Source organism: Balaenoptera musculus, chromosome 10 (genome assembly GCF_009873245.2).
Source record: "Balaenoptera musculus isolate JJ_BM4_2016_0621 chromosome 10, mBalMus1.pri.v3, whole genome shotgun sequence".
Taxonomy (NCBI): domain Eukaryota; kingdom Metazoa; phylum Chordata; class Mammalia; order Artiodactyla; family Balaenopteridae; genus Balaenoptera; species Balaenoptera musculus.
In genome coordinates this window covers 22,920,404-23,174,130 of record NC_045794.1, presented here as the reverse complement: position 1 = coordinate 23,174,130, position 253,727 = coordinate 22,920,404, and the positions used below count along the sequence as shown (strand labels likewise).

Sequence of the window (253,727 nt, the reverse complement as noted above, 5' to 3'; positions counted from 1 at the left end):
TGTTAACTTTGGAAAAACAGTGTGGAACTATATACTAAAAGCTGTAGGGCTGTATCATATCTTTTGACTCAACAAAGGTGCATCTGGGAATAATCAGAGATCTGTACAAAGATATCTCTATAAAGATGTTCATAGCTGAACTAGTTGTAATATTGATAAATATTCTGATATTTAGAAAATTTACACCAATATAACCATATGGGTAGTTAAAATATTGAAAATCTTTTGTGTGATTGATAAAGAGATGCTGCTTGCAGCCCTTCGCTCAAGTCCCCGTATACTGCCTGCCTCCTAGATCCTCCCCCAGATCCCTGCCATTCAAACACTAAACTAAGGTTCATGCCTGGCAGTCTAAAGCCTCCAGAACCCAGCTCTGGTCTGACTGGCTGGTCATTCTGATTGGTTGGCCCATGCCTGGGGCTGTTAAATGCTTTCTACGTATTTTGCATATAATCCCTGGAAATAATGGGGAAGTTCAACAATAGGAATTGGTTAACAGAATTATAATACTGGAAGACCATGCGGCTATTAAAAACGGTGGTTTGAGGGATGCTGAAAATGGGGAAACTATGCATGTGCGGGGGCAAAGGGTATATGGGAAATCTCTTCACCTTCCACTCGATTTTTCTCTGAACCTAAAAACTGCTCTAAAAACTAAAGTCTATTTTAAAAATTTATAATCTGAAGATAAATGATGTCATTGCAAAATATTTAGAATATACTACCAAGTGGGGAAAAAGGCAGAATACAAAACAGTATACCCAATATATAATCCCACTGGAAACATGTTTATTCGTACTGATTCACAGAGAAAGGCTAAAAGGAAACAAAAATGTCAACAATGATTATATGCGGAAGACGGGGTTATACTTGATTTTTGTGATTTGCTTTGCTGCTTATCTGCATTTTTCAACACTTTTTGCAATGAGCCTGACAACTTTCAGAATTAGAAAAAAAGTATCATTTTAAAAGCAAACTGAAACTAAAGTTTCTTAACTAGGAAAAGGCAATCTTTCTTCTTGATTCACACATTTGCCATACTTGCTCGAATACAGCTCCCTGGGGAGTGAGCCAAAGAGTAAGCCAAGAAGGCTGACAGGAGTTCAGTGAAAACATCTGGGAGGAGTGAGGCTGGTGGAGGAGGGGCCGGAAGGCTGAGAAAGCAGCCAGTATCCAGGCTCCTTTCACTCTTCCCACCTCCTTTTGTTCAGACAGTTCGTTTTGATGAGACCACAGGCATTTTTGAAATTCTGCGAGGTGGGGAGCTGCCAGGCGCAGCCTTGCTGTTCTTTCATGTCTGAGCATTTGTGACTGTTTTTCAGGGAATACATACAAGCAAATGTTCCATTCTCTAGCTGGGCTTTAATCCAAGGAATAGATTTACAGAACTGTGCACACAGCCACTGAAATAACACTCATATTCCCCAGCATGGGATGGGGCAGCAGCTTTTATCTCAGTAGGCTCTAGTTAGAATCATCTTTTCATAATGATAAACCTTTAAACAATAGATGGCAGACCCAAACCACCCTAAAGAATCTGGACCACGTTTGAAAGGCTGTCATGGTACATGGTTTCCCAGCCAGCCAGCCACTGGAGGAGGTACTCCAAGGCCAGTGATCTCCTATGGTATGAGGGATGCTCAACTCCAAAATCCCACCTGCTTAGAAACTTGGGGCCAATCGACAGGTACATCTCTCCTTGGACACTGAGATGAAAGTTTGAAATACAGAGACCCCAGGAAGAGTGGTCTGGGGGCTCTCATGCTCTGAGATTGCTGGCATCAAACAGAACTCCAGGACCATAGACTTCACAGAACATATTTTACAACCATGGGCCTAGGAAGAAAGTTTCAGTTCCCAGAGTAGGTGGTCCCTTACATGATATGATATCAGAAATGTGCCTTCTTTATCCTCATTTCCTATAGAATCCACCCTCCCACTCTGCAGTCCTTTTATTAAAGTTTCATTAAATATAATGAAGGAACAGATTTTACAACATCATAAACATCTCTGGAACAGGCATCATATCAACTATGACCTGTTAAATTCTATTGAATTTATTGCAACCAATTCCTGAGAGCTCACATATGTTCCCTGCAGAGAGCGTTAGATATTAGCCAACTTTAACAGTGGGGAGGGAAGGGATTCGATTAAGGACTTTGCGTCAGGAAAGCAGGCCCAGGAGGGTTCTAGAAGAGAAGACCAAGAATGAATGAAGGTACTTGAGGGAGAGGTGACTGAGGAACCAAGAATATATACAGTCAGTCCTCGTTATTCACAGATTCCATATTTGCAAACTGACCTACTCACGAAAATTTATTTATAAACTTCAAAATCAAAACTCTTGGCACTTTTGCAGTCATCTGTGGACTCGCGCAGAGCAGTGGAAATTTTGAGTCTCCTGACCACACGTTCCCAGCTGAGGCTGGGCAAGGTGATGCACTGCCTTCCTGATTCAGCTCTGATACCGTAAACTAGCATCATTTGGGGAACCATGGTTTTCACATTTTGGTGTTTTTTTTTGTTGATTTCACTGTTTAAAACAGCCCCCAAGCAGAATGCTACAGTGCTGTCTGGTGTTCCTTTGTACAAGAAGGCTGTGATGTGCCCTACAGAAAAAAAAAGTGCATTAGGTAAGCTTCACCCAGGCATGAGTTGCAGTGCTGTTGGCCGGTAGTTCAATATTAAGGAGTCTTGATATACATTAAATATGGTGTCTTTAAACAGAAACACACATAAAAGGTGGTTATGTATTGATCGGTTGATGACAAACTTGTGACCAGAGGCTCACAGAAGCCTAGCCCTGCATTTGCCCTCAGAGCAGCTGTTCACTATTTGCTAATTCACAGTGTTCACGGCGACTTCATAGAACGTAACTACCATAAATAACGAGAACTGACTGGAATCTGAAATTTTGGAAGGAAAAGAAATGGCAGATGGTTAACTATCTGTAGTGATAAAATAAATGACATGTGTTTGTATCTTCCTATTATTTTCATGAGAAAAGAGGAATGAGAGCCTCAGCTCGGCAGTTTCTAAAGTTTATCAAAGTCTAGAATTCCTTGGACTATATCAATGTCTCATAAAGAGGTCCCTGTGGAGTTACTGTTAAAGCACTTCTTGGAACATGTGGGTCTGAACAAGTTTTAGCTGTAACAAACTAAGCTTAGATAGCTTGTGTTGCAAGTTATCAGTTTTGCAATTGTGGCTTCCGTTTCATTTTTTAGTATCCTAAACTAAAGTAGTGGTATGAGTAATTGAAATTGAAATAGGGCTGCCAGATAAAATATAGGATGCTCAGTTAAATTTGAATTTCAGATAAACAGCAAATAATTTTTTACTATAAGTATGTCCCAAACAGTGCATGGGTTATACTAAAAAATTATTCATTGTTCGTCTGAAATTAAAATTTAACTGATGTCCTATATTTTTGTTTGCTAAAGTGGAACTCTAACCTATAAAGAATTAATGCAGATAGATGAATATTTATCAAACGAATGATGTGGTTGATCAGGTGTATCAAGTGAGAGGCGTGATGAGTGGATGATGCCTTACAGGTGTCTGGCTTGAAAACTGGGTAAATCTTTGTGGCTACAGAAAAACAAGGGGCAGTGGAGGAAAAGCTGATCGAGGAGGAAGGGCAAAGGGATGAATTACATTTTGGACATGTTGAGATTTAAGGTCTTTCTGGAACAAATAGGTAGATGTAACCAGTAGGCAGTTGGAGACACAGTTCTGGAGCTCAGGAGAAAGATTAGGATAGAATCATAGATTTGAGAATCAGAAGCAATTGGGTGGTAGGCAATCTCTAGCTGTGGATGAGATCACAGAATACAGGCCACATAGAAAGAAAAAGCCTAGGGCTAAGCCTGAAGGAATTCCAACGTTTGAATGGCCAGAGAGCTGAGAAGGAAACCAGGAGTGAGATATCACAGAAGCTGAGGAAAGCAGATTCAAGGAGGGGAGGAAGGGGTCTGCAGTAATGAATATCACAAAGAAAGAAATGCTAGAGACAACAAGGAGGTTGCTGGTGACCTTGATGAGAAATTCAGTGAGGCGTGTGAGAGAAGAAGTGCCTTGGAGGGGAGAAACTGAAAGCAGGCAGCATGGACTCTGGGCAAGCTGTGAAGAGGAGCTGGGGAATACACGGAACTGAGGACGATTGCTTTGTTAACAAGCGTCAATAGCGTAGGTTTAAATGCCGAAGGGGAAGAGGTAGAAAAGAGGGAGATGTTGAAAACAAAAGAGGAGACGGACTGAGGTGACTAAGGTATTGGGAGACCAGATGCAGAGTCCAGGAGAAGGGCTCTTTGGACAAGCAGAGGAGCTCTCTTCTGTTCAGATGGGGAGGAGGAGGGAGGGATGGCCCTGTGCGCGGTGAACAGGTGGGCTGGGGGAAGGATGTGGAGCGTGGCAGGAGCCCTGGGCACAGACTCTCTGCCGAAGGAACTTTTCCCCTTGTGACCTGTTCATCCAGTTGTACTCGTTGCCTTGGATAATGTAAAGTGTTCTTTTTATGAAAGGTAAGCTTTGGGGAAAAAATCTTAAAACGGTGAGTTGCCCTTTTTTGTTTTCGTTTTTTTTGTTTTTGTTATAGTAGGTGTGGGTAAGGCAACTTTAAATGTTTGGAGTTAAAAAAAAAAAACCCAAACAAAAAATCTAGTAGGATTTTCCACTCACATTGCTTCACCTAAAGAAATTCAAATTGGACAACACAAATGATAAATCATTGGCATGGTTTCTGTAGAACTCCAGGTAATGGACCCCCCAAAAATGCCTTGGTCCTAACTCAGAATTATTAACAAATGGAGGCACACTTTTTAGGTTAAAACAAAATGTTTGTTATACATGTAGTATTTTTTTTTTCTTTTTTATTTATTTTTGGCTGTGTTTGGTCTTCGTTTCTATGAGAGGGCTTTCTCTAGTTGTGGCAAGTGGGGGCCACTCTTCATCGCGGGGCGCGGGCCTCTCACTATCGCGGCCTCTCTTGTTGCAGAGCACAGGCTCCAGACGCGCAGGCTCAGTAATTGTGGCTCACGGGCCTAGTTGCTCCGCGGCATGTGAGATCTTCCCAGACCAGGGCTCGAACCCGTGTACCCTGCATCGGCAGGCGGACTCTTAACCACTGCGCCACCAGGGAAGCCCACATGTAGCATTTTTAAAGTGACTTTCTATTTTTTCTTAGTGTGTTTACAATAATTCTTTCTAGTTTTATTGATGTATGATTGGCAAAAATTGTATATATTTAAGGTGTACAATGTGATGTTTTGATTTATGTATGCATTGTGAAATGATTACCATAAACAAGCTAATTAACATCCATCATCACATAGCTACCATTTTTTTTGTGCGTTTTGAGAACACTTGAAATCTACTCTCTTAGCAAATCTCAAGTATACAGTATGTTATTAACTATAGTCACCATGATGTACATTAGGTCTCTAGAATTTATTCATCTTCTAACTGAAGTTTGTACCCTTTGACCAACATCTCCCCTTTTCTCCCACTTCTCTGCCCCTGGTCGTAACCATTCCACTCTCTGTTACTCTGAGTTTCACTTTGTAGATTCTCTGTATAAGTGAGATCATGCAGCATTTGCCTTTTTCTGTCTGACTTATTTTACTTAGCATAATATCCTCCAAGTTCATCCGTTGTCACATGAGTTTCTTCTTTTTTATGGCCCAGTATTACATATCTCACATTTTCTCCATTTGTTCATTTTGTTGGACACTTAGATTTTTATTTTTTTTTTTTTTTTTTTTTTTTTGGCCACACCGCACGGCATGCAGGATCTTATTTCCCCAACCAGGGATCCAACCCATGCCGCTTGCAGTGGAAGCATGGAGTCTTACCCACTGGACCGCCCAGTAAGTCCAGATGGACACTTAGATTGTTTCCATATCTTGGCTACTGTGAATAACACTGCAGTAAATGTGAGGGTGCAGATATCATTTTGAGATACTAATTTCATTTCCTTTGGATATATATACTTGGAAGTAGGATTGCTAGATCACATGGTAGTTCTATTTTTAATTTTTAAAGGAACCTCCATACTGTTTTTCATAATGGCTATACCAATTCACGTTCCCACCAGCAGTGTACAACAGCTCCCTTTTCTCTAAATTCTCACCAACATTTGTTGTCTCTTGTCTTTTTGATGATAGCCGTTCTGACAGATATGAACGGATATGTCATTGTGGTTTTGATTTGCATGTCCCTGATGATTAGTAGTGTTGAGCATCTTTTCATATATTTGTTGCCCATCTGTATGTCTTCTTTGCAAAAATGTCTATTCAGGTCCTTTGTCCATTTTTAAAATTGGGTTGCTTTCTTTGCTAATAAGTTTTATGAGTTCCTTGTATATTTTAGATATTAACCCCTTACCAGATATATGATTTGCAAACATTTTCCTTCATTCTGTAGGTTGTCTTTTCATTGTGTTGATGGTTTCCTTTGCTGTACAGAAGCTGTTTTTAGTTTGATGTAGTCCCATTTGTTTATTTTGCTTTAGTTGCCTTTATTTTTGGTGCCAAATCCAAAAAAGCATTGCAAAGACTGATGTCAAGGAGCATACCCTCTGTTTTCTTCTAAGAGTTTTATGGTTTCAGGTCTTACATTCAAGTCTTTAATCCAGTTTCAGTTGACTATTGTGTGTGGTATAAGGTAGGGGTTCAGTTTCTTGCTTTTGCATGTGGCTGTTCAGTTTTCCCAACACGATTTACTGAAGAGACGCTCCTTTTCCCTTGTATATTCTTCTTTGGAATATAATATATATTACAAATACATGATATTTGTAATATAATTTGAAAAAGAAGCCTACAGCTTTTTTTTTTCTCTCTCAAGATTACTTTGCTGCTCAGGTTCTTTTGTGGCTCCATACATCTTTTCTATGTCTGTGAAAAATGCCACTAGAATTTTGATACAAAATACATTAAAACTGAAGATTGTTTTGGGTAGTATGGCCATTTAAACAATATTACTTCTTCCAATCCATGAGCACAGGATATCTTTCCATTTATTTGTGTCTTCTTCAATTTCTTTCATTGATGTCTTATAGTTTTCAGTGTACAGGTTTTTTGTTACATTGATTAAATTTATTCCTAATTATTTTATTGGGTTTTTTTCTATTACAAATGAGACTACTTTCTTTTTTTTTTTTGGATGGTTTGTTAGTGTATAGAAATGCCACTGATTTTTTTAATGTTTATTTTGTATCCTGAAAATTACTGAATTCATTTGTTTTAATAGTTTTTTGGTGGATTCTTTAGCACTTTCTATATATAAGATCATGTCATCTGCAAACAGACAATTTTACTTCTGCCTTTCACATTTGAATGTCTTTTATTTCCTTTTCTTGTCTACTTGCTCTGGCTAGGACTTCCAGTACTATGTTGAATAAAAGTGGCACAAATGGGCATCCTTATCTTCTTCCTGATCTTAGAGGATATGCTTTCTGCTCATCACTTAATATGATGTTAGTGGTGTGCTGGTCATATGTACCCTTTATTATGTTGACGTACAATCCCTCAATACCACCTTTGTTGACAGCTTTTTGTTATGAAAGGATACTGAATTTTGTCAAAGGTTTTTCTGCATTTATTGAGATGATCAAATGATTTTTATCTCCCACTTTGTTCACATTAGTGTAGTGTATCACATTGATTTTGTGTGTGTGTGTATGTTGAACCATCCTTGAATTTCTGGATTAAATTCCACTTAATTGTGGTGTATGATCCTTCTAATGTGCTGTTGAATACAGTCTGATAATATTTTGTTGAGGATTTTTGTATCTATGTTCATCAGAGATATTAGCCTGTAATTTTCTTTTCTTGAGTCCTCATCTAGCTTGGTATCAGGGTAATATTGGCCTCTTAAATGACTTTGGAAGCATTCCCTCTTCAATTTTTTTTTGAAGAGTTTGAGAAGGATTAGTATGTATTCTTTAAATGTTTGGTAGAATTCAACAGTTAAGCCATCTACTTCTGGACTTTGAATCAGTAATCAAAACCTCCCAATCTCCTTAGTAGTAATTGGTCTGATCAGATTTTTTATTTTTTCATGATTCAGTCTTGGTAGGTTATATGTTCTTAGAAATTTATCCATTTCTTCTAGGTTGTCCACTTTGTTGGCATACAACTGTTCATAGTAGCCTTATGATCCTTTGTATTTCTATGGTACCAGTTGTAATGTTCCCTTTTTTGTTTACAATTTTGCATCATCTTTCTTGTTAAGTCTAGCTAAAGGTTTGTCTATTGTTTATTTTTTTTAAAAAAGCTTAGTTTTGGGATTGACATGTACATACTGCTATGTTTAAAATAGATAACCAACAAGGACCTACTGAATAGCACGGGGAACCCTGCTCAGTGCTCTGTAATAACGTAAATGGGAAAATAATTTGGAAAAGACTAGATACATGTATATGTATAACTGAATCACTTTGCTGTACACCTGAAACTAACATAACACTGTTAATCAACTATACTCCAATACAAAATAAAAAATTTTTGAAATTTTTTAAAAGCTTAGTTTCATTGATCTTTTCTATTAGCTTTTTAGTCTTTATTTCATTTATTTTTGCTCTGATCTTTATTTCCTCTTTTCTGCTAACTTTGGGCTTAGTTTGTTGTTCTTTTTCTAGTTCCTTGAGGTGTTAAGTTAGGTCGTTTTGAGATTTTTTTTTTAATGTGGACATTTATCACTATAAAGTTCCCTCTGAGAAATTCTTTTGCTGCACTCCATACATTTTAGTACACTGTTTCTATTTTCATTTGTCTCAGGGTGTTATTTGATTTCTCTTTCAATTTCTTCTTTGACCCATTGGTTGTTCAGGAGCATGTTGTTTAATCTCTATGTTTGTGAATTTTCCAATTTTCTTCTTGTGATTGATTTCTAGTTTTATACATTTATAGTCAGAAAAAATGCTTAATATTGTCAGAAAACATGCTTAATATGATTTCAATATTTTTAAAGTTAAGACTTCTTTTGTGGACTAATATATGATCTATCCTGGAGAACATTTCCTGTGTACTTGAGAGGAATGTGTATTCTGCTGCTGTTGGATAGAATATTCTGTAAATATCTCTTAGGTTCATCTGATCTAGTGTGTAGTATATATTCAATATTTCCTTATTTTCTGTCTAGATGATCTGTCTGGATTCTTGAAAGTGGTGTATTAAAGTCCTCTACTATTGTTGTATTGCTGCCTATTTCTCCCTTCAGATCTGTTAATATTTACTTTATATATTTAGGTTCTCCTATATTGGGTATAGAAATATTTACTAATATATCCTCTTGATGAATTGACCCCTTTATCATTATATGACCATCTTTGTCTCTTATAACAGACTTTGGCTTAAAGTCTACTTAGTCTGGTATAAGTTTAGCCACCCCTGCTTTCTTTTAGTTTCTATTTGCATGGAATATATTTTTCTGTCCCTTCACTTTTAGTGTATGTGTATCCTTAAAGGCAAAGTGAGTCTCTTGTAGCAACATATAGTTGAGTCCTTTTTAATCCATTCAGCCCCTCTGTCTTTTAGAATTTAGACCATTTACATTTAAACAAATTATTGATAGGTATGAACTTACTATTGCTCTTTTGTTCATTGATTTCTGATTGTTTTTAGTCCGTTGTTCCTTTCTTCCTCTCTTGTTCTCTTCCTTTGTGATTTGATGATTTTCTGTAGTGGTGTGCTTCGATTCCTTTCTCTTCATCTCTTGTGCATCTATTATACACTTATGCTCTGTGGTTACCATGAGACTTACATAAACACTTATAAGTTTGTTTTAAGCTGAAAGCAATTTAGCTTTGAACACATACAAAAGCTCTACAGTTTTACACTGCCCCCCACATATTTTGTTTTTGATATCATAATTTACATCGTTTTACCTTGTGTATCCATTAATAAATTGTAGTTATTTTTAATACTTTTATCTTTTAGTCAAGTATGGGTGATGCACATTACAACACTAGTGTGTTTTGAATTTAACTATATGTTTACTTTTACCAGTGAGTTTTATACTTTCATACATTTTCCTGTTACTAATTAGTGTCTTTTTGTTTCATCATGAACTCCCATAAACAACTATCTTGTAAGGCCAGTGATGATGAACTTCCTCAGCTTTTCTTTGTCTGGAACACTCTTCATATTTCCTTCAATTCTGAAAGACAACTTTGCTCAGAAGAGTATTCTTGGTTGGCACTTTCTTCTATCAGCACTTTGAGTATTTCATCCCACTCCCTCCTGGCCTGCAACATTTCTGCTGAAATAACTGCTGATACTCTTATGGTTTGCTGGCACATGTGGAAGGACTACAGCTCTTGGGTCTGGGGTGGTTGTGGTGTCAGTGTCCAGGTCATAGGAATCCCTGCTGCAACACTGATAATGTTGTGTGAGGCGCAGGTGTTTGTGGAGCAGCTATGGAGTTGGGGTTTGGAGCATGGTCTAAGCAGAGTGGCCACAGCTCTGGGGTATAGGGTATGCACAGTATTAGGAGAGGGTGGCCCTGCTCCCAGGACTGGGTAACAGCAGATCCTTCTTTAAGGGTGACAGTAGCAATGTCCCCCTCTATGGGGATCTGTGGTGGCAATGGCTGTTGGTTTCCTTGATGGCTATTGGTTACCTTGAAGCTGCCAGTGTCTTCTACATAGCAGGCTGCTGTGGTCCAATGCTGATGAACACTGTGGAGTCCTTTGCTGTGGAAGCTATGGGGAGTCCACAGCTGCTAGATGCTGCAGGAGTTGAGGTCCTTGGTGGCAAAGGCTCTCAGGATCCTCTGTAGAGCAGGCTGCTTTGGACTGGTGGCAACTACCATGTGGCTGATACTGTTAAACCCCAGCCTTTGTCTTTGTTCTTAGCCATCTCCAGGTGTCTCAGCTATGCCGATCTTCTTAGCGTCCTTTCTGTGTGGTTAGTTCTAGTTTTTGCTCCCCTGTGTTGCTGCAGGTTCTTAATTGGATTCTTAAGCCCTCACTGGACTATTATCATTCATGGATAGGTGTCCCATTGTTTTATTTTCCCTCCATGGGAGGATGAAATCTAGTGTCTCCTACTCTGCCATCCTGCTGATATCACTCTGCATAATTCTCTATTTTAATCAACCTTTTCAGTTAATCAAATAATGAGAAGTCCTGACCACATCAAATACGAAGGTTTCTGCATTGTTTTTATGGTGAACATGGTGAAGTGATATGCAAAGTTATCTTTCATAAATACAGACAAAGCAGTAACATAAAAGGTTTGAAGAAAGTGGGGAAGGTCTGAAATAGCTGTTAATGGAAATGGGCAAGACAACTGGCTTTAGAAATATATGTGTAGCCTTATTGTCATGCCCTGCAGTGCCTGAAAGGGCATGTGGATACAGTCCATTACCAGGAGAGCACAATATTACAACCTTACCCTTAGCTAGCTCACTAGGACCATATGTGGGGGTCAATAGATGGAGTAAAACTTTACTTTATGGCCCATCTGGTCACAGATTTATACAGAATCAGCCTGAAGTAGGCATCCGGTAGCACATTTTCTCCCTGGCTTTTTTTTTCTACCCCCACCTCATTTTTTTCCTACTCCTCTCCTATTAGATCCCTCCTGAATGTGCCCTTCAGGGTCAGGGCTGGGAAATGACTGTTCCTGGCTCATTGTGATGGGTAAGTGTGGGTCCATTCAGTGGGTCACTCCTACGGTCCCACTCTACCACCTCCAACATTTTCCATTCTTCAATCTGCAGTATTAATAAGACAAAACCAAACCAAACCCAAACAACTTTTTGTTGTTGTTAATATTGAACACCGTTCCAATGTGTGTATGAGCTCCCCACTCAAGGTGAGGATGGAAGAGATGGAGGTGGGTGAAGAGAAATAAGAAATTCAGGCTGCCTCACTGAGGCTCATGAGTGGGAGACCACGAATTTATGAAGACCTACGATTTTCTCAAGTGATATTATTCAGTAGTCCTAGTGTAGGTGTGGGGTCGTCAGAGAGCTGAACTGATCCAGAACTGGGATATTCTGGAGTTCCGTGAGGCTGAAGGACAATGGGGCGAGGGCGTTGAACATTGATTAAGAGTAAGCCAAACGATAGCCTTTGAGGACCAGTCCAGTTGTGGAAGGAAGTAAAGATTCTATGTGTTTTGGGGAAGAAGGGAGGATGCGTGAGGGGAGGGGATAAATAAGGAAAAATGAGAGTGATCAAAGGAGTGGTGGTTTTAATGAAGATTAAAAAAAAGGAAGGGTGATTTTTTTTCCTACCCACTTTAACAGAAAGGGGAAACAATCTCTCTAGAGCAGTGGTTCTCAACTTGGGAGAGAGGGGAGAGATTTCGCACCCCTTCCTCCAGAAGACAATGGCAATGTCTGGAGATGTTTTCGGTTGTCACCATGGTGGTTGCTACTGGCATCTAGTGGGTATTGGCCAGAGGTGCTGCTGAGCATCCTACAGTGTACAAAATAGCCATCCACAGCAAAGAATCACCCAGCCTAAAATGTCAATAGTGACAAGGTACAGAAACTCTGCCCTAGAGAGAGTGTCATTATAATCTGAAAATTATGAAGTGTCTCCCCAAATGGAAATATTACCCAGGATTTTTTTCAAATGCCTGGTTAGGGAACCCAATTTTTCAGCAAAATTCACACTGCTATGAAGGTGAATGTGAAGGTCTACAGAGGGCAGGTAGATTTCAGGAACCCCTCAGAAGGTGGTGGCTGTGACTAAAGCCTTCAAGCCACCCACCATGGCCCAGTACCAGATGCCACCTCTATATAGCAGACAGCCTCCTACAGAGGCTCAGCCACTGGATCTGCCCTGTGGGGTGGAATGTCCCTTCAATCCCAAGAGCAAAGATGCTGTCTTATTTGGCTTGGGGGCAGCCTTCACTATTTAAAATGTCCTCTTTCTGTTTATATGAGTTTGGATTGTTTTCATAGGTGGGGAAGAGCTGCACTATTTTCTTCTTAAGCTGCCACAGATATTAGTCAATTTCATAGCTATACTATACTCTTATCCTGTAATTTTTTCCCTTTTATTTGTTATTTGTAGAGCAATCATCTAAACTTAGTGACAACAGAATGGATATTTTCTAGCTGGCTTGTTTTCCTGAAAATGCTAGCAAATCTTTTTATGTTCTAAAAATACAGAGACGATTTTTGTACTCTATTTTGCTACAGAGGGAGGGTCATTTCTGATTGCTCATTAGATGTTATATTTGGAAAACAGCCTCTGTATTCTGCTCCTCAAATGTGGGGAAATTCCATTATTATCAAGATCACACAGAATGAGAAACTTCAAAGAGTCTAGGTAAGATAGATCAAACTAATAGCAGATGTGAACTAGAGTAATTCTCAAACCTTAGCATATATCAGAATCACCAGGAAAACTTGGTAGAACACAGATTACTGAGCCTCAATTCCAGAGTTTCTCAGTCAGTAGGCCTGGGGTGGGGCACAAGAATTTGCATTCTGACAAGCTCCCAGGTGATACTGATGTTACTTATCCCAGGACCAGATATTTAGAACCATTGTGGAGTTGTACATTTTTTTTGGTGAATTCTATTTCCATGTTAATTTATGTTTAAGAAATCAGGTCTTGGGGCTTCCCTGGTGGTGCAGTGGTTGAGAGTCTGCCTGCCAATGCAGGGGACACGAGTTCGAGCCCTGGTCTGGGAAGATCCCACATGCCGCAGAGCAACTAGGGCCGTGAGCCACAACTACTGAGCCTGCGCGTCTGGAGCCTGTGCTCCGCAACAAGAGAGGCTGTGATAGTGAGAGGCCCGTGCACCGCAATGAAGAGTGGCCCCCGCTTGCCACAACTAGAGAAAGCCCTCGCACAGAAATGAAGACCCAACACAGCCATAAATAAATAAATTAATTAAAAAAAAAAAAAGACACCAAAGATAATATTTAAAAAAAAAAAAAAAAGAAATCAGGTCTTTATAAGGTTTTGCACCATACAGTATGTTCTTCTGTTATAGAAAGGCTAGATTTAGTTTTTTAACAGGTATTCCTGTGAACACACATATCTGAGAGTGAAAAACATTAAGCCTTAAGATGTTTTGCAAACTTGCATATTCACAGCAACTGTTGCTATGATTTTTAAAGACTTGATTTATTTTCTATAATCTCTTGAAAAGGACCAATTTAAGAAATGCTCACCAAAATTGTACCTATGTAAACACAAAAATCTAGAGTTAAGTGAGAGCCAGACTCTCGGTAGTGGGCCTGAGTGGCCATGTTTCTCATTTGTATAAAATACCAGGTAGATAGCATATTAATAATTACATCATCCCTTTTGTTTAGTTATTCAATTTTTTAAATCATTTTGGTTTATAATAGTCCCTAAAAGTAGGACAGTGTTTTAGAACTTTCTTTCTCTTCCCACTTTTGAAATTTTCATTCCTAGTTTGAAGATATGATATTCTTTAAAAAAAAAATCTTGCTTTTTAGTCATTAAAAATTAAATAGAATTAGATCAAGATTGCAGAGTAGGAAGACCCAGAGCTCACCTCCCCCAACAAACACTTCAAAAATACATCTACATGTGGAGCAGTTGTCACTGAAAACAAATGAGAAATTGGCAGAAAGACTTTTCTACAACCAAGGCTATAAGAAAGATCCATGCAGAGTTGGATAGGAAGAGAAGAGAAGTGATCATGTTGGGGACCTGTGCCCCTAGGAGGGGACACAGAAGAGAAGGATTACAAAGTCAGAGGTCCTCCCTGGGGAGTGAGCAGTTCAAACCACTTACTGGGCACTCAGCCCTGGGATCCAACACTGAGAGGATGAATCCTCTTAGCTGGTTTGAAAACCAGTAGAACTAACAGTGGGGCTGTAAGAAACCTAGACTCCATTCGTGAAGAGCACACACATACTTGTTTACTTCCAAAACAAGGCAGAGGAAGCAGACTGGAAGTGACCACCCCAGCCCAAGCTGAGCACGCATTCTGGCCCCCTCTCGCTCTACAGCATATCTCAGCACTAGGGTGAAGGCAGTCAGGGCTTAGCAGAATGAAGCTGCCTCAGACCCAGCATCTGAAATGGGGTGAGGGCAACTATTCCTGGCGCATGTGGAGGCAACAGATTAGGAGCAATCTGGAACTCTGATTGGTGTGCCAGAACCACCCCAGTGTGGGCCCACACTGGGTGCCCTCTCCAGCTCCTCTTGCTCCAGCACTGCTCCCCTCTGGGGCAAAGGTGCCAAGGCTGGGAGGGGGAAGAACACACACACTTAGAGGGAACAAAACCAGCCTGGACTCGACCTTCAGGACCTCTTCTCCAGCAACTTAGGACACACCCAACCCTTAATAAGGTGGCATTGGTCACTAAGCAGAGGAGAAGCCGTGGCTCACACCTGGCTCTGGCTCTTGCTCTGGCTCTGGCTCTAGCCCCTTTGTCTCCAGCCCCACCTCCTACCAAGGTAATAGCTACCAGCAAACCCTGGGGGAAGATGTGACTCATGCTCACTTCAGATACAGCTCTCCACCATAGTCACTGGGCACACACAGACTGTATAGAGACACTCCCACACAAAGACACCCCTTCCAGACCAGGATAGGTAACTGTTTCACCTAACTTCATAGAGTAAGAGAAAGTTAAGCAAAGTAAGGAGACAGAGGAATTGGTTTAAGATGACAGAACAAGGGAAAAAACCTGAAAAAACAATTAACTGAACAGAGATAAATAATTTATCAAAGAGTTCAAAGCATTAGTACTAAGAATGCTAAATGAACTAGGGAAAAGAGATGACCAAAGTGAGAATTTTAACAAGGAACTAGAAAATATAAAAAAGAACCATTCAGACATGAAGAATAAAATAACTGAAATGTAAAACCCATTAGAAGGAAATAAAAGGAGACTAGGTGATACAGAAGAACACATAAGTGATCTGGAAGATAGAATAATGGAAATTGCCCAATCAGAACAGCTAAAAGAAAAACAAATTTTAAAAAATGAGAACAGTTTAAGGGACCTTTGTGACAACATCAAGCATACCAACATCCACATTATAGGGGTCCCAGGGGGAGAAGAGTGAGAGAAATGGGGTCAAAGAAAAGGGGTCAAAATGTATTTGATAAAATTATGGCTGAAAACTTCCTGAATCTGAGGAGGGAAACAGATATACAGGTACAGGAAACACAGAGAGTCCCAAACAATATGAAACCAAGCAGACCCACACTAAGACATATCATAACTAAAGTGGCAAAAGTTAAAGGGATAATTCTAAAGGCAGCAAGAGAAAAACAAAGAGTCACATGCAAGGGAACCCCCATAAGATAGCAGCTGATTTTTATGCAGAAACTTTGCAGGACAGAAGGGAGTGGCATGGTATATGAAAGTTCTGAAAGGGAGAAACCTACAACATAGGATACGCTACCAATCAAAATTGTCATTCAGAATTGAAGAAGAGATAAAGAACTCAGACAAGCAAAAACTGAAAGAGTTTTATCAACTTACCCTAAAAGAAGTGTTAAAGGGACTTCTCTAAGTGGAAAAGAAGTAAGACTCTATAGGAAAGGGAAAATTGCAGTAGTAAAGGCACATATATAGTAAATTCTGTGGATCTACCACTTAAAAAAGCTAGTAAAAATATTAAAAGACAAAAAAATTAAGACAAAATTGTAAAATCAACTATAACTACAATAAACAGTGAACGAATAACCATGAAGATGTAAAATATGACATCTAAAACACAAAACGGGGGCTAGGGGAGTAAAAAAATTTAGATCTTTTGAATGTATTTGAACTTAAGTGATTACCAGTTTAAAACAAGTAGATATAGCTATAGGTCAACATCTATGAACCCCATGGTAACCACAAATCAAAAACCACAAAAACTAGAAAGAAAGGAACACAAGCATACCACTAAAGAAAATCATTAAACCACAAAGGGAGAAACAAAAAGAAAAAGAACAGAAAACTACAAAACAACCAGGAAACAAGTAACAAACGGCAATAAGAACATACCTATCAATAATTACTTTAATTGTCAGTGGACTAGATGCTCCAATCAAAAGATATAAAGTGGTTGATTGGATTAAAAAAAAGCAAAACCCATCTATATGCTACTTACAAGAGAACCACTTCAGGACTGAAGACACACATGGACTGAAAGTGAGGGGATGGAAAAAATATTTCCTGCAAATGGAAACAAGAAAGCAGGGTTAGCAATACTCATACCAGACAAAATAGACAGTAAAACAAAGTCTATATAACAAAAGACAAAGAAGGGCATTATATAATGATAAAGGGAACAATACAAGAAAAGTATACTATACTTGTTAACATATATGCACCTTATATAGGAGCACCTAAATACATAAAGCAAATATTAACAGACATAAAGAGTGAAATTGATAATAATACAATAATAGTAGAGGACTTTAACACCCCACTTACATCAATGAACAGATGATCCAGACAGAAAATCAATAAGGAAACAGTGGTCTTAAATGGCACAGTAGACCAGTTGGACTTAAGAGATATCTATCAGACATTTCATCCAAAAAGAGCAGATTACACATTATTGTCAAGTGCACATGGAATGTTCTCCAGTATAGATCACATGCTAGGCCACAAAACAAGACTCAACAAATTTAAGAGGATAGAAACTATATCAAGCATTTTTTCTAACCACAATAGTATAAAACCAAAAATAAATTACAGGTAGAAAAATAGGAAAAACACAAACACGTGGAGACTAAACAACATGCTAATAAAAACCCAATGGGTCAGTGAAGAAATCCAAGAAGAAATCAGAAAATACCTCAAGACAAATGACAATAAAAATGCAAGTTTCCAAAATCTATGGGACACAGCAAAAGCAGTTCTGAAAGGGAAGTTTATAGTAATAAAGGCCTACCTCAAGAAACAAGAAAAATCTCAAATAAACAACCTAACCTACCACCTTAAAGGAATTAGAAAGAGAAGAACAAACAAAGCTCCCCCAAAAGAAATAAAGATCAGAGAGGAAATAAAGACCAAAAAAAAAAGAAAAAAATCAATGAAACCAAAAACTGGTTTTTTGAAAAGATAAAAAAATTGATAAGTCTTTAGCCAGACTCATCAAGAAAAAACAAGAGGACCCAAATAAACCCAAATAAAGATAAAAAATAAAAGAGGAGAAATTACAACTGACATCACAGAGATACCAAAAAACTATAAGAGAATACTACAAATAGTTCTGGCCAACAAATAGGAGAATCAAGAAGAAAAGGATAAATTTCTAGAAGCATACAATCTTCCAAGACTGAATCAGGAGGAACAGACTAATCACTAGTAGTGAAATTGAATTAGTAATCAAAAAATCTCTCAGCGAACAAAAGTCCAGGACCAGACAGCTTCACAGGGGAATTCTACCAAACAAATAAAGAAAAGCTAATACCTATACTTCTCAAACTCTTTCAAAAAATTGAAAAGGAGGGAACACTTCCAAATTCATTCTAAAAGACCACCATGACCCTGATAACAAAACCAGAAAAAGACATTATAAAAAAAGAAAAGTACAGGCCTATATCTCTGGTGAATATAGATGTAAAAATCCTCAACAAAATATTAGCAAACTGAATTCAACAATATATAAAAAGGATCATACACCATGATCAAGTGGGCTTATTTGAGGGATGCAAGGATGGTTCAATATCCGCAAATCAATCAATATGATATACTACGTTAACAAAAGGAGGGATAAAAATCACATGATCATCTCAATAGACCCAGAAAAAGCATTTTACAAAATTCAACATTCATTCATGATAAAAACTCTCATCAAAGTTGGTATAGAAGAAACATATCTCAACATAGTAAAGGCCGTTTATGACAAACCCACAGGTAACATCATACTCAATGGTGAAAAGCTCAAAGCTTTTCCTCTAAAATCAGTAACAAGACAAGGATGCCCACTCTCACCACTTCTATTCAACTTAGTATTGGAAGTCCTAGCCACAGCAATCAGACAAGAAAAAAAAAAAAAAGGCATCCAAATTGGAAGGGAAGAAGTAAAACTTTCAATATTTTCAGATGACATGATGTTCCATAAAGAAAACTCTAAATTCTCCACCAAAATATTATTAGAATTAATAAATGAATTCAGTAAACTTGTAGGATAGAGGATTAATTTACAGAAATCTGTTGCATTTCTATACACTAATAATGAACTATCAGAAAGAGAAAGCAAGAAAACAATCCCATTTAAAATTGCATCAAAAAGAATAAAATACTTAGGAATAAACTTAACCAAGGAGGTGAAAGACCTATACTCTAAAAACTATAAAACATTGATGAAGGAAATTGAAGAAGATGCAATGAAATGGAAAGATATCCTATTTTCATGGATTGGAAGAATTAATATTGTTAAATGTCTGTATACCCAAAGCAATCTACAGATTTAATACAATCCCTATCAAAATACCCATGACATTTTTCACAGTACTAGAACAAATAATCCTAATAAAATCACAGAAGACCCTGAATAGCCAAAGCAATCTTGAGAAAAAAGAACAAAGTTGGAGGTATCATCCTCCCAGACTTCATATTATACTACAAAGCTGCAGTAATCAAAACAGCATGGTACTGGCACAAAACAGACACATAGATCAATGGAACAGAATAGAGAGCTCAGAAATAAACCCATGCACCTATGGTCAATTAATCTATGACAAAGGAGGCAAGAATATACAATGGAGGAAAGACAGAATATTCAATAAATGATATTAGGAAAACAGGACAACTACATGCAAAAGAATGAAATTAGAATATTTTCTCACACCATATAAAAAATAAATTCAAAATGGATTAAAGACCTAAATCTAAAACCTGATACCATGAAAGTTTTAGAAGAAAATATAGGCAGAACACTCTTTGACATAAATTGTAGCAATATTTTTTTGGATCTGTCTCCTAAGACAAATGAAACAAAAGCAAAAATAAACAAATGAGCCCTAATTAAACTTAAAAGCTTTAACCCAGCAAAGGAAACCATCAAGAAAATGAAAGGACAACCTACTGAATGGGAGAAAATATTTTCTAACAGTATGACCAATAAGGGGTTAATATCCAAAATATATAAGCAGCTCATACAACTCAATACCAAAAAAATACAAACAACCCAATTGAAAAATGGGCAGAAGACCTGAATAGACATTTTTCCAAAGAAAACATACAGATTGCTGATAGGAATGTGAAAAGATGTTCAACTTCACTAATCATAAGGGAAATGTAAATCAAAACCACAATGAGATGTCGTTTCACATCTGTCAGAATGCCTATCATCAAAAAGAACACAAATAGCAAATGTTGGTGAGGAGGTGGCAAAAAGGGAACCCTAGTACACTATTGGTAGGAGTGTAAATTGGTGCAACCACTATGGAAAACAGTATGGTGGTTCCTCAAAGAACTAAAAATAGAACTACCATATGACCCAGCAATTCCACTCCTGGGTATGTATCCAAAGGAATTGAAAACAGTATTTCAAAAAGATACATGCACTCCAATGTTCATTGAAGTATTATTTACAATAGCCAATGTATGGAAGCAACCTAAGTGTCCATCAACAGATGAATGCATAAAGATGATGTGATATATATATATATATATATATATATATATATATATATATATATATATATATATATACATACAATGGAATACTACTCAGCCATAAAAAAGAATGAAACTTTGCCATTTGCAACAACATGGATGGACCTGGAGGCTATTATGCTTAGTGAAATAAGACAGAGAAAGACAAATATTGTATGTTATCTCTTAAATGTGGAATCTAAGAAATAAAGCAAATGAATAACAAAATAGAAACAGACTCATGGAGACAGAGAGCAAACTTGTGGTTACCAGTGGAGAGAAGGAAGTGGGGAGGGGCAATACAGGGGTAGGGGGTTAAGAGGTACAAAGTACCATGTATAAAAAAAACAAGTTACGAGGATATATTGTACAACACAGGGAATATAGCCAATTTTTAATAACTTTAAATGGAGTATAATCTATAAAATATTGTATCACTATGTTGTACACCTGAAACATATAATATTCTAAATCAACTATACTTCAATTAAAACAACTTAAACAATTTGTGCAGACCAGATTCCACAAGATGTAAAATAAAGTTGACTAACATTTTTCAGAGTATTGATAGCAATATAAAATGATCTTTCAATGGGAAATATCAGAGAATTATTTCAATATCTCAAATATTACCTATTTTTTTTTCAAATATTACCTATTTCATAAAAATCTAATTTCATAGTATTTTAATAAGGAACAATGTGACAAAAAGGGTTCTATGGTAATACCAAATTAGGAAACAATGGATTAATCAGTTCAGTAATTTCTTTCTGGGGGAACTTCTTAGTGCGTTTAATATGCTTGTAATCATTATGAATCTGCAATCATGACTCTTTTTCACTGTGGCATGTTTGAGGAATTCTCCTTCACCTAATGTTGTTTTGGAAGTGCTTGAGGACAGGATGATAAATAGATTTTATCTGTATGTTGCCTCAGTTGATTATGAGTGGTTGCCTGGAGCAGTGTGTTGAGAAGGATTCTGAAGCCCAGTTGGAGTCAACAAGAAAAATTATGTTATTTCTTTAGCCATGTCTGCCATGCATGTGAAGAGGATGGTGGCATAAATACCATGTCCTGCTATACCTCCTCTAGATATCTTAGAAGAATAGTTCTTCTTTGTCCCATTTCTTCTTATATAACTGTGTAAATTAGATTCTCATATTTACTATACTGAACTAAGTAATGATTTGTAAGTACAATTTCCTTCTACCTATTTGAAATTTCCTAAGGTTTTCAAAATTCATTTCACTATGGTCTTTAAAAGTTTGTAATGTATTTCTTTCCCAAATAGATAGGTTATATACTTCAGCAACTGAGATGGAAATATACACCAAAAGTATAGGCAACAAAAGCCAAAATAGACAAATGGAACTGCATCAAACTTAAAACCTTCTGTGCATCGAAGGAAACAACAGTGAAATGGCAACATACAGAATGAGAGAAATATTTACAAATCATGTATCTGATAAGGGGTTAATATCCAAAATATAAAGAATTTCTACAACTCTCAATAGGAAAAATATCCTGATTGAAAAATGGGCAATGGACTTGACATTTCTTCAAAGCAGATATGCAAATAGCCAACAAGCATATGAAAAGATGCACAACATCACAAATAATTAGAGAAATGCAAATCAAAACCACAATGTTAAATCAACTATACTCTAATAAAAAACCACAATGAGATATCACCTCACACCCATTAGGATGACCACTATAAAAAAACAAAACAAAATAATGAGCGTTATTTGGATGTGGAGAAATCAGAACTCTTGTGTATTGTTGGTAGGGATGTAAAATGGTGCAGCCACTATGGAAAACAGCATAGCAGTTCTTCAAAAAGTTAAACAGAACTACCGTATATGACCCAGCAATCCCACTTCTGGATATGTATTTAAAATAATTAAAAGCAGGATCTTGCAGAGATATCTGTACACCCATGTTCATAAAAGCATTATTCACAATAGCCAAAAGGTAGAAGCAAATGTCTATTGATGGATGAACGAATAAAGATGTGGTATATACATATAATGGAATATTATTCAGCCTTAAAAGGAAGAAATTCTGGCATATGCTACAACATAGATGAACCTTGGAGACATTATGCTGAGTGAAATAAGCCAGTCACAAAAAGACAAATACTGTATGACTCCACTTATATGAGATCTGGAGCAGTTGAACTTATAGAAACCGAGAGTAGAATTGTGGTTATCAGGGGCTGGGAGGAGGCGGAAGTAGGGAGTTGTTCAATGGGTATAGAGTCTCAGTTTTGCAAGATGAAAAAGTTCTAGAGATCTGTTGGACAACAATGTGAATATAGTTAATCCTACAGAACTGTACACTTAAAAATGGTTAAGATAATAAATTGTGTGTTTTACAATTTTAAAAATATTAAAAAAAAGAAAAGAAAAGAAAAATAGTGGTGCATTGCGTTAAGGACAGGGTTAGGGGAAGGTAGAAAGACCCTGAGAGTCCCACAGCAAATCAAGAGGTTTACCAAAATGCAGGTTAAGAGCACCAGTCTGGGCCGCTCAGGTCTGGATCCAACTCCACAGCTTACGAGCTGGGAAACATTGTTGAGTTATTTAACTCTGAGCCTCAGTTTCCTCATGTGTAAAATGGGGCAATACTAGCATTTATCTTCAGGGTTCTTAGGTGGCTTAAATGAATACATGTAAAAGATTTAGGAACTGTGCCTGCCATTTTAAGAATTTAATAAAAGTTAGATTTTATTCTTATTCCCTCAGAATGTCAGCAACTTAAGGGAATGCAGCCTGTAGCATTGGACAGATGGTTGTTCCAAGAATAAATGTCTTCTATATATAACAAAAGCATAGAAGAATGCTAAACATATCAACACCATTCCTCAAAGACGCAGTTGTAACATAAGTGTGATTAACTGACTTAAGTGATCTATTTGTAGTCTGATAAATTTAAAAGTTTATTAAAGAAGAAATGTTGAGATCAGAAAAGGCTACTATTCTCACTACTTTATGAATTTATAAATTCATAGAAATACATATTTTTATTTTTAAAACTTTTCAGTGAAAAGGAATGAAAAAGTGTGGTGCAGGAGAAACTTCCTTCCACTCTCTTAGGTTTTGCTACTGGCCTAAGAAGTAAACTGACAAAGACAGGTTAACAGAAGAAAAGCATTCAAATTTCTTTAATTTGTTGTGTGTGCGTGAGATCTCTTCAGAAGGAAAATGAAGACCTGAAGAAGCTGTTAGGCCCAAAAGCTTATATCCATTTTTACACGAGGAAGGATAAATTGTGGGGATGTGATAAAACAAAGGAGCTTGGGCTAGGGGCCGTAAATTGTGGCACGGTGACTGGGAACTAAATGGGGGAAACTAATGGAAGATTGGTGTTATTTTACGAGGTGTGTTTGTACAGGTCCATTTCAACATCGATTTCCAGTCTCTGGTGATAAGAATGTTCTTCTCTTCCTGGTACAGGGAAGGCACCTTTCTTTGGGGAAATTTCATGTCCTGCTTTTAGGTAGAAAGGGAGAGTCACAGAGCCCTTCCTGTACCTGCTGTTCTCAAGTGCCTTCAGTTTAAAATAATCTGCCAAAGCAGCATGTTTTGGAAAGTCATGTTCTGAACCCTTCAGAAGAAAAGGTGATATACAATTATTACATTTAATTAATTTAAGTGGTTTGGTACTGGTGAAAGAATAGACAGATTAACTCAGTAGCACGGAAGTCTCTCCCCTCCCTACCTACCACCACCTGCATCTCCACCACCACCGCTTTTCCAAATAGGTTCCAGAATAGTATATAACAACTTAATTGATGGTAAAGGTAATATTTCAAAATGGTGGGAAAAGGAAGGACTAGTCACTGAATGGTTGTGGGGAAAGTGGTTAATATTTTGGCAAGAATAAGTAGACTTCTGTATGGTTATCAATTAAAATAAACTTCAGCTAGATCGAAGGCTTTAGGGTGACACTATAAAAGCACATGACACCTAGGAGAAAATAGAGGTGTGTGTTTATTCGATCTTGGGGTGGAAAAGTTTTTCTTTCTGAGCATAAAAGCAAACAAGATCAAAAAAAAAAGGAAATATTGACATATTTAACCAGGTAAAAATTAACTCTGGAAGGAACACTGTATGCAAACTTTATGGGAATTGGGCAATGTTGACCTGTAATTACACTTCAATAAAGTCATTCTAAACAAAATAGTAAACATTTGTGTAGAAGGATGTTAACTGACATATTATCCATAATAGTAAAACTTTCCAAACATCCTAAATGTTCCATAGGAGGGGAATATTTTAAATAAATTGTTGGCTCCCTGTTCTATACCCATTCTGGATAAATCAAGAAGTGGCAATAGAACCACATTTAGAAATATAACTACAAATACCATAATCAGTGAAAAAAAAGTTTCAGTGGTTGATCTGGAGAATGAGAATTAACAATAAGTTGCTCCTTCGTTTTTTCTGGTAATTTTATGCCTTTCAATACTGACTTTTAACTGATATACATCTGTTACTTTCCTACAAAAAATATAAGAATAATACAATTGTATAAATAACAGGATTCTAACTTCAAAAAAAATCATCAGAATATAAAGGCCTAGGAAAAAGAAATACTCAAGTATCAATTGTGGTTTTTCACTAAGTAGTAAAATTATAGTTGATTTTTATTTTCTTAGCACTGTTCTAATTTCTTTTTTTTCATTTTCACCATTGCACATTTTTTAATTGAAGTATAGTTGATTTACAGTGTTGTGTTAGTTTCTGCTGTACAGCAAAATGATTCAGTTATACATATATACATACATTCTTTTTTATATTCTTTTCCATTATGGTTTATCACAGGATATTGAATATAGTTCCCTGAGCTATACAGTAGGACCTTGTCGTTTATCCATTCTATGTATAATAGTTTGAATCTGCTAACCCCAAATTCCCAGTCCATCCCTCCTCCACCCACCCTCCCCCTTGGCAACCACAAGTCTGTTCTCTATGTTTGTGAGCCTGTTTCTGTTTTGTACATAGGTTCATTTGTGTCATATTTTAGATTGCACATATAAGTGATATCATATGGTATTTGTCTTTCTTTTTCTGACTTACTTCACTTAGTACAGTAATCTCTAGGTCCATCCATGTTGCTACAAATGGCATTATTTCACTCTTTTCATGGCTGAGTAATATTCCATTGTGTATATGTACCACATCTTCTTTATCCATTCATCTGTTGATGGACATTTTGGTTGTTTCCATGTCTTGGCTATTGTGAATAGTGCTGCTATGAACATAGGGATGCATGTAACTTTTTGAATTATAGTTTTGTCTGGATATATGCCCAGGAGTGGGATTGCTGGATCATATGGCAACTCTATTTTTAGTTTTTTGAGATACCTCCATACTGTTTTCCACAGTGGCTGCATCAACTTCCCAATTCCCACCAACAGTGTAGGAGGGTTCCCCTAACAACCAGCAATTGTTATTTGTAGACTTTTTAATGATGGCCATTCTGACCATGTGAGGTGGTACCTCATTGTAGTTTTGATTTGCATTTCTCTAATAATTAGTGATGTTGAGCATGTTTTCATGTGCCTGTGGTCCATCAGTATGTATTCTTTGGAGAAATGTCTATTTAGGTCTTCTGCCCATTTTCCCATTGGGTTGTTTTTTTGTTGCTGAGTTGTATGAGCTGTTTGTATATTTTGGAAATTAAGCCCTTGTCAGTCATGTCATTTGCAAATATTTTCTCCCAGTCCATAGGTTGTCTGTTTGTTTTGTTTATTGTTTCCTTTGCTGTGCAAGAGCTTGTAAGTTTGATTTAGGTCCCATTTGTTTATTTTTGCTTTTATTTCTATTGCCTTGGGAGACTGACCTAAGAAAACATTGCTATGATTTATGTCAGAGAATGTTTTGCCTATGTTCTCTTCTAGGAGTTTTATGTTGTCATGTCTTATATTGAAGTCTTTAAGTCATTTTGAGCTTATTTTTGTGTATGGTGTGAGGGTGTATTCTAACTTCATTGATTTACATGCAGCTGTACAACTTTCCCCACACCACTTGCTGAAGAGACCTTTTCTCCATTGTATATTCTTGCCTCCTTTGTCAAAGATTAATTGACCATAGGTGTGTAGGTTTATTTCTTTGCTCTCTATTCTGTTCCATTGATCCATATGTCTGTTTTTGTGCCAATACCACACTGTTTTGATTACTGTAGCTTTGTATTATTATCTGAAGTATGGTAAGGTTATGCCTCCTGCTTTGTTCTTTTTCCTTAGGATTGCTTTGGTAATTCTGGGTCTTTTATGGTTCCATATAAATTTTAGGATTATTTCTTCTAGTTCTGTGAAAAATGTCATGGGTAATTTGATAGGGATTACATTAAATTTGTAGATTGCTTTGGGTAGTATGGCCATTTTAACAATGTTAATTCTTCCAATCCAAGAGCACAGAATATCTTTCCATTTCTTTGAATTATCTTTAATTTCCTTTATTAATGTTTTATAGGTCTCAACATATAAGTCTTTTACCTCCTTGGTCAGGTTTATTCCTAAGTATTTTATTTTTTTGGATGTGATTTTAAAAGGAATTATTTTTTTACATTCCCTTTCTGATATTTCATTGTTAGTGTGAAGAAATGTAACCAATTTCTGTATGTTAATCTTGTACCCATTACTTTGCTGAATTTGTTTATCAATTCTAGATTTTTTTGTGGGGAGTTTTTAGGGTTTTCTGTATATAGTAATGTCATCTGCATATAATGACAATTTTACCTCTTCCCTTCCAACTTGGATAACTTTTATTTCTTTTTCTTGTCTGATTGCTGTGGCTAGGAATTCCAATACTATGTTGAAGAGAAGTGGTGAGAGTGGGCATCTTTGTCTTTTTCCAGATTTTAGCAGGAAGGCTTTCAGCTTTTCATCATTGAGTGCTATATTGGCTGTTAGTTTGTCATAAATAGTTTTTATTATGTTGATATATGTTCCCTCTATACCCACTTTGGGTAAGAGGTTTTTATCATGAATGGATGTTGAATTTTATCAAATGCTTTTTCTGCATCTCTTGAGATGATCATGTGGTTTTTGTCTTTTCTTTTGTTGATGTGGTGTATCACATTGATTGATTTGCATATGTTGAACCATCCTTGTGATCCTGGGATGAATCCAACTTGGTTGTGATGTATGATCTCTTTTATGTGTTGTTGGATTTGGTTTGCTAATATTTTGTGGAGAATTTTTGCATGTGTATTCATCAGATGTTGGCCTGTAATTTTCTTTTTTGATAGTGTGTTTTTGTCTTGTTTTGGTATCAGGGTGATGGTAGCTTCATAGAATGTCTTTGGGAGTGTTCCCTCTTCTTCAATCTTTTGGAAGAGTTTGAGACAGATAGGTATAAATTATTCTTTGTAGGTTTGGTAGAATTCACCTGTGAAGCTATCTGGTCCTGGACTTTTGTTTGTAGGTAGTTTTTTTTAAATTATAGATTCTATTTCACTTCTAGTGATCAGTCTGTTCAAATTATCAGTTTCTTCTTGCTTCAGTTTTGGTGGGCTGTATGTTTCCAGGAACTTGTCCATTTCTTCTAGGTTGTCAAATTTGTTAACATATAATTCTTTTTTTTTTTTGTATTTCTGTGGTATCAGTTGTCATTTCTCCTTTTTCATTTCTTATTTTGTTTATTTGGGTTTTCTCTCTTTTCTTCTTGGTGAGCCTGGCCAGAGGTTTGTCAATTTTGTTTACCCTTTCAAAGAACCAACTCTTGGTTTTATTGATTTTTTTCTATTTTTTAAAATCTCTATTCTATTTATTTCCTCTCTGATCTTTATTATTTCCTTCCTTCTGCTGAGTTTAGGTTTCATTTGTTGTTCTTTTTCTAATTCTTTTAGGTAGTAGGTCAGGTTATTTATTTGTGATTTTGTTTTTTGAGGAAGGCCTGTATCGCTATGAACTTCCCTTTCAGAACTGCTTTTGCTGCATCCCATAGATTTTGTATGGTTGTGTTTTCATTGTCATTTGTTTTAAGGTGTTTTTAAACTTCCTCTTTGATTTCATTGTTGACCCACTGGTTTTTTAGTAACATGTTGTTTAGTCTCCATGTAATCATTTTTTTCTCATTTCTTTTTCTGTGGTTGATTTCTAGTTTTATGCAATTGTGGTCCAAAAAGATACTTGAAATAATGTCTATACTCTTAAATTTGTTGAGGCTTGTTTTGTGCCCTGGTATGTGGTCAGTCCTAGAGAATGTTCCATGTGCACTCGAACAGAATGTGTATTCTGTGGTTTTTTGTATGTAATGTCCTGAAAATATCAATTAAGTCTAACTGTTCTATTGTATCATTTAGAATCTCTGTTGCCTTATTGATTTTCTGTCTAAAAGATCATTGGTGTGAGTGAGGTGTTAATGTTCCCTACTATTATCATCACATTCCCATCAAGTTCTCCCTTTATGTCTGTTAGTATTTGATTTATGTATTTGGGTGCTCCTCTATTGGGTGCTTATATGTTGATGAGTGTAATATCCTCTTCTTATATTTATCCTTCTATCATTATATAGTGTCCTTATTTATCTTTCTTTATGGCCTTTGTTTTAATGTCTATTTTGTCTGATATGAGTATCGCAACCCCTGCTTTCTTGTCATTTCTGTTTATGTGAAATAGCTTTTTCCATCCCCTCACTTTCAATCTATGTGTGTCCTTTGCCCTAAAGTGGGACTATTGTAGGCAGCATATTGTAGGCTCTTGTTTTTTTATCCAATCTGCCACTTCTTCTTTTGATTGGAGCATTTATTCCATTGACATTTAAGGTAATTATTGATAGATATGTATTCATTGACATTTTAAACATTGTTTTCCAGTTGATTCTGTATTTCTTCTTTATTCCTTTCTTTTCCTTTTTGTTTTTCCTTTTGTGGTTTGATGAGTTCCTTTTATATTATGCTCGTGTTCTCTTCTTTTTGGCTATTGTGAATCTATTGTATGTTTTTGATTTGTGGTTATCCTGTTTTTCAAGTATGTTAACCCCTTCCTATATCTACTTGCTTTAGACTGATATTCATACAGGCTCAAACACATTCTAGAAGAAAAAAACCCTACATTTTCTTACTCTCCTCCTCCATATTTTATTATTTTCATGTCCTCTTTTACATCTTCATGTTTATCCTTTTGCTGTTCATTGTGGTTATTATTACCTCACAAAATTTTTTTTGATTTTTTAAATCTGTATACTGGCTTATTTAAGTGATTTACTTTCCAATTGTGATTTTCTCTTTCCTATAGCTTCTTGCTTCTTTTCTATTGAGAAGACCTTTCAATATTTCTTTTCGGATAGGTTTAGCATTGCTGTATCCTTTTAGTTTTTGCTTATCTGAGAAATTCTTTATCTCTACTTTGATTCTAAATGATAATCTTGCTGGGTAGAGTATACTAGGTTGCAAATTTTTCCCTTTCAGGACTTTGAATATATCTTGCCACTCCCTTCTGGCCTGCAACGTTTCTGTAGAGAAATCAGCTGATAGCCTTATGGGGGTTCCCTTGTAATTCTTTGTTTTTCTCTTGCTGCCTCTAGAATCCTCTCTATCTTTAACTTTTGCCGTTTTTATTATAATATGTCTTGGTGTAGGTCTATTTGGGTTCATCTTGTTTGGGATCTTCTGTGCTTCCTGTACCTGGATATCTGTTTTCTGTTTTAGGTTTGGGAAGTTTTCAGCCATAATTTCTTCAAATACATTTTTGGTCCCCTTTTCTCTTTCTTCTCCTTCTGGAATTCCTATTATGCATAGATTGGCACACTTTATATTATCCCACAGGTCTCTTATATTGCTTTCATTTTTCTTTTCATTTGGCTTTCTGTCTGCTGCTCTGGTTGGATGATTTCTATTATTCTATCTTCCAGATCACTTATTTGTTCTGCATTGTTCAATCTGCTATTCATTGCCTTTAGCTCAGTTTTTATCATAGCAAATTAGTTTTCTAATTTTTCTTGGCTCCTCTTATAGTTTCTAGTTCCTTTTTATAGCAATCTGCATTTCTATCAGTAGCCTTTCTTAGTTCCTTCAGTATATTCATTCTCTCATTTTTGAACTTGGTAACTATCTGTCAGACTGAAGAGGTCTGTTTCATTGTTTGTTCTTTCAGGGGAGTTCTTTTGATCTTTTAACTGAGAGTGGTTCCTTTGCTTCCTCATTTTACTTATATTTCTCTTACTCTGTGAGTTTAGGAGAAACGATTATCTACTGTGGTCTTGGAGGGCTATTTTTATGTGGGAGTGTCCCTGTGTAGCCTGCATGGGTTTAACATTTTTAGTGCGGGGGTTGTTTTTAGTATGAATGCCTGCCACCTCTTTCCTCAGTGTGTCCTAGCCATTATCCCCTTGATAGGGGGTGTGACTGGTGTTGTGGTGACCAGAGCCTGCCCTGGATGTTGAGCGGGTCCTCCTCTTTGCTCTGTGGTTGTCACAGCACTGTCAGGGACAGGGTCTGCTCCCTAATGGTTGGAGTAGAAGCTGCCAGGTCCATTTTTGAGCTGCATTTCTGAGCTGCAGAGTGAGGTAGGTGGGATCGTATTCCTCCGTCAGAGCTGTCCACCAGTGAGTGTGCTCTGTTGTGTCACTTTTCACCTGTTGTGTCACTTTTCACCTGTTGCGTGGGCTCACAAAGTACACTGTTGTTGGCATCGCCCTTGGCCCTGCCTCAATCGTGGGAATGCTGGCAATTGACCCTAGTGTCCCTCAGGCATTGTTTTCACAAGGCCACCAGCACAGATCCATTATGTCAGGTCCCGGACTGCAGTAATCGTGTATCTGGACCCGCCGTGGGAGATAATGAGGCAGCTCAGACCCTCGCCTCACCCAGCCCCCACCTGTATGTGCCCACAAAGCTCATGGTTGATAAGGCCAGACCCATCCCAGTCACAGGAGCCCCTGTTGTCTGCTCAGATGTCCTGCAGGTACTGAGTTTACAAAGCTGGTGGCAGAGGTTTAAATTCATGGTTCACACAGCCATGGGGAGATGTTTCAGCCCTGCTTCTTAACTCACACGGCCCCTGGGGCTCAGCTATGATTTCATTCCTGCCTCTGCATGTGGGCAACCTGCTGGTACCTGCTCCTGGAGCCCACTGAGGCAGTGGCTGGGGGACAGAGAAAGAGGCTGCTAAGGCGGGCGGGGGCGGGGGCGGGCCCACCCGGGGCGGGCCCACCCCTCCCTTTGTGCGCCACTTATCAATGGCACTTTGCTTTAATGGCGGGCCTGGGCTTCTTCCGTGTACACCCGTTTGCAGCCGCACCACGCTCCAGCCCCACTCAGGCTGTCTCCATGCAGCCAACCCCAGTCGTCTCCCTGGGTCTGTCCCCTAAACCCAGAGTTTCAGCACCCAGCCCCAGCCTGTACCAGCAGACATGCGTCTTGGGCTGGGGCATGCAGAGCTGTGGCACAGCCCATCTGTGCAGGTCTCTGCTCTGCCTGCCACAAACCGGTTGTTGCGCTCTCCATGGAGCCTCTAAACCTCACTTTCTGTCCTGGCTGATGTCCCTGGGACTTCCCAGGGTGTGGGAACCTTTCCTCCTTCCCAGGGGCACAGGTCCTCTTCTGCTTCCTTTTTTTTTTTTCCTTTCATCCTACCCAGTTATGTGCAGATCTTTCTTGTCCTTTCAGGTGTCTGAGATCTTCTGCTAGCGTTCAGTAAGTATTCTGGAGAATTGTTCCATATGTAGTTGTATTTCTGATATATTTGTGGGAGGAGGTGAGTTCCACGTTGTTCTACTCCCCATCTTGATTGGATCCCACTTTTCTGTATTTCTGAATTTTCGATAATGAATATAAAGTTCCTTTATAATCAGAAAACTAAAAACAAAATATGCTGCTACCGTTATTACAAAGAAATAGAATAGTATCCTTTCTATTGTAAATATTACGAATTTGATTATCTTACATATAATCTGTTATGTATCCATCCCCCCCCCCCCCAAATATTTCAGGCCCTATGTCTTTCTTGATCTTTGTTAAAGGAAATAGAATACTATGGATTCCCACAAATAACTGAACAATCAGGTAATTGTTTGCTATTGGTCTAGATGTTGGTTCTGATAGATGGGAAGCCTTTTGGGTTACTGCACACTCAACCAAGTATTAAATGAGATTTCCAAGAGTTCACTTAAGTTACAAGTTTACATAATCTAGGCTTCTAATTTTAGTGTTTTTTAACAAATATTTTATCGCAAAAATTATTTTGATGTCTTTACCCCCAAGGTAACATGCAACAGATTTCTTCCTGGATAGGAGTAAATGTGGGAAATACTGCCTAACAGTCAGCCTAGTGCTAGGACTGCCTAAGAAAGTGTAAATTCAATGCCGGAAACACATAGGGAGACAAGGATTTAACAACCCTTTATTGTCTCTCTCAACACACACCTTAGGCGATGGACAGAGCCCTCCAAAGTGACTAGTGGCTGGGTATCAAACAAAAGAGGTAGCCAAGGCTTAAAAACATGTGATGTAACTTGCTATTCCTTGCCATGACCCGCCCTCAAAAAAAAAAAAAAAAACCAAAAAACAACCACCAAAAACAAACTATGAAAGACTTGAGGCTCACATAACCTAAACACACAATTCTAGGAAATCATCAGCTCTCAAGAATTACAAGCTTTCCATTGTCTCTTCTGCCTACATCCCCATTCCTTCCTCTGGCCCTAGGCTGTCAGGCAGTTTGCTATTTTTGACCTGATTTCCCTTTCAAGGATGCCTTTAAACCCAGATTTAGTCATGGAACCAAAGCCTGGCCATCTGTATATTTCAGCCTGTTGACCACAGAAAAAAGTCCATGTGAACCGAGTTGAACCAGAGGCTTAATCAATGGACATTTTTGTGTGAATTACTAGGAAACAGAAAAGCTCTGTTTCCATTGTAATTGTCATGTATAAGGATAATTTGTGCTTGGAGCTTCTGAGCATCAGTATGGAGAAGAAGGTCCACTAGAGGATAACACCCGCTTACAGGAAAGCAAAGCTGAGAGTTGGAAAGAGGGAGAGGCAGGGAAGGAGGAGGAGTCAAGTCAGGGAGACAGACAGTGCTAATGACATCAGATGTGACATGAGCAGCAGGAAACCTTTAATGGATTAAGCCACTGACGCTTCAGAGTTGTGACAGCAGTTAGCACACCCTGATGAACACACCCCAAAATGTATAAAGTAATATATACCTCCCTTCCCAGTGGTCTTAGAACACTGGATCTTCTACCCATTCTGTGTTTCCACTTTAGATGATAGTTAAGGACACACTTTTTGGAGGAAGTTTAAAATGTTAAATAAAAACTCCAAACTAGTAATTATTATAAAATATAGTTTAATTTCACTCTTCATTATTTACCACAAAATTTTAAAAATACCAACATACAGACAAGAGCAAGTGAAACGGAAAAGAGCTTAAAAATTGTATAAAAGACAAACCTAAACTCAAGACTATGAGCAGTGACACACACACTAAACACTCCCAAATGAGTTCAGAAAGCATATTCTAGGTTGGATGGGTTTTCTTTCTGAAGTCAGCTTTTACTGGAGCCACACCTGGAGAGGTCTCTAAACCAAAATTCTTATTTTATGTGGAAGGGATCTTCCCAGACTTCTCTTAAAAAGCATTTCTTACAAAACAGGGGCAGACTTATTCTAGGCACAAAAGTCATAAATGCCTGTCCTAGGGCCCATGGAACTTGGAAAAATTAATCTAATGAAAGCAAAGCCCCATAGGAATGGGAAAGTGACACCTAGTGGCCACGCAGCAGGTTTTCTTTATGGCTTCTGATCATTGTAGACGTCAGGGCTGCTGTGCCCACAATATTATGCTTGGCAAATCTGAATCTCTAATTCCAGAGCCCAACAATGACCTACTTGAGTGGTGGATTCCTCTTTACAGCAGGATCTGAAACTGGACCCACTAAACATGGTCTGATACCTAGAGAGTTGCTATTTTATATACCTGTGTCCTAGACTCTATGGAGATTTGTCAAAGATTATGACGACCAATGAATATAGCCTTTTCCCATTATGACACTGTAATTAGATACTTTCCTTTAATTCCATTTATTTACCAAAAGTCTATTCTGTATCTTCTTGTTTGTCTTTGTGCTTATCAATGGATTTCCAAATTTAGTGACTACCATAGGGTGTCAACATATACCTCAAGTTTTGTTTGATTTCAGGCTAATAAAATGTCTAGCATTTTCAAGTTTACTCATTTCAAAAAAGTTTTAAATTTGATACATCGATAGAGGTTCACAGTTATTTGCACTGAATCGAGGATCAATAAATGTCCTTTAAACCATAGCATTTAGAGGTAAATATCATACTTATAACCTTTGGTCTGCTTAAATAATATCCACTTAATAAAATGTTCTAGAGCAGGGCCATAGAATGGAAATATAATGTGTGCCACATGCGTAATTTTAAACGTTCTAGTAGCCACATTAGGACGGTAAGAAAATAAAATTAACTTTAATGTTTAATTTGGTATATCCAAAATATTATTTGAACTGTAATCAATATAAAACTGTTAATGTGATATTTTATATTCCCTTTTTTCATACTAAGCCTTTGAAATCTGGTATGCACTTTACATTCATAGCACATCTCAATATGTATTAGCCATGTTTCAAGTACTCAGTAGCCACATGTGGCCGTGGCTATCATACTAGACAGCATATGTCTAGCATCAGGCTAATGCTCGAGTCCTGTGGGTCAGAATCACAGAATTAGAACTGGAAGTAAATGGAGAGATCAAACCTCTTTTTACAAATAAGGAAACTGAGGTACAGAGAGTTTAAATGACTTGCTTGAGGTCACACAGATAAACTGAGGTTGAGCGGGCTCTCCTGATTCCAGCATGCCTCCCACTCCACTACATCATTGTAGGTAATTCTTAGAATTAAAACAAAATGGAGTATTCTTTTTAGGATGTTTTCATTAAACTTGTAGATATTTTTCACCAAAACGTAAGAAATTAATTGGTAGGAGAAAAAAGTAATATAGTATAAAGCATAAAAATATGTCACTCCCAGTAGCAATCAAATATAAATAGAATGCATTTTGAAGAAAGCACTGAACTTAGAGCTACAGTACCATACAATGCATGGACTGGATCCTGGGTCCAGGGCAAAAGATAAATATCAGAGTGGGCTACTAAAGGATCAAAGCCTTCAATTGGCCTTTCCATCCATAAGTCTATGGGATAACCTCTCCTCTTGCAAAGAGAGCGAATTGTTACTGTGCAAGCAGCAATGGCCAGCCTCTAGAAAGTCTGCCTCTCAGATCCCTGCATCATGAAGTTCTGCCCCACCTGCTTTGGAGGTCATGCAGCCACACTGACCTATTCTGCTACCACTAGCTTAGGCTGACTCTGCAGGTCTAGCCCGACCTGCAATGGTCCAGATCCCTAAAGTGTCACATTTATAGGCAGGCCTCTCTGGCTTAGAGGACAGATGTGATCCTTCACGCTTCTTCAGACTTAACTGTCATGCTTAGGCCACTACAAACCAATATATCCCCCATCTTGTGAGGGTTTTTTTGGCTTATTCTAAACCTAGATGTCTCCCAAGTCCTCAAATGCCAGAACCAGGAATGGTGCTGACCCTCTGGCATTGCTGGAACATTGCATTGGCTCAAGACAATAGGCCAATACATCCTTGCCCACACAGCCACTGCAAATGTCAAACGTGAAGGAACATTTGATTTTGGTTGTTGCCTGTTGCTATGTTTGCCATTAACGTGTCTGAAAGTTCTAATCTATTACTTACAGCTTACGGAAATATGTGAGGTCAAAAGAATGCTTTGTTTATGTGGGGCTCTGAGGGAAATCTGCTGGAGATGTACAGCACCACATAGAAAAGGAAAACTGGATTTGGTCCCTACATCTGAGCCTCAGAGTCTCCCCATTAGTTTCCTAGACTATCATTACTTTCCCTTGTGGGAAACAAAAGAGAATATATGGGAACACACGTAGTAAACTAGAAAGAGCTATTAAAACCATAGTTATTATGGAAGTATGATCTTCAAAAAGATAGCTATACATACAGTATTTTATTTTTGGTTTTTTTGGGGTTTTTTTTTTTTGGCTGCGCTGCACTGCTTGCAGGATCTTAGTTCCCCGACCAGGGATCAAACCCATGTCTCCTGCAGTGGAAGCGTGGAGTCCTAACCACTGGACTGCCAGGGAAGTCCCTACATACAGTATTTTAAATATCCTTAATTCTTGCCCTCAATTTGAGCTACTTCTGAATTAATTACTGGTTTAAAAAATGCTCTCGATTTTTAATTATAGCTAGAAAATTGGTTTTTAAATTCTTTCTCGTTGCCTCATGGTTTGAAAAACACACTTATAATTACCTTTGGTTACAGGCAATAGTAACTGTAATTGCCTAATAATTTAAAAAGCCAACAACTGTTCCTAGGTCAGTTAACTAATCATTTAACCAGTGAGACTACTGCTTTCTCAAATGTGTATAAAGAAACTGGTTTATACACATTAAACATTAAAAGACATATGAACTTAATTGTGACATTACACAAGGTGTTGGCTCTGCCTGGGCCTGTTTCTTCCTCTAAGACTAATGCTAAAGGTTGCTAAAAACCTTTTCAGCATCAAAACCCTGTTCTATCTGTAATAAGAATCTTGAGTGGTTATATTAAGACTAAATCTTATAGGCAAAGGTTAACCACCACCAAGCTGTAGGGCCCAAGATCTTTCCTTTTCTGTAAGGAAAGCTGAAACTCTCTCAGCTTTTTTTTTTCCTTTTCTGAGTTTTAAATAAGAAATCATCTCACTTAAAATCCATCTCAAAGTGCTCAACTGAGCATAACTATCGTGGCTCTGTGCTTGCCCAAGTCTACAAAGACTGAATACAGTATTCATTGTGATTACCACTACAAATTGCACTGTCCCTTTAAATGTTCAAGTACTCACCATTTTCTTAAAGTGGATAAGCCCTATCCTCAATTAAGGAAATACACAAGGAATGGAAATGTTCCAGATTACACAAATCTTCTATTATAAATCAATTATAAATGAAGCTCAGATACAAGGAAGATGTCAACACATTGAATTCCCCAAACTCAAAACAACTGCACCAAAAAATAAAAACAAAACCAAAACAAGATAGATGTGGTATCCTTGGTTAGAAAGACTTTAGCAAAAATATAGCAACTAGTGGGTTTTAAGCTATGTCAATGACTAAAGCGGTCTATAGAAAATTTTGAGAATTTGAAGGGAAACATCACATTTCCCTATACCCCTGTGAAAGTCAGGAGCAAATCTATAAAAACTGGTCAACCATGAATAGGAATAAAAGATAAAAACAGTATCAGTACAGTACAGAAGAATATATAGTCTTTTGTAAGTGGAATGCTTCAAAACGTTTCTCATGTTGAGTTAAAAATCAAACGCTAGAGTGTCCAGTGGATGTCACTGAAGTCCCCAGGGTCTCCCAGTCCCCCCTCTGCTTCTAAGTAATTCATGAAGGCAGCCATGGCTGTGTCGTCATTGTCACAGAGGGCATCAAAATCCAGCTGGGCACCTTCTCCTATTGAATTAAAATACAGGCTTATGTAAGTACATTTGGAGGTTAAAAAATGAGTTATCATCAAAAATGGCAAAGGAAGGCTAGGATACCATACAATGTATTATTGAAGGCAAAGTATACGTCTTAAATTGCAGAAGCCTGATACATTTTTAAATGGGTCGCCTATTTTTATAACAATCCGCTGTCAGATAAATTGAGCTTCACTCATTTGATGCACATCAGTGAGTTAGTCTACGAGCTTTCTAATAGAAAATAAAAGCTAAGAGGTACAGACTCCCAGACAGTTGGAAGCTAGGGGTTGGGGTTTATTCATGTGTGTATATAGAGCCTTGAAGAAGAAATTTAACTTTAATCTGCCTTGTGAAAATACTCTGCTTGTTTAACCCCCAAATGAGAAGGCTGAGACAAAAGCATCTTCCCCCAAATTTGAAAGACTCTTATAAAAGTGGGGGGGTCCCCAGATTTTTGATTGAGAAAGGAAATAAGGAGGAACCATGGAAATGAGATTTAAATCAGAGATAAGGAAGAGGTTCTAGAAATTCAGGGTTAAAACACAGCTTCAGATTAATCGAAGTTTTCTAGGTATCTTTCAAAGTACAATAGAACTTGAGATGATTAACATGTGGCTCTGTGTGAAGCTGATGTCCAGGTTCCTTCAAGTCCTTTGATTCTCTTTAACATACATTTTCAGGAGATCAGAGTCAGTTATGGGGGGGTATAAAATTGTGTCATTTCAGTTTTCTTCATTTGGACTTTGCATAAACATAGTTAAAATGAATAATTACATCTTAAACATTTTATGATTGGTATCTTTAAAAATTCTTTTTCTTGAGAATGGACATTTTCCCCTAAATACAAGAGCTTTAGTTTTATTGAAATTGTGTGTTTTAATAATACCCATAACTGATTCAGTGGATAATCAAATTTTCAATGACAGGTCCATTAAGTAGCGTACACTTAAAAATTAACAGCATGATTACTGTATTTATGATTTTGAATGAAAAACTCTTAGTTATTTTTATTGAAGTATAAAAAATATGTTACAATGTGTTAGTTTCTGGTATACAGCAAAGTGCTTCAGTTTTATACATATATGTTTTATATGTATAAAACTGAATCATTATATATAAAATATATATGTATTCTTTTTCAGATTCTTTTCCATTATAGTTTATTACAATATATTGAATATAGTTCCCTATGCTATACAGTAGGACCTTGTGGTTCATCTATTATATATATAGTAGTTGTATCTGCTAATCCCAAACGCCTAATTTATCCCTCCCCGCCTTTTCCCCTTTGGTAACCATACGTTTGTTTTCCATGTCTGTGAGTCTATCTATCTCTGTTTTTTAGATTCCACATATAAGTCATATGATATTTGCCTTTCTCTGTCTGACTTACTTTAGTCAGTATGATAATCTCTAGGTCCATCCATGTTGCTGCAAATGGCATTATTTCATTCTTTTTTATGGGTGAGTAATATTCCATTGTGTATATAAACCACATCTTCTTTATCCATTCATCTGTATGTATGTCAGTGGACATTTAGGTTGCTTCTATGTCTTGGCTATTGTAAATAGTGCTGCTATGCACATTGGGGTGCAAGTATCTTTCTGAATTAGTTTTCTCCAAATATATGTCCAGGAGTGGGATTGCTGGATCATATGGTAGCTCTATTTTTAGTGTGTTAAGGAACCTCCGTACTGTTTGCCATAGTGGCTGCACCAATTTACATTCCCACCAACAGTGTAGGAGGGTTCCCTTTTCTCCCCACCCTCTCCTGCGTTTATTATTTGTAGACTTTTTGATGATGACCATTCTGACCGGGGTGAGGTGATACCTCATTGTAGTTTTGGGAAAAATCTTAAAGTTGTTTGCATCTCTAGCAATTTCCTAAGCCTGAAAATAGAGTGATTAAGAAAGAGTTTTTGGAAAACCAAAATGGCAGGCAGTTGCCAAAGAAAACTTACCAAGGAGTGGTTCGTGACTCTGGGGAGTAGCAGCGCTTTGGTTTTGCTTTGTAGCCTGTGGCTCCCCTATTTCAGAAGGACTTAGGGTAGTCAGCTCCTTATCTGACATCTGTAAAGAGAGAATAATAAATAGAAAGTTTCCTATTTGAATGAAATAAAGACCTCTTAGCAGTTTTCAGATGCGGGCATTCTGGCAATGCCACCACTGCCATCAACAACGTGGCAGCTCACACTTCGTATTCTGTGCTAAGTACTCCACAAGCATCATCTCGTTTCGGGTTACACATGTCGTGAGGTCAGGCATCTGAGGCCAAAAGAGTCTAATAGCTTGCCCAAAGTGTGGGAGCCATGATTCTAACCCAAGTCTACCTGACTTCAAAGCCCCCACATTATTCATAACCGTAACTGAATTACATACATAAGGAAAAGTTTTCGATTAAAAATGAAAAGCTATTTCAGTTTTTTAAAAATGATGATAAAACAGTATCTCATATGAAACTACAACGGGAAATACTGCTTTAGAGTAGGGAATGGATTAAACCAGAGACTTTTACCAAAATGTTATCATACTGTTAAATAGTCACAGGCCAAACAATCTAATGTTCATGTAGCTCATCAAAAGAAGAAATCATCTACCTATATTGTCTTATTCAGTTGATGAACTTTGCCATAGAATGCCTACATAACGTACACTACTTGGAGATTCTTGTGTGTTACAAGGACTTAAATCCCTGTTTCTGGCATATTGTCTGGCACAAAATGGGTACCCAATAAACATTTGCTGAATGTATAAGTAAAACTGGCAAATACTAGATCAAAAGCCTATATTAATATAAAAAGATATTTTCAAGTTCCCTTTTGTCCCTGGTCAGATTTAATTTCTCTTTTCTCCTATATTCTTATACCACTTAGTTTATATACCTACTTTAGAGCTTTTTGTTGTCTGGGATACATCAGAATTGTATATGGGTCTTCCACATTTTCAGCACTATGTTCAGTCATTTTTGTATATGCAACAATGCACTTCAAATAGCTAGTATTTGTTCAATTGAATTAAATAGTAGGTAGTACTTAATTTGTAGCTTATATTATTTAAACATCTTTCCAGACCCTAAGGAGTATATTTAATCCACGGAATTGAATCTATTAAAATAACAATAATAGCTACCATTTATTGAGCACACATTGTGTCCCAGGCACTGTGAAGTTTTTGTTTCTTTGTGTATTAAATCATTTAATTCACACACCACTCCAAGAGACTGGTGCTATTATTAATCCCTTTTTTACAAATGAGGAAGTTGAGGTGCAGAGTTTAAATAACATGCAGGAGGTTACCCAGTAGTAAGTGTCTGAATCACAACTTGGACCCAGATAGTATGGTCCCAAGCGACTTCAATCTTAACCACTATTCTACATTGCCTCTTAAAAACTCTGAGCTAAGTAGAAAGGGTTCATTCTTTACAGGATGGCCTCTTTTCTCAAAAGAAATAATCAACAAGGAGCAATGTTATTGTTCATTTATTTCACGAATATTATCACTTACAATGGTACTTACATTCCTGCAGTTTATAGTGTGAGTATCTTTCAATAAATCTGTTGGACTTGAATCATCAAGGGATGAAGAAGACTGTAACCTTCAAAAAGTGACACATAAAACATTTTATGTGTCTGTTTATATATATTTTAGAAAATTTTCTCCTCTGAATACATAATCTATTGATAAAAATACAGGGAGGAACATAAGACTGACTATCATGACAGTTTTCATAATCAGACTGACTTGTTCAGTGCTAGACTTATTTTTGACTATGGAGTGCTGAAAACACTATAGTAAATAGAAACAAACTCTGAGGTGAAAGCTCTTAAGTAAATCATGTTACCTGTCTTAATACAGCACGTGGCAAAGTAATGGAATAACAACATGGTTCAAAATAGGCATTCAGTTCCTTATCAGGATACTGAAAAGCAGAACTAAGAATAAAGAAAGATTTCCTAATATCCTGCAACCTTTTTTTTTAAAGTAGAAAATGCATCATATTTTTAATATAATAGGTCATCCCCAGGTCCAAAATCAATGAAACACATAAAGACAAAAACATAATCATATGCTTTGATCATAAACCTCTTCAAGACTTAATATGTAAAACTGACAGTGTCATATAATACATTACTAAATGCTCAATTATGTGAAACATAATGGCATAAACATAACTTTATGTCCTTTTGTATTCCCAAGAAGGCAACTGACAAGAAAGTATAGAGGGAGAAATTAAAACAGAAGAATGAAATGAATTAGGTAGGAAACACAGATGAAAAGATCAGTGACATGTCTTAGAGATTTTTCACAATGTAATGTATATAGCTTGGCTGGCTTCCCATCTGTGGTTCATGGTTTAAAATCACCATCTGCTCAATTAGCCTTTGTTTAAAGATGAAAACTATCTGCCCCCACATGCACATCACTACCAGATTAATCTTCTGAAATACGGCTTTCTTCGTATTAGTCACTGGGCAGAAACTTGCTATTTAAGTCCCTCCACCACTTGACTTCACCTTAGTTAAAAGTCCCTTTAACCAAGTTAAAACTCAGTTGCTCAGCAACCTGATTCTTCTCTCAGTGAATCTCCTTGATGTTTGCTGAAACCACCACGCTTTCTCCCGCTCACCTCCATACATTGGCTGAGGTGCCTCCATATATAAATGCTCTCCCCACTGCGTCCTGCAGCTGCACCCAGCTAGCAACTTTGGCTCAATTTCCACTTTCCTTACGAAGCCCTTCCAGCATATACAGTCAAATGATTTTCAACAAGGGTGCCAACACCATTCAGTTGGCGAAGGGACAGTCTTTTCAGTAAATGCTGTGAGAAAACTGAATATCCACATGCAAAGGAAGTTGGATTCTAACCCTACTCAGGGTAATGTTTTGGTCGAACTTTGTCCTACTTAGTACAAGTATTTACAATTCACTCCAGAAATACAGTTTAAGCTTTTATTATGGAAAACTTAGATATAAAAATAGACAATATAATGAAATCTCATATACCCACCAAACAGCTTCAATAATTATTCTTTCCTAATCTTGTTAAATGTATTTAACCTGAACTCATACTTCCCCTCTCCTCCCAGACATTTCACCATTTAATCTGTAAATACTTCTCACTGCAGAAATACTGATTTAATTGATTATGGGGTGCTGTCCATGATATAACTGTTCTCTGTGGGTATTACACATATCTCTTAAAAAAAATTGAATGCCAAAACATTGCCTTTCTAAAATCCAGAAAAATTCTGAGTTCAAAACCTATCTGGTCTAAATGGTTTTAGATGAGCAATTATGGGCCTGTACATACACAAATTCACATATATCCACACATATCTTTCTTTTTTCTTATACAAGTGAGTTATTATGCATGCTATTTTTTTGTTCTATTCCTGTGCTTTTTTCTATTAGACAGATAAAGCTCTTGCCATATTAGCATAAATAGAGCTACCTAATATTTAACTGTTGCAGAGTATGCCATTGTATGGATATACCATAATAAGTTATGGTTATGGTAAAGATTTAAATATTTAAATCACTACTTAAACAGTGCAGCAAGAAACAGTCTTGTTCATGGGTCTCTGTGCAGTTGTGTAAGAATATTTGTTCCTGGGGTAGAGTTGCTGAGTCTAAGATCATATACACTTATATTTTTGATGGGTGTAGTCAAATTGTGCTTCAAAGAGCTTGCACTAGTTTATATTACCATGGACAGTTTAAGAGGGACTATTTCCTCAGACTCTCACTAGTATTACCAAACTTCCAAATCTTTGACAATCTCCTAAATGAAAAAAGGTATGTCATTATTGTTTAATTTTGTATATATATAATTTTAACTGTGAGTGGGGTGGAGCAATTTTCAAAGTTTCTTGGCCATTTGCACTTTTATTTTCTATTTATGTCCACTCTCTAAATTTTTTGTTATTGAGTTATTTAAATAACTCCTTTAATAACTTTATTCTTTATTCTATACAAAAAGTTTAATATATATAAAATTATACAAAGTTTAATATAAAATTCAATAACTTTATTCTTTATACTACAAATCTCTCATGTATTAAGATAATGAGTGCATTTTATCATATGAAGTACATTTTCTGTGTATAATTTGTCTTTTAACCTTGCTAATTATAATGGTTATAGTTATGTTTAAGTTTTGAGTTTTTATACAATTAAATTTATCCATTTTTTTCTTAATGAATTCTGGATTTTGTGTGATGTTTAGAAAGGACTTTCCAAACTATGTTGCTACTGTAAAGGTGATCTTCTCTTCCATTATATTATTGAACTGGTTATTGTTTGCATATAGGAAACCTATTGATTTTTTAATATTGGTTTTATAAATATGATGATAATTTTACTGTGAAAGTATTTGCAGCAATAAAACATTACCTTTGTAAGTCCAGAAGTTCACTTGCAATATCTGTTCCAATACTACCAGCACCAAGTACCGTTCCCGTAGACATTCCAGGCACACTAACGCAAGACTGTCTAGAGGATCCTAAATAATAACAGAAGGAAAGATTCAATGGAGGGCTTTAAAAAATATAAAACTTTGGTCAATATCTTTCTTTCAATTCAAATATACTTCCTATTTCCCTCTTTAAAAGTAATAAACCAGCTGCATCCTAAAATGTTAGAAGTATTCATGCTTACATTACAAACATAACTCATGATGGTTTAAGATGCTTATGCAGAGCGATGTGAGTCAAATATGTGGAAAGTCATTGAGGGTTCAATCATGACCTGTAACCTTTGAGTACATACAGTTCCTTCCCACTTTAACCTCCACACTAAAGCCACAGCAATACCACTTTTTTTCTTTTATTGAAGTATAGTTGATTTATAATATTGTTAGTTTCATGTGTACAGCAAAATGATTCAGTTATATATATGTATGTATATATATTCTTTTTCAGATTCTCTTCCATTATAGGTTATTACAAGATATTGAATATAGTTCCCTGTGCTATATGGGAAATCCCTGTTGTTTATTTTATATGTAGTAGCATATATCTGTTAATCCCATATTCCTAATTTATCCCTCTCTCCCCCGTTTCCCCTTTGGTAACCATAAGTTTGTTTTCTATGTCTGTGAGCCTGCTTCTGTTTTGTAAATAAGTTCATTTGTATCACTTTTTCAGATTCCACATGTAAGTGATATCACACAATATTTGCCTTTCTCTGAAGTGACTTACTTCACTTAGTATAATCATCTCTATGTCTATCCATGTTTCTGCAAATTGCAATATTTCATTCTTTTTTATGGCTGAATACTACTTTATTTTAAATATTTCCTAATATTTTAATTTTTCTTTACACAAATAATATATTAAAATATTCCTGTGGTAAAGAACTAAGATAACTCCCCCTTAGTGCTTTTCATTAATTTGACCAACAGATATTTGAGTGCCTTAATGTATAAGGAACTATGCCAGCTGCTGGGGATGATAATGAGTAAAACACCATTCCTACTGTTGAAGAACTCACAGGCTAGCGGTGAGCCAGTTGAGTGAACGAATAATTGCAATACAATGTAAGATTATAACAGAAGTGTGACCAAAGTACTGTGGGAATTCTGAGGAGGATAACTCAACCCACTGAAATCTTTCTGATTTCACCTTGAAATTTTTCCCTCTCCAAGACAGAAGAAGATGGTAACTTAATAATAACAGTCTTAGTAATAAGTCTCCATCACCTAAAACTAAGCTTACCTTCTGATGATTGAGAGCTGCAAGGAAGCAATGATGTTTCTCCAGTATCACTATGTCCCCTAGAATTAAGAAACACCACAGGTGATTTTTTTTAAGGTGAAGGAAAATGTTAAAGCAACTACATTAAGCTCTGTGTATTTGAATTATCAAAGAGGTACTGATGTGCTAAGTACCAGGGCTTTTGCCAGATGTCATATTACCCTGTAATGTACATGTTTCCAAAGATACAAACTCTCAGCTCATAGTCTAATGATAAGGAGACAAGAATTATTGGGATGAATAATAGAATTATTGGGATGGGTAATTAGTACCTGCTGGAGGTACTAAGAATTGGGGGGCTCTTTTTTTAAACTAAATATTGTACATAAGGAAATAGAATTGGTTTGATAAAACCTTATAGCAATTTTAAAGAGAAACATAGAAAAATAATACTTAGAACAAGGCCATGCTAGCATATTGAGCAAATCAGGAAAAGCTGGCTCTTCCTTCAGGCTGACACAGCCATAGACCAGGGCTTGGAAGGCAGTGAACGGGCTGGATTTCTGCTTATCCCTCAGCCAAGTACTCCTACACAAGCATATGCGCTCCCAAGGCTCAGAAGATGGACATGCAAAAATGATGTGGAGGGCAAAACAGTTTCTTACCATTTTAAACAGTTTAAAGCCACATCCACATAGTTTTTTGGAAGGACAAAGCAAGGCCATGAAGGGTACGAAACAATTGCCTGAATAAATGCATTTACTGTCACATTTTATACTAAGCCAAAAGGAATTTTTTATAAAAGAGCAAACTTTTAGCTTAATTCTGATAACTAATGCCAATGAACAGTGAATGAATTACTCAAAATATATACTCAAGTTCCAAAGCCAGAGGATCACACAGGGTTTTTTTTTAAATTGAAGTATAGTTGATTTACAATGATTCAGGGGTACAGCAAAGTGATTAATATACATATACATATATATATACACACATATTCTTTTTCAGTTTCTTTTCCACTATAGGTTATTACAAGATATTGAATATAGTTCTCTGTGCTATATAGTAGGTCCTTGTTGCTTATCTATTTTATATATAATACTGTGTATCTGTTAAGCCCCAATTCTCGATTTATACCCCCCTTCCTCTTTGGCAACCATAAGTTTGTTTTCTATGTGAGCCTATTTCTGTTGTGTAAATAAATTCACTTGTATCATTCTTTAGATTCTACATATAAGTGATATCATATGATATTTGTCTTTCTCTGTCTGACTTAGTAGGATAATCTCTAGGTCCATCTATGTTGCTGCAAATGGCATTATACTCAAGTTATAAAGCCAGAGGATCAAACAGTTTTAATGATTTAGCAAGATGAAAAGAGGGAAGCAAAGATACTCATTTGAAATCAGTGTAAAGGTCTTAACAACATAAAAAATTACTTACAAAACTAAAGTGTTGACAGACACAATATATTCCAGTTCTTTGGTCCAAGGATTTGTGAAACTAAACCACTGGCTTTTTAAAGTTACGAAAGAGCCATCTTTTGCTCTGAATTTGTATGAATCTGTAAATATTTTCTCTTTACTCTGCAGAACTTAACAAGAAAAGATAATAATCAGCATAACAGTCTACCACTATATAAATCAATCCCTTAAGGATTAATTCAAGGTTCAGATTTCACAGGAATGAAAAATTAAGAGTTGAAGTTGTAATTAAAAAGTACCAAAAGATGATCCCACTCAATGCATACCTGCTTTGTGCTTGTCAGTCAAATTACTATGGTCATCTTGATGAAAATATTCATAACAAGAAGTTCCCAAAAGTTCCTGAGGCAGATATCCTAAAATTGCTGTTGCCCTGGTTTTAAAATTAAAAATAAAGTTCAGAATTGGTGAATGTATCCCCTTCCAGAATACTGTTGGTCCATACATGGTCAGGATAGTAGAGAAGTAGACCGTGGGGATGAGTAACCCATTTGCTTCACTGGGCTCCTTTGGCTGCCCTAGACCCAGATTAGAGCTGCAAAGCAGAATGGACACCCAGGCACCAGGCTACTCCAGAGGCCACCTACCCAATCCAGGGTATGCTATTCCTACCATTCACCAATAAAATTGTGGCCATAGACCATGCCCAGTTTCTGCACCATTGGCTAAGAAATATTTCAAGTTTACAATTTGGCTTGAACAAATTTACTGATATATCCATATCCTTATTTCATTTAAACTTTATTTCCTGTTCTAAAGCCTTAAAAAAAATCCAGCCATGCTACTAAGCCACATCTTTAGTAGCCTTAAATATCTCATTGAACTCTAATCATTATGGCACATAAATGTTTACCTTTGATCAACATAGACAAATTGTCCATTCACTGCAAAACGGGTAATAAATTCAGTTGGTTTCACTTTAATCTCTCCACTGTTCTGTGGGACAATATATGGATGTAATCTTCCAATGGCAACAAGGCAGGTAAAATTACTACTGTCTTTCTTATTGTCCATTTCTTCTTCCATTCCAACAACATTTGGAGGCCAGTTTCTCAAGTAACCAGTGCAGTGGATAGTACAGAATTTTCTATGATCTAATTCAAAGGTTTAAAAAAAAAAAAAGCATTTGTCAACTATATCACAATAAAACTAAAAAAAAAAGATAAAAATTTAAAAAGCATTTGAACCATTATGAATTCTTAAATTTGTTACACTGACATTTATAATAGTTAGAATTGTGCTATGAAATAGTCTTTAAATATGCTAAATATGAAAAGGGAATGGGATTGCATTAAAAAGAAATCATCAATCATGTTTACTTAACAACTTCATTCCTAATGGGTTATTTTTCTCAAGAACTAAACTATACATACTACATCAAAATGATTGCTTTAATTTCGGTTTAAATAGGTCTATAGTTATTTCGTTATTTCCAAGTTAATTTTTTAAATTACAATACTTTATGTGTTAGAAAAAGTTAAACTTCATGCTCCCTTGCTCTCAGCTACAGAAGTATTGTTTTCAGCTTATTTAAATTTTGGTATATTATAATTTATATTCATAAATTTAAAGGATACATGGATATATTCATAAATTTCTTATGTAAGCACTTATAATGGCTAATAGATACATATGATTATAATAGATTATAGAGACATTTCAGAGAACATTTAGAGAAATTTATAATAAAATGTATAAAACTAAAATTTGACTCAAATTTCACTTTTCAAAAAAATCTTAAGCAATTAACTCATAAGAAAAAGCTCATCAAACAGATCCAACCAGAAAAATAAAAAATTGAAAATAATCCATATATTCAAATAACAGGAAATGCTTAAGAAAACAATGACAGTATAAAAGATAGGCAGTATACAGATTATGGCAATCTACAAAAAAGTAACTTAAAGGTTAAAAAGGGGGTGGGAAAGCTGATAAAAATTACTTCAAACAGTTGCTTGTGATAAGATTTAGAAAAGACCAGAACAGTCATTGTTTTAAGTCGGCACCTTTTGCTAAGACTGTTACTACAAATCTTTAAAAAAAAACATTTTTTTTTAATGGAAGATGGTATGGGCTGTCTTATAAGATAGCAACTAATAGTAATAGCAAAGGTGTAAAGAACACTTTATGTGCCATGCTCTGTTTTAAGTTCTCTAAATGAATAATTCATTTATTCTTCTTAGTAGTCCTATGAGAGGTTCTAATATCATCCCCATTATCTCAGGAAACTGAGAGTTACTGCCAGGGTCACAGCAGGGAAGGGTGGAGCTGAGGGTTTACATCCAGACAGGCTGGCTTCAGAACTCCCTCTGTGAACCGCTACTGTGGTGCTATTTGATGGTAGTGAGTGCCTGTCATAGAAGGTGTTCAAACAGGAGTTGCCTGAGTGATGGAGGGGGAGGACTACAAAAAGGTGTTCCAGTCAGAGGGAACAGCCAGTGCAAACAAGAGTCAAGAACGAGCAGTCAGAAGCGGCTGAAGCATAGTCTGTGATGGGGAAGTGGCAGAATAAAGCAGGGAACAGATAGTTTAGCTCTTGTAAGCCCCGCATAGAACCTTGCATTCAACACCCAACAGACATCATCCCCTCCACGGCCCACAGATGCCTTAAATTACATGTCGTTATCTCTTCCCACCCCAAACCAAACCTTTATCACTTATTCCGTATCCTGCTTAATGACACCACAATCAACCCAGGTAGTTAAATGAGAAACCTGGGCTCTTGCTTTCACCTCACCCAACATCCAAGATATCTTAAAGGAATTAAAAATTGGGATAAGTGTAATACAAGGTTTTCATTCATATTAACAAAATTAGATGGCAGTCAAAAATAAAAAGGCGTACATCTGTGACAACATGGGTGGACCCTGAGTATATTATGTTGAGTGACATACGTCAGATGGAGAAAGACAAATACTGTGTGATTTCACTTATATTTAGAATATAAAAAACAAACAAACAAAAAACAAATGAACAAACCAAATCAAACAAAAACAAACACACAGATACAGAGAACAGAGTGGTTGTCACCAGAGGGGTACAGGAGAAGGAGAGTGGGGGTAGAGGGGAGGGCAAAATGAGTAAAGGGGAATCAACCATATGGTGGTGGATGGAAACTAAACTTTCGGTGGTGAGCATACTACAGGGTATACAGAAGTAGAAATATAATGTTGTACACATGAAACTTATATAATGTTATAAACAAAAGTTACTTCAATAAAAAAATAAACTTTAAAAAAGGCTTATAAACTGAGTTTAGCATTTCTGATGATGCTTGCAAATTTACAAATGATACTGACTAAAAATATTCTACTCAACGGAAAATATAGACTGAAAAAGGTTTTACATTTATATATGGAATCTCATCACACAGAACTTAGCCTCTTTAATTCTTCTCTAACAACAGGGTTACTAACAATTTCCAACTCAATCTGTCCCTCAATTCTCACCTTGAACATTTATTCAGTTGGCAAATTTCTAGCTGGGATTGTGTAATTCCATCCACTGATGGAATCTGACCCATTTAATCAATTATTTAAAGTTTAAAAAAATCCTATTAAAAAATCCTCCTGGGGATTGCTTCAAGATGGCGGAGTAGAAGGACGTGCTCTCACTCCCTCTTGTGAGAACACCAGAATCACAACTAACTGCTGAACAGTCATCGACAGGAAGACACTGGAACTCACCAAAAAAGATACCCCACATCCAAAGACAAAGGAGAAGCCACAGTGAGATGGTAGGAGGGGAGCAATCACAATAAAATCAAATCCCATAACTGCTGGGTGGGTGACTCACAAGCAGGAGAACACTTATACCACAGAAGTCCACCCACTGGAGTGAAGGTTCTGAGCCCCACATCAGGCTCCCCAACGTGGGGGTCCGGCAACAGGAGGAGGAATTCCTAGAGAATCAGACTTTGAAGGCTAGCAGGATTTGATGGCAGGACTTCGACAGGACTGGGGGAAACAGAGACTCCACTCTTGGAGGGCACACACAAAGTAGTGTGCGCATCAGGACCCAGGGAAAGGAGCAGTGACCCGAGAGGAGGCTGAACCAGACCTACCTGGTAGTGTTGGAGGGTCTCCTGCAGAGGCGGGGTGTGGCTCTGTCTCACGGTGAGGACAAGGACACTGGCAGCAGAAGTTCTGGGAAGTACTCCTTGGCGTGAGCCCTCCCAGAGTCCGCCATTAGTCCCACCAAAGAGCCCGGGTAGGCTCCAGTATTGGGTTGCCTCAGGCCAAACAACCAGCAGGGAGGCAACCCAGCCCCACCCATCAGCAGTCAAGCAGATTAAAGTTTAACTGAGATCTGCCCACCAGAGCAACAGCCAGCTCTACCAACCACCAGTCCCTCCCATCAGGAAACTTGCACAAGCCTCTTAGATAGCCTCATCCACCAGAGGGCAGACGGCAGAAGCAAGAAGAACTACAGTCCTGCAGCCTGTGGATCAAAAACCATATTCACAGAAAGACAGACAAGATGAAAAGGCAGACGGCTATGTACCACATGAAGGAACAAGATAAAACACCAGAAAAACAACTAAATGAAGTGGAGATAGGCAACCTTCCAGAAAAACAATTCAGAATAATGATAGTGAACATGATCCAGGACCTCGGAAAAAGAATGGAGGCAAAGATCAAGAAGATGCAAGAAATGTCTAGGGGCTCCCCTGGTGGCGCAGTGGTTAAGAATCCACCTGCCAAGGCAGGTGACACAGGTTCGAGCCCTGGTCCAGGAAGATCCCACATGCCGCGGAGCACCTAAGCCTGTGTGCCACAACTACTGAGCCTGCGCACTAGAGCCTGAAGCCACAACTACTGAGCCCACGTGCTGCAACTACTGAAGCCCGCGTGCCTAGAGCCCGTGCTCCACAACAAGAGAAGCCACCGCATTGAGAAGCCTGCACGCCGCAATTAAGAATAGCCCAGCTCGATGCAACTAGAGAAAGCCCGTGCACAGCAACGAAGACCCAACGCAGCCAAAAATAAATATATAAAATAAATTTGTAATAATAATTAAAAAAAAAGAAATGTTTAACAAAGACCTAGAAGAATTAAAGAACAAACAAACAGAGAAAAACAATACAATAACTGAAATGAAAAATACACTAGAAGGAGTCAATAGCAGAATAACTGAGGCAGAAGAATGGGTAAGTGACCTGGAAGACAGAATGGTGGAATTCACTGCTGCCAAACAGAATAAAGAAAAAAGAATGAAAAGAAATGAAGAGAGCCTAAGAGACCTCTGGGACAACATTAAACGCAACAACATTTGCATTATAGGGGTCCAAGAAGGAGAAGAGAGAGAGAAAGGACCCGAGGAAATATTTGAAGAGATTATAGTCGAAAACCTCCCTAACATGGGAAAGGAAATAGCCACCCAAGTCCAGGAAGTGCAGCGAGTCCCACACAGGATAAATGCAAGGAGAAACACGCTGCGACACAGTAATCAAATCGGCAAAAGTTAAAGAAAAAGAAAAATTATTGAAAGCAGCAAGGGAAAAATGACAAAAAACATACAAGGGAACTCCCATAAGGTTAACAGCTGATTTCTCAGCAGAAACTCTACAAGTCAGAAGGGAGTGGCATGATATACTTAAAGTGATGAAAGGGAAGAACCTACAACCAAGATTACTCTACCGGGCAAGGATCTCATTCAGAGTCAATGGAGAAATCAAAAGCTTTACAGACAAGCAAAAACTAAGAGAATTCAGCACCACCAAACAAGCTCTAAAACAAACACTAAAGGAACTTCCCTAAGTGGGAAACACAAGAGAAGAAAAGGACCTACAAAAACAAACCCAAAACAATTAAGAAAATGGTCATAGTAACATACATATCGATAATTACCTTAAACGTGAATGGATTCAATGCTCCAACCAAAAGACACAGGCTTGCTGAATGGATACAAAAACAAGACCCATACATATGCTGTCTACAAGAGACCCACTTCAGACCTAGGGACACATTCAGACTGAAAGTGAGGGCATGGAAAAAGATATTCCATGCAAATGGAAATCAAAAGAAAGCTGGAGTAGCAATACTCATATCAGATAAAATAGACTTTAAAATAAAGAATGCTATAAGAGACAAGGAAGGACACTACATAATGATCAAGGGATCAATCCAAGAAGAAGATATAACAATTATAAATATATATGCACCCAACATAGGAGCACCTCAATACATAAGGCAACTACTAACAGCTATAAAAGAGGAAATCGACAGTAACACAATAACAGTGGGGGACTTTAACACCTCACTTACACCAATGGGCAGATCATCCAAAATGAAAATAAATAAGGAAACAGAAGCTTTAAATGACACAATAGACCAGATAGATTTAATTGGTATTTATAGGACATTCCATCCAAAAACAGCAGATTACACTTTCTTCTCAAGTGCTGATGGAACATTCTCCAGGATAGATCACATCTTGGGTCACAAATCAAGCCTCAGTAAATTTAAAAATTGAAATCATATCAAGCATCTTTTCTGACCACAACACTATGAGATTAGAAATGAATTACAGGGAAAAAAACGTGAAAAACACAAACACATGGAGGCTAAACAATACGTTACTAAATAACCAAGAGATCACTGAAGAAATCAAAGAGGAAATCAAAAAATACCTAGAGACAAATGACAATGAAAACACGACAATCCAAAACCTATGGGATGTGGCAAAAGCAGTTCTAAGAGGGAAGTTTATAGCTATACAAGCCTACGTCTAGAAACAAGAAAAATCTCAAACACACAATCTAACCTTACATGTAAAGGAACAACAGAAAGAAAAACAAACAAAACCCAAAGTTAGCAGAAGAAATCATAAAGATCAGAGCAGAAATAAATGAAATAGAAACAAAGAAAACCATAGCAAAGATCAATAAAACTAAAAGTTGGTTCTTTGAGAAGATAAACAAAATTGATAAGCCATTAGCCAGACTCATCAAGAAAAAGAGGGAGAGGACTCAAATCAATAAAATCAGAAATGAAAAAGGAGAAGTTACAACAGACACCGCAGAAATACAAAGCATCCTAAGAGAGTACTACAAGCAACTCTATGTCAACAAAATGGACAACCTGGAAGAAATGGACAAGTTCTTAGAAAGGTATAACCTTCCAAGACTGAACCAGGAAGAAAAGGAAAATATGAACAGACCAATCACAAGTAATGAAATTGAAAATGTGATTAAAAATCATCCAACAAACAAAAGTCCAGGACCAGATGGCTTCACAGGTGAATTCTATCAAACATTTAGAGAAGAGCTAACACCCATCCTTCTCAAACTCTTCCAAAAAATTGCAGAGGAAGGAACACTCCCAAACTCATTCTATGAGGCCACCATCACCCTGATACCAAAACCAGACAAAGATACTACAAGGAAAGAAAATTATAGACCAATATCACTGATGAATATAGATGTAAAAATCCTCAACAAAATACTAGCAAACAGAATCCAACAACACATTAAAAGGATCATACACCATGATCAAGTGGGATTTATCCCAGGGATGCAAGGATTCTTCAATATACACAAATCAATCAATGTGATACACCATATTAACAAATTGAAGAATAAAAACCATATGATCATCTCAATAGATGCAGAAAAAGCTTTTGACAAAATTCAACACCCATTTATGATAAAAACCCTCCTGAAAGTGGGCATACAGGGAAACTACCTCAACATAATAAAGGCCATACACGACAAACCCACAGCAAACATCATTCTCAATGGTGAAAAACTGAAAGCATTTCCTCTAAGATCAGGAACAAGTCAAGGATGTCCACTCTCACCACTATTATTCAACATAGTTTTGGAAGTCTTAGCCACGGCAATCAGAGAAGAAAAAGAAATAAAAGGAATACAAATTGGAAAAAAAGAAGTAACGCTGTCACTGTTTGCAGGTGACATGATACTATACATAGAGAATCCTAAAAATGCCACCAGAAAACTACTAGAGCTAATCAATGAATTTGGTAAAGTTGCAGGATACAAAATTAATGCACAGAAATCTCTTGCATTCCTATACACTAATGATGAAAAATCTGAAAGAGAAATTATGGAAACACTCCCATTTACTATTGCAACAAAAAGAATAAAATACCTAGGAATAAACCTACCTAGGGAACAAAAGACCTGTATGCAGAAAGCCATAAGACACTGATGAAAGAAATTAAAGATGATACCAACAGATGGAGAGATATAACATGTTCTTGGATTGGAAGAATCAATATTGTGAAAATGACTATACTACCCAAAGCAATCTACAGATTCAATGCAATCCCTATCAAATTACCAATGGCATTTTTTACAGAACTAGAACAAATCATCTTAAAAGTTGTATGGAGACACAAAAGACCCCGAATAGCCAAAGCAGTCTTGAGGGAAAAAAAAACGGAGCTGGAGGAATCAGACTCCCTGACTTCAGACTATACTACAAAGCCACAGTAATCAAGACAATATGGTACTGGCACAAAAACAGAAACATAGATCAATGGAACGAGATAGAAAGCCCAGAGATAAACCCATGCACCTATGGTCAACTAATCTATGATGAAGGAGGCAAAGATATACAATGGAGAAAAGACAGTCTCTTCAATAAGTGGTGCTGGGAAAACTGGACAGCTACATGTAAAAGAATGAAATTAGAACACTCCCTGACACCATACAGAAAAGTAAACTCAAAATGGATTAAAGGGGCTTCCCTGGTGGTGCAGTGGTTGAGAATCCGCCTGCCAATGCAGGGGACATGGGTTCGAGCCCTGGTCTGGGAAGATACCACATGCCATGGAGCAACTGGGCCCGTGAGCCACAATTGCTGAGCCTGCGCATCTGGAGCCTGTGCTCCACAACAAGAGAGGCCGCGATAGTGAGAGGCCCGCGCACCACGATGAAGAGTGGCCCCCGCTTGCCACAACTAGAGAAAGCCCTCGCACAGAAACGAAGACACAACACAGCCATAAATAAATAAATTAATTAATTAAAAAAAATGGATTAAAGACCTAAATATAAGACTGGACACTATATAACTCTTAGAGGAAAACGTAGGAAGAACACTCTTTGACATAAATCACAGCAAGATCTTTTTTGATCCACCTCCTAGAGTAATGGAAATACAAACAAAAATAAACAAATGGGACCTAATGAAACTTCAAAGCTTTTGCACAGCAAAGGAAACCATAAACAAGATACAAAGACAACCCTCAGAATGGGAGAAAATATTTGCAAACGAATCAATGGACAAAGGATTAATTTCCAAAATATATAAACAGCGCATGCAGCTCAATATTAAAAAAACAAACAACCCAATGCAAAAATGGGCAGAAGAGCTAAATAGACATTTCTCCAAAGAAGACATACAGATGGACCACAGGCACATGAAAAGCTGCTGAACATCCCTAATTATTAGAGAAATGCAAATCAAAACCACAATGAGGTATCACCTCACACCAGTTAGAATGGGCAGCATCAGAAAATCTACAAACAACAAATACTGGAGAGGGTGTGGAGAAAAGGGAACCCTCTTGCACTGTTGGTGGGAATGTAAACTGATACAGCCACTATGGAGAACAGTATGGAGATTCTTTTAAAAAGTAAAGATAGAATTACCATATGACCCAGCAATCCCACTACCGGGCATATACCCAGAGAAAATCATAATTCAAAAAGACACATGCACCCCAATGTTCATTGCTGCACTATTTACAATAGCCAGGACATGGAAGCAACCTAAATGCCCATTGACAGACAAATGGATAAAGAAGATGTGGTACATACATACAATGGAATATTACTCAGCCATAAAAAGGAATGAAATTGGGTCATTTGTTGAGGCATGGATGGATGTAGAGACTGTCATACAGAGTGAAGTAAGTCAGAAAGAGAAAAACAAATATCATATATTAACGCATATATGTGGAACCTAGAAAAATGGTACAGATGAACTGGTTTGCAGGGCAGAAATAGAGACACAGATGTAGAGAACAAACGTATGGACACCAAGGGGGGAAAGCGGCAGGGGGGTGGGGGTGGTGGTGTGAAGAATTGGGAGATTGGGATTGACATATATACACTGATGTGGATAAAATTGATGACTAATAAGAACCTGCTGTATAAAAAAATAAATAAAATAAAAATCAAAAATTCAAAAAAAGAAAATCCTCTCATCCCAACAATTCTTTAGACTTTTACCTAAATACTGGGGTCATGGGTCTCAATCCTCACAAACTAATTATTTACAATCAGCTCCACAGGGTAGATTCATGTGCAATCGACTCCATGATTTTAAAAAGAGAAAAACAAACAAAAACAACCCAAACACTGCCTTAATCCACAGGGTATCTTCAAAATCCTTTATGAAATTTTTCTTCCACAAGTTGCCAGCTGGGTCTCTCAATTTGGTGTCTTGCTGGCTTAGTTTGAATTCTCACAGACGCTGATCCTGAGACAAGGATTTGAGTATAAGAAGTGTATTTGAGAGGTGCTCCCAGGGAACTCTGGCAGGGAAGTGAGACAGGGAAGACAGAGAAGCTAATAATAGATACATTTTTCAACAAGTCCCCACTTTTGGAAACTAAAGCTTAACCTATTGGGGCATTCTGGGAAAAAAATGTAGAACAAGAACCGCAGTTATGCAGCTTGAACGGCCTCAAGGAGAAGAGAGCAAGAATATTTATCCATCAGCTCCCCTCAGTCAGTGGATGAGGGACCCTCTGGGGAGCACTGACTCCCCAGCACTGGAGGTCCGCCCCTTGCTGGTACAGGCAGAACTGTCTCTAAGGACCAGAGAAAGAGGTCAAGCAGAGAGTCACGAGTATTGGACTCTGGAAGCCAAGGGGCATGACAGGATGCCACATCTTGTTGCACAAGAAGCCCATGGATTACTGATTATCTTACCAAGATAAATTTAAGAAATACCTAAGACACTTGGTAACAATCATCCATCCTTATCAGCGTTTGATTTCACAAGTGGAGATACATGAACAATCTTAACCTCATTTTAAAAGCCGTTTCAAAATTTGAATCCATGGCATTTATGTTAGAATCATGGTAGAAATCATGTTTTTAATGCCAATCATGTTTTTAAAAAACTTTTTATTATGGAAAATCTCAAATATTCACAAAATCACAGAGAATAATATAATGAAGCCCCACTTGAGCAACTCATAGCCAATCTTGAGAAATGGCCTTTCCATAAATCTTAATTTTTATTTTTTTTGGTTGTGCTGGGTCTTAGCTGTGGCTGGCAGCCTCCTTAGTTGCGGCTCGCCGGCTCTTTAGTTGTAGCACGTGAACTCTTAGTTGCGGCATGTGTGTGGGATCTAGTTCCTTGACCACAGATCGAACCTAGGCCCCCTGCATTGGGAGTGCAGAGCCTTAACCACTGCGTCACCAGGGAAGCCCCTTAAATTTATTTTCAATTAGCATTAAAAGGGCTGCTTTCTAGTCTCTCTTCTTTTAAATTTAAATATAACGAAGGCAAAAGTAGGAAACAAAAAATAAGTGATTGCCAGGGCTAGTTTGGGGGAGAGATGAATAGACAGAGCACAGAGGATTTTTAGGGCAGTGAAAATACTCTGTATGATAGTATAACGATGGATGTATGTAATTATACATTTGTCCAAACCCACAGAATGTACACCACCAAGAGTGAACCCTAAGGTAAACTAATGGACTTTGGGTGATTGTGATGTGTCAATGTAGGTTTCATCCTTGTTTTAAAAAATATATATGGCATTCTGGGTGGGAGATGTTGATAATAGGGGAAGCTATACATGTGTGAGGGCAAGGGGTACATGGGAAATCTCTGTACCTCTCGATTTTGTTGTAAACCTAAAACTGCTCTAAAAAATCGTCTTAAGCAATAATTTAAAATTTTAAATGGAATTGGCATGTCCTGGTAAAAGGGAAGAAAAACACCTTTACTAACTACAGGCTTTCTTCATTAATAGGGAGTGGTCTTAAAACATAGTGAATTCCATTGGCTAATTAGTATTGGAAAAAACAATGTAGTAGCAACTCTATGCAAAAGATAATCATTTCACTTGACAGACACTGCCTTTGGTTAAAGTAAAATACAAAACTGTCTCATGAGTGGGAAACCATCCATGTGGCCAATCAGGGTTACATTCTGCAGTTACCTCATCGGGGCCCAGGCATCTGTCTATACGTCTGTCTACGTACACTGCTCCCCAACTTCCAACTCTTCCACTGTGGGGACTGGCCCTGCTGACGGTTAACACAAGCCCTCATCACCTCTTAGGCCAAATCGACCTCATGCCTTTGGCACAGAGCTTTGGAGTATTAAGTGAATACCTGGTCAAGTACTTGAGCAGATTAAAAAGTCCTCTTTGAAAACATACTTGGCTCTAACTGCAGGCATCTGTGTGGCCCAGCTTGGCGTGGGGATGAGCATCTGTGTGTGGGCGGGGGTACATTCCCACAACAGGAGCCGACCCCCTTGCTGTGTGTCTGCTGCAGAAATCATCTAGAATGGATCTCTCCCATTAATAACCTTTGGCATCTAGGAAGCTACTCTAATAGGCGGCATGGCATAGTGGAAAGAAGACAGATTTTAAAGCCAGATTCCTGATTCTGCCACTTTCTATGTGACTTCAGACAAGTTACAAAACCTTTTTCGGCTTCTGGTTTTTCTCATTTGCAAGACTGGGATGGTTTGCACAGGATTGTTATGAAAATTAAATTAGGTACTTATGCAAAGTGCTTGGCATACAGATTTTAGATACATACGGATTCTCTTTCTTGCCCTTTTATTTTCCCTCTCTTCTTTCTGAGCCACAAATAACAGCTTACACATAGTGAGCACTTACTAGGAGCCAAGCACTGCCTTAGCTACATGTAATCCTAACCACACTCCCGTGAGGTGCTATTAGTCGAGCCATTGTATCAGTCTGCTCGGGCTGCTATACAAAATACCACAGACTGGTGGCTTAAACAATAGGAATTTATTTTCTCAAAGTTCTGGGGGCTAGAGGTCCATGATCAAGGTGTTGGAAGGCTTGGTTTCCCCTGAGGCCTCTCTCACTGCATCCTCAGGTGGCCTCCTCTGCGTGTATGCACCCCTGGTATCTTCTCCTGACAGATACCAGTCACACCGGATTAGGGCCCCACTCTTATGACCTCCCTTAGCCTTTATTACCTCTTTAAAGGCCCTGTCTCCAAATACAGTCACATTGGGAATAAGGCCTTCTACATGTGGATTTAGGGGAAACACAATTCAGTCCACCCACCCATTTTCCATATATTGAGAGGAACTTGCCTAACGTCGCACAGTTGTTAAGCAGCAGACCTGACATTAGAACTTTATTGAATTCAGAGCCCAGGCCCTGTCCACTCTGTCCTAAAGCCTGTCCACCAGCATGGCTATTGTGAAACAGGGCCTAGTATAAGAACCTGGGACAATGGAGGGACTTACAGATATTTCAGTTTCTTTAATGCATCACAGAATTCAACTATAAATTAGCTCCAATTGACCATTTACCAGATATCCTTGAAATATCTGTATTTTCCCAGCAGGATTATCAATATTTATTTCAAAGGAAAGAAACTTTCCCTGCCTCTCTTATACATCTCTAAAACTTATAATTTAAAAAACAATCCTTTTAGAAACCACATGGAAGGACTAAAGTTTGATTATTACATTCTTCAAGAATGCTGCTTGGATTCTTTTTTTTTTTAACCTATGACTATACACATGTGTTTTTGCTTAAGATTCAGTATTTACAAGACTGCTTTGGAATGCTATCACAGTACCATGTAGTTTCACAGAAGATATCTCACTTTCCTTTTGGTATCTTTACAAAGGGTTAAAAGGCCAGACACAGAAAGCATTATACCTCTAAGATTATTATTAGTGACTGACTGTATATATTCAGTCATGTGCTGTCCTAGAATCTGACAAAAAACGAAATGAAAACTCTAAGGTAAAAGAAAGAATGAGCCCAGACAAGGTAGAGTCCTACCACCGATTTGTGACTCGTAGTTCCGTATTTCAAGACAAACTGTAAAATGCCAACTTAATAAACATACATTTATTTTCAGCAAGGCCAAGATTCCTTTGGTTTCTACTGCAGAGCCTTTTCAGATTTACTTATTGGAATTCTGGTAGAGAAAAATGATCCAAGCTGTTTCCCATCCTAGTCAGCTGGGGCCCGCATAACAAAGCACTACAGGCTGAGTGGCTTAAATGACAGAAGTTTATTTCCTCACAGTTCTGGAGGCTGGAGCTCCGAGATCAGGAGGGCAGCATAGCTGAGTTCTGGTGGGGACTCTCATCCTAGCTCGCAGACAGCTCCCATCTTGCTGTGTGCTCACAGACAGCAAACTCTCTGGGGTCTCCTCTTAGAAGGAAGGCCTCACCCTCATGACCTCACCTAAACGTAATTATCTCCCAAAGGTCCCATCTCCAAATCCTACCACACTGGACTTCAACATATGGATTTTAGGGGACATAATTCAGTCCATGGTATTTGCTCAAAATGTCTTGGGGGAAAAAAATCTCAAAATGTGTTTAAATTGCTTCTTTGGTGAAAGAAAAACACTATAATGTAGACAAATTCACTGGATTCTTAATTGTTCTTGTAGACTGAAGAGCAATGATGTGGTCAGTGAATCAGGAACAAAGGGCGAGAGGACGGTCACTTGTGCCTTCAGTAAATGTTTCAGTGCCTACTGTGTGCCAGGCATCATGGAAAGAGACATGAAGCTCTCAGTTCAGTGTGGGAGGCAAACAAAAAAATAATAATGATTTCGATACAGTGTGGAAAGGGCCGTGATATAAGAGATGCTCAGGACTATTAATGGATCAGCAAAAGCGGGTACTGGGGACTCAAGCCAACCAGCAAGGGGAGGGTGTCAGGGAAGATTTCCTGGAAGGAGGTGTTGCCTGTGCTTTAATGGTCCAGGATGTGCCAATGGGCTTGCATTCTCCATTCCTTCCAGCAGGATGCCCTGGTGCTGCTGTTGGCATCCTGTTTTGGAGATCTGAGTCTGGGAAGCCTCCAGGGCCACAGGCTTGACAGGCACCAATCTTTTCTTCCATACTGGGCACTTGTCAATTCAGGATTAAACCTTCATTATGGTGGAGAAGCACATCACCAAGCTGTCCTCTTAAATCTTTCATATCTCCACGGATCATCCTGTAGTCTTCCTTATTCGGGGACAGATCTTTTGAAATGTTTCTGTGAGGTTCTCCTAGCTGGTCTACATGTCTTGACCTTCCTGTGGTCTTAATATGAAGTCCTAAGGGGGGCAGACCCAGGGTGTCTGATTTAGTACTTCGTAAGTTACTGCGGCGATGGCCATGGTCACTTGGCTCCCACTGGACCTCATATAACATGAAAACAGTCTTTCTCACTATCAGGTGAGGGGTCTACTAAAAGTATAGAGATGTTCCTAGGCGTATCCTGTGACTCATCTATTACTTCTCTAATCTCTAAAGCAATGGCCTTCAAACATTATTTTGCATGCTATAAAAAAACTGTAAGCACCCTTCATGTGTATATATTATATACATCTACTTTTATACTAATATATTATGTGTATTATCAACACAAAACTAAAATTTTAAATACAAGAGAAAAAGAGGAAAAACAAGGTTTTAAGAACAAATTAGTGGTAAAACTTTTCTGTTCTTTAAAAATTATAATGCATATTATTTAATGCATCAATATGATGAATTATGCCTTATTATTGTTTAAAACCATGTTTTAACACACTGTGAAACAGTGATTTGAGATCTGATTCTAAATCTAATGTCTTATTCTATTTTCTTTATCTTTATAGCACTAATCACTCAGCAAGGTTTTTGTTTTGTTCACTGCTCTGGCCCTAGAGTATAGAACAGGGTTTGGCCCATAGTGTGTACTTAATAAACATTTATTGAAAAAAATTCTTTTTGACCATGATACTGTATAATGGTGTGTTGTTGTACATCCCTTCCCTACTCCAATGACCCCATGTTGGTAGCTTGAAATTAGCCATACTGTGACAATTTACACCACAGAAATTGGCAAAGCTACAAATTGGGGCTTGATTTATTGTTTTTTTTCCTGCCTATGAAAGCAATGGACAAAATGTTAATAATGAAGATTTAACTTAAAAGTGCATTGTGTCTATAGTTGTTATATAGTGAATAGCACCAAAAAATTGAGTAAATAATCTTCCAGTATTAAAAAACTACTATTTCAGCAAAGTCACTCATATCATTAAAAAAATGAGTAAAGTTCTAACAATATGTCTTCATGGTTTCACTTTTATCTTTTTTTTTAAATTTTTATTTATTTATTTATTTATTTTTGGCTGCATTGGGTCTTCGTTGCTGTGTGCAGGCTTTCTCTAGTTGCGGCGAGCAGGGGCTACTCTTTTGTTGCGGTACATGGGCTTCTCATTGCAGTGGCTTCTCTTGTTGCAGAGCATGGGTTCTAGTCGCGTGGGCTTCAGTAGTTGTGGCGCGCGGGCTCTAGAGCGCAGGCTCAGTAGTTGTGGCGCACGGGCTTAGTTGCTCCACGGCATGTGGGATCTTCCCGGACCAGGGCTTGAACCCGTGTCCCCTGCATTGGCAGGCGGATTCTTAACCACTGTGCCACCAGGGAAGTCCACTTTTATCTTTTTTAATTGAAGTATAGCCAAATTTCACCAACTAATATTACTATTTAGAATTACTTCCTTTTAGAATTTTTTCTATAGTTGTTTTATAGTAATTGAAATCATAGTGTATACTCTGCATTATTTGCATATCGTGATAACTTTACAGTGTTATTCCAAATTCCTTATAAATGATTCTAATGGTTGCATAATATACCATCATGTAGCTGTGTCATAGCTACTTAACCACTCTTATATTGTTGGAATCTATGTTTGTTTTTATTTTTTCACCATCATAAATATGTATTGTGCTTTTATCTATATGTATAAAACTTTATCTACTGGTTATTTCTTTTCATCTTGCAGTTATTTCTTCTTTTTTAATTAGAATATAGTTGATTTACAATGTTGTGTTAGTTTTAGGTGTACAGCAAAGTGATATATATATATATTTTTTTTTTTTTCAGATTCTTTTCCCTTATAGGTCATTACAAAATACTGAGTATAGTTCCCAGCTCTATACAGTAGGTCCTGTTGTTTATCTGTTTTATATATCGTAGTGTGTATCTGTTAATCCCAAACTCCTAATTTATCCCCGCCCCACTTCCCCTTTGGTAACCATAAGTTTGTTTTCTATGCCTGTGGGTCGCTCTCTGTTTTGGACATAGATTCTTTTGTATCATTTCTTTTCAGATTCCACATATAAGTGATATCATATGATATTGGTCTTTGTCTGGCTTACTTCACTTAGTGTGATAATCTCTAGGTCCATCCATGTTGCTGCAAATGGCATTATGTCATTCCTTTTTATGGCTGAGTAATATTCCATTGTATATATGTACCACATCTTCTTTATCCATTCATCCGTCCATAGACATTTAGGTTGCTTCCATGTCTTGGCTATTGTAAACAGTGCTGCTATGAACACAGGGGTGCATGTATCTTTTTGAAATATCATTTTCTCCAGATATATGCCCAGGAGTGGGATCCCTGGATCATATGGTAACTCTATTTTTAGTTTTTTAAACTAAACTTTTATCTTACTTATTAATGTAAAGGAAAATATGAACCAACATCCATATCAGAACTCTACTCAGAGAGCTGGTTGTTAAACACTGCCCAGCACACCATTGTCCCAGCCCCTGTGGACCCCCAGATCTGGCCCCAGCTTCCTCTCTTCCTAATGCCATCTTCCACATCTAGGATGCAGTCACACTGGTCTTTGTTGAGCTCCCAGATACCAGGTTCTTCCTACCTCCAGGTCTCTATACTCATCTTTCTGTCGGGAATTTCTTCCCATAGATTTTTGCACAGCTGACGCCTTCTCATCATTCTGGTCTCAGCTCAAATGTCCCCTAAGAGAGGCCTTCTCTGAGTACTGTAAAGTAACTCCTTCTTCCTAGTCCCTATCCTCATTATCTCATTTTATTGACTTCATTGCACTTTCCTAAAATATTTAATAATTTATATGTTAATTGACTGCTTCCTGTCCCAGTAATAGGAAGTTCACTAGAGCCATGATTTGTCTGCCTGTTTCCAGTGTGTATTTTGCATTTGATACAGTGCCCGGCACACAGTAGGTACTCAATGAATAACTGACTGACCAAAATCTATTTAATTAGACTATTATGTCAGGCAATGATCTCAGGCTTATTTCTATCACTGTTCCGTAAGCATAGCCAATATGTAGTAATCTTGTTGGAAACAAGATTGTGATAGAAGCTGTGGGAAAATGCAAGTGGAGGAGGACTCTACACCCACAGAACTTCAGCACCAGTCTCGGCAATGCTGCCCAGGGCACCCCCTCTTCCTCTGCTCTTTCTTGCCCTTTCCTCCTCTTGTGTTCCCAAAGAATCTCATACTTGACACAAGAGTTTAAAGCAGTGGTTCTCAAAAAGAATAGAGAGGTTGCAACCTATGCGGTTGCAAGGTTTAGAAACAAAGAGTAAGACGCTAGGCCAGGGGGCAGAGGGTGAGATCAGGTTTTACAGAAGTAAAATGGTTATCCTGGATACTAGCCATGCACCACAGCAAAGAGATGACTGAAATATTAGTACCAAATAAGTCCATGTGGAAACTCTTTTCTTCACAGAAGGAGAGAGAAATTAATCTGGTAGTCTTTAAAACACATACAAAACTTGATAATGTTAGCCTCTACTCAATTTATAACTTGCATCAAACACCACAGAGATTTCAGCCATGTTAAGGTAGTTGCGTTGGCTGCCAAGGTTTTCTCTCATATGGACTGCTGTGTAGGTTAGGTGATTCACTTCTGGTTGGATCTACTTAACACGGTCTTGGTTCACCAGAACCAGAATTATTCAGATAAATAAATGCTTTTGGCCTCAATTATTTGCCTTGACCATTCAGCTTATTATTTTTTCTTGTATAGAAACTATTTAGGACATTTAATTTTATATCCATGCCTCAAATCACTTGACATTTCAAAAGGACAATACCTTTCTTCTTTGAGTTGATTAAGCATTCGTGCTCTTCTTTAACAGAGATTTTACAACTCTTGATTCGACAGAAAAAGGATCGTCTTGAGCCAGAATACACACAACTCCTTCTGGTGTGGAAATTACTGTGAGCTTGCAAACCAGCTTTCATAGTGCAAAGAGGTAAGAGAATAGGTAGAAAATAATATTTTCAAATAATTTTGAAATCTATCTCCTAACATTTTCTGGTCATCTATTACTTGAGAAATGGTTATTGACATCATTATACAGTAAACCCCAAAGTGAAACATACCAAAAAAATGTATTTGTCAAGCAATCGCATTTTGATAACTTATAATCACTTGAAATTTATCTTTATATTTTTCCCCAGGGGGGCAGATAGTAAAGATAATTTAAATGAAATAAAAATTAAATGAAAAAAACCTTAACTAAAACAGTAATCAGTAGCACAAAGCATTATTATTTTTACATTATAAATAATTATTAGGCAATAAGCATTTTCAGAGAAGAGAAGTATTTCTGGAGAAGATAAAGAATATGTATACTTCTCAAACACAATTATACAAGGTCTTTCACATTGAGTAGACCTAACTAACACATTTAAGAAAGAGAATGATTGTCCCTCAGCATACAACTAAATAATAAAAAAAACTCCAGCAATTTTTTTATCCCAAATGATACTTTCTTATAAAGATTTTATTAGCATATGAAAAATAGAGAATATGAAGTAATCACATTTTCCCCAAAGCATCTTCAGATGAATGTATTTGTTTCTATATACGTGTACAAATACATGAATTCTCTATGTAGTTATATTGTTTTTTTAAACTGAGGTTGATGATTATAAAGTTTACTAAATAATTCTCCTCTTGATAAAACCATAATTAGCTAATGTTTTCAAAACACTCTACAGCTGTACTCTGAAGTAATAATTACATTTACATAAAATGGTAAGAATGCTGAAATGAGTACTTACTTTCGGCATCTATTAGCTTCTCTCTTGGTGAAATGTCAGAGGAGGAAAGTTGTTCCTTTACTTCGGCAACATCTTTTGGATGTAAGAAGTCAAATAAGCTTTGTCCAGTCAAACTAGCCTATTTATAAGGTAGATGTTCATTGAAAATCAGTATCATGTCATTCCTACCTTTCCTCATACAGACATAGGATACTCTTTCTTTGGTTTAAAGTGGCTTTTTCTTAAGCTCAGGTACATTTACTGTACTGGGTGGCCTTAGCTTGGTCAGTGTTAAAAACAGTGATACGTGTAGACAGAAAAAAATACATGCACACACACCCGTAACTGGATATACACACAAAACCACATACACACACCTAATAACTAACATTCTATTTATTCTTGTTACTCTTGGTAACATCCCCAATTCACATGTTACTTCAAGGCCTATTATTATTTACTTTAAACTTTAACCATTAGTAAAAGAGATTATATTACAGTATAATATAGAAGTCAGAGAATACCTGTGATTTTTATGGTGTAACTCAAATTTACCATACTGTTTACAAATAATTACCATACTGTTGATAACTCAAATCCAACCTGGAATACGTCTCATTTGGCATTCCACTTCTCCCCACATGCACAGCATTCCTCAGCCCATGACTTCGCTTGCATGGTCTCATCACCTGGAATTCATTACCTCTTCTCTATAAACTCAGTTCCCTGGCTGATCCAGCCAATTGCCTTTTACTCCCTGAATTCCAAGATTCCTTCTCCCAACCTGAAATGTCTTCCTCCCTTTCTCTGCTCATCTTAAAGCCTAGGAGACATTCTACCTCACATGTGAAGCCCACAGTGATCACCCCTCTTCTGAACTCCTTTATCACCCAAGCAGACATTCCTATAGAAGGTAAAAAAATGGACCAGCTCGTCCAAGTGGCCTTGAGTGCTTGGCGGTTAGATATCGCTATCAAAAACAAAACAAAACAAAACAAAAGAAAAAAAAACTAGCAATCTGATTTATACATCAGTCTATTGTGTGATTGGCTAAGATAAGTCTATACCCAGAACTGCTTCAGAGCAAATCAGTTTTTTTTTTTAATTGAAGTACAGTTGATTTACAATGTTGTGCCAATCTCTGCTGTTATAGACAAATCAGATTTCTGAAGCTGAAAAGCTGAAGACCAGACCCTGTACCATGGGGATCCCAAAGTCCTCCTGAGCAGTCAGTGAGTCTCTTGAATGGTCTCTGAAATGCAAAGTCAGTGTCCAGTGGGACTGGCCTCCATGTTACTAATTTGGAACTTAAGAGCTACCTTGAATTGTCAAGTATCTTGGTGTGTATGTATGTGTGTGATGTTCTCTATTTCCAGTTAGAAGACAGAAAAATCAAGTCTTGCCCTGCTTTTGTGTCCCCACCTATAACCAGCTGCATGATTCATTTGGTTTTCACTCCCTTTGTATGTAGGTTCATAATATCTTTTTCTGTTATTTAACTCATTATCTATGAATGCCTTCTATCTCTCCAAATTTTCAAGTTTGGGGGGAATATAGGCTGAGATTAATGGGAGTTATTTAAGATTAAAGCTGGGGGTTATCTTATTTCTATATTATTTATTATATCTTTATATATTATTATTATTTTTTTACAATGGTGTGTTAGTTTCTGCTTTATAACAAAGTGAATCAGCTATACATATACATATATCCCCATATCTCCTCCCTCTTGCGTCTCCCTCCCACCCTCCCTATCCCACCCCTCTAGGTGGTCACAAAGCACCGAGCTGATCTCCCTGTGCTATGCGGCTGCTTCCCACTAGCTATTTTACATTTGGTAGTGTATATATATCCATGCCACTCTCCCACTTTGTCCCAGCTTATCCTTCCCCCTCCCAGTGTCCTCAAGTCCATTCTGTAGTAGGTCTGCATCTTTATTCCCGTCCTGCCCCTAGGTTCTTCATGACCATTTTTTTTTTTAAAGATTCCATATATATGTGTTAGCATACGGTATTTTTTTTTCTCTTTCTGACTTACTTCACTCTGTATGACAGACTCTAGGTCCATCCACCTCAGTAAAAATAACTCAATTTCATTTCTTTTTATGGCTGAGTAATATTACATTGTATATATGTGCCACATCTTCTTTATCCATTCATCTGTCGATGGACACTTAGGTTACTTCCATGTCCTCGCTATTGTAAATAGAGCTATATATATTATTTTATTATGTATTATATTATTCTATTTCTATTTTAAAGGAGACCACAGGTGCTAGTTTATTCACTCTGTTGGTTTCAGTGCTATAGTTTTTGAGTAACTAGTTTAAATTAAATGGTGTTCAGTAACGAGGCAAATCAATCACACCACTAATTAAATGAAAGATGTATTTCAGAGTTTGTTGCCAGAGCCTAGATCAAAAACTGTTTTGCAGTGCGTGTAACTTAATAAATAATAATGCTGTGTCTTGGAGGAAACAGAGAAGGGTGACTAATATTTTTCAGACACTCAAATATGATATCGTATTTAGTGCTTACATCCTGAGAGACGGGTATAATCATAATTTCCACTTTTTACATAGGAGGAAGCTGAGGTTCAGGAAAATGAAATAACTTGCTGAAGGAAGTGAACACTCCTGTCAATAACAAAAATTCATACTTTTTCCACACATCTTCCCATCTCTCTTAGTTCTAACTTAGCAGAAGCCAATCCCACAGCCCAATGGGAAGAAAGAGTTCAGAAAAAGAGCTTCAAGATATGTTTTTTTTTTACAAAATAAACATAGTGGGACTTCCCTGGTGATCCAGTGGTAAAGAATCGCCTTCCAATGCAGGGGACACGGGTTCGATCCCTGGCTGGGGAACTAAGATTCCACATGCCATGGGGCAACTAAGCCCGCATGCCGCAACTACTGAGTTCGTGCGTCTCAACTAGAGAGTCCGCGTGCCTCAAACTAGAGCCCATGCACCGCAACTAGAGAGAAGCCCGTATGCCGCAACAAAGAGCCCATGCGCCACAACAAAGAGCCCACACCACAACGAAAGATCCCGCATGCCTCAACTAAGACCCGACACAGCCACCCCCCCCAAAAAAATTTTTTTTAAAAATTAATAAACATAGTAAGAAAATATCCTCAGTTTTGGATACCTGATCATAATTAAGTATTTTGGAGACTGATTTAGAAATGAAGAGAATTTTTCCTCTTTCGCATCCAACCACAAATAGGAAGCCTTCTGCAGTCTAGGATTTAAAAATACAAAGTGAATATTTTAAAAGATATCTTCTGTCTCTCTCATACACATACATTCAGATTTTGAGGAAATTATTGTAGCCATAAAACTAGTAGAGTGGTCATAAGAGCTAGTAAAATTAATTTTAAGAAATTTTCTCAGTACATAAAAAGACTGATAAAATCAAATTGAACCCCAGTCTAAAGTAATGTTTTTGACTTGGAAAGTCCAGGCATGGAATATCTAGTTGAGATATTTCAAAATATAAAAATTACCTATGTCGAATTCTATACTCATACAGAAACTCTGTAAAGATATCAAAACATCAATAACGGTTGCCTGTGGATGCACTGAAACGGAAGGACTGTGCAGATTGGGATGAAGGAAGCATCAGGAATACTATATTTGGATTCAGCTGTTCAAATAAAAAAGGGGCTCTTTAAAAATTTAAAAGGAAAACGGACAAATGTGTATCAAAAATCTTTCTATTTAATCATACTAAGGCATAAAGCCTAGTAGTAATAGCACAAGATCAAGACATGTATTACCTCCCGGGAGCAGGATAAGCCAATGACATGGTCATATTTTCCACGTCAAATAAACCTGTAGACCAGTGAATTTGAAACCCAGGCATGCACATGAAATGATGAGGACAGAAATGGCAAAGCATCGACTAATAACTCATTCAGTAAGCAGTGGCTGGCTCATCTGCAGAGAACGGGAACCTGAAGGAACTGAGTACAAGGTAGATGGCCTTGAAGGAGGTGCCAATAGTGGGGAATAGAGCCTACGGTGTGGGAAGTGAGTGCATCAGGCAGTGTAAGGAGCTTAGCATTAAAGACAAGCTATGCTGTCTCCTTTGGAAAGTGCCTATCCTCTGCCTCTACATTCATTAGCCCAAACTAATAAGACATATTTACTTGCATAACTTAAATTTTTATCTTAAAGGAAATTCGGTATAATACAGAGTCCTGTATGTTTAGAACAGGAATTTTTAGAACTAAAAATCTTCCTCCCATTCAAACAAAAATGAAAGGACAGGGGCTTCCCTGGTGGCGCAGTGGTTGGGAGTCTGCCTGCCAATGCAGGGGACATGGGTTCGAGCCCTGGTCTGGGAAGATCCCACATGCCGTGGAGCAACTGGGCCCGTGAGCCACAACTACTGAGCCTGTGCGTCTGGAGCCTGTGCTCCGCAACAAGAGAGGCCGCGACAGTGAGAGGCCCATGCACTGCGATGAAGAGTGGTCCCCGCTCGCCGCAACTAGAGAAAGCCCTCGCACAGAAACGAAGACCGAACACAGCCATAAATAAATTAATTAATAAAAAAAAAAAAAAAAAAAAAAAAGGACAAATACAACTTAGACAAACATATCCCTTAACTTACCTTAAGAATTAAGTGTCTGAGCTCATTATCCTGAATGAATGAAGGTCTGTAATTATTTCCTGCATAAGAACTTGTCATACCTGAAAATAAAGAAGTCAAATAGTTATTAAAAATAGAGATGGAGGGACTTCCCTGGTGGCACAGTGGTTAAGAATCCACCTGCCAATGCAGGGGACATGGGTTCGAGCCCTGGTCCAGGAAGATTCCACATGCCGCGGAGCAACTAAGCCCGTGCACCACAACTACTGAGCCTGCGCTCTAGAGCCTGCGAGCCACAACTACTGAGCCCCTGAGCCACAACTACTGAGCCCGCGTGCCACAACTACAGAAGCCCGCGTGCCTAGAGCCCGTGCTCCGCAACAAGGGAAGCCACCACAATGAGAAGCCGGCGCACCACAACAGAGAGTAGCCCCCGCTCACCCCAACTAGAGAAAGCCCACGTGCAGCAACGAAGACCCAACGGAGCCAAAAATATAAATAAATAAATAAATAAAATAGAGTATTTCTTTAAAAAAAATAGAGATGGAAATGTAGTAAATGCTCAGTGAACATTAGCAATGCTGCTGTTGCTATTGGTGACAACGATGATGATGGTATTTTCTCTTTTAGCACACTCTAAGACCTCTTCTGTAATCATTCTCTTTCTTCGTTATTACTAGATTGAAATGTCCTGCTTTCAGACTGTAAATTCTTAGAACTACTTATTCCATTGTACTCAAATGTGCAGACAGTAAGAGCTGTATATTGAAAAGTAATAAAGTGCAATATATTCTCTATAACATTATAATAACATGCAACAATATTCATGACTCTGGTTATTTTTATAATTTCTTAGCTTATTAAAACTGATCATATGAATTACCCTGAATAGAGAGATTCTGGAATTCTAAGCAAATTTTACGGATTCATAAGATTTCCCATATGACCCTTTAAAGATCATATGGAGACTTCTGATAATACAAAAAATGTATAAAATATAAATGAAATAATTCACTTTAAGCCCTTAGCACAGAGATTACTGTATTAAAAGGAAAGTGTCTAAAGAAACCAGAAGAGCTGGGAAAATGATAAGTAATGATCATGTCAAAGCTAGGTAAAATTTGACCTGAGAGAAGTAAGGGAAGAACTAAAAGTACGTTTGTCTGGAGGGCATCCACCAACCTTGACAGGGAAAGCCCTTCATGGCCACAAGGGGGCGCAGGGGACAGTTCATCAAGCCAAGGTGTGCTGTCCCCAGATAACCTCCAAGCAAGGGTGATTCAAAAGTAAATCACATTTCCCTCCCTTACACTTCCCAACCTCCCTAACCCTAAACCCCTCCTTCTAGGCACTGCAAGGAAAGATGCTTTTGCAAAAGAAAGGTAGGGTAACACTCTGAGACATGTTAACCATTAATTGGTCCTTGGATGAATGTATAGCCGAAACTCACCAACTACCTAAGTGGTGGGGAAAAAAACAAAACCAGAAAATCACACACACTCATGGAGTGATTTGGTAAAGTCTTCTCAGACTGGCAGCACCCCTAAAAGGCCTGGCATAAGCAAACGAAATCTCTTTTGGAATCTACCTTCTAGGTAGCCCTCAAAGAATTCCCCCAAATGACTTCTTGTTATTATTAGTAGTAGCCTGGTAGGAGGGAGTTGAGAATAAATGAGGAAACATGATCACTGACTTCTGTTATAAAGTTTATCACCGTCATTAAGAAATGACAGTATGACAATGATCATTATAATGATAAGGATAATATGATCAATATGACAATAACAATTCTTCCTCCTGCCCTCTGACCACCACCCCCAGCATCAAGAAACCCTGTGCTCTTTCTCTGATATCTGTCTTAGGACAAACATCATATGATAGCACTTGTATGTGGAATCTAAAAAAATGATACAAATAACAGAAACAGTATTTACAAAACAGAAACAGACTCACAGACATAGACTCAAACTTGTGGTTACCAAAGGGGAAAGGTGTTGGAGGAGGGATAAATTAGGAGTTTGGGATTAATGGATACAAAATAAACAACAAGGACCTACTGTATATGTATAGCTCAATATATACTTTGCTGTACACCTGAAACTAACACAACATTGTAAATCAACTAAACTGCAGTAAAAGAAAGCACAATAATGAAAAAAAGAGACACACTGTGCTCACCCTTTACACTCATCCTTTACTCTTAACAACAACCCTGTGAGGCAATGCATTATCCCTGTTTCACAGCTGTGGGAGTTGAGGATTAGAATGTGAAATAACTTAAGTCCCATGGCAATTAAGGCAGGGAGCCAGGATTCGAACCCAGGTTTGCCTCCAGGACCCACGCGTGCATTATTGGCTCCCAGGTATTCAGACCCACGCGGGTTCTTGGAAAGTGCCTGTTGCTGCAGAAGAAGGCTTACTCCAAACGTGGTCTGCAAACCACTGTCATCATCACACTGTGGTGAGATGAGCACAGAAATTAAGAATACACATTGAGACACTTTTATGGAAACGTAACACTGTTGTGGCATTCCAGCCCATGAGCGTTTTTCCACTAATTAATTGTACCGTATTTTACAATGGATGGGGGTGGGGAACACTTGCTCTTCCCCCAGACAGTGTGCAAAGCACTGCTGCAGAGTGTAGAGAAAAAAATCATTTCACCATCCACTGTCTTCAAAGTAATTACGTGTGGACCATCCACGTGCAGCCTTCTCATGATCTGGCATCTGGGCATTTGTGGATCGAGTTGGGGTACACTCTGGCTAGGGCACTGGAATGCAGCCCCAGCTGCTTTAAGTCATCTCATCCGTGGGTAGCACTGGCTAAGGATCTGGTCAGGATGTGTGATGCGTACATGACCACCTCGCTTCAGCTTAGAAGGGCCAATGGTGAAATCTACGCTCTGTTCCAAAGAATCCCTTCTGGATTTAGGCGGCGTCTCCTCCCTACTGAGCTGCCCCTGCCCCTCGTCCCACGCACACTTCCACGTAACATTTATCATACTGGGTGTTAATGATCTCCTCTGGGGTCTGTCTCCCTTGTCCACCATGAACCCCTCCAGCACAGAGATCTTGCCTCCTTCATTTTCCTAACCCCAGCACAGGACAGGAACCAAGCTGATGCTCATTTCATGTCTGCTGAATTAGTTGACTGATTCATGGCTTTTCCCTTAGGTCCTCCTCTGCCAGGACGCTGTGAATGTGAAAACTGTTGGGTAATTTTAGGGTTGCAAGCAAATGACCTCGGTTGAGCCTGCTAAAAGATTTAAGGGAAGTGTTGCATACAACTTATGCAAGACCCAGTTGTGGGTAAAAGAGAATCTTCTTTCACAACAGACTCTTATGAACCAAAGACCTCCTATCACACTCCCAAAAGGAAGCCTGCCAGGCAGTGCCCCAACAGCTGGGCTGCTCTCTGCATGGCACTGAAGGGATCAAGGGCTGAACTTGCTCTTCCCCACCGCCTGCACTCCAGATCTGCACGCGCTCAGCTGATCAGAGTGTGTAAGTCATTTTTCTACCATCTGTGGAGATCTAAGGGGGGTGATTTAAAGTACAACTTGCACAACTTACTACTGAATAGCTGTCTCTAGTTTTACTTCCTAATTTGCCGATGCCCCCTCCTCCTCCAATCCGAACAGCTTTGCCAGGATTTTTTGTCTCGTTATGAAGTAAGATCCTCTTTGTCTGGGCTCCAGTTTGCACCTGGAGCCCAGGGGACACTGGTCTCCTCTAAGCCACTTTAACTTGACTTGGCAAAGTCTCTTTGTTCAGACCACAGAACTTCCTTTTCCCTGAAACAGATTCCTTTTCCTGGCATGCAGTATAGGACAGAGATCTAAAGAAGACCCTTGGTCTTCCTTTGCTTATTCCTTTCTTATACTTTTTGAGCCAGATTTCACTCTAATCTTTTAGATCTTTACAAATCTGAACTTTCAGAGTCTTCTCAGTGGTCTGCAGCGAACTCCTCTGCCGGGTCTTCTGATCAGCTCAATATGAATTTATGTCATTAACATTCCTGTACCTAAAACTCAATTCTATTTCCATCATTCTGCCCTCCAAGTCAGACCAGGGTTATTCCCAAACCAGATGTGATTTCGACTACACATATACACAGAATACTTATTACACTTTGATTTACAATTCAAGCTCAAATAGGGGAACTTCTAAAGTCAGAAACGATCACACACGCCCCAAGAAGCATCAGCTAAGGACCTCCTTCACCCAATGTGTTGTAAATGTGAGAATATCTAGAATAGTAAGGTGTGATGAATTTTCAGGTACTACTTACAAGTCTGAATAAAGTTTTAAGAGAAGTTGCTGAATTTAAGGAGGTTTTCTTTTCTAATAGTGGAAATCTGTCAATAACTTAAAATTATAATAATTAACATTTAAAAACTTCAAAAATATTGAGAGGTATGTACAGCAGGTATTATCATCTTCATATTATGTATGAGAAAACTAGTAGAAATATAAAGGCTTTTCAAGTTCACATAGTAAACTTAAGATGAAGCTTTTAGTGAAACCAAGTTTTCTGACATCCAAATTAGTATTTTCTCCACTTACAGAATACGGACAAGCATCAAAATGAATACCTATAAAGTTGAAAGACACATCTGTATAAAATCTCAGTAGCCAATAACAACAAAACAAACCCATCAGGGACTTCAATTACAGGCAAGACTTCACAAACCCAAGTGTGGAGGCCATTTTCAAACTCACCTTTTAAAGATCTCAAGTGTTCGACAGCCATTCTTAAAACCGTCAGTTTGTCCAGTTTCCGTGCCACGGGATTGCACTGAGGGATCATCGCGGACAGTTTTTCAATCAGGTTGTTCATTTTATCTCTCCTCCGCTTTTCGGTTTGGCTATGAGCTTCTCTAAGAAGGAGAGAGAGCCTCCGTTATATTTAACATTTTACAGGCCCCCAGTGACCCCAGAGGCGCTAGTGGGAGCACAGGTGAGGCCAGTAAGCCCCCGCTGTTCCTCCTCCTGTCTTTGGCCCTGCAGGTGGCATTCAGGGAAGAGGCAGGAGTGGCACTCATTCACACTGCTTTTACCTCCCCCCCCCCAATACCCTTGCTCCTTCCTTCCTGACCTTATTCCCTGAAACCTTCAAGAACTCAGACCTCTGTGTGAGAGCTGAGGCAGGTGGTTTTTTAGCTTCCCCACAGTCGTAGAGGAAGAATGGGTGGCCTTCTATTCAAAGCTAACCCCTTTCTGGTCTTTGCTTGAACAGTTATCAGCATTTTAAGCTCATTCTCTTTCAATAGCTCCTTCTATGCGTCGATAAATGGGCTCAAGTCTCTTCCCTTTGAGGAAGATACCCCTTTCCAGAATTCTAGGGATTTTTTTTTCCTTGCTACTGTCTTCCCTCCTTGGCCAGCCTCCTGAGAGTACGGTCTCCACTTAACCTTTCATCTCCCAGGTGCCTCTCCTATTAAAATCAACCTCCCAGGACTTCCCTGGTGGTGCAGTGGTTAAGAATCCGCCTGCCAATGCAGGGGACATGGGTTCGATCCTTGGTCCAGGAAGATCCCACATGCCATGGAGCAACTAAGCCCGTGAGCCACAACGACTGAGGCTGCGCTCTAGAGCTCACGAGCCACAACTACTGAGCCTGTGTGCTGCAACTACTGAAGCCCATGCACCTAGAGCCCGTGCTCCGCAACAAGAGAAGCCACTGCAGCGGGAAGCCCACTCACTGCAACGAAGAGTAGCCCCCACTCGCCACAACTAGAGAAAGCCCGTGCACAGCAACGAAGACCCAGTGCAGCCAAAAAAAAAAATTAAATTAAAATAAAATAAAGTAAAATCATCCTCCCAGCCCCCATTCCACTAAAACTACTCTAGCAGAGGTCATCCTCATCTTATGCAACCCCAGGGGATCCCTGCCTTGAATGTGACACTGTTGTCGTTGCTCATTCTTCGCTAGCTTCTGCGACCTCTCCTGCTCCTCCATCCTCTCCGCTCAGCTCTGCCCCCTTAAGCCTCCCTACTCAGCTCTTCCTCTGTCCTTCAGTACTGGTCCCCCAGAGACCCCTCACTTGACACCACTCTTTCCTCACCTATAGCTTCACCCTAAGAGATCGCATGCCTTCATAAGGCTTTACAACTGCTCATAAGCTACTTACCATTCAATCCCTATCTCATTCATGCTTTATCCAATTCCCAACCTTCAGAACTAGAATTATGCACCTCAGTGATTCATACGCACCCTAAACTCAAGAAATCCCAAACTGAACACATTCTCTGCAGTTGACCCCGTTTTAATCCTTCCTCTGCCAGCCCTGATTGCTCTTCCTTCTATAGGGTTTATCTTGATTGGTGAAACCACTAGACTAGCTCTAGACCCTTCCTTCCTTCTTCACCCTGAAGAGCCAAATAATCACAAACGTCTACAAATTCTAGTTCTTAAAATATTTCTTAAATATTTGAGATGGCTTGAGCCATGCGGTCAAACTGAAGTTGCAGAGTCACTTTCCCTAGAGTACACGCCCTGAGGAGCCTAAACATGGGAGGGCACTTGGGGCACCAGGACGCGCAGTTAACTTTGAATTTCAGATAAACAGTGAATACTTTTTTTACTATAAGTATATCCTTGTGCAATATTTGGGACATACTTGTACTAAAAAGTCTACATTACGTACCTGAAATTCACAGTTGGCCAGGTGTCCTGTATTTTATCTGGCAGCCTAGTCTGGGGGGGGCCTCATTCACACTCCCCAGTTCAGCAGATGAGGGGCAGTCTTGGCCTCCGGATGACACCACAACGATGTGATGTCACTTAATCCCCTCTCATCTCTGTGCCCCTTTTCTAACTCAGAGGTTACATGACTTGTCTATCAGCAAGAGGCTGAAACTTGAACCACACACGGCCCCGGTCTCTCGAGCTTACTGCTATTATCACAGTGCTCAGCAAGGTGGTCACCACAGCCCAAGAGAGAACTGGTTCTTTCCAGGGTAAAACGGTCATTCAGCTGCACTGACATAAGACAAATATTGGCAACATGTGAAATGTTCAACAAGTAATGCAACCTAAGCACTCTCTCTTAAGATTTGTTAAGAATCTTGTGATTCAAAAATAAACTCAAAATGGATCAAAGACCTAAATGTAAGGCCAGACACTATCAAACTCTTAGAGGAAAACATAGGCAGAACACTCTATGACATAAATCACAGCAAGATCCTTTTTGACCCGGCTCCTAGAGAAATGGAAATAAAAACAAAAATAAACAAATGGGACCTAATGAAACTTAAAAGCTTTTGCACAGCAAAGGAAACCATAAACAAGACCAAAAGACAACCCTCAGAATGGGAGAAAATATTTGCAAATGAAGAAACTGACAAAGGATTAATCTCCAAGATTTACAAGCAGCTCATGCAGCTCAATAACAAAAAAACAAACAACCCAATCCAAAAATGGGCAGAAGACCTAAATAGACATATCTCCAAAGAAGATATACAGATTGCCAACAAACACATGAAAGAATGCTCAACATCATTAATCATTAGAGAAATGCAAATCAAAACTACAATGAGATATCATCTCAAACCAGCCAGAATGGCCATCATCAAAAAATCTAGAAGCAATAAATGCTGGAGAGGGTGTGGAGAAAAGGGAACCCTCTTGCACTGTTGGTGGGAATGTAAATTGATACAGCCACTATGGAGAACAGTATGGAGGTTCCTTAAAAAACTAAAAATAGAACTACCATACGACTCAGCAATCCCACTACTGGGCATATACCCTGAGAAAACCATAATTCAAAATGAGTCATGTACCAAAATGTTCATTGCAGCTCTATTTACAATAGCCAGGACATAGAAGCAACCTAAGTGTCCATCATCAGATGAATGGATAAAGAAGATGTGGCACATATATACAATGGAATATTACTCAGCCATAAAAAGAAACGAAATGGAGTTATTTGTAGTGAGGTGGATGGAGTTAGAGTCTGTCATACAGAGTGAAGTAAGTCAGAAAGAGAAAAACAAATACAGTATGCTAACACATATATATGGAATCTAAGGAAAAAAAAAAAGGTCATGAAGAACCTAGTGGTAAGACGGGAATAAAGACACAGACCTACTAGAGAATGGACTTGAGGATATGGGGAGGGGGAAGGGTAAGCTGTGACAAAGTGAGAGAGTGGCATGGACATATATACACTACCAAATGTAAAATACATAGCTAGTGGGAAGCAACCACATAGCACAGGGAGATCAGCTCAGTGCTTTGTGACCACCTAGAGGTGTGGGATAGGGAGGGCGGGAGATGCAAAAGGGAAGAGATATGGGAACATATGTATATCTATAACTGATTCACTTTGTTATAAAGCAGAAACTAACACACCATTGTAAAGCAATTATACTCCAATAAAGATGTTAAAAAAAAAAAAAAGAATCTTGTGGTTATAGATGATCTTATTTGCAAAGCAGAAATAAAGACACAGACACAGAGAACAAATGTATGGATACCAGGGGGAAGAGGGGGATGATTTGTGAGATTGGGATTGACATATATACACTACTATGTATGAAATAGATAACTAATGAGAACCTACTGTATAGCACAGAGAACTCTACTTGGTGCTCTGTGGTGACCTAAATGGGAAGGAAATCCAAAAAAGAGGGCATATATGTATACATGTGGCTGATTCACTTTGCTGTACAGCAGAAACTGACACAGCAGTGTAAAGCAACTATACTCCAATAAAAATATAAATAAATAAAATAAACATATCTAGGTTCTGAGTGGGGGAAAAAAAGAATCTCGTGGTTACAAGTGACAGAAACCTTCACTTAAACTGACTTAAAAAGTATAAAAAGACTAAAAAGACTTAGACTAAAAAGAAATTGATAGCTTGTGTCACTGAAAAGCCCAGGTGACCACAATGATGGAAGCCAACTGAAAGACACCCCCCCCCAACAGTGCTCAAAGCTGGAATAGTCTGAGCAACAAAATAAATAAAGTAGCATTGGATTATATCCCAAAGTATAGCATGAATATGCAGTAGTCCATACTTATGTAAATAAATGATTGAATACATAAATGGGGGAGAAATCTCCCATACAGAAGAATTCCAAATAATTTATGTAGATACTCCATCCTCAAAAAGAAGCAACATAAATCCCCACTCCTTAAGCACGGGCTGCACATACTGTCTTCCTTCGATAAAATAATTTGACAGTGTCCAGCCACTGTAAAGTGAGGCATCCTTAAGATTTTTTGAAAGAGTATTTAAAGAATAAATATAATCATTCCTTAAATAAATAAATAGCTTGACAGTGGAGAAAGCTGACAGACCCCACCTCAGCCAGGTGATCCAGGTCAACATCAGCAGTGATGTCATGTGGACCATAGGCACCCCTGACACGATGTGACGAGAATGACACTTTGCTTCTGTGGTCTTCCTCCAAGTACATACAACCCCAGCCTAATCATGAGAAAAACATCAGGCAACTCCCAATTAAGGGGCATTTTACCAAATATCTGACCAGTATTCATCAAAAGTGTCAAAGTCACCAAAAACAAGGAAAGTCTGAGAAACTGTCACAGCCAAGAGGAGTCTACATGGAATGCGGTATCCAGGATACGCCCCTGAAACAGAAAAGGGCATTAGGGGAAGACCAAGAAGACGTAAATAAAAGACGGACTTTATTCAATAATAATGTACCAATATCAGTTCATTCATTGAGATAAATGTGCCACACAAATGTAAGATGTTAATAATAGGAGAAACTGGGTATGGTGTCTATGGGAGTTCTCTGTACTGTTTTCATAATGTTTCTGTAAATCTAAAACTATTTTAAAATTTAAAAAAAGGTTATATTAAAACGAAAAAAAGAAGAAGAAGAAGAAGAAGAGTTTGGGGAAGGCAATCTAATGGGAAGGAGGAAAAATAGGAGACTCGTGCCGATCTGTTTATAGAGACTTTAAACTAGATGGAAGAGTGGGGCTAAGGGGGCAAGCACTGACGGAGCTAACACCACCCGCCCAACCATTCACGCTTGGCCAATGACACTCCTGGAACAAAATAAGTACTTTGGGGTGAACTGGATGGAATTCAAGTTACCTGTGTATTTACATAAAATGCAGTTATCTGCTCGTACTTTGGTCTATTCATGAGCAGTTTTAATTTATTTTTATTTTTGGCCACACCACACGGCTTGCAGGATCTTAGTTCCCCGACCAGACTGAACCCAGGCCACAGCAGTGAAAGCGCCGAGTCCTAACCACTGGACCAGGGAATTCCCCCATGAGAACTTCTTAGATTAAAGATTTATGATTTTAAAAATGTTATGATTATCCACTTGCTAGAATGTTCACCTCTTCTTTCTAACAATATTACCCATTAGCATGGACAGTAGCAGTGGACAGAGATGCCTGATTCCAGGAATGTACAGCAGAAGAGAAAGTGACTTCTCTTAGAGCCAGGGTTTTGAGGGAGATGAGAACAGGTAGGAACAAGGTCACTTGGGAATAACGAATGATGATGCTGGGAGCTAGGAAAGACAGAGGAAGGTGAAAATAGCCAGTTTTTGAATAAGGTACTTTACTTGAAGGAGGTGCACCTGAAAAGATTTCTTGAAGAATTTTATTAAAGAAGGGCATATTTACCCAGATGCAAGTTCTCTGCTTAATAATTTATCAGGGCTCTGGCTCTTAATTCTGTGAACTGTTACTGTCACTTTGAACCGTGTCAGTGTTCTGCAGAGTCATATTAAAAAAAAAAACAAACCAGAATAAATGGAGAAAAAGCAAAACTGAGATCTGGCCATGTTGCCAGATGTAGGAAAAAAAAACTTGTTGACATTGAAAGAATATGATGAAACAACTGACAGACTTTATGGTGATGGATTCCTAATAATCAGACACTCCTTGTAAGTAATTCTGATTTGCTTATTGGATGAATTAGGTTTTCTCTAGTGCTTCAAGAAAATAATAGTTGTTTTCAATAAATAGCTATTCTAAGAAAAATTTAAAGACACATAAGCCAAAATGTTATTCAAGTAGATAGAGAAAAAAGGTATAAGGTATCTGATGATGGTATCAGATGGTTTTGTTTTGTTTTGTTTTGTTTTTAGAACTGTATTTATTTCCGGTCACTCCTACTTCTTCACCCTGAGTGGCTGCATTACTTCAAGGAAGGGGCCTCTGGCTCCACGGAGAAGGAAATGAGTTCCCATTTCAGACTTGCTATGCTGAAAGGTGGTCCAGCAGGGCTGAGGGAGCTCGGGAAAGCTCTGGACTCAGGGCAGGCAGGCACGCAGCGGGGACCCTGCCCTGTGGGATCCGCCTGGCTTCTCTGACAGAGAAGCAGAACTGCTGGCATCACCCACCTGACTCCCTGCATGCATTCCAGAGCTGGAAATGAGCTCATCAGAGCGAAAGGAACTTATTAAGATGAGCGCCACAGTTTGGGCCTGAGGTATCTGCATCTTCTCAGAGCAGAACATATGAGAAAAAGCTAATATTCATGAATCCATTCTATCTTGACATCACCATTTGCTTTGGCTAACGGTCTGCATGTGCGACCTTTCCCACCCACTGTGTACCCTCTCAACAGTTCAGTATATCTGAAGGACTTCATTTTTACTTGTTGTTCACCATCTTCCATTCTACAAAAAAGCAGGATAAAATATCAAACTACATGAAACAGATTTTCGGTGATTCTTGAGAAATAAATGTGGGATTAAGTCCAATCACCCTAATTCCTATTAAGTCTTTAGTTATACATGCTACCCTGAGCTCCTAATTGAAACAATTATTACTGTCTGCATGGGCTGCTCTCCTACTAACGCTGACAGATGCCTCATCCCCATTAGGTAACAAAACTATGTGAACTGACAATGAATAATAATTACTGCTCTGTTTAGAAATAATCCCATGCCAATCTTGAAAAGGAATATAATGTTCATAGAAATAACATTAAATAAAATAGCTATTTTTAAAACAATTGATGGATTAGCCAAAAATTTTATAATAGCTCTATTCAAATAGCCTGAAAATACATTAAGAATCTCAGATCTTTAATCAAAAGGAATTCATTTGACCTGAAAATTCATCTAGATGGTAAGAAATATTTTTAAAAACTGAAAACCGATCACTTGCCAATAATATTAATTTTCACATTAGTATATGCCTTAGCAGAATATACTAAATGTATATATATGTGTGTGTATAAATATTTATATATACATATACATACATACATGTGCTACATGGGTGTGTGTTTATTCATTCAGAAATGTAGTCGCCAGACCACTACCAAAGTGAAATATACTGATGGTGATAGAATACTTTCCACATTAAAAAACTATACAGACTGAATAGGTTTTTTTAAATATGTATTTTTAAAAATATATTCCCAAATGTATCATTTTTTGAAAGGGCATTTAAAAAATTCAGGGCAAAGCACCCATAATCTTATCTGGAAATAATCACAGTCAATATTTCAATGGGTCTCCCTCCAATCTCTTTCCTAGACATGTATCTAGATACATACAAAAAATAGCTTTGACTATTTTACTTAGCTATGGGGGTGGTGGTGGGGCATGGGAGGATATTTATGTAGATGTGTGTTATATATATGTATATATATATATATATATATATATATATATAAAATAAACAAAATTCAGATCATAGTGTAAAATTTTTCATGTCTTATTCACTTAACGCTATAACATAAATATAGCTTCAAATATTCTTGGAGAATATGATTTGCAATGATTAAATAGTGGCCCATTGGTTAGCTACACTATAATTTATTTACTAATTTTCTATTATTAGATATCTCAATATTCTAATTTTTCAATATTATAAATAGTATGACTAATACTATTGTGGTGCATGCATCTTTGATTATTCTCCTAGGATAAACCCTTAGACATACAATTTATGGATAACTATTTTAAGGCTTCTGACTCATCTTGCCAAATTTCCTTCTTAGAAGACTCAACAATGATCATTTTCCAGGCTTTGAAAAAAGTCTGACCTACCTTTGAACTATTTTATTCATGTGATGTATTTTACTTGAGGTTTCAAGAATATTTTTCTGCTTAAAAAAGACAAATACATGCTGTTTATAGAAAGTTAATAAAATTTATGAACAGATGCACATAAATATCCCAAATAAAAAAGGACCACTAAGATAACACCTTAATCAAAGGATGCTTTTCCTTATCCCTGTCTAAATAAATAGCTTTGATGATAGTTTATCAAAAATATTTTCACATGTGTTATTTCATTCTCACAGCATTTAAGAATCATGCAGTTATTACTACCCCCGATTTTACAGATGAAGGAATTGAGGCCCAGTTAGGTTAATGACTGCTCAAGGTCACAGACCTAACAGGAGGCCAGTGAAACTTATTCTGTGCTGGCTGGTGTAGCTTCCTCTATGCCTTGATCATTGCCAGCCTGCTCTGTGGTATAAAATTAAACAGCTTCTTTGAAGCAAAAGAGAGGGTTAGATTAAGTCAGCTTCTTTTTTTTTTTTCTCTTTTCTGTCTGACTTCATATTTATGGACTAAAACAGAAAATAATTATACAGATGAATGATTTTCTTCCTGATGGTCTGGAATTATATATACATATACATTACTTCAATCTCAAAAGGTAAAGTTTGGCTGTTTTAAATCATGCTTTTGCTTTGATTATACGTGTTTTAGCAAATTAACTCACTGACTGAACTTGCCTCCTTGGTGAAATCCAAACCCATTGTACTTAGGAAATCCAAATACACTTTTATTTAATGGTCCCTTGCAGAATAGAATAAAGGCACAACGTTGTTAGTCAAATAATTCATTTCTTTATTTGCAGCATGCACCTAGATAATTAGTAAATTTGCCCTTTGTATTTTTCTCCATGCTGGCATTTGGTCTATAGTCATAATATTTTATTTATGAATTTTAATAAGCTCTCTGATATTAATAACATTCACATTACTTAGATGCATTTTCTTAGTGTAGCATCTTATATTACAGTAACATAATTTTTCCAAAACACAGTGCAAGCTTTCCTTGAAAACTACTTCCACTGCATTTTGAATCCCTAAATCAACCAAACACAAACAAAATCGGAAGCAAATACGGTCAAAACAGCCTCCAGATTTGCTGCTTTCTATGCCTTTCTCTTTTTAAAATTTTCTTCCTTTGGTTTCTGAGATGTCGCTCCCACTTCAGAGCCCTGTCTCCTCACCTTCTGGGTAGGCGTCCCCTCCTCCCTGAGCCCCCCGTCTTCCCACTCCATACATGCATACATGCCAGTCCACTTGCTCTCTGTACATTAATGGTGTCTGAATCTCCATCTCCAGGCCAGGCCTCAACCCTGAGTTCCAGACCTTCATATCCATCCACCTACTTGAAGATCCCATAAACATCACACTCTCATTGTGGCCAAAACTGAACTCATCATCTTTCCCTCAGCCTCTGTGAACGAAAATACCATAATCCATCTAGGTGTCCAAGTCAGAAAACCTAGATGCTTCTTACATTTCCACTCTCCCCCATGAACAAGCATGAAATCTTAGAGGTTCTATCTTCTAAATGTGCCATAACGTGTCCCTCCCTTTCCATGCCCTTCCTGCCTAGGGCCACTCTCTTGGACCAATGCTCAGAAAAACCTATTCCCTAGCAACCATCTCTCAGCTGTTTTCTCTGCCTGCTGGATTTTCCTCCTTCAGCCCATCCTCCATGCTGTTTCCAGAGTGATCCTTTGAAAATATAAATCTGTACCACTTCACACTTACTAGGGTAACTTTCTTTTTAATGGAAAATAACAAGTGCCAGCAAGAAAATGGAGAAATTGAATCCCTCACACATTTCTGGTGGGAATGTAAAATGGTGCAGGCACTGTGGAAACCAGTTTGGTGGTTCCTCACAAACTAAACATAGAATTACCATCTGAGGGGCTTCCCTGGTGGCGCAGTGGTTAAGAACTCGCCTGCCAATGCAGGGGGCATGAGTTCGAGCCCTGGTCCGGGAAGATCCCACATGCTGCGGAGCACCTAAGCCCGTGCTCTACAACTACTGAGCCTGCGCTCTAGAGCCTGCAAGCCACAACTACTGAGCCCCTGAGCCACAACTACTGAGCCCGCGTGCCACAACTACTGAAACCTGTGCTCCTAGAGCCCATGCTCCACAACAAGAGAAGCCACTGCAATGAGAAGCCCGTGCACCGCAACAAAGAGTAGCCCCCACTCGCCGCAACTAGAGAAAGCCCGCACACAAGCAACAAAGACCCAATGCAACCAAAAATAAATAAATAATTAATTAATTTTAAAAACTGATGAATCTCCAAAAAAAAAAAGAATTACCATCTGACCCAGGAATTTTACTCATAGGTGTATACCCAAAAGAATCGAAAGCAGGGACTCAGATACTTGTATACCAATGTTCATAGCAGCATTATTCACAATAGCCAAAGGGTGGGCACAACCCAAATAGCCACCAAAAAATGAATGGTTAAGCAAAATGTGGTATATACATACAATGGAATATTATTTAGCTGTAAAAAAGAATGAAATCCTAATACATGCTACAACGTAGGTGAAATTTGAAAACATTACACTAAGTGAAATAAGCCAGAGACAAAAGGACAAATATTGTATGATTCCAATTATGCGAAACGTCTAGAACAGGCAAATTCTTAGAGCTAGAAAGTAGGCTAGAGGTTACCAGGGGCTGGGGGAAAGGTGGGTATGGAGAAATACTATTTAGTGGGTACCGAGTTTCTGACTGGGGTGAGGAAAAAGTTTCAGAAACAGTGGTGATGGTTGTACACACCATGAATGTAATTAATGCCACTGAATTGTACACTTAAAAGTGGTTAAAACAGCAAATTTTATGTTGCATATATCTTACTACAATAAAAAGTTTTTTTAAAAAGTGCAAAGGCAAGCAAAGTATTTAAAATGTAATCTGATCAAGCTCTTCTCATGCTTAAAATCCTTCCATTTTCCTTCTTGCATTCAAGACACCTTTCAGATTCTTTAGCAAAGACACTTTTCAGATGCTTTAGTTCAGCAGATGTTCATGACCTAGTCCATGTTTATCCCTCAAGCCTCACAGCTCACCTGCCTCACCTCCTGGGGTGCCCTCTGCTCTACTGTGACAACCACTTGTCTCCTGATCAGCAGTGCACTGCTTCATACTCTGTGCTTCTGCACAGCTGTTCCTTCTGCCTAAAGGACCTTCTCTACTCCTGCTCTGAATGGCTCATTTCCATTCTTCATTCAAAACTTAGCTTAAGGGCTTCCCTGGCGGCGCAGTGGTTGAGAGTCTGCCTGCTAATGCAGGGGACACGGGTTCGAGCCCTGGTCTGGGAGGATCCCACATGCCGCGGAGCAACTGGGCCCGTGAGCCACAACTACTGAGCCTGCGCGTCTGGAGCCTGTGCTCCGCAACAAGAGAGGCCGCGATAGTGAGAGGCCCGCGCACCGCGATGAAGAGTGGCCCCCACTTGCCGCAACTAGAGAAAGCCCTCGCACAGAAACGAAGACCCAACATAGCAATCAATCAATCAATCAAAAAAAAAAAAAAAAGACACCTCATTTAAAAAAAAAAACAAAACTTAGCTTAAGTCAACATCTCCAGGAAGCTGTCCTTCACTCTGATCCCAATATTATTTAAATACCCAACTTTCCTTGTTGCCATAATACCTAGGGTCCCCCTTATGGAAGCTATCATGATGTGCAATAACTATTTGTATCTTTCCCATTTGTACAAGTTTCTTGTATCCTATCTGTATGTCTCCCTCCTGGTCTACTGGGTATCATATAGCAGGTACTCAGTAAATGTTAATGACTACATTCCAGGGAATCTTCATCAATGACCCTTTTAAAGAACCAGCTCTCCACGCAAACCCAACAGTGCTGCAGAAAGGGTGAACCTTCTCATATATTCTTCTTTGTTTAAATATATCCAACACGTGGAGGCTCCACCAATGAAATCAACTTCATGCCCTGAGTCTCTGGGAAGGATGCAATACAGTCAGTACTTTGTAAAATCCATAAAGTACTTTGACATCCCTCATTTCATTAGAGAGAATGGAAAATGGTGGGATGAAAGAAGGATTGGGGCAGAATGGAGAAGCTCTGGGATAGATAATGAGCAAATCAGTGGGGTGTACGCTCTCTTTCTGCTGCTACTATATGCCGTCTTCAAGTAGGAATTATGTCAAATGATAGTCCAGGACTTACCTGCTGCCACTGGATGCTGATATTTCTACCCTTGTTGAAAGGAGATAGGGAAAGGGATTCTGAGAATGGTTTTCCACCACTTTTTCTTTCATGATTCCTGACCTGGGAGGAAGGAGGCCTTGGGTCACCCCTACCAGACATGCTGGAAAATGGACAGTATGGTTGTTCTCATGTGCTAGAAGCACCCTCCCCTCCAGTTGCGGAGAAACAGAAGCCAGGGTGTAATGAGGAAACTACTACACTGACAATCAGGCATTCCAGCTACCTGGATAATGTTGGGCAAGGCACTTGATATTTCTGAGTTCCAGCTGCTTCATTTTCTAAAATGCGGGTAATTGACTAAATAATCTCTAGTGTTGCCTTCTGCCAAAAAAATCATTATCTGTCATTACTTTGCATGTTTCTAGTATTTCCCGTGTCACTGCCCTCATTCTCCCATTCACTCTCAAAACCACTATAAGGTCTCAACCATGCCCCTACGTGGCTTCAAATCATGTGACTCTAGTTCTCACTTGAAAGCCACATTCTTATTTAGATATTAAGAAAGAACAACGGTGCTTATGATTCTAAAGAAAATAAAAAAGGACTAACAGTCACTTCTAGCTCGAGGTGAATGGGGACTAACCAACTGATAACTTAGGATGTAGCACAGCAAACGGTTCTAGATAGACTGTCACTTGATCAACTGTAGTTATTTACAATCATCCACATTATTGGAAGAGACTAAGAGAATACAGACAACCAAAAACAGTAGATAATCTTCAAGTCATTTATATGTGGCTTGGGAAGTGTGTTGGTACTTATATTTGAATAACACTGAATCTGCTGTCTTGGAAACTGAAGCTAAAGTATATGAAGTGTCCTAGGAAGAACTGAGTTATAAAGAGCTATGATGTTTCATTACGTCCTCATCCTGTCCCCCACTCAGGATTTTTCCCTTCATTCATGATTTACATAAAGTACCAGCCTAAAATGAGTTGCTCTAGATTGCTATATTTACTGTGTGTGCCCTATTACTTCCACCAGATCAACCCCAGCCTTGGGGAGGTCTTTAAAGAATATTTGGGACTGCAAGCTGCATTAGGCAATAAAAATGAACCAGGAGATAGTAAGTATTCTCAACATTGATTGTATAATCTACTTGGCTTACTAAACAGGGAAAACAAGAGTTTTATTTGATTAAAGTCGCCACAGATAACCAAAGGTTGGTTGTTACACGAATGATGAGTAAGGAAAGAAGCAAATGGTGATTATTATTGTAAGCCAAACATGCAAGAAGATGTTCTCCTCAAAGTCAAGTACTTCAATTAGGAAGGCAAATATCTTCCTGTGACCATAAATGTTAAGCAAATTAACCTCCAGTTGACCTTCCTGGATACCTAATAACCTTCAGAGTTGGATCAGTCAATGACAGAGGTGGCAGCTGGGTGGATAAATAATTGACCCTATCCAAATTTTTAATTACCATGTAATTAAAAATAATGATTTAAAAAGTAGTCTTTTTCTAAAGAAGATGTGGTATATACATACAACAGAATATTACTCAGCTGTAAAAAACAATGAAATGATGCCTTGTGCAGCTACATGGATGGACCTACAGATTATAATACTAAGTGAAGTAAGTCAGGAAGAGAAAGATACCATATGATATCACTTACATGTGGAATCTAAAATATGACACAAATGAACTTATCTACGAAACAGAAATAGACTCACAGCCATTGAGAACAGACTTGTGGTTGCCAAGGAGGGGTAAGGGGAGGGTTGGATTGGGAGTTTGGGACTAGCAGATGCAAACTATTACATATAGAATGGATAAACAACAAGGTCCTATGGTAGAGCACAGGGAACTATATTCAATATCCTGTAATAAACCATAATAGAAAAGAATATGAAAAAGAATATGTATGTATATATATAACTGAATCACTTTGCTGTGCACCAGAAACTAACAACATTGTAAATCAACCAAACTTCAATTAAAAAACTAAATAAATAAAAAGAAACTAAAGGTTTTAATTTGTTTTTAAAAGAAAAATAAAGTAATATTTTTCTTTTTTCCCTGGAGTCGAAGATTTCTTGGCGTTAGAGGAACAAATTCACTTACTGGGATGGGTCTGAATCACTCCCTTTTCGTTTTCTTGGAAACTCTGTCACATGTGGGCTGAAGGATCCAATAGTTGCTGGTTTTGTCCATGGGCTCAGATGACTGGAAACCATGGAAGCAATGCACTGGTTCCCTTCGATCAACACTTTACCTATGAGACATAAAGCACAATAAGGCATCTGTTTGAAACACTGACTTTTACTTTATACATATCCATATCCCACATTTTAAATGGCTTTTTACTTTGATATTTTAAAATGTCAACTAAACAGCAACATAACATAGAATGAAAGACTAATCATGTACACCCAAATATTAGTTAGAAATGTATTGTTAGTCTATATTTTTAAGTTTATTTTCCCTAATTGGAAAAAAAAATATGGATATTGTAGGAAATATGGAAAACACAAAAAAGTAGAAAGGAAGGGGGAAAACCAAATCTCACCAACTAATATTACTACTTAGAATTACTTCCTTGTAGAATTTTTCTACAGTTGTTATTATAGTAATTGAAGTCATAGTGTATACTCTGCATTATTTGCATATCATTGTGATAATAACTTTACAGTGTTATTACAAATTCTTTATAAATGATTCTAATGGCTGCATAATATACCATCGTGTAGCTGTGTCATAGCTACTTAACCACTCTTCTATCGTTGGAATGTATATTTGGTTTTTTTTCACTATCATAAATATGTATGGTGCTTTTATCTATGTGTATAAAACTTTTTATCTACCGGTTATTTCTTTTCATCTCCTAGTTATTTTTTTTTTGGGGGGGGATAGCATCTCAGAAATGAGTTAACAAGGTTAAGGGACATGAATATTTTTAACCCTGAATTGCTAAATATGATAGTAAAATCCTTTTGGTCTAAACTGTAGTTTACTAAATGTTTTATAAAATGTAAAACTCAGAATCACTGAACTAAAAATAACTTATAGTCTAAATATAGGCCTCTCTGAATATATTTCTCATATTAAAATTGACCTAACAAGTTTAAACTCATTTGCACCTTATAGACTGAAATATATAAGCAATATTTACAAGGAGAATGCAATACATCTTACAGTAAGAGTGGGAGCTTTTTAACACATCTCTAGCAGTAACTGATAGAGTGAGCATTCAAAAATAATGACATAAGAAATCTGATTCACACAACAGACAAGCTTGATATGATAGACATATATAGACCACTATACCTAGCAGCTTCAAAATCCAGTGTTGTTTGTTTTGAGGTACCAGTGGGGCATTTATACTGGACCAAAAAGATTGATATTATACATGAAACATTTTCTGACTACAATGTAATTATGCTAGACACCATAAAAAGACTGAAATTTAATGAGCTAATAATTTATTTTATGAAATTAGGAAAAGATGACTAAAATAAATCTAAAGAATTAGGAGAAAGGAAATCATTAAAATAATACCAGAAATAATGAAATAGAATACAAATTAGTACAGATCAAAAAAGCTAAACATAGGTTCTTCCAAAACATTGGAAACTCTAATAACCTTATGGCAAGATTTTTCCAAAAAAAGGAAAGAGGGAATAAATGAATAAAGATAGGAATGAAGATGGGATCATAATTTTAGATGCTCTAGAGATATAAAAGATAAATTCTCATGAATTTAGAAAAACATTATTCTAAAAATTTGAAAATATAGATGAAATGGAAAAATTCGTAGGGAATTTTTTTTTATTGAGGTATAGTCAATTCACAATATTGTGTTAGTTTCAGATGTACAGCAAAGCGATTCGATTGTACATATATATATGTACTTTTTCAGGTTCTTCTCCATTAGAGGTTATTACAAGATATTGAATATAGTTCCCTCTGCTATACAGTAAATCCTTGTTGTTTATCTATTTTATATATAGAAGTGAGTATCTGTTAATCCCATACTCCTAATTTATCCCTCCTCTCACTTTGTCTTTGGTAACTATAAGTTTGTTTTCTGTCTGTGAGTCTGTTTTGTAAATAAATTTATTTGTATTACTTTTAAGATTCTACATATAAATGATATCATGTATTTGTCCCTAGAGAATTTTAACTGACAGAAAATAAAGCAAAGAGAAATAAAAACCTGCATATTCCTATATTCTTTCTTACACATACTATCCCAATATATAGTAAATTCAACTTTTTATGAGGCTTACAGAAATTTGATATTAAAATTCAACAATGGCAATACAAGAAAAGATAACTATAGGCCCATCTCATTCATGAACAAAGATACAAAAATCTTAACAAAATATTAGCAAACAAAATTCAGAAATGTATAAAGAAAATAACCCATCATGACCAAGATAGCTTTACCCCAGGAACATGACTGGTTTAATATTAGTAAATTAATGAATATAATTTACCACAATAGCAGCTTAGTGGAAAAATATGATTATCCTAATAGATTCAGAAATATTAACGAAGAAACACTGAAAGAATTCTTTTTACAATCAGAAACAAGAAGATCTTTTATCAGTACCCCTTTCAACACTGTATTAGAAGACCTGCTAGTAGAATAAGGCAAGAAAACAATACATGAAGTATAAGAATTGGAAAGGAAGAAAAAAAAATTGTCATCATTGGGAAATGACATAACTGAGAATACAAAAAAACACAAAATAATCAACGTATAAATTATTAAAACTAGGGAGTGTATCAAGGTTGGCTGTTTGTAAAGTCAATATATAAAAATCAACTGCTTTTCTAATCACCAGTAACAAACTATAAGAAAATATTTTATTTTATTTATTTATTTTTTAACATCTTTATTGCAGTATAATTGCTTTACAATGGTGTGTTAGTTTCTGCTTTATAACAAAGTGAATCAGTTATACATATACATATGTTCCCATATCTCTTCCCCTCTTGCATCTCCCTCCCTCCCACCCTCCCTATCCCACCTCTCTAGGTGGTCACAAAGCACCGAGCTGATCTCCCTGTGCTATGTGGTTGCTTCCCACTAGCTATGTATTTTACGTTTGGTAGTGTATATATGTCCATGCCACTCTCTCACTTTGTCACAGCTTACCCTTCCCCCTCCCCATATCCTCAAGTCCATTCTCTAGTAGGTCTGTGTCTTTATTCCCGTCTTACCACTAGGTTCTTCATGACCTTTTTTTTTTCCCCTTAGATTCCATATATATGTGGTAGCATACTGTATTTGTTTTTCTTTTTCTGACTTACTTCACTCTGTATGACAGACTCTAACTCCATCCACCTCATTACAAATACCTCCATTTCATTTCTTTTTATGGCTGAGTAATATTCCATTGTATATATGTGCCACATCTTCTTTATCCATTCATCCAATGATGGACACTTAGGTTGCTTCCATGTCCTGGCTATTGTAAATAGAGCTGCAATGAACATTTTGGTACATGACTCTTTTTGAATTATGGTTTTCTCAGGGTATATGCCCAGTAGTAGGATTGCTGGGTCGTATGGTAGTTCTATTTGTAGTTTTTTAAGGAACCTCCATACCGTTCTCCATAGTGGCTGTATCAATTTACATTCCCACCAACAGTGCAAGAGGGTTCCCTTTTCTCCACACCCTCTCCAGCATTTATTGCTTCTAGATTTTTTTGATGATGGCCATTCTGACTGGTGTGAGATGATATCTCATTGTAGTTTTGATTTGCATTTCTCTAATGATTAATGATGTTGAGCATTCTTTCATGTGTTTGTTGGCAATCTGTATATCTTCTTTGGAGAAATGTCTATTTAGGTCTTCTGCCCATTTTTGGATTGGGTTGTTTGTTTTTTTGTTATTGAGCTGCATGAGCTGCTTGTAAATTTTGGAGATTAATCCTTTGTCAGTTTCTTCATTTGCAAATATTTTCTCCCATTCTGAGGGTTGTCTTTTGGTCTTGTTTATGGTTTCCTTTGCTGTGCAAAAGCTTTTAAGTTTCATTAGGTCCCATTTGTTTATTTTTGTTTTTATTTCCATTTCTCTAGGAGCCGGGTCAAAAAGGATCTTGCTGTGATTTATGTCAGAGTGTTCTGCCTATGTTTTCCTCTAAGAGTTTGACAGTGTCTGGCCTTACATTTAGGTCTTTAATCCATTTTGAGTTTATTTTTGTGTATGGTGTTAGGGAGTGTTCTAATTTCATACTTTTACATGTACCTGTCCAGTTTTCCCAGTACCACTTATTGAAGAGGCTGTCTTTTCTCCATTGTATATGCTTCCCTCCTTTATCAAAGATAAGGTATAGATCAATGGAACAGGATAGAAAGCCCAGAGAAAATGATATTTTAAAAAACATAATTTATAATAACTTCAAAAAATATAGAGTACCTAAAGAATAAATGTATTTAGAATAAATGTATAACCTAATAAAAGTATACAAGGTCTTTCTGGAGAAAATTATAAAAATTTATTTAAAATATTGAAAAAGATTCAAATAAATGGAAACATGCACCATGCTTATGGACTGGAGGTCTCAATATCAAAGATGTCAATTCTCCTAAAATAGATGTGTAATTCCTCTCAAAATATTCTCTTTTTTTTGGTGGGACTTCACAAGCTGAATATAAAATGCATATGAAAGTGCCATGAGTTATGAACAGCCAAGGGAAATGTGGGAGAACTGGACCTCTCATATATCAAGACATTATAAAGCAATGGCAATTAAGACAGTGTGGTATTGGTGCGGAGATAGACCAAAGGAAAAGAACGGAGAGCCCAGACATGTAAATATGGATATCTGCTAAATGTCAGAGATGGAATTTTCAGATCAATGTGAGGAGACCAGCTTTTTAATAAACAGTCCTGGGCCAACTGATTTTCTCTATGGAAAAGAATAAAACCAGATCCCCTACTACCATATGCCAAATATAAAAACCAAACCAAATATAAACATTCAATTCAACTGGATTGAAGACCTAAATGTAAAAGGCCAAAATTAACAGAGAATACTCTGAAGGAGAAAGAATATCTTTGTTATTGGCATAGAAAGAATTCCCAAAACAAAAACTAAAAACAATAAAGGAAAAGACTGATCAATTCAATCTTCTTAAAATTAAGTTAACGTTGATCAAAAGACACTATAAAGAGAATAAAACCGCAAGTCACAGACTGGGAGAAGATGTTTGTTACACACATAAACAATAAAGTGTTACCATGTAGACTGTATAAAAAATGCCTTTGCATCATTAAGAAAAAGACCAACACAAAAACCCAGCAGAAAACTGGACAAAAGACTTTAATGGGCACTTCATAAAAGAAATTCCAATTGTCAAAACAAAAATGAAAAGATACTCAATCTCATTAGTAATCAGGAAAATCCAAAGTAAACTATAGTGATAGACTATATACCTATCTAATGGCTACAAATGAAAAGTTTGATGATACCAAGTGTAAGTGAAAAAACAGAGCAATGGAAAGAGAAATGGAACACTCATGCTCTGTTGGTGGGAAAGTACATTGCTACAACACTTTGGAAACCTTTTTTGCATTACTTAATAAAGTAGAACACATGCAAATAATATGGTTTAGCATTTCACTTCTAAGTATATGGAGAAACTTTTAATATATCTTAAGAGATATGTACAAGAAATACATTCACAGCATTGCTTGCTGTTGAACAACAAAAAATAATGAGAACTGGAAACTATAATTTCCATCAACAGATGGATAAATTGTTTAGTCATTAAATGGAATATCAAGAATAGTAAAAATGAATAAAGTACTGATATACTCAGCATGGATGAATCTCAAAATAATAATGCCAGGTAAAAAAAAAAGTCACAGCCAAAACAGTAGCATGTTTTTTTTTTGTTTTTTTAACTATATTTTATTTATTTATTTTTTAAACATCTTTATTGGAGTATAATTGCTTTACAATGGTGTGTTAGTTTCTGCTTTATAACAAGTAGCATGTTTTTTAAAAAAAGCAGGTAAAACTAACTAATATGTTTTTACTGATATCTACATAGGTTACCTCACTATATAGAAAAGAAAGGGAACAGCTAACACAAAAGTTAGAATTCTCTTTGGGAGAAGAAAGGGGGGTGTAATCAGTGAGGGATATACAGGTACTTCTTTTTTTTTTTTTTTTTGCCTTTATTCTGTTGAGGTAGGTTCCCTCTATGCCCACTTTCTGGAGAGTTTTTATCATAAATGGGTGTTGAATTTTGTCAAAAGCTTTTTCTGCATCTACTGAGATGATCATATGGTTTTTATTCTTCAATTTGTTAATATGGTGTATCACATTGATTGATTTGTGTATATTGAAGAATCGTTGCATCCCTTGGATAAATCCCACTTGATCATGGTGTATGATCCTTTTAATGTGTTGTTGGATTCTGTTTGCTAGTCTTTTGTTGAGGATTTTTGCATGTATATTCATCAATGATATTGGTCTGTAATTTTCTTTTTTTTTGTAGTGTCTTTGTCTGGTTTTGGTATCAGGGTGATGGTGGCCCCATAGAATGAGTTCGGGAGTGTTCCTTCCTCTGTAATTTTTTGGAAGAGTTTGAGAAGGATGGGTGTTAGCTCTTCTCTAAATGTTTGATAGAATTCACCTGTGAAGCCATCTGGTCCTGGACTTTTGTTTGTTGGAAGATTTTTAATCACAGTTTCAATTTCATTACTTGTGATTGCTCTGTTCATATTTTCTATTTCTTCCTGGTTCAGTCTTGGAAGGTTATACCTTTCTAAGAATTTGTCCATTTCTTCCAGGTTGTCCATTTTATTGGCATAGAGTTGCTTGTAGTAGTCTCTTAGGATGCTTTGTATTTCTGCGGTGTCTGTTGTAACTTCTTCTCTTACATCTCTAATTTTATTGATTTGAGTCCCCTCCCTATTTTTCTTGACAAGTCTGGCTAATGGTTTATCAATTTTGTTTATCTTCTCAAACAACCACCTTTTAGTTTTATTGATCTTTGCTTCTATTTCATTTATTTCTGCTCTGATCTTTATGATTTCTTTCCTTCTGCTAACTTTGGGTTTCGTTTGTTCTTCTTTCCCTAGTTCCTTTAGGTGTAAGATTAGATTGTTTATTTCAGATTTTTCTTGTTTCTTGAGGTAGGCTTGTATAGCTATAAACTTCCCTCTTAGAACTGTTTTTGATGCATCTGATAGGTTTTGGATCATTGTGTTTTCATTGTCATTTGTCTCTATGTATTTTTTGATTTCCTCTTTGATTTCTTCAGTGATCTCTTGGTTATTTAGTAACATAGTTTAGCCTCCATGTGTTTGTGTTTTTTACGTTTTTTTCCCTGTAATTCATTTCTAATCTCATAGCGTTGTGGTCAGAAAAGATGCTTGATATGATTTCAATTTTCTTAAATTTACTGAGGCTTGATTTGTGACCCAAGATGTGATCTATCCTGGAGAATGTTCTGTGCGCACTTGAGAAGGAAGTGTAATCTGCTGTTTTTGGATGGAATGTCCTATAAATATCAATTAAATCTATCTGGTCTATTGTGTCATTTAAAGCTTCTGTTTCCTTATTTATTTTCATTTTGGATGATCTGTCCATTGGTGTAAGTGAGGTGTTAAAGTCCCCCACTATTATTGTGTTACTGTCAATTTCCTGTTTTATAGCTGTTAGCAGTTGCCTTATGTATTGAGGTGCTCCTATGTTGGGTGCATATATATTTATAATTGTTATATCTTCTTCTTGGATTGATCCCTTGATCATTATGTAGTGTCCTTCCTTGTCTCTTATAGCATTCTTTATTTTAAAGTCTATTTTATCTGATATGAGTATTGCTACTCCAGCTTTCTTTTGATTTCCATTTGCATGGAATATCTTTTTCCATCCCCTCACTTTCAGTCTGTATGTGTCCCTAGATCTGAAGTGGGTCTCTTGTAGACAGCATATATATGGTTCTTGTTTTTGTATCCATTCAGCAAGCCTTTGTCTTTTGATTGGAGCATTTAATCCATTCACGTTTAAGGTAATTATTGATATGTATGTTCCTATGACCATTTTCTTAATTGCTTTGGCTTTGTTTTTGTAGGTCCTTTTCTTCTCTTGTGTTTCCCACTTAGAGAAGTTCCTTAGCATTTGTTGTAGAGCTGGTTTGGTGGTGCTGAATTCTCTTAGCTTTTGCTTGTCTGTAAAGCTTTTGATTTCTCCATCGAATCTGAATGAGATTCTTGCAGGTAGAGTAATCCTGGTTGTAGGTTCTTCCCTTTCATCACTTTAAGTATATCATGCCACTCCCTTCTGGCCTGTAGAGTTTCTGCTGAGAAATCAGCTGTTAACCTTATGGGAGTTCCCTTGTATGTTATTTGTTGTTTTTCCCTTGCTGCTTTCAATAATTTTTCTTTGTCTTTAATTTTTGCCAATTTGATTACTATGTGTCTCAGCATGTTTCTCCTTGGGTTTATCCTGTATGGGACTCTCTGCACTTCCTGGACTTGGGTGGCTATTTCCTTTTCCATGTTAGGGAAGTTTTCGACTATAATCTCTTCAAATACTTTCTTGGGTCCTTTCTCTCTCTCGTCTCCTTCTGGGACCCCTATAATGCGAATGTTGTTGTGTTTAATGTTGTCCCAGAGGTCTCAGGCTGTCTTCATTTCTTTTCATTCTTTTTTCTTTATTCTGTTCTGCAGCAGTGAATTCCACCATTCTGTCTTCCAGGTCACTTGTCTGTTCTTCTGCCTCAGTTATTCTGCTATTGATTCCTTCCAGTGTAGTTTTCATTTTAATTATTGTATTGTTCATCTCTGTTTATTTGTACTTTAATTCTTCTAGGTCTTTGTTAAACATTTCTTGCATCTTCTCGATCTTTGCCTCCATTGTTTTTCCGAGGTCCTGGATCATCTTCACTATCATTATTCTGAATTCTTTTTCTGGAAGGTTGCCTATCTCCACTTCATTTAGTTGTTTTTCTGGGGTTTTATCTTGTTCCTTCATCTGGTACATAGCCCTCTGCCTTTTCATCTTGTCTATCTTTCTGTGAATGTGGTTTTTGTTCCACAGGCTGCAGGATTGTAGTTCCTCTTGCTTCTGCTGTCTGCCCTCCAAACAGGTACTTCTAAGGAATTCATGTTCCACTTCTTAACCTAGGTGTGGGTTGACAGAGAATTGTTTTGTTTTCATCCTTTAAACTACATACGTAATTTTTACAGTCCTCTGTAGGTATAATGGATCTCACCATAAAGAAGTGAGTAGAATAATTTTACCACTGATCGTTGGGAATGAAGTTTCTAATTTACTATATCCCAAGACTTTTAGGCCTGGACTCTCTTCATGGGACCAATTTGGGACCATCAGATACCACATGAGATTAATTACGGTTTCAGCCCCTAGACTTCGTTCTAATGGATTTTGAATGGCAGAACGCCATCTGTCTCCAGAGAAAAATGTGGGGAAATTCATTAGATTAAATAGCAAATCAATAGGAAAAATTCACTATGTAATATTAGACCCCTCCCATTTCCCTCCCACCCCCCAACACAGACTCAAGCAGGCACACTCTTTCCCTCACATAAGTTCAAAACAGAAATAAAATGAAGATCCCTTTTTGCCTCTCATTCTAGAAGGCACGACCTCCACATTTCAATCCTACTTTCTTATTAACCTTGAAAATAAGAAATGGACTATCTTTAGGCAGGCAGAATAATATACTTCTTTTCACGAAATCAAAATCTGAGTCACCTAAGGGGCTTATTTTTATATTCCTTAATGGGTGGGGGAGTATTGCCCCATAATTAGCTATGTTCCATCATGAGGCTATGTTAGTAGAAGTGTATTCAAAACAGGGCTTTCTGTAAACAAAAGGAAAAGATGGGTTAATGGGATTACATAGTTCTGGAAGAAAGGATCTGTTCGTTGGAAACAATTCATGTAGTGGATTTTTATTTGTTAGGTGACTCACAATTTAAAGAGTAAAGCTTTCTTTTTAACCTTCCAGTTTACTTTACTTTCAGCCTCCACATATACCTATGTAGAAGATGAGATCATGTGTTGAGAACTGAAATTTAACTCTGCTTTTATATAACTCATTTTGGAGGTATGATTTAACACTTTGGTATTGTCTTTCCTCGCCAAATTGGGTCACTTCTCAATGGCGAAAGTAATTTGTGTTATTTATCACTCGGTAAAATAACACAGAATTTAGATTGAAAAAAGATATTGTGATTATCTTTTACAAAGGAAGTTTGTGGTTTTATTTAAAATGAGATCCACAGTAAATCTCGCTCCACTCTACGTGCATCTCCCTGGTGATGGTAATCAATCTAACAATATTTTAAAGTATTTAGTATCAACTCCTCAAGCATGGAAATAAATTGTGGGAAATGAGCTGCTGCTTAGGAGCCATAAGCAGGGGAGACCAAGTAGCCACGTGGCTTAGGCCCATAGTTACAAAACGGTTCAACTTTAAAATTTGACATTATGCTTGAGAGAATATATTTACACACATACATATACATGTGCACACACATTTGATTCACAGAGGTGCAACGGCAGGATGGAAAAAATATACTTCTTTAAAAACAAAAAATTTTGTCCCATTACCTAATTTCCTTGCCAGTGTGCTGCATGTTAAAATTTATATAAAATTTAAATTATTCCATGAATAATTTTTGTTGTTAAAAACCATTTGTTCAATGTAAACATTTAAATTACTTCCTTAAAAATGGAAGTGGCCTTTGCTTCTTAACTTCTGAGAGTCTATGCCCATAAAATCTTTTTAATCTGGTCTACACACTGTAAGCTGAGGCACCTGGTGGTCTAGTGGCTAGGATTTGACACTTTCACACTATAAACTGGTGTTTTTTTTTTCCTTTGGACAAGTCATTTAACATATCTGAGCCTGTTTCTTTAACACAGAAGTAATTTCCTGTAAACCTCATGGTTTCTTTTGGGAATCAAATAATGTATTTGAAATCTGTTTGAAAGCCAAAAGTTTAATGATGCTAAGTAACTAGTCCAGCGAAATTTGAGTCCAGTGTTTTTGTTTTGTTTTACTTTTTGTTTTCCAAAGGAAAATTTTTTAAAATTGAAGTGTAGCTGATAGAGGGACTTCCCTGGTGGTGCAGTGGTTAAGAATCCGCCTGCCAATGCAGAGGACACAGGTTCAATCCCTGGTCTGGGAAGATCCCACGTGCCGCGGAACAACTGAGCCCGGGCGCCACAACTACTGAAGCCCGCAGGCCCTAGAGCCCAAGCGCTGCAACTACTGAGCCTGCGTGCTGCAACTACTGAAGCCCACGCACCTAAAGCCTGTGCTCTGCAACAAGAGAAGCCACCGCAATGAGAAGCCTGCACACCACAACGAAGAGTAGCCCCTGCTCACTGCAACTAGAGAAAAGCCCGTGTGCAGGAATGAAGACCCAACGCAGCCAAAAATAAATTTTTTTAAAAAAGTATAGTTGATGTACAGTATTACATAAGTTACAGGTGTACAATATAGTGATTCACAATTTTTAAAGGTTATATTCCATTTCTAGTTATTATAAAATATTGGCTATATTCCCTGTGTTGTACAATATACCATTGTAGCTTATTTTATACATAATACTTTGTATCTCTAAATCCTCTACTCCTATAGTGCCCCTCCCCCCGCTCCCCTCTCCCTACTGGTAACCACTAGTTTGTTCTCTGTATCTGTGAGTCTGCATTTTTTTTTTTTTTGGTTATATTCACTAGTTTGTTCTATTTTTTTTGTTCCACATAAGTGATATCATATGATATTTGTCTTTCTCTGTCTGACTTATTTCACTTAGCATAATACCCTCCAAGTCCATCCATGTTGCTGCAAATGGCAAAATTTCATTCTTTTTTATGGCTGAGTAGTAGTCCATTGTGTGTGTGTGTGTGTGTGTGTGTGTGTGTGTGTGTGTGTGTGTATCATATCTTCTTTATCCATTCATCTCTTGATGGACTTTTAGGTTGCTTCCGTATCTTGATAATTGTAAAGAATGCTTCTATGAACACTGGGGTGCATGTATCTTTTTGAATTAGTGTTTTTTGTTTTTTTCCAGATAAATACCCAGGAGTGGGGAATTCCCTGGCAGTCCAGTGGTTAGGAATCCATGCTCTTCACTGCCAAGGGCCCAGGTTCAATCCCTGGTTGGGGAACTAAAATCCCATAAACTGCGTGGCACGGCCAAAAAAACAAAAAAAAAGACCCAGGAGTGGAATTGCTGGTTCATATGATAGTTCGATTTTTAGCTTTTTGCAAAACCTCCATACTATATTCCACAGTGGCTGCACCAATTTACATTCCCACCAATAGTGTACAAGGGTTCCCTTTTCTCCACATCCTTGGCAACACTTGTTACTTGTGGTAGTTTTAATGATAGCCATTCTGACAGGTGTAAGGTGATATCTCATTGTGGTTTTGATTTGCATTTCTCAGATGATTAGCAATGTTGAGCATCTTTTCATGTGCCTGTTGGCCATCTGCATGCCCTCTTTGGAAAAAATGTCTATTCAGTTCTTCTGCCCATTTTTAAATCAGGTTGTCTGTTTTTTTAATGTTGAGTTGTACGAGCTATTTATATATGTTGAATATTAACCCCTTATCAGTCATATCATTTGCAAATATCTTCTCCCATTCAGTAGGTTGTCTTTTTGCTTTGTTGATGGTTTCCTTTGCTGGGCTAAAGCTTTAAGTTTAACTAGGTCTCACTTGTTTATTTTTGCTTTTATTTTCTTTGCTTTCGGAGCCAGATCCAAAAAAACTGCTACAATTTATGTCAAAGAGTATTCTGCCTATGTTCTCGTATAGGAATTTTATGATTTCCAGTCTTACACTTAGGTCTTTAATCCATTTTGAGTTTATTTTTTTATATGGTGTTAGAGAATGTTCTAATTTCATTCTTTTTTTTTTTTTTTTAAATTTCATTCTTTTACAAGTAGCTGTCCAGTTTTCCCAGTACCACTTATTGAAGAGACTGTCTTTTCTCCATTGTATATTCTTTCCTCCTTTGTCATAGATTTACAATAAGTGTGTGGGTTTATTTCTGGGCTCTCTTTTCTGTTCCAATGATCTATGTGTCTGTTTTTGTACCAGTGCCATACTATTTTGAATAATGTAGCTTTGTAGTATAGTCTGAAGACAGGGAGTGTGATTTCTCCACCTCTGTTCTCTTTTCTAAAGAGTGTTTTGGCTATTCGAAGTCTTTTGTGTCTCCATACAAACTTTAAAATTATTTGTTCTAGTTCTGTGAAAAATGCCATTGATATTTTGATAGGGATTACACTGAATATGCAGCCTGCCTTGGGTAGTATGGTCATTTTAATAATATTAATTATTCCAATCCAAGAACATGGTATAGCTTTCTGTTTGTGTCATCTTCAATTTCTTTCATCAGTGTCTTATAGTTTTCTGAGTACAGATCTTTTACCTCTTAGGTAGGTTTATTCCTAGGTATTTTATTCTTTTTGATGCAATGATAAATGGGATTGTTTCCTTAATTTCTCCAATAGTTTATTGTTAGTGTATAGAAATGCAACATTTCTGTACATTAATTTTGTATCCTGCAACTTTACCAAATTCATTGATGAGCTCTAGTAGTTTTCTGATGGCATCTTTAGGATTTTCTATGTGTAGTAGGATGTCATCTGCAAAGAGTGACAGTTTTACTTCTTCTTTTCCAATCTGGATGACTTTTCTTTCTTTTCCTTCTCTGATTTTGTAGCTAGGACTTCCAGTACAATATTGAATAAAAGTGGTGAGAGTGGGCATCCTTGTCTTGTTCCTGATCTTACAGGAACTGCTTTCAGCTTTTCACCACTGAGGATGATGTTAGCTATGGGTTTGTCATATATGGCCTTTATTATGTTGAGGTATGTTTTCTCTATGCCCACTTTCCTGAGAGGTTTTTTTTATCATAAATGGATGTTGAATTTTGTCAAAAGCTTTTTCTATATCTATTGATATGTTCATACAGTTTTTAATTCTTCAATTTGTTAATGTGGTATATCACATTGATTGATTTGTGAATATTAAAAAAATTCTTGCATCCCTGGGATAAATCCCACTTGATCATTGTGTATGATTCTTTTAATCTATTGTTGGATTCGGTTTGCTAGTATTTTGTTGAGGATTTTTGTATCTATGTTCATCAGTTGATATGGGCCTGCAATTTTCTTTTTTTGTGATATCTTTGTCCGCTTTTGGTATCAGGGTGATGCTGGCCTCACAGAATAAGTTCAAGAGTGTTCCTTCCTCTACAACTTTTTGGAATAGTTTGAGAAGGATAGATGTTAACTCTTCTCTGAATGTTTGGTAGAATCCACCTGTGAAGCCACCTGGTCCTGGACTTTTGTTTGTTGGGAGTTTTAAAATTACTGATTCAATTTCAGGACTGGTAATTGGTCTGTTCATATTTTCTATTTCCTTTTGGTTCAGTCTTGGGAGATTTGTATCTTTCTAAGAATTTGTCCATTTCTTCTAGGTTGTCCATTTTATTGACATATAGTTGTTCTTAGCAGTCTCTTATGATCCTTGGTATTTCTGTGGTGTCGGTTGTAACTTCTCCTTTTTCATTTCTGATTTTGTTGATTTGGGCCCTCCCCCTTTTTTTCTAGATGAATCTGGTTAAAGGTTTATCAATTTTGTTATCTTTTCAAAGAAACAGCTTTTAGTTCCATTGATCTTTTCTGTATTTGTCCCTATTTCATGTATTTCTGCTCTGATCTTTATGATTTCTTTCCTTCTATTAATTTTGGGTTTTGTTTGTTCTTCTTTCTCTAGTTGCTTTACGTGTAAGGTTAGGTTGTTTATTTAACATTTTTCTCCTTTCCTGAGGTAGGCTTGTATCACTATAAACTTCCCTCTTAGAACTACTTTTGCTGCATCCCCTAGGTTTTAGATTGTCATGTGTTTGTTTTCATTTGTCTCCTCTTTGATTTCTTCAGTGATCCCTTGGTTGTTTAGTAACATATTGTTTAGCTTCCAAATGTTTGTGTTTTTGTAATTTTTTTCTTTTAGTTGATTTCTAGTCTCATAGCATTGTGGTCAGAAAAGATGCTTGATGTGATTTCAATTTTCTTAAATTTACTGAGGCTTGTTTTGTGGCCTAGCATGTGATCTATCCTGGAGAATGTTCCATGTGCACTTGAAAAGAATGTGTATTCTGCTGCTTTCAGATGCAATGCTCTCCCTATATATAACAATTAAGTCCATCTGGTCTGATGTGTCATTTAAGGCCAGGGTTTCCTTATTGATTTTCCATCTGGATGATCTGTCCATTGATGTAAGTGGGGTGTTAAAGCCCCTTACTATTATTGTTACTGCCAATTTCTCCTTTTAGGTCCATTAATATTTGCCTTATATATTTAGGTGCTCCTATGTTAGGCGCATATATATTTACAACTGTTATATCTTCTTCTTGATTGATCACTTGATAATTATGTAGTGCCCTTCTTTGTCTCTTTTAACAATCTTTGTTTTAAAGTCTATTTTGTCTGATATAAGTATTGCCACTCCACCTTTCTTTTGATTTCCATTTGCACAGAATACCTTTCCCCATTCCCTCACCCTCAGTCTGTGTGTGTCTTTAGAATCAAATTGAGTCTCTTGTAGGCAGCATATATACAGGTCTTTTTTGGTATTCATTTAGCCACTCTATGTCTTTTGATTGGAGCATATAATCCATTTACATTTAAGGTAATTATTGATATGTATGTTCTTACTGCTATTTGGTTAATTGTTTTGGGGTTGTTTTGTAGGTCTTTTTTTCCCTTCTTTTGTTCTCTTCTCTTGTGATGATGACTATCTTTAGTGTTATGTTTGGATTCATTTTTCTTTTTTTGTGTGTATATCTATTATAGATTTTTGATTTGTGGTTACCATGAGGTTTTTATATAGCTATTGATCTATCTATCTATCTATCTATGGTTGTTTTAAGTTGCTGGTCTCTTAATTAAAATGTATTTTAACAACCCTGCATTTGTACTCTCCTCCCCTCATAATTAATGTTTTTGATATCACATTTTACATCTAATTGTTTTGTGTATCCCTTAGCTGCTTATTGTGAATATAGATGGCTTTACTACTTTTGTCTTTTAACCTTCCTACTAGCTTTGTGTGTGGATGATTCCTTACCTTTACTGTGTGTTTGATGTTACTGGTGAGCTTTTTCATTTCATAATTTTCATGTTTCTAGTTGTGGCCTTTTCTTTTTCACTTAGAGAAGTTCCTTCAACATTTTTTGTAAAGCTGGCTTGGTGGTGCTGAACTCTCTTAGCTTTTGTCTGTAAAGCTTTCGATCTCTCCATCCGATCTGAATGAGAGACTTGCTGGGTAGAATACTGTTGGTTTTAGGTTTTTCCCTTTAATCACTGTAGATATATCATGCCACTCCTTTATGGTCTGCAGAGTTTCTATTGAAAAGTCAGCTGAAAGCCTTATGGGAGTTCTCTTGTATGCTGTTGCTCTTCCCTTGCTGTTTGTAATATTCTCTCTTCATCTTTAATTTTTCTCATTTTAATTACAATATGTCTTGGTTTGTTCCTCTTTGGGTTAATCCTGTATGGGACTCTCTGTACTTCCTGGACTTGGGTGACTGTTCCCTTTCCCAGGTTAGGGAAGTTTTCAGCTATTATTTCTTCAAATATGTTCTCAGCCACTTTCTCTCTCTTCTCCTTCTGGGACCCCTATAATGTGAATATTAGTGCACTTGATGTTGTCCCAGAGGCCTCTTAAACTGTCATTTCTTTTCATTCAAAAAGAGTCCATTGTTGATGAACCACTGCAGATGCTTAAGGTGTCAGTCAAGAAGAGGAACTGAGTTAAATATCTTTGAATCTTTTTTTAATTAAAAAAAGTTAAACTTTTAATTTTGAAATAATTTCAGACTTGTAAAAATAATACAAAGAATTCCCATATACCCTTCAATCAGATTCCCCAAATGGTAATGTCTTACTTAACTCCAGTCTAATTATCAAGACCAGGATATTAACACTGATGTAGTATTATTATTTAATTTATACAACTTATTCAAATTTTGCCAATTTTCCCCCTAATGTACAGAATCCAATCCAGGATCACATGATACATTTAAGTGTCTATTATTTGTCCTCAGTTTTCTTTAAACATCCGGTTTTCTTTCATCTTCCTTGAGATTTTTGAAGGGTACTGGGCAGGTATTGTACAGACTGTCTTCCAGTTTAACTTTTTCTGTTATTCCCTCATGACTAAATTCAGGTTATGCACTTTTTTCAAGAATACCACAGAATTGGTTTCTGTGTCCTTCTCAGTACTAAATGCTTTCACTTTAAATTTAATTGCTTCTGGTGCTTTTTGTTCTCATTAAGATCCTATTCTTCAGGATGCCAAATGGTGTTCAGCTCATGGAATCCACAGAAGAAGAGGCAGGGGAAAGATTTATGAGATCCTCTATTTAGGCTGTAAGCTCCATCACTGGAAAGCTTTCAGAACCATGTCATTTTTTAGCTCCAAATCTTAGCACAGGGCCTGACATATGGTGTTTAGGGTTTGCTGAAGGAATGAATCACATTTCATTTCATTACCCCCAGACATTCAAAAGAGAATCTGAAAGAGGTGTACAATCAGGATTTCCAGATTCATGTATTTGGGCTGCTGGGATGATGAAATTCCCAGAATAAGGAATATGCAAATCCCCACTGTACCTACTTCACAAACAAGGAGGCCTACTCCCTACCATTACCTCATTTTTACCATTTTTCTTCCACAAAAGGAAAAACATACCTGATTGTCCGCTGGAAAAAAAAAAGGCACTGTGTGGCATGAGATTTGGCAATCGGAAGTAGCTTTCTGGAATAACAAGCAGTAGTTGTTTCACAGGTTTGTGCTAATGCATTACAATGGAAACCAAATACTGTTTCTTACCACTGACAAATTACTGTAAGACGCTTAGTCAATAATAAAAATGCAGTACTAGTTGGCACTATTCAAGAAAAACACCAACTCGCTATATATATACAAATTATTAAAAAGCTTTTGCTCAGCAGAGATTAAAACCACAGTATTATTCCACAATATTTATTAAGAGTTTAACCCAGGTGGACAATATGTCTAAAAGGGTTAAGATTTAGTACCTGCCCTTAAGAAGCTTATGATCTTATATATGTTTTTGCATATGCAGGTGCACAGACATAGAAATCAAATACTGAAAGCAATTAGACCTAGATGGAGGCACAGGTTTATGAGTTTATGCTGCCAGAACACAGAGGGAAGGGCACTTAATTCTGTTTTGGGAAAGGAGTAACATTTGAAAGCATTTTTTGGATGGGTATTTCAGACTAAGAGAACACCATGAACAGGAGGTGAAACAAATGCATTTAGTATAATCCTATGCTATCATTAAAAATGACGTTTAGGTAATGAATCCAGAAAACATATCAAAGTCAGGTGTTAGAAAATGCATCTGCTGATATGACTCTGATCAGTAAAACTGGACTTTTTCAAAACAAATTTTACCTTCTCACACATGAAACTAAATGCACACTAAATTGACAGAACACCTATCAGACCAGAAACCAGATACCTAATCATCATGCACCATCCAGAAATGCAGCTTCCCTAGAAAATTCAAAATAGGGATGAGGTTTAGATTCACTGATATTTTGGACTTCCCTGGTGGCACAGTGGTTAAGAATCCACCTGCCAATGCAGGAGACACAGGTTCGATCCCTGGTCCAAGAAGATCCCACATTCCATGAAGCAACGAAGCCCGTGCACCACAACTACTGAGCCTGTGTTCTAGAGCCCACGAGCCACAACTACTGATCCTGCATGCCACAACTACTGAAGCCCACGTGCCTAGAACCTGAGCTCTGAAACAAGAGAAGCCACTGCAATGAGAAGCCGCACACCACAACGAAGAGTAGCCCCTGCTCGCCGCAACTAGAGAAAGCCCGTGCACAGCAAAGAAGACCCATTGCAGCCAAAAATAAGTAAATAAATTTATTTCAAAAATGTATTAAAAAAAAGGATTCATTGATATTTCATGCAAGTCCATCAAGATTTATTTATCCATGAATCCTTACTACACTTGGAAAAGGCAGGCAAGTGCGTCCCCCATGACCATCTTTCCTGAGTTTCAATCCAAACAGCCAAACAAACCCTGAAGAAAAGCAGATATTTAGCCAGACTGGTCTTAACTGAAGCCAGCAGAATATCTTGCTCAAAATGGGGGTTCATAGTGGGTGTTGAGATACAAGAGCCTAATTAGGTAATTTTCCAAATTTCCATCCATTCTCTTCAACAGGACTTGTCAACAGAATCTTCACACTTCAAACACCCCTACTCTTTTTGAAGGGTACTCAATTTCAGACTCCAGTGCATGCCTTCCTATTCTGGAAGAATTGCACCTGTGATAACCTGGTTATTCCACCATCTCAGCCTCAGTCACCGTGGAAGAGGAGAAGAATCTGAACTTTGATTCAAAAGCAGGATTTCTACGTGGGTCTACCTACAGGGAGAAAATGAAGGAAACCACGTGGACACCCAAAGTCTTATGATGGAGACACTTTGCATTCACTAATAAATTAGCATCCTGTTTTTACATGTCAAAAAAATGACATTTAATGTCTCTCCCTATGATAGCAGCCTGCATCACTGGTACCTCCCTCTTCTGTTTGTTGAAAAGTCCCAACACATTTGGCGAGTGGGTGTGGCTTGGAGGAAGAAGTTTCAGGGGCTGATAGAAGTTATATTCTAGGAAGTGCTTATTTTCTTGTAGCACCATCCAGTTGCTGCATTTGAAGAACGCTCTACTTGGTATTTGCCCTGTTATTTAATCTAAAGGCAGAGGGTCTGGAATTTTATTTTATTTTAATTTTGGTCTTATTTATATATGTTTAATTCACATGCACTATTTTCCTTTTTTTTTGAAATATAAAAACTTTTAATGACGTATAGTTGATTTACAATGCTGTGGCAATCTCTGCTGTACAGCAAAGTGACTCAGTTGTACACAGAGACATTCTTTTTTAATATTCTTGTCCATTATGGTTTATCACAGGTATTGTATATAGTTCCCTGTGCTATACATTAGGACCTTGTTTTTTATCCATTCTAAATGTAATAGTTTGCATCCACCAACCCCAAACTCCCAGTCCATCCCTCTCCATCCCCTCCTCTTCCCTGGCAACCACAAGTCTGTTTTCTATGAGTCTGTTTCTGTTTTGTAGATGTGTTCATTTGTGCCATATTTTAGATTCCACATATAAGTGATATATTTGCCTTTCTCTTTCTGACTTAACTTTGTATGATAATCTCTAGTTGCATCCATGTTGCTGCAAATGGCATTATTTTGTTCTTTTTTTATGGCTGAGTAGTATTCCATTGCATATATGTACCACATCTTCTTTATCCACTCACCTGTCAATGGACATTTAGGTTGTGTTCATGTTTTGGCTATTGTGAACAGTGCTGCTACGAACAGAGGGGTGCATGTATCTTTTTGAATTATAGTTTTGCCTGGGTATATCCCCAGGAGTGGGATTGCTGTATCATACGGTAATTCTGTTTTTAGTTTTCTGAGGAACCTCCATACTGTTCTCCATAATGGTTGCACCAACTTACATTCCCACCGACAGTGTAGGAGGGTGCTGTTTTCTCCACACAGAGGGTCTGGAATTTTAACCTGACCTGTGGACCAGAGAGATTGAAAGTGCTTTACTCTTGGTTGATACCCACGCTGCCCTTCTACCTGGGAGTCTGTCTGGCCCCTTTCCATAACATTTTTTTTCCAACCCTTACAGCTCTTCAGTGGAAACTTGTTACATGTATCATCATATGTGAAGTTGGAGAGTCACAGCTTCAGCTATTTGACAGGCTTCCCAAAGTGAAGGCTTTGATCGCCATCACTCAGAGAATCTCAGCAGCAAGCTGCTCTCCCGTCTCTCCTTTCCTGCTGCACCACCTCACACAGGGCTCTGAGGAGCCTTCTCCTTCTCAGGTGATGGGCACTCCCTACTTGGTTTGTTAATAGGCAATGTGAGGCAGAAATAAGAGGACATAATTTTAATTATTTCTTAGCACCCATTTGGATGCTGTTATGAGTGAATGTGTCCCACAAAATTCATATAAAATCTAATCCCCAATGTGATTATGTTTGGAGGTGGGGCCTTTGGGAGGTAATTAGATCCTGAGAGTGGAGTCCTCAAGCATGGGATTAGTGCCCTTATTAGAAGAGGCTAGAGAGCTGGCTGTCTTTCTGCCACACGAGGCTACACCAAGAAGCTGGCCAGCTGCACCATCAGAGCACTCTCTCCAGAACCCAACCACACTGAATCCCTGATCTCAGACTTCTACCCTGCAGAACCATGAGAAATAAATTTCTGTTGTTGACAAAAAATAATGTTTATGGGTTTTATAAATATGGAAAATGTTTATGTAACATTTAGTTTAAAAAGCAGGATGAAAGACACAGAGACTACATAATATCAAGAAACTAAGATAATGTATTTTCAGGGGGAAAAAAATCTAGAAAGAAACACAGTGAAATGTTTCCAAGTGTTTTGTCTGAGTGGCCAATTAAAGCTTTTTTTCCTTCTTACTTTTCTGTATTGTTCTAAAATTTTACAAGTGTCATGTCTTACTTTTGTAAGACATACCTACAGCTCAGAAAGAAAAAAGAATATATATGAACTATTAGGGAATAGCAAGTAGATCCGTATGGCTGCATACAGTGTGAAACATTAGGAAATCAAGCTGGAAACATAGACTGAGTTAGTTGGTGGAGGGCCCTGGATGCCCTCCTGAGGAGTCTGAGCTTGATTTCCAGGTAGCAGGGAGCTAGTGAAGTTACCTAGCACTGCATTTCAGCCCCCTTTGTTTCTTGGCCAATCAGCACTAAGGCAGAGGGCACACTTGTTCTCTCTTCTAGGAACTAGTCTTCCCATCATAAGTTACTTTTATCCTAATGCATTCCACCTTTGTCCAACCTGAATGGCTCACTTCTTACCTGGGTTCCTATTTATTTCTGTAATGAAGATTGTACTCAGAAGCTGTTCACTGAACCCTTTCTGGCATGGCTGGGAAAATAAGACTTTGCTGCCAAGCATGAGCAGGGAAAGCCAAAGACCCTTCCACATGGGGATCAGGGTCCCACCTAAGGATCAACCACCACATATCTCAGATACAGTATCAAAGCATCACAGAAGGATCCACCTCTCCTGAGTAGGCTGGAACGAGGAAATTTTATACTCTTGGCCTTGACTTCAAACGTAGCAAGATGTCTAAAAGCTGGAGAACCAAAGCAGAGAAAATAGGTGGCTTTACTTGCCCAAGGCCAGTCACTAGCCAGGGAAGTATGCAGAAAGTCAAAAGAACAAATGAATAAGTGATGCCTACAACATCCTACAATTGACTGTTGAACAATACACGTTTGAACTGCACAGGTCCACTTATACAAGGATTTCTTTCACTAAATACGTACTAGGGTACTACACAGTCGGCAGTTGGTTGAATCTGTGGATGTGGAACCATGGATACAGAGAGCTGACTGTAAAGCTATACAAGGATTTTTTACTGCGTGGAGGGTAGGGCACCACAATCCCCGCTGTTGTTCAAGGGACAACTGTAGTAAAATAGTGCATCACAGAGTACAGGCTGGTAGGAAAGCAGGAGACACCAAAAAGGAGCTGAAAGAACAGGCAGGTGGCTGGAATGTTTGTGTAAGTGGGAGAGTTATAAAAATACAAGACCATGGTCAGCAGAGAGAAGTTCAGACTTGGGGATTCAGAGGTCATCTGCAGCTGATTCAAGGGCCAAGTAAGAGGTGCCCAAGGGGGCACTGCAGTGCAGTGACGATGGGGTATGCTGGGGAAGAGAAGAAAGACCAAAGTCATCCAGGATGACATCAGGGGATGGGCAGGAGAGGAAAATGTCTAAGAACACAAGGGGCGGCATCCTGGAGGTGGGTAGATGATTAAAATAAGGATAGAAGAGGGGTGAATAAACAGAACACCTAAATGAAGTACAGGCACATCTCGTTTTACTGCACTTTGCAGATACTGTGTTTTTTACAAATTGAAGGTTTGTGACAATGCTGCATAGTGCAAGTCTATTGACACAATCTTCCCAACAGCTCACTTCATGTCCCTGCATCACATTGTGGTAATTCTCACCATATTTCAAACTTTTTCATTATTATTATACTTGTTACAGTGCTCTGTGACCAGTGATCTTTGATGTTGCTACTGCAAAAAGATTATGACTCACTGAAGGCTCAGATGATGGTTAGCATCTTTTTAGCAATAAAGTATTTCAAAATTGAGGTGTGTACAATTTTTAGACATACTGCTATTGCACAGATTATAGTATAGTATAGACGTAACTTTTATATGCACTGGGAAACCAAAAAATTCCCGTGACGCACTTTAATGCAATATTAGCTTTATGGCAGTGGTCTGGAACCAAACCAGCAGTATCTCCAAGGCACGCCTGTCATTAAGTGACAGAGGGGAATAACGTCTGCAAAAGGCAGTGAAGCTCAAGTAAATGCCAACCTCACTTCCTAGTTCTGAAATACAGGAGAGAGTGATAAGCTTCCACAACCCCACTATGGTCATTCCTTCAAATTTAGGTTGACCACATTACAGATCACCTGAGAATTACTGAAGTGAGAAAAGAGAAACTTCTTTCCCCCTATCAAACTGACTTATCCTAATAAATTATTGTACCCACAAAGGAGTCTTGAAGAAGGGGAAGAAGTGAGAAGAGAGACACTCTCACAGTTTCATATACTTCTGGTGGGAATGACAAGTGGCATAACATTTCTAAAATGCAATTTGGAAAACTGTATCAAGGGACACAAAGATACTTACATCCTTTGACCCAAAGATTCTATTTCTTTGAGTATATCCTAAAAATATTAAAGATGTACGTAAAGGCTTTTGTACACAGAAATGAATTAAAATGTTTCAACAGTGTAAACCTGAAAACAACCTAAAGGTATCAACAAACAAGGGAACAACTAAAAAACTAGGCTGCAACCATGTGATGGACCACTCTGCAGCTTTTAAATACAATGTTTTCCAATTATTAATGAAACAGTAAATGCTATATGAAACATTAAATTTTGTATGTTTTTTGTTTCTTTATTGTTTAAAAATACAGTATATTAATAGAAGATTTAAGGTACACCAAGGCCAACAGATCAGGAGACAACTGCCAACAAAAAGGCAGACTGCTACTCACACTTCCCAGGAGGAGGGGGCATGGCAGGCCACATGGGGCCACATGGGAAAGCACCAGGGCCAGTCAGGAGGCAGAGGGAGAGGGGCATCTGTGGGTAAGAGTCTCTACTGTGGTTTCTGTGGGAAGGAATGGGCAAGACAGGCTGAGCAGGTTTAGTTTTGGCTAGTTTGAATGATTTCAGCAGCCTGCGGGGCGTCGGGGCCGTCCCTAGTTGTCTGGTACCTGGCCCAGGGGCAATTAGGACAGGTAGACAGTAGCCCAGAGTGTGAGTTCCCAATAAAGGAGGTGGCTGGGGTGTGGGCTCTGGATTGGTTGGTGTGGTATTTGACAAGCGCACTCCCAGGGCAAGTTGTTTACTATCAGTGGGCTGATCCTGGGAGGGGCAGTCCCTCCCGAATCAGCAAGGTCCCACATGTCAAAGCATCAGAATACAGAAAATAAAGAACATGGTGAATGCATTTATTTTCCTTAATTTAAGATTATTTGAAAATAAAAATTTTCAAATTTTCTACAATTAACACGTACTATTTTTTTAATTTAGAAAAAATAAATATTCCCCCAAAAGTTTTGTGTTATGCACAAGCCTTGGGCATTTCTTTGAAAGGATAAATTTATACCACTATCTGAAGAGTCATGTATGCAGCCCTTCTTATATCGTTTTTTAAACTCAAAGAGCAAATACAGACTGCTGACACCATGAACTTGTTGTTGCTGAAGATATGAGAACATACTGAGCCACTTTCATGGCACATCTTAATGTTTTCCTAAAGAGAAGCGACAGGGAGTTTCTAACCAAATGCACAAGAGTCCAGACTGACCCCTGTCCTAAACTGTGTGTGAAAGAGAGGTCTGTTGGCGAAGTATTTAAGGAAGAGTCGAGAAGAAATTTTCCACAAGCGTTACCTGCCTATAGAGGATTCCCTCTGTTGAGGAGGCAGGGAGAGCAGGTTAAGTGTTCTGATTTCTGAAAGTGGCAGCCACGCTGGATAACCGATTGAAAGCACCCGTCAGGTTCCATGTTTAATGCTTTGGAAAGAACTGTGACACCACAGAGTCCATAAAGGGCTGTTGTCTGTGGCAGGGAATAGCCACAGTCTGCCAAAAGCACTGCCTCTTCATGGGGAGTGACTAAGTAACCTGACAACCTGTACTGATTTCTGAGGACTCTCCTAAGGGAAGAACCTCCTGACTGTATGGACTTCCTGGAGCCTAGCTCAAGTTCAGCCCCCACTGCAGTAACACTGGTTCCCACACGTGAGCAGTCCACCACCTCACCGACCGTGGGACTGAACGGCCATGGGGCGAACCAGGCACAGCCAGGAGCACTTCTGTCCAAGCTTCCCCACCTCACTGTGTGGCTCTAGGTGAGTGGTTTACCCTCTCTGTGGAGTCCTCATCTGTAAAGTAGAGGTTATGATACAGACTAGAGTTTCCTCGCAGAGCTTTGATAAGAAAAAAAACGAGATAAATGTTGAAGCCTCTTGGAATCTATGAAGTTTTGCTGGACAGATAGTAGGTAGGACATTAATTACTTATCTGAATTGGATATAATGGGCTCATGGCCACGCAAAAGATCTAAACGGATACCGATGTGCACCTCTCTCTACCCTCACACAAACGGTCAGATTGAATGTAACTGTTAAAGATGATTGAGGTCCGAGTAAAATTAAGGGGCAGCTACAGAGCTAGATTAAACCAGAAGTATAGTATCAGATAATTCAGATCTCCACATGAAAATCCTCATATAATTAGTAAACAAGAAATTTCTCCTGCTGCTTCTGAAGAAGGTAATGTGAGACATTCATCAATAACCAAACACATAACTCAAAACTGTGATCATTGCTGTGAAAAAAGCAGTACGCTACTCAATATGCAGACCACCAGCAGTATGATCATTGCACAAGAGCTTTGACTATTGCATTTCACTGCTCAAAATTCAACTGTGGCTCCCCACTGAATTTTTTTTTCATTGAAGTATAGTTGACTTACCATGTTATGTTAGTTTCAGGTGTACAGCTCCCCGCTGAATTTAAGATGACGTGAAATACAAAGTCTTTCAGCCTCCCTACAAGCCTCACCGCATGCCGCTCTCTTACTCGTGACCCAGGTAACAGGCACAAAGCACTAAGTGACAGTCCCCAGTCATGTCACGTTCCTCCCTGGCTCTGCTTCTCTAGGCATGCTTATGCCTGGAATGCCCTGTTCTCAAATCAGGTTAACATAAACTTACTTGTCAAGACATGTTATCTCCTACAAGAAGCCCTCTCTGACCACTGCCCCCCAAACCTGCCACCTAACTGGGGCCCCTTCTATGTAATCCAGTAGCACCTTGTAATTGATACCATCATTGAGCTGATCCCACTTCACTGTAATTATCTTGTCACTAGTCAGTCTCTCTCACCAGACACAGCTCCTTGAGGGCAGGGACCATGTTTGTATTCCCAGCTTAAAACAATTCCTGATACACCACCCACACTCAATAATTGAGGAAATGACGGATTATTCAATAACTAGTATTAGGTTAATTCCTTACCTATTTGGAAAATATTAGATCTCTATTTCCTGCTATTTACCAAAATAAATTTGTGCTGGATGAATGAGTTAAATGTAGGAAAATAAAATCATAAAAGTATAAAGAAAAAAATATGTGACTATTTACATAACCTTAAAGTGAGGACTTTCAAAGTATGAGGCCAAAGGTAAAAACCTCAAAAGAAATGATTACATTAAAAGTTAAAATTTCTACATATCAAAAACCACTGGGGCTTCCCTGGTGGCGTAGTGGTTGGGAGCCTGCCTGCTAATGTGGGGGACACGGGTTCGAGCCCTGGTCTGGGAGGATCCCGCATGCCGCAGAGCGACTGGGCCTGTGAGCCACAACTACTGAGCCTGCGCGTCTGGAGCCTGTGCTCCGCAACAAGAGAGGCCGCGATAGTGAGAGGCCCGCGCACCGCGATGAGGAGTGGCCCCCGCTTGCCGTGGCTGGAGGAAGCCCTTGCGTGGAGGCGAGCACCCAACACAGCCAAAAAAATAAATAAATAATAATTAAAGGTGCTAATAATTAAAAAAAAAAAAAACCCACCATAAAATTAAGAGATGAAGAAACCAGGAAAAGGTTTCCCCAAGTCCTTCCCTCCACCCCAATCCCAGGCAAACAGTGACGTGCTTTTAGTTTTTTAACCATTTGTTCGCATTTTCTAGATTTTATATAAATAGAATCATATGACATACCCTTTTGAGTCTGGCCTCTTTCCCTCATAATGATTTTGAGATTCATCCACGTTGTTGTGCGGTTTTATTGCCAATTTGTTTCCCCTTGGGTGGGTATCATATTTTGTGTATCCACGGAATTCATTTGTTGATGACCATTTGGCTTATTTCCAAATGTTGGCTATTGTAAATAAGGCTGCTTCAAATATTCATGTACCAGTCTCTGCTTAGACAAATGTTTTCATTTATCTTGGGTAAATACTTAGACATAGAACATGGGTTGCAAGGTAGGTACATGTTTACATTTTGGGTAAACTGCCAAACTGTGTCCCTAAGTGGTTATGCCATTTCACATTTCCACTAGCAGTGTCTGAGAGCTCCAGCTGCTCCATTCTCACCAACAATTGGCACTGTCAGCCTTTTTCACTTTATCCATTCTAATGAATGGGTTGTGCGATGGATTACATAGTAATCCATGTAATTTTAAGACGTTTTTATTATTTGAAAAGTTAACTTCTTGGAAAGCCAAAAAGTCTCTCTGGAATTTCTATCCAACATCCTTATGTCTGATAAGTCTAATAAGTTTCAATTTAGTTGCAAGTACTTGCATACTTACTATCGTGCAAGGCACTGCATTAGAAGCTAGAGAGGACGCGAGGATAAGTACGACATGGCATTCACCCTCAAAGAGTTCAGTCAGATAAGTATAGAAATAACCCAACTACAAGGTGGAATGGAAGGTATCTTTGGAGAACTCTGGGTCACAGCACTCCATGAAGGCTTCAGCAAGGAGGTGGCATCTCAGATAGTTTGTATATAGTATAGAACCCCTCAAACTTTGGTGGACAACCATAATATCCCACACTATTGTCTTAAATTCTTCTCTCCCCTAAGCCAAACCATGTGATTCTTTCAAATATTACCCATAGGTTGCCTTGCCACTAGCCTGGTTGCTCTCTTCTGAACATACTTTGGCTAAAAATACTTTGATGTGTGGTGTGATCGGAACTCAACATCCAAGAATTGTCACCTCCACAGAGAGGAGAGTAGAACTTTGAATGATAATGTTCTGATTATACTTTCATTATGTATAAGACTGCCATTAGCTTTTATTTTATACATTGGGCCTTTACTTTAAACTGTTGATTTGGGCTTCCCTGGTGGCGCAGTGGTTGAGAATCTGCCTGCCAATGCAGGGGACACGGGTTTGAGCGATGGTCTGGGAAGATCCCACATGCCGCGGAGCAACTGGGCCCGTGAGCCACAACTACTGAGCCTGCGCGTCTGGAGCCCGTGCTCTGCAACAAGAGAGGCCGCGATAGTGAGAGGCCCATGCACCGCGATGAAGAGTGGCCCCCGCTCACCGCCACTAGAGAAAGCCCTCGCACAGAAACGAAGACCCAACACAGCCAAAAATAAATAAATAAAATTTAAACTGTTGATTCATTCATGTAATTTTAGAACTGTAACTGACATTAGAGATGGTCTAGTATAGCTCCTTCTTCTTCCAAGAAAGAAACAGGGTTCCATAGTTGATTAAGTTCCTTGCCCTTTATCATACAGCCAGACATTGATGGAGGAGGGACTGCCATGTAAGTCTCCTGATTCCCAGGTAGGGATTTTCTGGAGTAAACTCAAATCTGTCTTTTCTACGGGCTGCTGTTAAGTCACATCTCTACCATTTCATACATCTGCGTTTTGTTTTACACTGAGGTGCTGGCCCTTTTTTTGTTGTTAAGTTTAATCTTCTTTGGTATCACCCTATCAACATCTTTTTGGATTCAGAATCTGTCTACCAGATTGACTAAGCCTCCTTAAAAATATGCCATCTGCAAAAGTGACCAGCATGACATTTACATTTTCAAACCAAATGTCTGGCTGGTGTGTTGAACAACAACAAAAAAAGCCAAAGAGGGAAGAGCAGGGAATTATTCACTGTGACCAAATACAGCAAAGACAAAGTGAGAGCTCAAGTCAGAGTCACAGAGGTAAGCAAAAGGTTGACACTAGGGAAGAGATATGAATGGTCAGAGTGGACTCAGCCAATCACTCAGCAGATAGGAGAAAGGGTCCACTTTGGGGTGGGGAAAGCAGTCTGGGCGTACGACAGTGAACAATGCAAGGGTGTCAGAGAGCCTCAGGGATTAAGTTGTGTTCGCTGCATAGACTATGTTGGGCCTCCTGGCTTAAAATGGGCCAGAGGGGAATCCGGTTTCCTATATGACACATCCCTGCTACTAGTAAGGAGGGGCCAGGGATCTCCCAGGCTTGCTCTGTGCAAAGGCATTTATATTCCAGAGCACGTGTGAGGTAACATGTGGATTTGCTTACATCGTTCCCATCTGACTAGGTACTAAAAATGGCTTTAAAATAAGCAGGTGCCCTGGATCTCCTGAATGGCATATGCTAAGGCTCTCCATATCTGGGCATGAGGGTGCAGTGTTCAGGGTGGAACACAAACCAATTGCATGGGTGTGAATGGGAGGAGCAGGATACAGGAGGATAGGAAATTTATGGCTTCTAAACCTTAGAATGAGCTAAAAAAAACAGTCCCCCAGTTTGCAGCACAACAGGTACAACACAACAGGTAGAAAGGGCATGGGAGGAAAAGAGCTAGCCAAGTCCCCTATTGGCCTAGTCGCCTGGTGAGTGGAACCTGTCAGCTGTGGTCCTTGGACATCCTGCATATCGTGCCATCAGTACATATTCATCAAGCTCCTATGAAGCGGACACCGTGCTGTAGGGGCTGAGAATACGATGGCGACCAGAGACCGCTCCTTCATGGAACTGGAAATCTGATCGATCCTCCTGTAATACTTGGGATTCTACCAGGTATTAACCAAAGGCTTGAGTGCTGCTGGTGGTGTGGTGAAATGGAAAAAAAAGACAAATTATTGGGAAAAGGCATCATTTACGCATTTCAATGAATAAAATCTGGAACGTGATCTTAAATGTTAAGGTTCACAGCCCACTCACTTGCTGTACGACATTCAATGCCAAAGATGTTATTCCTATAGACTTTTAACAGTTCCTAAGTTTGTTCACTTGTTAACGAGTTGTTTCTCATCTGATAGAGTGGGGAAGTGGAAGATTCTCTTGGCTAATTCTTTATTTACTATTTGATTCAATTATTTACTATTTGATTCAACTACTGTTTGACCTATATTCAAAAGTACTGCCTTTTAAGTATCTGTTTTGATCTGGAAAAAAACAAACAACTTTTGCTCAAAAAGATAAAAATTACTATAAAATATAAAACCCTAAAGATATACACCTGATTTTCTTAATTTGCAATAAAAGGTTAAGAGGAGAGAAAGGGAACAAAAGACATTATCCTGTCCAATTCACTCACCTTACAGTTGAGGAAACTGAGGCTCAGAGTGTGAAACAAGATACCCAGCTGTGTTACACTACAGTTTCAATAAAAGAAACAGAACTTAAATACAGTAGCCTCTTTTGGAGAAACAGTTCTCATGCATGTCCCACTCTCAATCACTACAGAAATTCAAAAACAAAAACAAAAACAAAAGCACTCAATGCCACTGGGGAAGGCAGTCCTCCCTCCCACGACCTTTTAGCAAGCAAGTGGTGGGTAGCGCTTTCGGGGGAGGGAGTTACACTACTGCAGTAATATACTGAGGAAAGCTATAAACACAGTGGGTCTGGTTTGCAGTAAGACTTTGTTTTCAAAGATGGAGAGTAGTGAGCTACTTTAATTCTCCAATATAGTCTTGAGAAAAAAACGGATGAGAAGAGATTTTCGGCAGGAACATCAGTTAGGCAGCACTCACTGCAGTAAACCAGACTGGTCAGGAGAGCGATAGAAAAGGGGATTAAGTCACTACGCTGGGCGAGATCACAGCTGCTGCTGCTGTCAGCAACCCCACTTCCACCACCACCACCAATTAAATAATCTTGCGCTGAATCTTTACATGCCAGGACCGTGACCTTTACATACCTTATTTCGTACAACCCTCACAACAGCCCTATGGCGATGGTTTAGCATACGAGGAAACAGGCTCAGAGGAATGAAGTAACTTGCTGAGACAGTCTTTTTGCCGTGTCAGCTTGGCTGGCTACAGTCCTCAATTCACTCAGATAAGAATCTAAGTGTTGCTGTTGAAGGTATTTTGTAGATGTGATTAAACTCCATAATCAGTTGACATTAATAGGAGTGACTGTCCTAGATTAGGGTCAGGGTTAGAGTAGGGCTAGGGTTATCTAGCGTTATCCTAGATGATATGGGTGGGCCTGATTTAATCAGTTGAAAGGCCTTAGAAATAGAGCTGAGGCTTCCCTGAAGAAGAAACTCTGCCTATGGACAGCTGCTTCAGTCTGTGCTTGAGAGCTCCAGCCTGCCTTTTCTGATGGCCCACCCTACGAATTCCAGGCTTGCCTGGCTTGCTCCCACATTTGCATAAGCCAATTCCTTGTAATAAATCTCTTAATATACATATCTCCTACCGGTTCAGCTCCTCTGGTTGAACCCTGACTGGTACACATGCCAAAGATCACACAATTATTAGGTGAAAGAGCTCACATTCTTCCAAAGCCAAAAGTAGGCCAGTATTCCACACTCTCTCCCAACAGAAGTTCAGTTTTAGACATCAGAACATCACAGAAATGGCACCTCATCCAGAGGTCTAGCAGGCTTTGAAGAAAAGGATAAAAGTTCTGGAGGCCAGTTTGCCTGGGTTCAAATCCTGGTTCTGCTGCTTACTATGCAAACTTTACCTTGGGCAATGTACTTAAAATCTCTGTGTCTCAATTTCTTCATCAGAACATGGAACAATAATAGTACCAACTTTACAGATTTGCTGAAGATTTGTGAATCATACCACGTCAAGCATTTAGACAACTAGCACATAGTAAATCCTCAATAAAGGTTAAGAATTATTCACTCTTTAGAAGAGCCAAAAAGTGAGAATGATCCATGCTAAGCTTTTGAAATGGGGCAAAGGGGGAAGAGAAACACCCATGATGACTATAAGGAAATCGGAGTCATGGGAAACCACGCCGTTATGATGCAGAATATAATCAGAGTGATATAAGCACCTAAGAATGCTTCCCTGACGATGACTGTTGCAGAAAAGGCCAATCTTTCAGAGGCATTATAACCTAATCCAGGGATGGCAAAAGCAAGAAAAAGCAGTTCATTCAGAATTTGTTCCACACTGAAACAGAAAATTCCCCTAACCTGGTCCAGGCCTGATTGATCCTCATGCATAAGAATGCACGGTTCAGCATTTTCAATATCAGCAGGTTTCTCCAAAAGTCACAGAAACATATTTAGATTTTGATGGGCTACCCCACATCATTGTTACACAGGAAAATACAACGCTTGCAGGTTATGAGTACATAGAAAACATGATGTAGGCTATTATCATGATTAATATTAGTCAGGTATGATTTGATATGCAAAATTTGATACAGAACCTACAAAAGATATCATGGTTCCTCACAACTAAAGTATCAACAAAGTAAGACACCTTCAGTTAACTTTGGGAAAAAAAAATTTGTCAGTGTTCACAAAAATATTTGTGTATCTCTTCACCCAATGGTGATTATTCTAGAAAGAAGAAGACCCTTTAAAAGGGGGTGGGGGGGGGAGAAGCACAGCCACTGCAACAGGAAAATGCTAAAGTCCTAGAACTGAAACACAATATGAGTTTTAAAAGTAATAAAACCCAACATGACATTTATGACTTTAATATTATCTACGGATAACATACCATAGTTATAATGATGATCAGAATCTAAAGCTGCCTTTGGGCTCTTCCTAAACAAATAGCTAAAAAAAAATTATTTTAAAACCTCTTGATAAAGAATTCGTCCTAGATGTCTTCTAAAATTTGAGGTGTGAATTCGAATGTCCTTCTAAGATCAGGCTGCTTGGTTTGCGACATGTCCCAGAGGTGGCAATGGTTACTGCTGCTGAAAGGAACTGACAAGCCAAAGGCTCTAGTTGAACTCAAGTTGAATAGTAAAGAAAAGAGAATTGTCCTAAAGAAACCACTAGCCCCAGGATGCCTGGAAAATTGAGTCTTGTCTCTCTTTTCTAAGTCAGTGTTGTTGCCTGGATAACTCATTCCAGAAGAGATGGCCTCCCTACAGTGCAATATGGTTTGTCTCCCTGGTAGTGTAAGCACTGCCTACCTTTGGGTACCACGTAACTCAGAGAGGAAATCCATTACTCCAACCAGGGAGCTGGGAAGAAAGACAAATGTAGAGCCGGAGATTGCGTTCAACTTTTTCAGTAAAAACTATTCTCTAGATTTTGACAAAACAATTAGTAATCTTCACTATCTTCTATGCCTTTAAACATATACTGATCTCTGCCGTGAAAAGCGTTCAATTTCAGTTCTGCCCATGGTATGCTGATCTCTCTTTTACAATCTGTATTTCTATAAAATACATATGGCTTTGGTACCGTCTAGGCTCAACAACAATCTCTTCTCCCTAAATTCTCCTCTCCTAAGAAAAAAAGATGCAGAGGTATTTTGATATACATACAAGCTTCTGCTTTCAAGTAACTTCTAAGCCAGAAATCCTCTGCACGGTGTCTGAATCAAATTAAGAACATCTTCTGATGTTATCACACACAGGTGTTTCCAGGAGTGCTCTTTTCACATTAGGAACATGTTCTGACTTGCACGGCAATGGATTCCTTTTGGTTTATAAACCTTCACTGTTTGTTTTGGAAGTTGCCGCAGACCGGCTGCAGAAAGCTAGAAGTTCCTGGCGGTGAGAGGTAAGGAACTGAAAAGCACCAGTATGGGGTCAGAAGGGCCAAGACAACTGATGGTTGCAAGGCAAGTTTATTCAAAGAGCATGAATGAATATATAGGTTTAGTACGGAACGAATATTAGACAATAAATCAGTAAACCCTGTATTTCCACATAATTCTGTCGCCACTATCTATGCGCCACTATCTATGCGCCACTATCTATGCGTCAGCATGCCTTATGGGCCATTCTTTGGAGATACAGACTTCCCCCTCAGGGCAGCACGTCCTTCTTCTGGGGAACAACCAGGGGCTCTTAGATTCAGAGCAGGCACCTGGAACAAAACTGGCCGCAAGCCATTTTCCTTTTTTACGCTCAATACCGCAGCGTCAGGAGTGCATACCAAGAAAGAGACAAGCAGTTCTCCGGAAAGCAGCAAGCTGAATAAGCTTACAGCTTGGGGGCCACCACAGGAAGTCAAGGTTGAGAGCCTGGTGCAGCCCTGTCCCGTGCAGCTGCGTGGGAAGGGTCTGAGAGCAGCCCAGGAGCACATGTCCATAGGAGGGGCACATCAGTGACGGGGACAGTGGAACAACATAGGTCATTACATTGAACAGATGATGCTTCTCAACTGGCTGCAATGGGAATAAATGAAATAGCACTAGTGATGCTTTTCAGAAGAAAGAATGTGAAGTGGATTTAAAGATATAAGCAGCTACTTTTTTTCAGGGAAAAGAGGATGAGAGAAAGTAGTGTCCCAGGTGCACATGGAGTGAAGGCTAAGATCGTACAACTAATCGTCTGCCAAGAACCAGGACCTCTGATTTTTTTCTTCCTGATCAGAAATATGCCACAAGTAGCCTTTCAGGGTGATACAAAAGCTCTCTTGCTGGCCAGGGACCAAAAAGAAGATGCATGGATCTTTCCTTTTGGAGAGAAGGCAAAGCACCAGCCTGTCACTCGGGCTTTCTGTGTTAACTGTCCTGCCGCATCATAGGCGTGGGAGGGGAAGCCCTCAGTGGCACTAACAAGACAACGACAGGTGAGTTCTTCCTTTTCCACTTTTCCTGGCCAGACCCAAAGGATCTTAGCATCAGTTTTTCCAAGCACATCACTGACAATTTTCCGTATCCACGCCTAGTCTCTGTCCTGGATGACCCTCTTCTGGGCTGCCTCCACAAGAGTTATCTAGTCATCAATACTAAACTTGACCCCTTCTCTGAGTCCCTCCCCCACAAGCGAGATATAATTTTTCCCGACTTTGGGTGAGGAGGCTCACTCCTAGCAGTTAAACTATAGATTTTGCTAGGGTCTGTCTTATACGACACATCAGGCTTTTCACCTCGCCTAATACATCTTATAAGCTCTTTAACCCTTTTGCTTGCTTTATCCATTTCTTTACCTCTGTTTGCCTAGAACAGTAGTAAGTATGTACTGAATGGATACTTTATGAATGAACCAGCCCTGCCTGTACCTCAAACCAACATTCACTTAAAATCGATAAAACTCGATTAGGTACTTAATAGGTACAAGGAGTTGAAGATTGTAAAGATGATCAAGAACCAACCCTGCTCTCCTAGGAATGTGCCACCCAAGGATGGAGCTAAGATGCGTACATAAGCCGTGGCAAGCAGGCACAAATGTTCTCATAGGCACACCAAAATCTACAGTGTGGAAATAGAAGGGGAGAATCATTTCCATCTAGGGATGGCGGAAGTTCTGGGAAGGGTTCATGAGGAGAAGAAGAAAAATCATTTGTTGAACATCAGATTTCACTAAATAGTTTGGAATCATCTCATTTTTCACCATAACTCTCCAAATTAGGTAATTTTTTAACCCCCATTTTATAGATGAGGAAATCGGGGCTCAGAGAAGTTAAATAATTTGGCCGAGGGCTTCCCTGGTGGCACAGTGGTTGAGAATCTGCCTGCCGATGCAGGGGACACGGGTTCGAGCCCTGGTCTGGGAAGATCTCACATGCCGCGGAGCAACTAGGCCCGTGAGCCACAACTGCTGAGCCTGCGCGTCTGGAGCTTGTGCTCCGCAAAAAGAGAGGCCGCAACGGTGAGAGGCCTGCGCACCGCGATGAAGAGTGGCCCCCGCTTGCCGCAACTCGAGAAAGCCCTTGCACAGAAACGAAGACCCAACACAGCCATAAATAAATAAATAAATAAATAAAATTTAAAAAAAAAATAATTTGGCCGAGGTCACATAGCTAGTATATAAACTTGCACTCACATTCCCAATGGCCTGGCTCCAAAGCTTGTGTTGATTTTCCTACATCAGATATTCAGCTCCACAGGCAGATGAAACATAGTGATTCCTGAGCTCTGCCTTCAAGACTCCTACAGGCCCATCTGGAGGGAGGGCAAGACAGTCCAGGAGCAGCGAACAGCTTAAGCAGAGGCCTGGACGTGGGACCGTTTCAACCATATGGGGAAAGGCACATAACTGAGTCTAGTACGTGTAAAGGAGACACAGTGGAGATGTTTTGGAAGAGAAAGTCGAGGATGCTTCTCTACTTTCCCTGTAATAGGCTCAGAATATACAGTAAAGCATACTTCTTACCTAAGTAAAAATATTAATAAAATATTGTAAGTAAAACATTTGGACTGTATTGGAAATTGCTGTTTTATGGCAATCATCTTGACCCTCAATTGTAAGTATCCTATCATGCAAACCATGTTGAGAGGAAGAATGAGTTTCTCTCTATGTCCTTTTCCTTCAGTCTTCTTTGGTTTTCTCTCTCTGTAAAGATACTATCTAGAGATTTAAATCATTAGATTAGAGACCAGAGAAACGAAATACCAGTAATTTACTTAGATAAATGACAAATTTCTTATCATGCCAACCAACATTTAAGTATTTTCAAATGAGAATTTTAACATTATATAACTGGACTGATTTAAATATTTTAATTAGTTTTAAAATATTTTAAGGTTAAAAATTGGAGGCTGGGTAAATGAGATATTATAGCCTAAAGTGATATAACACTACGTGTCAGAGACCAGTAAATGTGACTTCACCCGAGTAAGAGAAGAAAACGGGGGGGGGGGGGGCGGGTAGCATGCACAGCCAAGTGCTTCATAAATTAGCAGTAGCTATCCAGAAACACTCCACACTACTGCAGAGAACATCCTTCACCTGGGGTCCCAGCTCCACCAAGAGCTTAAATTGTAGGTTCTTCTAAGTTCTCAGAGCCTCCTGCCACCCGGAAGGAGGGAGGCATTGGGTGAAGCAGGGGGTACAGAAGGGCTGAGATTTGGGGGGAGCCACTCCATATAGCAGACTTGCAAAAACCAGAGCAAGAAATCACCGTCTCAAAGCAAAGGCAGATGGCTCGGGTACACCTGTCTCCTGCGGGGCACTTGGCTCCCTGAGCCCCTGGTGATGCGGATGCTGACCCAGATCCCAGGCACCTGGTGATGCGGATGCTGACCCAGATCCCAGGCACCTGGTGATGCGGATGCTGACCCAGATCCCAGGCACCTGCGTTACTCAGCTGTCGTGGTGGAAAACCGGAGGTCTTCAGCTCAATGGGGCAACTGAAATCAGGGCTATAGAATGAACTGTTATTACCTTGTTTATGATGTCCTGAACATTATGTAAAGGGAGAGGTTTCGAAAGGATGCTCTAATCAATGTTCACTGCACAGAAAAAGATCATGCTTTTTAGAACCAGGAAGTCTTTCCACAAGGAAAAAAGTACACTGAAATCACTGTATTTACGAATATTTTGGCTTTCCCATATATTTTTTTATTTTATTTTATTTTTTTATTTTAAATTAATTAATTAATTTATTTATTTCTGGCTGTGTTGGGTCTTCGTTTCTGTGCGAGGGCTTTCTCTAGTTGCAGCAAGTGGGGGCCACTCTTCATCACGGTGTGCGGGCCTCTCACTATCACGGCCTCTCTTGTTGCGGAGCACAGGCTCCAGACGCGCAGGCTCAGTAGTCGTGGCTCACGGGCCTAGTTGCTTCGCAGCATGTGGGATCTTCCCAGACCAGGGCTCGAACCCGTGTCCCCTGCATTGGCAGGCAGACTCTCAACCACTGCGCCACCAGGGAAGCCCCTCCCATATATTTTAAACATTAAATTTCTTTTTTTTTCCTGGAGTCAAACTTTGATGGGTGGCAGTCCCTACCCTCCCTTCCTTCTCTCCCCCATCTCTCCTCACCTCCATCCCTCCTCAGCCCTCCCCCTTCCCCCAGTGCTCCTTTTCTTTACTTCCCCCTCCCCTCCTCCGCCTCCTTCTCCCACATCTCTTCCCCCTCTGTCCTCCCCTTTACACCATTTCTCCCCGGCTACTTCCCTCTCTCTCTCCTCCTCCCTAACTCTCTCTCCTCCTCTCTCTTTACTCCACCTCTCCTCTCCTCACTCTTCCTCCTCCTTCTCTCTTTTCCTCTCTCTTTCCATACCCTAAAACATGTGAAAAGTAATTTCAGTCCATCCTGGTTTATCTTGAGTAATGCACGTCAGGCTGAAACTCTGCCTAAGGATCTAGGCCAGGAAAAGTAGTTTATGCAAAGTTGATTAGGACATGACTTTTGATGTCACGAATGACAAAAATGAACTTAAGCCAGTATAACTGCAGAAGTGCACAAAAATGAACTTAAGCCACTATAACTACACCTCAAAAGAGCTGGGTCTGATAACATCACAGGTGAGAACATGGGACAGTAAAAGATGGGGGTGGAGGGAAGGGAAGGTGAGAAAGCCGCCCCTCAGATGCCTAGACCGAAGAGCAAATCCGGCAGCCAGTCGTGAGAAATGTGCTGCTCCCCCAAGATTGCCCGCTTCCTAACTCCAAGGATTCTGGAATCAGTTACCAGGAGGATGCCCAGGCACTTGACAGCTTGCTTAATCTTGGTGTTTACCATAAGCCTGTCAAAAACAAGTGAGCAGGCAATTACGTACCAGCTGATTTTTGGTGGCCATCTTCAAAACCAGGCCCCCAGTTTTTTTAGCAGTGGAACCAAACCATGGGGAGGTTTCTCCATACACCAGTCTTAGATGGTTTTTTTTTTTTTTTGGTCCCGCTGCACAGCATGCAGGATCTTAGTTCCCTAACCAGGCATTGAACCCGTGGCCCCTGCAGGGGAAGGGCAGAGCCCTAACCACCAGACCTCCAGGGAATTCCCAGATTTTTATTTTACCGTGAGGGCCTTCATGTCAAATTGCCTAGGAAAAAGGAACCTGCAGGGATTTTGTGCCAGGGGAAAAAAACCATGGCCCTGGATTCTGACATAGAGAATTCTGTTTTGTTTTAGTTTTTTCCTCCAGGAATGGAAGAACTTGTAACAATATTTTTTTCTCCCTCTTTAGATAAAGAGGGAGTCTGGGAGTGAGCACACTGCTCATTAACCATCCAGCCACATAGGAAAGAAAGGGGAGCAGCCCAGGCAGGAGGCACAGATTTTAACTTCAGGCTTGTCAATTTCTGGCTACAGCCTCAGTTTTCTCACCTCATCTGTGAAAGGGAGATAATATCTCCTACATCTCAGGGCTGCTGTGAGGCCAGGGAAGGTCTCCCTCATGAAATGCCTGGTACATAATAGGAACTCAATAAATGCTGGCTCTCCCGGCCCCCATGGAAACTTTGCTCCTCTTACCTAAGAAAGATTAGTGTTGATCACTCCCAAGTTAACATCTGGTATTCAGCTAAATATCAGTAAACTTTGTCCAAATACTTGTCATAAGACTTACCTGGTGAAAGCCCTGTTTTGAATTGGTAGGTATACTTTCACATCTCTTTTTTTCAGAAAAGCCCAAATATTCTTTCAATTTGGCCAATTTTAGCTTGTGTGCAACAACACTTTCTTAACAGACTAAACGAGATTCATTACTTTCACAAAGCAAATTGAAGCTGTAAATTAATAACTATATTAAGCTAATATTTACGGCATACTTACTATTTCCCAAGAACTGAGCTAAGCACTTTACAGGTATTTAAATATATTCATATCTCATTTAATTGTCACAATCCTATAAGACAGATACTATAATTATCCCCATTTTACAGATGAAGAAACTAAGGCCAAATAGCAATAACTTAACCCAGGTGACAGAGTAAAGGGCAGAGTTCAGTCACAGCCAGAGCAGAGAGGATGTCTGAGCTTAAAACGATGCATACTGCCTTCTCTTTTCAAACCAGTGCTTACTCACATCTTCATATCGTCCAGAAAGACTTAAATATTCACATGACAGAATTTTAGAAATCTCCCCATGATCCAAATCCCCACAACTGTATTAGATTTGTCTAAAGCACCTCTTCTCATGATGCTGTATTTCAGAGAAGAATCTAAACTCATCACAATATTCCAAAAGGAAAGTGGAGATTTAATAAACTGCTTCCCTGAACTTCTCTCTGCCAGTCTTCCTTTAGTTATTTCTATGTTCTTTTTTCCTGCCACCTGTTTGTCTTAAGTAACAAATATTTTATGATCAGCCCATAATTACGAGTAGTCATACGGAAAAGACCGCCAGTGAATACCAGAGAGAGGAAAAAGACGTAGCAACGCTTCCAGTTCAAGTCACAAAAACTCCAAAGAAATATCAAACGAAACACACCAATTCCACTGATGGCTTTCCTAAAGCTGTAGTGGCACAAGAGCCGCCTCTCGCTGACAGAGAGCTGTTGCGGTGCAATCTGTGGTTTTCGAGAGTAAGAAGTGCGGGGAGCCCTGCCTCCCCGCGCTCGCCTGGCGCTGGGCAGTTTTTGAAGAAGGGAACAGAAGTGAGTATTTCCAGTTCAGAGGGGATGGGCTCGCAGAGCCCGAGGTCCTTTAATGGCTGCTGGCAACTGGTTTATACACTGGAAATCTAAGAAGTCCGCACACGAGTCCCTGCAGACGGCGAAGTGAACGCCCAGTGGTGGGCGGGGGCAGGCTGCTCGCCATCACAGGGTGGATGGTCCCCTTGCCAGCTCACCTTCGCCGACACGTCCGGCCCGGGGCCAAGAAACTGGGCTGCTGGCAGTCCGAAAGCCGGCGGCGATCGCGGGCGTCACTCCCCGCCTCCCGCTCTCGGGGAGGATGCGCGGGGCGCCGCCCCGCACCTGTACCGCAAGGGACGACCTTGGCCCCGGAGCAGGTGATGCCGGGCCGGAGGACAGCCCCCCCAGCAAAGTGCGCCCACCTGGCGTCGCCGTGCCGGCCGCTCGCCCCCCAGCCCGGCCCGGGCGCCCCTGGCGCATCGGGCGCCGCTCCCGCAGCTGGAGCCACGCGCCCGCAGCCTCACCTCTCGCCGCCTCCTCCTCTTCCGTCGCCATCGCAGGAGCCACCCGGCCGGCTCCGCAGCCCCGGGACCGGCAGCATGGAGAGCCCCGGGCTCGCCCTGCGCCGGCCCAGGCGGCGGTCCCGGGGTGAGCGCGCGGGCACACGCGGGGCTCTGCCCGGTGCGGCGGCGGCCGCCACCGCAGCCCCTGGGCGCGCGGCCAGCGGAGGCCGCGGAACGTGCAGCGGGAATTCGCCCGCCCGCGAGGTCTGGCCGCCGCCGGACCGGGGGCGGGAGAAAGGGACGGCGCGCAGGGCGGAGCCACGGCGGCCCCGCCCCGCCGACCCCTGCGGCCGGAGGCAAAGTGCGTAGAGGCCCGCGACAAAGCCCCTTGAGGCTTTCTGGAAACCTGCCTGTTTAAAACAGGTTTCCCCGATCAGTTTCAGATCAGTTGTCTGCCTGTTCCGGAGGTTGGAGTTGTTTCGCTTGGGGGGAAAAGGTAAAGGATGGATGCAGATCATTGCATGGCGGGGGTTACGGGGCCGAGGGCGTAGGGGTGCGTGGGAGGGGGTTCCGGTGGGAGCTGAAAGGGGGACTTCTCCGGCCCCTTCTCTTTTCTGCCGTGGAAGGGCTTAGCTGGCAGAGACTAGGGTACGATGACAGAGAGGGGTCACCGAGGAAGCCCTTTGGGATCCTGCAACGGTTGTTGGGTGAATCCAGAAGCAAGATCCTTTGTGGATCACTTGACAGCCCCTCATCATATGCCGAATACTCTGGTTCGCTCCCCGCCCAAGGGACCCTAGGGTTACTTGGTCACAGTTTGTCTAGTAGAGGTAGTGGAGAAAAGGAACGGCAGAGAAAACACCAAAGCTTTGCATCAACCAGGCTAAATCTATTAATCTTCCTACCAGGACTCTTCATTACAGCGTAGAAACTAGCTGCTTTTTGTGTCCTGAGGGCTACTTAGGACCGAACCTGGCGGGGGCGTTGGACGCGTGTTCCCGACGGAAATAGGCAAGACCCGGAGAAACTGTTGCGCTTAAGGTGGGCACGGGGACTTTATCCTGCTGGAGGTGAAAGGAGAAGCTGCTCTCAGTAACACACACCGAGACACATCCCTAATCAAAACCATTCTTGAAACATCCCAGCCCTAGCCTTGATTTGGAACTCTATCCGAAATCCACCGACACCAACGTATGTTGTAAGCTCAGAAAGAAAAATTCCACACAGAGCCTGGCAGATACTGTTGAAATCTGGCCTAGGTTTCCCTGAACGTGTTCAAACCCTGGCTTTCCAGACAAGTAAGTGTACACTGTTTTGAGGTGGTTCACCAAGATTGGGAGGCTAAGGGGACATTCTTAGACCCACACATGTTCAATGCCACCTTAATGGTGAAGTGGAATTGCTAGGATCCTGGTTAAAATGTACAGTACAGACTATGTATACACTCCTGCTTACAAAGCATTTTTCCCTTTATCATCTCATGTGAGCCTCACAACAACCTTTGTGAGGTGGTTGAACACCAATAATTCTTGTCTTCTCAGTAGGCAAACAGAGGTTCAGAAATGAGTATTTTGGCCAGGATCACTCAGTAGATGGTAGAAGCCAGATGGTAAAAGTCAGATCTCCTTAGGAGTTCATAGTGGCATTATAAGCTTGCCAGTGAATCAGTGCAGTCCTCATTTCTTAGAAATGATGATTCACTTCCACCAAAAGCCTGAGAGCAAGAGAAAAGAATCCAGAACCTAAACATGATAGCAGGAAGTATAACACACAAGGGGAACAGATCCACCGGATTCCTTGGGCCAAATCATTCTCATAGTTTAACGTGTGTTCCCCCAACTGTTCAAGTTTAAATTCTACTTTCTAGTTTTTCCTTATGCTCTGGAGCTTTACATTCTAAGGCATGATTTTTTTTTTTTTTCAGGAGTGGTTATATTATACCTCCTAGGATAAGGCAGAAATAGACAGTCACACAATATCTTGACAGATGGATAGGAAATTCATCTCTCATTTCCAACTATTGGTCTTCTTATATTTTCTCCTCGGGCAAAATGTAAGAAAAGTGATTTGGAACATAACTTGTAGAGTGCATGGTATAGTTTCTTCTGGTCAATGTGGTTTCCTTGCCAAAAGCCCAGGAATAGGTTTGCTCTTTAGGAATTATTGCTAATCCTAGGAGGAACTTAAGTTTGTTCAGTAATTTACTTCACTGCCAAGTAGTCAGGCAAGAACAGGACTGGCATTAGGAACCACTGTCTCACACACTGTAAATTCCTATTCTGGTCAGCCTCCTGCTGGGATTGTAACAATGTAATTTAGTTTGGGGGACCCTTTAAGTTCACTTAGATATTTCAGTTGGTCCAGGACAAAAAACAAATCCACCTGCTTCAGAGTGTAGTTAAATTGAAGACACCATTTCCAGTGATGCATAAAAGTAAATAACTACCCATTAATGAGCTCCCAAGTGACTGAGGAAATAAATTAATAATATTTAAAACTACCCTTTCTTCCCCATCACTCCCCCACCCCCGGCATTCTATGGAGGGTGAATACTGGGGAAGATTCTTGGATTTGCTGAGCAGGTTGATGAGAGGGAGTGCAGTTAGGAGAAACAGGGGTGCCAAATGTGCTTAGAGGGATAGATGGGCCTCTAGTGGGCTTCTGGAATGGGAAAGATTGGCTTGGGCTTGGCCTGTGGAGGGGAGAAGCAGAGAAGGTAACTGCAGGAGGGTATGCTCATGAGAGAGAGGAAAAGAGGTGGTGGCAGCTGCCACAGGGAGGGAAATCTGAGAAAGATTTTTTTAAATGGTATTTAGGGAGCTTCACTGTGTAATGCAAACTTTCTTACATTATTTCCCTGGAAAACAACAACTTTAGCAAGAGATAACATTCCTTTTCAATGCTTTTGGAGTTAATTTATGTTTTTATTATAAGTGAAAACATTTTGAGATTGGCCTTAAGAGGGAAAGAAGGGCCACCCACAAAATGCAGTTATTTATTAATTCCTTTGTTCACAAATGCTTATAGAGCACCTACACTGTGCCAGGCATGACTGTAAGGGCTGACTGCTGTACGTCACCTACTGGGCATCCGTTACTTCATATAGATGTTCTCATAACCATCGATGAGGCAGGTATTATTTCATTTTAGAAAAGTCCAACCAGTGCCCTTTTTCCTTTAGCTCAGTAGTTCCCCAAGTTGGATTGAGACAGTGCAGAAGTTCAGACTCACCCCAGAAACTCTGATTCAGTAGGTCTGGGGTGAGACACACTAAATCCTTATTTCGAATACATACCCTAGTTGATTTTGAAATAGTTGCTCTGAGCACTTTACTTCAGGAAATATTGCTTCAACTTGTCAAAAATGAATTTTCTTAAGGCTAGGTTGTTGCAAGGGATAAGCTGTGTGTGTATTTCTACAAAAGCCAGAGGACAGAAGTAGTAATAAACTAAACTTTCTAGAAAAATACAGGGAGAACAAAACTTAGGACAAGAGGGAATAGTTGTGCGGACATCTCTTTATATATGGATTTTTCCCTTAGAGATTATGTATTTGTGTATGCATGTGTCAAAAGCTGAACTAATTTTTACTTCTGCAGGTTTTGGACACTCTTACAGTAAGTATGGTGCCCCAGGTCCACCTCAGTCCTCCCCATATTGTACAGAACTGTCTTACCCAAGAGGACAGGAAAGGCAAAGGACAATTTCCCTTTCCTGTTACAGATTTCTCCCTTTGACAGACTTAAAAGTCAGCCTGCATTTAAGGGTTTGATAAGGAATGTAAGTTCAGAGATAACTTTGTAATGGTTAGCACAGTCTCCTGAGAAATGTCTTGATTTCTATTCATCAAAGCCCATCTTCTCAAGTTAGACAAAGCAGTTGAACCAACAGTGATTAGGCCCACCCTTGGCTGGATCTTGAAGGGAAGTAAGTTGGTGAGGATCCCTAATACTGATACAACAGCTTTGAGGGAGATGGACCAATGAAGAGATGAATAGCAGCTGGCAGGGATGGCAATAGCACTAAAAAGACCAAGCCCTGATCACTGGGCCAAACATCCATTGTTTGAATGATGTCCAGAGACCCACCCGTACTCCTGGTTCTCTGAAGGACAAGAAACCTGGGGTCCCAGTAGCTGAGCCATGGTCTAGCACAGTGGTATTCAGTATTCCTATTTTAGATGGGTCAAGAAAGACGTTAATGGACCAGCCTTCGGTTTATATGTAGGCAGTGGCAGAACCAGCAACAAAATCCAGATGCAGTGACTTCAGGTAAGAACCATTGATATAAACCTGTGTGGCACCCTTTTGAGTATCTTGGAGGTGAACTCCAGTTTGGGTCTGGTATCCCGTAGCCCTGTGCTTTAGGGGAGCCTCACTCTGGCACCAGGGATGTGAATCCTGATTAGTTTTAAGTCAGTCACCAGGCCAGGTACTGTTGTAGGAGTGGATGGATGACATAATTATGGCCAACAAAATGTGTGTGTGTGTGGGGGGGGTACTTTGCTTAGAATGCTTCTGGAAAAGATTTTCCTTGCTCTTAAAAAGAGGATGAACAATCAGTAGTTTCTCTTTTTCAAGACTTGTTGTGTGAGGATTTGATGCTTAGGCTCCCTGTGGCCATCTAGCCCCTCTAAGAAGACAAGACCAAGGACATCCAACACAATGAGGATGACAAAGTAGAAAAATGAAAAGAACTCATACTCTTGGTGATGTTTTTGAGATGCTAAATTTACTCTGGAAGGTCCCTATATTGTGTCTTAGTTTTACACGATACTCATTTTCCTTACTGTTGAAACCATTTTTACTTTCATCTTCTGACACTTGCAGTCAAAAGCACCCAAAGTGACAACTCTGTCACTTGCTTCCCATGTGTTTATCTGAGGTCTAAAAGCATACGAGGTAATTTGCAGTGAAGCGTGCTCTGCGATTTGGGAGCAGACTGGCCTTGATCCAAGAGCAATTTATTACCTGTTTGGGTAAGTCACGCTCAGCTTCATGTTCATCATCTGTAAAATGATAGTAATTATTTTATTTCACAGATTAATAGTAAAAACCAAAATAAATAAGGTGAGAGCATTTTGTACACCAATGTAAGTTCTTTTAATCACAAGATGCTTTTGAAAGAAGGTAAATGTAGAGAGGAGTCCAGGTTTGCTCCAGCGTCCAAATTTTGCTACTCAGTGTTTTCACCGTTTTGTCTTAGCAACAGCATTACCGAAACAGTGTCAGTCGGGGAACAGCTGGGAGCACAACTAGGATGAACAGGATTCTGATTGGCTCCCTCTGGGCTCAGCAGAAAGAGTATCACGATCGATGAGCAGTGTCTCCCACGGGACAGATGTGGTGGTACCTGGGTACCTGGGGCACTTACATCACTCGTTTCCATACTATTTTGAGGCATTTTCAATTTAATTTTGAGGCATTTTAGATTTCACTTCTGCCTGCCAATTGGTTTTGGCCTAGTGGGTGGGGTAGCTGTAATATAAACCTGTACAACTATCTTAACTGTTTCAACACAACTGAAACTTAAAATATTTGTTTTGTTCTTGATGTAATCTTTAAGTATAAAAGTTAGATACATTTACAAAATAGTCTTTCTTGAGTTTTGGATAACACCTATCTCAAAACTTTAAAATATAACCAAAAAAACCTCACCAGCAGAAATATTATAAACATAGTTTTTATTCTTTTCTTACCTTCAAGGAAAAAGGCCTCATGCCACCAAAACATTTCTTTGAAACTCAGTACCTGAAGACAGAACTCGATAGCCTGGTGATTATTTTTCCAGACAACTGAATAATTTATATTGCTTTAAAAAAAAATAACTAACATCTATTTTTATTATTTCAGACCTTTTTAAAGCAGCAATATCTCCCTCATTTTTTTTCATAAAAATCTAAAATATCTCTAGTAGTCCTAAGTGTCTTGTACTTATATTTGTTCCAAGTGTTTGTTTCATTAAAAGTTTCCAGAAATAAGTGCACTTCTATAGAGAAAATAAAATTTAAATAAAGACAACAAGGAAATAATCATGGTTGTAGCAAAACGGTTATTTTGAATGTTCTCAGTCTTAGCAATTCAAAGAGAGAGTGTGTTTGGTAGGCAGGGACCTCTCTACTGATTAACATCTCAATTCGTTTATTTGTAGATCATTGATAGATGGATAGCTGTTTCTCCTACCAGTAGATACTGATGGGTTGACAGTCTAAAGGTTTTCTACAATAAAGCACCAAAAATAAATGTACTTAAAAATATTTTGAGATTTACAGATTTACACAAAGATAACAGGTGTTTAAAAAAACAGAAAAAGTATGTTATTATAGAAATAAATGAAATCCTATCTTGAGCCTTAGCAACCAAAGAAAGTTTTGAACATTCCACACTTATTTTCCATTCAACTAATAGCTTATTAAATCATATATATATTCCATTCAGAAGAGGTTGACTTATAAGAAATTCCCTATTCTCAGATTGCACTATGCTTCAATAAATTTAAAGATTTAAAGCTATGTTAATAAGAAAAGCATAAAAGAAAAATAACATAACTTGCTTTAATACAAAGGTTTTTTTAATAAAAAAGTCAAAGTCTACATTAAATCAGGAAATCAATAAATCTGAATTATACAAGCTTTCTATGTACTTAGAAAAACCAAGAACACACAGTTTATAACAAAACTCTTTAATTCAAAATAGAGTCTAATTTAAAGAAAATGTCATTATGCTCAGTTGATTAGGTAGGGTTTTGTCATTTAAATTAAATGGTTCACCTGAAATACGGGAAGTATATAATAGAGAAAATTCAATCTCAAGGGTACTTCGCAAATCATCTAGCTAATTTGCATCATGAATCAAATTCTTAGCTTCCAAAGGGCAGACACAGTCTTTAATTGCTTTTAGATAGGCACTTAAGAAATGCTTTTGATGAGGAGGAAACCCCAAAGATTATGAATCACTCTATTAACTCCAGGGAAAAATGAGACTCTAAACAAAGTAAATTTTCCCTAACTGCCCTTCCACTGCCAAGAAACCATAACTATTCCCAAGTTCTTCCTATTAATAAGAATGAAGGAGATGGAAACTAAAATGCTCTATTCTTATTCAATTAAAAGGTAAACTCAGCTCCTTTATATCAATCTCTCTCTCTAACTTGAATTAATGAATTTTTTTATACTAGAAGAGTTACCATATTAGAGCCAGAGAATGTTGCAATTTCCTCATATCTTACCCATTCACTATCACACTAGCAAAACATCCTTTTTTAAAATGGGGGGGGGGGGTTGAGAAAAATCTCATAAAACTAAACATAAGTTAAAGATTTTTTAAAATTAGAGGCAGTTATAATTAGGAAAACCAGAGTTAGTCAAATTGAGATAACCCCAGGATTTTAATAGTTCTCTCTCCTAGATGAGAGATGATCCAAATAAGAAAAATGGAGATGAACTATTAGATGAACACATAATAAGTATCAAACAAATACTAGGAAAGAGTGGGGTGAGGGAAAGGGAAGGAAGGGAAGGAATGGGGAGGAAGGGAAGGGGAGAACAGGGCAGGAAAAAAACCTAGAATGACCTTATTAAAACACTGTGGAGCTCCCCAGCAAGCAGCAATATTTATAAAATCTTTTGTAGATTTGCATAATGATCCTATGCAATTCTTCCCCACTAAGAAGAACATCCGTACAAATAAATTATCATTTTAGATTCTGATCACAGATCATTTGTAATAGTGATAACTGTTGTATCTAAAAAAATTCCACCAGTTAACAGTTAAGACAAACATTAGGCCATTCTTTGATAAAGTATTACTTCTCCACTACTACTGATGAAACCAAAACCTCAGAGAGTCATTTTAAAATTAAAATGTTGAGCTAGAAAAGACTATTCCATTCTTAGGGAAATACCCAGAGAATTTGCTGCTGACATCATCACCCCTATTCTCTAATCACAACCCCCCCGGCCTTCATTTACTTCCTTAATTCCATTTACATTAGCCACAGTGATGTAGCTAAACATGAACAATATTGCCCTTGAATGAGCTGGCCTCTATCAAAGATCTGAAGACAGCATTCCCACAGGACAGTAAAATCCTCCTCAGTTGTGAACATCCACTCTGTTCAGGATCTTTGGTACATTTGGAGTATAAGAAGATAATGGCACAATAATACAAGTACTATCAAAGGAAAAATTTTCATCAAAAGAAATAAACGTTAACCAGCCATGATATGTAACAACTTTCTAGAAAACCAAATAGCTCTTTGTTCTCTACAAGTCCATTTACATGATCAGAAGTCTGACATTTAAAAAAATAGTTTAATAAAAATACACTAGTTCTCTACAAGCAGCCCTCATGGTCATTTCTTAAATTCAACTCACCATAATCAAATTAAAATAATGCCATGTCCTCTTGTTAAAAAAGAAGTCCTCTTGTCACAAGAAAAGCAACTTTACATTTTATATAATACAGTACATCTCCCTATGAGTATACAGACTACGTATATAAAGGTCATCAGTATTTCTGAATGCAAAGTAAATATATTAGTGGAGTGCTTGAGTGAAGGTGCTAAAACTTCCTCCTTATTATAAACTTGTCACTCCCTACTGTGGAGTTTGTGCAATAACGTGATGATAAATTCTATTTTTTAAATAACCAGTGTATTTCCTTTTTAAAATGTCTTAAAACCATTACAGAAATTGTCTTCATATATATTCTATACATGTCCAAACCAATAGGGCAAGTGTTCTAATGGCTTTTATTGATTATCTAGACCCATAAGGTTTGCAGTAAAACAGCAATACTGCAGTGTTACCTACAGGTTAGCCTATGTTGCTATAAATGACATATGTTGCTCCTGAATTGATTAGAGGTGTTACAGTACAAAGCCACAGCACACACAGGCAGAATGGACCTTAATACGCATGTAGGCAGTGCAGTTAGAAAGGGATGTACATTTCTTTTATTCCAGTACCTTCATATAATAAAGTTAACAAAAATAATAAAATATTAAAAAAAAAAAAGCCAGCTGGCACTGCCAACCAATTCCTGTAGTAGTCTTAGAAATCCTAATCCTGTAGAATTTCCTCTTGTAGTCAGAAGCACCACCATCTTCGGGAGTATTTCAGTGTACTGTTGTCTACGCCAAGCAAGCCTGGTGATGCAGCTACCTGAGTTCTCTTGGTTGTGAGCGAATGGGATCTTCATTCATAATTTCCCAGCTTTCATGTAGGTGGGGATAGAGCCACGCTGAGTCAACCCTTCAAACCGCTTATAGGTATAATTGAGGAAAACCCAGTCTTTGGATTTGTAGTCCGGTTCTGTGGTGTTTGGCACTAGAAAGACAGAAAAATTAAGGAAGAGCAAAGGAATTTCATTAATGAAAATGTCATCATCTTCAGAGACTTTTAATAGTGTTAAGTGTGTTGTAGATTGTCCTACCTGGTTGTAAAATATCAGATTCAGGAAAGTCATCAAAATTTGATGTATCATCAATGCTTTTGATTTCTATAGGGATTGCTGCTGGCCTTTCCCTATAAAAAGGTATTGAGTAACCATGGTAAGTTTTCTTGAATTTAGTTTTCCAAAACATAATCCTGCCTGCAAATTCTGCATGCTGTTCTACAGATATTAGAAGGGCCAAGGAAATTTATTATGGATTTGAAAATACCTGTAGTTAAGTGGATTTCATAGATGAGTATAATTTTTTTATTAAAATATTATCATTTACTTGGAATTTTTATTTCTTTGTACCAAGACTTTCTCATGCTGTCTTTTTAAAGAGGAAAAATAAGAGTTAATGAAAGGGAAAGCAGAAAAGATTTTATTTAAAGAACTTTATCATTATATAAAGTACCCTAGATATTGTGGGGACTGGATCCTACCTAATTAATTCAGGAATAGAATTCTTCTAGTAGAGGATCCGTAAATCAAGTCATTTAGGAAAATAAGGGGCTTGAAGAGTGAAGGGACTACACATTTGTGATGAAATCTGAATCCAAAAACTTCTCAGTCATATAAATGTTAAGGGAATCAGGGACATTAGGTTAAAAAAATACTAAGTCATGAAAATGCCTTCTTATCATGCTAAAAATAGTTAAAAGAATTTATCAATTTTTATTGCTTCTATTTTTTTAACAAGTACTTATTGGATCTATTAGGTGATAAGTTTACAAAATTATGTAAGAGCATGTATATATTTTCCCCAGAATTATTCTAACCTATTTATACTTAATGTACTAACTTAATAAATGTACATTAGTTGAGTGTAAAGAAGCATAGACCCTGGTGCCCTGAGATCTAATCCCTTGTCATTACTTAGCAGGATGACCGTAGGTACTGCGACTGTTCCCTAACATAAAACCAGGAGACTGGACTGGTAGTCTCTAAGCATCCTTCCAACTGTAACCAGCAGAAGCACAGTTCTGCTCAATGAGATGATGTATAGACAGTATAGTACAGTGTAGCAGGTCAGAGTCAGGACTCTAGAATCAAACTGCCTGGGTCTAGTTCTAGTTAGCAGTTCTAGCTAGATCATTCACTAGCTGAGGCACTGCAGGCAGATTACTTCTCTGTGACAGGTTTATTTTGAGGATAAGATAAGAAATGCACATAAAGCACTTAGAACAGTGCTGGACATACAATAAATGATCCCTCCAAATTGGCTATAATCAGGTAGAGTGCCTAGCATATCATAGAAGCTCCAGTGAAGATCTCCAGTGAAGGGACACATAGGCTGTCTTGAAAGTGAAAAGGGTCTGGCTAGGCAGGGCAAGGGCAGGGGCAAGGAGGTGAAGAGCATTTTCACCAGAATGACGAGCAAATGACAAAACCCTGGGGTGGGAGAAGTGGGAAAGACCATACAAGATGCAGCTTGTACAGATGAGGCAAGAGCCACATCCTACGATCCTGAAAAGCAGTTAAGGATCCTTAGTTTTATTCTAAGTGCAAAGAGAAGGAAGAAAACAGCACGATCAGACTTGTTTCTAAACTGTTGCTGTCTGAGGAACAGACCAGAGCCACTGAAGGTGGTTTGGCCACAGACTGAATAAAGGCCAATGCTCACAACGAACAGCTGTAAGCAAATTCTTAAAAGTTACTTGCATTATTTAACTTTCCCCACAATGTTTAAAAGAGGGACTGTATATTCTTACAAATTAATGAAGGAGACACAGTATGGTATATTAATTAGAGGACAAAAATGAGGCGTTATAGAGTCAAATGTAATTATATCTTTGTTGTGCAAACAGTCTTCGTCATGTAACTCTGAATATCAAAATCTAAACAGGGGCACAATATGTGCTTTTTCCTTGAAGTGGACATTAGATAAAATGAGTCATTTAGCTGTAGCCACTATAGTCTCACTCATTTATATAATCCAGAGAACACTGATTTATCACATTATCACAATGCTACTTCTTGTATTTAATCTAGCAGAATCAAAGAAAAATTAATCACCAAATCTAGTAAAGTTTTTACTCAGACCTCTCCTACTCAAAGCCTATAAACATACCTGATGTGCCCCCAATCTACACCTTCAAAAAAAGGATGACTTTTTATTTCTTCTACTCCACTATTCCCAATTCTATTTTCAGAATCAATACAAAACCTGGGAAATGGAAACAGAGAAATTATCAAATGCAGATTACATCTAAAGTAGTCTATTTGCATGATTTCAAACATTTCATCTTTTTTTTCTGTTTACTGAAGTTAACTCTATTGTGGGAGATGTGGGAAAAAAATAGAAAACATCTATAATTGCACTACTCAGACATAACTACTATAAACACTGAAGCCATTTCCTTCTAGTCTTTTAATATAATTTTTACAATATTGTGTTGATAAGTAGTTACCATTTTAGAACTATTTTTTTCACTTAGAACATTTCTCAAAGTCATTAAATATTTTTCTGTAACTTCATTTTCTGAAATTTACACATGGAAACACTACAATTTATTTAGCCAGTTCACCATTGTTGAACATTTAGAAGGTTTTCAATTTTTCATTACTAAAAACAATATCAAGATAACATACTGTACCTAAATCTTTACACACATCTGATTATCTGCATATGCGAAATTCCTAGAAGTAGAATTGCTGGGTCAAAGGTCATAGACAGTTGAAGATTTTGTATAATATGCTGCCAACTGGCTGTTCCCATGGGTTGCCCAATTTATATTCCTTCCAGCCATTTACAACAGAGCCGAAACACTTCATCTTAGTTGAGAAACAGAATGGAATCTTGTGCTTAGAGAAGGTTTCATATAGAGACTTTTGTGATATGAACTGCTACTAAGAATTTATTTTCCCTTTCTCTTGAGGAGATAGGGATAAGGTCATTGTATTTTAACAGGAGTGACCTCTGAAATAATACAAGGCCTCTTCCCTCTTCTTAACTCTGACTTTTTTTCCTGCATAATTCCTTTTAAGAGTCTGCATTTTTAAAAAACACCTTTTCTTTACTGATGCCTTTGACTGTATAGATCAGTGATAGTCTTTTTCCTCCCGCAAAGCTGAAATAGGCAATTTAGTCTTTTAGGTCCCTGTGAAGTTTTAAGATACCACAAACTCTTCTAGGGATTTAACTACTAACCTAAGAATTAAGTCCTTGGCTTTTTCAGATATAGGCACCTCTGGAGGAAATACCAGAGTTTCTTTCCAGTTCATCACTTTCCTATATGTTTCTTGAGGTGTTTCAGAGCAGAAAGGTGGATATCCTACGTATCAGAGAAAACAAGTTTCATGAGCTTTTATGATCAAATATGCTACACCTATTATATGTGTGTCACAAGAAACAAAATAGCCCTGGGTGCTCCGCTTAACAATAAAAAATACCACCATTCAGCCATTTATAATAAAATTGCTAATAAAGTCAATAAAATAAAGGATTTAAAGCATTGCCCCTCTTCTACCTAAAAGGCCATGCAGACACAATTTTGATACATGGGAGTTCCAGTTAAATGCCCCCTTCCTGACAGAGGATCCCTGGAGAGCTCACTGATATTTATCAGTGTGTATTTAACATTGGCGGATGTCAGAAATCAGTTTAAGGAGTTCAGATATTTCAGCCCATAATATCTACGATATGTTCATCAGTGGCACTCAAGGAAATTTATATGGTATGTACATAAATGAATGATAAAACATACCTATTAGCATTTCATACATAATTACTCCCAAAGACCACCAGTCACACAATTTGTTGTACCCAGTCTGCATGAACACTTCTGGAGCAATGTAATCTGGTGTCCCCACTGTGGAATATGCCTGCAAAGGAACAGCTTGTCAAATCAATGTTCTCAATGTTTTTTTTTTTAAAGATCCAAGTATGGCTCACTACTGGAAAAACCAATATATACAGAAGTTAGTTTTTCATTTAATACTTGTTTTGCATGTTTATCATGTATAAGGCTTGGTGATAGGCACTGAGTCAGATAATATGTTATTTAAGACATGATTTCTGTCCCCCAAAGAGTTCAACAACGTTATTTATGTATTTAGCCCTAAATCCATTCCAAAAAGAATAAAAAGCTTGTGCCCAGTAGGCCTGGCTTCCCCACTCACTAGTAATGTGCTCTCAGGCAAGTTATTCAACCTTTCTGAGCCTCAGCTTCTGCTTACATAAAATTGGAGTAATAATACCTGCCCTAACAGAGTGGATACGAGGATGAAACAAGCAAAGGAATGTGTTTGTAAACTACAGCCTACTATATAAACGTCAGGTATTTTCATTATAAACTCATTTCCAGGGCACTTCTTATCCATTAGAAAGCAATGCAGTTTTTCATTCTTAATTCATGTAAAATCTTACAAAAACTTTCTTTAAGGCAATGATTTTCAACTACAGGTAGTACTCTAAGGGCCACCTGAAAATGTGGAAAATGTGTGACAGCAGATTTTGACATTTCAATGACCTGGGGGAAGACATGATTGGCATATAGTGGGCAGGGGATACAGGTTCTAAAGGAATTTCCTACCCCAAATACCATGAGTCCCCTCTGTTTCTTCACTGGGAAACACTGATGTAAGTCATAATGATGGTCACGAGAATAATAAAACCTGCACATGAGTAATCAGTGTGAATATTCTGTAATCAGGGGGTACAGAATTCCCACCATGGCTTTAGGCAGTATTCATTTTTCCCTTTAGAAGTAGGAAATACTACAATTCTTTTCTCAATTGTAAAATCTGATCTAAAAGTGACACATTTAAAAGTAGAAGGAAGATTCTGTCATTAATGCATAGCTCAAAACATTTAAAAAAACTTGTAAAAACACCAAAATGTTTTACAAGCACGAAAAGTTTACTTGGGCTAATGAGAGAATGAGCTCAATAATGCAAAGGTCATTTTATTTGCTTTGAGAGGGTATCAGACTCTGGCCTTTCAGTCTATTTACCTTCCTGAGGGACTGCTGAATGAGTTTCTCTTCATCACTTGGTTGAATTTAACAAATATTTACAGAGTGTCCATATGTACCAGGCGTTGTACAAGAAGTTAGGAAATTAAAGTCAAAAGACACATTCCTAACCTTGACAATGTTCATGGACCTAGTTAAGAGGATAAAGGGAAAGAGGAAAAGGGGCAAATGATTCTAATATTTGCTGAGTAATGGAGGAGAAATAGTGTGGGGTTCAAAACAGGCAGTGTTGTTCCACGTTAAAGCAGTCATTAAGTTTATTTGCAGTAAAGTCTGCTTTCCAATTTTATTTTATCTATTTTATTGTAACACTGTTAACATGCCAAACTTTCTGTTTACTTTGTCTACGAAGTTCTTAGAAGCACACAATAACCTTACTTACGCTGATTGACATTTGTTGCATCAGGACAGGTAGGGAAAATGGAAACATGAAAATCACACGGCATTTACTACAATTTACACTCATCTCGTTGAGTTTTATAGAAAATGCCAGTACTCGTAAACAGACAGATTAACTAATTATAGATATGCTTGATAAAATATTCTGAAGTGAAATCATAACGTAAAAATCAGCATTTTCCTTTACAGGCAGGGAAATGTTACAGAGAAACTAAGAAAACTCTATGATCCCGGAACAAGCTCTATCATTGCTATGAAGTAAGAACTAATCATTGTGAAGCTCCGAATTACCAAGCAAATACCAAATGAGATTTTAGGACCAGGGCACAAAATTCTTTCTTCAACTCACCAGTTGTCTCCTGTTCTTCTTCCATGTTTCTGCTTTCCTCTTTGAGTTCATGTTCTGGAATGCTAATTTCAACAAGACAGAATTGTAATTACGAGGGAAAAACTCTTACCAGAAAACAAATTCACACATATCCATTGAAAATACATTGGTTTAAGGGGTGAGGAGAAGGAGAGAAGCTTCAGTTCTCAAGAGTCCTGGATTAAACCAGCTGTACTACTTTAACCCCCCAAAAATCAAACTTACAGAAGTCACTTGGTGGGTTGTGTGTAAGATTTCTGTAGAATTCAGTCCTATGAGCCTTCTTTAATCCCGTGCACAAACCAAAATCAGATAATTTTACATGACCCTAAGGAAAAAAAGAAGAAAGACAAAACCTAGTAAAATCAATAGATTTTATTAACTTAGAGACAAAAGCCTCATTAAAAACTCTTCTAAATGCAATCATAAAAATTCTTAGCTTAGAATTCATACAGGTGAAATGTAAAATTATCAATATTTGATGATGATTATTTTAAGGAGTAGAAAATGGAAGATGATAAAAAGACAGCCAGTTTTCCCTTGATGTCATTTCACTTCACAGCTCTCTCCTACCGTATCAGTCTATGAAATAATGTAGGTTAGCAATAATATAAATTGCAGTTGCCCATTTCCAATCACAAAATCACTTCTATTACTTCATAAAATAATCAGCAACCTAATAATTCACTTTATTCACATGCCTTGGCATCCAATAAAAGGTTGTCTGGTTTAATATCCCGATGGATGAAACCCAACTGGTGGATCGCATCTATTGCCAGAACAGTCTCTGAAATGTAGAACTGTGTTTCCTCTTCCGTCAAAGTATCTTTCTTCATTAGCAATGTCATCATGTCACCTAATTAAATGAGAATAAGTACCATGTGTTAGAAATGCCTCAAAAAGGGGAATGCCTTATAAAAGATTTCTTTGTAATATACAACATATGCCTGATTTTTGCATTTTATGATCTACCCAGTGTACCTCCAACCATCTCTAGGGCCCAATAAAAAAAGTGTCACTGCATAAGGAAAAGTTTCATGACATTTAATGGTTTTAAGGTAGAAAGTATGTGAAATCAAATCAGAGCAGAGGTGATAAAGAAGTAATAACTACCACTCAACATCCAGAATAAGTGCCTGAGGAAAATATGTCAAAATGTGAGAATGAATCAGTGTAAGCACACCTGGAAATGGGATATATTCTTTTAAATTCAGGTTTCAAAAACACTCAGTACTCTCTGGGCCAACAAAAATAGGTCATCATCCCACCAAAAGGGTCACTTCTAGACATTCTTTTGTTTTCAAGAAATTTTGCTCTTTTACAAGGGGCAAAGAATAAACACTGGTGAATTTACAACTCAGAATTGACAATTGTTGATATTTTTTCATGATGCTTCAAGTCTTAAAAAAAAAAAAAAAAATACCATGCAGATTCTTTGTCCTCCATTCCCATTCTATTCCCCTTTCCCTTTTTGCTGAGTAGCCATTATCACGGATTTGGTTTGGTGTGCATTCTTCCAGCTTATTTTTGAAGTATGTTTTCAAATACATATATATTAATCTATGAATTTACCGTCTTTTGTATGTTTTTAAAAATTACATAAGTAATATCAACTGTACATAATTCCACAGCTTGCTTTATGATTCTACTTTGTTTCTGAGATCCTACTGTTGAAATAGATAGAGCTCCTGACTTTTCACTACTGTAAAACATTTCATCACACAATTATGCCATATTTTATTTATCCATTCTTCTACTGATGGACATTCATCTTGTGTCTAATTTTTCACTATTATGACACTGCTGCAATGAGCATCCTTTTACAGGCCTCTTGTGCACGTGCATTTTCAACTTTACTGGTATCTCTGAACTGCTCTCTGTAAGGGTTAGAGATTCCTTCGCACAGATGAGAGGCCCGTTTCCCCCAGCCCCATCAGACTTTCAATGTTTTTACTAATCAGATGAGTGTGAAATGGAATCTCATTCTTGTTTTAATTTGCATTTCCCTGAATATGGGTGAAGTTGAACATTTTCCTATATATCTGTAGACTAACCAGAGTTTTCTTCTGTACACTGCCTACCATTTTGCCCACTGGGTTGTTTGTCTTCTTCTTTAGTGACTTGTTCTTAACTCCAGACTTGTAAAGATCTAAATAATTATATACAGTAAACACAGAATGATAATATTTAAAATGTGCCAACTTTATCATTTCTTCAAAATAATCGGATTTGTGGTCCAAATTAGCATTATTATGGGAGGAACTATTAGAAAATCATGACTGTGTAAAACCTCAGAGCTAGGGATATAAAAGTAAACCTAATCAATAAAATTATAATTACATATAACAGTGTGCTTGTGTCAGTCTGTCATTGCTATTGTTTGCTTTTACCTCCAGGGAGAAATTCCATGATTAGATAAAGGTTCCTCTTATCTTGAAAACTGTAAAACATCTTCACCACCCAGGCACCATCTGCTTCTACTAAAATATCTCTTTCTGCTCGGATATGGGCCACCTGGAAGAATGTATTTTGAAAAAATAATTGTAACACATTACACATTTTCCAAGCTTACTTCTTAACAATTATCATATTCTCATTAAATTTGGAGAAGCTCAGGAAATAGTTTATTTTAGCTGATATCTTTAGGCCTGAAAAGATGGGATCACAAGGGGAGGCTGAGGCCTTTGAAGTAGGAAAATGATTAGTCTAAAATTTTTCTAACCAGAATCTCCACCTAGCCAAGGATCTTGGCTTTGTCATATAAATTTAGGGTCTGACTTTTAAAAGTTAAAAGTAGTAAGCAATGCCCTATAGATTGGTATGACAAAGTCTGGGTCCTTAGCAAACTATTTTTAACTCTTACTAGTCCAAAAAAGGGACTGACTTGGTCTTTAACCATTAGGTTGTTTTTTTAAGAAGGAGAAACATTTATAATAATTTTATATCATTTTGTTATATTGAACTTTTCTAATATTTATAAACATCTACAGCAAATTATTATATAACTTTTTGGAATTTTGCTACTTACTTTTGTCAGACACATAATTACTAGAGCTACTATTACATGAACAGACTGAAAAATTTTATAAACTGAGTGATTTGTGGGGTTGGTATAATCAACTTTCAAATGCTTTTACACTGATATAGTTATACATTCTTTCTTCAAAGTTTAATTAACGATAGGATTTGATTTTATGCGTTTGCTATTTTCATTGTGCATCATTATGAACTCTGACCTAAAGCACACAAGAACACAGATTTTGTAAACCTTTTCATGACAACAAAATATGATCTGCTTAAATTATCTGGGATTATTGTATTATGATCTGATACAGTAAATGCTCTGAGATCAAAATCAAAGCACAAGAATAAACGTTAAAAACTTGATTTCTGGCATCAAAAACCTTAAAATCTCTCTGGACCTGTTTCATAAAGTGAAAAATGATACCAAAATTCTTACCTATTGCCTTTTACAAAGCATTTTAAGATGGTAAAGGAAAAACTTTTGGTGTTGCCTCTGTGGTTGTCAGGATAAACTTGGCTTGATTATTTTTAAGTATCTTAAAGCCAGACTACAGGATATGTTTTCAAAAATGAGCCTATGTTTCTAAAGTATAGGAAGTATCATGCACAGTAATCCAGTACCACAATAGTGGGGAGAAAAGCTGCTACTTAATTTTGCAGAGTGGTTAGCATTCAAGTAAATGTGATAAAAACTTAAAATAATGACATATTAGAATTGAGTGGGGAAAAGGTTTTCTAAAATGAAATTCAATGGTGACAAAAGCAGATTAATTTATATAGGGGAAAAAACAACCCCAAAGTGCAAAACAGACTTGATGTTGGACTCCAGCGAGATTCTCCTGCAAAATATTCTAGACCAGGGCTGTCCAATAGAAATAAATGTAAGCCACGTACATCATTTTAAGTTTTCTAGTAGCCACACAAAAAGCAAAAAGAAATGGGTGAAATTATTTTTAATAATATAGTTTCTGTAACACCCATATATCCAAAATGTTGTAATTTCAGTATATAATCAATATAAAAATTATTGAGATATTTTACACTTTTTTTTTTTTTTTCACCAAATCTTCAAAATTTGCTGAGCATTTTCCATTCACAGCACATCTCAATTCAGACTAGCTACACTGAAGTGCCCAGTAGCCACACGTGGCCAGTAACTATAAAGACTACAGCTGGAACTAACTGCTGCCTTTTGTTCTTCCTCTAAAACCCGACCCAGGACTAATCCCATACGGCTTAGTTAGAAGATTCCTGTTTATCTCCTCATCTCTGAGGATCAACATCTTGACACAGACATTTATTCCCATCATTGTCTGCAATTCTCTAACACAGCTCAGTATCTCGACCTTCCTTGTCTTCCGAACCGCTTCCCCCTGGAATCAGCCTGTGTTCGACAGAACCCCTGTCACCTCATCTCTGGATGGTTCCTGTCACCTTCTCATCCTAATTGAAATCAGGCTGTCCACGGAGCGTCCCGTCTTCCTGCAGAGTGAGTTGTCAGGAATGACCTGCTTTCTCCCTCGTGTTTCTTGGCTTCCTGCTCGTCCTAAGCTGCTTCTGAACCACTGTGACACTTTCCTCATCCCCAGCTCCTCTGCGGGCATGCTGTCAGGCGCCGTCAGCTGTCGTCCTTCCTCCTGGTCAACCCCCTCAGTCATTCATGACTTCAGCTCATGGCTCACCAGCTTCCTTTCCATCCTTTCTGGTCATGGGTGAGTTTCAAGATCCATAAGGACGAACCACCGAATACCCCCTGCACAGCTCCTGCATTCTTCCTCACCTCCAGTGATCTTTTCCTCCACTGAACCTCAGCCACGCGTGGTAATCTTCATGTCCTTTTCATAACCAATAACTGCCCTCCCTCTAAAACCTCCATTTTAAGGAACTCTGTTTCTGATCCCCACCTTTTATCCTCCCAGGTGTCTTATTCTTGTACTTCAATCTCCATTCCATGGACCCTACACCACTTTTTCTCTGTTACTCTCCTCAGAACCTCATTTCTTTCTCTACCCGGCCTTGGTTCCATCTTTATAATCACTCTTTTGCAAACAGCTTCAACTCCCTTGTCCCCCTCTCCCTCTGTTGTATTTCCCTGGCAAAATACCAACCCTAGTTAGACCCAAATTTCTGCCTATTCTGTACCTGCCCCAGAGCAACTAAGTATTACCAGAGAAAAATCACCCAATGATACCAAGTGGTTTCACTTTACATTCATGATTGAAAATCTCAAGGGACATTCAACTGCAAGTCTGCTTTCCCACACTTCAAGTCAATAGTTGTGACTGTTTCACAACTTCTCTCTGCTTACACCTCCAACAAGCTACCTACCCCTCCTTTCCTCCTGCTGATGACCTCCTTTATTTGCACTCAGGAGGAACCTGGCACTTTACACGCCAGATCAACCACCCTGCAACCACCCTGCGTTTGTTCCTACTTTCTCTGCTTTTCCTCCCTGTCCTAATGAATAGGTCCCAGCTCCTATCAAAGATCAACTCCTCTGTCATCCTGTGTACTCCTGTAATTATCTGCCTTCTCTCTCCTGCATCTTCAGTTTTTCTCTCTCTAATGGATTCTTCCAATCAGCAGTGCCTTAACAACAACAAAAAAAAACCAACATTCTTTACCAAACTGTTCTTTGTTCTGCTTTACGTGAAAGACTTAATCTATACTCACGTTCTCCACTTCTTGCTTCCCATTTTCTTTCCCACTATTCCATTTAGGCACTCCACTCCACTGGAGCTGTCCTTCCCAAGTTATTCAGAATCTCCAGCAGTGACACCCAGTGGCCTGTCTTCCTCTTGCCCCCTCTCTTCGCAGCATTCAACATTCACCTTCTCCCTTGAATGCGTTCTTCTGCTGGCTCCCATAACACCATGTTCTCCTAGCGGTCTCCCTTAACTGAGCAGATGTTCCCTCTTGGTCTCGTTTCCTGGTTTCTCCTCTGCCTAGTGTTCCCTAAGGGCTTGGATCCAGGCCCTCTTCGCTATATATTTGTTCCCTAGGCAATTTCATCTGTCCCATTACTTTAAATACTATCAATCTATTGATTACTTCTAAATTATATTTTTTTAAAAAATAAATAAATAAATAAATAAATTTATTTATTTATTTTTGGCTGCGTTGGGTCTTCGTTGCTGCACACGGGCTTTCTCTGGTTGTGGCGAGCAGGGGCTACTCTTCGTTGCGGTGCGCAGGGTTCTCATTGCAGTGGCTTCTCTTGTTGCAGAGCACGGGCTCTAGGCGAACGGGCTTCAGTAGTTGTGGCTCGTGGGCTCTAGAGCGCAGGCTCAGTAGTTGTGGCGCTCGGGCTTAGTTGCTCTGCGGCATGTGGGATCTTCCTGGACCAGGGCTCGAACCCATGTCCCCTGCATTGGCAGGCAGATTCTTAACCACTGCACCACCAGGGAAGTCCCTAAATTATATTTCTAGTCAAACTTCTCCCCATATTCTAGCCAACTGTCAACATAATTATCTCTACTTGGATATCCAACAGGGAGCTCAAGCTTAATATGCCACAAAGAGAACACTTGATTCCCAGTGTCACCAAACCTGTTCCTTCCTCAGTCTTTTCTACATTAGAAACTAACACCATCATGCATCCCATTCCCAAGTAAAACTCTAGGTATTATCCTTGATTCTTCCCTCCCTTTTCACTACCCTTACCTCTCCTCTCACCCCCTCAACATAGAGTATGTCGCAGAAAATACTGCTGGCTCTTCCATGGAAACATATACTTAATCTGTTTGACTTTTTTCCTCTTTGCTGTTGTATAAGCCACAATCACATCCTGGCTGGAATCGCTACACAGTCTCTCAAGTGTTCTCCCTGCTTCAACACTTGTTTGTCCTTCCAGCAAGCAAAGGGATTGATTCATCCTTGTAAAACATCCATCAGACATGACGCTTCTCTGTTTAAGCAAAACATGTCTTCCCACTGCATTCAGAGTAAGACCCCCACGCCATTTCTTGGCCTGCAGAACTCTGTGTGATCTGGCCCCTGACTCCCTCTCCCCCCTTCATCTCCAACCACTCTTCCCGTCGCTGAATTCAGCCACAGTGGCTTCTTGCCGTCTCTGAGCAGGCCACGATTATTCTTGCCTCAGGGCCTCTGCATTTGCTCCCTGGATCTTTGTTCTACCAGATCATTAAATCTCATACTTTCTAATTATTCAGTCTCTCATCAATATTCCCTTCTCAGAGAACCTTCCCTCATCTCATTCTTCCTCCTAAAAAGCCAGGTCATCTGCATCACTTTATCCTTTTGTGAAATCTGTCTTCATAGTACTCATCAGAAATGACTATTTCAAATAGCTGTCTGCCCATTTTCCCCAAGACTGTCAGCAAACAAGAATCAGGTTTCTCCTGTTAATCACTGTACTCCCAGAACGTAGAATAGTATTTGACACATCATAGGCACGTAATAAATACTTGTTGAATAAATGGAATAGAAATAAAGTGAAACAGTGCAGTGAAAATTAAAGTGGGCCATATTTAAATAAAAATCAACATCATACTGCTATAATAACAAAGTAAGCTTTAGGTGGGACTAAAGACTGAAATCAAGCATTAGGTACAGAGAGGTGCCATCTCCCTCTTACCCTTGTTGAGTCCTTCACTAGCATATATATTCACTTAGGGTTCTACCCAGACTGGAGATACAGGTGAATGCATAAAATAATACTATTGATGTTTTCAGATTTATGGCCGCCCCATAAACTGCATCAAGTCACAGGAAACATGGAGAGAGCCCAGGAGTACAAAATTGGAGTAGTTACAGATTTTGGAAATATGTAAAATCAGCAAATTCTGAAGAGACTGGTTTGCTTATTTGATAGGTGACAGGGACTGAGAGAGCTGAGAACTGTCCTTTATTTTCACTGAATTCAGAGAAGAAGGTATTCTGTTACGGACTGAATGTTTTTGTCCCTCCTGAAAATTCCTACCGTGATGTGCTAACTCCCAGTGTGACTGGGTTTGGAGACGGGCCTCTAAGAAGGTAATGAAGGTTAGTGAGGTCGTAAGGCGGAGGGCTAGTGTCCTTGTATGAAGAGACCCCAGAGAGTCACACTCTCCCCTCTCTGTGCACACACCAAGGAGAGGCTATGTGGGGACTTGGTGAGAAGGCGGCCATCTGCAAGCCAGGAATAGCGCTCTCACCAGCAACCAAACCCTGCTTGCTCTTGGACTTCCAGCCTCCAGAACTGTGAGAAAAGAAACTTCTGTTGTTTAAGCCATCCGGTCTGTGGTATTTTGTTAGACATGTAAATCAGATTATGAATTTGGAAGAAATCTGAACTATAAGAATTGAGAAACAACAAAGCAGGCTACCAGAAGTCTACAGATTATATAGTAAGATGTGTAGGTTTCTTTTTAAAAGTCCCAGTTTTAGCACTTGCTCTAACACCTAGTCAGTGGACACCCCTTTGGCTACGTGTGTTAAAGAGCTCATACCTGCTCTTTTTCAAGCATATCAGATTTTCTCAATATCTTCATTGCATAGATATGGCCTGTATCTTTCTTCTGGACCAGCCGCACCTAGAATGTAAAAATTCATATCACAAATGTCAAACAATCACTACTATTTGTTTAGGAGTGAAAGGTAGGCTCCTTTAAAGAAAGCAGTGTTGTAGTTTGCTGTTGCTGGTATTTTAGAAATTCTATTAAAATTAAGCTATTTTAATACACATTTTAATATATTACACTACTTTAATATATATTAAGCTATTTTAATACATATTCTGAAGTATCTTAAGATACATATGTTCAACAGCAGTGCCTTTAAAAAAGAAGCACACCTCTCCGAATGCTCCTCTTCCTATAACTTTCAGAGACTCAAAGTCATCCAAGCCAAGTCTGGTCCGCTTGAGCCGTAAGAACTCTGTTTCCTTGCGAGCATGTTGTGATCGGCGTAACTTTTTCTATTAAAAAAGGACAGTTTAAAAGGATGATTTTAAAATCAGATTATTTCAAAGGAAGCCTATAGTATTAAAAGATGAGATATATTATAATGAGGGTAATGTATCTAAATATTATATACTGGTGCTATAACTTATTTACCAAAGTTGAATATTTATTAAGCATGGAAAAAATAAAATAATCCAAAAAAACCATTTTTAAATTTTTAACAGTTGATAAATCTTTATTCTTGAGGCAGACTCCATTAAATATTTCATCTTAACTAGTTCACATATTCTTTCATTTTTATGCTAAATTAATTCAAAAACAAAAATTAAACTTTAGGAAATGCTAATAGTATTCTGATATTGATTTTTTACTGTCACGAAAAATCTACTTTGCTTCAATTCCCTGATTTCCAAGGTTGCTCTGTCACAACTACTGAGACTTGTGACACCGAAGTAACACAACAGCAATATTTCCATACAGATTTATTTATGGTAGAATTTATTCTTGGGCAGATTTTTAATAAAGTGCTTGAGACTTGTCACACAACTTCTTGAAAATATGAAATTGCAACCAAAAAAAATTATACAAAGCATCCTTTAAAATATCCAAGTCAAGAATTTCATAATTCATTCTCCAAAGATTACAAAAAATACTATTAATAAGAAACATTATGAAATACCTGAAGGTTACACTTGGAATGGGCATTTATTTAAACAAAATTGAAGTTCTAAACCTCATTTTTCCCCTCACCAAACAAAATTCTCTTTTTTTGACATAGAATTATGTCAAATTACCTCTCCTAGTAGAGGTCACTTAGAATAGGTAATGAACAAAATCAGGGAAAAAAATTAAACCCCGGTTCATCTTCAACTGAACCCTATCAAGCTTTCGGTGGTTCAGGTCTGAGGAGAAAATAAGTCAAAGTGACTGAAACTGTTCAGAAACATTGCTCCTAAATGAAGTGCAAGATATAACCACTGAGTAGTTCCTTCCTACACCCCTGTGTACATCTGTTTCCAAAAGGGTAAGGTGAACTATTAATTAGAAATATGCAAGTATGGGCTTCCCTGGTGGCGCAGTGGTTAAGAATCCGCCTGCCAATGCAGGGGACACAGGTTCAAGCCCTGGTCCGGGAAGATCCCACATGCCGCGGAGCAGCTAAGCCCGTCCGCCACAACTACTGAGCCTAAGCTCTAGAGCCCGCGAGCCACAACTACTGAGCCCACATGCCACAACTACTGAAGCCCGCGCGCCCAGAGCCTGTGCTCCACAACAAGAGAAGCCACTGCAATGAGAAGCCTGCACACCGCAACAAAGAGTAGCCCCCGCTCACCGCAACTAGAGAAAGCCCGCACGCAGCAACGAAGACCCAACGCAGCCAAAAATAAATAAATTAATTTATTTAAAAAAAAAAAAAAGAAATATGCAAGTATGTATCATTAATTCAATGGAATTCTGATACTTCTAACAAAGTTAATCTAAGAGGATAAAATTAGGAAATATGTCTTCAATCTAAGCATCTTTAAACAGCTAAGTGAAGTCACATCAATGGTGGAAACAGTGAAGACCTTCTTTGTTTAAAAATGCCTTTTGAATAATCATGTTGAAAAATGAATTATTAGTAAAACAAAAAAGGAGAGCTCAAAAGTAGCTTTTCAACTATGTATCTAATAAAAAAAGGCCACATGGTGGCACTATACCACCATCTTTCAAAACAGCAAAGACCTTTTTAAAATTACATAAATGAACAAATATAAGAATTTTGAAAGGCATTCTGGATTTATGACTTTATGGATTATAAAACTGTGTGCAGTTGGATGTAGTTCAGAAACTTGTCTAATCTGAATGGAAAAGATGACCTCATCACACAGTTTCATAAATTATGCTCAAAATCGACAGACAACAGAGACAGCCAAAGAAAATAATGCTTATTAGTATTTGGTAGGTTGTGTAGTGCAGTAAGTAAATGATGTTTGTGTAGTTTTGGGGACAGCTATTAAATGGCAAAAAGGGAGATCACAGTGTATGGAATATATAATCCTACAAAAAAGGGAAATCACCTACAACATTGTTATAGTACTTTAAAAAAAAAAAAATCTGTCCATGATATTAGAGTCAGTGTTGTAGTCCAGAGAGAGCTGACACAAGTTCACATTAAACAAAAAAAAAAAAAAAAAATCGATGAAAAATCACTGATACATCTGCTCACAACCTGTGTAGATTAAGTCACCTTGAAAAACAAATAACATTTTTGTGGTAATCACATTCTTTCCTCTCCAAAGACAACAACAAAACTCTGGACAGGCTTAACATCTCATGGCTCTCTTGCAGCTTAAACTTGCCCAGTTTGGTTTTCCATTAGAGTAAATAATATTCCATGTTCGATGGGATTTTAAGTGAGAAGAAACTAGAAATACGCCATTTTCTTTTTTTTCTCCATTCCTTTTCAAATTGGGGTTCTTCAAACTCTCAATCTGTAGGGTGCTCAGTTTTTGCAGAAGACAGTGTACACAGAAGTTTTAAGATAAGAAAGGGGTCAGCTAACAACTTCATCTCAGTATAAATGCTTTTTAAGGCCACGTTATATATGGTTGAGTTTTCACAAATAACTTTCACAAATTATTTCACAAATAACTTTCTATTACAGAATGAATTAAGGATGAATTTATTTTTATAAAACAATTTTACTTTGAAAAGACCCACCCCACATAAAGATAGTTCCAAAATACTGTACATTAGATTGAGAGACCATGTCTATTTTATAGAATGTGACAGCCTGGGACCTAGTATGGGGCCTAACAAGAAGCATTTGTGGAATTCAAATACCTTTACCAAAAATTTTAGATGTTTTATAGATGGTTATAATGGGCCAATGAGCATTTTTAGGGGTAAAATCACCTCATATTTTCTGCAAGTTATTTAAGGAGAAACAAAGAAAACAGCTCTAGATGTACTTAGTACTTCCTGATGTGAACCAGAGATTACAAGCCAGAAGCTATAAGCTGTACTCAACTCACAGGATGCATTTGATTTGGGCCCCCAAGTTGTTTTTAGATCACTCTAATGACTTGCCAATATTTTAAAAAGCGAGTGTTTTCATAAAAGTCCAGGTTTCCAGCTTCTCTTGAAAAATAGGAACTGGCCTTCACTGGGCCAACGGTGCAGCCCCCTTGGGTGGGCAGCAAGCAGCTCTGGAACCGGTCAGTCCCTATCAAGGCGCCAGTCACCGGGCGACAGGTGTAATCGGGCTGGTGCTCTTGTTTTCTTTCAGTGAAGTGAAAAGTGGTATGTCTTTATCAAAAGATAAACTGTGAGGAGCGAATCTTTTAGAACAAGGCAAAAAAAGGATCTATTTCTTTGTGGAAATGAAAAAGAAATAAGAGTTGAATACGCAAAGTTTGTTAGATCAAAAGAATATAACCTAAGACGCCACTATGAAACAAGCGTGGCCAGCTTTTCTCATTTATGTTACCTGCTTGGCCCTTGGACATCTGCTTTCATGCAGTTCATTATTAAAGTTCAATAGTCTTCGTATATTCATTATTTTGGACATACCGCTTAACGATCATGTAAATTCTACCTATTTCTTTAAGATTCAAATCAATTGTTACTTCTTCCATGAAACCTTTTCTGATCCCCTGAATTACGGGGAAAAAAATCTCCGTATTTTCTAAGTTTGCCACATTCTATCACGTGTACATATTTTTACACACACACGCAATCTTTCCTTCCAATCTGTAAACTCTTTAGAGAGAGATCCATTGTCCATTTGTTCATTTATTCACCAAATATTTATTCTCGCCCTCTGACAGCCCTGGAGATGTAAGGAGTTTCTACTCTGGGAAGATGGTCTTTTAAGGCTGCCACAGGGACAGGAACAGAGTTCTGTCCCAGTGGACATGATGCCTAAAGTGAGATGGAAAGAGTCTTGAAGAATAATGCGACTCAGGCAGGAGGAAGGAAGAGTTCCAAGCAGCAAAAGAAAGCACGGGAAAAGGTCCACAGGCAAGAGCGTGGAAATGAAAGTAATTTGACATTGTTGGTCAGCCTGGCGGTAGGGTGACAAGACATGAGGCTAGAGAGAGGGAAGCAGGGGCCAAATCATAAAGGGCCTTGTACACCCATGTTAAAGAGTTAGCCTTATCCCAAGAGTACTTGGGAGCCAGTGAAGGGTATTAAGCAAAAGAGTGACATGGTCAAATCTGGTTTTTGACAGATAACCCTGGTTGAAGTGTGTAGAAAAACTGGGAGTGGGAATGTGGCTGGGAATGGAGGAAGAGAGACCAGCTGGGGGCAGTGATTCTTCAGGTGAAATACACGGTAGTTTAAACCACTGGGTTCATGGCACCAGACTAGTGAACTGGTGGTTTTAAGAAATATTTAGGAAAAATTTAAGGAAATTTGGCAACTGATCAATTATTCTTGAAGCCCTCTTTTCTTATTCCGCACACTAGATACTATTCACTGAATATATATATGTTCTTGGAATTAAAAAAAAAAAAAAAAAGCTGCCCCCTTTCAAAAATTTCCATCACAGCAACAAAGAAGCCCACGTTCAAATATGAAACCCACATTATCTAAGTTATAAAATCATCTGATATCATTACAAGAAAAAGTTACTGGGGTTGCTTTCGTACAGTAGTTTTTCCCCCTTTTATTGAGATATAATTGACATATAACATTGTGTAAGTTTAAGGTATACAATGTGATGATTTTGTTTTTTTCTTTTTTGGTCATGCCACTCGGCTTGTGGGATCTTAGTTCCCCTGACCAGGGATTGAACCCGGACCCCCTGCAGTGGAAGCGTGGTGTCCTAACCACTGGACCACCAGGGAAGTCCCTACAATGTGATGATTTGATACAGGTATATACCGTACATTGTGAAATGATGACCACAATAAAGTTAGTTAACACATCCATTACCTCACATAACTTTTTTTTTTTGTAGTGAGAGCATTTAAGATTTAGCAACTTTCAATTATATAAGAGTATTGTTAACTAGAGTCATAGTAATTACAGCTTACGTTACCTCTTCATCTGCTAATCCTTCTTCTTCCATAGCCACTTCTAATTTCTTCTGCCTTTTCAAAAAAAATTATTTAAATTTTAATATGTACCTAAGTATTCCCATTTAAGAAATGTACATTTTTTCAAGTTTACACTCAGTTTGCCATGCTAAAAAAATCTTTCAAGTTGAATCAAAATAATCACTAAGAATAGTGACTAATATATATAAATATATATGCACATATAAATATTTCTTTCTCAAAATATAAACACAGTCCAGAATTAGCTGCCACATACTAGCCAAATGAATAATTTACTTCTAAAGCTGCCTAAATGAATCGTTAGCAAAGGTGACTCACGTTCTAATACAGAAAACTGTTATCTAATGTTCAAACCTCCAAAATCATTAACATTTATCAGAGTTTATACTAGATGTATAAAAAGGTAACTACAGTGACTAAAAGTAAAATTTTTTAAGGTGGATATCCCTGTGCTTGAACCTTGTTTTTAACGCTTATTAGCTAAAGGAGCTTGTCTAAGTGCTTCACTTAAACACTAAACTTGATTTTCCTAATTAATCACAGAAAGATGTTCAGTGCAATTAAGTATATTTTATACTAATTCTTGGAAAATTGGAAAGTCATATACGTACATTAAAAAATAACCCATTAACTACCAGAACATTTGCTTTTCTAGGTATAGCCAAGTTCAGTTCTTCAATATTTTAAAATGCACCCTTAAAGTTACTTAAGCTGCAGGTGAGGAGGGTGATGGATGAAATAACTAGTAACCAGAGAGACAGCTGTGGTACACATTTTGCAACTCATTTCCAAGTGACTATTAGTATTTTATTTCTGTGGTATTGCTCTTTTTCCTAAAGATAAACCTGGGAGAGCTCTTCCTAATTAGTTTTGGAGCATCCCAGATAAAGACTAACTTTCAAGGATTTATCCAAATGGGTATAAGGGCTGAGGATTGAAACCATCATACAAATCTTTTGGCATTTGTTGTTTATGACAATATGTCCAAAGATAAGCTCTTTCCTAAACCACTGTTAAGATCCTTTTTATTTCTTATGGAAAATTCATAACAAAAATACCTAAAGCCTGTTCATAAATCAGCACCTAAAAGTATACCCTCCACTGACTTTCTCAATTCTAGTAATAAGCACCTACCCTGATGCTAATCACACTGATTTTTATCTTTTTTTACACATTATTCACCCAAGCCCAACCCTTCCAATGGACTAAAGTTCCTAATGCTGGATTCTGTGCCTGCCATCAGGCACCTCCAGGCGCCACAGAGCTGCTTGTTGAATGATTTGAGTTTTCTTCTCTGCAGGAAGACTCCAAAGCGTAAGAGGACCATTAACCCAGGAGGACTATCAATACACGAACAACTTTATTCTTCTGGCAAATCCCTACTGTCCCCTTTCCTCAATCCTTGCTAAAGCTAATATTTCAGTAAATTATCCCTCCTTCTGCGGAGAGATGCAATAACTTTTATCCACTTCCATACCTAAATGAGAAGACCCATGGACTTCTCTTGTACCTTTCTAAAAAATAGCTTTCCTTCTAAAATGATCTTATGCTTTGTTCTGATTGGTACTTTATTTGTCTTATGCATTTATCCAGTTAATTAAGCCTTAAAAATTCATCACATGTTTCTTAAAGTATAAGCTTTTAGAAAATAGCTGAGTATTTAATTTGACTTCCATGGCACCACCATGCTTTTTTTTTTTTTTTAATAACAGTAGATACTTTTATTCCTATTTTCCTTTGTTTGGGAACAGAGGGCAAAACTGAATTATTTTAAGGTTTCAGCAATAAAAGACAATGAACCTTTAAAATTTTGATGAATAACTTGAGTGACTGTCGAAAAAATATAGGTCGTTCCTTCCTTGGTTCTCTTTTACTTTATTCAGTCTCCCTTGATGATCTGCTCACTTCCAGAGACTTTCATTACATTTACAATTAGCATAATTTCTTACATGTTTGGATTTATTTCTAATTTATGGTGTGGTTTCTACTTGTGCCTGCCTTTTGGTATTTCAGTTTTTCTTTTTCCCTTGGCTTCTTCTGAACTTATTTTTCCCCCATCCATTTTCTTTCCTTCTGTTAGTTTGAAAGTTACAAACTCTATTTTTATTCTTTTAGTGGCTACCCTAGAAATTACATGTACACTTAATTTGTCAAAGCCTGAAATTAACCAATCTTTACCCCTTTCTGTGTTGTATCCCTATCCTTAGAGACGCATTGATCTCTAAGGACAATTTAATTCCACTTACTTCCCTCTTGACTGACAGTCTACTGCAGGAAAATATATTTTTTAAAATACATATGACATTATCATTATTGTTGATTTTCCTTATACAGTCAATTTTGGCTGAGATTTATCCACAAATTTACATTTAGATCTTCTGAATGCCATCACTTTCCTTCTGCCTAAGTTGAATCTTTTGGAATTTCTGCTGATGGCAAACTCTTAGTTCTCTTTCCTCTCTTCCTTTAGGAAATTTGATCAAAGATCCATTTGCTCTCCTCACTGTTCTCCACGTTTCTTAGCTCTCTTTTATATTTCCTTACTCTAAGTTGACTTCTGAATAGTTACTTAAGTTTCATTTTCTAGTTCTAATTCTCTCCCCAGCCACGTCTAATCTGTAGTTGGACCTGCCCAAAATTATGTTCAAAACCAGATTCTTCCCCTCGAGTTCTGTTTCGCTAAGTTGTACCACTTTCTGGTTGCCCAGGTGTGAAATTTCAGAGCCAGCATGGACTAATTTCTCTCACATTCCATACTTGGGTGGTTGCCGTGTTTTTTCTGTCTTTCTCACTCAGTTCTTCCCTATTGTTGTTGTCTTAATCCTAAAGCAAGCCTCCCTTCCACTGGCCCGGACTACAGCGCTAGCCTTTCCTGTTTCTAATCCCTCCTCCCACAATCCACTCTGTACATCACAACTAAAGTAATCTTCCAGAGAAACACCTGTGATCATTTAAATCTTCTGTTCAAAAGTTTTCAAGGCTCTTTACCACCATGAAAATAGCTCCATACAAAGCATCCAAGGCTCTCAGGAAACGGTACAAATCCAGCTTGAGTTAAACTGGACAGTGCCTGACCTGGCAGAAAAGGTGCTTTCTTCTGTCTCTGATATCCTTCCTCCTGCTCTCTAACCTCTTTCTTCTCCCTTTTATGTATATATAAATAGTATAAATACTCTTCCTTAGGAGCTCTGTTTAAATGCCACCACCATTTATGAAGCCTTCCCAGTTGCTTAGTCAAAAACAATCTCCCCCTTCTTTGCCCTTCTCAAAGGGCGTACTTTTCACCCTTTCATGTAATATTCATGTGCATTATCTCCCTTACTATAAGTTTCCTGACGGCAAAATAACGTCATTCATTCTTTTTATAATTCTCCCATTTCCACTGATATACACACAACACTACAAATGTTTCTGGATTAAAGGCAGTCGTTAAGTAGCCCTCTAAAAGAAAGTATAAAAAAAAAAGAAAGTATAAAGATATACCATAATGTCATGGTTAGAAACGTTTTGTTTAAAACATCAATTGACATGTGATATAAGTATATGGGTGCCCAGGACAAGACACTATTCTGTGAAAATGAAACAAGGAACCAGGTATACTGTCAGCATACAGGGACCCACCATATTTATATTATTCATGGACAACATGCTTACACCCCACTTGCAGTGTAACAGCTTATTTAACTACACAGAAAATTCTGACCAGCCTTTACTATACCTGGTTTCTCTCTCTTCATGCTGTAAAATTAGGTTGCTGTAGAAATTCTCCAGCGTGAGCTTGGCCACAGTCACTCTTTCCCGGGTATGGTTGCTCATAGGAAAGGTGGCTGTAGTCCCTGCCGTCATTGCCATAGTAACAGAAACTAGAACAACACAGAGGCACAAATTACTCAACAGAAAGAAAACTTTCTGTCCCTTTTAACAAACTCTAGAAATGGTTTAATTTCTACTAGGCAACAACATTGTACCCTAACAGGTAAGACATTCAAATGAAACTCAAATGCCTGTAGGAACCAGGCAGGAAACAAAAATGTATGAATCAAGCCAGGTGACAACATGGAAGTTTTATGGCCCTTCCTGGACAATGTTCGTCTACTTAAAGCCAACTTTTAAAAACCACTGAGCCAGCCAAACAAAGTGCTGGTTTAAAGAAGATAATGTGGGGACTTCCCAGGTGGTCCAGTGGTTAAGACTCCGCACTTCCACTGTGGGGAGCACGGGTTTGATCCCTGGTCGGGGAACTAAGATCCCACGTGCCACGCGGTGTGGACAAAAAGAGAAAGAAAGCAGATAATGTGGGCAATTAGACAAGATAAGGAATGTAAGACTGAACTCTGGTGGCTGCTAGAGGTGGGCACTGACCCTAAGAGACTTGCCTACCATAGTCCACATCTAGACCAAAAAAAAAACAAAACAAACCCCACAAAAAACAAACAAACAAAAAACCTAGAATGGTTCCATACATTAAAGAGGTTTTTGCTTATCTGGATGGGAATCATAACAGACTATCCTAGAGGAGATCCAGATTGCCAGGGTGACCATCCAATGTTGCATTCTTAGCTGAAAAATATTCTTCCAAATCTGCCACCTACTCCCCAACACCTACCTCTCCTTAACTACATAAAGACACAGAGCCCTGGATGTCGACCTGAACTGGGCTATACTCCAGGGATAACGGAATGAACCAAAGACCTTTCTCGTTCTTCATGTGAAACAAGTCAAATACAGGTTGAAAGTAAACAATTTAACGATGGCAAACTCCCAGTTCCACTGTTGTCTTAGTGGGTTTATACCTCAATTTACTGCTTGAGCCTCATTATGCCTAAAATTGCATCTATTATTTTAACATCATAAACTTGTTCCTCTGCTGACTACTATAAATCTTTTTATAACAAGAAGCTGATCACATTACTTGTTTAAATTGTTCATGGCATGTACGGCAAGTCAAATTAGCTTAGCAAGATAAAGACAACTCACAAACGTGGAATGCTTCTATCTAACAGAAACTTGATGAGAGTTTATTCATTAATTTCCCCCTTTTCTTGCCTGAGGATTAAAGGCAGTGGCACTCCTAGGCATGACTGCATTTCTTCCTCACAGCAGCCTGGTAAAGAAAGGAAGTGAAGCCTGGACAAGTCACACAGCTGGTGAGCTGCAGAGTCCAACCCCACCCAAGTGCTATCTCCAAGTCGCCTTTCTGGCCTTATCTGCTGCCCTTCCTCACCACTCACTCTTCTCCCAGAGTACTTGGCCCTTTCATGCCTCCAAGCCCTCACATGACCTATTCCTGAACCAGTTCTGTCCTACACGCTATTTGCACGCATCCTGCTGACCCTTTGCAGCCCAGTTTGTCTGAAGCCTTCCTGCGGTGACTTCTCTAAGGTTCCCTGCCAGAAGAGACATCGATGGACCAGAAGGGGCCAAATGGCATTCTTTCAAGTGTGCTCTCTGCCATTTGTAACAAACACTCCCAGGACTGGTGCCGATCACTTCACCTGCCTATCCCACTAAACTAGGAACACCTCTGGGCAAGAACTTTTTCTGAATCATTTTTGAGCGTTCACCTTGATAGCACTGTATTGGACACACAGTAGGCATTAATGAGTGAAGGAGTCCACCTATCAAATGGGGGGGGGTGTGGGAGGAGAGTTGAAAAAATTAGCAAAAATTGCCTATAAAGGTTGGCAACGGTGGAAAAAGAAACTTACTGAACCTTGGAGTCAGATATTTAGAGATCTAATCCAGGTCCTGCTACTAACTGATCACATGGTCTTATAGAAATCACCAGAACGCTCTGAACTCAGGTCACTTTCCGGCCCAGACAGGAATTACGGGACTTGCTCTGCCTCATTCACAGGCCTAGTCTAAGGCCATCTGAGATAATATAACATAGGAATCATACAAATGTAAGACATTATTTTAGGCATCTAGTTTAATTTTTTAATGTGCTTTAATAATAGTGAGCATTATTTTTTAAACAATAATAAAAATAAGCTCAAGAACTATTCTGGCCAAGTGATTTTCAAGCACTAAGCTTGGAATGCTACCTAAGGCGGTGCTGCCATACATACCATCTTCGGAAATCTCAACCGCGTTCACGTCTTATGTTTCAGGATCAGATGCAGAAAAGTCAAAGAAAGGAAAAGAGGGAATGGGATTGTATATAGCAAACATCCCAAATCATGTCTGCTAATTGGGATTTGGGGATTTGGTGAGGAGGGGGGAGCTGGGAGGATGGACGTGAAGTGGAGGAATTCAAATAAATTTAGGAAATCCAGATTATACAAAGTTTCTTACTGCAAGACTTCCTGGCATCGTTAATATGTTAATATGTATCCTGAATCCTCAAAAGAGGGTTAGGTATACATTTGCGGTAGTATTCTAGGGAGCCTCTTTAGGCATATAAAATTTAAATTTATAGATAGTTATCTTTAAACACTGGTAAAAAAGTGCCTGCTACTCTTTTTCAATATCTGGGGGAGGGGGACTTAGAAACTCCCAACAAAGAGTAATTAATACCTAGAAATTTTAGAGTGCTTTCTGATTAGTCCAGAATATCTGTAGCTGATAGAGAATTTTCAGATTGGTTTGCCAATTTGCAGGAGGAAAAAAGGTCAAGACCCAACTATAGTTGTCTATAGTTTCCTTTCAAAGAGTGAATGGTGAAAAGACTAACAAACAAAACCATGCCCCTTGAAAAAAAGCACAAAGAAATAACACATCAGTAATATTTGTAGAAGTTGGAAAGAAAGATGTATGATGAACTCAGGGTGTGGCCTTGGAAGGCAGCTGACATGCTGCTCTGCTCTGTCTGGCAAGAAGCAAGGTCTGGCCTTCAGCTGCCACGGTCCCAGGGCAAGGGAATTCTGGAAGCTCCCTTATCCTCGCGAAGTTCACAAGAGACTGATACACAAGACATAATGGCAATTTGCTGATTCACACAATAAGAAACTGAGGAACACGAAACAGATACTTGTATCTCTGGGCAAATGTGCTCCGTCCTTGTAGACAAGCTGGATGTACAGACTGAAGAAGACTGCTTGGTAAGCATGGCATCAAAACAGAGAACTGTTATGCAATTTAACTGTTTAATGGCACAAGGACAAGGTGGAATCTTAAAAAAAAATAAGATCGATTGCTATCCTGCCCAGGACACCTCTGCCCACTTCAAAGTGGCTAGAGGAGATGGCCAGTATTAAGCCCTGCTACTGACGGGCTTTCCCAGATGATGCAAAGTTGGCGGGGCTAGCGGTGGGCAGAAATACTACTGAGAAAAACTTGGGGGAAATTTTTGTGAAACATAGAAAAGTTAGGGAATTGAAAACAATTCCAAACTACAGAAATTGTTTGCACTAACAGTACAGAAATAAATATGAAATTGTTTTAGATAAAGATTTATGAACCTGAGGTCTTTCTAAAAGAGAGGTAAAGAGAAGATCAGGTTTCTCCCATATAAAGACGTAATGAGTTTATAACTCCAAGATTCAGAAGTGGATATCGAGTAATGAAAAACAACTTCCAAACACTATATAATTTAACCATCATCACTATGGTCTTTCCATTCTAGTTATACATACATGCAAGTGTGCAAGCCTTGTTTAATTAAAAACCAAATCAGAGCAAAACCTATGTCTATTCATCTTTGTAACGAAAGTATTACAGCACCTGGCCAAGTGCTGAGCACACAGTCGGCATTCTGTAAATGACGGTGAGTAACTGAACTCAAATTTAATGGATTTTAAATTATATATGTCCCATATCTAATAATTTCCTTTGGATTAAAAACTTCAGAATCACTTACTTATGTTAACCTTCAGAGAGACAAATCCTACTTGAGAGATACAAGTACAGAAAAAGCCAAAAATCCCACCCTTAGTCTTGACTGAATGACATCTTTTAGAGATTAGCTTAAAAAAACAAGAAAAAATTATTACTCTCTAACCAGACACAAATAGGCTTTATAAAATTCAAATTAAACACAACTAAGAACAGAAGTGACCAATTTATTAAAAAGAATGATCTGGATGACTGGCACTTATTATACTGCAGATTTATTCCTCTAATGGATTTCACACTGTTCTTTGTCTTTTACTAAAGCCCTTTCTTTAGCCAGAAAAAGAACAGGATACAATTTGCAAGTCTAGAATTCCTGGACTGATAAAAACAACACTAGGTGCACTTGGATTTCCTGTTCACGTGTTTTCTCCAGACTCCCCTATTCATTAATGGAGACTCTACCAATCGTTGAGTCCAGCATTCTTTCGTTTATCAAGCCTGGGGAAAGGAGATAACAAATCTGGCACTCAGGCCATCTATAAATACATGTAGTGTCTCCAAGCATTTGCCATCACACTTCTAAAATAGGAAAACAGAGCTGCTTTACCTGACTGGTAAAACACTATTTAACCGATGATTTCACCTTAGTTTCCTCATACTATACTTCAGAGGACAGAGTATCATTAATGCCTTAGAGTATAAAAATTTTCCTGGATTCATCATTAGTTGCCACCATAGTGTCCTAGGCTGCAACAGGTCCTCAGGTTGGACACTGTGTCCACTGGGTCCCTAATGATAACAGAGCAGCCACAGCTTCTTTCCTCTATGAGGTACAATCCGAAGAGCAAGAAATTCACAGTCAGGTGGGAGTTCAAGTCCCAGCACTAACTTTTGCTAGTTGTATTATTTCCAACCAACATTTACTGCAGATATACACTACCTTCCAGCACTGCACAAAGTACTAAGACTGATAAAATACAGTCCCTGCCCTTAGGGAGTTCACAATCCTACGGGGACACAAGGGAAACTCAAGGAAAAGTGTAGTCAGAGGTTTAAGAAAGGAGGAGATGCCTGAATTGAATCTTGTTGGGGGGTTGGGAAGGATAAGAGTTCACAAGTCAGATGGCCAGGGCAGAAGAGGAAGAGGTGAAAGGGCATGAAATCAACTGGCACACTTGAGTGTAGAGAAGGGCTTGAGTACATGTGGTGAAACAGCCGAAGATGAAGGTGGAAAGTCAGTTAGGAATCATGATAAAATACCTTTCATGCCATGGTAAAAAATTACCCTGAGTATAAATGGGAGTCATTTAAGGCTTTTAATTAAGTGAAGAACTAACAGCCAATAAAGAACATTTATTGAGTGCGTACCTCAGTACCAAGAACTTTTCTAAAAATGTTACATGTTTTAATACTTTTAATCCGCCTAACCACCCCTAAAATTCTGATTGGCCCTTCAGATAGATTATGCTAGCACAGGGAAGATGGCAAGAAGGCTGGGAGTAGACTAGACTGGAGGAGTGTAAATTAGGTTAGGGGACTCAGTAATAAACACTCAGGGGTTACAAACTGGTGGCCTGCAGCCGTATTTTGTGGGACTTGCACTATGATTCAGAAATTAGAAGATTTCATGTAAAAATCCAGATTTCTGGTTCCTCTCCAAAAATCAAGTCTGTCAAATTTGAGCCCATATTCCTGCCTGCAAATAGGCAGCAAGGACAGAAGAAGCAGGTCCCCTGCAAGCCCGCATCCCGCCAGAGTCCGCCAACTTTCTTCCCTCAGGCCCAGCCTCCTTTACTCCTTGCATTACCTGCCTGCTTCCGTAAGCATTTGAGATTCCAATCCTGGTTTAGTGCAGAATAATAAGGGCCCAATTTCACATAGTAGCAGAAGAGATTAAAAGAAGGGCTCAGATACTCAACTGAAAACATTGAAATCTATAATTCAATTTCAGATTTGGATGACTGGGTAAATGTTGATATCATTAGCAAGAATAGGAAGTATAAGAAGAGCTAACGGTGGGGAAAGAAAATAAGTTCAAGGCTGATCCTGAGTTATTTCACCAGACACAGGATCCATGTCTCTAAAATGGACATAAACCATGCCAGCCTCATAGAGTTGATGTGATGTTCCAATGATGGCAGATGTTCCAATGATGGTGATGAAGGCCCAGATTGCTAGGTCTGAATTTTGGCTCAGACACTCACTGGCTGTGTGAGTTTAGGCAAATTACTTAAACTTTCTGTGCTTCAGTTTCCTGTTGACTAAAATAAAGATAATGATGGCCAACTTGTGTACATGCTTATTATGTTAATGCAAGACTTACAAGAATTATGGAAGTTAATATTCATAAAGGACTTAGAACGGTGCCTAGCACAGAGAAATGTCATGTGTTTGATAAATCAATATATAAATGAGAAAATATTTTAAACACATCTGGCTCATATTAAATGCACAAAAATGATGAATTTTCTTCCCTTCCTTACCCAGTCCTCCTGCTCATTCTTCCTTCCTTGAGCTGCTATCCTAGTAAGTTAGTTTGTAAATTTATTCTCTAGTGGATATTCTCTATCTCTTCTAGTCTTAAAACCTACTTGGTTTGAAATTTTAGAGTGCTTTTAGTGGAGAAAGAAATGTATCAAAAAGTACTTATTCAGTTTTCTAAATAGAAAGACTTGAAGTACAAGAAAAACAAAAAACAACAACAAAAGCTTTTGGTAGAAGTCTTACTAGAAGTTAGTAGTGATTTGGGGCTATGACTAGGACAGGAGAAGGTGTTCCAGAGAAAAACTAATCACTCCTCTTACAAGATGGAGTAATTCTCCTGAGACAACAGACATCCACTCTACTTATAATCTATTTACTGTGTTTAGTGCCAAGAGCTTTTGTTTTTGTTTTTCATTAGTTAATGTGACTCTCTCCATTTGGTGTGTGTCCTGTTCACTAGTCCAGAGGAGCGAATTCATACAGACAGTTGTCCTTGTTTTCTATGTGTCATAAGCCTGGTGGTGATGGCACAGTGGTGGTGAAATCAACATTATCATTTTTATTTTCAAACCTGTTTTACAAAGAGGCATTTTTCCCTGCTGACCAAAATATAGTTCAAAGGTTGACCTCCCAAAAGCTTATTTAGCTATGTAATACTGTTAATAGCAGACTATTTAAGTATGTTGATCTGAATAATTACTAAAAATCCCTCTGCACATTGTTTTTTTAACTTGAGAAGGGAAAGTGTTTATGAAGTAAATGTAAACAATTAAGCTAAATTAAACTGAATTAAATTTGCCAAACAAAGTAGTAGTAATTTTATCTAAAAACTGGCCTGTTTACAGATCTTAATGTTTAGGTAAGGTAGTACCCCATTTTTCTCAAAAATATTCAGAAAGAAGCCATCTATTCTTAAATATATTTACAAAATTAAATTTTCTATCGCTATAGCTGTCTAGTAATGCATTAGATCTTGCCTGCAGAAGATGCTCAGCTCAATCTACCAAGTCATAGTGAACTTAAAAAAATAAACTGGGACTTCCCTGGTGGCACAGTGGTTGAGAATCCGCCTGCCAATGCAGGGGACATGGGTTCGAGCCCTGGTCCAGGAAGATCCACATGCCACGGAGCAACCAAGCCCGTGTGCCACAACTACTGAGCCTGCGCTCTAGAGCCCAGGAGCCACAACTACTGAAGCCCGCGCGCCTAGAGCCCGTGCTCCACAACAAGAGAAGCCACCGCAATGAGAAGCCCGCGCACTGCAACGAAGAGTAGCCCCCGCTCACCGCAACTAGAGAAAGCCCGCACGCAGCAACGAAGACCCAACACAGCCAAAAATAAATAAATTTATTTAAAAAAATTTTTTTAAATAGATAAATAAAAACTAAACTACCTCAGCTGAAACGCCGAACAACTTAGATACTGATAATTTAGCACCAGAATGGTAAAACAACAAACAAACTTTTAGATAGTAGAGGCATCCCTAAAAGAATTTTAGATCAAGTTCTATTAATTGGTACCCTCATAAACACACACAGGAACATACTCGCCTTTATTAGACTAAAAGAGGAAAAAAAAAATCACAATTTGCAAGGCAAGAAGTGGGGGGCATGGGGGGAAGGGGGGAGGGGGAGAGTAAGGGAGGACCAGAGTGAGGACTTCAAAGCTATTTGTAATGGAGAATTATGCAGAAGCCAAACAACAAAAATAGCATGGGAAAAAAACAAGGATTAATAGATTATAACTATAAAAATATATCCTTATTTATTAATATTTTATTTACATATAGAATTCATATATGTAGAAATTATAGAATTCACAAACATGAAGTTAGTAGCCTAGAGAAGTTCTTGGAGAGCAAGAGAGCGTGAGAGGGAGTGAGGGGTTACGAGTGATCTGGAGCCTTCTGGGCTCCCAGACTTAAGCTGTGGCTCTGAATTGGGAGGTGGAGGAGTAAGATTAACAAAGACATTGAATGCGCCAAGAGAACTACCCCTCCCTGTGCCTTGTCACATGGTCATGCTCCCATCTACTTCCAATACCCAACAACATGAGTTTTCTGTTTTTCGCCTCTGTTATAAAGAATATGGGTCACTGAAAGTAAGACAATGACTTTCTAAATAAAGTGTTCAATTTGAAGGTTAAAATTTATGCTTTAAAAGGTTAATTTTAAAGATAGACATTTAGAAATGGAAAAATAATCCTGTTCACAAAAGTAGCAAGGAGGAGGAGACAGAGAACAACATTCATAAAATCCCTGGAATAACCTTGATCCAAAACAAAACAAAAAAACAAAAAATACTGTTGGCCTTTTAATGAAGAAATCTCATCATAGATCGTGGAAGGAAGGGAAGAATTGTTTAATTAATGTGTTGGGACAACTGGTTATCTATTTGGAAAAAAAAGCAAGTCAGATGTTCATTTCACTCCAAAGATCAAAATAAATTTCAAGTGGTTCAAAAGGGTGAACATAAAAACTAAAGGGAAAAACAGAAAGGAAGGAAAAAGAAAGGGAAGGGAAAGAAAAGGATGGAAAAGAACGGCAAATAAAAGTAAAAGGAAAAATTAAACTTCAAGAAAATAAGATGAATAACTGATCTTTAAAGGAAAAGGACTGTCTTAAAAGGAAATCATCACAATGAAAATAGTGCTAGGAATCATTACAGAAAAATTTGGAATATACATATATGTATGCCAAACAAGATTAAAGGATAGTATTTTAAGCGAAATTGCAAAGTAACAGTATATATTAAACGCTTATGTTAAAAATACCTTATACCCATGTTAAAATAACAAATTATATTTCTTAAAACATATATAAAGTTCGTAACAGCTTTTATAACATTAAAGTTGTAAAGAGACAATAAAAACCTTACTAGTAAGTGGCTAATACTGATTGACAAATATATATAAGTAAAAGTAGCTAATAAACATATGAAAAATATTCAATTTTACCAATAAATCACAGACATGGAAACTTTAAAATAATGCAATATATTCCCTACCTGAAAGTAGCCACAATTTTGGGGAAAACCTTCTTGGTGGGGTCCAGTCTATCATCAGACATCTTTCTACACATCATCTGTGTTCATGTGTATGTTTTTCCAGCTTTATTGAGATATAATTTATATATAAGATTGTGTAACTTTGAGATGTACAATGTAATGATTTCATATATGTATATATTCAGAAGCAATTACCATAATAAGGTTAGTTAACACATCCATCACCTCATATAGTTACAATTTTTTTGTGTGTCTAGTGAGAACTTTTAAAATCCACTCTCCTAGCAACTTTCAAATATACAATACTTACAAGTACTTTCAACTTTCAAGTAACAGTATAATATTGTTAACTATAGCCACCATGTTGTACATTATATCCCCAGAACTTATTCATCTTAAAACTGGAAGTTTGTAAGTGAAGTCAGACAGAGAAAGACAAATATCATATGATATCGCTTATATGCAGAATCTTAATGTGGACTCTTAAAAAAAAATGATACAAATGAACTTACAAAACAGAAACAGACTCACAGACTTAGAGAAGTACTTATGGTTACCGGGGGGAAGGGGGAGGGGGAGGGATAGACTGGGAGTTTGGGATTGACATGTACACACTGCTATAATTAAAATAAAATGCCTTTCCATGAAAAGAAAACAAAACAAAACTGGAAGTTTGTACACTTTGACCACCTTCACCTACTCCCCCTCTCCACCCCATCCTTACCTTTGGCACACTGCAACCACCAAGCTGCTCTCTGTTTCTATGAGTTTCAGTTTTTTTATATTCCACATCTAAGTGAGATCATACAGTATTTGCCTTTCTCTGTTTGACTTATTTCACTTAGCATAATGCCCCCAAGGTCCATGTGTGTTGTCACAAATGGCAAGATTTCCTTTTTCATGGTTGAATAATATTTCAGTGAGGGGTGTGTGTGTGTGTGTGTGTGTGTGTGTGTGTGTGTGTGTGTGTGTGTGTGTGTATGTGTGTGTGTACCATTTTCTTTATCCATTCATCCATTAATGGGCAGTTAGATTGTTTCCATGTCTTGGCTATTATAACATGAGGGTGCAGCAGTGTCTCTGAAAGTAACTTTATTTCCTTTGGATAGATACCAGAAGTAGAATTGCCAGACCATATGGTAGTTGTATTTTTAATTTTTTGAGGAACCTCCATACTGTTTTCCATAGTGGCTGTACCAATTTACATTCCCACCAGTAGTGTACAAGGGTTCCCATTTGTCCACATCCCCAATAACACTTACCTCTTGTCTTTTTGATAATACCCTTTATAACCAGTATAGCGTGATATCTCGTTTTGATTTGCATTTCTCTGATGATTTGTGATGTTGAGCATCTTTTCATGTAACTGTTGGCCATCTGAATATCTTCTTTGGAAAAATGTTTTTTCAGATCCTTTGCCCACTTTTTTATTGGATTGTTAATTTGCTACTGAGTTGTATGAGTCCCTTGTGTATTTTGGATATTAATTTGGGAGATTTTTGATTACTGATTCAACCTCCTTGCTCATTACTGGTTTGTTCAGATTTTCTGTTTCTTCAGGATTCATTCTTAGTAGGTTGTATGTTTCTAGGAATTGATTTCTTCTAGGTTGCCTAATTTGTTGGCATATAATTGTTCATGGTAGTCTCTTATGATCCTTTGTATTTCTGTGGTATCAGGGTAATAGCTCCTCTTTCATTTATAATTTTATTTATTTGGGTCCTCTTTTTTTCTTGGTTAGTCTAGCTAAAGGTTTCTCAATTTTGTTTTTTCAAAGAATCAACTCTTAGTTTTGTTCATCTTTTCTATTGCTTTCCTATTCTCTATTTCACTCATTTCTGCTTTGATCTTTATTATTTGCTTCCTTCTACTAACTTTGGGCTTAGCTTGTTCTTTTTCTAGTTCCTTGAGGTGTAAAGTTATGTTGCTTATTTGAGAGCTTTCCTTTTTCTTAATGTATGCTTTACATTTATTACTATAAACTTCCCTCTTAGAAGCTTTTGCTACATCCTGCAAGTTTTGGTTTGCTGTGTTTTCATTTTCAATTGTTTCACATTTTTCAAATTTCTCTTTTGATTTCTTCTTTGATCCATTAGTTGTTCACGACTGTGTTATTTAATTTCATGTATTTGTAAATTTTCCAGCTTTCCTCCTGTTTTTATTTCTAGTTTCATACTGTTGTGGTCAGAAAAGATACTTGATGTAATCCTTATCTTCTTGAATTTGTTGAGACTTGTCTTGTAGCCTAACACATGATCTCTCCTAGAAAATGTTCCATGTTCACTTAAGAAAAATATACGCATTCTGCTGCAATAGGATGGAATGTTCCGATTTTGCCTGTTAGATCTATTTGGTCTAATTCAAATCTGCTGTTTCCTTATTGATTCTCTATCTGAATACTCTATCCATTATTGAGGGGGGTATTAAAGTCCTCAGTTATTATTGTATGGCTGTTTATTTCCCCTTTTCATTGTTAGTATTTGCTTTATATATTTTGGTGCTCTGATGTTGGATGCACAATTATTTACAATTGTTCTATCTTCTTGATGAATTGACCCCTTTATCATTATATGACCTTCTTGACTCTCTTGACTATTTTAAGCTTACAGTCTATTTTGTCTGATATAACTATAGCTCCCCCCAGCTTTCTTTTCATTACCATTTGCTTGAAATAACTTTTTCCATCCCTTCACTCTCAGTCTATGTGTGTTCTTAAAGTGAGTGTCTTATAGGCAGCACATTATTGGATCTTTTTTTATCCATTCAGCCTTTCTATGCCTTCTGATTAAGAATTTAATCCAATTATGCTTAAAGTAATTATTGATAGGTTAAGACTTACTATTGCTTTTTTATTGTTTTCTGACCGTTTTGTAGATCCTTTGTTCTTTGCTTCCTCTCTTGCTACACTGTTTTGTGAATGATGACTTTTTGTGGCAGTATGCTTCGACTCCTTTACTCTAGTCTTTTGTGAACCTACCACAGTAAGTTTTTCCTTTGTGGTTACCATAAGGCTTACAAAAAACATCCTATTTTAAGCTGATAACAACTTAACTTCAACAGCATATAGAAACTTTATACATTAAATCCTCTGCCCCTCACATTTTAGGTTATTGCTATTACAATTTACATCTTTTCAATATTGTGTATCCAATAACAAATTATTGTAGTTATGGCTATATTTAATACGTTTGTTTTTTAACTTTTAAACTAAGTTTTTAACTTTTAAAGTAGGGCCACAATTTCAAAGAATCAGATTTTGACCATATATTTACCATTACCAGTAAGTTTTACGCATTCAGATGTTTTTATGATGTTAATTAGCATCCTTTAATTTCTGCTTGAAAAACACCCTTTAGCATTTCTTGTAAGTTAGGTCTAGGGGTGATGAAATCCCTCAGCTTTTGTTTGTTCAGGAAATCTTTTTCTTTCCTTCATTTGCGAAAAACAGCTTTACTGGGTATAGTATTCTTGGTTGACAGCTTTTTTCTTTCAATATTTTGAAAATCATCCTCCCACTCTATCCTGAACTGCAAAGTTTCTATTAAGAAATCGACTTACACTCGTATGAGGGCTCCCTTGTGTGCAGGCTTACACAGATGCTAGCTGAGGCCACTGCCCATATTCTGCGGTACGTGGCGGTGCTGCTGGCTGGGCTCTGTGGTTGGGAGAGACTGCTGGCTGGTCTCTACATCCAAGCAGAGCTGCTGGGAGGCCCCCTCACCGGGTGGGGCTGCTGGCTGTGCCCGTGTCAGATGCTAGCTGAGGTCACTGCCCATATTCTGCGGTACACGGCGGTGCTGCTGGCTGGGCTCTGTGGTTGGGTGAGACTGCTGGCTGGACTCTACATCCAAGCAGAGCTGCTGGGAGGGCCCCCTCACTGGGTGGGGCTGCTGGCTGTGCCCGGATCAGATGGGGCCCCCAGCTGGATTCCGCAACCACCTCTGGCAGGGTGAGGCGGCAGGCTGTGCTCCCTGGCAACATGGTGCCGCAGGGTGGACTCCACGAGTGGGAAGGGCTGCGGCCTGGGCTCTGCGGTTGCTCCTGGTTGGGTGGGGTCTCAGGTTGTGCCTCCTCACCAGATGGTGCTCCTGGCTGGACTCCATGTTAAGGGGGGGGCCCAGGCTGGGCTTCGCAATTGGGCAGGTTATTGGCTGTGCCCTACTGTTGGACAAGGTCACCGGCCAGGTTCACTGGTTGGGAGAGGCTGTATCCTGCAGCTGGATGAGCTACAGACTGTGCTTTTCCGATGGTCAGGGTCACTATCCTGGCTCCCTCAACAGGTGGGGCTGCAGGCTACGCTCTGCAACTGGGCAGGGTCAGTGGCTGGGCTCCCTGCCTAGGCAAGGCCACAGGTTATGTCAACAGTTGGGCAGGGCCCTAGGCTGGGCTCTGCTGCTGACCAGAGCAGGAGGGTGGCTCCACAGCTGTCACCACAGTTTTCTGGTCAGACAGGACTAGAGGCTGTGCTCAGCAGTTAGGCAGGACTGTGAACGCGCTTCTCCGCCTGCGTAGGCCTGTACAATAGGCTCCACGCCCAGTTTGCTCATTGGCTGGAGACCTAAATCCGGCCGAGTTGCTAACGGAGCTCCCTGGCCAGACAGGGCCACCAGCCTGCCTCTGCAGACGGACAGAGCCACTGACTGGGATCTCTGCTCAGGCACCACTCTAAGCAGGAATGTGGTCCACCAAGATCCGAGCACTGGTTGCTGTGAACCCCACCCACCTTCTCTGTCTCTAGTGTCTCCCAGTGGTTGAGTCCTACAGATTTCCCCAGTGATTCCCGTGAGGTGAAACCCAAGCGGGCTTCCCAGGAAGTGTCCCGCATCACTGGGGGAGACGGATGTCCAACTTGGGCTCTTTTTCCCACTGGAAAAACCACAGACTCAGGGAGACCCTCTTGGTGTGGCACTGTGCTGGCCCGGGGGAGCAGCAATGTGTTCAGAGGGTGGTTGCTCCTTTCCCCCTTTTAACATGGTCCTTCTCAGTCTCTGCAGTCCCGAGCGGTGCGTCAACCTCACCCCTGGCTTCTGGGGTTTTTCCAACGGTGTCTGGTCCATAGATAATCAATAATTGGTCCTCTTGTGAGGGGGACTGAAGTTGGCAATGACTTATGTCACCACCTTGATGATAACATTCCCTGTGCTTACGTCAACTGGTAGGGATTAATCCTTTCTTGCAGGGAATATGGCAATTTATACCAAGAACCTTAAAGTTGTTTTCTTATCTTTTGACATAAATAATTTCACCTTCAGGAATCTATGCTAAGAAAAGAATCAAAATTGCAGCAAAGATTCGAAGTTTTTTTTTGTTTTTTAAATCAAAGCATTATTTAAAACAGCAAATAAAATAAATGTTTAAAAGTGAAATGACTGATGGAATGGTGATAGCATGAAATATCATAGAAATAATACTGAAGAAAATTTTCCCCCCAAAATTTAACAACATGAAAAATAATGTTAAGTAAACAGGATACAATGTTTTGTCTTCAGGTAAAATATGAAGTCAACTATATGGGGGGAAAGGGGGGTAAATTAGGGTGAAATATGATGTGAAATTATGGATGATTTAAATTTTGTCCTTTATCTTTTTTGAATTTTCTAATTTTTCCATAATGGAAAAACAACCATTTTTATAAGAAAAAAAATTTTTAAGAGTGTGTGACGGTGCAGGTAGGAACAGTAAAAGGGAATCAACTTGCACTTTTCAGCCCACAGAGGTGGTTTTCCAGGTACCACTGTACTTGAATTTTTTCTCTATGAACCAAATTCTTAGTTTTGGTTTAGTGGAGGATTGTGAAGAATAGCAAAAAGAGTCTGAGGTCACAGAATAAAACTAAAGGCAAACCAGAAGACATGGGAATTCTGCAAAGTTTTTCAGTCATATCTTACACTTCTTTTTAGGGAAACATTTTTTTAGTGGCTTATACCTGTGCGTATTTACAAGGGCTCAAACTGTCACTCTCTTCTCAGATAACTTTTCTACTGGTGACTCAAAAGGCCCATACCGAAATCAAATAGCAAGGCAGCACAAATCTCAGCTAAATTAACTTCAAGTCTTACTTAAGGTAAGGGAACTACTTCTCCAAAATCATAAGAGACAAAATGAATGCTCTAGCTTTAAAGAAGATCCCCACTCCCCTTTACTCCTTCTTTGCCTGTTTTAAAGGAGATAATAATGCCTGATTCAAAGCACCAGTACAACCAAAATTGCCTATTTTGTGCTAAAAGGTGAAGGTTTGGTGTGACAGAGAACAACCAATGAATGGGCAAGGCAGGAAGATGGTGAGTTGTGAGAGGTGGTGTGACTTGCTGGTAAAGGAACGGGGAGGAGCTTTGGGAAGTAGCCTGAACACACAAATCCTTCAGCAGCCCAGTTATAAAAAGTTTGGTCATCTCTGCACTATTGCCTTTCACTTTCCTAAAAGTAAGCTTCTAAGAGGAGAGACAGAGAGAGACAGAGAGAGAGAGAGAGGAAGAAACAGACCAACATTCACACACACAATAAAACTGGAAAACAAACCTGAGTTTAAGTGAGGCTGTAAAATATAAATTTCATAAAATGACTTTAATTAAAAATATAAACTCCTATTTTAATTTCCCCATTCATTCAAAGTATTCAAAGCTTCTACATCACTAAATAGCTTCAGGAGAGACTTATGTAGATTCCTCCATTATATCAATTTCTTTTATATTTCTTAATTTTAAAATTACTGGGCTGCTTTTTGTTTGTTGTTTCTAAGTGAAAACCACTCACTGAAAGAGATCAGACTAATTTAACAACATAAGAGCCAGAAGCAGAAGTCCTTTCTGAGGGCAAAGATTGGATTGGAGTAAAATTAAAACATGATATCACCACGCTTACAATTTTAAGATATAAGTAGCTATTAGTTACTTTTAGTTATTTTGAGTGATTTAAACTCTCCCAAGAGACTTCTGACCATTACAACTGACCAACGAAAACTGCTCCCAGCTAAAAGCAGACATACCATATGACTCATCAGACTCAGATATTGTGTTTAACACACAGATTACTTGACTTCTGCAATCGTGAGAAAATCCAGGAGGTATCCACCTCAGTAAGACACCAGAGAACAGGAAACTTCAAGGCAGAAAAAAATATTTTTAGTGCTAGTGACCTTTATAATTAATACCCGAACAGCTTATTATCTAAGTATCAAACAGGGCCATACCACTTTATTGAACACAATTCTGGTGTATTTGGAAAACAAATATAGGAGAAAAAATGCCTAAAATGGAATAAAAAGTAACTAATACAGTTTTTTGTCATCAGGGATAGCCTGCAATTCAAGTAAACGTTCTGGCAAACCCTTCCATAAATCACCTTATGAGCTCAATTCTGTTCAGCATTTTTCTAGACTCCACTAAAGGTCTCGGGTCACAAATTTAGTTCGCCACCAGGCAAGACTGTTACAATCACAGAACTCGAAAACAGAAACTCTATGATCTAGTCCATCTCCCTCATTTTACAGACGTGAGGCCCACAGTCACTTGGCTATCTGGGGCAAAAGCCTGGGCTAGAACAGGCCACTCAACCTTTAGGGGGAGCCCCCAGTCCAGCTGGAGAGTCCACAGTGCAGTGGCAGCTCTAGGACACTGTGTGGCCCCTGCAGAGAAGCTGCCCTTCAGAACAGTCACAGCTAGGTCAGTCCTGGACCACAGTGGTGCCTACCAGCTCTGTCATTGATGTCCATGTCTGACACTGACACTGCTTCCTAGCTTAGGATTACGGGTCTGTGGATCAAATAACTGGTTTCTGCCTGCTTTTCAGATGACCGAAGAATGACATTTTTACCCCAAACTTCCTGGGAACCAAAGTATTGTGACTAAAGTCTTCTTAAAGGCTATTAGTACCGTGATTACAGAAGTTAGTCACCATTAAGCAATCTAGATTTAGCTTGGGACTCTACCTCTATCTATAATTATTTCCTTATAAAATTATGCCCCAAAGTGAGGTTCTCAAAATCATATATACTGTAACAGGGTCCTGTGTACTCCTTGTCTAAGACACATGGGCACGAGGGCAAACCTAAATGTACAAATATTCAGGTCTCTGGAATTTGCCATAGGTATTCTATAACAGATAAAATAAGGTTTCTAAAATATAAAAATACATTTTTTTCCAAACTGGAAATATCTTCTTTTCTATTTATGAAAGTAAAATATCTGTCATGTAAAAATGTGAAAATATCCAGAAGTATATAAACTGCCAAGTGAAAGTGACTTCACCATCCTACCACCCATAATATCCAGATTTAACTGTTGGGTGACAGACTGGAGTTAGACTGCCTGGATGAAATTCTGGCTCTGCCACTTATGAACTGTAAGACCTCTCAGGGCGTCAGTGTCCTTATCTACAAAACAGAGATAATGACAGCATGTGAGAATTATCAACTAGTGTTGATTAAGTACTTTACAAAGTGTAGGTATTGTTCTAAGCACTTAAAACATATTAACCAATTTTAATAAGGTAGTTGATTGATCCACTACTTTAAATGGTTAAAGCACTTAGAATAGTGCCTGAGATTTAGTCGAGGGCTCATTAAGTGCTAACTGTTGTTATATCCTTCCAAAACTTTAATGCCCATATAAACACACACATATATAGTTTTAACATAAATGGGTTTATATAAACTGTTCTGTATCTTGCTTTTTCCCTTACCATCTTGCAGACACCCTGCAATGTTAATACCAACAGATCCACTTTATCCTTTGTAAGCAACACACAGTAATAATATTTTCTAACATATAATGAATTGTTTTGTACTAGACCCTGTACTTTGTGTATCATCTCACTTAATCCTCACAAGACCCCTAAAATGCGCGTGCCATTATTATCCCTATTAGAGAAGAGGGAGGTGAGACTTAGCTGGATTAAGTAATTTGCCCAAGATCATACAGCTAAACATGGTGGAACCAAGATTTGAACCTGGGTTCCTCTGCAACTGAGGTACCGTGCACACTGCATTTTCTACAGTGCTGTACTTTGTCACTAATGTCCCCTAACAGATGTTTGGATGGTTTCCATTGTGCGGGGGTGGGGGTGGTGGTGGTGAGATTTTTAGCAATGTTGCCGTGAACATATTAGATCACAGGTTGTGCATTCTTTCTCCTATTTCCTTACTATATTCTTCCAGATGTGCAATTGCTGAGTCAAAAAAGATTCACATTTAAAATTCTGATACCCACTGCAAGACTGCTTTCCAGAGATACAGAACCAATTGATCCATCACCGTTACATGAGACAGCCAACACTGGTCACTGCCCATCTTTTTAACCTCTGCCAGCCCGATAGGTTAAACAGGACCTCTTAGTTTTGCTTATGCATTTCTTTGACTGTAATGAGTTAAGCATATTTTCATATATTTTAAATAATTATTTCTTCCTTTATAAGCTGCCTGATTTAAGTTCTTTGCCCAGCTTAAGTCATACCATAACGCCAATATTTGAATAATTTCAATTTATACAACTTAAGAGAAAAATCAGAGCATGCTTTAGTTCATGCAGGAACTATAGTTATTACATTAGCAGCAGGGCACTTTCCTGTAAATCAATAGGATCAAATCAAAACTACTGTCACAAAATGCAAAGGTTGAGAATATATGTAGACTATGACTTTCCAAACTAAGTACAATTTTCTGTGATACAGATGTGACATTAAGCCCCTGTTGCTTAGACCCTATTCATTTGGACTAGCATATATAAATTTTTTTAATAATGCCAATTCATTCTTTAGCAGGAAACTTCCCAGCTTAGACCACAAATCTCTGGAAAGCAACTGATCAATGTCCTTATAGTTATCATGATCATCACTGCCATCGCCACAGCCACCGAGATGGGCCAGAGAGTACTGGGTGCCTCATCTCACCTAATCTGCCCAATGGCCATGTGAGGTACTATTTCCGCATTTTCCAAATGAGAAACTGAGGCTCAGAGAGGTTAAGCCACTTGCCAGAGGCCTCTTAACTAGAAAGTAGCAGAGCTGGGATTTCAACCCTGTATGACTCCAGACCCTGTTCTATTGTTCCAGTAAGGTGCCTACCCTTTATGACCAGACTCAAGCAGTTAAAGCTAAAGCCAAAAATAAATCCATAACTTCCAAAAAGCAACTCCAGAGAATGACTGGTCTTTTCTTACATGATCACCTTACTTATTCTTGACAAATCTTAAGTTGCTGTATAATTCCTAGTTTTAAAGAAGCTTAAAAGGATGGACTTGCCCATCCTACCAGAAAAAAGGCTGTGCTAACCTTCTTCCCACTCAACCTGCCTTCTCACCCAAACAGCTCTATAAGCTGTTTAACAGAGATTTATAATCTTTGTCGTCCTCATTTACTTGTCTAAATAGGGGAAAAGTATCAGAATGCTTTGCTGTATGAAAGGGAGGATTAACCAACATTGAGAGGCAGCCAGAATCTTGGCAAAGATACCATCATTCAGGTTGAAGTCCAGGTTTAAGCTGTATCTAGATGGGTTTGCAGGAGCCCTGAAATAACCTCAGGGGACAGAAAGGTCTTCTGTGGTGACAAAGGAGTCCTTCTTATCTGCTTGGCAGCCTTACAGTCAGAGAGTTCTTACATCTAACCTAAATCTCTCCCACTGAAATTCAAACCTATTTCTTTTTCTCATATTCTCCATAAAAAGAAAGAACTTCACTGCAGCAATTAACTTGCTCACATTCTCACAGCAAATTTTAAAAAAAGGTAGCTGGAATCGGCACTGATTTTCTTTGATTCTCTTCATTGCATAATCAAAAGTTCTTAATTTTCAGTCCTTTTTGCTAAGGGAAGAATTGCTTGTCTCTCTCAAGAAAACTGTGAAATTGGTTTGAAAATAAAGTTGCTTTATTTATAAATCTTTATGACTAGTACCTAACCGAGAATTTCAAAAACAAAAGCCCTTCACAGCGCTTTTACAATCTTTACTAACAAAAATCAAACCACAGGTAACTTTTATCAAAGGCTTCTGTGTCAAGTACAGTGCTAAACGTTTAACATGTATGATGTTCTTTCATCTTCACAATAATTCCATGAAGTAGATGTTTCCCACGTTTAAAAATAAGGAAACTGAGGCTTAGTTAAGTCGCCATCCCAAAGACATACAACTAGTGAATGGAACCGGGTCTGCCTCATACCAGAGGCTAAGCTTATAACCCATTCGGCTGCATCGTCTCTCATCTGACCTTTATTTTTAAATGGGTAAAAGCCTCTGTTTATAGAGCACTTTGTTCCTAAAAGCACCAAGTTCTTTATAAGTACTTGTATTTTCCTCATCTCTTTCCAATACAAAATTTGTGCAATATAACAACCCCAAGGTTTGACAAAACTAAAGAGGGTCACACTTAAGAATGCAGCAAATATCTTAAAAAACTAAGAAAAAAAATACGTGTGCCAAGCTTTAGGAGCCTGAGTTTCAGCAAGCATAGAACTTTTGCACCAGATAACCATCCGGTAACAGTCCACTTTGAAATTCTACTCTGTTCCATCCATCTACTTATTTATTCATTCTCATACTTAAACTAAGCTATTTCCAGAGCTGTAAAATACATTTTGACATCTGGTTGGGTAAGCCTCTCCCCTTTTTGCTTTGTTTTCCCCCACCCCCAGATTTTTACACACTCTTTCATCTGAATGTTAGACTCTGCTTGTAAAGTTCAATTAAAAATACTGATCGGGTATCAGTTTTTTAAAAGAGGGAAAAAAGCATGGTTCAAGCAAATCCAGCCTCAGCCCCAGGATTAAAATTACCAATTTGACTTTGGTTCCTTTGCCAAGGTATTTCTGCCACCTGGGAGACAAATATCCAAACTGAAGGTTAAGGTTTTAAAATCCCTTTTAAAAAGCTGCATCCAAATTTACAGTGTCTGTTACTGATTAGAGAAAAAAATTAAATATTCAATAAACCTATCAGGTGGTGTTTGCAAGGCAGGCCTTCAGGATGCCTAAAGATAGAGAAATAGAAGCAAGCAGCTGATCAAATAATTGGCATCAAAAGCACCCATTATACAACAGACACTTCGCTAGCAGGAAGAGACCCAAATAGTAAGAGAGATGACACGAGCACTTAAAATCTCGTAATCTGTCGAAAGAAGCAAGACTAACCCACAAAAACAATCAATGCATATGACAAATATGCCTGCGTGGGCCCTTCTGATATAAGCAGGGCTTCAGAACAGGGAAAGATCAGTGTGGGCTGCAGTGCCCAATAAAGACTAGTAATTTGGGTACGCTCAGCTCTAGCTTACCCGAATGTGGTAACCAAAATTTAATGACAGCTATTTAGAAGCCCATGTGAAGAAAAACAGTGATGAGCTCAACTTGGTTTATAAATCATGACTGAGCCAAACTTCCAGCACCCTGATAAAAGGGCAGAGAGCCTATAAGCAAGCATCTCTCATTGTTCTTGCAGCAGCTACTCCAGATGACATGCAGAAACTGTGGCCGGAAAGGGATTAACACAATGGGAAATCCCCAAATACTTCGTGGCCTGAGGGCTATTCAATACCAGAACCTGATCCTACTCCCCTATACTCAACCTAAAAAGTCCCCGTTCCAGAGGACTTGCATCCACAAAAACTCCACCCAGTTTCCTGACATCATGGAAATTCACTAGTTCACTCAGAAGACCTAGTATGTGGGCTCATCTATTCGTGGAAAGAGGTAGCTCCTTCCAAAAGTACTGAGTCAGAAATTTTTACCAGCACTAGATTTGTAAAAAAAAAAAAAAAAAAAAGGGAAAAGAATTTTTTGAGTTGAATAAACAGGATGAGCACTGTATCTCCTTCCAAGGAGCAAAAAAATAGTGCTAAACATAGCTGGGAAAACTGGTTGGGAGGAATTGGGGTGGAACTTCTCAAAACCTGAAATCATATGCAAACTCTACAGTTATTAATTTTAAAACATTAATAGATAATGCAAAGCAAGACGTCTCAGTGACTTCTTTACCAACCTGACATGTCAGTAAGCATTACTTAGGGAGGGTATTTGCTTTGAAAATGAGTAGAAAACTTACCTGTGAGTTAGTTTTAAGACAGTTCCACTAAAATGAGGAAGCTAAGACTATTTAATCTTCTGAGGTTCCTTCCCAATCCCATGACACTGTTTATACTTTTTAAAGGTAATTATTAGTACTTTAAGCAGAGAACCTATCAGGCTGTGAAGAGCTTTCACACACAAGCCTCAGAACTCAATTTCTAATGAGGTACACCGTAAATCATAAAACATCACCTCATATCCTACAGCTTTTATTAAGTGAAACTGGGTTAATTTGGTGGGTTGTACATTTTTAGAACTGAAATGAACACTCTATATAGTTCCATACATACTTCAGGAGTTGTGAAAATCAAGTGGGAGAGGTAAAATTGTAAAACTGCTTTCTAAAGGGCAAAACACTACTCAACGTACGGTTATACACGCACTAGACAATAAAACTTCTACATCCAGGATAATGGTTATTTTCGGGGAGAGAAGGAAGGGAAGGACTGCAAAGGCATCTCAAACTATCTGTAATGTTTTGCTACTTCAGTAAAGTCCGAGACAAACAGAGCAAAAAGTTAAGATTTGTGCAGCTGGTACACGAATGTTCCTTACATTTTTCTCTATAACTTTATAATAATTCATAATAAAAAGTCAACTCTAAGTTTCTAATGTAATTTGAGAAAATAAAAATGACAAACATTCCAAGGACTTTTAAAAGGTTTCTTGCGGATAAACCTTTTTAAAGCTATTTAACCTTATACTGTATATAAATAGAGTAGCTTGTTTCCTACTAACAACTATCTATTTTCCTTATTAATATCGTCACCATTTCTTTTCTTCCTTACACCTCCACCTAACAGAGTCTACATAAAAAAAGCACAACTCTCTCTAGGGCATGTGGACAAAGGAAGCTCAGGGAGATGGGCTCAGTGGAGGTGATAGTCCTGGAACAGCTGGGGAGGGGAGAGCACAGGGACAAAGACCACCACCCAGTGGGAGAGGCCGCAGATTTCTGGAGCCGTGTCTTCAGTGAGGCTGCATTATTTTGTCTGAAGTATCATGACTTCCCAGAACACCAGAGAGATCTATATTTAAAAGATTAAAAACGTATCCCATACATACTAAAATATTCCCAGATGAAATAATGTAACATCATCAAGAATCTGCTGCAAAATAATATGGAAGGAATGGGTGTGGGTATAGATGAAATAAGACTTATCATGATTTGGTAACTGTGGAAGCTGGTGATGGTACATGGGAATATATTACACTCTCCTGTGTACTTCAGTGTATATTAAAATTTTCCCGCAATAAAGTTTTCAAAAAATATCCCCAAACTAAAATGAACTGTTTAACTATTATCACATTAAAAGCCTTGCCCCATTCCCATTTATTAGACCTATTCACGACAAGGAGATCAGCAGTCAGACCAGAGCTAATTCTGACGCTATCACTCCTCAGCTGTGTGCTCTGGCCTTAGATACTCAGTCTCTTTGGTTTTGAGTTGATCCATCTGAAAAAATGAAAAGGGCTGGATGAGATGATGTCTTAAGTTCCCTTTTAGCTATAACACAATTACTGGATTTATAAAACTGACTTAGTTACTGCATAATACAGTTAAGAACTGCACGTTATTAATAATATACTATGGTCACATAGGAGCATCTTTAATCCCTCACTTATTTATTTATTTGACAAACACTTAGGGAATGTGCACTATGTGCCTGGCAGTATCACATGTGGGTAGAATACAAAGTTAAATGATGCAGAATCTCTGCCTTCAAGAGCCAGCCTAATGGTGGAAGACAGATGTATAAGCAATACGATATAAGTATATGATAATAGCGGTGATGGAGGTGAAAATACTAGAAGGCCTTCCTAGCGTGAGAAAGCAAGGAACTGTAAATAATTTCATATGCAGAGGGAAAGAGAAAGTAAGTGGCAGAAGATGAGACTGGACAAGAAAGTAGGGACCAGATTGAGAAGAACCCTGTACGTTATGCCAAAGAATTTGGACAGTATGTTGAAAAGCGATAAAGAAGGTATTTTAAAGATTTCTAAGCCAGAAATGATGTGGTCCAATTTACATTTTAGATGAATTGCTGGAACAGGAGTATAGATTTGGTGGTGATTGGTGGTGTTTGAGGAACAGAGGAGAGTAAAAAGGAAGGAAGTTAAACCTAGTATTTAAGAGATAACTAAAATGGTCCAGCAGGATATGATGAGGCCTTGAATTGAGGTAGTATTACTGGAGATTACTGAGATACTGTTCTAGCAGCATCTTGAGGCTTGGAGTAGGGAATAGAAAACATACTAAATTATATAAGGAGTTGTTAATGCACAGTAAAGGTAATCAGTTCCTTCTCCAAAGTAAAGGTAAGCAAAGATCTTAGAAATGCACATTTTAGGTACTCTGCTATATTTCTACCCCCGTCTTTCAAGATACCATAGTAACTACAGCATGAGACAACAGTATCTCTTCACCATCGGTGGGGGACCAGCTTCAAGCACAGTGCCACACATAGTAGGCGCATAATAAATATGGGTTAGGTGTTGAACGTGATGAGTTTTAATAAGCTAATGAAACAGTGCCACGTGGTACAGGTGGTTAACTCCCTGCTCACCGGCCATATTAGCAATGATTTGATCAAGAGCACAAGTAAGGAAAGATAAAAATTCTTTTTCAGGTGATTTTTATGCCCCTCTGAAACCCTTCCCATAACCCCTCATCCCCTTCAGATTTTTAGACCATATCAGCAATAATCCTCACACAATGGAGTGGACAGCTAAGTTCTTGTTATTTGAGTTAGACTACACCCCACATGTAGACTATTATAGAAGACATTTTTTTCCTTATAAACTACATTGTACCTTTTACCTGAGCCCCCAAAGGGGCACTTCTGAGAGAAGAATCAGAAGTGCTCAGTCAGTCCTAGGTGTTGCAAACCACATGGACTTCTGTTTCAACTTTTATAAAACAAAAGCAATATTTTTTCCCTCAAAAGCCATTATCTTTATTTGAATAAAGATAAAAAGTAAAGCACAGGAAGATAGGTCATCTAGACAATGTCTTGCTGTTAATGGCTATTAGTCTGAAATTAGAAAATTCTGCCCATCTGTTAAGTATTACTTTCTTATACTTTAAGATTTTATCAGCAGTATGCCTGTGGTACCAAACAATGAAACTTAGAAATCTGATCACTCTATTCCAAACTCATAACTTTATAAAATGTTAATATCACCCCAAATGTTACTGACAATAATAACAATATATAATTAATAATAATTAACTGAACATTAATTATGTGCCAGGTAATAAAGCTTAACACTTTATATACACTGTCTCATTCGATTTTGATCCTCACATTAACCCTAAGAAGTAGTATATAAAGTTACTGCCATTTTGCCGTAGGAAAAAATGGGGCCCGGAGATGTGTATTATATCTGATTTTAAAGAACCAAAATAAGCCTGTCAGACTCAGTAGCCCAGAACTCTTCACCACTCTGCAGTACTGTCTCTCCCAAACCATGTCAGGTAGGGGGGCAGGTAATATCCCTATATAAGGATAAAAAACCTGAGGCTCAGGAAGTTGGCAAGACTTGTCGAAGGTCACACATTTAGAAATAGAGCCAGCATTAGGCTCCTGGTTCAGGGCCTCTACCACTCTACCTCTAATACTGGATCTGTTCCATGAAAAAATCATAACCACCCCAGAGGAATCAGCAAAGTACAAAATCCCCACCCTGTTTAAAAAAAAGAAAATCAAACACAAATGGCTTTGTCAACATAGCATAAAGGTCATGAGGTTCTTAAAAAAAAACAAAAAGTAAGATTTCTTTTTGACGCATCAAGGTCACTTTTAAGTCAGATCATAAAAGGAGCTAATTTAGAAAATAATGCTTTTCAGATTTCTAACTGTGCATTTATTTTTGCTTTCCCAATATTTATTTATGTGTTTCTTTTACAGTCCACATTCAATTGTCAAAGTTTTCAGTACTTATCAAGGACTTGGGAAAAGGTTAAAGAGCAATTTTCTGTCCCCAACCCACAGAGAAAACAATGCATACAATTAATGCTCATAGAACCTACAAGCAGGTGCAATATTTCTCCAGTGCACTGGGCGTGGCGTGGGGCAGGGGGAGCACAAGGACAGGGAGGTGAGAGAGGGCAGAGAGAAACACTGAAAACAAACCACACTTGGTGGGGTTCATTTCTTTTAAGTGACTTACATCTCATAAGGCATTTGGCTGTTGACAAGATGATCCCGCCCTTGAATACAAGGAAGTTGCACCCAGTCTCACAAAGCACAGATTCAATCACCCCAAACAGAAGTCTGGACTTCCCTCCAAGACAAATATGGAATTCAATCTGTGTGATGCTTTGAACACAGCTAATTAATTTGCAATCCTTCATTATGACCATACAAGGGAGGGAAAAGAGCTACCTTCCTAGTCCTTCCTTGAGGGGGAAGCAATAGAGGAAAAAGCATAATATTTAAATCCCACAGCAAAGTTTTAAAAGTTTTCCATTAAGATACACACCCTAGCTGAGTCATCAGCATAATACCCTACAGTGGCTCACCTCAGTACTAACTACCTTTCCTATACATGGTCCTTCCAACTCTGCTAATTGACTCAAAACAGAATGGGTAAGAAGCTATAACTTGTTTCATTCTTTTCACTTAGTCATTTAACCCTATAATTTTTAGAGTAAATGCACTGACCTTAATCCACTTAAGTACTTAATCTATAGCTAAATGAATAAAGAAACCACAACTCAGTGAAAATTATATCTGAAAATAGCCAATAGCCAAAGCAGTAATAGCAACACAAAAAAATTGCCTCATGAACCAATGAGAATGTTTTAAATCCAAAACAAAGACTATGAGGGGGGGGGGAATTCTCTTAACCTAAGGTTAATGAGCGGACCCTTTTCAAATATGTTTACTCCCAAATAGTTGTATAAGATTCCCCTACTAAATCTTTTAGGAGGGTTCCAACCAAGCTCTAAAATCAGTGGGAGACCTCTGTGGTATTTCTAAAGCCATTTTCCCACTTTTCCCTTTCCATATAGTTGAAAATGGCATATGGGGGACTGAATTAAAGGTTATGGATTTCCTGACATCTTTCACAGGCCATCGTCCACTCACATAGATCCAAAGTGTTCATAATGGAAGCCTGACACATCAGGCAACTCCAGCTCCAAGCTTTGCTCCTACCTTAAAAGTACTCGGTCCCATCTACCACGCTGAAAATGTGTTTTCCACTCTTTCACCATCACGTTAAAAAAACAATACAGAGTTTTAGGTAAATTCTTCTTTTAAAACTAAATGAAGTAATACTTCTTCAGATACCAAGTTGATAACTATCTTAGGAATCTACTTCTAAGACTGCAACTAGACTCCCTGGATTTGAATCCCTGATTCCACTCTTGCTAGCTTTGTGATTTTAGAGAAGTTAATTCACCTGTCTGAGCCTTGGTTTTCTCACTGATCAAAGAAATTCTTGCCAGTTACTACATGTAATGCCTTTAGGACAGTACCTAGCACATGGTAAGTAGTCTGTCTGAAGAAACTATCATTACCATTATCATTGCTATCTATCATCACTGTTGTTAACGTGACAATCTGTTAACATGTCCCTTTTACCATCCTTCCAGTATATGGAAGAATCTATCAAGAGATAATTAGATCTCTGAACTACTACTAAGCTAAAGAAAATAATACATTAACAGCTTGGTCAGCAAGTTACATATTCCAAAGAACTTAAGTCTGTGATTTAACACCATAAGGACTCAATGACTCAACTATAATAATAGTTTAGGATTCATTTGAATCTCTTATGGGCAACTGTTACAGACTTCAGGCAGGCCCTAAGTTATGAGTATTCAACTTCTGAAATCATGAAGCCAGAAATGTTTTGTCTTCAGAACAATCACAATACATTTGGAGAGATGGATGTACCTATAAGTAGGCTACGATATAGAGAATTAAACTACAGTAATTTGGACAGGAAATTAAATAGGTTAAATTTTCCTGGGGTTAGGAAAAAAACAGCAGCAGCAACAAAAAAATGGTACTGCAGATTGAAAAGTTATAGGTTATGAACTATAACATTTGCACCATGAATTTACCATGGTGATAAATATGTAATTCAAGATTTTATATAAAACTTAATTTATACATATGAAAATACTATGGTAGAAAAAACACATTAGCATCACAGAATGAAAAATAAGCCACAAACTAGCATAAGATATTTGCAACACATAAAAGCAAAGAACTAAATACAATGGTAATACAGTATTAATAGCTATTCTTATATAGCTCTTACTATGTATCAGGTACTGTTCTAAACAATATACGTGTATCTTAAATACATGAAGAATTCCTATGAATCAATAAGAAAAACACAAACAACAAAATTTTTAAATGAGCAAAAATCCCAAATAGGAATTTCACAGAAGAGAAAACACAAATGGCCCATACACATAATGAAAGATGCTCAACTACAATTCTAATTAGGGAAATGAAAATTAAAGCCCTGATGAGGTATCAGTTCATACCCTAGATTTGCAAACACTGAAAAGGCTGTCAGCATCTAGTCCTATTGAGGAAGTAGAACAATGAGAACTCTTATCCACTGCTGGTAAAGGTGTAAATTGGTATAACCGCTATGAAGAAGAGTTGGATATTACTCAGTAAAAATGAACAGCCAATGACCAAGCAATCCCATTCCTAGGTATATACAGTAAAGATACTCCTGCACATGGGCAGTACCTAACAACATTCACTGGACATTGTTACCACAGACAAAAAAAAGTACGAAACAAATGACCATCAACAGAATTGGAATAAAAAAAAACAGTCTGGTATATTCATCTAACTGAAAACTACACAGCAGTGAAAATGAACAAAGGACCACTACATGGATAAATCTCAGACACATGTAGTTCAAAAAAAGGAAGTGAGTAATAGAAGAATATGCACTGTATGTTTCCATTTATATAAAGTTCAAAAAGAAGCAAACCTAAAAAATAATATTGACTCAGTGGGATGTATTCCTAGGTGATGAAACTATAAGTAAAAGCAAGGAAGTGCTTACCATAAAATTAAAGACAGCAGTTACCACTAGGAGGAGGAAGGGCATATGGGGAGCTTCTGGGATACTGGTAAAGTTCTATTTCTTAAGCTCCCTGGAAGATACTTTGTTGTCTGTTTCATTATTTTTTCTTACTCTGTACAGATACATTTTATATTCTAATATGTGACACACTTCAAAAATCTTAAAAAACATTTAACATGTATTCATTCCTTTGTAGGCAAGTCTACATAATGAATCCATCATTGAAACAATGTATACACTGCAGAGTAGAAAAGTAACTATTTTAAAATAAAGAAAACCTTAAAATGTGCAACAGAAACAAAATCCTGAAACTTTAAAATTGAACCAAACTAATTCACAATCAGAAAAACAACACAGTAATGACCCAAAGCATCATTTGTCCAAGCGTGTTCTACAAAACATTTTTTTCTTAGATGTCTGATGGAAAATGGGTACCAGGAGTGAAATAAATTTGAGGACTAATGGGTTAAACAAGTAAATCTCCTAAGGAGGAAACAGAATTTCCCAAACTCCTTAACTCTGGAATCTTTTAACATGGTGAATTACATAGTGATTCTTTTAGGATTCATGTTTCCTATAACACAAATTGGGGAACATTTTATGACACAGAGGCCATACTAGAAAGAGAGCAGGAGATACTCGGGTAAAAGGTACTCAGATATCTAAGTCTTCAGTAGCTGATCAGTCCAAGCCAAACCCTGGCAGTTGGGATCAAAACCCATAACCAAATACAATACTTTAGTAACTAAGGGAACAGTCATTTGAGGTGTTGCATGAACATGGACATAGCTTTATGTGACTCCCTTGGGGGCAAAACATGATATAAGCATAAGGTGCAACAGAAAAGATCTGGATGGTATATAAAGAAACATTACTACAGCTTTTAGGGTCATGGTAGACTAACAGACGGAGGGTCTTATTAGGCTTAGGTAGAGTTCAATAGAAGCCTCCAGCACAAAAATCTGTTTCAAATCATATCTCTCAGTTAAAAGGTTTTTCCACTAGGCTTCTCCTAATACAATTAGAAATTCTCTAGTTTTCTACTAAAGTTTTCCTTAGGTACAACGAATCTGTGAACTGGATCTGCCAATTCTTCCTAATGTGCTTTTATTACCATAGGAAAATAAGATGATAATGCTCTTCAAAAGAAAATATAAACTCTGCACATTTATTTTTGAAACTTCTTTTTGATTAGACCACTAACATATACTTTTGCAAACACTTATTTCCCCTGGAAACTAACTTCTGTATTTTTAAGGAAAAAGTTGTCAGACACAATGTCTTTGTATCTCAAATATGTTAAAATATTATTTGAAGAGAATCAAGCATCTGTCTTTTCAGGGTAGCACAGGGATTCAAACTGGAAAATGTGGTCCTGCCACAGGTTTCTGTAAAGATGGCAGACGGGCTTCTTCAGAGGGCTCTTGACAGATGGCATCGTTACCTGACGATTTACTGCAACCCAGGCCCAATCTACAGACTCACAAATTCAGAAATTTGTTTTTACCAGCATCAACAAGGTATCTCCTTCTCTTAGGAGCAAACAAAAATTAATCAAGCTTCAACAGGATTCAGAATACAAACCTATTAACACAGAATGACAAATATGACTGTGACAGAAGTAAGAATGCCTGTTTGTGGCCATACATGGCCAATTATTTCATTACAGCCAGATTGATACTGACAGCCAAATCACAATCAGAGGGTTCCTAAGTACGCATGGAATCAGAATTAAGGAAATAAGAGGAATTGAGTATTTAATAGTCTTCTGTCATCCTGGGAATACTTGTTGTTGTTTTTTTTATTGTTGAGGTTGTTCTGTTTTGTTTTTAATTAAGCAACTTCTATGTCCAGGCATTCTTCCAGGTCCCAGGGATACAGAGGTCTCTGCTTTCAGAGAGCTCACATTTAAGTAACAGCTGAAGAGTATATACTTCACCGAAGTTTACTGTAATATTATTAATAAGAGCAAAAAAAACATGGAAGCAATCTAAATGTTCAACAAATAAAGTTGTAATTAAATAATGATAAATCTAAATGATGAAAAAATGCAATTTTTAAAGAATAGTAGTTTTAAGCAGTAATTCATGACATGGAAAAATGATCATGGTGCAACATTACATGAAAAAAGCAAGCTATGAAAGTATATGTACAGGAAACCTGCACAAGCCTCTTAGATAGCCTCATCCACCAGAGGACAGACAGCAGAAGCAAGAAGAACTACAATCCTGCAGCCTGTGGAACAAAAACCACATTCACAGAAAGACAGACAAGATGAAAAGGCAGAGGGCTATGTACCAGATGAAGGAACAAAATAAAACCCCAGAAAAACAATTAAATGAAGTAGAGATAGGCAACCTTCCAGAAAAAGAATTCAGAATAGTGATAGTGAAGATGATCCAGGACCTCGGAAAAACAATGGAGGCAAAGATCGAGAAGATGCAAGAAATGTTTAACAAAGACCTATAAGAATTAAACAACAAACAAACAGAGAAAAACAATACAATAACTGAAATGAAAAATACACTAGAAGGAATCAATAGCAGAATAACTGAGGCAGAAGAACGGATAAGTGACCTGGAAGACAGTATGGTGGAATTCACTGCTGCAGAACAGAATAAAGAAAAAAGAATGAAAAGAAAAGAAGACAGCCTAGGAGACCTCTGGGACAACATTAAAGGCAACAACATTCGCATTATAGGGGTCCCAGAAGGAGAAGAGAGACAGAAAGGACCCGAGAAAATATTTGAAGAGATTATAGTTGAAAACTTCCCTAACATGGAAAAGGAAATAGCCACCCAAGTCCAGGAAGCACAGCGAGTCCCAGGCAGGATAAACCAAAGGAGAAACACACCGAGACACATAGTAATCAAATTGGCAAAAACTAAAGACAAAGAAAAATTATTGAAAGCAGCAAGGGGAAAATGACAAATAATATACAATGGAACTCCCATAAGGTTAACAGCTGATTTCTCAGCAGAAACTCTACAGGCCAGAAGGGAGTGGCATGATATACTTAAAGTGATGAAAGGGAAGAACCTACAACCAAGATTACTCTACCCGGCAAGGATCTCATTCAGATTCCATGGAGAAATCAAAAGCTTTACAGACAAGCAAAAGCTAAGAGAATTCAGCACCACCAAACCAGCTCTACAACAAATGCTAAAGGAACTTCTCTAAGTGGGAAACACAAGAGAAGAAAAGGGCCTACAAAAACAAACCCAAAACAATTAAGAAAATGGTCATAGGAACATACATATCAATAATTACCTTAAACGTGAATGGATTAAATGCTCCAACCAAAAGACACAGGCTTGCTGAATGGATACAAAAACAAGACCCATATATATGCTGTCTACAAGAGACCCACTTCAGACCTACGGACACACACAGACTGAAAGTGAGGGGATGGAAAAAGATATTCCATGCAAATGGAAATCAAAAGAAAGCTGGAGTAGCAATACTCATATCAGATAAAATAGACTTTAAAATAAAGAATGTTACAAGAGACAAGGAAGGACACTACATAATGATCAAGGGATCAATCCAAGAAGAAGATATACCAATTATAAATATATATGCACCCAACATAGGAGCACCTCAATACATAAGGCAACTGCTAACAGCTATAAAAGAGGAAATCAACAGTAACACAATAATAGTGGGGGACTTTAACACCTCACTTACACCAATGGACAGATCATCCAAAATGAAAATAAATAAGGAAACAGAAGCTTTAAATGACACAATAGACCAGATAGATTTAATTGATATTTATAGGACATGCCATCCAAAAACAGCATATTACACTTTCTTCTCAAGTGGGCACGGAACACTCTCCAGGACAGATTGCATCTTGGGTCACAAATCAGGTCTCAGTAAATTTAAGAAAACTGAAATCATATCAAGCATCTTTTCTGACCACAACGCTATGAGATTAGAAATGAATTACAGGGGAAACAACGTAAAAAACACAAACACATAGAGGTTACACACTACGTTACTAAATAACCAAGAGATCACTGAAGAAATCAAAGAGGAAATAAAAAAATACCTAGAGACAAACGACAATGAAAACACGACAATCCAAAACCTATGGGATGCAGCAAAAGCAGTTCTAAGAGGGAAGTTATAGCTATACAAGCCTACCTCAAGAAACAAGAAAAATCTCAAATAAATAATCTAACCTTACACCTAAAGAAACTAGAGAAAGAAGAACAAACAAAACCCAAAGTTAGCAGAAGGAAAGAAATCATAAAGATCAGAGCAGAAATAAATGAAATAGAAACAAAGAAAACAATAGCAAAGATCAATAAAACTAAAAGCTGGTTGTTTGAGAAGATAAACAAAATTGATAAACCATTAGCCAGACTCGTCAAGAAAAAGAGGGAGAGGACTCAAATCAATAAAATTAGAAATGAAAAAGGAGAAGTTACAACAGACACCGCAGAAATACAAAGCATCCAAAGAGACTACTACAAGCAACTCTATGCCAATAAAATGGACAACCTGGAAGAAATGGACAAATTCTTAGAAAGGTATAACCTTCCAAGACTGAACCAGGAAGAAATAGAAAATATGAACAGAGCAATCACAAGTAATGAAATTGAAACTGTGATTAAAAATCTTCCAACAGGGCTTCCCTGGTGGCGCAGGGGTTGAGAGTCTGCCTGCTAGTGCAGGGGACGCGGGTTCGAGCCCTGGTCTGGGAAGATCCCACATGCCGCAGAGCGGCTAGGCCCGTGAGCCACAATTACTGAGCCTGCGCGTCTGGAGCCTGTGCCCCGCAACAAGAGAGGCCACGATAGTGAGAGGCCCGTGCACCGCGATGAAGAGTGGCCCCCGCTTGCCACAACTAGAGAAAGCCCTAGCACAGAAACGAAGACCAAACAGCCATAAATAAACAAACAAATAAATAAATAAATAAAATTTAAGAAAAAAAATCTTCCAACAAACAAAAGTCCAGGACCAGATGGCTTCACAGATGAATTCTATCAAACATTTAGAGAAGAGCTAACACCCATCCTTCTCAAACTCTTCCAAAAAATTGCATTGGAAGGAACACTCCCAAACTCATTCTATGAGGCCACCACCACCCTGATACCAAAACCAGACAAAGATCCTACAAAAAAAGAAAATTAAAGACCAATATCACTGATGAATACAGCTGCAAAAATCCTCAACAAAATACTAGCAAACAGAATCCAACAACACGTTAAAATGATCATACACCATGATCAAGTGGGATTTATCCCAGGGATGCAAGGATTCTTCAATATACGCAAATCAATCAATGTGATACACCATATTCACAAATTGAAGAATAAAAACCATATGATCATCTCAATATGAGATGCAGAAAAAGCTTCTGACAAACTGCAACACCCATTTATGATAAAAACTCTCCAGAAAGTGGGCATAGAGGGAACCTACCGCAACATAATAAAGGCCATATACGACAAACCCACAGCAAACATCATTCTCAATGGTGAAAAACTGAAAGCATTTCCTCTAAGATCAGGAACAAGACAAGGATGTCCACTCTCACCACTATTATTCAACATAGTTTTGGAAGTCCTAGCCTCGGCAATCACCGAAGAAAAAGAAATAAAAGGAATACAAATTGGAAAAGAAGTAAAACTGTCACTGTTTGCAGATGACATGATACTATACATAGAGAATCCTAAAGATGCCACCAGAAAACTACTAGAGCTAATCAAGGAATTTGATAAAGTTGCAGAATACAAAATTAATGCACAGAAATCTCTTGCATTCCTGTATACTAATGATGAAATATCTGAAAGAGAAATTAAGAAAACACTCCCATTTACCATTGCAACAAAAAGAATAAAATACCTAGGAATAAACCTACCTAGGGAGACAAAAGACCTGTATTCAGAAAACTATAAGACACTGATGAAAGAAATTAAAGAAGATACCAACCGATGGAGAGATATACCATGTTCTTGGATTGGAAGAATCAATATTGTGAAAATGACTACAATCTACAGATTCAGTGCAATCCCTATCAAATTACCAATGGCATTTTTTACGGAACTAGAACAAAAAATCTTAAAATTTGTATGGAGACACAAAAGACCCCAAATAGCCAAAGCAGTCTTGAGGGAAAAAAACGGAGCTAGAGGAATCAGACTCCCTGACTTCAGACTATACTACAAAGCCACAGTAATCGAGACAATATGGTACTGGCACAAAAACAGAAACATAGATCAATGGAACAAGGTAGAAAGCCCACAGATAAACCCACGCACCTATGGTCAACTAATCTATGACAAAGGAGGCAAGGATATACAATGGAGAAAAGACAGTCTCTTCAATAAGTGGTGCTGGGAAAACTGGACAGCTCCATGTAAAAGAATGGAATTAGAACACTCCATAATACCATACACAAAAATAAACTCAAAATGGATTAGAGAGCTAAATGTAAGACCGGACACTATAAAACTCTTAGAGGAAAACATAGGAAGAACACTCTTTGACATAAATCACAGCAAGATCTTTTTTGATCCACCTCCTAGAGTAATGGAAATAAAAACAAAAATAAACAAATGGGACCTAATGAAACTTCAAAGCTTTTGCACAGCAAAGGAAACCATAAACAAGACGAGAAGACAACCCTCAGAATGGGAGAAAATATTTGCAAATGAATCAGTGGACAAAGGATTAATCTCCAAAATATATAAACAGCTCATGCAGCTCGATATTAAAAAAACAAACAACCCAGTCCAAAAATGGGCAGAAGACCTAAATAGATATTTCTCCAAAGAAGACATACAGATGGCCAAGAAGCACATGAAAAGCTGCTCAACATCACTAATTATTAGAGAAATGCAAATCAAAACTACAATGAGGTATCACCTCACCAGTTAGAATGGGCTTCATCAGAAAATCTACAAAAAACAAATGCTGGAGAGGGTGTGGAGAAAAGGGAACCCTCTTGCACTGTTGGTGGGAATGTAAACTGATACAGTCACTATGGAGAACAGTATGGAGGTTCCTTAAAAAACTAAAAATAGAATTACCATATGATCCAGCAATCCCACTACTGGGTATATACCCAGACAAACCCACAATTCAAAAAGACACATGCACCCCAATGTTCACTGCAGCACTATTTACAATAGCCAGGTCATGGAAGCAACCTAAATGCCCATCGACAGACGAATGGATAAAGAAGATGTGGTACATATATACAATGGAATACTACTCAGCCATAAAAAGGAACGAAACTGGGTCATTTGTTGAGACGTGGATGGATCTAGAGACTGTCATACAGAGTGAAGTAAGTCAGAAAGAGAAAAACAAATATCGTATATTGACGCATATATGGGGAACCTAGAAAAATGGTACAGATGAACCGGTTTTCAGGGCAGAAATTGAGACACGGATGTAGAGAACAAACGTATGGACACCAAGGGGGGAAAGCCGTGGCGAGGGAGGGTGGTGGTGGCGTGATGAATTGGGAGATTGGGGTTGACATGTATACACTGATGTGTATAAAATTGATGACTAATAAGAACCTGCTGTATAAAAAAAAAAAAAAAAAACCTGAGCCTAGCGGGTTAGGGGAGGGATGGAGTGGGAGGTTGGGGTTAGCAGATGTAGCTTTTATATATGGAATGGATAAACCACAAGGTCCTACTGTATAGCACAGGGAACTATATTCAGTATCCTATGATAAGCCATAATGGTAAAGAATATTAAAAAAAGAATGTATAAAAAAATTTAAAAAAGAAAGTATATGTAGTGTATGATCATATGTACATATATGTATCACATGTATACATACATAGATGTATATATTTCCTATTCCTTTATATGCATAAGAAAAAGACCAGAAAGAAAGTCACCAAAGTACTGTTAATAATTATCTTTTTTTCCTTGATACCTTTTCAAATTTTCTAATTTCCTGAAATATCACTACGTGCCTTTTATCACCAAGGGAAAAAAAATTACTTTTAAAGTAATTTCAATCAATACAAATACTAGAATCTCTTCAGATTTATCTGTAAGAAGCTATCCATGAATGCCAGTCCTTGACTTTGTCTTTGAACTCTTAGGGAGAGGAGTCACCCTTCCCTATGCCTTTAAGCCATACTCTACAAGGATGAGCAATACACCTGAGTAACACACCCTCTTATCTCTTCATCCTACTGGCAGTCTCATATTTCTTGCTGTCATTTCAACTTAAGCACCTTACAGATAACTCATATTTAATTATGTCTGAAAGTAAATACATAACTCTTCCCCCACAGCCCATCTTCTAACAACCCCATTTCTAGCCATGGCACTAACCTTTCTCCCAATCAGATAGCTTAGAAAGCAGCCTTAATTCATCTCTCCCTTTCCCATTTCAGATTCATTAATAAAACCTGTCGAAATCTCGCTCCCGTCCCACCTTACTCGTCATTCTTACTTCTATCACCATGCAGTCCAGGTCCTGACTGCACTCACTGTCAGTAACATGACTGTACCAGTATTCAAGTGGGTCTTCCTGATGCCATTCTCTCCCTCTGCTAAATCACAGCTCCTTATACAGAATTTGGATGATGTCATTCCTAGGCTCAAAAACTTTTAAAGCCACCCCCTTTTTTCCATTCCAATCTAAACTTCTTTGCCTGGCTTTTATTAAACCCCATAATTTGGCTCCACCCTTACTACTTAACTTTATTTTCCATTATTTGCCAGTCTCATCCCTCATCAACCAACAGGCATGCCATAATCAATCTTACCACCAAGCCCTGGAATATCTAAACATAAAAATGGCCCTTCCTTTCCCCTCTACTTATATTTAAAGAACCTAATGAATATTCCCTCTTCTACAAAGCTCTACTTGATTTCTCCAACCTCATTTATGTTTCACTTTTCAGAACTTGTCTAGTATGTGGTATGTGTGTGTGTGTGTGTGTGTGTATAAGTTCTTCACCTATTCATCCACTGATGGACACTTAGGTCATATCCATATCTTGGCTAGTGTATATAATGCTGCTTGAACATGGAGGTGCAGATATCTTTTCCAGTTAGTGTTTTTGTTTCCTTTGAATATATTCCCAGAAGTTACTATATAATTTTGACTCACTGATCAAGTGGACTTTAAGCTTAAAATGGAAGCAGTGGTAGAAAAAGTCCAGATATTACCGTAACTATGAAAGAAGATGGTCATGCTCTTAAAAAAAAAAAAATGACAATAATGAGTAGGGTCTAAGAAATTATTTACTGCAGAAAAAGAAATGGGAAGGGTGTGAGCAACAATGTGGTCTTAGGTCCCTGCAAACCCATGTCCAGAAAACGGTATTAAATAGAGAAAGAAAACTGACATTTTAAAAACAAGTTAATATAATACCACTAAGCATCACTGAGATTTGATGGTATGGGACTCTGAACTGGAATAGAGCGATGGTGGAAAAGCAGAAGCATAAAGAACTGCTGGTTTGCTCTTGCACTGTTGGTGGGAATGTAAACTGATACAGCCACTATGGAGAACAGTATGGAGGTTCCTTAAAAAACTAAAAATAGAACTACCATACGACCCAGCAATCCCACTACTGGGCACATACCCTGAGAAAACCATAATTCAAAAAGAGTCATGTACCACAATGTTCATTGCAGCTCTATTTACAATAGCCAGGACATGGAAGTAACCTAAGTGTCCATCGACAGATGAATGGATAAAGAAGATGTGGCACATATATACAATGGAATATTACTCAGCCATAAAAAGAAATGAAATTGAGTTATTTGTAGTGAGGTGGATGGACCTAGAGTCTGTCATACCGAGTGAAGTAAGTCAGAAAGACAAAAACAAATACCATATGCTAACACATATATATGAAATCTTTAAAAAAAAATGGTTATGAAGAACCTAGGGGCAGGATGGGAATAAAGATGCAGACCTACTACAGAATGGACGTGAGGACACGGGGAGGGGGAAGGGTAAGCTGGGACAAAGAGAGAGAGTGGCATGGACATATACACGGTACCAAATGTAAAATAGATAGCTAGTGGGAAGCAGCCGCATAGCACAGGGAGATCAGCTCGGTGCTTTGTGACCACCTAGAGGGGTGGGATAGGGAGGGTGGGAGGGAGGGAGACGCAAGAAGGAAGAGATATGGGGATATATGTATATGTATAGCTGATTCACTTTGTTATACAGCAGAAACTAACACACCATTGTAAAGCAATTATACTCCAATAAAGATGTTAAAAGAAAAAAAAAGAACTGCTGGTTTGGAATATGTTAGAGACTGAAGCTGACATAGAGATAAACTGAGCTGTAATGGGGACTTCAACATTTGGGATATCTGCTAGAATTCTCCCACAGCTAAAAATCAAGGCATCTGATAAATGCCTCGCTTAGCCTTCCATCTCTCACATAGGGAAAGAAACAGGGTGGATATGAATGCAACCACTGGGAAGGAATTAGCCGATTAAATGGCAATGATTAATTGGGAAACCTCAGAGTAATTCTGAAGTTGGTTGCAATGGCTGGGGATGGGAATGCGGGACATAACCAGGGAACAAAAATTACAAAAAGTTCAGAGAAAAGTAAATCCTGCTTGAGACTATAAAAGGTAAGATGTGTCATATGTTTCAGCAAGTTCTCAAGAACAGAATTCTAGTTAAACTAGCCTTGATCAATTTTTTTAACATATTTATTGGAGTATAATTGCTTTACAATGTTGTGTTAGTTTCTGCTGTATAACAAAGTGAATCAGCTATATGTATACATATATCCCCATATCCCCTCCCTCTGGAGCCTCCCTCCCACTCTCCCTATCCCACTCCTCTAGGTGGTCACACAGCACAGACAAAGGTGTGTGATCACTAAAAATCAGCACGGATTCAGGAGGAACAAGTCTTGCCCAGTAACTTTATTTCTTTTCTTGGCAAATCTACAAGGCAAACAATTTATGTGACTCTCTGCAAGGTACTTAACAAGCTCCACTCTCCAATTCTTTTTAGGGGAGTAAGGGAGAAAGATGAAGAAAAATGGGCTGAGTAATAGATGTGTTGATAACTGATTAAGCAACAAAACCCAGAATGCTCATAAGAAGGTTCTGCAAGACTCACTGGGCTTCGACAGTTATATTACCAATGAACCAGATAAAGCATTTGACGACATCCTTATCAAAACATGAGGATGAACAGATCCTAGAGAATAATCAAAAGTGGGACAGCAGAGTCAGAATCCAAACTAATTTTTACAGAAGGTTAACTTTAACAAATGAAATTTAATAGAGAGAAGGTAAAAATTATATTTGGATTCAAAAGCAATCAAATGCTAAGTATAAATTGTGATAAACTGTTATATACATAAAGAACAACTAAAGTTTTTGTTGAATAAAGCTTGCCACAAATTAAAAGTGTGGAATGGCTGCCCCCAAAAGTTACATGATCTTAATCTTAGGCTGAGTTGATAAACATAGGTTAGGAAGAAGCAAGGTGAATGCCATACTCTTTGCTGTATTGTTGGGCTCATACCTGGAGAAGCTTTCAATAGTCGGCAATGCCCTATAGACAGTATGAAGGGACAAAGTAAAATGTTCTCATAATTTGAAAATTAAGTCACCCTCTGGGACTAATAACAGCATGAAACAAATGAATTAGATAGTAATTCCAAGAAAATGTGTAATTGAAAATATTTGAGAACATCCCAATGCAATCAAAAGTGAGCAGGGTGTACTTTCTGGGAGGCAGGATTAGAATGTGAATTAAGAAAGCTGAAACCTTGTCAATTGCTTTTCTTCTGGCTAAAGGAAAGACTGTGTTAATAGAAGAGTTACATTAATTAAGAGTTACATTAAGAGTTACATTAATCTGGGGGCGGGGGGGGGGAAGCAGGAGTTTAACAAGCAAGGTTTTGCCTGCATTCCCCTAACACTGTCGGAGGTGGAGATGGCTGACCATATCCGGAGCAGTGCTGGGCAGGTGCATCCTTATAAAAAAGAGGCTCCACCAGCTATTCTGGCTTAGTGACACTCCTCATGAGGATGACCCATTTTGATTAGAATGACCACTTCCTATGTAGATTGTTCTACTGAGGTGACAGTGCGCTTACCAAATGATGCAAGTTTCCGTTCTACTCACAGTGATATTAACAAATTCATTAGTTGACATTTTTGTTTCTATGTCAGTCTCCTGGTCACTTCCTAAATGTAAGTAAATTCCACAATCCTGAGTACTTCTGGACACACACACGCACACGCACACACAAATTCACATCTACGTACCTGGAAAAGTGAGATCTATATCTTAAATATGACAATATATATCCAGATACTACACACCTGTGAAGTTCTGCTTCTCTTTATGACAACCGTAATTTATCTAAAACTGAACCATACATTTTAAGAGAGAAAACTAATGAAATATAACACATATGGAGGAGAGTGGCCAGGAAGGTAAAAAGTCTGGAATCCATGATATTTGAACAAATTAAATGAGCATGCTTAGCCTGAAACACAGAAGACATAAGACAGCTGTCCTCAAACATCACTCTTACAGTGATACAAAATTATCTCTAATTCTGTGATGACAACCAGTTGAAAGCTGCATAAGGAAGAACTTTCCAATTTACACTGTTCCGTGCCTGGCACACAGAAAAAGCTCAGTAAGTTTTGGCACACGGTAAATGTTCACAATGTTAGCTATGATTGGGTTTTAAGATATAAAAAGTGTCATGAGAGAGATATGCCCAAGATGCTGTGGGAAAGCAAAGGAGGAGCACCTAACCCTGAACAAGAGGTGAGAGGTCAAGGCAGGCATGCCTGAAAGTGGAGATGCCTAAGCAGAGTACTAAAGAAAGCACAGGAGTTACCCAGAAGAGTATGGGAGAGGGCATTCCAGAAAGTAGCATGTAAGACCCAAGGTCAGAGAAAGCTAGAGGTTCAGTACAGCTGCAGAGGTGAGTAGAGGGAGTAATGAAAGATAAGGCTAGAAGAGCAAAAGGGCACCACTTCTTAAAGGGACTCGGGCTCACATGCCATGTTAAGGAATCTGGAGGAGGTGATGGGGAATCATTGGAAATTTTAACTGTAGGAGTTATATAAGCAGATTTACATTTTAGGAGATCCCATTTGGCAGCCACATAGAAAACGGAAGACAGCAAGACGGGTAGCAGAGAGATGGCTATGTTAGTCATCTGGAGTCCATGTGAAGATACTGACACTGAAAAAGGGCCGAGATGGATAGAATTCAAGAGGTAGTAAGGAGGACTTAATAAATAACTGGATGTGAGGGATAAACAAGAAGAGGAGTCAAGGATGATTTCCAGGTTTATGGCTGGAGCAACCAAAGAGAGAATAACATCATGCATTGGAGGAGGTAAGAAGCATGAGAAAGATTCTGGGAAAGGAGAAGATAACATTGACTCTTGCGGAAAACACCCAGGTGGTGGGATCTAGGAAACAGATGGACCATGGAGTCTCAAGCTCAGAAAAGGGTCTGATTTGGAAGTCATCATCACAGAGTTGTCACTGAGGAAGATATCGGAGCATATGAGATCATCCAGACCCCAGAGTGTGTGGAGTGAGAAGAGGATTGGAGACAGAAGGCTGGAGAACACCAACCACTGAAGAGAATGAAAGTCAGCGATCTTGTGATCTGTTAAGTTTCTTATCTTTAGGTGAGGAACTGAAATCTTTAGGCGAAGACTAAACACCCACTTACCAGGGATTAGAGGGAATTCACAGTAGAGAATTGGACTATTTGACCTCTACAGCATCTTTCAACTCTGAAAATGAGTCAAAGACTTTAATTCAATCCAGTATGTCTTACAATCTGAGAAAACTTTTTATCACTGTTACAGAAAAACTAAAATCATGCCTATTTTTATTCTTTGGCTTTGTTTGTCCAATGATGATAAAACATTTTGAAGAACAAGTTTCTTATTTGATAGTGTTTTCATAAAGGGAAGGAGGACCTGGTTGACCTAGAAAGGAGAACACAGGCTCTAGAGCTAATTTCTTATCCTACTTTCCCCTCTATGCGTCCAGTTATATGGCTGGTATCAGGATGCAGTTTTACCCAAACACATGTGCCTACTTATTCTTCCTTTCCCTTTCTGCCACCTTGTACCTGACTGGGACTATACATAATCTGCGGTTTTAAGTCTTAACATTTCAGACAGGTAGCTATAACTTTCACTAATATTTAAAGTGTGTTGGTTTCTGTTTCCATTTCTGCTCAATTCTAAAAACAGAGAGACACAGGTACATAAACAAGTTTTTAAACTTAAATCCAGAAATGTTTGATGAAAACAGTCATTTTTGGCACAATACACCCAGGGTGTTTTTAGACAGGACTACTTGCGGCTCAACTTAACCTTAAAATATGGCACTGGCCCCACCAAGTGGCACCTGGAACGGGTGTTAGAGGTGCTTGACCTCTTTCAACCATATGCACCTTTTCTCCTGCCCCCGGCCGATGCCTCTCCCGCCCCTTGGCAAGCCTTCGTTTTCTTCCCCTGTCCTGCTTTTCGCTTTCCTCCTGGTAGTGGTCATAGATTTTATTACCACTAATGGCACTAAAGCTAACACAGCTGTCAACACCGCCGCCCCCCCGCCAGAAACGCAACTGATATACACCTAACTGGGGTCTACAATGAACTTTTCGGTTGTCCTTAGAAAACAATTTAACTATATTCTGTGTCAGTGGCCCAACTCACAGGACAGAAAAAACAAATGGCTGCAGAAAGTAAACCTTTGTGAAAAGAAACCTTGAGTGCTTTTTAGCTCTGGCAGTCTAACGTCGAGGCTCAGAATCATGACTTGCAGATGCAGGTTTCTAAATGACCAAAAAAGGTGGAAGCAGGGCAAACTAGAGACAATGGCTGATACCATTTGAAGTTTAGAGTCATACTAAGTAATTACAATATAATAAGCGCTAGCATAGAGAAGATGAAAAACAAAAAGGGCTATATCCAGAATAAAAGGACTTTAGCACTAGATATTACAATTCTGGGAAACTTTTAGGGTGCCATAAAACTTGACGGGAAAGGTAAATAATTATGTTCCTACCACAATCCCCTCCCTCAAGTCAAGTGCTCCTGAAGCCATGCTCTGATGCTGCATTCTCCTTATACGTCAACCCTGCTTGCTCCGGGCACTCATCAAAGAAAAAGGTTTTAGTGGATTTCTTCTCCTCTATCTCTCTGGCTAATGGTGTCATTACCTTTTCTATTTAATTTCACAAAATGGATGCAAGAGACATTTATCCCTGGCAGCAGACTTGCAGGCTGAGTGCGAAACACAGCAGAGGTGCTTCCACGAGGCTGTAAGAAGCAACAGAAACACTTCCTTACAAAAGCTCAGAGTGCTAAAGCTGAATAAAATAAATATGGAAAAACACGGCAAAAATAAAGTTATTTTATTAGGACAAGTTCGTTTATCTTATCCAGCCTCTTGCCCCAACACTAAAATAATCCCTCAACAGCCTCTTACATTCTATGCTATAATGTTTTCCTGCTGCTTTTTGGCCTGAAAAACTCCTACTCACCCTTCAAGTCTAAGCTCAAACACTACCACCTCCCTGGAAACCTTCTTTGATTCTCCCAAATAGGTGCTCCCTTTCCTTAGGTGCTCCCCTGAGTGCTCCTTCATTACAGCAGCTACATGACATTGCCATTATTTCTAAACCTCTAAGCAGCCCTGCAGGTGCCTGCCTGCTTTCTGAGTGCGCACCATGTCTTTTCATCACTGCATTTCCTGGTACTCGACACGTACCTCATAGGTAATTCACAGAGTCAAAGAACTCCCTAGGTCTCAACATGAAGGGGCATCACTCATCCATCCAAGTCTCTCCTTTCCAATCCCACATGGTTTAGAACTTCATTATCTATCTCCTAGATTATTTAAATTAGTCTCTTCAATGGTCTTCCCATTTCCGGTCCCTCTTCCCTTGAATCCGTTCTGTATACTCTTGCCTCTAACATTACTAAAGTATTGATAATACTTTAATTAAATATACCAGGTTGAGCAGTTGATGCTGCAGAGAATGAAAAGCTGAAAAACACCTGTTCCCTAAACTGAATGGGCTCAAGTCCAATAGGGCAGAGAAGTAAATAATTAACATATCATTTATCAGGTGTTATAGAGATGTTATCAACTCATGCTAATCCCTCTGCCTAGCATGTCCTTCACTCATAAATGGTCAATTCCTATTTCGCTTTATATAAGAAGCCTTCCTAATCTCTCCAGCCAGAAGCAATCTCTCCTTCCTCTGCTCCCACAGTGCCCTGTTACTTGCTTATCACTTTCTGCTTGAATTACAGTTATTTGTATCCATACATTTTGTCTCTTACTGGATTGAACCTTTCTAAATAGAAGGGCAATACATTTTACTTGTCTCTATTTTGCCATGGTACCTAACACAGTGCCCAGAAAATAGCTGATAAATGTTGAACTGTGATGATTAACCTCACTAAATTATTATGAGTCTGTGATTCCTTTAGGATTTGCCAGTATTAAGACTATCAGTGGGTCAAATACATACAATTCAAAACTGAAATTTTTCCACTCTAGCCACAAAAATAGAAAGTCTATTCTGTTTGGCGAGGTAATAGTGGACATATGGAGAATATTCTCAACCAGATTTGAAAGATGTGTCCAAATGAAATGGATCTCTATTGTAAAACGACAACAAAAGGCAACTCCCTAGTCTTAAAAACCAGACAACTAGCCCCTGCTGACAAACACAGAAAAATTAAGAAGGACAAACATGGTGTAGTATTTCCATAATGGGGGCAAGTCAATGGACAAACGTTCAGCTAAGTAAAACTGTCCACAGCTCAATAAAAACTAAATTTAATAAAACAAGATACTGGCACAAGATAATATTTCAAAAATGGTTCATTAAATAAGCTCTCTGATCTCTCAAATAACACAACTTTCCAGAGGGGAATACTTGCAGCTTATCCATTCTTTAAAATTTATAACCAATTTCCTACAACAGTGCTACTGTAAGATACCTCATCAAGCCCTTGTAAGGATCCCCAATTCTTCAATTTTACTTTTTTTTTTAAGCTAACATTTTATTGTATTGTATTGTATTGTATTTTTTGGCTGCCTTGGGTTTCGTTGCTGCACACGGGCTTTCTCTAGTTGTGGTGAGCGGGGTCTACTCTTCATTGCGGTGCACGGGCCTCATTGCGGTGGCTTCTCTTTGCAGTGGCTTCTCTTTTCAGTGGCTTCTCTTGTTGCGGAGCACAGGCTCTAGGCACACGGGCCTCAGTAGCTGCAGCCTGCGGGCTCCAGTAGCTGTGGCTCGCGGGCTCTAGAGCGCAGGCTCTGTAGTTGTGGCGCACGGGCTTAGTTGCTCCGCAGCATGTGGGATCTTCCCGGACCAGGGCTCGAACCCCTGTGCCCTGCATTGGCAGGCGGATTCTTAACCACTGCGCCACCAGGGAAGTCCTAATTTCACTTTTGAAAAAATATCTGTCCTCCCTCCACCCCTTTCCTTCATCATAATTATTCTAGCTAAATCCAACAGTTGTGTGCAGGATGAGGTAGACAGCAATTTAACTATCATTCACCTGAATCACAAGAATTGAGAACTTAAAACATTTTATGATTTAAAATGCAGAACTAAAGCTCCAACTTCTCAATTTTGACCAAAAAAAGAAGTTCAAAGCTCAAAACTATAAGACCTTTTAAGAAAACGCTGAGCTACAATGATATATATCTGCTCCCATTTGGCTTGAATGAAGTCAGAACATTTGATCATATCATTTATTTCAACATTAAAACTGCTTAGGGCAAGAACTGTCTCACCAACTAACTTTATAGAAGCCTTAGCAAACTACCTGTAGCAGCTTTTAATCTAAAGACCCGAATTTAAGTTTGCTTTGAGGATTAAGCGAGAAAATGTGTAAAAATGCTTTATAAAACTCTAAAGAACAATACAAATGTAAGGTGTTACTAGTATTATACTTACAATAAGCTCTCTCCAAGAACAAATCCCCCTCTATAGGAAATCAGAATAGAGCTGAAATATTTCTGCATACTTTTCGCAAGAGAATTTATGCCCTACATCAAAAATGTAAATAACTCCTAAAAAAGGAGGGAGGACAGGGAAGAAAGAAAATTCAGGTGGGACTAGAAGGAGGTAAATTAAATAGCAAAGGAGAAGTTTTTGTAATAAAAAAAAGCAATATAAGAAAAAGCAAACCTGGATCTTAGGAATCAGTTTCTAACTCTACCACTTAACTATCTACTCATCTACTCATGAGGCCCTGGTCCCTTCACCCCACTAGGCTCCAGTTTCCTTGTTTGTAAATAGAGATAATAACTCAGAGGGTTGCTGTGGGGATTAAATGGGATAATATTTTTTTTGATAATATTTATATAGAGTATTTAGCACTATATCTGGTGCATAGGAAGTGTTAAGTAAATGATTACTGTTGTTGATAAAATTATTACTAGACCTGCACCCTAACTGGTGACATTCAGAAAGAAAAAGGAGCCAAGAACATGTCAGTGGGGAAGATGATATACAGAGAGCTAAGTCTACATACCACTGTTAGGAGACAGTGTTTGAGAAATACAGATTACACAGAGCATTTTTCAAATTAAATGCACAAATTACTTCCTGTGCCTCCAGGACGGCAGAAGAATCTAGAGAAGCGTAGCCAAAATCTCCGAGTCATAAAAGCTGAAGAGCGATGACTGTACAGAAGAACAAGACCAAGAAAAAACAAAGGTGCTTATTGATGTGTACAGAGGCGTCTCCGATTCCGAACTTTAGATTTTCTAAATATTCATAGACAGAATGAAAGCGAAGCTCCATAGCAAAGACACAGCAACTCTGCTTGCCCAAAATAGATGGTATTAACATCGTGCAGAGTCATTTAAGTTTCTGCCACCTTGTTCTTTATTCTGGGGAAGTGGTTGTATCTGTGGTTGATTTTGAGGTGTTAACCATTATTAACTCCATCATATTCGGTAATTGCAAAAGCAGTAAAAGTGCCCCAAAATTAGGAAGAAGAGGAATAGAATCCCCTCCTGAGGCAGATGTAGAGATAGCAAATAACTGTAAAAGGTGAAAGAGCAATGGATGCTGCCTTTGCACATGGGCTCAGTGACTTACACACCCGTGGAATCAATAAGAATCAGCAAAAGACAAGGAAAACAGGAAACCTTCCATATGTGTGCCCAGAGAATCAGCACCAATTTGGGTTGTCAGCTGGTCTGATGTTAATTCAGGGGAAGACAAGGAGCTTGTTTAAGAATTTAAAAGTTGAGCACAGTACAAGTACTACTATCATAAGCCACAGACAAATTGCCAAAGTTCGAGGCCTTTCTGAATTTACACAACATCAACCTGAATGGTCGGCTCACTATCTGACCTGTAACTGCTAAGGTCTTAGGGAGGCTACCTGTCTCAGTGGACTTTCAATGGAGACAAAACTAGCTTATGGGAAAAGATGGCCCCAAAATTTCTATCAGCAAGGAGGTGAGAGTATGTCTGGTTTCTCTTTGAGTTTGCCCAACTCACACTCCTTTTTACTGAGAATAACCTTTCAAAACAAAACCCGTACTTAAAGGAACGTGGAACTTTTTACAACAAAGCATAGTGGACTTAAAAGCATCTCCCTGAAATTATGGGCTGAAGATCCTGAAAATTTTATCAATCAGGGGGTGGTAAATGGAAATAATATGCCAGCACTGCTAATTCAAGCTGTGTGGAAAAAATTTCTTAAATTTGTTTTGCCATTTTTGTCTTATTGTAATAATATAAATGCATGGGCTTTAAATCCTGGCTATTGTTCTGCCACTTTTCCCGTTAGGTTTTACGGTCATCAGAGTGTTCTACAATCTACCACACTCACACAAGGAGAGAACACTTATATTCATTCACAGAGACTGTGCCTCTGGAGCTCTACTTAAAACTATGAGTATGGTCGATCAGTGCACTGACAAAGGTCTCCATCTTGCTAGACAGGTAAGGACAGGTAAGTACCCCTACCACTGCCTAGACATACTTTTTTTCCCTAACCTTTAAATCCAATTGAGTTTATTGTGATTTCAACACCTAGATAACCAATAACAAATGCGAACCATTCCTAAAACTTCATAATTAAAATCAGTTGGACCATTCATTCAACAAAGAAGCATTTACTGTGTAGGCCTATACTGGGCCCAGTGCAATTCTATAACACCTTTTATTTCACAATCCCAGAGAGCTTTCAAAGTTGCCCTAACATAAAGTATCAGTGATTGAACTTCTCTCATTTTAAGCATGTACAACACTCCATTCAAAACACTGCTTCAGGCATTATAAATTTAGCTGTTTGTGGAAATAAAAACTGAAAGGGCTGAGAATGACAGTCAATCATTAACTAAATTCCAACTTCACAATTCAATCCAAAAAATACCCAGTGCCAAGCGGTTTAAAAAAATTACAAGCCAAATATACAATGATTCAAACATTCCACTAGGCAAAGGAGCTAATATAGTTATAACTTCTCACTTCTAAATCCTTATGGGTATTGCTTCTAGGTAATAAGTCAAATTTCTCAAAAGTCCCACTCAATGATTACATTTAATCTGCACCAAGAGCAACTTCCAAAAAGAGATTAAATATCTAACATGCCAAAAATAAGTTATTTACCCGGGTTTTTGCTATCTTGGGGCTCTTTCTAGAAAATAGATCCCTAAACTTAGGTGCCAGAGGAATGTATTTTTCCAAATCAAGTCTTTGAAACTACAGACCTGAGAAAGGCCATCAAAAGCGGGAGATAAAATAAGGAGAGTGGTTAAGCACAGGGATGCAAGTATAAGCCAGAATGCCTGGGTTGGAATCCTTGTTTTACCATTTTCTAGGTACCTCAGTTACCCTGTCTGCAAAATGGGAATAAAAACACCTACTCCATACAGTTGCTGTAAGGATTAAACCCAGGTAGATCAGTACTGTAAGGGTTTAGCGGCAAGCAGCATTATATAAAGTGTTTGTTTATGATGACTATCATATGACTAGCTCATCCAAATCATCTACACAAATGCCTTTCCCTACTGAAAGCCTTCCTTAATTGGTCTAGTAGAATTTAACCCCTCCCTCCTTGGCTTCTCCACAAAATGCACTGTGTACTATAGTTATATGGGTATATTTCCCTCCCATGAGGTTGGAGACAGAGACCACAGTTCATCTGAGTGTACAGGACAGCAAATACTGTTCATTGTTGCCCTTCAGTTTCCTCTCTCTAAAGGTTCTGAACAACAATACCCTGTCAATTAGCAAACCTTTACCTGGAGAAAGGAGCTTTATGTAATCAGCACACTTAAGTACTGGGCATACCTTGCTAAATGTTCTCTTAAGACTTAAACAAACATTTGAGGGGTTGGAGTGGGGGGAAAGAAGGATTCACTTAATATTTTTTTAACTAATGACCAAGGTTATCTTTTTAAATTAATTTTTAAAAATTTCTTATGCTTTAAAAGCTTATTCTCATTTTTTCATTCAAAAAGTCTATGGTGCTTTTAATATAAAAACACAGTAGCATAATTTCTGCATATGTCAAGTCTACTTAATCATAACTTGACCACCTGCTGATTTTAACATTACTTTGAGATGCCAATCTTTCTGGCTTTGATTTGTGCCCTTTGATTTGTGCCCTCTTTTCTCTCTCAAAAAAGTGCCACACACATGGAAAAAAGCTTCCAACTTATCCCAGATCACTGGGAAAACACTTTCTAAAGTGTTATCCTACTTCACTAACATAATGATGTTGCCCTTACTTTGAGAGGACAGAACTTTTCTGAAAACAAATGGCTGAATTGAGTCCATTGCTCTGTTACCGCTTTCTACAAAGTACAATTCTTCCTTTGTTTTTATAGAGTCTTACCTATTGAAATTAATTTTTTTCTGGCATAAAAACTGCTGAGGACACCTTCCTAGTTGCACAAATATTCCTGGCCTCTACTCTTTGATTTATTTTAAAACAAACTCAAAAACAAAAGGCTAAAGAAGAATTGCACTCATTTAATGTGGTTTTTCTAAGTCTAATTTTTTCATTCCCCAGTGGCACGGCCTTTCAAAGGATTACACAAACTACACCCAATTTGTTTCTCATTCTAAACATAACCCAACCAAATGGGGAATGTTATCAGCCATCTTAACAAGGAGAACACCACAAAGCTAAAACCAAACCAAAGATCAAACCAAAAAAAAATATCTTTATCCATTGTACCTCCTTTGAGATCAGGACTTCTTTACATAAAGGTACTTTGACATACCTATGCAATGAACAAATGTCATCATAATTTAACATCCTATTTTGGACTAATTTCTCTCCCCTCAAATAGTCACAAGAATGGCCAGTTCACATACAATACCTCTCAGCTACTGGCTAGAGAGTATAATAAACTTAATTGTTTTATATATCCTGAGGCATACAAAGAAAGGCCAAACAAACACAAAGAGGTTTCCAGTATCTTATATACATTTATGATTGAGACAAAGAACTTTCAAAAACCTGCCCTCAGTAAGCAAAGCTGGGCTTAAACCACAATAAACCCTGCCTTTAAGTAGGGAGACCTGACAAGTTTAAGCCCCCAACCCACTCACATCCCCCAAAAGACTAAGTCTCACTCCCTTCTTACAGCTAGGAGGCATAATTAAAACACTTAAAGTTGTTTCCTCAGAATTTAGTAGTAATAAAGCTAATACTCAGGCCACCTTCTCCGAGCAATCGGCTTCTATCAAAACTTATCACAAGTTGCATTTAATAGACAGGAGCAAAAAAAAAAAAAAAAAATAGACAGGAGCGTTGGTTTTGCATTTTATCAAGTGAAGAACAACAGCATGACACTTTTTGGAGAAGCCACTACTCCCAGCACCACCAGCTCTCCCCGCCCCCCTCCCCATTTTTTTTTTTTTTTTTTAATGTCTTTCCTCCAAATTTACAATCTGAAAAGCGGTCCCACGAAACAAAAGTAGTATCAGTAAACGGGAGTCCACTGGTTTTGAAAATAAAGTTTGTTCTTTTGCTATCAACCTGACAACTTTTTAAAGGTGAAATGTCTCCTCCTCAATCGGGCACAACCTTCCCTATTCCCATACCAAACAACCACTCATTTGCCCCCGATAGTAAATGTGGAAAAATGGGAGTGGGAGAAAATGATGTTGAAAAGAAGGGTCTAGGGTTCCAGTGGTAGGGACGGATTTTGAGACCGGTTTTGAATACTCCGTGTCTTCTGGGAGCTGGGCAGCTTTACTGTGTCTATCTGAGAAATGTTTAGCAATCTGACGCATCAGTTTTTAGGAACGGTACACAAACAGCCCCCACAATCTAAGAGCCATGTCCAGAATACTTTCCCTCGGTGGCATCGGCTGAGGGCAAGGGACGGGAGAGCGGGGGATACAGGAGAGGATCCACGACATTTGTTATTGTTTATGAAGCCCAGGCAGGGACCGGGAGCGTGGTGCTCGGGGGCCGAGGAGTGGAAGGCGAAAGGAGCTGGGAAGGACAAAGATGCCTCCCGGGGCTCCAGGCCACCTCTCCGGGCACCAGGTGCCAGTACCACCCCGGGAAACAAGAGGGCCAAGGCCGTCGCCGGAGCTTCACCGGAGACATTTCCAGCCCCGAAATTAGCCCGGCTTTCCCTGGACACCCAAAGACACCTAAGATCGTCTCCCGCTCCCGATCTCAGAGTTGGGGCCGGCGCGGCGAGCCGAGCGCACCAGCCCCCTCCGCCGCGGAGCGCCGCATCCGCGCACTCACCTGCCTCCGGTCGCTCCCGCGGCCGGCTCAGCCTCCGCACGGGCCGCAACCGACCCGGCGCCAGTCCGCTCCCTTCTGCCCGCTCCGCCCTCGCCCCGCCCCCGGGAGGTGGGACCCGCCGCCGCGCCGGAATCTCGGGGCGGCCTCCCTGAACTCTCGCGAGGCCTCCCTGCTCCGCTTCTAGGTGGCTGGGCTGGTCTGACTCGGCCCTGACGTCATACGCACCACAGCCGGAAGTAGCCTTCTGTCGTCAACGCAGCCAGCCCACCTACCGCCCCACCCACCTGCACCTAGTGAATTCGTGACTGACCCTGGAGGGGTTGTTTGAAGAGTCACCGTTTCCCTCCCTCATCAGCCTCACCTCACTTCCCTCTTCTCTGCTCAAAGCTAGTTCATGCCACTCTTGAGAGTGGCCCAGTGTGGTGCCACATTAGTCACGTGTCCTAAATGTCGCCAGAGTTTTTCTTGATGCTTCACAATGCAATGTGAATGTTAGAGGAGGAAAGGGGCTTAGAGATCATTTCAATTATTTTTTTGGAACATAACTGTAGAGCAGAGTAGGAAAATGTGATCAACAAAAATGGATTGACTGACCTAGTTGCCTAGGTAGTAGCTGTGGAGTCTAGAAGCCACCCAGCTTCCTTGATCCTTTTCTTTTCATCATGACTCAACTGTAGAGACTTGAGAGGGATTCACATTTGGAAAAGCTACAAAAAAAACTCTGCGGCATTCATGAAAAACTTGCTTGGGTTATCTTGGAAAATCTAAAATAACTGACAATACTGAGCTGCTTATTTAGGATCAGAGAACTATGAGGAAAATCACCTGCCTGTAGCATGACTCAGAAAGGATGGCTTTGGGAAAATGATGCGTTTGAGTTTTTATTGGGCAAGCCAAACAAGAGAATCGTTCCCAATTATTGTTGACAAATTATCTTCTATCTGAATAGTGGAGATTTTATAAAATACCATTTACTTTTAGTCTGTTAAGACAGTATACAAAGCTAGTACTGTGCTTGCAGAAAATATAATTCAGAGATGCCAATCATTATCTTTAAGTTTCACTAAGAGCAGGTGACACGTACGAAAGACTTAGGGAAGAATCTTAACATCACTTCTATTTTTTTTTACACTCTGTGCTTTTTCATGCATAGCTTGATAGCAGAAAAAGCACTGTGTAGTCTGGTAATTAGTGTATTCTTGGGGAAATCAGTTCATTCTATATCATATGGTCGTTTTGAGGCTCAAATGACAATTGCCATATGCGAGCATAAGAGGTTTAATTGTGATCAAACATGCTTGACAGAGGCCTGTACACCTCTCTCCCTCCACCACGCACACACTACTTCAAGTGGGTAGGATTAAGAACAATTTATGGAGTATTCTATAGCAAATTTATGTTTTCAAATGTGCCGTGCTATTTTCATGGAGCTAGAGTAATAGGGACTTGTCTAGGGTGTCAGACTAGGATAACATGAGGCAGGCTAAAGCTTCGACTTTTAGTTTCTTAATTGAGGCCATTCCAAATAAATTCCCCCTGGTTGTTGAAGGTACCTGACCTGAATCAAATTAGAGCCAACTGCTCTTTTGCAAATCTATGGACCCCTTTTCAGAACAGTGTTTTTAAATGCATAAAATAAACTACCTAGGACTATAAAGGAAATTGATTATACTAATATACAATTTTTAAAATAGTAAAAAATGAGGTTTTGCTATAATTCTGTAGTAGGCAGCTTCTAAGATGATTCCCAATAATCCTCACCTTCTGGTATTTCTGTCTTGCACAATCCCCTCCTCTTGAGTGTGGGCTGAACCTAGTGACTTGGTTTGGGTTTTTTTGTTTGTTTGTTTGTTTTTAAGTTTTTTTGACGTGGACCATTTTTAAAGTCTTTATTGAATTTGTTACAATATTGCTTCTGTTTTATGTTTTGGTTTTATGGCTGCGAGGCGTGTGGGATCTTAGCTCCCCGACCAGGGATCAAACCTGCATCCCCTGCATTGGAAGGCGAAGTGTTCACCAATGGACCACCAGGGAAGTCCCTGTGACTTGGTTTTGAAAAAGAGGATCTGGCAAAAATGATGGGGTGTTACTTCCATGATTAGGTTACAAAAGACTCTGGCTTCCATCTTGTTCATCTTCTCTTGCTCCACTTCTTACTCTGATGAAAGCCAGCTGTCAGGCTGTGCCCTGCCTTATGGAGAGGCCCATGTGGTACAGAACAGAGCAAGGTCTCCAGTAAACCGCCACTGACGAATTGAGGCACCCAGTCCAACAACCCATGAGGAACTGAATCCTGCCCACAGCCACAAGTGAGCCTGGAAGCAGACTCCGTCCCAGTGGAACCTCGAGATGACTGCAGCCCCAGCTGACACCTTGACTGAGCCTGGTGAAGGACCCTGAGCCAACAGACCCAGCTAAGCCTTGCCAGATTCCTGGCCCCCAGACGCTGTGAAATAATACGTATTTATTTTTTAAGCCACGAATTTGGGGGGACAGTTAATTTATTACACAGCCATAGATAACTAATAGTTATATATTTGCTTCTTTATTAATGCATTAAATTACAAGATCAATACCTACAGTAATTTTGCAGTAATGATGCACATAAACAATATTTTGAGATATCTGCACCAATTTTAATGTGGTAGAAAATATGTGTGAGTTCTATTGGGGGCAAAGTCACAGGTTGCTAATATTACTGTGGTTTGCTGACTACCTTCATAAAATGGAAGAAATGCTAATTTTCAATTAGGTAGGGCTTAGTGAAAAATACATTTATGCATATATATTATTATTTATGCCTAAGTTATATATATATATCTGTATAATGTGTATATTTATTTTTTCCTCAAAGTTCACAGACCCAGATTAAGAACCCTTAGTCTAAATAATAGATATTTTGGTAGGGCTTTCCAAAACTCTTATTATCAACTCTCTTATTATCAATTAGAATTAAATAAACCCAGGTAACCATCGCCATTGCAAACTGTGTTAACCTACAGTTGAATATGAATTTTTATCCCCTTTCCCTTGTTCCCTCTTCTCCAAATCTATGCTAAGTGTAGGTAGACAAGCTAAAATTGTAGGCCAGAGAGAGAGAAAAATCATGATGAAAATCTTTTCAGCACCCAGAATTCATCTGATTTTTGTTTTCAGTGTGTGCAGTTTAGTATTACTTTTACTCCCCTAGGCCTACCACATAGTAAATAACCAAAGAATGCCAAATGATGGTAGTAAATGATAACAGAAGGAAACTATCAATAAAACTCTTCCATATAGAAAACACAGAAACATAGAAAAGTTGTTTTCCTATATATGCAGCTTTGCAACTGTGGGATATGGTCAAAGCAGCATTTAGAGAACAACTTACTGCTTTAAATGCATTTAACAGAAAACACAAAAATGTAAAAACAAATGAATCAAGTTCTCAATTCAGGAAACCTGAAAAAGAAAACAAAATAAATCCAAAGAAAATAGAAGGATGTAAAGATTAGAGCAGAATCCCTTCCAGATGTCCTGGCCCTTATGTGTACCAAGTATTATAGATCAAATACATAATCACTCCCATATATAACTCTATTTTTCAAATAGACATAAATTCTGTTATGATTAACAAGTTCAAATACAGTTCTGAAATATAAAGGCAGACATTAATGTAACAGGGAATTAGAAACAAGTCTGAAATTGACAAATAAGATGATTCTTTGAAAAGTCAAGGAAATAGGAAAAACTTTGGCAAGACTAATTGGGGGTGAGCGGTGGCGGGGGGAAGGGGGCAGGGGGAGACACAACTAGCAAGAATGATAATAGAGATGTAACTGCAGATATGGAGTTTTTTTAAGCATTACAAAATTATGATTAAAAAACAGAGAGGCTATCAAGACAAGCTGGCTGAACACTCCCCTCTGTGTGAGTATGAGCAATGTTCATTACTGATTAGCTCCATGGATAGACCAAGAAGAGTAGCTAATATTTACTGAGTTCTCTCTGTGTGCCAAGCATTGTGCTCTTTGCATGTACTGTCTCATTTAATCTTTACAATAAGCCAGTGAGTTAGGTATTATTGTCTCCAGTTTATAGATGATGAAACTGAGGCTCAAAGAGCTGTAGTGACTTACCTAAGATCACCCAATGGCAAGTGGCAAAGCCGGAAACCCAGATTCCTATCTACATAAAAGAAGTACTACTGAGCAAAAGTAAAAAACGGAATTTGGAGACAGGGAAACTAGTTTGAAGTACTTACCTGTTTACAATATGCTCGATGAATGTTAGCCTCGAGTACTATTATTATGATAATCCCCATCTTTTAAATGGGATTAAGAAGACTACAACTGCAAACATGCAGAGATATGGATAGAAAGTCACATTCAAAGATGTTTATCTCAGCATTATTTGTCCATAACTGTAAAAAGTTGGAACTAATATAAATATCTAAAGATAGGGATTGGTATAATAAATTATGGTGGACCCATAGAGTGTAATAGCGTATGTGTGTTAAAAATCATATGTAGATAAATGGTTAATGACATAGAAAGATGTTCAGAATATACTGTTAGGTTTGGGAGTTCTTCTAAAGCACGTTACCAACAGTGTAATAGCTTTGGTATAAAAATTATTTGAAAAATAATATATCTATGTATTCATAATATACACATTCCATATCTATATTTAAAGACTAAAAAGAAAAACAGTAAAATAAAAACGTTCAATGTTGTGATTATGGAAGAAAAGTTAATGATCTATAATGTTATGCCAATTAAATTTTTTTTGAGGAGAGAGAGAATAGGTGCTTTTCAGTTCTCTTGGAAGACTGTCCGATGGAAAACCATTAATTTTTTTATTGTGGACAAATAGAAAGTTGATGGGATAAAAAGAAAGTTGAATGGACCTTTCCAGTTTGACATAAAGAGTGCTTGACCCCTGGCTCCTTTTCTCACAGCCAAGACTTTCACAGGGGCTCTTGCCCAGATAGGCTAAATGCAATTGAGTTTGTTTGTTTGAAAATAAAGGCTCTTTTCTACAAGCTTCAAGGGACTTTCATTGGACCATTTAATCAAACACATGACAGTCCATTCAGAACTCTCACCAGACTGCCTTCTGCAGAACTTTATAAACCTGGAAACAATGACTTCTAATTGATTCATGTTTTAATTTTTAACTGGCTTGACTAAAGTGCAAACTATTTATCACCTAGGGTGTAAAGCATTCCAGGTTTAGGCTATTTATCCTCCAAACTTAAAAGCACCTATGTAAACCAGAAACCTGAAGAAAAGCATTAAGGAAAGGTGAAAATATATTATGTATAACTATCTCTTTGCATTATATTTATTGCTCTGCAAAGTGTAACAAAGAACCACACGGGATTTGTAATCCAAAGACCTGGTTCTTTTACTACTGTATGACCTTGCACAGATCAAAAAAGTTCTGTGAAGTCTTATTTCCTCATTTGTAAGATGGGAGAATAGCAACATGATAGTTGCTGCAAAGATGAAATATTTTTTGATGAAAGCACTTTGTGAACCATACACCACTGCCATAATGGAAAGAACACTGAAGATAGAAAGATCTCAGTTTGAAAAATAGCTACCTCTTAGGATTAAATGAAATTAAATGAGATAATATAAATAAACACCTAGTATAGGACTCAGGATATAGTCACACTCAATTCAAGGTAGCTATTATTATTATTATCATCACTAATACTAATAATTAGTGATATAACAAAAACGCGTGTTTCAGAATGAAACCCTTTTACTTCTGTCAGCTGCAAATTAAATGGATTCTCTGCATCTGCAGAAGATTTTTGGTGCTGTTTATGTCCATGAAGAGAGAGAAAGTCCGTGTCAGACCTTTCTTGCTTTGATTCTTGTCTACTCTATTAATTTTTACAGATCCCTGATACTAACAGAGATACAGTGGATTTTCTATCTGTGAAATAGGAAATACAGTGCATAAGTAAGATGAGGATAAGTGATGCTGTGGTAACAATCACAGAATTTTAGTGGCCTAAAATGTTGAGGATTTATTTATTGCTAGTGTTTTATGTCCTTTGCAGGTCAGCAATAATGCTTGCTCATCAGGGTCACTCAGGGTTCCAGACCAACGGAGCAGCTATCATCTTGCACATTGCTGATCTTCATGCCAGAAGGCAAAGACAAGATTGGAGGGTCTCAAGTAGAGACTTTTGCTCACAACCCATTGATTGGCCAGAAGTAGTTGGATGGCCCCATACAAATAAAAGAAAACCAGGAGGTACAATCTTTTAATATTCCAGGAAGGAGCAAAAACCAGGAATATTTGGCAATAGTACTAATGACCATCACAGATTGTATATGTGAAAAGCACTGTCCAAATGCTAGATGTTACATTATTCCCTTTCTCCACCTCTTAAAGAAAAACTGATAGTTAAGCTCTTTACAAAAGAAAAATGCAAGACACTATATAATATTTTGTGATAATATATGCTATATTTGAATGGTTTAAAATTTTAGAATATCAAATTAAAACAGAAAAAAATAAATTTCTGCTTAGTGTCTTTAGTCTCCTAAAAGTGATGTTCATTGACATTAGAAATTCACTAACATTGCATAATATTAAGTTTTAAAAAAACTTTCTTTTTAAAACTAAAAGGTGGGGTTTTTTTTCCTTAAATCTCACTGACTTTCTCATTCCTAATTTTAGGATTGAGTCCTAAAAATTTTATTTTCTCAAGTAAGAAAAAGAATACCCCGCCCCAAAGACTGTTTTTCATCACAATAGTAGAATTCAACTTATAAAAAAACCCATTCATGTTTAATGTAGGCAGCCGAAGAAAGCTAAAGTAATTTGAATACATTCTAGGAAATTATTATAGTCATTTTGTTGTAGAGTGTCTATTCATATTCTGTGATTCTAGTACTTAAAATTATTATACCTTTAAAAAGCAACCACTCCCCAGTTTTTTATTCATTTATTTTAAATATTATTATTTATTTATTTTAATTATCATTAAAATATTTATTATAAATAAATAAATAACCTATTTGGTTTTTGGATCTGCATCAGAGTTCCTATACTTTATTTGGTTCTTCTTCTATAACTTATTAGCCCATTTATATAGAATATATTTTTTTAAGTTGATCTCTTTATAAGTGATTATGACTCTGCTGCAAAATCTATTTAAGTTGTTACAATGAACTCTTTAGAGATGATGTCAGGTCTCAGAAAATCTATAAACTAAGAGGGTTTAGAGGGGGTTTCTTTTTTACAACTCCCATCTGCTGGGGTGGGGACTCTTCCCTTTTCTTACGGCCACGTTATTCAGTGACTCTAAGTGCAGGTACTACTCCTCAACTACTACATTCTACTTTCAATCTACTTTCTTTATTTTTTATTTTTATTTTCTAGATGTTGAAATTCCTGGGAATGGAGGAACAGGCGAGATGGAGAATGTCTCTAACTCATACCCCCGTAGTTGCCCAAGTGCTAGTAGATGTTTCTATAGTTCTATAGTCTGAGCCTGGAGGGACAGTCGGACGTAGGGGCAACAAGCAGATCTATTTTCCACGGTTTGAAGTAAACGGCCTGTGCTCAGAGATGGAGGACAGGACTGATCAAACAGTCAAGCAGGACAGAGGGTCCCAACTGTGTCACACTGTGCAATGGAGGGAGGACCACATCTGAGGACCACATCTGAGGTCCACATTTGGACTAAGGGCTGAGTCCTTAGTCTTGTAGTCTTGGGCACTTAACTAACTCTCTAAACCTCAATTTACTCATCCATAATATGGAAAATGTAGGATGTTCTCATTACCAGAGGATTATTGTTACCAGCAAAAAAAAAAAAAAAAAAGTAAATATCAGAGGGAGGGCCAGTATTTTTTTTTTTTTTTTTTTTGGTTGCACTGGGTCTTCATTGCTGCGTGCAGGCTTTCTCTAGTTGCGTCGAGTGGGGAGCTACTCTTCGTTGCAGTGCGCGGGCTTCTCATTGCGGTGGCTTTTCTTGTTGTGGAGCATGGGCTCTAGGCACACGGGCTTCTGTAGTTGTGGCACGCGGACTCAGCAGAAGTGGTTGGCGGGCTCTAGAGCGCAGGCTCAGAGGTTGTGACACACAGGCTTAGTTGCTCCATGGCATGTGGGATCTTCCCGGACCAGGGATCGAACTGGTGTCCCCTGCATTGGCAGGCGGATTCCCAACCACTGTGCCACCAGGGAAGTCCGAGGGCCAGTATTTTATAGTAACTATGGAAGAAAATTTATGTTATATGTATTCTACCAAAATAAAAATAATTGGAAAGAAATTTCAGGTTGCAGTTGTAGCCATGCAGTACTTAGACTGAACAAAGGCTGAATCACGTTAGGGATTTTTTTTAACATATTTTTTCCGACATTGGATGATATTATTGATTGACATCCCTCAGTTTGCATCTGACATAACATCACAATCATATAGAGGACTGCTCTTAAAAAAAATGTTTTCTGAGATCTTTTGATGTTCACATTTTTCTATTTTAAACCATTGTTTGTAACAGTTTCCACTTTGTGAAAACAGTTAAAACAATTGAACTTCCTTCTCAGTTATCTCTTCCTACTAGAGAGTGTCGACTTTAGGGTGAATTCCTAGAAGTGGTCAAAGAGAATGCACATTTTATTTTTCCCACACCGATTGCCAAACTACCATCCAGAGGGTGCACTAATTTCCACTGTTACCGGCAAGCAATACAAGAAGCTTTCCGTTTCCCCACATGCTGTTCACAGTAGGCTTTGTCCAGACTTTTAATCTTAACAGAGAAAGAGAGACTTGCAGTCATAGAAAACAAACTTATGGTTACCAAAGGGGATAGTGGGGGGGAGGGGAGAGGTAAATTAGGAGCTTAGGATTAGCACATACACACTACTATACATAAAATAGATAAACAACAAGGACCTACTGTATAGCACAGGGAACTATATTCAATATCTTGTAATAACCTATTAAGGAAAATAATCTGAAAAAGAATATATACATATATATGAATATATACATATATGTTATATATATATATATATATCTCTGAATCACTTCACTGTACACCTGAAACTAACACAACATGTAAATTAACTATACTTCAATTTTTTAAAATGGTTAAAAAGAAAAGAGAGGGCTTCCCTGGTGGCGCAGTGGTTGAGAATCTGCCTGCTAATGCAGGGGACACGGGTTCGAGCCCTGGTCTGGGAAGATCCCACATGCCGCGGAGCAACTGGGCCCGTGAGCCACAACTGCTGAGCCTGCGCGTCTGGAGCCTGTGCTCCGCAACAGGAGAGGCCGCGATAGTGAGAGGCCCGCGCACCGCAATGAAGAGTGACCCCCACTTGCCGCAACTAGAGAAAGCCCTCGCACAGAAATGAAGACCCAACACAGCTAAAATAAATAAATAAATAAATTTATAAAAAAAAAAAAAAAAAGAAAAGAGAGACACTAAGACCTTGGCATGATATTAGAGATAAACCCTAGTATTAAGCAGAAGGGAAATTTGTATGGAGACTCATTTTGTAATCGGTCAGTTGGTTAGTAATTATTTTCATGTTTTGATGATTCTCTCAAACAATTTTATAACAGTGGAGACTCAGAGAATGAACAAGGAGGACCCCCTCCCTCCATCTAATAGAGCTGTGAAAACTAAATTAGATAAGGTACATAAACTGACCACCACCTCATAGGAACTCCATCAGAGTACCTCTTCTTCCTTTCAGCTCTGGAGCTAAGGTTGGGAACAAGACAGTGTAAGGAAGTAAGTGACAAAACCTGTGGCTTGTTTAAACAAAGAGGATTCAAGTACAGTCTGGGGTAGTGTTGGTTGTTGCTGTGTTGATAATTTCTCTTTGCCGGATAATTTTTTTTTTTTTTAAGAAATTCACGTTCTTTTATTTATTTATTTATTTATTTATTTATGACTGTGTTGAGTCTTCGTTTCTGTGCGAGGGGTTTCTCTAGTTGCGGCAAGTGGGGACCACTCTTCATCGCGGTGCGCGGGCCCCTCACCATCGCGGCCTCTCTTGTTGCGGAGCACAGGCTCCAGACGCGCAGGCTCAGTAATTGTGGCTCACGGGCCCAGTTGCTCCGTGGCATGTGGGATCTTCCCAGACCAGGGTTCGAACCCGTGTCCCCTGCATTGGCAGGCAGATTCTCAACCACTGCGCCACCAGGGAAGCCCCTGCCGGATAATTTTATAAATCTGGAGACAGGGATCGTAGGGGAGAAGTTACTGGACCTGCCTCTCATTCTGCTACGCTTTCCAACCCTTCTGTGAGTCAGGTTGTTTTCAGAGGGTTGGCCTCATGCCTTTTATGCTGATTTGGTTTCCTGGAGGAAGTAACCCAAATAGGGCTTTCAAAAAATTGATCTCTTTTCTGATTAGGCCACACGGGGCCTTGTGGACAAGGTAAAGGAGATTTATCTTCACTTAATAGCAACTGGATCAATTTACATTGATTACAATTTACATTAAATTGATACAGCCACTATGGAGAACAGTATGGAGGTTCCTTAAAAAACTAAAAATAGATTTACCAAAAAAAAAAATAGCAACTGGAAGCTATTAAAGGGTTTTAGGCAGAGGGGTGATGTGTCAAATAGGCATTTGAAAAGTACTCTGATGCTCGTATAGAGAACTGGTCTCATAAGTATCAATATTAAATTGTATATTGTAAACAGTTTGGGGCAAGAATGCTATGGTAAGCAGAAATAAATGTCTGGTCTACTTGTAGGTGTGTCCCAGCAGGGCTGAAGAGTACAAATATGATCAGATATGATAAATCAGATAAATGAACATCAGATAAATCATCTTAGTCATCATGTAAATTTCTGACTTGGCTTCTCATTTAGATTTTCTTATAAATTAAGGGTGTGCCAATTAGCCAATAGAAATTTTTGGTTTGCTAGGCAATTACATTTCTCATTATAAATTGCTACATGTTCTTTTCTGAGTTGATTACCATTACTCTGTATGAGTTTCTCTGAGTTTTATCACCTCTGACAAAGTTAAATTTCTGGCCATGCAAAGCTAAGGATCAAGCTCTATCCTGAGCAACAGAGACAGTCTCTTGTTGACTTCTTAGCGTGCATGTTCTCTGACTACAACAGTCTATGGTAGACTATCACTGGAGTAAAATTCTTGTAAGAGGATTAATATGCAGACTATTTTAATGGTTTTAATATGTTTAAAATGAGCCTGTTTTAATGTTTGAAATGATTATGAAAAGACTCACTCACGTATGTAAAATGGCCCAGTCGTAGGTCAGGTTTCCTGGGGAAAAGAGCCTAAAACTCTCAGATTAACATGCAAGAGATTTACTGGGGAGTGATCTCTGGAACAAGTCAGGTGAGTGAGAGAAGACAGCAGGATGAGGCAGAGGAAGAAGTTGAACTCAGATGCAGGTGAAAAGGAGGCCTCAGCCTATCCTGCAGGGAGCTCTGGAGTGGTGATGACTTTTCCGAGTTGTCCCAGTTGAGACAAGTAGCCAGGCCTTTGTACCCCAACTGCAACCAGCTGTTGAATGTGGGAGAGGCAGCCTCTTGGCTGAGGGAATAACTGAAGAGGCACATGTCTCTAGGATGTCAGAAGCCAGGGTTCCCAGCAGCTGTGGGTTTGATGGTACCCCCACAGCACCCACTACCAGCCCCCTGAAGTCCTGGCCTTCATCCTTGGTCCTAGGCCTGTTTATTGCATGTACCAGTAAAATACTGCTCTTTAAAAATGTTCTACTTTCCCTCCTGATATGATTTACTGAGGTCACATCACTTCTGTCTTACCCTGCTTACCCTCAGATTAATCATGAAGAACATCAGACAAACAAAAAGTCAGATATTATACAAAATAAATGGCCTATGCTCTGCAAAATATAAATGTCATAAAAAAAAGGCAGACTGAGAAATTGTTCCAGATTTTTAAAAACTAAAGAAATAAGACAGCTAAATGCAACATTTAATCCCCAATTAGATCCTTGACCAGAATTGCATTATTTGCTATAAAGGACATTATTGGGACAGCTGAAGAAAATATGATTAAGATCAGTAAATTAGATAAAGTCAACGTAAATTTCTGATTTTGATAATCATTCTGTGGTTTTATAAGAGAATATCTTGCTCCTAAGAAATACACACAGGAATATTTAAGCATAAAATGGTAAAATGTTCCATTTGAACAGTACCATTTATTTTTATCTCAAATAGTCCCAGTTTTGCCCTGGGAAAAACTACTGTATCTGTCAATGGAGAACATGACATTTTCAGTAACTAGGATTAATTACATCTCACAGAAATACATTTACCTAGAATGCATATAAGAAGAATAGATCCTATTTTCTAAAAGGGCCCTTTCTATAGTTTTTTTACAAAAGCCAAGTGGCTTTATTTATTTTAGATTTGTTCAACTACCTCCTTCCTGCCTATGTTCCTTAGGTCCAAAGGCCCTGTATCATTTACCTTCCTGTTTTTTTTTTTTAAATTTATTTATTTATTTTTGGCTGTGTTGGGTCTTAGTTTCTGTGCGAGGGCTTTCTCTACTTGCGGTGAGCGGCGGCCACTCTTCATGGCGGTGCGCGGTCCTCTCATTGTCGCGGCCTCTCTTTGTTGTGGAGCACAGGCTCCAGACGCGCAGGCTCAGTAGTTGTGGCTCACGGGCCTAGTTGCTCCGTGGCACGTGGGATCTTCCCAGACCAGGGCTCGAATCCGTGTCCCCTGCATTAGCAGGCAGATTCTCAACCACTGTGCCACCAGGGAAGCCCTACCTTCCTTCTTTGATATTTTTCAAAAGAACAATTTGTTGTGAACTAGTTCCATATTATGTAAATATTGTTAGTGAACCTCCATGGGAATTATAGTATCTAAATAATGGTAAAAGAATCCCTCTAAGCTCAATCAGTAAGGTGCTTTGAATCCTGCTGAGTCCCTCTGAATAAAATAAGAATAATATTGTTACAAAGCTTTACAGTTACTTAGTGCTTTCATCAAAGGATCCCAAAGCAATTTACAGGTATTACTTAAGCAATCAAACACTCCTGTGAGCACACTGCATATTATTCTCCTCACTTCAAAGCTGATTCAACTAAAGAAATATTAAAAGGCGATAGATAGGTGCATATATACATACATATACATATAAATGTATATATATATTTAAGTGCCTATATGGGATATAAAATTAATGGAAAACAATGTTTATCACATAGACCTAATGCCCTTTATTTACTTATTTTTGTACCTCTAATGTATATCTATATAAATATGATAACCAACTCATCCCAGTTTGCCAGGGACTTTCTTGGTTCCAGCACTGAGAATCTTGTGTCCAAGGAACTCCCTCGATATTAGGCAAAGCAGAACCATTGGTCACTCTAAGTAGAACTTTTGCTTTTTTTCAAGGTAAATGAATGAAAATTGACTATAAAAGTCAGAGACCCTACTAGTTAATAAATTATGGACTGGCCTTGTGGTCCCATAAATTTAAACTCTCATTTTGTTCTATTAAAGAAGTGAGACCTGGGTCAACTTACATGGGCTTTTGCATTCTCCACCAAATATTTTATATTGACATTTTTTTGAGGAACTATATAAATAGTGGTATAAAACAGAATTGCATATTGCTTCTTGCCTCTTGTGAGCCCAATCTTAAAATTCATAGCACTGAGAAACAGAAGTTATTAAAGTTTTAAGGGGCTTGAAGCTTCATAATAGGAAGGTTGACTAGGAAAAACATAAAATCAAAAAACGCGTCAACAGAACTCTCAGAGATGTTGTGAGGAATAACAGACTTTGGCAAAATAGAACCAAGAAGTATGTTAATGAATGGCTTCCTACAGTAACATTGGATCTTGACCCTAGCTGGCATCACCATCATCATCATCAATACCACCATCATCATCATCAATACCATCATCATCATCACCATCATCATCATCATCATCATCATCAATACCATCATCATCATCACTGTCATCATCACCATCATCATCACCATGATCATCATCAACATCATCCCACTATAAATTGGTACTGTGTAGACGTTCAAATTATTCATATTTTATATATAAGGAAAGATGAGGTTAAAAGGTGACTAAAATGAATAAAACAGCTATTGTGTATAGCCGTGTGTATGGCTACTGTGTATAGCAATTAAATTACCTGTGATTAATTCGTGTAACTATCCCTTAAAAATGAAAAATAAATGGAACAAAAAGAAAGCATACTAAGAAGAAACCATTCCCTCATTTACACTGTTTGTATCCGGTGCACATTTTACCGTAGCATTTGCAACGTTCCAAGCATCTACAGTGATTATTGATATATAATGAATATTCAATAAATATTTCTTGAAGAAAAGACTAGGAGAAAGAAAAGCATTCAGGCAAGGGTAAAATAGTCTACTGAAAATTAGTTCTTCTAAACACACAGGTGCTAACTAGACAATGGGTAAGACATTGTTCTTAATTGGGAGGAGGGGTATGAGGACAAAGACATGCGGGATTAGCCTTCTGTCATTAAGAAGATTGACCTTATATTAGGGAGCTATGATTAAAAGTTTAAAAATGCCCTGTGTTCAGTACAATAGTACAAAGCTCCACATAAGTAAAAGTCAAATGAATGATAAGGACAGTAAACTCGAAGGAGACTGAAAGATCACTGTGACCTAGACTAGAGTAGGTGAGGTCTTAGCTTAGATTCACCTTCTCCAGGAACCCTGGCCTGATGACCTAAGATTGGGTTATATGTTCCTCTTATGGTATCACTCTCATAGTATGGAGGTTTTGAAATTGCCTTTTCTTCTCTTTTTCTGCCACTAGGCAACAATGTCCTTAAAGGTAGAAACTCTATTTCATTCACCATCACATCTCCACTAGCTGCCATGATGTTTGGTAAATAAAAGGCCAAAAAGAAATGGTTTTTGAAAGGCTGACTGAGTACATCAGTGAATAAAAAAATCTTCTGGCTGAATCTTAAAGGATTTGGAGAAAGTAAAGGATTTGACATTCAGAGACAGGGAAAACAATGTGGACAAAGGTGCGGAAGCAGGAACAATGTGTTTACAGAATAGGGACTGGACTAGAATTTCCAGGAAGGAGAATTTAGAATATAAAACTAGAAAAGTAAGTTTCAAGGGGCTTGAACATCAGAGTAAGGATTTTTAACTTGGTGTTCTAGGCAAAAGGAAGGCAATAAAGGTTTGAATTGGGAGATGATAAAAATCAAAGAAATTCTTCTGGGAGATTAGTCTAGTGGCAAGGAATGGATGCATTAGTTGAATGAGGGAAGGGAAGACACAGAGATTAGTTAAAAGGCCAGGGCACTGGTCCAAGTCAAAAAGGCAAGAACATGAGGGTGGCCTTGAAAAAAGAAAAGCAAGGACAGACAAGAGAGATATTTTACTTGTTTGTGATCCTACCATAAAACAGATATATTCAGGAGAGATTTTGAAGAAAAGATCTTTAGAGTAGATTGGCTATGGGCAAGGTCAGGGAAAGAAGTAAAGAATTATGTTCTTGGGCCTGGATGAATTAGTGAATGACAGTTTTAGCTATGTATATTAAAAAAACAAACAAACAGAATAGGGGGATGAATTTGGTTTTGGAATGTTGCTGTGGTAGCTGGTCTGAAGATGCTTCCAAACAATTGCACCATTCCCTATATACTCAAGCTGCTTCTCCCATCAAGAGGTAGAGCTTCTGACCTCTCCCCTTGAATCTGGCTGGGCCTAGACTGCTTTCATCAATAGAATGCAGAAGAAGTGATGTTCAGGGACTTCTGAACTCAGGCATTAGGAAGGCTCAGCAGCTTCTGCTTCCTCCCTCTTGGAGCTCTGAGCCCTCAGGTAAGAGGTCTAGGATACCCTGCTGAAGAGAGTAGGCCATGGGGATCAGATGACACATGGAAAATCATCAAGCCACCAGACATCCAGCCCCAGCTGCAGCCCTAGATGCAATCCGACTGCAACTGCATAAGAGAATTCAAGTGAGAAACATGCAACTACCCAGCTAAGCCATCCAGGTCAAACTATTTTTGTTTTTGTTAAATCTGGCAATCTTACCATTAGCCACAGAATGGAGGATTCTTTCCTAAAAGAAAACCACGTGCAGCCAGTGTGGGCATTATGCTTCCCCAGTGTCTCCCTTTGCATTCAGGAATTTGAGGGATCCGTGTAAAGTCTGGCTCCTGAGGTGAAGTCAGCCCGCCAGCAAATCCCACCCAGATGCACAGTTCAACTTTCTGTTGTCTCATTCTTACATCTGAAGAGATAACTAAGCATTTGATGAAAGCCTACAACATTAAAGGGAAAGACCAAGACAAGTAAATAGAAAGAGTGGCCCTGGACAAAACAGCTAATGAAGGGAGTAGGATAGAACTTTTAAAAAATGCAGATAGAATCCTCAGAGAAATAGAAGTGACGTATTCCTAAAATATGAAGAAGATGCCATAGAAAAGGAAAAGTAAGAGAACAAACCTCATTCTTGGGATTTGAAAATACAACTGCCAAAAACATTAAAAAACTTGGAAGATAAAACAAGGAGATTTGGCAAATACATTTAGAATATAGAATAAAAAAGACATTAAGGTAAAAAATAGGAGAGAAAGTTAAGAAATGAGAGATCATTCCAGAAAGTCTCAACTGACTACAAAGCGTTTAAGAAGGAAAGAACAACATAATAGAAAAGCTAAATGGAGAAACAAAATGTCTTCACATTGCAAAAACCCAGTGATTGCAGAGCAGGATGAGTAGGAAAAGAACAAAAAGAAAAAGTAAAAACCCAGATACATCACTGGGAATGTATAAAGATAAAATCTTAAAAGCTTCTAGAAAGAAATTTCACATACACATACATACACACACACGCACACACACCTGTCATCAAAGGCACGCCTCAGACTTCTCAACAGAGGTAGTGCTGTCAAAATTCTAAGAGAAAATGAGTTTCCACCTAGAATTCTATGTCCAGCCTAACTATCAGTTAGGTTGAAGACCAAATACAGACCTTACAAATATGTAAGAGTTTGGAAATTTTACTCCTAATGCATCCTTTCTTAGGAAGTATTTGAATACTGCCTCCAGCAAAATGGAAACAGAGATCCAGAGGACCAATCAAGGAAAGTAATGAAGGCAGGTACCAGCATGGCATCTATTTAGCAGGTTTAAGAGAGAAACTCCTTCATTTATCCAGCCAATACTGACTATGCACCTACTGTCTCCTAGGCACTCTTCTAGGTGCTGGGAATTCATCAGTGATCAACAAAGTCATCACAATGCTTCCATTCGGACATGGGAGACAAAAGAGGTAAACAAATATGTATATAAGCTAATTGTAGGAAGTGATCAATGCTATGACGAAAAAGAAAGCAGGGAAAGAAGAGGTGTTGCTCATTCAGGCAAGGTGGACAAGGAAAGCCCCTCTGAGGGGTGGCACTTAAGGGGAGGCTTGAAAGAAATGAAGAACTGGGTCATAGGAAAAGCTGGGGGAAAATTACTTCAGGAAGAAGAAACAGGAAGTGCAAGGCCCCAGAGGTAGAAATGAGCTTTGTGTGTTTGAAGAGTGGTAAGAAGGTAACTGTAGCCAGAATGGTGGGAGTGACACAAGGTGTGGTAGATGATGTGAGAGAGATAAGCAAGGGCCAGATCACAAGGGCCTTCTCTGCCCTGTTAACTGTGCCCATAAGTCACTGAAGGGTTTAGAGCAAGAGAATGAACTGAGCAGGACAACGGAGGAATATAGGAAAAGGAGGGTTTCATGGGCTTGATGGTGTGATTGAAATAATGGAAAATATTAAGGATCAAGCCAAAGAATGAGAGAAAAAAAATGGACGGTAATTTGAAACTATAGGGGGAAACGGTGGTAGAAGAAAATAAAGGTAATCATAGCACATTATGTGCCTTTCCACTGAAAGATATTTAACTCAACACAGAAATAGAAATAATTTTCATTGACTTTCAGATTTTTAGTATGGATTGGGGGAAGCGTGAAACAGAGGAAGCAGAATAGCACAGTAGTTATAAGCATGGCTTCTAGAAGCAGACTGCCTGAATTTGAATCCCAGCTTTGCCATTTATCAACTGTGTGACCTTTGGAAAATTATATTACCTCTGTTCTTCAGTTTCCTTACCTAGAAAATGGGGATAATAAATGTACCTACTTCATATGGCTGTAAGGAGTAAATGAGTTGACATTTGTAATGTAGATAGAACAGTATCTGCACATAGTTGGCATTAAATTAGTGTTTCCTTAAATTATAAACAGAGTATGATTAGAGGGCAATAGAAAAGTGCTCCACCCGAATTTCTCCCTCCTACAGGTATGAAATTCCATTATCAGAAATTTTGTCCAAGGCTTTACAATCTTTTAGAGTCCCCGGTTCAGTAAAATTTCTCTTGAGAGGAATGACATCATAAATTCTCATTTGCTGCAAACGTGTTTGAATCAATCGAATCCTTTCCAACCTTGGCTGCTGTCTGAGCATAAAGGCAGAATGGTGGGCTGCTAAGATGGCCAGAGGGCTCCACCTGCCAGGAGAGTAAACAGCTTCCGAAAGGGAGGTGAGGGGATAGTTTAAAAGGCAACTAACGTGGAGAACTCCAAGACAAACAACCTCCCCATGTGGCCAAGAGCCAGACCTCAACCAACAGAGTCCTGGCTCCTGTTTCCCCATGGCCAGTCCTGGCTGTGTCACATTGACATGTTAGAACCAAGATAGACCTGGGCATGAGTTCCAGGTTTGGCAAGAGTTCCAGGTTTGGCACAGGTACAGGTTATTTATCAACAGACTGAAAAACCACATTATTTCTGGGTCTGCCATGGAGTCAAACCCAGGGACCACTTTCTTCACACTTAATTTTGTCCAAGGCTCACTGGCCCCTATAGTGGACTTGATCCCAAATGGTAGTCCCTGAACCAGCTCAGCCTCAAGGGCTTGGGAGAGGCTGTTTGTTCAGGCAGGAAACGGTTCCCAGAAACTCAACCTGCCTTTGGGAGTGGTTACCTCGGGAGACCTTTCAATCCCCGTGGACTGGGGCCTCTGGCTGGCCAAATTTCCCTACTATTTCCACAAAAACAGTGTCTGCATTTGAGTGGAAAGAACATGTGGACAAGTTAGGACTTGCCCCTTTTCAAGATGAGAATTTCTGATCCATAGACAATTTACTTTGGGAGTTGATGAATTCTGAAATGTGGCCATTTACAGGAAACTTTTTCAGGCTTTTAGGTTTCACTTGGAGAGAAATATGATACAGGAGAAAACCGGGCTGGCTTAAACCGTCACCATCTGTATTTGTATTTAAAGTACAGAAATCATAAAATTTTAAAGCTGGAAGAGACTTGACATCATCTAGTCCCCCTCCTTTCTTTTTATATATGAGGAAGCTAAGACATGAAGAAACTGAGAGTGACTGAGATTAAACTCAGGTGTGTTGACTTCCAGGCTAGGAATTCAACCCATCAGACACCATCCGTAACCTGGAGGGGATTGGAAATATACTCTATGAGGCTTGGTGAAAACACTATATTTTCTTTGTCTGATACCATTATCTACAAAAATGCAAAAATAATTTCAAATGCTGTAAAATTTTTAATACTTAAATGGTTTAAAAATTTTAAAGACTATAAAATTTTTAAACCATCAACATCTCACAGACACCTGTAACCTGTGGCATGTCCACTGAGAAACTCTACAGATCAGCTCACATTAGGAGTTGGTAAAGCCCTCTGAAGTGCAAGTAATTAGTGGGAAAAAAAAAAAGTATTAGATATCTCCCTTTCAGCCCCACTCCTACCCAAATGGCCAAGCTTAGATGTCTGGCTGTTTGTGAGGGCAAAAGAAACTCGGAAGCTGGGGGCTGGCAATGGCCAGGCCAGGCCAGTCTAGACCAGCATGTCTGCTGTACTGTGGGCCCAAGGGTTCTGGATACAGAGCACCAGGGAGCTAGAGACAGAAGCAAGGATGGGAGGCAACAGGAAAGTTTGGGAACAAACAGGTAGGAATCAGACACATAGGATTGTGCTCAGCTAAGAATGAGCCCATCATTCTGAGACTTAGCACAGTCTATCTATGGCCTAGGTTGTAAAGTGTATCCACTCTGAAATATAGAAATACTAATATTCAATCAGACTGATAAAATGGGCACATGTAGGAAAGACAAAGTGACTGAATCCTTAAAAGGGTGAAGGTAGGGATGGAGTGGGGAATAGAGGATGTCAGGGAAGAAAGCAAACTTTCCTCAGCAGTGTCAGAGAAAACTAGCCTCTGCTACTCAACACTTTTATCCCTCTCTCACTGACTCATCACTTATACTCTTTCAAAAATGAGCTTTATTTTTTAGAGCAGTTTTAGGGTCACAGCAAAACTGAGTGGAGGTACAAAGAGTTCCCCTCACAAACACAACCCCCATCACCTTCAACATCCAGCACCAGAGTGGTACATTTGTTACAACTGATGAACTTAATTGACACATCATTATTACTCAGGTCTCTAGTTTACACTAGAGTTCGCTCTTGGTGTTGCATATTCTTTGGGTTTTAAAACAATGAATGATGAACGTAATCCACCATTACAGTACCATACAAAATAGTTTCACTGCCCTAAAATTCGTCTATGCTCTGCCTATTCATCTATCCCTACCCTGTAACCCCTGGAAACCACTGATCTTTTTATATGTCCAGAATGTCATATTGTAGGAATCATAGTTTGTAGCCTTTTCAGATTGGCTTCTTAGTAATATGCATTTGAGGTTTCTCCACATCTTTTTTGGCTTAATAGATCATTTCTTTTTAGCAACAAATAACATTCATTGTCTGGATGTACCACAGTTTATTTATCCATTCACTTACTGAAGAACATCTTGGTTGCTTCCTTTCTTTTTATTTATTTATTTATTTATTTATTTTGGCTGCCTTGGGTCTTTGTGTACACGGGCTATTCTTCGTTGCGGTTCCCGGGCTTCTCATTGTGGTGGTTTCTCTTGTTGCAGAGCACGGGCTCTAGGCGCGCGGGCTTCAGTAGTTGTGGCACTCGGGCTCAGTAGTTGTGGCTCGCGGGCTCTAGAGTGCAGGCTCAGTAGTTGTGGCGCACAGGCTTAGTTGTTCCACAGCATGTGGGATCTTCCCAGACCAGGGCTCGAACCCATGTCCCCTGCACTGGCAGGTGGATTCTTAACCACTGCACCACCAGCGAAGTCCCTTCCTTTCTTAATGACATATGATGTTGAGCATTCTTTCATATGCTTATTTGCCATCTGTATATCTTCTTTGGTAAAGTGTCTGTTCAAGTCTTTCACTGATTTTTAAATTCAGATTGTTTATTTTTTACTGTTGAGTTTTTCTTATTGTTGAGTTCTTTGTGTATTTTGTACAAGTCCTTTCTCAGATATGTCTTTTGCAAATATTTTCTCCCATCTTATGTCTTCTCATTATCTTAAAAAAAAATTTTTTTAACACCATGCATTTCCTTTTTAAAAAAATTTATTTTATTTTATTTATTTTTGGCTGCATTGGGTCTTCGTTGCAGTGCACGGGCTTCTCATTGCAGTGGCTTCTCTTGTTGCAGAGCACAGGCTCTAGGTGCGTGGGCTTCAGTAGTTGTGGTGCGCAGGCTCAGTAGTTGTGACACACGGACTTAGTTGCTCCACGGCATGTGGGATCTTCCCAGACCAGGGCTCGAGCCCATGTCCCCTGCATTGGCAGGCGGATTCTTAACCACTGCGCCACCAGAGAAGCCCTGTCTTCTCATTATCTTGACAGTGTCTTTCACAGAGCAGAGGTTTTTAATTTTAATGAAGTCTAGCTTATCAATTGTTTCTTTCATGGATAATGCCTTTGGTATTGTATTTAAAAAGTCATTTCCACACCCAAGGTCATCTCAATTTCCTCCTATGTTATCTTCTAGGAGTTTTATAGTTTTGCATTTTACAATTATCTATGAACCACTTTGAGTTAATTTTGTGAAGGATGTAAGGTCTGTGTCTAGATTCATTGTTTGCACCTGAATGTCCAGTTGTTCCAGTACCATCTCTTGAAAAAGCTATCTTTCCTCCGTCATATTGCCTTTGCTTCTTTGTCAAAGTAACTTGCTGGGATTTTTTATTGAGATTGCTTTGAATCTATAGATCAAGTTGGGAAGAACTGACATCTTGACCAGATTTGGTCTTCCTATCCATGAACATAGAATACCTCCCCATTTATTTATTTCTTCTTTGATTTATTTCATCAGAGTTTTGTAGTTTTCCTCAAATAGATATTGTATATATGTTGTTAGATTTATACCCAAGTATTTCTTCAGTATTTCTTTTAGGGAGTACTAATGGAAATAGTATTGTGTATTTTATTTCCATTTTTACTTGTTCATTCCTGGGATAGGAAATTGACTGACTTTTGTATATTAACCTTATATCCAACAACCTTGCTATAATAGCTTACTAGTTCCAGAAGATTTTTTTCTCTCTTCTTTCAGACTTTCTACATAGACCACTTATGCTCTTTTAAGTTTTGTTACGCCTGTGTTTTGTTTCAGTTACTTCCAGTGGAGCAGAAGAGTTGGGGGAAAGGGTTTGTGGGCAGACACAGTTTTCCCTGATTCCCCAGACTGGACTGAGCAGAGCTGCAGTTCAGATGAAGCTTGTGTTTAGGTCAAGTCACTCGGAAGGATAGTGAAGGGATGAGATAGTGGGTGAATAAGATACTTACTTCACCAAGTTTTCAGATATTTTGTCTGATTTTTGGCTATTGTTTCCCCTAAGTGCTTTCTTTGCCCAAACAGCCATGGATGGTTGGAGATACCGTCTTGTTCTCAGGACCTTGTACAATGCTTCTAAAGTTTCTAATGTGGAACTGTCTGGTCCTCAGGTTTGCTCTTTTGCAACCCTGGCTACCCAGCTAGTCTCCAGAGAGACAGCTCCTTAGTGGAGCAACCTCAGAACTTAAAATATATATATATACCTTTGCTGTTTTATCTTACTCCTCTCTCCCAACCTCCTGGAAGTCCTGGGCCAAGTCAAGTGGCTCCTACAAGCAAATATTTACAAACGTTTGTTCAACATTGATTTGGTCAGGATATGGATAAACTTTTTTTAATCAGTAAAATAAATGTATTTAGAAACATATTTACTACTAATTCACTTCCACTAGCTGAAGAACAGGAAATGTTCTAAAAAAATTTTTTAACAGTCACTTCCCATTTTTCTGAAGCTCTCTTCTCTCTTGAGTTTTGTTTGTTCGTAATTTTATTAACCAGAAAACATTTTGAGAGGCATATGAAAGGGTTAGTAAAACAAACCACTCACTCTCAAGAAATAGCCCTAGGTTCGTACATTAACTGATTCAGGAATTTCAGCTGACCACTAGTGCACACATGCATCTCAAAAATATACAAATTAGATGGACTGCTACTAATAAAGAGTGCTGTTTTCATCTCCTTTTGAGGGGAGTGTCTACATCAGTGAGACTGGAACCAATTTTCATTTTCTTAGCTATATAAGGAGTTGATAGATAAACCAGTGTTAAAGGACACTGCTTTCCACTTCATTCCAGTGAAATGTTGGAGTTGATTTGTTTTTGCCAATGTTATTTTAACATCCTTTTAAAATCACCCCTCCCACCCACCTCCTTCCACAGCTGCCCACTGGCCTGCCTCTTTAATCTGGCTCTGAAACTCTGTGACCTAGTCCAGTCACATAGTTGCTCCTTAAAATACTCTTCCTTGACTTGCTGACTTGAAGTTGAGCTCCTAAATAATTTAACTCCTTTCTTGGAATGGCCACCTTTTAAGACCTCTCTTCACTTTCACTTCTGAGGATGGAAAGAAAGTCAAAGTATTAGAGACTCACTATGTACTTGGCTAAGGAGTACTTGGACCTGACAGTAAGAATTTTTACTCAGTCTGATGTATGGGCATCATATAACGCTAGCTTGATCTGTATTCACCACAGTCCCCACCTTTACTCATACAAGTGTGATGGTTTGACTGGGATGCTCTCCTTTAGTCAGGAGGGGGTGGGGGTATGAAAAGAAGAGACAAGACTGTTTCATACTATAATTCTACCCTGACCCACTGTAGCAATATCAACTATAATTCAATTCAAAATTCCACATATTCCACAAGTATATTTGGCAATACCGTTCTGGGAGGTATTTTGGAAACATGCACCGAAACCTTAGACTATCTATATTAGGCAAAAGTCTTGGTTGCCTAAAGACAGAAAGTCAGCTCAAACTATTTTAAGAAAAAAGGGGAAGTTATTAGGTCAAGTAATTGGAAAAGTCTCGGGCAGCATCTTGCTTCTGGCATGGCCGGAACCAGGAACTCAAATGATATCATCAGGAATCTCCCTTCTCTCTCTACCTCTCAGCTCTGCTTTCTTCTGTGCTGGCATCATTGTGGCAAAGTTGACTTTTGTCAGTTCCAATCTTAAACAGTCCTTGGTGCCCATAATTTCAGAAGAAAAGAGATGTTTTTATCCAAGTATCATTAGCAGACTTAGAAAAATTCCCCCTTATTGACCCTGATTAGATCTTTTATACCACTCCTGGAACAGTCACTGTGTCTGGAGTGGTCGGAAACAGGACACTCTGATTAATCCCAGCCACATGACAGAAAGTTCCACCAGGTCGGGGAGAAGCAGATCCTGAAAGGCAGTTCATAAGTAGAGTGTGAGATCAGTTCTATCATCTGAAAAAGGGAAAGAATTCTGGACAGGCAGAAATAAGGGACATCTATACCCAAAGTTCTTATTCTTCTATGTATTTACCCTTAGGAAATAATCAGGGGTGTGAGAGAGTTACAAGGTTATTCATGACAGAATTATTTATAATAATGCAAAACCAGAAAGAATGGAAATATTCAATAATAAGGGATTAGTTGAATAAATTATTGTACATGTATCCAAAGGAACACTATGCAGCCTTTGAAAAGTGTGTTGTTGAAGAAAATGACATGACAAAGTGTTCATGGTGTGTTGTTAAGCATAACAACAGTGCACAGTGTCCCAATTTATACACATTCTTACACATGTACACATTTTATCTATAAAAACATATTGTGTAAATGTTTTGAAAGATTGAAAGAATAGATGATGTTGATTACTTCTAGTTGGTGATATTAGGAGTAATTTTAATCATTCCCATACTTTTCTCTATTTTCTACAGTCAGTATGTATTTTTTAAATTAAAAGCATTATTGAAAAACTTTTAATTCCTCACTACCAATTTAAAACTGATCCTGCTATTTCTCTCTGGGAAAGAAGGAGATGAAATGGAGATCCTAATTACTGGTAAATAGCAAACTCTATGGAAAGGAAACTAATTAGGAGAATAAATTCTTCACCAGTTCTCTAAGATTAGCTAAGACACAAATGTATTCTCCATTATGTCACATTTCCATATTTTGAGGCTTTATTTGTATGCACACCACTAAGTCTTTCAGAATTAATCAACCAGCCAGCTCCATACTCAAAGCACAGGCCCAGATATCTACACAGAGAGAGACTCAGGGTTCCTTTCTAAACTTTACATTTACTCCTGAATGTATCTGAAGAAAGTGAAATGTATTTCCTACTGCTAGAGACCAGGACTTTTTCTTGATCGTATTAGAAATATTCAGATTAGAGGAAACTACTTCAGTAAAATAAACATCCTAAATGAACAAACCTTAGCTCCGGAGGCTCACTTACTCACTTGTTTCAGTTTCTCCTGGAGAATTCCCTTTATGAATGAGACTTGGCATCATCCGAAGAGCCTCTACGTTATCCAACCCCTGGAGAGAGGATCGAATAATTGGTCTCCCCCCAGTTTACTAACGAAATATCAGTGAGCCAAATCTTTATAAGCCTAAAGGGAAAATTGTAATTATGCCAGTGACTTTTAGAAAAGCACAAAATTAGGAGGAAGGGCAAAAAGCAACACTCATGTTCACTGATTTCTACCATTACCCGTGTCCATCATTTCACCTGGAAGTTAACCCCATTTCCTTTTGAATTACCAAACCAGAGGCAGCTTGGTGCCATTGGAAGATGGCCTACAGGGTGTTCCCTATTAAGATGACATTTCTGTTTCTTGGTACCTTCCACCATGGGATACACTTACTTGTAGAAGTTTGTTCAACGTAGAGTCCGCTTTATCTGGCAAAGTTGTTCTTGTCAGTCGAGAAGGAAACTTAACAAAGTATATCTGATACAACAATGGCCTATACAATACCCTTTCTTCTTTCTTATTAACAGAACTCCAAATTTCTTTGGGAGGGCAACATGTCCAGCTGAAAACCTCCATTTTCCAGAGTGGCATACGTGGGGATGTACCAGTCAAATCCCTTTGCTTCTGGAAAGGATTTGCTACCCATGTCAAAGAGTGTGGTTAGCTGACTGTATCCAGTCATTAGCTCCTGTCAACTTTCAAGCTGAGATCCTGCTCTCCTCAAGGCAGCCCCCAGCCAATGACTAAGGAAGATGGTAATACAAAGACCTAGCCATTTCCACCCAACACAGGATTCCCCTAGCGGGCAATCCTTACTCTCACTGGGCTGGCAGAGACTGCCAGGTTTGCATCAGTGAATGCTGGCTCCCCCTGCCCAATTTGGCTTCCTGCTTCTTTCACAGTGTCACTCCCCATTAAACCTTTCTCACTCCTCACTATCTCAGCATCTATTGATATTTCCTGAAGAACATAACTGGTGACAGCCAGCTTCCTTTGTGGCTTTGGGCAGACACATGACACAGTTCTGACCAGTGAGATGTAAGTGGAAGTGGCTAGGTGGGAGTCTAGAAAAGTACTGTCATCAGAAGCAGTTTCAACTGACACACACCTTTTGCTCTTTGCTTTTTCTCTTCTTTTTGCCTGGGTTACAGATGTGTTTTAAAGGGTGGAGCAGCTATCTTGTGACAATGAGGTAACAAGCCCAAGGTCCAAAACCACATACTAAGGATGGCAGAGTAGAAACCTGGAAAGAGCCTGGGTTTTAGAAGGCATTGTGAAGGGATCATACCAGCCTTGGACTGTGTATCTCTAGGTTTCTTATTTTGTGTAACAAATAACCCCCTTACTTGTTTAAGACTTGATATGCAGGCTTTACAGTGGAATGCAAATCTAGCTAATTCATAGGACATAGGAAATGGTCTTGATATTAAGCATGTCGTTAAGAAACACCACTAGGTTACAGAGCATGTACGGAGCGTGGTCCTCATTATCTGTGTGTGTGTACATACATGCAAATGTGCAGATATCTTTTATATACACATTTTTAACATGCACACATGCAGATATCTTTTATACACACATTTTACACATATTACACACATTTTATCTACATAAATCTAAAATATGTGCTTAAGAAGAGGAGGGGCATGGTGATACCCACCTATCCAGCCAAATGAGCTAAATCAGCCTCCTTCAGTGAGGGGATCAGGAGTGACATGGGTTTACCCTCACCTTCTCCTGTAACAGGTTAAGTCATGAGGAAGAAAACAATCAGCATATGAAATATATTGTGTGCAAGACAGAAAGCAAATGTTTATCAATTGTGTAATACCCGTATTGATTTACCCAGGAAACTGCCAAGCCAAATGCTGCACATAATTTAAGCCAAGCAACTCTTTTCCTAGTGGAGTAGGAGAATTCCAAAGTCCTACCTTGTCATCATCTGGCAGTTCCCAATGACAAGGCAAGATACGCAACCTTTAAATTTCTGAATAAGGAAGACCAGGCAGCCACCTGTGCTTTGGTAGTAGAAAACCTGAATTGCAGACCTCGTGTACTGAATAACTTCATCGGCAAAGGTGGTAATATGGCTTGTCTTAACCTTTTTCACAGGGTGTTGTGAAAATCACATGAGATAATGACTGTAATATGACACAAAACATAAATTAATAGTAATAATAATAACAACAACTAACGCTGTCTGTATGTCAGGCACTGTTTACAAACTTCATACATTTTAACTCATTCAATCCTTGTACCAACTCAATGGTATTATGCGATGTGACTATGGGACCCAGAAACCTGGGACCCGGAATACGCTGAGGGCCATTCACACATTTTGTGGGTGGCCACATTTATGTATTTATTATGAAGGAAACATGCCTCACTGGTATTTTCACATTTCAGGAAATGTGTTTAATTATGATCGAATTGAACACTGAGACACTTGTAGATCTTTGTGCTTCTAATTATTTCTAAGAATAGAGGACACACAGGTAAGGAAAACAGTTGAAGAGGGAGGGACCTCCTTTCACCTCATGCGTTTGCCTTATCCCAGAGGAGAAGGAAACTCACTACACTTCTGTCCTCTCTCGCTTCACTCCTTTCTTTGTTTCTTCTCATGGGAGTGACTGAGATGATTGGTCAGAGTTGGGAACATTCGTTGGGCTAGTTTCACTGGTGGGGGACCTGTTTTCAAGGCTAAAGGTCAGTGCTCATGACTGTCCTGTCCTTTCATTTGCTTCTGAGCCCAGATCTGACTTGACTTCCTGTCGGAGTGGCAAGCACACGTGGGCAGGGCCTGGAGCCTACCTCTTAAAAGGAACTTGTGATCCTTGCTGTTTGTCTACCATTTGGGTAAGTGACCCAGGGGCTGTTCTGAAGGCCCTGCCTGTGTTTCCCAGCCACGTGCCTGAATACTCAGGTAGCAAGTCTGCTAATCAGTGTGCAAAGGAGGAAACCCCAGTACAGCTTCAGCCAGACTCAAAATTCAGTCTCTGACACTGCAGTTTATCACAGCCTTGCATCTGGGGGCATGTGTGGCTACTGCCTGGATTAAGAGAGTGGTCTATACTTTTCATTTGCCTAGTGATCTTTTCACTTGTGTTCCTAGAAGAGAAGAGGGTTAGTGGCACCCTAATCCCCTAAAAGAAATCCAAACCCAAAAGAATATATATATATATACATATATATATCTGAATCACTTTGCTGTATACCAGAAACTAATGCAACATTGTAAATCAACTATATTTCAATAAAAAAAGAAATAAAGAAATCCAAACTGCAACTTAAGAAACTTCATCTCTTCTGCTAGATGGAACCAGATACCCTTCTTCTATGTCTCCAGGTTGTAGCCTAAGATTGGACCTATGATAGTGGCTTTAAAAATGCTTTCTGGGGGCTTCCCTGGTGGCGCAGTGGTTGAGAGTCTGCCTGCCAATGCAGGGGACACGGGTTCGAGCCCTGGTCTGGGAAGATCCCACATGCCGCGGAGCAACTAGGCCCGTGAGCCACAACTGCTGAGCCTGCGCGTCTGGAGCCTGTGCTCCGCAACAAGAGAGGCCGCGACAGTGAGAGGCCCGTGCACCGCGATGAAGAGTGGCCCCCGCTTGACACAACTAGAGAAAGCCCTCGCACAGAAACGAAGACCCAACACAGCCAAAAATAAATAAATAAATAAATTAAAAAAAAATGCTTTCTGGATGAATTAATAAATTATGTCTTTTTTAAAGTAGAGTTTGAAAAAAAACATTGAATAGAACAGGTTTCCAGAAAGATGAGAAAGTAAACTTAGCTTCGACAGAGCAAAGAAGGATATCGTCTTTCACAGAACCAAGGCAAAGTACTCAGAACTGAAGAAATACTGGACTTTGGAGCTAATAGAAGTATCTAAACTGAAGGGCTAGAGTCTGAACACAAGGGCAAACATCCTCAGGCAGTTGCAGAAATTAAAATTAGCTATCGACGGGTGGGCTGCTCTACTGCAGAGCCCTCCACAGGTAGGTCTTGAAATATTTACTATCTGACTCCCCACAGTTAAAACATCTTTAGATGTTCAATCAAGGTATCTGTCAATATCATGTATTTTACATGTCAAAGGGGAGCAAACCAGTATAGGATAGTTGAAACTTCTCAAAACGTAAATAAAAGATGTAGAAGAAACAGTATGGGCAGTCCTCTAAAAAAAATCTGTTTAATGAATTAATTAAATCTTATCAAAACAACACAGGTGCAGTTAAAACAAATAGTGAAAAAAAGACTTACAATGAAAACAGCAGTTCCTGCTTCACCATTCACTAATCCCCAGTACCTGTCATAACAGGCCACTCTTCACTTTTTATCTATTTCTTTTGGTGTGTTTCTAAATAATATGCTTATATTATAATATTATTATTATATTTCTTGACTAATTTCAGAAATCTACTAACTTCTTTTGATGGAGGATAAAACTTTAACTCTACTTTCCCTACTCTCATTCACTCTATAGAGTTAGGTCACAATTTCAGGATAACTCAATAGTATTATTATAACTATGTAATTGTTGACTATTGAAATAAGCAATGTACTTTTGGGGGGGTTCTATCTTTTTATTTTTCCTACGTTTAACCACTGCCTCATTTGTTCATATGCTTAATTTCCAATATTTATAATCCTTAATTTTTTCTATCAATTTGTTGTACTTGTAGCAATGATAATTTTCCAAATGCCAGACACATCAGTTTATTCAATCAAATCCATTTTTCCCTAAAGCCCTCCCCTAATCTCAGCTCCAATTCTGACTGGTTTTTGGACACAGGATGACATCCATGAACTTTATTTTGTTATTTTCTTATGTTAGATCTCTATTTCCTGGATCTCATTTCTCAGTTGTATTAAGTTGATGGCTTTATACTTTTTACAAGTTATCAGCACTAATTTTTCTGCTTTCTACTCATTTTTATCAAATGTTAAGGACAAGATGCCATTAAACTATCCTAAAAATTACACGCACTACTGTTTAACAGAAATAACAATGCCATCAAACTCAGTACCACCAAGAAAATCCTTCATTCCTCAGACATATTTAGTGCACAACTGTTATAGAGGAATGTACAAGAAGTACGGCCTGGGTTGTATTAAGGTTTCTAAGGGCTCAAGAGAAGCTTCTCATTTGGTATCTCTTCAAACCAATTTCTTAAAAATATTTCCTTAAATTCTGTGTGTGTGTGATTAAAAGGATAAGCTGATTTTCGGCAAATTGAAATTGTATGCTTTTCCTTCATGTCTCTAACCCTTATGCCAACAGTATACTCATCCTTTTCTTTGTTTCCCCTAAACAAGACTCCATTTAACAATAATGTTAGTGACTCAATTTTTTCTGAAAATTCCACTGTGGAATAGTGCACAACTTTTCACAAAAAGAAAAAAAAAAAGGAAGGAAAGAAGGAAGAAAGGGAGGGAGGGAGGGAGAGAGTCCACTAGCTATATCTCTTCTTCCAAATCTCTGTATTTGGCTTGAAACCACTTTCTCCCTCTAGCATTAAGCTGGAGCTATCCCTGGGATCTTGGATCTTCCCCCACCCCCAAACTCTCTCTTTCGCCAAACACTTAAGCTCTGCCCCAGCCTCTTGTTCCAAACTTGCACAACAACCATTGTTACTACTACTCCCGCCTTCTAGTATGTCAAAAGCTCTTAGATTGATCCTCTAGTTAATGCGGATACATTTTCATTAGGAGTCAGTGAAGGATTATTAATAATAAATTTTCCTCTTACATGTTCAAAATCAAACTAATGGATTATTTTATGCATTAAAATAAGAGTTGGACTGGGGCTTCCTTAGTGGTCCAGTGGCTAAGACTCTACATTCCCAATGCAGGGGACCCAGGTTCAATCCCTGGTCAGGGAACTAGATCCCACATGCCGCAACTAAGAGTTCCCATGTCACAAATAAAGATCCCGCATGCCGCAGCTAAAAGGATTCCTCATGCCGCAATGAAGATCCCACATGCCACAACTAAGACCCAGCGCAGCCAAATAAATAAATTTAAAAAAAAAGAAAAAAGAGTTGGACTAACTTCAATTTCTCCACTTATATAGGGAGATGCATGTAAAAATCTAGGTTTACCAGCACCAAATTTCCAGCTGGGGTGGGGGGGGGTTCATGTTTTGTTCCATTTACAGATTCTTACCTGGGTAGCTGGCTGACTAACACTGAGAGTGGGTTAGTTGAAAGTGGAATAACTGAAATCAAGGACAACCATGGAGTTTTCCAGAGAAAGGCAAGTCAAAAAGAGCACTGGGGGTGGGATTTGGGGGTATAAGGCAGCATAGTATCCAGTGTTTGGTTCTCTGAACTGTGATGGAACACTGTTGGACTTTCAGTTATAAATGAATTCTTACAATTAAAGTGCTTTCTTCATAGTAGTGTTATGACAACTATGTAATCTAAGACACAAAAGACATTTAGAACACTGCCTGTCATATCATAAGCCTTCATTAGCTAATAGAAACATTGGCTGCAACTTTGTTCACTGACCTGTGCAGCTGAGACCAATTTACCTGTTTTTCTGCCCCCAGAAGCCAGACCTGGTCTCTGGTAGGGACGATAGAAGTCAGCATGTCACTCAAGGTAGGCTTGAGTCAAAATTGATCTGACTTCACGATCACGTCCCTCTAGGAGGAAGTCTTTGCCTTCCACCCTATTTTCCACAAGAGTTAAATTTCCTTGCTCTGAATTCCAGCCATTTTGACCAGGTCTTTGATGCCTGTTTCTAGACCTCTCTGATGCCAGTCACTTGTCCATATGGGTCTTTGTTAATTATCTGCAACTCTGTCCTCTGCTCATCCCTTCTTCTACACTGCTTGGATAGAGATGGTTGCTTTGACAATGGTTCTGACCTTTTGCTAATAGAACATGACCATAAAATGTTTGGGTTAGTATTAGGTTCATTTATGTAAAATAGAAAACTAAAATAATTAGCTTACACAAGTAAGAAATGTTTTTTTTTCCCATGTAAAATAAATCCAGGCTGTAGAGTTGCTCTGTGACGTCGTCAGTGTTCACCAATCTCCTTTCCCATTCTTTAATCCTGTCCATAGTGGTGGATTCCACACTCAAGGTTGCCTCCTGATTACCAGACAGTAGCTGTAAAAAAAAAAAAAATTAACATTCCAGGCAGAAAGAAAGAGGGAGAGAAAAGGAGAAGTGTGTGCCTGTAGGTAAGTCAGTCCACTTTTAAGAACTTCTGTAGATGCTTCACCCAAGGGCTTCTGACATCTCATTGACCACCCCTATCTACAAGGGAGGTTGGTAAGTATACTTCTCAAGATTGCCATATAAAATACTGCATGGGACATTCTTATACTGAGAAATTATTCATAGTTTATCTGAAATACAAAATTAACTGAGAGTCCTATGTTTTTAATTTGTTAGGCTGGCAAACTTAATGGTTTTATTTGACAGGACACATTGTCATGCCCAACAACATGGGCATCTAATCGGAAGCAGAGCAGTCTATTAGCAGTCGCTGCCATGTTGAGCCTTCTGTTTTCTTCTGTTGCTTAATCCTCCAGTTTTTAACTCATGTTTCCTCTCCCTGTTCCCTAGAGTAATTAGCCAGTTTTAGTTTTCCTAGGGTTCCTCATCTACCACAATTCTAATACTAAAATGATTTTATTTTTAGCAGTACAATAAATTCCATTGTGTATTTGAAGGTTCCCTTGAGAGGTGAATAGAAAGAGAGGCATTTAGCTCAAACTGGATGTTAAAGATACCTGAATGCTAATATAATTTGTCACATTTATTTTATAGCCTAAATCTTTGGGTCCACCTCCCTATGTAAAATGTCTTCTACCTCACTGCTTTTATAGTACTTAACTCTGGGTTTTAATAATTAATTTTAAGGTAACAAGTATAGGAACAAAAATGGTGATGTAATTATATTAAAAGGAAAGCAGAGGGGAAATAGAGGAAGGTATGGGGAAGTGAGCTGTTTCATCATCCATTGTAATAGGATGACAACATACCATGTTTAACATTGATAAATTATAAATAGTTAAATATATGTATATATTATTTTAAAAGGTTCCTTTTGGGTTTTGGTGGAGTGGGGCAGGGAGCTATTGCCTTTCAATATAAACCATTATTATTTGATTTTTTTTAATCCTGTGATTGAATTATTTCACTGAAAATTGAAATGTGAAGAGGAGATTGCTCACTGATTGCACATGGGATTTTTTTTTTTTAATTATTTATTTATTTATTTATGGCTGTGTTGGGTCTTCATTTCTGTGCGAGGGCTTTCTCCAGTTGCGGCAAGTGGGGGCCACTCTTCATCGCGGTGCGCGGGCCTCTCACTATCGCGGCCTCTCCTGTTGCGGAGCACAGGCTCCAGACGCGCAGGCTCAGTAGTTGTGGCTCACGGGCCTAGTTGCTCCGCGGCATGTGGGATCTTCCCAGACCAGGGCTCGAACCCGTGTCCCCTGCATTAGCAGGCAGATTCTCAGCCACTGCGCCACCAGGGAAGCCCCTGCACATGGGATTTTATCTTCTTGGAATAAACAGTATGGCTTAGCAAGAGAGCCGTAACAATTCATCAGCAATAGTGACCAACACAGTGGGCCCTAGTAATCAATGAACTAGGCAAAGGTTATGTTTGGTGCCCACCAACTGCCACGTTTTTCTTTTTACAGACTTCCTTCCTTTCTGTCCACCTGAAAGCTAATATTTTCATTCTTTAGAAACGTCTCACCTGCAAGGATCAGAAATCCATCTACTCCACTATAAACTACCAAGAAGCTTAAAGAGTTACCTTCTTCGTGGCTGTTTTGATTAAAAAGATAGGAAGCTTTTAAGGTCAAGGAACAAAACTGGATAGAACTCTGGGTCTCAGTTGTTAGAGAAAAACTCTCTGGAGCAACAGGTTTCCCTAGAACTCCTGAAATCAGGTAAAGGAAGCGATTAGATAAGGTTTGCGTTTTGGTGAGGCTGTCACACTAGAAATCATTTATTTGCTTTAGAATTTTGAGTGATATGATTATTCTAAGGAATTAAATCATTTCTCCAACTTAACTTTGCAGTTAAAAAACTAAAAACTAAAACAGTCTCAAGCAGAGTAAATAAGCCTCTAATTCAGAGCCATATTTTAAATCAAGCCATTGTAACACAAATATAATTTTAATAAGGGCTGCTTTGAAATAGATCACTTTATAATAACTACAAGGTATATTATTGCCACTACTTCCAATAGAGTTGCTCCAACTTAAACATGCTACTACAGTATACGCAGGATGTAATGTGATTTTTTTTTAATGTATT

At 38.6% G+C, this 253,727-nt stretch overlaps 2 protein-coding genes and 1 long non-coding RNA gene across 7 annotated transcripts; 1 reads left to right on the top strand and 2 right to left on the bottom strand.

Annotated features, from left to right (window-relative positions):
* Window positions 1–37,312: 37,312 nt before the first annotated feature.
* ARNTL2 (aryl hydrocarbon receptor nuclear translocator like 2) lies at window positions 37,313–132,695 on the bottom strand. Of its 3 annotated transcripts, none has more exons than XM_036866267.1 (15): window positions 132,509–132,693; window positions 91,221–91,371; window positions 76,626–76,783; window positions 71,923–72,002; window positions 70,456–70,548; window positions 67,330–67,447; window positions 66,354–66,497; window positions 48,136–48,376; window positions 47,549–47,655; window positions 47,242–47,392; window positions 45,820–45,878; window positions 44,498–44,606; window positions 41,621–41,699; window positions 40,066–40,174; window positions 37,313–38,092 (listed from the first exon to the last, which is right to left on the bottom strand). In XM_036866267.1, the coding sequence occupies exons 1-15, from the start codon at window positions 132,537–132,539 to the stop codon at window positions 37,956–37,958; spliced, it is 1,767 nt and encodes a 588-aa protein (XP_036722162.1). In that variant the 5' UTR covers window positions 132,540–132,693; the 3' UTR covers window positions 37,313–37,955. The 3 variants fall into 3 exon arrangements, 2 of the variants coding, with proteins under 2 accessions (XP_036722162.1, XP_036722163.1); XM_036866268.1 differs by lacking the exon at window positions 132,509–132,693 and adding an exon at window positions 127,509–128,980; XR_005021525.1 differs by lacking the exon at window positions 41,621–41,699 and having other exon boundaries at window positions 37,956–38,092; window positions 132,509–132,695.
* Window positions 132,696–132,831: 136 nt separating this feature from the next.
* On the top strand, window positions 132,832–157,733 carry LOC118902118. 2 transcript variants are annotated; one of them, XR_005021515.1, is made up of 5 exons: window positions 132,832–132,983; window positions 133,396–133,528; window positions 136,086–136,103; window positions 136,667–136,757; window positions 157,696–157,733. It is a non-coding gene; the product is annotated as an uncharacterized LOC118902118 (long non-coding RNA). The 2 variants fall into 2 exon arrangements; XR_005021514.1 differs by lacking the exon at window positions 157,696–157,733 and having other exon boundaries at window positions 136,667–137,032.
* On the bottom strand, window positions 137,539–218,831 carry STK38L (serine/threonine kinase 38 like). 2 transcript variants are annotated; one of them, XM_036866077.1, is made up of 15 exons: window positions 218,758–218,825; window positions 174,903–175,005; window positions 165,356–165,500; window positions 161,619–161,670; window positions 156,481–156,603; window positions 156,137–156,220; window positions 150,053–150,176; window positions 148,364–148,518; window positions 147,888–147,990; window positions 147,645–147,706; window positions 145,628–145,745; window positions 145,072–145,195; window positions 143,992–144,087; window positions 141,921–142,012; window positions 137,539–141,814 (listed from the first exon to the last, which is right to left on the bottom strand). In XM_036866077.1, the coding sequence occupies exons 2-15, from the start codon at window positions 174,955–174,957 to the stop codon at window positions 141,687–141,689; spliced, it is 1,461 nt and encodes a 486-aa protein (XP_036721972.1). In that variant the 5' UTR covers window positions 174,958–175,005; window positions 218,758–218,825; the 3' UTR covers window positions 137,539–141,686. The 2 variants fall into 2 exon arrangements, with proteins under 2 accessions (XP_036721972.1, XP_036721973.1); XM_036866078.1 differs by lacking the exon at window positions 174,903–175,005 and having other exon boundaries at window positions 218,758–218,831.
* Window positions 218,832–253,727: the final 34,896 nt, after the last annotated feature.

What these genes read in the sequence shown, in the direction of transcription:
- ARNTL2 (XM_036866267.1), bottom strand. Translation starts at nt 132,539, where the DNA reads ATGGCGACGGAAGAGGAGGAGGCGGCGAGAG. An exon ending in TTTGTCTATGTTGATCAAAG is followed by an intron (nt 47,656 to 48,135) that starts GTAAACATTTAT and finishes TTTTAAAACCAG; the next exon opens with GGCAACAGCAATTTTAGGAT. An exon ending in GAGTCACGAACCACTCCTTG is followed by an intron (nt 38,093 to 40,065) that starts GTAAGTTTTCTT and finishes TTAATTCAATAG; the next exon opens with GAGAAGGTGCCCAGCTGGAT.
- STK38L (XM_036866077.1), bottom strand. Translation starts at nt 174,957, where the DNA reads ATGATAGACTGGACCCCACCAAGAAGGTTTTCCCCAAAATTGTGGCTA. An exon ending in GAAGAGGAGCATTCGGAGAG is followed by an intron (nt 156,221 to 156,480) that starts GTGTGCTTCTTT and finishes TTTACATTCTAG; the next exon opens with GTGCGGCTGGTCCAGAAGAA. An exon ending in TATGTATGAAATGCTAATAG is followed by an intron (nt 145,196 to 145,627) that starts GTATGTTTTATC and finishes TCTGATACGTAG; the next exon opens with GATATCCACCTTTCTGCTCT.